General features: G+C 38.2%; 1 protein-coding gene across 1 annotated transcript; it reads right to left on the reverse strand.

The window, feature by feature from the left end:
- Positions 1-56,650: 56,650 nt before the first annotated feature.
- cdh7a (cadherin 7a) lies at positions 56,651-186,840 on the reverse strand. Its single transcript, XM_036556515.1, has 12 exons — positions 186,455-186,840; positions 171,999-172,457; positions 144,321-144,615; positions 136,654-136,773; positions 129,122-129,289; positions 126,391-126,578; positions 122,342-122,595; positions 117,800-117,936; positions 100,684-100,805; positions 84,897-85,014; positions 82,622-82,873; positions 56,651-58,533 (listed from the first exon to the last, which is right to left on the reverse strand). Exons 2-12 carry the CDS (start codon positions 172,236-172,238, stop codon positions 58,025-58,027), a joined length of 2,403 nt encoding a protein of 800 aa, XP_036412408.1. The 5' UTR covers positions 172,239-172,457; positions 186,455-186,840; the 3' UTR covers positions 56,651-58,024.
- Between the last annotated feature and the right edge of the window lie 101,518 nt (positions 186,841-288,358).

Below are 288,358 nucleotides of genomic sequence, written 5' to 3' on the forward strand. Positions count from 1 at the left end.
GCTTGTGGGGCAGTCCTGGTCAGCAGTGGTAAGTATGCACTAAGAGTGGTTCAAGGAAGGACAAATCACTAATTGGTGACAGGGTGTTGAGTGCCCAAGGCTTATCTATGCCCGAGGGCAACGAAGGCTATCCCATCTGGTCTGAGCTGGCAGAAGGGCTACTTTGAATGTTTAATGATGATTACAAGAGAAGTGTGTCATGATGCTAAGCGCATTGCACCCGGTTGTGTTTGGGGCTGCGCAGCTGCAGACCAGTCAGAGTGCCCAGGTTAGCCCCCACTCATCATACCCCACTCCCATTTGCTATTATTGCTAGGAATTCAATGGGTGCCTGTGGGATGACCACTATCACCCTCATCACCTGAGCCCTCTACTATAAATCACATCTGAAATCTGATCATCACAGTATCACAGCACTATCACCCCTTCCACTTTCAAGAATACTTCACTCATGAATGCTAACATTGCTAGTAATGAATGAAAGGCAGCAGAGACCTGTTATCATTATGCAAATGACACGCAGCTTTTAACATTTTTTTTTTTTTTGCACAGGGTGAATTGTCGGTTTAAAATGCATAACACGGGTCATGGTGGGTGAAATAAGTTGAGTGAATTCAACATGCAGTTAGGAAAAAGCTGGGAAAGTATGCTAATTTAGCATGTAATAATTACAAGATGAAATTCACACAGGACCTCCAAACCATAACATAGCAGTGGCTGCTTTATATAAATAAATATAGATTCTGCCAGAAGTGCCCTTAGGGTTCAGTTTGGCTTGGAAGTTGAGTTCTAAAAGTTGACAGGGCTGCTAATCAAAAGTATAGCCACGGCCACGGAAACAGCAGTGAACAGAACTGTAAACCCATGATGCTAGCCCAAGAGGAAGAAGAAAATAGAGTGAGGTAGCTCGAGAGCCCATCGTCCAGTCGGCTGCCTTTGTCTGCCCTGAAGTGATCCACTCCTACTGACTCAATACTAGTGATTTAGCACCTGACCTCAGGTCAACCGGTACAACAGCAGAACTCTAATTCTCTTGATGTTTCTTTACTGCCTACAGTCATGATGTAAAATCTTATAATTGATACATGAAGGGAATGAGAACAAGAAAACGGCGTTAGCTGCCGACTAAATTGACAAGCGGGCATAGGGGCCCAACAATGGAGCTAGTGGAGAACTTGCCCACATGCACTATTGCCCACTCACTTTTTATGCAAATGAAAAAAATGCCTTTCAGTGTAAAGAATGGTGTGAGCACAAGTTTAATAAAACTTGATAAAAACTCGATAAAAATGATATGTGTGTGTATATATATATATATAAACCCAAAAAACCTTGAGATCTCCAAAATAGCAACATTACAGGAGAAAGCAAGAACTTTCTTTTTATTTTATTACAAGTATTTTTGTGGTCCATTCACCATGAAATCTGCACACAATGTAAAGGGCAGCTGCTTTGCTCAAATGATGCAGAAAAAGTAAAAAAAATGGGTGTTCTTGCCGAGATAGACAGCGGTGAAACCCAGCTCAAATGGGGAGGTGGCAACCAGGCAAACAGTTACAACCATGAGCCATTATTTGCCAACCAACAATTTCAGTGTTTTGCTGTCAGCAGCAAAGTGAAGATAGATAGCTGTTGTCTGGTTTATGTTAATCTATCTAGGTATCATGATAGAAAAAAAAACAAAAAAAAAACAGCATAGACCAGCATAGCTGGTGAGCATATGTTGTGTTTTGGCCATGCTTTGGCCATGACCATGCTAGGTGACCAGCTAAACCAGCACCAGTCTAGCATGAGACCAACAAAAAATCAGCCTAAACCAGCTTAGACCAGCGTGGAATACATGCTATTGTAAGCTTTTTTTTCTGCAAGGTAGCTACCTAGTTAGATAAACATGCTAGATAGATGCAGTGAAGTTTTAGGTCATGTTAGCTGGCTATCTAGCATTAACTAATTTTTAATTTTAGTTTTTAATCTAGCATTAACAGGAAAATTTGGAAAATTCGAACAAGCTGACTTCAGCCTCGTAAAAATTTGAACTTTGAAAGACATTTTACAAGAAACTTTTCTACTTTTGGAAAAGTTTCCTGCCGGAGATGCGAGAAAAGCGGCTACAGCTGACCTAAAGCCTAAAGCAGAGCAAAGTAAGTCTGTATTTTTTTAATTTATATTAGATTTTTTAGCCTATTTTAGCACATTAGCACATACTGAGATATTTAAAGCCAATATGGTAAAACTGACAGAAAATATTGTGGCTGCCAAGGTGGTTTGATTTTTTTGAAAGTACAGTTTCGGTTGCTGACGCCTGGTCTAGCTCAACTTAGCACAGCAACACTTACTTAGGCTGTGTCTTGATTTGCTCACTACTTCTGTGTATAGTGAATCAGTACATAGTGAATATGGACACTGGCTAAGTCCCTGGCAAAGGCAGCATTGAGGCACTGTGCATGTTCATGTGCAACATGGAATTGAGAGATAGCACACAACAAAATCAACAATGACTGGACAGCTCACCTATTATGGCAGTCATATGTTCAATGCAATTATTTATTTATTATTTTAATGTAGCCTTTCTTTATTCAGTTAACACCACCAGTTTAATGCTAGTTTCTTCTAGCGCTGCTGTAAGGTGTTATGTTTTGTTAGCGCCAAGCTAACAGTGGTGCCAATAAGCATATAATGGCAGCTGTATTAAAAACACTGGTTTTTACACTGCACTGTGGGATTTTTCAGGGAACAGAAGTCCCAGTGTACAATGGGACACCCTAGAAAATAGCTAATACTCCAAGTGTTAACACAAACTCCACGGGACCTCAGAGCCCCTCCCACTTTCTTTACTTTCCAGCTTTAATCCATGCAAGAAGGTGATGGTTTGTGAAAGAAAAGAAATCTGTGGATAATTTCAGCCAATTTATTTGTAATTTTCATCATAATGTTGCTTTGCCTGTAAGCTCTAAGTCTAAAGCATAAGAATAGGATATTTTTATGGATAAAGGGCAACAAAGCAGACCACTTAATCAAACCAAATCAAATCCATTCACAGCTAAAGATGCAGTGTTTCATTTTTCATTATAACTCAGTAAAACTGTGTTGAGGTGTACAACGTTTAACATTGCAGTAAACAATACAGCAGATCCACACGAGCCTTGCAGAAACAGGCCATTACCTTCTGTAACCTTTTCAAAAGCCACGTGTAATAAGCAAATGCTAAACTGTATTAGAGCATCCACTTGCTTCACTGGGGACTAAATTTGGTGGCATTACATGGTCTGGCTGTGTGATGTGAAAGGGCACCCAATAAAAAGCATCAGGCATGCTAATGTGAACTCACAGCGCCATTTCAGACCAATTTAGCACAGAATTACTGCCGGCCTCATTGCACTTCAGAATGCCTTATGCCGTAAGTCAAGCATCTCACAAAGAACTTAAAGGAAGAAACAATCTTCCAATTTGGAATCACTCAGAGAAGTATCAGGTTCCTTTATAACTGACCTATATAATGTACTCTATGTTTCAGTTTCTTGGAATTGCTTTTGAAATTTCTCCAATTTTTCTTTTCCGATTCTTTTTGTCAAGTGAATTTTAGCAGAATTGGAACTTCTAATGATCTCGCCTCACACTTACGCATACAGTACAGTAGATTTCACAAAGGGAAGCGTGTGCTCGCAGAAGGCTGCGCCACTATTCAACCTTCCCCTGGGTTTGGCATGGCTTTTCGCGGGGCTTACCAGGCGCAAACAGAGGGACGTGCGGCCGATTATGTCGTTCTTAGAGTTTCATTACAATGCAAGATCGCTTTAGCACTCGGGGGGATTACGGTGGCCCCAGCCAAATGTGGCAGGCAGATAACAGTTTAATACACTGTTCCCCCTTTTTTCCCTGTTTGCCCTCCTCCTTATATCCCACCCCGGATTCACGAGCCCTGGAAATGTCAGAATCCGAAGCAGGGAGTATGGAGGGAGACAGGCGGGGAGGCTTGTTCTTGTGCATGGTGCGGCTTCAGCGGTGGAGATAAAGCACTTATTCTGTTTTCTGAAGCTGATAGGGGTATTCCCAGGCTAGCCAGACTCTCATCCCCACTAAATCTGCTGTTCTGCCTCAGTCTCAGTCTCAGCCGCGGCACAGCCAGTCTCTCCACACCAGCCTCAGGCTAGTTTCGCTCACAGATACACACACGCTAACGAGAGGTGTCACAGGAAGATATGCGTGTCAGCCACCAAGTACACGCCAAGGACGAGAACACAGACTCACCAAAATATGCCAGGCACTATTATTCCATCCAGCCAAATTGGTGGTGATAACTCGCTGGTGTAAATTAAAGCCTTGAGGGTGCTCATTGCTGCTGTTTTAGCACGGTTAATGGGTGTTGTTAAGCACGATGGTTTTTAAACTGGTAAGGAACTACAATGCAATCAGTGGTGAACTGTGACGATTACAGCTAGGCCCTCAGTTTGGGCCATGCATGTCAAAATGAGGAAAAACTCAGGTATTCAATAAACTGTTCGAGGTGCCGTATTCGAATGCTGAAATCACTACACTGTTTCATCACAGGAAGATGGAGAACATATTACAAACCCACAACTGATGCTTGAGTAGACATGCTACACATTTTGCCTTTGTGTGTTGAAGTTTTGAAGTGACTTTTGGTAAAGTTTTAAAGTTTGTTACTGAATGTGTCTAAAAAGATCCCTTTTTAGCATGAAGTTGATAAAAAAGTGCAACACTTTAAAAAAAAAAACTGTTCTATTAGGTAGCTGATGCTGTTATGTAACAACATAAGTTAACACTTAAGCATAAACGTTTAATCAGAAACACTTAAGCATAAACGTTTAATCAGAAACATTAATCAATGGTTAGCTAAGTAGCAGACAAGCTGCTATTAACTTTCCAGTTAGTAGCAAACAATGGCAACTAAATGTCCTGCTAGAAAAAATACATTTAGTGTTGTTCAGTTTTTTATTTACAAATTTGGAAAATAATATTTTGTCAAGGGTTTGAGGCAATTGGGAAAAATTACAGTATTTGTTCTCCATTTGAAAATTTTCCAAAAGTTTCTGAAAATTGTGGGAATTCTCAGAGAACAGAAGTTCAAGTGCACTAAAATGATCACCCTAAAAATGACTAATTCTCTCAGCAGTACCCCAAGTGTTAGCTTAACAGAAATTCTCCAGGACCTCAGAGAGCCTTCCTTCAGTTTTACTCCCCTATTTCCACCCATGCAGGAATATGATAGTTTGTAAAAAAAAAAAATTCTTTTGACTGTAAGCTGTAAGTCTAAAACATGGGAATAGGGTATTTCTGTGGGTAAAGGGCAACAAAACAGACCATTCAATCAAACCAAATCCAGCCATACTACATAACCATTTGAGGTGCCAGTATTAGAATCCTGAAATCACTACAGTGGTATTTTTTAAGTTTCATCACAAGTGGATGGAGAAAAAAACAAACTGACAAGTCAGAGAAACACCATTTTTATCTTTTAACATGACAGTTAAATGTAACAGTTTTGCTCATATTTGAGAGTATGTACTGAGACCTGAGAAGGCAAAGATAATGTAGCCTTTGAAAATGCACATCCCTAGTTAGCACTAACGTAACAAATATTAAACATATTAAAAGCTTGTAAAAATATCCAATATGTTTTATCTGCAGCTTGTAGCAGACAGTAAAAGATGTTCATTAAAATGAAGCAGATATTTCCTAAGACTACAAAACATTTAAATTAAACAAGCTTCATGCTTAACAACTGTCTTGTATTCAGATCAGATTTTACTTAAATAATAAAATGACAAATAACTATTAATAGTAGGTGTGAAAGATAAATTTTGCTTTTAATTTGAAATTGTAATTTTCAAATCACAAAAGCTTGAGCTTTTAGAGTAAGAGCCTATAGCGCATATTCTCCACAACATAGTCTTAATAAGATTTAAATCAAGAAATTTAACCCAATAACAAGAGCATTTAGATGAGTTTGATCAATTAAAAGCAACCAAATACCCATGACTACACAATCACATCTGGACAGTCTGGATTTGACGGTTTTTTAAACATATTGCAATTTTCAAATAAGGCCAAAAACTGAAAAATGCCAAATACATATACGTATATATGTTTATACGCACAAAAGAAAAATGTTCATACAGTAAAATGTCAAATATCGTGCTTTTGTACTGTTTTCCATGTAATAAAGGTCAAACAGAATTTACTAATCACTGCTTTCTTTTTCGGCATTTTAGGTACTGATCCAACCGTGAGTTTGAATGTATGATTATGTTGTGGGAAAGTGACAAAGATAACAGATTAAAAACATTTTGAAAAGCTGTGCATTCCCAATACTTTGGACCAGCGTCTTATATTGCATACTGTTCTCATTGACTTGTACACTACTTATACAGTCGGCACAGTACAGTCAAGACAGTACTGTAGAAAGTTCCCTGCAGTGTCTGTACTGGATATGGGAGCCTTGTCTGAAGCCTGGAAACTAAAGATTTCTCAGTCCCTTCATCCAGCAATTCTCTGGTCAGAAACGAGCCTCTTTGTAGATCTGAAAGAGCCAGCAACACACTCACTTCTAATTACAGGTGTCTCTGCATGGCCCTTTCACTGTGTATGGAAATAAGGAGCGAGTGAGCGGAAAGAGGAGCAGTCAAACAGACTGAGTCAGTCACTCAGCGCTTCTCCGAGAGCCCTCATCTGCCTTTCAAAAGGCCCTTTCAACCCGCCGCGCATGCTGTTCCGCCGTCATTGTTATTTTCCTTTCCCCCCCTGCAATTTCACGAAACACTTCTTGCTTACTAAATGGCGGGGCCCGCTAAGATAAAGCGGCTCGGAAACGCTGATGCTGTGAAAAATGGCTTGTTGTGCTGAGGTGAGGCGCTGGATGGAGAATTGAGAGAAGCTTTTTTTCTTTTTTTTCCTCTCTTCACAAATATCGCCGGACAGCGACGGGGGCCTTCTGTTAGCCCCTGGCGGCCTGGAGAGTTCCTTTTTGTTTCTGATGGATCGGCGCCTCTGAGCCGCGGGACGGCGCTTGCATTATTAATGGTGGAAAAACGCGTCAAATAATTGCAGTAATATGTCATATTAAGTGCTGCATGCACCCAAACACTGCTTTGCCCTTCGCCGTGTTTACGACAAGGCAGGAACTTCTCACCACAAAGTAGTCGGAGCGATATTAAAGTTTCAAATGGTTGGAATGGCGTTTTCGTTCTGCATGGGACGCCATCACAGAAGCCTTAATAAGCACCCATGGGTGTCCGTTTGATAGATTGAGAAGTGCACAGCTGGCGATGACAGATTTTCCCGCACGTATATGCAAAGAAAGTGGATAATTGTTTTAACAAGAAAGAAAAGACAACTGTCCAAATTGCTTTTGTTAAATGAGAACAGATTGAAAGGGGTCATGCCTATATGTACCAGCCCACTAAAACTGACAACTCAATCGTTTAGGCAACAAAGGCAACCAGGCTCTACTAGCATGATGGATTAAACCAGTGGTCTGCAAGCATTTGCACATCAGCCTGTGGAATCTGGTCAAAAATTAACCAATGAGCTTTTATTGACTAATACTTTTTTTTAAATGAACTCTATTAATATTGTAGCAACCCGTTCCTGGTTGGCACAGGCCTCTAGACACTCATGGCTATGCAGATGGCCATGTTAGGGGAATCATGGGTGATGCGCACCCTCTGGAAAAGGGTAAGTTGTGTTGTTGATGTTGTTGTTCATCAGTTAAATGTACACCGATCAGGCATAATATTATGATCACCTCCTCACCTCCTCCACACTCATTGTCCATTTTATCAGCTCCACTTACTATATAGGTGCACTTTGTAGTTCTACAGTTACAGACTGTAGTCCATCTGTTTCTCTGCATACTTTGTTAGCCTCCTTATACCCTGTTCTTCAGTGGTCAGGACCCCCATGGACCCTCAAAGAGCAGGTACTATTCGGGTGGTGGATCATTCTCAGCGCTGCAGTAACACTGATGTGGTGGTGGTGTGTTAGTGTGTGTTGTGCTGGTCTGAGTGGATCAGACACAGCAGTGCTGCTGGAGTTTAAACACCTCAGTGTCACTGCTGGACTGAGAATAGTCCATCAACCAAAAATATTCAGCCAACAGCGTCCTGTGGGCAGTGTTCTGTGACCACTGATGAAGGACTAGAGGATGACCAACACAAACTGTGTAGCAGCAGATGAGCTATCGTCTCTGACTTTACATCTACAAGGTGGACTGACAAGGTAGGAGTGTCTAACAGAGTGGACAGTGAGTGGACACAGTGTTTAAAAACTCTAGCAGCACTGCTGTGTCTGATCCACTCATACCAGCGCAACACACACTAACACATCACCACCACGTCAGTGTTACTGCAATGCTGGGAATGATCCACCACCCAAATAGTACCTGCTCTGTGAGGGTCCATGGGGGACCTGACCACTAGAGAACAGGGCAAAAGGGGGCTAAAAAAGTATGCAGAGAAACAGATGGACTACAGTCTGTAATTGTAGAACTACAAAGTGCCACTATATAGTAACTGGAGCTGATAAAATGGACAATAAGCATAGAAACAAGGAGATGGTCATAATGTTATGCCTCACCGGCATATGTGGTATGTATGTATTCTGTGGTCTATGTCAGTGGATTTGGTTTTCTGAATGTGGCTTGGTCTAGTGTATGGCTAGACCTCTGACCTCTCCCACTAGTTCTGTGCATTGCATGTCCATTTCTGTGTTTAATAAAGGGCATGTCTCATAGTGGAATCATGGCCTCCTCTGTGCCTTACTCGACATTATCAATACAGTATTAACTATTAACTCCATTAAGACACCTTGTTTGGATTCATGACATCATGGGCTCCAACAAGTACCAACTCAAAACCTGGCTGCATCAGCTAGGAAGCTTAAACTGGGCTGTGGTTTGACCTTCCAGCAGGACAATGATCCAAAGCAAACCTCAAATTCAACACAAAAATGATTCACTGACCAAAGAGTCATGGCCATCCCACTCCCCTGACCTAAATACTATGGAAGAGGAGAGTCTACAAGCCTGTACCTTGGAATCTGAAAGGGTCTGAAGAGGTTCTGACCTCAGATCTCTTGCCATTATAGGAGAAGACTCAGACCTGTAACGTCACTCATATAAAGGTTGGTTTATGTTTATCAAGGCTGCCAATATTTGTGGAGGGCACTGTATATTTGTACAGCTTATCTGAATGCTTTCCATCAATGGGCAGTCCTCATTTTTCTTTGGCTATGATAAAAATGCTGTTGACGTCACAGAAAATTTTTACTTTATCATCCAAATATCATTCAAAGAGTGTTCATGGGTGGAAAGCAGTATTAGTTTAGAACGCAGCTATTTTTTTCACATTGTCAGAGATTCTCTATGGTTTTATTTAAGCAATCTGCCATCCAGTTGAACAATAGGAGTGGGATGTGCACCTACACTGGGAATAAACTCTAACTAAAAAGGTTGAAAATGGAGCGTAATGAGTATAATGTTCTTTAATAACGATATGTACACATCAAGGTGATAAAAAACAAGGCAAAATCTTTTGACACCCAACATTCGTACCATCTATTCGAGTCTGCATAGAGCTTAGCTAATTAGGTCTAATTGGCCAACTTTGGCTTCCCAAAATGCAACCATGATTACAAACTTCTCAGCGCAATAGGTTCGTTAACCTCTTAATACGATGCCGATATATTTAAATGGGAATGTGAAACTGTGAAATAGCGAAAAAAGAGCTCTGATGGGAGAAAAAAATGACAGCTAAACCCTCTTGACCTTTCCCTCAGCCCATTAAAACGGACCGCCAGCACCTGCCTGGTAATTAATGTGCAAATGTGATCGTGACCACCACCACCCCTACACCCCCAGTTCCCGGCCACCTCCACCCCCCCACCTCTTCCCCATCCTCTGACTATGCCAACCCCCTCTTTTCCTTCCTCACTTTCTCTCAATTAGACTGCAGCCTTTAATGGAGATTCTCATTACTGAAAGCAAATTGGTTTTAAATTCCAAGTCCATCAAAGGCTAAGTAATCTCCAGTCTATGCAGGAATGCTAAGCCACCGCTGTGTCATCTTGAAACTTCTTTCGTCTTTGACAAAACAAGGATTTGTGTCCAGCGCGTCTTCACATGCGGCGTGCATGAAATATATCAAAGTGGTTTAGTAGCCCTATGTCTATGGAAATGAGGACATAGATGGAAAAGTGGAGACTTCAGAATACAAGATGTTTACAAACAGGGCATTTCTAACCTCCGAGGCCCTTTGATGCAAAATTGCAACCATTGTTTAAAACACTATTTATGCCTAGTTCTGATTAAATGTCTCCAACCCTTCATAGCACCTCGGATTATTGTGCATGGTGAAAAAGATGTTATAAAAACAAGTACTGTGCAAATGAGACCATGTTTATTTATTTGAATTCTTTTTTTAAGTGATAGATAAATAAGACAGATGTATATGTCGCTGTTGTCGGAAGAAAACCTTGTATCTCCATTTTTGACATTTTTCAGTTTTCATAATTTGAAAATGCCTGTTACCCTTTACACGGTTTGGGTTTTGGTTAAAAGTCTGGTTCCAATGATTTACATTAAAAGTAAAATAGTTGTCATTTTGGAGATATGAGGTTTTCTTCCAACACAGTGATATATATATATATATATATATATATATATATATATATATATATATATATATATATATATATATATATATATATAGTTTGTTCACTCTTTATTTCTACTTCTGTTATTTTCAGACTCACTTTTAGTTTTTCAAAGAAATCTGTTGGGATATTTCTCCATACCTCCAAAGTTCAGTCTTAGAATTTGGATTGCATTTGCATTTAGACAACATTTAGACTCATCAGTCCACAAAACCTTATTACACATCTCCATTTAAAGTGTTGTAATGCAAACTTTCTTCTATTCTACTGTTTCTTTTTCTCAGTCAGAGCTACACATCCTTTCAGACAGATAGCGCTGAGTCGTCTTCTCACAGTGGAAGGATGGACAGAAACACCTGTGGATGTTTTCAGATCTGAAGCAGCTTGATTTTTTCTCCTCTCTCTCAAAGATGAAAGCTTTAAGTGCTGTTTATCTGATGGGGGCGGTTTTGGTGTCTACCAGGTCATGTGTTGTTATCTGGAGTCCCATTCTGTGTTTTTTTAAATTGTTTTTTTTTTTTAAACTTCTATATAATCTTCTCAGAACTATATTTTCAATACTATTTATGGTTTCAGATATTGTATGACACACTGTTTTTTCTCCAGTTTTTTTCTCTAGTTTTCTTCTAGTTTTAGTTTTTTTCCGCTTATTTTCATCTGACTTTCCTCTTAGTGGATCATCTCATCAGTAATATCTCCTGAAAAATGAATAACTTGTACTTAATGGCTGTTTTGACTGGAAATTGAATAAACGATGGGTGGGTATTGATTTTGCAGAGATCTGTATGCATATTTATGTGTGATAGAATCAACACTGTTAAATAAAAATTAAACTCTGTTAATATTCTGGACCCAGGCTTGCAATGAAATTGCAAGGTTACATTAAATATATATTATGTTTTATTAAATAAGTGACAATAAGTTAACACATCCACTTCAGGGAACATGACATTTTCTGTGACTTTGAATACATTACTTTCTATTCATTTGTTGAGTTTAACAGATTGGAAACAAATAAAACATAAAATATAAAATGTCCCTGAACATTTGCAGAGGCCACTTGTGTATTATTTTTTCCAATATGTTAAATTCAGCAAATAAACACTAATTGTGCACTTAACTGTGCAGAAGTGTGTTCTCTGTAGAGGATGGGTGAACTTATTTTCTCTTAGAATATCAACAAAACATAGAATTTGACAAGGACAGCCCAAACTTTCATACAACTGTATATGATGTACTGGATATGACACACTTTTTGTGATGTAACAATTAGTCTTGTTGCTTATCAGGAGGTTGTATGATAAGTTTACCAATTTATGACATGCAGCAGCCATAGCTGAGCAACTTACAATGAACAACACATTTTTCTTGTATTGGACTTTCCCCTGAGGTCCATTTATAACATTTGTGTGCTTTTAATTACCAAAGTAGTAAGTAAAATTGATATGCCATGTTTTGTGTCCTGATAAAAGGGCTGAGAAGGCCACAGTGCATTGGCACATTTAATACATATTGCTACGTATTAAAGCTAAAGCTAAAGGCTTTCTATACCTCTCTTAAGACTGTGTGCCTGGGAATTTCTTTTGCTCTGGGATTTATTGTGCAAATGCCTTGTGGATGCATGTATGTTTGGTATAATGTAGTGAGTAACACCTCTGCCTTCTATGCTGTGGACTGGGGACTTCTAACCCTACCTTCGCCTACCTGTGTAAAATGATCAAAATGTAAGTCCCTCTGGATAAGAGTGTCTGCCAAATGCTGTAAATGGATGCAGATGGATTTTCTGGTTTTTGTTATTCCCAAGATGGAATTGTTAATTTGTATTCATAACTTACTTTTACAGGATGGTTTTTATTTCTGTACCTTTACAGCTTGTATACTTGTGTATAAATATATATATATATATATATATATATATATATATATATATATATATATATATATATATATATATAGATTGGCTGCCTTGTGTTTTGCCTTTTTCAAAATGCAGTCCAGATGGAAACACTCCTTATGACTTAGTAATGGAGTAATGGAGCAGTAATGGGCCAAGCTAGAAAGCTGTAGACTGAACCAATATTTGCCCTTGTTTTGTGACATCACAAAAACATTAAATTCAAAATGGGCTGTTTCTGCCACTTTGATTGAGTAGTTTCGGTTTTAATTTCCTTTTTTACATGTTCTAACCTCCTTTTATTCCTCAGATTTAAACAGAGTGTTTTTGTTACTGTGCTTTTAAGACTGAAATATGTAAATGATCTCTGTTCTGATTGGCTGCCTTGTGTCTCATTCAAAAAGCAGTCCAGACTGACACATTCCTTATAACTTCCATGTGAGTGGGTGGGGCTAATCTGTTTTAGAAACCCATTTGTTTTTTGTGATATTCCAAAAATATTGAATTCAAACAGGCAGCTAAGATGTTACATATGGACGGGAAAGTGAACAGTATGTTTTGAGACTATGACAACATTTACATACTACATCAACATCTTTTATCACCAAAAATGCTGAAAATAACTGTGATCATGGGCCCTTTAAAGGAATGATTCAACAAAAATAGCACATATTGAATGATTGCATATGTGGACCATGATCGCATATGTGGACCATGTTCTTATTTACATAATGACCCCATTAGCTTTCATTCATCAGCAGCTGTTTTATCGAAAAACATTCCTTTAATATTCGCTACTTGTAGGAGCAAAGAAGAAGGAGTGCCTACCCCCCGACCCCCAACACCCTGTTCCTTGCAGACAGCTCAGATGTTCTGGTGGGAGTGTGAGATGAAGGCATGGTGGTGGGAGGGGAGGCCGGAGATGGTTGAAAGGGATTTGGCAAGTGCCATTGTTCCAGCACAAGCCTGCAAACTCCACGGAGCAAACACCGCCCTCGAAAGATGTGGACGCTAATCCACTCCCAGCGAGGGTGAGAGAGCTTGCCAGCAAGCTGAGAGAGAGACAGAGAAAGAGAGAGAGAGAGAGAGGGGGAAAGAGCACTTTGAGGATACTTCCCTTGTCACTGCATTCACTGCAGTGTTTCCTTTGGCTTTGGACGACGAGCGTGAGCTTTTGGAGGGAAGGACGCTAGTTTCTGCTCTGAATCAGTCACAGTAAACCAAGCAGGACTTTTATTAGTGAGGGTTTCTCAATGGTATCAACTGTACAGAGATTGTTAGAAAAAAATGAATATTAAGTCAACTTATAAAGCCAATTCTTGGCTTGTGAGCTACTTCCACTTAAAACCCCTAAAACAACTCTTAAAACCAAGAGCATAAAGCAAATAAAAGCAAATAATCAAATGTGACCAATTGCCTCCCAACTGCAATTGCGCCCAAAATGTAGCTTGGCCAAGTTATGCTTCGATCCTGGAGTTTGCTTCTTTGTTTTTGAGCTTGAGCTACAAAGCTAATGTAACTAACAAGCAATGGGGGTTAATAATTAGCATTGTGCTATCTGCATGCCTAAATCATCACACACTTGCCTTCCACTGATTTTCCAAATTCCTGCATAATTCTATTGCTAAAATGTAAACATTCAGAGTGGTTTGAATTGAGATGGTTCAGTGCAGAGAAACCTACAGGCTTGTATTTCAGTGGTGGTGATAGGAACCAGGGGTCATGGCATCTACAACACAAATATAGCCATTTTATCTCTTATTCAAAACCACCAAATACATTTGAGGCAAAAGTCTCGTCTTAAAACTATCAGTAAACAATGTCTCAGGCTTCAGACTTTGTATTTGTAACAATTTCATGTAATAACTGTCTGTGAGGGAGCTTTTAAAAGCAATAAATGCTTCAGATGTCTGGTTCCTATCACCACCACTGTGAACAATTCAGTGGTCAGCAAGTTTCTCTAGATTGCACTTCACACCAAACCACTCTGAATGGCTATATTTGCATCTTAGTGATTTAATCATGTAGATATTTTTATTGGTGGAATTTCTCTTTAAGTAACCGCAAATACACTTTTACAATACTGTCCAAAAATCAGAGACCACTGGACTGGACTTTTTCACACCCCCAAAGTTCAGTCTTAGAAGTTGGTTTAGCATTTTCTCATTCTCATAATCCACGTATTCCCAAACTCTTAGTGATGTTGAGGTCTGGACTCTGGGGTGGTCAGTCCATCGTTCAGCTTCTTTGTTTGATGTGTCCGTCTCCTTTTCTCAGTGAGGTTCTTCTTGACAGTGACACATCCCTTCAGATCCATAGCGCTGAGTCGTCTTCTCACAGTGGAAGGATGGACAGAAACACCTGTGGATGTTTTCAGATCTGAAGCAGCTTGATTTTCTCCTCTCTCTCAAAGACGAAAGCTTTAAGTGCTGTTTATCTGATAGGGGCAGTTTTGGGGTCTACCAGGTCTTCCAGGTGGTTGTTAGGAGTCTCATTTTCTCTGTGTCTTTTAACTATTTTTTGAATTCTTATATCTAATCTCCTCTGAAACATCTGAAAATATATTAATTTGTGAATATATCAAATAAATGAATTGTGGCCTCTGCTTTGGCACGATCCTGTTTATGGTTTCTGACACTGTATGTCATACTGTTATCTATGAAAACCGATGAAAGTATGAACAAATTTCAGACTCTGATGACTGCTAATGATTTTTGCCATGTAACATGGCTACTTTTGTCCATTTCTATAGATAACATATGTCATACAGTGTCTGAGACCACATAGGCAAGTCGATTTGAGATTTCATAGCACAGTTTAAGGCAAGATCCAATCATTTGATATCAATACTAGCCTTTTCACTTTGAACTTCAAAACATTCCTTGTTTAATTCACTACATATAGATTAAGGGAGCCAACTGAATACCCCTCCCTCACCTCTCCCTTTCCAAGTGTGTAGTAGAACCTATGGTGGCAGTCAGGTGTGCATAAATGTAAAATTACAATCTTTGTTGCAATTAGATGTTTTTTAACATTGATACACAACATTGTCTTGCCAACTATGCCCATAGCCACATTCTAGCTAAAGCTATCAAACATTGTCTCCTGTCAACCATTGATTCTTCTTCTTTCTACATTTTCCAACTGGTGCTGTAGCACCACCAGATTTAAGATGCCGCTTCAACATAAAAACACAAGAGGTGCTCTCCAGAGCCAAGATTTGGTTTGTCCATTCTGGGCCACTGTAGAAACATGGTGGCACAATATGGCAACCTCTGTTGGAAGACAACCTGCTCCCTATGTAGATACTAAGGGCTTATTCAAAGCTAACAAAAACACAGTGATTTGTAGTTACAGGAAAGGCATAAAATATATGGGGTCCTGGGGGGGTACGCGACCCCTTAGTTAGCCTCTTGGGCCCCCTGAATGTCTTGAAATCAAAATTTTGATGGGTCTCTGAAGATAAACTTTTGACATTATGCTGTCTTTTAGGGAAAAATAGACACTCAAATACAAATTCAGGGAAAGGTCATTATTGAGCAGCTTCACCCACAGTTGGCAGATCTTACTGGAGATGCCCTGGTCTAACTCAGGGTAGCTCTGTAGCAAACTGGTTCACCCTTTTGGTCCTTCATAGCAACTTTAACTATGCCTGGCATACAATGTGACGCAGCATATATGTAAATCAGAAAACTTGCCCAGGTTCCCAAGAGACTGAAAAGAGTGAATCATTACTCATTTTTAAAGACAAAAGAGATGTATAAGATCTCAATTAATGTGTGGAAGTGCACATGACCAAACTAGAAAAGAGCATTTTCAAACAAAGAATAGTTAAACCAAACATTTTGTTGGATTAAAGCTTGTATCAGCACAGCTTTGGCTGGTGAGTTAGCAGCTAGCCAACTTTGGAGTAGCCAGCCAACATGGAACCCCACCAAACACCAAAGGGTACACTGCTTGCAGGTAATTATACACATGATTTTGTATACTATATTCCATTTCTGCTAACAGATCCCTCCTAAATCTCACACTCTTCACCTTTAAAGCATTTTGCCTGCAGGGATATACAAGCACTGCACAAGACCCAGTGTACAAAAAGCATCTCAGTGTTAAGAACATCTTAACTGGCAGGAAGATTCTTCAGTGTGATGCTCATTCTACCATTTAAAAAACATCTTTGTGCTAAGATGTTTTGGGGAATCCAGCCCAGATTAGCAGTATTTCTCAGACGATTTGCTTGAAAGTACTGAGTGTATTGGGTGCCATTGACTGACAGTTGGTTGAGTGCACTCTCGCTAAGCTTGCAAGCCTCGAGTTTGAGAAGTGAGCTTAGTGCTTTCTCTCCTTTTACACGCTTGAAGGGCCTGATGCATGAGAGGCTTGATAATTAGCTGATGAGTTGAACCAGGTGCAGGCAAAACATGAATCCGTGCAGTGCTGTGATGTTAGTGAACTGAACACTGACCTGTCCTGGTTGTAGTTTTTTCAAAACCACCTTTTTCTTGGTCACAATAAACCTCTTATGTCCTGGGTTTGAAACCAAGTGCGAGTCCAGTTACCTAATGGGTGGCACCGAGGGAGACATGAAAACTTTTTAAGGACATGAAGAAAAGCCATAGAGAGCAGCCAAAACTCAAAGGGAAAACTCTCTAAGAACATAATGAAAACCTCTGAGAGAAACCAACATTGAAAAGGAGAAGTTCTCTAAAAACATGAGAAAGGAACTGACACTCAAACAACTCTGTAGACAAAATTGTACCTAATTAAAACTATTTTTTTCATGTTTAGCACCACTTTACCATTGTCAGCATTACATATTAAAGCTCAGAAGATGGGTGTAGGTTCACTTCTGCTTTTGGATAGTAGAACCTTATTTGAGAAAAAGTTGGGACGCTGTGCAAAATGTAAATAAAAACAAAATGCAATGATGTGCAAACCATTTAAACCCTATATTTCATTGAAAATAGTACAAAGACAACATATCAAATGTTAAACTGAGAAATTACATTGGTTTTTGAAAAATATATGCACATTTTCAATTTGATTCCAACAACACATTCCAAAAAAGTTGGGATGGAGGCAACAAAAGGCTGGTAAAGTTATGTAATGCTAAAAAAAAACACCTGGTGGTTGATTGTCAACAGGTCAGTAACATAATTGGGTATAAAAGAGCATCTCAGAGAGGCTGAGTCTTTCAGAAGCAAAGATGAGGAGGGGTTCACCACTCTGTGAAAGACTGCACGAGCAAATGCAATAATTTTAATAATTAAAAGTCCAACCATTCAAGAACAATTCTCAACATAAAAGCAAAGAACTTTTGCTTTTCATCATCATAATAATACATAATAACATTAAAAGATTCAGAGAATCTGGTGAAATCTCTGTATGCAAGGGACAAGGCCAAAAACCAGTAATTGCTGGCTATGATCTTTGGGCCCTCAGGCGGCACTGCATTAAAAACAGACATGATTCTGTACAGGAAATCAATGCTTGAGCCCAGGAACACTTCTGAAAACAGTTCGACACTGCATCCTTAAATGCAAGTTAACTCTAAAACACAAAGAAGAAACCATATATAAACAGGATGCAGGAATACTGCCACCTTCTCATGGGCCGAGCTCATTTAAAAAAGTGAAGTGGAAAAATATCCTGTGGTCTGACAAATCAACATTTAAATTTTTTTTTGGAAATCATGGACGCTGTGTCCTTTGCACTAAAGACCACTTAGCTTGTTATCAGTCCACAGTTCAAAAGCCAGTATTCTGTATGATGGTGTAGGGGTGCATTAGTGCACATGGCATGGGTGAAGTGCACATCTGTGAAGGCACCATTCATGCTAAATGATATATACATGTTTTGGCAACATATGCTGCCATCCAGACAACGTCTTTTTCAGAGAAGGCTTTGATTATTTCAGCAAGACAATGTCAAACCACATTCTGCATGTATTAAAACAGGATGGCTCCATATTAAAAGAGTCTGGGCACTAAACTGGCCTGCCTGCAGTCCAGATCTGTCACCCACTGAAAACATTTGGCGCATTATGAAATAATAAATATGACAAAGGAGACCCTGAACTGTTGAGCAGCTGAAATCCTATATTAAGCAAGAACAGAAAAACATTTCACTGTCAAAACTACAGCAATTGGTCATCCTCACTTCCCAAACGCTTACAGAGTGTTGATGAAAGAAGAGGTGATGGAAACACAGTGGTAAACATGCCCCCATCCCAACTTTTTTGGAATGTGTTGTTGTCATCAAATTCAAAATGTGCATATATTTTTCAAAAAAAACAATACAATTTCCAAGTTTCAACATTTGATATGTTGTCTTTGTAGTATTTTCCTTTAAAATTATTGTTTATATGATTTGCATCATGATTTGCGTCCCAACTTGTTTGGAAACGGGGTTGTAAATAAAATGGCTACATTTGTTTTGTACACATTGCAGCCCATGTTTCCTATCATCACCACTGTAAAGACATCATAGTCTGTTGAAAAAACATGGAATTCCTCATTTAAATACACTGCTTACACAAAACAGAGCAATTATTTACACTGGCTACATTTACGTTTATGTTTTTTTTCCAATTTGATTGAATTCACTCTGATTATAGATTCAGACCGATTTGATATGAGTTTATACGCTCACTCTACTTAACAACCTGATGAAAATCTCAGTTTACACCCACACAACAACACACAACAAGTAACCAGAGTCTTTTAAAGATTGATGCATTAACCTTGTCTGATCTGCAGACCAGTTTCTGTCTCTCGTCTTTTTAAAAGTTATAAACTTCCATTATGATGCAAACGTGCATGCGCAGAACATACTTAATCTTTCTGATTGGGAATGTAATCAGATACAGGCATTTACATGACTATTATTCATCTATTTAATGAATTATTTGCATGATTACCCACTTTGTTTAATCAGATAGAAATTGTATTTGGAATGGCCTCAGTCAGAGTCCATTCTAGTCCAGAATCCAAGTCCATTCTAATTGGACGCATTCCATTCTGATTGAGCTACAAGTCGGATTATTAATGTATTATCTGCATGTAAACTTGTCTACTGTAGTGCAAAGTGGACAAAAAACAATATGCAGATCATTTCTTGGGCCAAAAAATGAGTGCATACTTAAATGTATCTTATTGTAATTGATTGAAACTGTATTATAACTATATTCCAAAATTGATGCTGTTGGATCAGCACCTTCAGACTGATGCATCATTGAATTTTTATACTTAAATCACACCTCTGGGGCCAGATTCTCACATCTACTTCTGACAGCTGTAGTAATGGACTTAGAACCCTTATAACCTACTGTACCTAGGATTACTCAGTGGCCAGCGACCTTCCCCAGGCCTCATTCTCAAAGACGAGTAGGACATCCTAAGGTAGTCATGGGTTAAACTTTAAAGGAATGGTGGTAATCAGCTGTTATCTACCAATGACAGCATCCAGTTAGGACTGAGGCTGGGAAGATACGGTGGTCCTAGTGGGTTATAATGGTCCTAAGCTTTGAGAATCCAGCCCACGGCTATTAGAGAACTCAATTAGCATGTTAACAAGTCTGTTGGACTGTCATTCTCCACTGTTTTTAGAACATAACAATAAGATCAGCACATTCAACTAACACTAGCATATTAAAGCCATGTACTAACAGAAAATTAAAACAAGACCAGTGCAGCCACCCTCCAAATTCACCCCCTGTGTTTGGAAAGTAATTGTCCAAATTTGTAAAGCATGGCATATGGCAGCCACTTAAAATCAGCCACACAAGGTCCTTTGAATGAGATTCGGAGGGGAAAGAACAGTGTAACACAGCCTATTCAAGCCCTCAAGTCTTCTTTTTGAGGAAGAACCGAGCGATATGTATAATTAATTAAATCATTTACATATCAAAACATTCATTTCTTCATGATAATAGAGGAAAACTTGAAGTGTGAAAGCACCTGGTAACACATAAAGGCTGGGTGGATTACACTTTTTGTGTGGACGGAGAAAGAAATGATAAAAAAAAAAAGATCAGCGCACACTTTCGCTTTATCAGATGAACCGGCTGTCTCCAATGGCCACATAATGAGTATCATTACTAAGGCAAAATGCCACATTCTATAGGAGCTAGCAGTAGACCGGTCACTTAGAAGAAGCCAAAGATAACAATGGGCCGGACACTGGGCACTAAGTCACTGTGGGAAATGCCCAAGTCCTGTCCTTTACCAAGCCTCAGAATAATTACTGCAGCTGAGTAGAAAAAAAAGGGGGTGGGGGGATAAGAAGGGAAATGGGGGATAAGAAGGAAAATGTCATTATTGCAAAAAAGCAAAAGGTCCATATGGCAGTTTTCCATAATTTGGTTATGTTAGGACTAACCTTGGCAGTAGTTAATTTTGCCTTTAGTTTCAACATAAGACAGATGTTCAATCTCTTGCACTGCCCTTTCTCAGTCAGTAGGCAGCCTAATATTATGCTAATGAACACCTGAAAAGCTGGTGTTGGTTAAGACATAATGACCACGCGCCACGGTGACTTTGGGAAATCCTGCACATCTTTCTCGATGGAAATTTTTCAGCAGTGCACTGCAATGGAGAACCACACTCATGACAAAACATTTTTGCCATTAAATTCAAAATGCTGATGACCAGAAATGTATACTACTGTGCAAAAGTTGAAGACCACCCTTTATTTTTTCAAATTTTGGTCAAAGCAGCGATCATGTACAAGATATTTAAGAAGAGCTTCGATATAATCCACATACAAGGGGCAAATCAAAGTAAAAGAAGTGGCAATTCCAAAACTGGAGCTCCACAAATTATTAAAAACTTTAATAAGACTTCTAACAACTGTGCAAGATCTGGTAGATCATCAAAACTGTCACCATCAGATAAAAATCCCCAGGTTCTCTGTCCGTCCATCGACTGTGAAAAGACAATTCAACACTTGTTAAGAAGCTGTTACTGAGAAGAACATTGGCAAATCAAACAATGAAGCTGGTGTTCTCAGAACAATGGACTGACCAGCCCAGTGTCCAGGCCTCAACATCACTGAATGTGTTTGGGATTATTTGGCTCACGAGAAGCAGAAAATGCAACTTCTAAGACTGAGCTTTGGAAAAATATCCCTGCAGATTTCATTGAAAAAGTGAAAGCAAGTCTAAATGTAAATGGTGGACATACTAAACATAAATGATATTTGTTTTTAGAGGCTGCTGCATTATTTTCTTTTAAATGTTTTGTTTTTTTTTACTGGTGCTGAATAATAAATGTTTACTCTGGAAATGTAGTACATCTCTAACTTGTGCTCAGTATTGTAGATGTCAAGACAATCACACTCATGTTGAAAATGTGTACTTAAATGGGAACTCTAACATTTTTTAAAAAAGATGTATACATAATTAAATGGTTAACATGTCAACAGAAACATTCATAGTGGTTTGGTGTGAAATGATCTGTTCTACAGAAACTTAGAGTCAGAATTCTTCACAGTGGTGGTGATGGGAACCAGACATCTGAGGAAATTAGTGCCTCTAAAAGCTCTCTGCCAAATGTTATTACATTAAATGCTTATGAATACACTATCTGATGTCTGAGTCATTGTTTTGCAGTAGTTTTTTTTGATAAAGTTTTGATTTAAAATGTGATGGAGGGATACATGAAGGGTGTTCTGTGGCAAAAATAGTCCTCAAAGAAAACATATTTTTCTGATTGGCCAATATTGTGCCATCAAAAATGTTACATAAAACTCAGAAGACACATGTAGGTTCACTGGTAGTTTTGGATAGTAAATAAAATGGCTATTTATGAATTGTAGACATCAGAACTCCTGGTTCCTATCACCAACACTGTGAGGAAATCTGAGTTGGTAAGCTTGTTGTTACTGTTAGTTATTACTACTGTAGTGCTAATTTATTACAGGTACAAATAGTAATAAATAAAAGTGCTTGAGTAAATTAGTTAATAATTCTCAAAAACTAGGTTCACCAAGTCTATTGGCTAGTTATGTGAACCCACTAGCTTAGCTTTAGCAATAGCTTACTTTAGCTAAATTAGCTCATACAGTAGACCAAGAAAAAACTTCATGTTTACTAAAAGGCTTTCCTGATGGTTGTTTTAAAGCAACAAAATAAAAAAAGTAAAATAACATATCAACATTGTAATAATAATAGACAATTTTCATTTAATAATTTGTTTATTAATTAGTTATTACATTGTAAAAGCCCATTCATTGTGCATTTTTTTTATTTATAATTAACACAAAAGTAGCTGTTTAGCTAAGATTAGCACTATGACTTAAGTGTACTTAAAAAAGTACTAAAGTACTGTGACAGATGTCATACTTTACTTCCCGCCTCTGATGAATTTGCCCATTATTTAATCATCACTTATCATCACTTAGCAGTAATTGATATGACTCCATATGCTTCTAAATTCTAATATCTCATAAATCCTAACTGATTTTTACAGCACATGAGGTGAGGTGTCCTAAATATGAATCAATGTGGGAATGACCCTAATTATAAAGAATTATTATTGATGACCTGTTCTTTGATGTGCAGGTAGAACCTCCTTTATACTTTTCTCAGAGTTTAAATGGTAAATTTCCACTGTGAGGTTCCTTATGCTCTCCATGCTTGTCAGTCTTGTTTGAGATTCTTGTGAGCATCTAGTAAATTTTGTATATTTTATTCTTTTGTTGCTGCTGTAACTCTACAAAAATGTATTTAAAGTGCTTTTAAACTACTTTTCACTTTTCTGGAATCTTTATTTTTTAGAAAGCAGCCACCAACCTTGGAGAATGAGGATAACACGTTTTCAACATTTCTTCAAGTTTCAGTATTAATAATTTCAGTATAAATAAATGCTTAATATGTAAATAAAGTGGTGTGTTTCGATGTGAAATGGTTCACTGTAGAGAAATGACCAACTAGATTTCATTACAGTGGTGGTGATATTAACCAGGGTTTACAGCATGTACAGCATGAACCATTTTAATTACTATTCAAAACCTGTGAACCTACATGTCTTCTGAGTTTACAATGTTAATAATGATGAAATAGTTGTGAATCTACAAATATAAGCTTTCTTTGCAGATTATTTTGACTTATGATGTCCTAAATGTGGTTCTCTACTATGAACTGATTTTAAAAATACTTTGTAGGCCAAACATTTCTTAAAACTACTGTAAATCAATGTTTAAGGCATCAGCCTTAAACATTGATTTACAATAGTTTTAAGAAATGCATTTGTAACCATTTAACGCAATTACTTTCTATTCTGCCTCTCGTCAGTGGAGCATTTCACATCAAACTACACTGAACGACTTTGTTTACATCATAATTGTACTTGTAAATTTTGGAAAATTGGTGGAGTTATCAATTAATAAATTATGTATTAAGAAATCATGTATCTGTCTATCTAACTGTTAGAAATAAAGGTTCTGAGCAGGTACATTTTTCATTCATCAAGGTACAAACAATGTAAATGTTCCCTCAAAGTTACAACAGTGGCTTTTAAGGTCCAATTGTGAACCTTAAATGTTTTTCCAGGTGAAAAGTACATTTTTGTACCTTTTCATAACCATTTTTTAAAATAAAACAATAAAATAAAATGTCTGGAGACGAGACAGGATGTGTGGAGTCAATACAACTTAGAAAATATAATTTCAATGGATTATAGTTCAGTTATGTTCCCTGATTAAAGGTACTGAGATGTACCCTTGAGGATCCCACCCCAGTGACAAGAGAGGTACTACCCCAGTGACAGTTTCATACCTTTATTTATGAGAGTCTCTATCTATCTATCTATCTATCTATCTATCTATCTATCTATCTATCTATAGTTCTATCTATCTATCATTCTACCTGTTTTTACAGGGCTCCTCATAAAGTGAGTGATTCCCTACACTCTCAAAAAAAGGTTTCCAGTGGTTCTTGGGGGGAGGGGGGGGTGTTAATTGGTGTAAAACCATCACATTATGTGGATACTCTTTAAACTGTAAAAATGGCACTTCATAGCCTCACATCTCATATACAAAAGTGGTTCTTTAACCCCTTAAATGGCCAGGGTCCACCAGCAGGCCCGAAGTTTTATTACACACTTCTATAACCTAAGAATAGCTCAACCAGTTTGCATTGAAGGTCCCTGTAGTTACTGAATCTAACAAGCTTGGGATTTTAAGGGGTTAAAGAACTTACTCTTAACCCTTATCTCGCTTTATTTTTCAGAAAGCAGCCACCAACCTGACGTTTCCCGTCATACAGTGTTATTTTCCTTACCAGACCTAATAGGTACTTGTGAATGGCTAGAATAAGCCATGTAGAGAGCAACTAAACTCACCTAATAAAAGCACAGGGATGCAGGAAGACTTAGGGACTGTTTAATTGCAACTGCTAAAACTAACTCACTAAAGATCAGAACTTTAGAATAATTAAAAAATACACTCTTAAAAAATGGTTCTTCAAGGGTTCTTTAGTAAAGACAATAGTTCTATATAGAACCATGAACACTCAAAGAACCATTTGCATGTTTGGAATGCTTAACTTGGTGATACGGTTCCTCAGATTGATGGAGAATGTGTTGTATATGGTTCAGTATAGTACCAAGAAGTGTTCTTCATCAGTTACAAGCATGACATCAAAACAATAGCAGAACCTTTTTTGCTGCTATTAAGATCCACTTTTAAAAGGTTCTGCATAGAACCATATACAATGCATTCTCCATCAGTTTGAAGAACGAATTCATCCTGGAAAGAACCATTCAGGCATGCAACTGCTTCTTTGAGTGTTCATGGGTAGATTTAGAACCATTGTCTTTACTAAAGAACCCTTAAAGAACCATCTTTTTTAAGAGTGTAGTAAATGTGTGCTTGTTTTACAGTGAAGTTTGTCTTTCATTCATGTTTTCAAAGCCCGCAGTAACTATGCACCGTCTAAATCAACGCTGCATTTCATTGAATTGAGTTAAATTGCTTCTCTCACCAAATGTTTGCCACTTTGAAGGTGTGTTGATCGACACAAACGGGTTGAAGTGCAAAGAGGGAAAATGTATGCAGAGCTGCTCTGAGCCCCAAAGCAGCCTTATAATGTTTTTTAAACAGGAAAAAAAAAAACAAGCTAACATTAGCAATATTGTTTTAATACCTTGTTTATTTAATAATAAACCATTATGTCTCTCACTTTGTGGGCATTCTACTGTTGAATTTCGGCACTGGACTATTATTTAATGTTTATTTGACTATTTATTGACTTATTTATATAACAATCTGATTGGTTGCCACTGAGCTGATTTGCATAATGTTAATTCAGATTGAAAGAGCAGAGTGAGCAGGGTGAGCTTCAGCGGTTTGATATGTTAGTTATATGTGTACACTGGAGCCAGTTAGGCCACTCAGGAGCTTCCTAATAGAACCTCGTTCCTGTCCATGAGCTCCAGTCTCACTTTTTGAGTCAAATCTTAAGACCATTTCTATTATTTCTGTAGTGCTGATAAAATCTTTGATTGGTCACTTTCGCCCTTGTATTGCGAGATAACCTTGACCCCCCCCCCAAACCTTAGCCATTAAACCATCCCTGTGCTCTTTTTTATCATTGCTCCTCTGGGACGATCCCGAGCCCCAGCCCTCCTCACCCCACTGGTCTGCTGTCTTAACCATCTCCAGTGGCATGGCCTGATTTCTGTCCTGCCTTTCTCCCAGCTCCTCCAGTCCGTAACAACTTCAGCAAAGTCAGCCCTCCATCTAGTTAAAATGGACAATCAAACCTTTCCTTCTAAAATTCGACCATTTTGGGTAATCAAAACTCCATAATATGTTCAGGAATATGTTTATGCTCTGCATTGTCACATTAATGCATGTTTCCTTTTATTCCTGCATGGAAGTACATGCATATTTTAACAACAGACATTAAATACAGGCAAAGCTTCCTCTGCTGAATGTTTGCAGACATGATCGTTAGGTCATTCTTTAAGCTGTTATATGCAATAGCTAATGTTCATGCCAAAATTACCAGCCTTTTCTTAATGATTTGAAAGTGTGTCTGCATTTACAGTTGTTTTAAGGAAGTACCAGAACAGACATACACTTCTGTTCATCCAAAGTTTTTCTGAAATGAATGGTATTTATAAGGAGTTTGTCCTCCTGTGCTGCAGTAACAGCCTCCACTCTTCTGGAAAGGCTTTACACTTGATGAAGGAACAACATTGCTGTGAAAGTTTGATTGCATTCAGCCATGAAAGCATTAGTAAGGTTAAGGTACTGATGTTGGATGATCAGTTCCGGATCACTCCAACACATGAAACACTCCAACATGGTACAGGATGGAGCTCCATCACTCCAGAGAATGCAGTTGCAATGCTCCATGGCCCTCACAGTGCTGGGGGACTTCATACCCCTTTAGCCAACATTTGGGCATGGAGACCTTAGGCTTATGTCCAGCTGCTCCAGAGGTTCCCTAATGAGAAGGGGTGCCTGGATACTTTTGGTCACACTGTGTATGTTGTCATACATTGTCATTGAAAAGGATATGTGACTTGTAACAACAGTGGAACCCTTTTTTTTACAGGTTTGCACTAGAACTTTTAGACTCTACAAAGAACGACATTTTCCTAATTTTGCTTAGTCCAAACAGATTTTTCCCTTATTATTTTTTTATAACATGTATCATAGCCATATTTCCATATGTTATTTCAGGTAGACTACTGCATGAAATTTATTTGGTATGCTTGAAGAAAGAATTAAAAAATGTTGCATTAAAATGTGAATTTAAATTAGACCAACACAACCTGCCTCAGTACTAGAAACACATAAAAAACCTCAAATATTTATATTTTGCAGCTGAAGAAAAATTTAGTTTAAAATGTTTAGTTTAGTTAAGTTAGTTTAGTAAGTAATTGCACATTAAAGATTAAATTAACAGACCACAGTCTGTTTCTAATTTCAATAAACATAATATTTTAGTTCAGATCTATTGCTTACTTTTTAAAGTTACTTTTTAAAGATGAAGTGACAAATGTAAGTGGCACAGCTGTCTAAGAATTCCCCCCCCAGCATCAGGAGATCATGAGTTTGAGCCTGTGATGCCTCAGCCATCCATAAGTGGCACTCTAAAAAGAGGTTTTATCCCAAAATGCATTGTAGCCTGCTTACAAGAATTTTCTCTTTTTCATGATATATTGTTGGGAGTTATCTCTGCACATACAACACATATCAACATGCTATCATGATTAATACTGCCTTTACCACTTAAATACCAATATGTTTTCCATTATACAACAGCTTTTCTTCTTTTTTAAAATCCTTCTATCAAAAATGGTTACAAATAGATGTACAGCATTTTCAACTCTTCAAACTCTTCAGCTGTAATTGAGTCAAATTGTGATGTGATTCACACCCTTGAAAATTGCTTGAAAATCTCCTTCCTAAAGCTTGAAAACAATCCATCAAAATGCGATGTCTTCCTAAAGTTGAATATTAGCATCAAGAACAGATTCTGATTAGCATCTGATGGCTTAAAGTGTTGAAAAGTCTCATCATGCTGCTTTCAGACAGCCTCTTTCAGCCATAATGGAATCTGAAACAGTGTTTTACGGCTAATTTTCAAGCACATCAGTCACCGAACATCAGCTAGCCCTCAGATCTACTCTTCATTAAGGCTGTGTCTCCAGTGTCTGCTTCTATTTTCTTCCCTCACCTTGAAGCTTTGACACCATCATGCCTGTCACCTCGGCTTCTCCATATGGTGCCATGCGGCTAAAAGGGACGGTGAGAGAAACATTCAGCTCTGGATTTAGAGACGGATGTGCAGGATTGTTCAGCTGTTAATACATTTATCACATAAAGTCTGTGATAATTGTCGGTTAGTCATGAGCCTTTTCAACAGTACTTCTGTATTTTTGCTGTGTACTGTTCACATAAAAAAAAAAAACACTCAATTATGGGAACAAATATGATTTCATAAAGTGTTTTGACTTTTTCCTGAGATTCAAACCATTTGAACATACTGTTAAGAAAAATAAATATTGAAACGCTTTTATTTTTGTTATTTAATATACATTCAGTGCACATATCCATGTCAGATTTACATGCAATGTCTTTTGATTTTGTACCAAAAAACAAGTATAAACAAAGATAGTTGAAAAAAAAACAATATTGAAATAGGAAAATAGTATTTACACACTGTTGCAAAGCCATTGTTGGAAAATAGAGATTTACAAGTAATTAGCTTTTTGTAGCATTGTGGTTCACTTTTGGCCCATTCCTCTTGACAAAACCATTTTCAATTCCCCAACTTCAAGAGGGTCCATCTGATGCACTCACAATTTCAAAACACTCTGTATGCATTTGAGAACTGAGAAGTACAACAACAACCGATTGTTTTAGTTTTGAAAGTAAAATATTTTTTTCCATTCTTGCTTAATAGAGGATTTCAGCTGCTCAGGGTCTCCTTTGTCAATTTTTTGTTTCACAAGGCACCAGATGTTTTCAGTGGGTGACATATCTGGACTGCAGGCAGGTCAGTTTAGCACCCAGCCTCTTTTAATATAGAGCAATGCTGTTGTAAGCATGCAGAATGTGGTTGGCATTGTCTTGCTGAAATAGAGCTCAAGCCCAAAGAAGGTGGCAGTGTTTCTGGATCTTGTTTAAATATGGTTTCCTCTTTGGAGGGTAGAGTTTTAACTTGCATTTGTGGATGCAGTGATTAACTGTATTCACAGATGATGGTTTTCAGAAGTGTCCTGGTGCCCATGCAGTGATTTCATTATTCTTGAATTATTGCACTTTTTGCTTTCTATATACAAACATTGCCTTTACCAAAAACCCAAGGAGTGTGTGGCTTTTAACTTTGAGTATTGTTTAATGATATTTCTTCATCTTCACCATGATTGCTACCTCATGTTTGAAATCATCCCAACAATTGGCACCATCTTATATAACGTTTTTTCAGTAGGTTTTTCTTACAAGTTTGTGTTATTTTTCCTTTTATTTGTGACACATAGTTCATCCCAATCTTTTGATTTGTGAGTGTATGAGTATATACACTGAATTATTTATATTGTATACTGTCTCTATTCACTGTACTATAAAGACTGTACTGATGCCTATTGATCAATAAATGGACGACTCAACTGCTTTTACATCCTTCAAAGGGAAGATCAGAAACCTGCAGCTGCATCCGCCTGTCAATCATCCAGCTACGGACTGCTGACATCTTTAATATATCTTATTTTCAGATTTTAGAGCAGCGTAATGCAAATACAATGATGTATAATTTACGTCCAGTATAAACAGCATCCAAGCTGTTCAGGTCAAAGAGTTTCCCTCTGCTCCCTCTCCACCATATATATATATATATATATATATGTAAACATGGAGTCAGTGTAAACACTATGGACTCCAGCTGTAAACAAATACTGTTTTCACGCATGCGCGACAGTCGTTCACAGTGCAAGCCAAACATATTTGTCGTCTTGAGGTCTCTTGATGCGCTCGCGGCTGGATATTGACAGCTCAATTTGATTGCGTTTGGGTTGGACTGTGCGCGATGACACACAGACTACTTTCTCTCTCTCTCTGTCCGCCTGACTCACTGATGACAAAGCACTTTCACATCGCATTTGTCTGGGGGAACTCACCCACCATAGCAATTAAAGAGGAATTCCACCAATAATTCAGTCTTTGAGATGTAAACAAAGTCATTCAGAGTGGTTTGATGAGAAATGGTTCACTTTACGGTGGCAGTGAAGGAAATCAGGGATCTATGACACAAATATAGCTATTTTATTTACTACCCAAGGTTGCAAATTTGTAACCATTTCATGTTATAACTTTCAAAGATGAAGCTTTAACTCTAGAGGCATTAAACTCTTCAGATGTCTGGTTCCCTTCACCCCCACTATGAACAATCCTGAATCGGTTTCTCTAAACGGTGCATTTCACATCAAGCCACCCTGAATGACGTTGTTCAGATCGTAATGATATAGTTATCCGCAAATTTTGGAGAATAAATTATGTAATGCAAGAGCATTGCAGTCAGTAGCATAACCGATGAGTCACTGATTTCATTTCAGTCTTCCTGACGAAATCAGAGCACACTAAATTAGACCCCCCCCTCTCACTCCCCCCCCCCGACACTTACCCTTCAACCCCCCTACCTAGACTGGCTATCAAAAGTTTGGGGACACAAAACTTCTTTAAAACGTATTTTACTGTACAAAGAACGAGAATATCGCTGCTGTCGGAAGAAAACCTCATATCTCCATTTTTGTAATTTTTCAGTTTTTGACAAAATTTGAAAATGCCTGTCATCCTTTACATTGTATGTAAATTTCTAGATGAATGGATCAAAAGAAATGGCCCAGACAGACTTGGAAAAAAGTCTGGTTCTATTGACCTACATTAAAAGTAAAGTAGGTTTTTTCCTTTTCCTCTAAAGTTACCATTTTGGAGATATGAGGTTTTCTTCCGACAACAGTGATATATTGTATGTATGTAGTATCTTTGTTGGTGACAGGCAAAATGAGAATTTAGAAACATTGTCTGACCGAGGGATTGAGGACAGTTCTCTTAGACTCTCATGGACCACAGATGGATATGGAGTGTCACCAGGGAACAATAGGACCAGCACCCCCTGGAGAAGCTGTTTTTAGTGGAAGAAACTGCCAATACATTTGACACAGTGTTTAATGTGTCTTTTTCTCTTTTCTCTAAAGGTAAAGAAAGTAATAGAGAAAAAAAAACCTTTTCACTTTTTCAATGCATGACGAAGGTCAAGGAGTAATACTCAAGCATGTCCTGTTAAGCTTCCAAGCTAGTCGAGCACAGTCTACTGCTGGGCTAATTTAGCATTGCTAAAATGGCAAAACTCATCAAAATGATATGACAGAGGACAAATTAAATTTTAAAAACCAAAACTGAATAGAAATGAAACCGTTTTTCTTTTCAGAAAAAAAAGAATTGAATGCACTCTTTAAGAAAGTCTTTTAGTCCATTCATCATGAAATTTACATACAATATAAAGGGTAACATGTATTTTCAAATTATGTCAAAAACTGAAAAATATCAAAAATGGAGATATGAGGTTTTCTTCCAACAAAAGCAATATATATATATATATATATATATATATATATATATATATATATATATATATATATATATATATATATATAAAAACTCAGAACATCAACAAAATATGCAATTTGATCAGGTTTTTTTTATTTTATTTTTATTTTAAACCTAATTCCTAATGTTATACAGCTTTCTTTGTCATATCAGAATAATTTTTTATGTGTTTTGTATTATTGAAAATAATGATGTGAACTATTGATCAGTTATTCAAAACTTCTAAACTGCGGTCTATGTTTAATTGATGCAACAAAGAAAACATACTGACTTGTATTAATAAAGAAAGGTATACGCAAACTTTTGAATGGGCAGTGTACCTGGCTGTTTGTCCCCCTGGGGCTGTATGATGACTCGGTCCACTGCAGACCCCTGGCCTGTCCATCCGAATTAGGGCAGGGTACCGGTGCACCTCATCTGCATACGAACTGGTCCCCAGCAGCGGAGCCCCCAACACTGCAGGGTGTGACTCATCCGCCAGCAGCGGGACGGGGTTCGGTAAACAAGACTGGCGCACGCTGATGCGACTAATGAGAGCTGATGTACTGTATGCTTCAGTAGCGGACTTGCTGTCCACGTGCAGCGGTGCTGAATAATGCGAGGCTTTGGAGGCAGAGGGAGCCTCACACGCAGGTGTGAAAAGTGTTAAAGCTGCACAAATGCTGTGGAAATACTTGTCAAATTCAGTCAAGAAACGCTATGTTAAAAAAAAAATGGTGCTAATATTAGATTAGCACTGTGGATTACAAAAAGATCTTGAACATGAGGTGGTTGTTCAAAAGTTTTAACATAATATTAAAGTGTTTAATTTTAATACCAAATAATTCATAGCCATATATTGAAATTCTAAAATCTACATTAGTGTTTTCTAATTCTGGTCTTGAAAACCTCCTAAAATTTAAAATTTTAATTGGTCCACATGATGCAAAGCCATATTTTGGTCCATATGCAGAAACCAAGCTTCCCACGTTGAATTCATTGCTTTTGTGATGTCACAAAACCTAATACATTTACATATATCAAACCATTCAGTCACCTTAGGCACTGACTGTTCATCTCGAAGTTATAAGGAGTGTTTCAACCTGAACTACTTGTTGAATGAGGCACAGTATAGGGTAGCCAATCAGAACAGAGATTATTTGCATATATCTCTTTCTTTCAGGCACAGTGACAAAATCAGTCTGTTGAATTCTAAGGGATACAGTGAGGTTAAAAAATGGGCATATAAAAAATAAATTCTGATTGTTTTTGGCACAGAAACTATGACACAAATGTCATAAGTGGACCTCAGGGTAAGAAATAAAATACAAATATATGGGAAAATGCTTTCTCTTCTCCCAGCATGCTTTACTCAACCATGAGCTGATAAAAAATTATATGTAAATGCAAGAAAACACATACAGACATGCTTTACCTTACAAATGAGTAATAAGTAGGTAATGACAGTGTAATATTATGTAATAACTTAGTACTTCTTCAGAAATTACATGCTAATTTTTCAGGTTTTGCTAAATAATAAGTCACTAAGTGTGAGGATCTTGTACCATACGTTAATGCTGTTTAATTATTTTTTTCTTTAAAGATGGAATAGGTTCATTTGTACAAGGACTATGCTATTGATTCCCTGCATGCATTTACTATGAAATAAGTTGTTTTTTTTAAGCATACCATTGTTCATGTCAAGTTTAATAAAATTCATAAAGGTAGCTAAATGTTTCTCATTACCATGTTCTTCACTTGACTAGTTACATGGCAATCTGACTAAACCTTATGATTTAGTAATAAAAACAGAATTTTGTTGTTTAATGTATCTAAAATATATCTAATAAGTACTGTGTCTAACTTATAGTGGAAGGCCCATTCAACCAAGAATTTACAATAACAGGCAGCACCAATATATTTGGAATTTTTTTGTATTGCATTGAATTATTAAATATACTTACATATTTTTATTATGTATTTAGAAATCTGTCTCGATCTTCACATAATGTGTGTTTGTGTGTGTGTGTGTGTGTGTGTGTGTGTATTTATATGTATACATTTCTAATCTCCATTTTTCAAGATTTTTTATTGTTTCACAAAACAGCAAACAACAAGGGGATGGGGAGCAACAGACAGCCAAAACAAAAACAAAGAGACATAAGAGACATACACAGCAAGAATGATCATAGGTACAACATCACAGACAACATTAAATAAGGAGGAAGTGTCTATACTCAATGCATACCTTGCAGTTTCAACAGCCATGGGCTTAGCATGGTTAAGTCGTGCAGCAGTAAATTCAAATTTTGCTATGTTAAGTAAATTAACAGCCCAGAATGATTCCAAGTGAAGTCCAGGTGTGATCCAGTTTTGTAGGATTGTCTTTTTAGCAGCAATAAATCCAGAAAGCAATAGTTTACTCTGTATAACCTTTAGCCCTATATTGGATTTGTCATTCAGGAGACACAAACATGGGTCATAATTATATTCAATTTCCAGTAAATCAGACAACACTGAATTTATATATTTCCAGAATTTTTCAACCAAGAGACATTCCCAAAACATATGCAAAAATGTACCGGGCAGTGTTAGCCTAATCTCCATTTTTGTAGCTTTTATATATTTGTAATGTAAATTGAAAAACTCTGCTTTATTTATTGGGAAAAACATTCATATATGTATATCTCACTGCTGTCCAAATAAAACCTCGTATCTCCTCGTTTGATATTTTTCAGTTTTTGGCATAATTTGAAAATGCCTGTTGTCCTTTATATTGCATGGTAATTTCATGATGAATGGACCAAAAGAAATGACCCAAAACAACTTTGAAAAAAGTCTGGCTCCACTGAATTACATTAAAAGTAGTTTTTTTCATTATCTTGTAAAGCCACAACCCTAGTACTTGTAGAAGCAAATTGGTAATAAACAGACAATAATGTGTTAATAATATTTTATAGTATACCAATACAAATAATAAAACATTTACTACCAATATGTTCAACTAATAACCCAATGTGCTACATATTGGAATCCACTATAAGTGCTACATATTGGAATCCACAATCCTAGTTATTGTAGTAGTAACAAACAGGTAATAACTTGATAGTAATGTGATAATACTACCCTACAAATGATAAAGCACTTGTTACCAATATGTAGAGCTTATAACCTAATATGTTACTGCAATCTGATGGTGAGTTTAAGTTGAAAAATGTTGAGACAATACTGTATAAACATTTAAAGCTTACTATTGCATGGTAATTTCACTGGAATTAAAAGACTGTATATTCGACATTAATGCATATCAACTTTGAATCTTGCAGTTAAATTATAGGACATAGCAAAAACTAATTTTTAGATGTGTCCAGGTATTCTTCAATAAAATAGCTCTACTGCTGTGGCAGACTGTCAATGAGCTCATTAATATTCATCCTGCCCATTATGCTCCCCACTGTGTGTTTTGAAGATCTGATTTTTAGGTGGTTCAACCTGATTCACGGTTGTATTTAGTGCACTAACCTTACTTTCTGCAGTGTCTGTCTCTATAGACACAAGTTCACAGGTAGACTCAATAATGTCTTTCAACACTGCAAATTCTTTGTATAAATGGTGACTAACACCCAGGAGGCTAAAAGCCCTTTGGCAAAAAAAACTCTAACAAGAGACAGTAATGGCAACAAGAGGCTTTATCAGGAGAGAGCATATGTGCTGCAGAGAGCTTTATTTATTGCTGATATATTGCAAAGTTTGTACTCTTCAGCACTAAAGTTCAGTGTCTTTAGACAGTGTAATGGATGGTATCTTGGCAGTTAATGAGGTGGGTTTGATTGTGATTGGTTACCACAGTATGGACATTTTGGACATGGCAGTCATCAAGGAACATCACCAGATGTTGTTTCAGAGACATCCTGTTCCATCCGGCCTGGAAAAATTCTTATGAAGGCATTGAATCTTGAAAGTCTACTGCTACTATTGTCTATTTTTCTTACATTCACTGTAATTGCTATTAGATCAGTAATTACATAGTAGTTACATAATTATTACCATCATGTTCTCCATCCACAGGTTCAAGCATGTACTTCTGATACTCCATTTGTTTAAATATCAAATAATGACAAAAATATGGTGAAACATAGAGAACAAATTAATAACTGAGAATTTTTTTTTTCAGAACCACATTTATATTTTGAATTTCATAATTAACTAAGGGTCTAATTAGGCTAATTGTCGCAGTATAGCAACAATATCCTGACAGAACAGAGATGCTTCCATTTAACCTGCACTAGTCTCGCATCTTACATCTGTGAAAACACATCCTGCACTATTATTACACACTCAGTCTATTTTATAACACCTAAAGCATATTTCAAATACTAATTTACTACAGTCATATGATCTTGATGCCCTGCAGCCCCTGTGCTGTACTAACAGTGTGTGGAGGCTACTCTTCTCTAATTTTTTCTCTGACATGAATTTCTGGATTCAACTAAATCAGATAGAATAGATTTACTTATGTATTTTTCATAATTTTTGTATGTATTATTTACTTATTAACATTTTCCATCCTTTTGTGTTCATTATAATTGCAACTTCTAATTGTGGCTCAGTAGACTGAATATGATTTTTTTTGAGGTCTGCTGGGCCTTATTTCTCATTTATCATTAAGGTCATCAGGAGCATCAGAACTCTTTAACCTTCTCAGGTTGACGATGTCATATGCAACATCAAAGGACAAAAATCCTGTGAATGCTGGTGTGGCGAAAAGTCAAGAACACAGCCTCTGCTAACAACAATAATAACTCCTTTCAACATGAAGAAACTAATAATCATAGACATTCAGCGTTGGATTTCTCATTATGTCATCATGCCTCCAAAAAGACAGTGCAGTTCAAGCCTGGATTACAAAGCTTCTAAAAGGGATACAGTCGCAATGGAGCCCTCATTGAAACAGCAAAATGCTAACCTTATGGGAAAATGAAAGTAATGACTGTAGCATGCAACATTCCCAAGATGCTTATGGACAACATGTTTTGATGTCGCATACATCATCATCAACCTAGGAGGGTTAAATGAAAGTGCCCAAAAAGGATTCTTGGGTTCTTTAAAGAATCATTTTCTTTTAAATGAGATGAGATGGTGAAACTGTTTAACCTCTAACATCTCAGGCTTATTATATATTAAGGCTTATGATTCAGTTACTACAGGGAACCCCCCACACATGATGTACAGATTCTATACCAAGCCCTAAAACCATATTTCCAAGCCAAGAACCACTGAGGAACCTTCATTTTTAGGACCGTAGGAATACTGAGTTAGGATTGAAAATGAGCTCTGCTGGAAGGCTGATCTCTAGAAACAAATCTCTGGGGAGCCCATGTTTCATACAACATCCATACCTGAAAAGCTGACCTCTCAATCCTCTAGAGTGAGAAACAAAGGATAAAACCTTAAAAGAACCCGTCTACCTGCTTTAGATCAGTTTGATGGGGGGAAGGAAGCAAAGTCAGTACTTTTGTTCTGGAGCCGGCCCAAGAGGATGAGCATTTTTGGGTTCAAGCTCTGTTGTTTTATGTCGGCGGACCTCTGCCTTTTAGCTACTGCTCACATCTTGCAAACACCTAAACGGCAGCAAGGGACACAATGCAGTTTATTACAAAATGGGTCCAGGCCTGGTGAGAGTTTTTACCAGAAGCCCAGAGCTGACCTAGCTGAAACCCTGAAGCCATGTGAGCAATTGTATTTATCGATTTGTTCCTCATCTTATGAGTCATCTCATCTCGCAGACAGACACACACTTGTACACACACTCGCTCGAAGACTTGGAAAGGAGCCTTTGAGCACCAGTGATTTTCATAGAGCAGGTAGAGAAGATTTACAGTACTGTGCAAAAGTCAGAGACCACCCTACAACTATTTTAATTCTAGTCCATATAGCTTTTGAGTACTAGTTATTTTTCCGTATCAGGAAAGCAAAGCAGGAAATATGTATTTGACAGAAAATTAGACGTTTACCTCAAAACTAAATGTATTTTTCAGCATTTGCTGCCTCTACCATTTGTTATAGCTTTGTGGCATGTGCCCGGTCCCCGAACACCGAGCAGTGACGAACAACGGGGGGATGCGCAAATCCCAACCACAGCCATGGGATGCAAGAGACGGTCGGAGGAGGACATCATCGCCCCCTCTCTCGTGGCTGACGTCCTCCTCCTGCCGTCACTCATGTCCCTCGGTGGTGGTCGGGATCTGCACACCATTCCCCACTCACTCGCGGCTCTCTCCCCGCCGACCTCACCGGGAACTCTCGCGGCTCTCGAGGCCGTCATCAGGGCCTGAGGAACGAGCGCATGCCACAAGCTTCTATTCTTTTCAGGAGTCTTGCTCAGTTTTTCAAAGGGATATTTTTCCACACTTGCAAAGTTTAGTCTTACAAATTGTCGCATTTTCTGCTTCTCACAATCCAATTCATCCCAAACTCATTCAATGATGTTGAGGTCTGGACTCTGGGGCGGTTAGTTCATTGTTCTGAGAACACCAGCAGCTTCTTTACTGATGTGTCTGTCTCCTTTTCTCAGTGAGGTTCTTCTTAACAGATACACATCTTTTCAGACACATAGCGCTGAGTCGTCTTCTCACAGTGGAAGGATGGACAGAAACACCTGTGGATGTTTTAGATCTGAAGCAAGAGTGGACCTTATCTGATGGGGACAGTTTTTGGTGGTCTACCAGGTCATAGATGGTTTTTAGGGCATTTAACACTTTCCCTGAGTCCTCACCCAGGACTGATTCTAGGCTTGTTTGGGGGAGGCGCTCATTATCTCTGGTTTGCTTTTACACAAAAGAATTCAACTCAAACTGTGAATCAATTGCATAATTCCATGTTATTTTCTGTATGAGATTTGTAAAATGTTCAACAATAGTTTCATCCATTTGCTGCTTTTTATTCTTTTCCTTGGATACAAACACTCAAGTGTGAAGAGCAGCACTTTTTGGATACTTGATGTTTCACCATGAAGAAGCATCTGTAAACAAGGAGCTGTTCTCAAACAGGAAAGTTTTTAGCCTTGGAGGCGATAAGTCAAAGCAGTAATGTTACAAAATGAATCAGTTATACAACCCAATTCAGTGTGAAAACACCCCTAGTCCCATTGTCTCTATATTCATTAATATATTTTGAACTCAAGTTTGGAAACTCCTTTGATTTTCTTCTTTCTCATGCATGTGGATTATCTTATGTCAAATCTTCATAGAAATATCTCTTGAAAAAAATGCAATAATGACTTGTACCTAATGGCTATTTGACTAGAGATTTAATAGATGAGTGGTGGTCTCTGATTTCTTCAAAGTACTGTACACTGAATCAATATTGTTTCTTTATATTGTTGATTATTTCCAGTGACAAAATTTCAGTCTGAAAGTTGGTGTTGCATTAAGGTGCTGGGGGGTTTCTTTTGAGCCATTTTTTGTTATTAAAGAAGTAAAGAAAGTCAGGTTTGTTCTATTCTATTCTATTCTATTCTATTCTATTCTATTCTATTCTACCTGCTGCTTTTATTTAGCCAAACTTTCACTTCTTATACCTCATGTAATTTATATTCTTGATGGCATTAATCAAACCTACCTTTTTGGAATCATCCAAAAAATAGAATTATAAATAGAAATATATTTATGAATTCTCTGACATTACTCACTTAACTTATGTAATCTTGGTGTTCTATCTTTCACTTATGATAATGGAGATTTTACCTCATGTAATCTGTGTTTATTGAACCCCAGAATTCTTTGATGTTTTAGTTTCTCTTAATTGCCTCTTATTTTTGTTATTTTTTCATCAGTTCTCTTCACAAAAAATAATGGTTTGCACTTGACATGTTTTGGTTTTGTTCACCATGAAGCTGTTCTGTGTTCACATTTTACTCTGTTGTCATATGTTTGAGTCCAGCCCAGAAAAGTCACTGATTATTGCTGCTGCTAAATATGTAGGTTGTCAATAATATTATCTTATTATTATGGCTAATATTATCAGCCAACTAATATATTATACAGAAACAGATGATTGTTCTCTTTTGAATTGAAGGAAACACATGATTTTTTATGAATAAAACTGTAAAATTACAGAATGTTCTCTATAGTAAATGAATAGTTCTATGAACATGTACTGCAATTTCAAAGAATTTTCCATTGACAGAGCAACAGAAACATCTGTTTATTTATGGAAAATGTACCAGTAGTTTTTTGCCAGTAGATTTTCTTTTTTTTTGTACGGATTGTTTTACAGTGACATTGTAGAATTACACCATGAATATGTTATAGATAAGTAGACTTATTAGATTTATGCCATGACATTTGTAATGTATTCCAAACTGATGTGAACCCATGACTGTTACAGGTAGTGTAAATGTCAAAATATAGTCAAAATACAAGAACAAAATACAAGAAAAAAAAACCTTAAAATCTTAACGCTAATTTCTGCTAATGTCCTGATGGGTCTTCTAATGGTATGTTGGTGTTAAGCTTATGCTGCTGCATATGAACATTTTGTGGCCACTCTATGTTAAACATGGGTATGTAAAGCTTGCAAAAGACATTCCATATGTTTAATTTAAAACTTTTAACAGGCATTATCACATTTTTTACCTTCTATGTTACCATCCAGGTTACCGTCACCAGTGGCACAGTTATGGCAAGGAGCCACCACTGCTTTCCATTTGTAACAACCGACTGAAACCCAGGTAGAATATGGTTCTAGTGGTTCTAGTGGTTATAGTGATCATTTGTTTTCACAAATTTGGTACCACTCATTGGAAATCAAGGTGCATTGACCAATGGGAGAGCATGCTTGGCTGGAAAAAAAGTCTGATTGGACAATTTTCCATTACAAGCTTTCAACTTTCTTGTTTCTAGTTATGAAATAAGAGTATAATGAAATTTAATTGAAAGTTGAAATAACAACAATGATGAATACATACATACATCATCTGAACTGCTTATCCTTCTGGGTCGCAGTGGGGTGCTGGAGCCTATCCCAGCTGTCATTGGGCGGAAGGCAGGATACACCCTGGACAGGTCGCCAGTCCATCACAGGGCAGAGAGACAGACATACACACACACACATTCACACCTAGGGGCAATTTAGCAAGTCCAATTAGCCTGACTGCATGTTTTTGGACTGTGGGAGGAAACCGGAGTACCCAGAGGAAACCCACGCAGACAACAGGCAAACTCCACACAGAAATGACCCTGGTCGCCCGGCCATCGAACCCAGGCCATTCTTGCTGTGAGGCGACAGCGCTACCCACTGCGCCACCGTGCCACACTGATGAATATATTAAATTAAAATTAAATTAAAAAGGCTGTTATTGAGGATCGGTCTGTCCTCCCCAGTATATGCATGAGATTTGGATGTGATTTGGTAACCATAGAAACCAAGGCTAAGCATTGAAACACCTTCTGTTTATTGCCGTATGCTGCATCTCTAACGGTCAATGTTGGCATTGCTTCAGAATCACAACTGCTCACAGTCTTGTGTGCCATTTTCCCCCTTCTTTTTATTGACTGTCATAGTGAGGGGGCACATACAGCCATGTGAGAAAGTTTAGAGACATGCCCCCCCCCCAACAAATTATGTCTACGGTGATGTCCAATACCAATGTTAGCTGTAGGGACAATTGCTTCATCTAATACGCCACTATGACTCAATGCGCCATATGGTGTGGAGGTAATGTTGCAGAACCTATGTGGCCTGTGTCAGGGTGTTTTAGCATGGCCGTATTTCACCCTGAACTGGCACCAGGCGCAGGGCAGAGTGGAAAAGAGAGAGAGTAAAAGCGAGAAGGACCACACTGCCAACACTAGTGCCCCCGTGCCCAGATTAAGCCGATTTATGGCTATTCCTTTGCAGTGATAATCCAGCACGGTGGCATTTGGAGGAGATTAGCAGTCGAGTGGACAAACACAGAAGCAGCAAGAGGCTCGCAGGCAGTTCTCAGACAGTCGACTGGTGTTGGGCTTGGTGCAGCGTGACAGGCAGCAGGAAGGGCAGAGAAAACCTGACGGCATATATTAAAGTCAATATTCATTCTCTCCGAGCTCTAATGAAATGGTAGCACAGCTCTGTCGATATGGGTGCAATCAAAGTGACTTTGCCTGAATCTGGATCTTAAAGGGCGGCGCTGAATAGAAGACACATGGTCTGAGACAAAGCAAGACTCAGATGCACAGCATTGCAGATTTAAGTACTATTCAGATGGGACTTCTTTTACTTATATTCCTAAAAATAAAGGTTCCTAAGCCATTAAAAGGTAGAGTCTTAACATTATATGGAAGTTTTTCAAATGCTAAAGCAATTCTTCACATTTGTACATATCACATACAAAAATGTGCATCCAATATTTTTCTTTTATTTTAATTTCAATTTTATTTGTTTCTAGGAGGCCTATTTATATTCAGTGTCCATTACAAGTTTAAGTGGTTTAAAGTTCCAAAAACAGCCATAATTAAAACAAATAGGTTTATTAATAAATTAAGTATTCATTATCTGTCAGTTGCATTACTTAAAATTGTGTTAAAATGATAACATACATTTAAAAGATATTTATTAATGAATTTGCAAGGCCAAAGCTAAAGCTGAACATACTCATACTTTATTATCTTTACCTTATTTTTAGTAGACGCTTATAAATGAGCATGTAAATAACTTCCAAAGAACTAAAGATCTTTATGATTATTCACAAGAACATAACTTCTTCATTCTTAATAACCACTTCCTCATCCATTTTCCCATATTATAAATGCTTAAGAAAGTACATTTGCTTCCAGACTTTACAGCAAAATACAATGAAATACTGTAATTTAAGAAAACACCGTTACTGTAAATCTACTGTAAAATTATAGTGTTCAGTTCCACAACTTATGAAATGTGATCATTAACTTAAATGTACTACTACTTTTGGTCTTTGGGAATTCAGGTAATTTTCTCCATTAACACAGTTTGCTTTCAATTGAAAGATTACAAGTAATTAACAATTAACTCATTAGTCAGCACATAGTGAGAGAAGACCTTATTAATGCATAATGTAAATACGTTTATACCACATTTCTAAGCTTGCTTACAAACCATATGTTTCTGTTTACCATAGCTTTTATAAACTACTTGCTAATAGATAATAAACTGTTAAAAAGAAGACCTTAAAATAAAGTGTTACCATCTCAACATACTGCATCAAATACCTTCTTTTTAAAAAAGTGAGAAAAGGTTTCCATGACATTGCTCTCTGAGGAACCATCTGGCATTCTTCCACTCCATCTTTCCAAACCCTTTTTGCTGTCATTTGCGATCAATGCCAGAAGGTCATGCTAATTTAAACACTTTTTGTGACCACAGCACCATAAGTTTTGAACAAGGAAAAAATGTCAGAACTTTCATTTTTGGCTGAACATTGAATTAAAGGGGTTGGAAGACACAAAGATCGAGACAAATCAAGATTGAGGTAAAGAGACGGCATTGCAGACGTGCCCTGTTGTGACCTTTTGCCAATAATCTTGAAGATCAAGAAAGGCCGGTGGGAGAGATTTTGGGAAATCATGGCATCTACATCGTTGTGTCCCGAGATCCTCCTTCAGTGTTCTTTGCCCGTTCACAAATATTGTCATGTTGGAGCGCAGAGGGTGATTGAACTGCAGGGATTTGTGAATTCCTGAAGGAGGCCTTCGTCAGGGTGACTAATCCATCACAGCAGCTGGGATGAGGCCGGCGGATCTGCGCCCTAATCAGAATGAATGATGATGCCGTGATCAAGGATGCAGGTCAATCTCTTTCCAAACTTCATTTGCATCAAGCGGCACAGCCCCCCAGCCAGGCGCGCATACACTTCTGCCTACCAGCCCAGGTTACCAAGTGTTCAATGCCCTTGAGACGGACAGAGGTGCAAAAGTCAGCAATGTGTTGTCTAGACAGCTAAAGTATTGCCACTTGACTGTAGGTCTTGAAGGCAACGTGATATTGAGTTTCTTGCAAGTAATTTAGACTCACCATGGCAAAGGTTCCTTTTTTTCCCCTCCTCTTTTAAGCAAAGCAGTGTCAACAAAACTTTTATATTTGCCTGGGAGAGAAGAAAAAGTGCTTCAGTTGGCTGATATGGCATGACATTTTTTAAAGGCTCGCTTTGAAAGCATATGGAGATGTTGCGTCTAATGACATCTTTCTGATGCGAGAAGGCAGCATTTGGCAGGGAGGCGAGCTGAGCGGAGTGGGTGAAGGATGACACAGTATCAAAGCCGAGAGAGCACTTAGGGCCTCGCGTTATGACTAAGGGCGCTCAGCATGCGCTCCGGATCACACCCAGGAACGCTTCCAATAAAGTTTGACTCATTCTTCTTTCTGGCTTTTGTCCTGAGACTGAGTATGTGAGGAGGGGACTTGATGAGCTTCTTTGTATATGGGCGCACAAGCACTGAAGTGCACAACAACAACCTGCTCAAGACTGCGTGTTTAGTAATAAATGCAAATAAAGTTTAGCTTCCCTGTGAAGAAAACACCTTTATGGTGTTTGACCTTCGACTAAAATAAGGTGCTGCTTGTAGAATTTGATGCTGATGTCGCAAGACATTTTCCTCATTTCGCAGTGATTTAGAGGATTTGGTCCTATTATATAGTGATGATAGTAATAACTGTGTAGCTACACATTACATCAACCGAACCGACAATGTAACTACTCACTTGTTACAGATGGACTATAGTAGTACAGCTTATGTAAATGTGTATCAACTTCAGTTTCTATCAATGCAATTACACATGTATCTATTGAGTTGGTGTCTCGTTGGTCCCACTTTATATTAGGTGTTTCTAATAACTGTGTAGTTACATGTGAACAACATATGCAACAACAATATAAGTACTAATGATTTAGTCACTGTTACAGATGAATTACAGAAGTACACCTTATGTAATTACACATTATTACCTTTCACACAAGGGTAATAACATAAATGTCATAACATTTGTAATCAGACTGGATCAGCAGTTTTTTTCCAGATTTTTTTTTCCACCAGTAAAATGAAGCATGTAAAACTTACCCTAAGACAATACTTACACTGTATCTGCCAGCTTTCCTAACATTTAGCTAGCATGTTGCTAGTGCTGTGACACTATAAACAGTTTTAGCTTTAAACCGTTCTGTAATGTGACAGTAGAGCTGATGTCCCCTTATCTTAAAATGTAACTTTTATAACATGAATTAAATGTGTTGTATTACCCACAAAGCAATGTCTATAATACCACTCCATTATTACACAGTACCTACATAACAATTACACAGGAACTGTCCACTTATTTTACAGTGTAAGAAGATAAATGTGTAGACGATACACTTGTGTAATTACATAGGGCAAAACTGAAGTTGATACACACATGTAATTACATAAGGTGAACTTCTGTAATCCATCTGTAACAGTGACTAAATCATCAGTAGTTACATTGTTGTTGCATATGTCATCCATGTGTAACTACACAGTTATTAGAAAGTGAGTATTAAAAAGTGGGTAATTACACATTAACAATATATGCAACAACAATATAACCACACCCACTGTTACAGATGGATTGTAGTGCAGCTTATATAAATACACATGTATTAACCTCACTTTTTACTCATACAATTAAATAAGTGTATCTTGAAAGTAGCAACAGTCTATTAATTACTGACGTAACTACAAATATGTAAAAGGTCAAACTGCTGTTTTTCCAATAATACATTTCTGAATGTGATGAGGGTGTAATTAGAATGACAGAATATGGACAGTAAAAATAACTTTTATGAACTTAATTTGAAATTTATATCTCCAAATAAAGGTCTGGTTTCCCAGTCTATAATTTCACTGTATCTAATACCAACCATACAGGAACTGTCCAGTTATGTTAAAGTGTTCAGTCACATCACAGATCAGCTGAAAGACATAACTTTAGTTATCACCTCACAACACTAGCCTACTATTACAGTTAGCTAAATATTAGGACAGTTGGCATTTACTGTGCAGATGTAGATTATGCTGTTTGGAAAATCATCAGTTCACCCTTGTATATGTATAATTTCACAAGAGAAGATATGATGTAACAACTATCAAGATACACTTAGTAATTACATAAGTTGACCTACTATAATCAATCTGTATTATTAAACACAATACAAGTAGTTACACTGTTGTTACATGTATTGTTAATGTGTAATGACACAGTTATTAGAGACACAACATAAAGTGAGACCAAATATTTTATCCAATGTAATTACACATTTGATGGGTGAGCTGCTGTTTTTCTGATGTAAGATTCTCAATGATGTAACTCAATGAGTGATTCAAGCAACAGCCAATGATAGATCTAACTTTGTTGAACACAAGCTTAAACAAGCCTTCAAAGGGTTTAGAACTAGCTTTGCCATGACAATGTAAAAGACTCTTTTACATACAGTTCACTAAGAGTCTCAGATCTGAAATTTTAGCATTCACTAGTAAACAGTTAGCTAAGTTAGCCTAGTTAGTTGCAGTAGCCAATGAGGAATCCTCAAGGCCTTCTAGGCCTTCAGAGAATAAAAGAATCATGCTTGTATTTGAAGTCTACTGTGTTGTTGTAATACTCCTAATTCATTTTTCATTAATTCAAGTTGTAGTTGACAAAAAAGAGTTAGAATCTCTTTAACTGGAAAATTGCCCAATCAAGATTTTTTTGTTTTTGTGATACAACCGCATTTCCAAAAATGTTGGGACATTGTGCAGAATGTAAATAAAAATAGAATGCAATGATTTCAAAGCATGTAAACCATATTTTAGGGGTAAATACTACAAAAACAATATATCAAATGATGAACTGAAAAGTTTTATTGTTGTTTTTTTTGAAAATATGTGCCCATTTTGAATTTGATGCCAACAACACATTCAAAAAAAAGTTGGGACGGGGGCATGTTTACCACTGTGTTACATCACCACCTTTTAACAACACTCTGTGAGCGTTTGGGAACTGAGGAGGACCAATTGCTGTAGTTTTAACAGTGAAATGTTTTCCTGTTCTTGTTTGATATAGAATTTCAGCTTCTCAACCTTTCTGGATCCCTTTTGTTGTATTTTTTTTTTTTCATTTCATAATGTGCCAAATGTTTTCAGTGGTGTCAGTTCTGGACTTCAGGTAGGTCAGTTTAGCACCCAGACTCTTTTAATATGGAGCAATTCTGTTGTAATACGTGCAGAATGTCATTTGGCATTGTCTTGCTGAAATAATCAAAGCCTTCTCTGAAACAGACATTGTCTGGATGGCAGAATATGTTGCCAAAACATGTATATATCATTTAGCATTAATGGTGCCTTCACAGATGTGCATGTCACCCATGCCATGTGCACTAAAACCCCCGATACCATCATGAAAACTGACTTGAACTGTGCACTGATAACAAGCTGAGTTGTCTTTGAAATATGATTCATTGACCCACAGGACACTTTTTCACTTTTCCTCAGTCTATTTTAAAAGGGCTCAGGCCCAGAGAAGGTAGGGTAGCAGCATTTCTGGATCCTGTTTATGTACAGACTTCTTTGCAATTTAGAGTTTTAATTAGCATTTGTGGATGCAGCGATGAACTGTTTTCATAGACAGTGGTTTTCAGAAGTGTTTCTAACCCCAAGCAGTGATTTCCACTACAGAATCATGTCTGTTTTTAATGCAATGCTGCCTGAGGGCCCAAATCATGGCCTGCAATTATGGGTTTTTGGCCTTGTCCCTTGCGTACAGAGATTTTATTCTTGTTATGCTTGAATTGTTGCACTATTTGATAGTGCAGTCTTTCACAGAGTGGTGAACTCCTCCTCATCTTTACTCCTGAAAGACTCAGCCTCTCTGAGATGCTCTTTTATACCCAATCATGTTACTGAGCTGTTGCCAATCAACCACCAGGTGATTTTTTAGCATTACACAACTTTACGAGCCTTTTGTTGCCCCCATCCCAACTTTTTTGGAACGTGTTGTTGACATCAAATTTAAAATGAGCATATATTTTTCAAAAAACAATAAAATTTAATAAAATTACAGTACAGATGCCCAGTACAGATTACTGAGTGGCCACCAAAACAGGACAAAGGACATTTGTGTCCATTAGAAAGAGTCCTCAAAGATTGATTTGTATAGTGAAGGTACACAGTTAGGATTATTTAAATGATGCTATTAAAAGATTTACAGCAGGGTTTTTCTTTTTTTCTTTTGGGCTCTGCTCTCTCTCTCTCTTTCTTGGCAAAAGTTTTTCACTCCCAACTTTTCGCAGCAGCACTTGATGTGCACGCTCTTGGGCTGAAATCTCAAGTTTAAGATAATTGAAAGAGTTTACTGGATTCGAAAAACCTGCTCTCACTCTCGGCCCCATTTCAGAGAACTCATTTTCTGAGTGGCAATTTACAGTTGATTTGTGGACACAATAAGCGCAGCATGGAGTGTCTCTCTCTCTCTCTTCCTCCAGTGGCCGAGCCTGGAGGCTGTCCGTCCTAATCTGCAGATTGAGACACTGATAAGTCTACGTGTGTGATTGCTCTCTCTCTCTGTCTCTCTCTCTCTCTGTCTCTCTCTTTCTTTCCCTGAGGGGGGTATCTCTCCGTCCCCCACACCCTGGATGCTTCTCTGGTTGATTGTCTAGAGAGCTCTTTTGTTCCTCTCCAGCACTTTATCTCAATCAAGACTTTCATGCCACAAATAAAGAAGTCTAAAAAAATAAGGAAAAAAGATGGACATAATAAATAAATAAATAAATAAATAAATAAATAAATAAATAAAATTATTTTTATTTTAATCATTTAGTATAATAATTCATTAGAAATACATTTCTAATTTCTAAATTTCTACAAATAAATGTAAGCTGGCCATTGGAAATAAATAAATAAAGAAAGCTAAATTAAAAAATGAATGAATGAATGAATAAATAAATAAATAAATAATAAATAAATAAATAAATAAATATATAATAAATAAATAAATAAATAAATAATGTTATTTATTACAATAATTTAATAATTAATAAATAAATTGTTTCTTTCTTTCTTTCTTTCATTTATTTTTTGCTTTTTTATAAGTAAGTAAGTAAAAAATATGTATTTTTTTGATTTAACAAAGTAAAACGGCACAAAAGAGGGAAAACTTGTAAGCTGCAAATTAGGAGTAAATAAATCAATAAATTAATACCTTAATAAATAATTTATTTGTTGAGAAGTCATTAACTTCATTCATGAACCTACTATCATTTGCTTTTGTTTATTAATTAAATAAGGTATTAATTTATAATGCAATGATTTTGGAAGCAAAAAAAAATAAAAATCTGCAAGCAGGACATTATAAATAAATAAATAAATAAATATATAAGCTTGTTTAATTAATTTGCTTGATTGAGTAAAAACATTGTACATCATTAAAATAAACATTTTTTTTCTTTACTTATTAAATAAGCATTTATTTGTAATAACATATTCTCTTCTGTTTCTGCTGTGAAACATTCTGCTATGTTTTTCTCCACTGATGTGTTTTCAGTGGCTACAGTCAGATTAGCATCCAGTGTGTGTGTGTGTGTGTGTGTGTGTGTGTGAGAGAGAGAGAGAGAGAGAGAGAGAGAGAGCGAGAGAGAGAGAGAATATGTGTATGTGTGTGTGTGTGACAGAGAGAGAGAGAGAGAGAATATGTGTGTGTGTGTGTGTGTGTGTGTGTGTGTGTGTGTGTGCGTGTGTGTGTGTGCATGTACCGGGCGGCTCCTTCACTTCAAAGGACACCGCAGTCGTTTAAGGTCAGTTCAAAGCCAATAAGAAGCAGACTCAGCACTATGAAGACCTGCTGCTGACATCCAGTGTTTACGTCATTAAACATACATAAGATGCAGCACGTTAGCCTAGCAGTGCTAAAGCTAGAGCTGCAGCCACAGCTCCCATTCGCTCAGTACACTTTACATTACTCTGGGTTATTTTACAAAGCAAGTAGCCAGATAACTGACCTGTCCATGCTCCACCCACGAGAGAGCTCTTTCAAAGCAACATCATCCAAAATCTCATTAAACCTAATTAGAAACTGTAGCAGCGGCTCATACCTACATTTAGAGAGCAGTATTATGTCCAAATACTTTATGTTATATGCAGGTGGTACGTCTGACTTTTGGGCCATATACAGTCATAGGTAAAAGTTTGGTCAAATGAGATATTTTGTTGATTTTTTAAGTGACAATATTTTAACCTAGAAAACATTTAAATTTGACATATTTCTGCTGATTTTAGTGCAGAACTTCTGTTTCATTGCTGAATTTAAAATCTTGGGCAAATGAAACATTTTTTTTTTCACAATATGTCAAATTTAACATTTTGTCACTTCTTATATCACCAAAAATGTAACTTTACAGGAGAAGGGAAAAAAAAATCTTTAAAAAATTCAATTTAAATTAAAAATTAAAATTATTTTATTCGAAGACATTTTTTCTTTTATTTATACATTTATTTATTTTGGAAAACACTAGTTTGCGAGAACATTTCATGATGGATTTCATGGGTGGACTTACAGTATTTATATATTATATATTATATATTAATTACATGCACATACATTAAAGTTAAGTTTCACGGTAGTTGCTGAAATATTCATTGCTTGTTAATAATATATTAAGATTAATAACTAAATTATAAGACATGCTATTTAAAGGGTTAAACTTGGACATTTGAAGCTTGTAAAACACATTCCATGTTGTATTTGACAATTATAACACACATTAACCTGGGTTTCACCTTGTATGTACCACATAGGTCCTCACTGATGAAATCCCTCCAGGCTGTGATACCTAATATTTACCTTAGTGTTCCCTCTAAGTGGTTCCTTCAGCCATAAATCTAATACTTGCAGAATTAAACACCTTTTCCGTCACTTTTCATTCCAATTTGTGTCAACTTCTCCAGCCTTACTTTTATATTTTCATTATCTCTAGAAAATGGTCCCACAACAACCTTCACTAGCTGCCATCACCGAACGCTTTTTGTTTTTTTTCTTTTTAGTGTCGTCAGGCTCATTCAGCAGCCTCTCATTTGCTTGAAAACAGGCGTCGCTGGGTGTAATTATCCCGGCCCATTTTAATGAGTTTTCTACTGCCTCTTGAAGCAGTAATTGGATTTTTCTTGAAGCAATCTTGTTAAACGCGTGAAATCGTATATTTAATTTCGAGAGGAAATCGATGGTGAACGCTGTCGCTCGTCCACTGTGTGTGTGTGCACATGCGACAGGCCGGCCAAGGCGGGGGAGGCCGTATATTAACACCCAGACCAACATCTCGTTAGCCTAATGAAACCTGTAAATCCAATTCAGAGGCTTTATAAGTATTTGGTAGGAACTATATAAGCGAGGCGGCTATAGTCTCTCAGGGACTTTAGCCATGCTGCTCATTTTCTAAATGGACCTCCATTTTTCATGGAATGCTTGGTAGTCATATTTTCTCATCAACCAAACGTGGACGATTAGGCACTTTAATCCATTTGCTTCATGTCTCGTTTTGACATTTGGACAAATACGTCAATGGAATTCGATTAAACCGTACAAACGTGGAGAGTTGTAAGGCTTGTAATGTTTAACAAAAGATGGCAAACATCTCCCGACTCATATAGCACAGGCTGGAGAGAGAGAGAGACAGAGTGAGAAAGAGAGAGATATTCCTGTAATAGAGGCGATTGCTGAGTGTTTTGGCCCACGTCCAGCTCAGCATGTACTTTTAGGCGCCACCACACTCAGCCTTGTTAAACCATCTTAATCAATTAAGAAACATGGAGGATCATCTTGGCTAAGCGATGTGTGTCCATTTCACACGTCTGACAGCATCTAATCCATGTCAAATGAAGTAAAATGTACATTATCACATTATTAATCTATTGACTAAGTTGGGGGGTTCAGCTCTAGTTCTGGAGCCCTTTAGTCCAGCCTTGACCTGGTGAGTTCCCTGCTTAAATACACCTGATTGACCTCAGCTCATACGTTGTTTAGTCAGTTAGGTGGAACTTTTTATAGTAGGTACTTTGGGATATTTGGATCTGAACTACACTACATGGACAAAAGTATTGGGACACCTACACATTACACCCAGAGGAGCTTTTATGGCATTCCATAAATCTATAGGCATTAATATGGAATTGGTCTACCTTTGCAGCTATAACAGATTCCATGCTTCTGGAAAGCTTTCTACAAGATTTTGGAGTGTGTCTGTGGGACTGTTTGCCCATTCATTCTCAAGAGCGTTTGTGAGGTCAGACACTGACGATGGACGAGAGGACCATCCCAAAAGTGTTCGATGGGGTTAAGGTCAGGGCTCTGTGAGGGCCAGTCAAGTTGTTCCACAACAAACTCACCCAGCCAGGCCTTTATGGACCTTGCTTTATGCACTGGGACTCAGCTCCACTTAGTATATAGGAGCACTTTGTAGTGCTACAGTTACAGACTGTAGTCCATCTGTTTCTCTGCATACTTTGTTAGCCCCCTTTTACCCTGTTCTTCAATGGTCAGGACCCCCACAGGACCACCACAGAGCAGGTATTATTTGGGTAGTGGATCATTCTCAGCACTGAAATCCACTTTTAATCCATGTTTTTTTATTAGTAATTTAGAAAATTTGGTCCCATTTTATATTGTGTCTCTAATAACTGTGTAGTTACACATGAATAACATATGCAACAACAATGTAACTACTGCTGATTTAGTCAGTGTTACAGATGGATTACAGAAGTACAGCCTAAGTAATTGTATCAACAAGTCTTGCCTTATGTAATTACACAAGTGTATCTTCTACACAGACACCTTCCTGTCATGTAGTGTGAAAGTTACACTTTAAAGTAAGTGGACAGTTCTTGTGTAGTTGTTATATAGGTACTGTGTAATAACAGAGTTATAATATAGACATTTCTTTAGGTTTAATGCAACACATTTAATTAATGTCATGAAAGTTACATTTTAAAAATAAGGTGAGATCTGCTGTTCTGTCACATTACAGAACGGTTTAAGGTTGAAACTGGTTACAGTGACACAGCACTAGCAACATAAATTCTAGCTAAATGTTAGGAAAGTTGGCAGATACAGTGTAAGTAATGTCTTAATGTACCTCCTTTTACTGTTGGAAATAAAAAATGAAAACAACTTCTGTTCCAGTCTAATTCATGTAATTACAAATGTAATTACATTTATGTTATTGCCCCTGTGTAAATACACGAGGCAAAACTGAAGATGATACACATGTGTAATTACATAAGCTGTACTTCTGTAATCCAGTGACTAAATCATTAGTAGTTACATGGTTGTTGCGTTTGTTGTTGACTACAAATGTAATTACACAGTTATTAGAGACATTTAATACAAAGTGGGACTATCAATTTTACCCAAACTAGTGCATTACTAGAGGTTTTAGGCAGGGAAATGACCAAATTGTGCCTTAGCCCCCCAGCATATCCAGAGCTATAGACCCCTGCACTAAATGAACAAACACATGCCGACTTTGGACTCACTGAAATAATACATGTTACTTTATTTCAAAATCATACATGATACTTGTAAGTTGAGAGCGCTACCGGAAAATTCCATTTACAAAACTGGAGCAGCTCCCATCTCCAAACAGTATGCACAAACTCAAAGAGACCAAGCATATGATTATTTTGGGGGTGCTGGTTGTCGGCTGGATGCAGATGGGAGTTTCTGGCCTCCGCTGATTTGGACAGTAAAGGCCACTTGAGATGCCATGCTGTACGCTACCAAAGCTAGTGATACGGCCACCTGGTACCTTTGTGAAAAGAAGTAATGAGGCATTTGTAAAATACATAGCAACACAAAATAAATAGCTGATAGAAAGCATTTCCAAAGTAAACAGAACCAATCAATTTTGGACCGCAGTAGCAAAAGTTAATGTGTTTTGAATTTGGACCTTTTGATTGCGCAGTTTGAAAGATAGCTTTAGACTGGGGGAAAAACAGCACCTTTGTGTAAATGTTCTTCTCAATTCTTCTTTGATTCGAGCCATTGAAATGTGAGCTAGGGCTAAAATTGAATAATGTGCCGCAGTCTAGGTTTCCTAGACATCTTTCTGTTCTTAAGTGACAACAATTTAAGACCCAGTATTTACCCTTTGTCATTTCTTTTGTCATTACTGAGTGGAGTACATTTATGAGGTCCGTCCACCAGTTAACAAATCCAATAGGCAGTGCAGTAAACAAAAAATATGATTATGCTCAAATGCAAAAATACTATTGATTTCCAGTCGTGGTGATTTATGGCTGTACTGCCTCATCTGAAGCACTGATGCGATGCTTTGCCCTCTCGCTCAGCACTATCTGCTTACTCCAGCTACTCCATGCTTATTCGCTTAATTAAAATGCTATTTATTATTACTTAGTGCTAAGTCAAACGAGATTTCTATTGCCCTTTTAGTTTTCATTTAGTGAGCCAGTTAACAAATAATTACATTTGCTTTCGAGATAACAGCCCCTCTCTAATGATCACAGTGTTCTCAATCTTCATTACCTTTGCTTCAGAGACCAAGCGACTAAATTACCGTTGGGGTCATACAGAAAACCCATTAGCAAAGAGGCTGTAATACTTTACTTAAAAACATAAGCAAGCGTCATAACAGGACAGAATTGCCTTCATAAATCATACAGCGCAAAAGTCCTTACATAATCATACCTCTAACCAGGAGTGCATACAAATATAATGTGAATTTTTCTGCAAATGACAACAATCATAGCTCTCACATGTTTCACATTTGAGAAACCTATTTGTAATGTGCAAAATTTTATGGCTGAAGATTGAAAGCTCCTAATTTAGCTGCATTATGTGGACAGAATTAAGTGCCAAACAGTTATCACCTTATAGGACATAGGATATAAGTTTGTATATTGATATAAAAATAAAATGTATGCACTTTGCTACGTAATCACTTCTATAACTATGTAATTACATAATAATCACATAGTAATTACATAGCAAACAGTATTGAAAAATGATGAAATAGTTTTAGACTTTAGAATAGTTTGACCAAAAGGCAAATTTATATAATTCTTCCCTTACCCCAAATGTGGTCAATCAACAAAGACATTTTTGGTCTGTGTTTATTCTTTCACACTTGCACTGGAGCTATGAGGCTAATGTAGCTAACAAGCTTATACCCTGCTGACTAGCACTGTGCAAATTGCATGAATAATTGCAAATATGCTTGCTTCTGTGATTTCTGACATTATGTGGAATGTCTATATTTATAAACTGGTGAAAAGATTGTTTCAAAATGCTTCTTGCTATAAACAGTAGTAGCAGCCTAAAATGTACAAAGTTCAGGCTTCAGGATGGTTGCTACACATGTTTTTAGCTACGCAGTGTAGTTTTTTACATTTTTATACACGACTTAGCAATGTTTTCCAGTTTTCTTGCTTGTGATTGGCACTATAAGATGTACTATTATTTATATCAATGATTTTACAAAGCTATAACCTGTAGTAGCTGTCTAAAATGAACAAAGCTTCAATGCTGATCAAGGTTTCAATGAAGAATTTTTTTCCATTTTAATATAAAACTTAGCAATGTTTCTCAGTCATTTTGCTTATTAGTGGCACTGTAAGTTGTATCGACAACAATGGGTTTCACATAGCTATAAACAGTAGCAGCAGCCAAAAATATACGAAACTAAGGCTTTGAGGTGGCTGCTACATGTGTTTTTAGCTATGCAGTCTGGTTTTGTACATTTTATACAACTTAGCAATGTTACTCAGTCTCTTGAGTGGCACTGTATGATGTACTGCTATCTATAAAAATGGAATTCACATATATAAAAAGTAGTAGCCTGAACATTAGTAGCAACCTAAAATGCACACAATTCAGGCTTTAGAATGTCCACTACCTGTGTTTTTAGCTATGCAGTTTACTTTTTTGTACATTTTTTATATACAATGTAGCAGGGTAGCCATCTTCTTGCATGTGAATGACACTCTATGACATACTGCTATCTATACGAATGGACTTCTATAGCTATAAACAGCAGCAGCCATCTACAAGACTGAATTTTGTCCATTTGGGCTAAGTTGAACAGTGTAAATATAATTTTTCCCCCTGTTGTCATTATTTCTTTGACTCACTCAGTGAACGGCTCTAACCTGGCCTGGCTTTAAGCAAGGCAGGCGTGAGGATTTATAGAGCGGGCTTTCCGTCGTGCCGGGGCATCGCCCATCCTGTCTGGCCGTATGCGGACGTGCGGTCGTATTTCTGGATGTATGTTTATTCTCTCTGAGACAACAGAGTCATCAGTCACTGCTCTCGGAGGCTAATTTAGCGGAGGCCTTTTAAACGCTCCGACGTGGCTCATGCCATTCATCAAAGCCGGGGCAGCGTTGGCTCTCCGACGCCAAAAGCCCTGATTACTGATCATCTGTCTGGCTGCGCCACACCTCAAACACAAAACACAACACTATTTATGAGATCAGCATTCAGCATAGATCAGAGATATGGCTATGGTCTGCTGACCAGAAGCAAGCAAAATAAACCTGCAGAGAAATTAGAAAGAAGCTGTGCACAAACTTTTTACTTTATGTCTGTACAAAAAAAAAGACTGCACCATGTTTCAATTATGGCATGTATGAAGCAGTTTCAGTTCATTTCATTTCATTCCCATAGTTAGTTAACCCTTAGAAGTCGCAGTAATCGCCAATGATAACAAAAGCATTTTTATATGAACTATTCCTCTCTTGTAGCTCATTGAAGCAGCAGAAAACAATCTAGAAGTGTATGTTCTAAACATTCAATCAGGACCATGTTCGTTGTTGCTAGAAGAAAAGATGTTTTATTATGAGTACAGTCTTTTTTTGTGGAAAGAGAAACCTTTTTTTTGGCATTTCTTGACATCAAAACAAAGAGAAAAATGTCAGAAGTGCAAACTTGTAACATATCAATACAAAATGTGACATAATCATATATAACCATGTAATTACTCATATATAATTATGTAATTACATAGTAATTACCTTATAACTGGAAAGAAAACACATTAATAGCTTCAGACTTCTAAGGGTTAATCAAATTTAAACATTTTGTAAGATACACCCTTCACTCTGCATATTGACAATAGACGTAATCTAGAACCAAGCCAATTGCCTTTTTTTTTTGTAGGAAACCTCTGAAAGAACAACTGAAAAAAGTACACTGCTTTCCATTCTGAGGCACCTCACATCAACAACAGCTTGGCTGTTCCTCATATAAAACCAACTCCCACTACTACAGTCAGCCGGCACGTACTTACAGTACACAGTACATGAGGCAGAACCTGACACTACAAACACATTTGTTTTTGGAGCTGTAAAGTGAAGGAGATAAATGGGTTTAAACCAACACGTCTTCCATTTATTCACTGCTTCTATGTTCTTGCTGTATAAAAAAGAAACCCCTTGAACAAGTTCTCCTTAGAGAATCCAGCCCAGAAGGCGATTTAAAGAAGCAATGTACATGTAAACCTATTCTCTAAACGACTGTGCGGGTTTCTATGTTCTGGACTTAAGGAGTGCTTTGATAAAGATGAAGCGATGGTGAACTCTTCATTTTGTACGAAACTAAAGCCGGCTGTCGGATGAGAGGCTATGCAGAAAAGATATTTTACACAGCAACAGTTGCAGTACCTCACAAGGCAATATGTCTGGCGAAACATTGGTTTTTTCCCCTTTTTTTCTCAGAGAAAAGGGTGGTTCAGTGTTCTCGGCTGCTCAATTCATATTGATTTTTTTCGTTACCCGAAGAAGCCATGAGTCATAGAAATATCTGACAAAACAGAAACATACAGATACCGATCAGAAAACACTGGTACAGGGCAACGGGGCTAGTCCGGTGTTTTGATTTATCACCAAGGAGACAGAATACCTCCCAATGTCTCTGCAAAAAAAAAAACAAACCAGAACCGTATTCCTGGACAGGAAAGCGGCCTGACACCCACTGCCCATTCTTCTCACTCGCCCGTGAGATCCTTTCTTTAGTCTTCCCAACCACATCCCAAGTCTTGGCTTGGCATTATGTTGTGGTCTTAAATTCGAAGTGCATTGAAGGACATAAGAATCCAAAGCTTGTCCTTAGAGAATCTTATCACACCGGGCCATGACAACACCTTAGCGCCTTGTTTTATTTTTACATTTTTTTGTTGGTTGATAATCTATGCCAGGATATCTTCTCCCACAGAACTGTTCCATATTTTGTCCTCCCACCCAACTCTTTCAAGTATCAGTGAGTCACTGGCACCCTCTCGACGATTGTTCTCTTCCATTATGTCCTTGATTGAGCGGACGTTATCGCTAACAACGAAACAAAAACCCGCGGCTAGGAGGAGAATATATTGCTGCTGTCGTTGTGGCCGTAGAGGTCGGCTAGCTTCTTGAACCGTGGCCCCCAGTCGCTCAGGTAGTCGTAACTCTGCTCCGAGTCCGTGCTGAGCGACTCCAGTGAGCTGAGCGATTCGGCCACTGAGCCGCTGCCCTCGAAGGCGTACGTCTGCAGGGAGTCGTAAGGCGGAGCCGAAGGGTCCACATCCGCATCCTTCAGCCGGTCCCATATAAAATCCCGGAAGATGCCATTGTCGGGCGTGATCTTGTACGGTGGTGGGCGTGAGCAGTAGAGTGTGGGCACCTCTGGTGTGACGTCCCTCCGGGCCTTGTTGTCTCTGGCCACGTTGAGGTTGCGCAGGGCAACCATGTCAAAAGCCTCGGTGTCCTCCTCCCCGCCACCCTCGTCATCGTAGCGGACGATGTTCTCCCGCACGTCACGATCTTCGTCCAAAATCAGAGGTTCCTTCTTTCGCCTCCGTACCGTCACGATCAACAGCACCAGCACTGCAGACAAACAATAAAGAAAAGTGGTTAGAATTCAGAACCATTTTATGGTTCATTGCTGTCATGATAAAACCGTGAAATGGTAGCTTTGTAGAAGAACCAAAAAATTTTCTTAGCTTTAAATAATGTAATGTAATAATAAGTAATTCTGCATAATTTCTATTGACCAATTCATAATAATATATTAATACAACATAATGGGGGGGCTAGTGTTTCCAAGTATTGTAATAAATAAATAAATGGACAAATAAAAATGAAAAACTGTTTTTTGGGTTATGAGATTTTGATATAAAAACAATTACTTTCTGGCCACTTTCATTCCACCCTCCTGAAAACGATGAGACTTTAGCTTGTCCTTATCCTCTAGTCCTTCATCGATGGTCAGTTTCTGACCACATAACCACTACTGGCTGGAAATGTTTGGTTGGTATCCCCTGATACACTCGTGCCAGCACCACATACACTACAGTGCCACTACCATGTAGGTGTCACTGCTGTGTTGAGAATGGTCACCACCCAATTTATATTTGGTCAGTGGTGGTCCTGGCCCTGGTGGTGAAATTGTTTTAGTGAAATCTGCTGTGCTAGCTGGGTCAGTAGAAAGGTAGAAAGCTCGGTCACTCCCTTTGCCATGCCCTTTTAGAAAGCGAACTACTAATCTGTCTAAGTGATACAATGATCTGCTACACCCATTTAAAAGTGATCTACTAATCTCTTTAATTGATCTACTAATGGTGGCCTTTAAGAATGTGATCTACTAATGTTGTGCCTTTTAGAAAGTGATCTACCAGCTGGTCACACTGTTTTAGAAAGTGATCTACCAATGTTGGGCCTTTTAGAAAATGATCTACTAATCTGTCACACTGTGCCAGAAAGTGATCTACTGATGTTAGCCTTTTTAAAAAGTGATCCATTTACCTGTCACACTGTTTTAAATGTGATCTACTAAAGTTGGCCCTTTTGAGAAGGTGAACTTGTAATGTTGAGCCTTTTAGTCAGTGATCTACTAACGCTTGCCCTTCTAGAACATGACCTCTGCCTAAGTGATCTACAAAACTGCTACATTCTTTTTGAGAGTGATCTACCAATCTGTGATCGTGAAAGTGATCAACTATTCTGCCACTCTGTTTTACAAAGTGATCATCTAATCTAAGTGATCTACTAATCTGCTACACCCTTTTAGAAAGTGATTACTAATTGGTCACACCATTTCAGAAAAATGATCATTTAATCTAAGAGATGTATTAATCTGTCATGCCCTTCTAGTGATCTAAATTGATCTACTCATCCACTAGCAAGTGTGTTGCTCTTATTAAAAACAAGCTAAAGTAATAAATCCTTTTTGTTTTATGTTGTGCTAATTTTGATTCGTGAAATCATGCGATTCAGACTGCAAGCGTCACTCCAGGCCAAACTTTCTGAGATGATACAAAAGCTATAAACATACTTAGAAGTGATCAACGCAATTAGAACATTCATTTTTTTCTCAAACAAATTATTCCCTTAGTAAGCCATGGGTGCACCGGCCTAAGGAAACATACATTAGTTTGCATTGAAGTCCCTGTTGTTAATAAATAATAAGGCCAAAGGCATTTACTGTATACAATAGAAGACAGATTGGGAGCCTTTTAACCTTTGAACCTTTTAAAAACAAATCTCACTTCAGAAATGGTGGCATATTTACAACTCTGAGATAAAAGCTAGCAGTAAGTACAGAATCAGCGAGCATGCAGGAGATGGTATCTCCGCCATATTTATGACACTGCACCAAAATACTATCCCATTGGGTAATGTACCGGAGAGCATTTCTATTATTTCCGAGCTAGAATGCCATGTAGCACCTATAAGATAACTGCTATTATCTCTGCAGTTCAATTAAGCCAGATCAGGTACATTAGCTTTATCAATATATTCATCAGATTGGCCTGTAGTGCCTTCAGCAGCATGGCTGACAGATTCAGAGTAAGAGGTGCTTTATCATGTGGGATGCAGGGACAGAGCCTGTTAAGGAGTTCATCTGATTTAATCTCCTTAATACATGCTTTAGCCAATTACCGTAGAGTACTGTGCACTCTCCCATACATACATACATACATAGATACACGAACAAGTGAGGAAAAACACCTGCAGGTTTGGATAGGATAAAACAGCTTTTTGTTAATCCTTTTTAATCCTCATATTTAGCTTCAACATTTAGCTTTATGTTTATTAAAGTCTCTTCCTCGGCACGAAGTGCAGTTTTAAGTAATGATTTGATGATATTCCCAAGGTAGGGCTGTATTTCGGCAATATGTTGTGATTAACTCTTGGTAATCTGTAAATCAACCATGGAGTCATGGCTGTATTGAGATTTATGCATCTACAGTACTGTGCAAAAGTCAGAGAACATCCTTCATTTATTTAATTTTCAGTGAAATGGCCATTAAATGTAGGTTACTCATGTTTCAATGTCAGGAAAACAGCAGACAACATATATTTAACAGAAAATATAATATCAAAAGCAGTTCTCAGTGTCCACTTTTGCCTTTACTACGGCTTTCATTCTTCCAACACTTCCAAAGTTCAGTCACAGAAGTTGGTTGCATTTCTGCTTCTCATGATCCCAAACACATTTAAAAATTAATTTAATGTTGACATCTGGACTCTTGGGTGGCCAATCCAATGTTCTGAGAATATCAGTGTCTTATTATTATATATTATAATATATATTAGGACATTTTAATAAGAAAATTATAAAGTTATCCAACTATATATTTTACACGTTTTAGAGACTTTTTAGACCTTTTAGAGACTGAATATTTTATCTGAATTCCTTTAGTAAGTTCTTTAAGGGGATGGCTAGATATAGAACCATGGCTTCTATATAGAACCTTTTCATGCCTAAATGTAAATTAAGGCATGAAAATGTGTTTGAAACTGGTTCTATAGAGCACCAAAGAAGGTTCTGCTATTGTTATGATGTCAAGCTTGTAGACGGTCCTATAGAACCATATACAACACATTCTCCATCAATCTGATGAACAATTTCACCATGCCAAAAACCATTTAAGCATGAAATGGGTCTATATAGAACCCATGGTTTCTAAAGAGAACCACTTCATTTACTAAAGAACCCTTGAAGAACACTGTTTTTAAGAGTGTAGCTTTGAACAAACAAAATGATCAGCCAATGTAAAAAAAGACAATTTCACTAGACAAAATTATTTAAAACTGATAAAACTGTTTTTTAAAACTACTACAATCTCAGAATAAGACATATTAGCTATACTTATCATATTTGAGATGATTCTACTTGTTATCATTATTTTCTATGATTCTAGATGGATGAATTTAAACAAGCTCATCTTTAGTGTTTCATTTTTAAAAAGTGTAACATTTTGCTACCTTTGACAGAAATATTGCAAAAAATAATATTCTGGCAAGTGAAAGTAATGTAGGCAATATATCTAAGATTTCTAATTATATGATTGTGATATGAATGCTTTAAAATTCAATTTAATTTCTGGACACATGATTTGAAATTATCAAGCGTTATTTCTTGAAATAATTACAATTCTCAGCCAGTGTCGCAAGATCATTTCACTTGATTTTTCACTTGGAAAATGTATCTAATAAGTAAAGACGTTTATAAATAGACTAAATGGTCTTATAATATTCATGTCACAAACTCACAATAAGAAGTCTATGACCTGTAATATATTTCATAATACGTTACATTTATTTAATAATATATTTAAAAATAATGTGACAATGCTCTAAATATATCTTTCACAGTCATTCAGATTACTTTCTAAAATGACCACTATAATATAACAGTTTTATAAGTAATGTTAATAATGGTAAAAGTATGGTAAATTTACTATTGGGGACTACTTTGTTTTGTACCTCTCCACCTTGAATGTATTAAAAAAATGTCTTTGGTCCAAAATTTCTAAAATGTAGCTCTTCAGGCATCAGACAGCACATTCATAACCATTTTTCATGTAATAACTTCCTCTAAGGGAGCGTTAAACTCAGACTTCTGATTCCTATCACCACCACTGTGAGCTTTTGTGACTTCTCTAGAACCATTTCACACCAAACCACTCTGAATGAGTTTGTTTACATGTTGACCATTTAACTTCATGTTGAAAAATGAGCGTAACTCACTGTTATAATGTGTTCACTTGCTAAGATTTCATTTTTTTCAGTGTGGTATATATGCACCTCTTGTCAAACACATTAATAAGTCCATTTTTCTGAATTATTATTGTACTTCTGGGGACCTTTATCACCATAAGCACACACAAACAAACACACTTAAACCCCTCCTGCTCAGTGTTAGTCCTGCAGAGATTTAAGTCCATGGAGGCCCTTGTGTATCTTTACTCTCTGTACTGTCATGCTAGCGAATAGTTAAACCAGCAGCGATAAACACACGCGCAGTAACGCTGAGATTTAGAGGCAGAAATGTGCTGTAAATATGAGGCTCCAGCGGTCACCCTGCCTTCCCCCGCTATCCCACAGACGGCTTAGTCTGCACCGGCCAGCACTAAATCCTTTTTTATGAGTCCGGCATATGCCTACTGTATCTGCGAAATAAGGCAGGATTATACATCAGTCAAAAAAACACCACCCTGCCCCGAAAGCATGGGTCATACGCATGATCCAAAAAGATAAACAGCAGCTCATGCTATAAAAGGGACCTTAGAGTACCTACATTATTACAGTGGAAGGCTATGGTGGCAAGAAAGAGGAAAAATATATGTTCACATGTTTTTGTTTTTCGAAGAGGTTGTATATATACAAGCAGGTGGTGGAATGTTACAAGGCACGGTTGGTTTTCATGCTTCTCCCTGCGTAAAACCTCAGGGCCAGAGCAAGACTTTTGCAGCAGGTTTCTACCACAAATAGGATGTATTCTGAAAAGAACAGCCAGCATGCTATATACGAAACAGGTGCACAAGCCAAAGCTTGCAAAACATGGAAGAGCGTAAAATGCATTTCACTCCCTGATACTTATGCATTTTAAGGAGGATTGGGCAGAAAATTGGTGGAGATTTTGGCAACATGGCTGATTACATATCAGTTTGGGCAACTAACAGATGTTGGTCTGGTATACTTCACCAGAAGGAAGTGTAACGCCTGAGTCTGATCTTATGTTTTGGTCAGGGGTTCTCATTTGTTTTTATTTTTTGTCCAAAAAAATGAAACAGAAAGACTACTCCAGCCATCTAAAGGCCATTACTCTCTGGACGATAAAGCACCAACAAACCCTGGACCTCATTCACCAACAGTTGTTAAGAAGAAATTTCTTTTTTCAGTTTTCACAAAGTTTCCGACATTCACCAGTGTTTCCTTATTTGGGATTTATTCTTAGTTAAAAACAGAATCTACACACACTCAAGTACACAAAGGTGACAACAATTCTGCGGTTAAGGAACGAATCTGATGTAGACTTTTTCTTAGGACCTTTCTGAAGAACAAATTTAAGAAAAAAAATATTGGTGAATGAGGCCCATTAAGCTGAAGCTCATTTTATGCTCTGCTTGTGTAGATTAAATGTAACAAAGCAACATCACTTAGTAAATTTATCTCATTCACTATTAGCTAACTAACTTTTCATCAACTCACTACTTTTGAGCTAAATGGTATAAGTTAAAAAAGTTATGATGTGGCTAGGCTAGTAATGTTAGCTGATCTAGTGTTAGCTTACAAAACTGAACCTCACTTATTTGCTGTGTAATATTATATAACAGTTAGGTCCAGCCACGCAAGCTGAGAAGCATTCTAACCGTGCTGTTATGGTGAAATAATTTTTTTCACAAACACTGTATCACTCCGATGAGACATTGTTGCTAAGCAATGACAGCTGTAGGAGACAAGCCATTTGAACGTTTTTACTTCTTACTTTGCGCACAAACAGAAAATGGACACTTTTCACATTTCAAGATCACATTTGACCGACAGCTGATTTGGTCAGACTCTGAAGATGAGACTACACTAAATTCCCAAACTGTCATCACCACTGAGCAGCTTTTCAGTTGGCAGCTGTGACAGAAGACCCAATACCATCCATCCATCCATCCATCCATCATCTAGACCGCTTATCCTTCTGGGTCACGGTGGGGTGCTGGAGCCTATCCCAGCTGTCACTGGGCGGAAGGCAGGATACACCCTGGACGGGTCAGACCCGATACCATTTGCCAAAAAAAATGGGCTGTAAGATGCTTTACAGACTGGCTGGAACAAAACAACATTAATATTGATCTGGCAAAAATTGACAAAACTGAGCTGAACTTGATATTGTGGCAGGTTTATGGCTCAGTTCATACTTCAAAAGGCGAGGCTTACAGCAGACTGTGCAGCGAGTGAGTGGAGTTCGTTACTGTGACGTAGCAAAAAGCTGCTTGTTAAGGAACTATAATTTGGCAGAAGGAACTGCGAACATTAAAACATATTAAATGCCACGTTCACAATCCAGTTTATTTATTTCTTCCTTTATTTATTTAACTGTTGTATAAAAGCAATAGAACACACGAGGTCATGTGTTAACGCGAATAACATCACGGCTGTGATGATCTACGGCCTGCCACCAAATCACAGCCATGATGTTATTTTGCGATAACACACTCCCTCTCGTGTTCTATTGCTTAAGTGTGTAGCTATCTGATCCTTAGGTCTTACAAACATAGCATATATCTCATGTAAGGTAGTTCGTGTCATTAGCTACAGTCTTACTGAACTGAACTTTGATTTCAGATGCATTGATTGCACATATTGCAGCTGCATCAAGGCATATTTTGTGCTGCCTTTGCCATGTACACCCAGCTCCGCTATTTCACTGTCCTTTTGCCATAAATGCAAAGAATATTGTTGCTGTCCAAAGAAAAACAAGTATCTCCCTAACAGTAGTTTTAAAGGAGAGGCCAAAAACACCCTTAACCCCTTAAAATCTCATTCTTATTACATACTGTGGCTTATTATTCAGTAACTACAGGAACTTTAATGCAAACGTTGTTGAGCTCTTTTTAGATTATAGAAAGGTGTAATAAAACTTTGAAGTATTTAAGCCATTTAAGTAGTTAACTTTTAAAGTTAATGTAAAGAGATTTTATTCTAATTGCTTTTGGGGCATTTCTATTGGTCCAATCATCATGAAATGTTCACACAACGTAAAGGAGAACTGCTGTGTTCAAATGACACCGAAAAATAAAAATCGACAAAACTACACGAGATACATGTTTTTCTTTGGATAGTGACGATACATTATAGTGTGCAATATTAGCTACAGCTTTACAAAACTGAACATTAATTTTAGATGCATTGCATGCAGACATTGTGACCACACGCATTTTGCACTGCTTTCGCCATAAACATCCAACTTCACTATGTTGCTGCTCTTTACGCCTTACAAGAAAGGGGTATTAAGACAGCAGTTTTATGCACCATAGTTTGTGTGATTGGCTACGTCTTTACTAAGTTGTACGATGATTTCAGATGTACTGCTTGCATGTATTGCCTCTGTGTCAAGGCATATTTTGTGCTGCCTTTGCCACGTACATCCGGCTGCACTATTTGATTGTTACATCTCACAAGCAGATCGCATTTAGTGGTGCTATGCACAGTCGTTTGAGTGATTAGCTTCAGCCTTACAAAACTGAAATTTCATTTTAGATGCTTTGCATGCAGAAGTTGCGACCGCAACGAGGCGCATTTCACACTGCGTTTTCTCACGCAGGTCCATCTGGCCCACAGTGTTGTTCATTTTCCTCATATGAGATATCGCAGTGCAGACACAACACTCGCCCCTCAGGACTAGCTCCATTTCTCTAGGGCTTTCTGTCCCAGGCCAACAGATAGCTTAGGAGTACATCTGCCTGGCTGCAGGATGTCCTAGCACAGGGGAAAAGAGAGAAGCTGATAAAGAGAGAGAGAGGGAGGGAGAGAGAGAGAGAGAGGGGAAGTCTGATGTGAAAGAGAGGTAAGGAGAGGGTGTGTATGTGTGTGTGCGTGTGTGGGAAAGGGAGTAAACATCTAATGATCCGTCCATCGGCCTGCCACAGAGAGTGTGAAATATGGCGCCACACACTCATACTTCATCCTTAGGCTCCGTGTAGCTTCCCAGGACCAGACAGGCTTAGAGAGCCAGAGACTGGCCTGAGGAAGCTGAACATACATGTGCATGCATACACCCAGCACCCACACTCAAGGGGGGAGGTGGTCCAGGGTTGAAACACTGACTACATGTTAAAAAGGCTTTTGAGGGCATTTGTAGAACTATTCAGTTAAATATCGGTGTTGTTGGAAGAAAACCTTGTATCTCCAAAATGGTAACTTTGCAGGAGAAGGAAAAAACATACTTTACTTTTAATGTAAGTCAGTGGAACCAGAGTTTTTTCCAAGTTATTTTGTGTTGTTTCTTTTAGTCCAATAATCATAAATTTTAAATACAATACAAAAAAAAAATAATAATAATAATACTACAAACCATATAGAAATGAAATAGAAATGAAACCATTTAACCAAAATAAATTAAAATAAAGTAAGAAAATAAAATTTAAGAAAGGATAAAAAATCTGAAAATACATAAAAATACAGATCTTTTATTAGTTTAAATGTTAACTAATTAACTAACTAACTCTCTCTCTCTCTCTCTCTCTCTCTCTCTATGTATATATATCATATATATTGTACATATATATCATATATATTGTTCTTCTGACAATATATCATTGTTGTCAGAAGAAAAGTCTCCACAATTCTTCTTTTAGTCCATTCATCATGAAATTTAAATACGATGTAAAGGGCAACAGGTACTTTCAAATTACTAAAATCTACTTTCAAAAACTACAAAAAAGGCAAAATGGAGGCACAAGGTTTTCTTCTGACAATGTAGCACAACCTAACACCTTTTAGTTTTTGCATATTTTCATTAATTAAATAAAGTATTTGAGCAAGAGTAATAAACTTTTCAATCAGCAATGTAGACATCTCCTCTAAAAAAATGAAGACCTAAACTTTCTACTGCCTACCGCTTCAGTCGGCCGAACATGGCAATAGTGCAAAAATTACAAATGAACTATAACAGACGGTCTGATGAGTTAAGTCAACTCAAATGACTTAAGGAAACTGGTTACCTCTAATGTTTTAAGCTCAATAACTCATTTACACTTAAGTAAATTGAGTAAATTGTACTAACGCCATTTGTTTTGTTGATATTATATGATGAGTATTTGGGACTTATGTTTAAGTTGTTGAATATAATTAAGTAATTGTAAAAGTCTATTATTTTGACAAATTGTTTTGTATTGCAGAGATATGATCATTGACATTTGTCTTGTCCACCTTAACCTCGCTAAAGACCACCTCGCCAATGCTGACAGTACAGTCCAGATGTAGTCACTGTAGCACTAAGCCTCAACACAAATTTTTGATCAGTACTGATGAGCATGAATCACAAAAGTTTATAAATCAAGTCGATACAAGGGAGGGTGGGCTGGGGAGAATGACAACACACAGATGGTGAAGAGACACGCCCAATATGTAAATATATTACTAAGAGCCAATAGGAATGATGTGAGTTTTACTCAAGAGGGTTGCATTGACCAAACATTGATCAAGTAAAGCTGAGAGTCTAAACTAAATTGAAATAAGTTTATTCAACTCATTTGATGGGGTCTTTGAGTCCGAAATCATCAAAATAAAATTATGCAAAAAGCACGAATCTCCAAATCATTTAAATGTAAACATTTATGCCGTCTATCAGATTAAGCCACACTACATTTTCAACCCTAACCCTAACAATGCATTATTGGCCTGTTTGTATTTGCATAAAAAGTAAAGTTAAATAAAAATAGTGAATATAATACATTTAAATAAAGTTACCTCAACTCAAAATAAGCTGAAAAAAAATCTGAAAATGACCGAGTTACCATCTCAACAACTCATTTTTGGGTTAATTTGATTTCTTCAGATTAAGTTACTCCAACTTTCTGTGATATTTAGGTTGTGTTAACGTAATTCTTTCACTAAGCCGTGCAGTGAGTTTTACAGTGTAGCACAGTTGTTTGTATGAGATGAGCCAACATGGATGCAGATGTACCACAAAGTAAAGTTGCAGAGAGGCTTTCTTTAACAATGTCAGCAGACACAGTGGCTAGACTGAGGCACAAGTCTCGTACACATGCTGAAAGATTGTTTACCATCAAATTAGCACTGTTTAAACTCTTGGGGATAGATAATATTATCACAGGATGTCTGAAATATTTATAATTTACTCACATCAAAAATGTGCTCGAGCAGAACACGTACCCAAACATTTAATTCAACAGTAATTTTGTTTTTCCTCATCGTCTAAATTGACACAGACGTTCTATCTAGCTGTCTTTAATTATTTAAAGTAGAGAGGGCAAAGTCTGTGATGGACTGGCGACCTGTCCAAGGTGTTTCCTGCCTTCCACTCCACAACTGCTGGGATAAGCTCTAGCACCCATGATGACCCAGAGGGATAAGCTAAACGGCACTTTTAATTTTTATGTTTTTCTCTTGATTTCATGCAGTGGACTACAGAAACCTATAAGCAAAATAAAGAGGTCATTGCTCAAAGTTTTTTCCTTAAACATAAAGAAAATGTACCGTTATTTTGACCCAAAACCCTTGATACGTACCAAACCATTTACCCTTTATACCATTGCATCCCTATAAGGAACCAAAAGTGGTTCTTTTATGGCATCACCTCAACCAAACCTTATTTTTCAGAGGGTAGTTGAATATCAAATAACAACAAGGTGAACATCTACAGAGCACCTGCAGTAGACGACAGTGCAGTAGAATACCGTTACTCCAAAAAAGTGTTTTTTTTTATTTATTTATTTTTTATTATGTAGTCTTCTGGGGACAAGAAAAAGCTTTTTGATATCACTCCCAGAAATTACTTTCTGCACACATGCTAACCTTTGAGTTCTTTAAAGCATTTAGAGCCTTACTGTAAAAGAATGATTTTAAGAAAAAAATACTTTTCCTCGAAACTTAATCCTGCCTCTTTCCGTAACTCGTTAAAGGAAATGCAAGCTTGCACCCCATCAATGTGCATTACTTCACTAAAACAGTCTGGGGAGAAAAAAAAACACTCCACTCTCACCATTTACCAAACGCCAAACGTCTCTCTGGGCGCAAGAGGCCAGCTTCGCCCTCCCCTCATCTCTGCCCAGCCCTCGCGCGATTACGGTGGGTGTTATATAGACTTTCTGCACAGACTGTACAGTTACTGACCGTTCCCACTTAAAGAAGTGATCCAGCTTTGCTGCGGCTATGACACAAGATGGATGTTCGGCGGGGAGCGGCGGATCAATTTAACATTATCCCCAATTTGCCGTAATTGGATTGAGAAAACAATCCATCATGCAGAATCAATTAAACAACAAGTGGGATATTTTTTGTGGAGGGCCTCGTCCTCATTGACCCTGTAAAAATGAGCCATCGCTGGCTAGATTATGCACTGCCACTCTCCTTCTGTCTATGCGAGGTTCAGCGCTAGCCGCGGTAACCCCAGGGCAGCAGCTGCTAATGGAGATGCAGTCGGAGATATGCTCTGTCTGCCTGTGGACATTTATACGACCACACTATAGCCAGCCGTGGTTTACAGCACCCGTCTGCCACCGGCTTTGCAGAGCTACTGCATTATCCGCTAAATAAATTGCCGTTTACAGCGAAGGAGGCAAGTGCATGCTAGATCTTCATAAGGACATTTACACTGTTAAGGAAGGACTGGGAGCAAAAATAGACCCTGGACTTCTGTCCAGACTGGCCCAACACAATTGGCTGGACACCAACCCTCCCTTTTCAGTCGCCTTCACTGTTCACTTTATTAGACTATAATGAATTTAGCAAACTTGTTAGCTTGTTAGCATTTTGCTTTATAGATAAGGTCTATAGATAGTTGTATACAAAATTTGGGCACCCCTGAAAAATGATTTGTTTTGAAATGAAATGTTTTGTTGATTTTTGAATTGAAAAGAAGCAAACACGAATTGTGCAGCAAATTATTTTAAAATACAATTTGTCTGCAAATATGCATGTACAGTTACATTTTATTTGCTTAACTTAAAAAAATAATCTGGCAATGTGCAAACATTTGGACACCCTTCAGTCCAAATGTGCCTTAATTGGCACATTTGGACCTGTTAGGCAGGTCAAGAATTGTCATTAAGAATTGTCAGCTGATTTCAGAGTGTAATAAGTTCTCTGACTCTTCAAATCTTGTCCTAACACTCAACAACTCTGGGCTTTTCTAAGCAGCTGGATGAAGACCTACAAGTAAATTTAATTGATGGGTAACAAGAGTGGGAAGGCTATAGAAAGATATCAAAAGATGTGCTTCCAGCTTGCAATTTCTACTGTCTGAGATGTAATTAAGAAATGAAAGTGAAGAGGAACAGTGGAAGTCAAAGTAAGATCTGGAAGACCAAGAAAACTCTCAGAAATGCTTGTATTCTGACCAGAAAGGTAAAGCAAAACCCCCATATGACAGCAAAGGAAAAGCAGAAAGGTTTAGCTGACAAAAAAGTGGTGGTTAACCTTTGTATAGTGCAGCTTTGCTAGCACTAACATGATCTGCATGATTTGGTTTCTACAGCAGGACAATGATCCAAAACATACCTCAAAATCCACCATTAACTAACTCAAGAAGTATAAGCTGAAGCTTTTGGCATTGCCCTAACAGTCCTCTGACTTGAACATCATTGAAAATCTGTGAGTAGAGAGTAGAAATGTTTTGGGGTCCCTAGAGCAAGAATAGAATGACTCCTAGCTGCTAGATTAAGATACCGTGGTGCCCATGGGTGTCTTAACAGTTTGCTGCAAAGGTTGTGTTTATAACTTTTCACTTTAAAAATAAACAATATATGCCAGCGGTGGCCAAAATCTTGCATAGAATTTGCCTAACTAGCTAGCATGCTAAGTATCCAAAAGAAGCCCCCAGCTATCCTGTTAGAGGGGGCACTTCTCTGCATCTCTTCACTCCGTAGGTTCAAGTTCATTTTGGCAGTGAGGAAGAGGGTCATCGTCAGTTTGTGTGATTGGATAGATTGGATTGGTGCATTATGATTTGTTGACATGTGCTGTGTGAGTGTCACTCATGCTCTTTGACCACAAGGCCAACAGATTCTCATTGTCCTTATGGCCAGTTCATCCCTGTATACTGCACATCAAAATTTTTGGAACAACTGATGTTCTTTTGAAGTCTCAATTTGAATTGCCGCAATGTAGAGCTACAGAGTTTTAATTGAACCTGAAATTTTGGTCAGAATTTCCTTTCTGGCCAGGACAAAGTTTGTATCTAAGCCCAATCTGAGCCTGACAAACTTTTATTCGAACGTGACCCGACCCCACCACATCATCAAGTTTTGAGGTCAAAACTGACCTGAGCCCCAAACCTATCTAATAATAGCACCACTAAGAAAAAAGTGTCTGCAAGCTGTGAAATCTGCACTACTAATTACTGACATAGTAGGGTGTACAAACATTTTCACAAGCCACAATTTTTATTTTATTTTTTTTATTTTTAAAGTTAATCAGACATAATGTAACTGTGCATTAAAATTTGCAGAAAAATGTAATGTTTTTAAGTGCTGCAAGAAAATATGTCATCTGGTCTACCAAACTTTTGCATACAACCATATAATATATTGCATATAGCGCATAAAAAATATTTTTGGCCAAAGAAATGAAATATAAATGTTCTTTATTTCTCCTGAATTGATTTTATGTCTTGCATTTCAATTTACTAATATGTGTCTTGTGGGTTTTGGTGCTGGAATTTGTCAACAACTTGTGTGGGTGATTCCAGCATGCCAGATTAGAAAGTGTTTTTAAAGTAATGAAAGTAGGGAGGAAGAATAAAGCATGTAGAAAAACTAAAAAAGGAAGAAATGCATGGTAAAAGTGGGATGGAGTCAAATTTGAACCCTACACAAGCCAATACATATTTAAGAAATGACACCCCAACCTGACCAAACCCAATGTGAGCAGTTCCACTGGGTTTGGACAAATATTGCAGGCTCTAATATGCTAATCTTTTAGGTATATTTAGCTTTAACTCTCAGCTTCATGTTCCTCAAAGTGTCTTCAAGGCTATGAAGAGCATTTTGGCCCAGTGGTGGTCTAAACACCTGTTTGAGTGCTGATGAGTGCTGCCATCATCATAAGGGGTGGACTTTGGCATCATTCCTGAGGTGGAGCTTTTATTAGTTGTTCCTGGCAAGATCTAACCAGCTTTCTATCCAATATGCTAAGCTCTTGCAAAAACGCCTTCTTATTAAACCTAATTTAAAAAGCTAGTAGGTGTCCGCAAACGTTTGATACTTTTTGTCTGTGTGACCCTATGTCCAGGAGTGTCCTGGAGCACCCTGGGCTCGCCTGACCTCTACGTTTGTCCACCTTAGGCTGTGGAGTAATGAGAGGAAGGAAGGCACCCTGAGACAAAGCCAAAAGTCATCCGAGCATGCCACAGTGGATGTCATTATGTGGAGATGCGGCTCGGAACATTTTTCAGATGGCCTAGTTTTAACACTGACTAAAAGTCATCTACAAAACAAAACAGATATGTTTAAACTATTGAACTCATACATTGTTTTATATCTAAGCTGAGATGTCATTATGACAAAACATTATCAGATAAATAGAAATCAAAAAACAATAGCTGAATGTGACTGAACTCATTACTGAACAGTATAACTGTATACTTTTTAAGATGCCACATGGAGAGATCTTTAAGTATTGCTACTGATTATGTTATTCACTATGCTAATAGAAGACAAACTGAACTGAAAGATCAAAACTCATCTGCAAAACTAAACGGCTGACTCTGTCACCTTTAAAGTATCGGACTCCATATTTTATGTGTTTAAGCCAGAGTGTCATATGGTGCAACTTGCCGTGACTCAAATCAAAGAGCTTATAATTATGTTATTAGTAATATAATTAGAAGTCAATGAGCTGAATTGATTGATCAAAACTCATCTGGAAAACAAAAAACAGCCAAGATTGACTCTTTAAAGCATTGATCTCCACAGTTTTTGCATCTGAGATACAGCATCACAGAGTGACTTGGTCTAAATTGAATTCAAATGCTTAGTTGTGTTATTAATTTTGTACTTGAATTGAAGGATCAAAACTCCTCTGCGAAACAGCCGAGACTGATTTCTTTAAAATATTGAATTCCATATTTTGTACATCCAAGCTGGAGCACCAGAAAGAGTGATTTGGTACAAGTCGAATTCTGCAGCTTAATAATGTTGTTAATTACAAAACTAAGAGACAAACTGAAATTGAAGGAAATTAAAAAAATTGATCTGCAAAATTCATCTGCAAAACAAAACAGCTGAGACCAATAACTTGGAAGTGTTGAACTCCATATTTTTCAGTTCATATATAATGTCATTTAGAGCATCTTGGCGTATAGAGCATTATACAGAGTGTCTTGGCATAACTCGAATCCTACAGCTTGATTATATCGTCAATTAAATTGAACTGGTAAAGCAAGTCTGAAAAACAAAGGAGACATGATTGATACCTTTAATATACTGAACTTAATAATGTTTGTGTCTATGCTCGAGTGTCATACAGAGCGACCTGGCGTGACTCAAATCCTACAGCTTATTTATGTTATTAGTAATATAATGAGGAGACAGTAAGCTGCAATGAAAGATCAAAACACACCTGGGAAACAAAACAGCTGATATTGACCCCATTAAAGTACTGATCTTCATAGTTTGTGTGCCTGAGCTACAGCGTCATATAGAGTGACTTGGTGTAACTTGAATCTTATTAATTATGTTAATAGAAAGCACATTGTATTGAAGGATTAAAAGTCATCCTTAAATCAAAACAGCTATGACATATATTTTTAATGTATTGAACTCCATGTTATTTGTTTCTAAGCTGGGGCGTCATACAGAGTGACTTGATATGACTCAAATCCTACAGCTTAAATATATTATTGATCATGTAATTAAAAGATGAATTGAAGAAGCAAATCTGTAAAACAAAACAGCTGTGACTGACACCTTTAATGTACTGCACTTAATATTTTCCGTGTCTATGCTGGCGCGTCATACGGAGCGACTTGGCATGACTCAAATACTTGAGCCTAATTATGTTATTAATGATGTAATTAGGAGCCAGTAAGCTAAATTGAAAGATCAAAACTCATCTGGTAAACAAAACGAACAGGATAGATACCTTTAAAGTACTGACCTCCATAGTTTTAGTGCTTGAGCTACAGCGTCATATAGAGCGACTTGGTGTAACTTGAATCTTAATACTTGTGTTATTAATTATGTAATTAAACTCATTCTTTAATCAAAACAGCTGCTACTTAGATCTTTAAAATATTGAACTCCATATTGTTTGTTTCTAAGCTGGAGTGTCATACAGAGTGACTTGATGTGGCTCAAATCCTACAGCTTAATTATGTTGTTTATTAAGTAACTAGGAGACAAATTAAATTGAAGGATCAAAATTCATCTGCAAAACAAAACAGCTGAGACCAATAACTTGGAATTATTGAACTCTTTTTTATGTCAAAATTGCGTCATATAGAGCGACTTGGTGTGACTCCAATCCTACAGCTTAATTATCTTATTAGTAACGTAATTAGGAACCAGTAAGCAGAATTGAAAGATCAAAACTCATTAGGAAAACGAAACAGCTGAGACAAAACATCTCAGAAGCACTGAACTCCTTTTGTTCTTCTGTCTAAGTTGCGTCATGTAGAGCAACTTGGTGTGACTTGAATCCAAGACAAACTAAACTGAAGGATCAAAACTCATCCTTAAAGCAAAACATCTGAGAACGATACCTTCAAAGTATTAAACTCCTAAGCTGGAGCGTCATATAGAGTGACTTGATGTGACTCGAATGCTACAGATTAATTGTTATTGATTATGTAATTAGAAGGCAATAAATTGAATCAAAAGGCTTAATTGTCAAATGTTGATGACAATGTTTGCTAATCCTCGTTTGCCTTATTGTCATTGTCATAAGTAGTCCTTGTATGTGTACAATGATAACTATATCAGAAGAAAAAACTTTTTAACTTCAATATAGGTCGATGAAAAAAAAATCTTTTAATCTTTGCTATTGGAAAATGTTACTATTGATGTTTTTAAATGGTTTAAAAGCACAAACAACAATCAACAAACAAAAAATGGAGCTAGAGAAGCATTACGAAAGGTTTGTGTGGTAGGTTTGCACTGGAAGCTTGTTGTTTGGATGAGTAACACCACTGACAGTGGGCACAATGCTTGTTGATTCATTACTCAGAAACAAAGAGAGGAAAAAAAGAATCAGTTCCTCATGCGTACCTCAGCTAACCCTCTCCACTGACACACACATACACACACGCATCGCGTCCTTTAACCATGAGTGAGCAGCCCCAGGCCGGGTTTTCTTCGCCTAAAATAACTACGCAGCTCAGCTGAGGCAAAGCAGTGGGCTAATCCTGCTGTTATGGGAGGGGAGGATTTCGTGCAGGGATGGAAGGGTACCGAGGGACCTTAATACCGAGCTGGACACCAAGTGAAATGAGAGTGAAGCAGCAGGATATAAGAGGAACACAGTGGTGTCCTGACCAAAAATGAAATGGGCCACATCTTGGAAAACATAATTAAGTTGGCTAGAAAAAGTTCCTATTACTGTTCTGTACTGTTTTTCTTCTTATTAATATTTTATGGTCAATAATTTGCAATGCTACTCCTACTGCTTTCGAGCTAGAACCACAAAACTTTGCAGGACTGTAGAGCCCATTTCCAGATAGGTTGCTTGTGCTTTTTTAAACTGATCCATCATATGATTTCCGTACGACAATTATGCAAAGATAGTACTCAGTACCCATAGAAAATGAATGGTGAACTGTTCAGAAATGACACGTCTAACTGTCAAGAATGATGTCATCAAGGACATCTCTCACACTGACACACATAGACAGATATAGATCACATACAAATTCACTTACTAGCACACATAAATACACACATATAACAGCACTGGCTATGGTTACCATAGAAGCGGCATAGCAACACCTTAGCAATCACCTGGAATAACTTAGCCAAAGCATAGCAACACCAAGCAAAGCCCTAACAACAAGATGGAATGCCATAGCAACTAGCTGGAATTACTATATGAACCAAAATATTAAAATTAATCAACAATTTTCTATAATGGCTTTCAGTTTTGAAATGTAACTTGCTGGTCATGTTCATGAAATTCCCCTTTCTAGTCATCCTTCAACATAAAAGAGCTTGATGCGCCTTGAATTATTCAAGCACCATTAAACATGTGGAAACTAAGTGGCAGGTTTACTAAAAGGAGCACTAATTAACAAAAATTCTACCCCCACCCTTTACTCTGGCAGTGGGGGGCCAGTTTAGCAGGTTAACTACTAAGAACCTCCATGAACACAGCCACAACGCAATATAACCAATAGTAATTTGGCGAATAGTAATGTTTTTTCTTTTGCCTGTAGAAAACATATTTTTTATATATTTTATTTTATATTTTTTCTTATTCTGGTTCAAATTGTGACTCATTTGCTTGAAATATGTATTTTCTTGAGACTGTGACTTTGTAGATAAAAAATTTGTTATTAATCAAGATTGTTTGTAATAATTTTGACATAAGTAATTTGTAGAAAAGTGCATTATTTTGACTGGTCAGAAATTCAACTTTGACTTTCTGTATCTAAACATGTTCGTTTTGGTGGGATGAGCTGTTCTTGAGTCCTGTGCCGAGTGCATTTGGAAATACTGTAAAATCCCTGTTTAATTTCACTGAGTGCATGCTGGGTGTTTGGGAGCTCTATGATTTTGTACTTTCTGAGGCAAGTGCAGCCTTTAAGCTTTGTGCTGTGCATCAAAGGCTGTGACATTTCTGCAAAAGAGACTTCAGCAAAGAAGAAATAACAAAATAACAAAGTAATGCATAGCTTTAGTTACACAGGGACTGCTCAGCCAAAGCAGTTCAATATGTGCTTTCAATAGCAGTTTGGAAAAGAAAACTGTTGAATCATTGTTCAGGCAAAACCTGCTCTTGTATTACATTTATGTATGTACATTTTCTTCCAAGAGGTCCACTTATAAAGTTTTTGTGGTTTTATGAACCAAAATAATCATGATTCATTTTATTTATACATTTCTACCCTCTTTTTTCTTTCAGAATCATCTTATCCCTTTGACGCATGTGCATCACACCTGTTCTAAATGGCTGCCTTGTACTTGGCCTCATTAGAATGCAGAGGTGAAACACTCCTTATTACTTCAACATGAATGGGCGGAGCTAACCTGCTGTAGGCCGAAAAGATGGATGTATGTGAATGTGACAGTTTTTCATGACATCACAAAAACAATGGATTCAAAATGGGCTGTTTTTGCAGCTTAGGTATCAAACACGGACCCCATAGACTTGTGAAAGCTAAATTTTAAAATTGTAACAGAGTTTACGTAAAACATCAAATTCTTTTATTAAAAAAAAAAGAGAGAGAAAAAATCAAGTTTTAGGTGTTTTAGATTCAAGTAACCCATCAGGAATGAAAAAAATATATGTGTTATTCAAAAATTCAGATATGGATAATATCTGAGCTAAAACAATGGCGGCCAACAGCGCACAGTCAGTATTTACTATCAGTCTTGGTAAGTTAGAATAGTTGGTTTACTTGAATAATCTCATCACAGCATTGTATTTTATGTGTATTTTAACAGGGAAACTCTTATAAATGCTCATGCAATCCAGAGTCCCAGAGCACAAAAGAACCCCTTCGGTCCTGTTATGGGCGCTTAAGCCCCGCTATGGCTATGTAGTAAATTATGACAGTCTAAAAAATGCCAAAAACGCTAGCCTGTTGTTCAGTTGTCATGCTAGTAAGATAACAATTTAACCATGAAGACATTTACATATGCCCACCCATTCTGCTTATAGCAGTTTAGCTCCATCCATTCATGCTGAAGTGATATGGAGTGTTGTCTCTGCAGTAGAGTTATTAGAGTGGAACATGTAGGGAAAACTGATTAAACATGGTGCTGTTTCTGGCTGTCAGGAAGCAAATCATCACTGTTGTGCAAAATCCTTGTACCTCCACTTTTGTATTTTTCTTTTTTTTTACTTTTTTACACAATTTGAAAACTTTAAGTTAGTCTTAGCATTGTGTTAACATTTCTTAATAAACAGACCAACAGAAATGGTCCAAAATTACTTAGAAATAAATCGTCATGAACTTAAAAGTAAAGATTTTTTTCTCCTTCTTTTGTAAAGTCAAAACATTTCAGAAATGCAAGCTTTTGTTCCGACAGTGACAAAATAGATTAGTGCAGCCAATATCCACATATAATAACAGCCCAGCTCTGAAAATATTTTTTATCCAACATCCCTGAGGATTTCTGCCCAAATTTGACAGTTTGTTCTGTATTCAAGCCCATGTTCCCACCAATGAGAAGAGAGCTTATTTACATATATCAGCCTTAAAGTCACAGCAACAAACATCCTGTTTAATTCTAAAGTATAAGTGAGGTTGGAAAATGGTTAAGCAAAAATAATTATGACTGGTTTTGGTATATGAAATGACATACAATTTCAGTGGTGTGCAAAAGTTTAAGCTCTTGACAATATTATTTTCAAATAGATTGTTCTTTAACTAAGTATATATTTTGTATACTAGTTATATAGTTTGTTTAGTTATTATTTGTCTATATAGATAACATTATACTTGTACTTTGGTCCTTTTCACACAATGCTACTATTTGCTCTTCTGGTAGATACAGTAACACTTTATTTGGATAGTTCACTTTAGATGCTTTGTAGATACTTAATATACTTTCAAGTTACATTCAACTAAATATCTACTAAATTGACCACAATTAAACCTAATCCTAACCCTAACCTAAACCCGACTCTCACCCTGGTCCTAGCCCTAACCCTGGTCCAACTCCTAACCCTAACCCCACCACTGTTTAGAATCAACAGATAGTTCGGTAACAATTTAAATATCTGTAGATAATCTATAGGAGACTATAGTGGAATATCCAAATAAAGTGAGATTGTAGTAGATACTAACTGCATTTTGTTGCCTTGTATTTGTACTAAGCAATGACAGTAAAGTCGAATCTTCATCTACATTTATGACTGTGAAAATTAAAAAAAATAAATAAATAAAATTAAGACAAAATGTGAAATAAAGGCTTTAAAGAAAATAATAAAAGGAGAAAGCGTGAGACAGAGGGAGACGGTTTTGGAAAGAAAAGGATGGTTCCTCTCGCCAGCTTCTGTCAGTCTTAATTAGGGAGCATGTTCTCTACGGGAGAAGCTGAGTGTGTGTGCTCAGACGACAGATCTTCGGTCTCTCTGTCTCTGTGTCCAACTGAACGCGAAAAAAAAAAAATCGCAATCACGCTGCAATCTGTTGACTGATAGCACCCCTCTGAGAGACTATTTAGGCTTGGAAACGATGAGACAGAATCACTGAGAGTGGGTGGGGGGTGGATTCGGGGGGGGTTTGGGTCCATCAGCGGAAATAAACCTGAAACAATGATGCTGCTGAACATCCTTCATCGCAAAACGTGCACGTTTTTTTTTTTTTTTACCATAATTGAAAAACTGCTCTTCACATTTGCTATTCCTGCCACACCTGAATATCAAACGTTCAATGGGGTCGCACTCAGCTGCAATCGGAGAATATAGTGCTTGGAAAAAATCACAGTGCCACTTCTACCATCTCATTACTCACAGGACACATCCTGTCTGTCCCAGTTATAAAAGAGCCACCGCCAGACGCGGGATACAAAGGTCAGGTAACATAGCTGTGGGCAGATCTTCGCACATCCAGTCTAAACTGGAGTGACGAGCTATCAATGGCATAATCACGAAATCAATCTGTCCATCAGCGCGATATTCACTCTCTCTCCGGAGTCCTCAGGCCAACCAACCAACACAAAGTCAACCAATCAGACCCCCTGAATTATTGGGAAAAAGGGACCCTCATCGCACAATCAGCTAATGAAGCCACAAATACGTTAATCAGGCATGTTAGCATGGACCCAGGAGCTGGAAAACAGGCCAATCTGGTCAATGCAGCACTATCCTTCACAGAACCATCTTGATTCTGGTTAAGCCGTGTGAGCACAACACTATGACAACCATTGCGGTATCAACATGGTGCGAAATCGTTCAAAAAGTAATGGATCTTATGCGCTTTCTGGAAATCAACTATGTAATTAACAAATGTTATTTGATTTTCAAGCTTAGCATTTCACCCAGAAGCCAATTTGGCTGTAATTAATTTTTTTTTACAGGCAAAACAACAAGTTCATTTTGAATTGGTTAGCTCTTAATGAAGAAAATGATCAGGGAAGAAACAAACAAACAAGCAAAGCAGCGAGTTGACGTCCTCATAGTGTTATTGACTTTCTATTTGTTACGCTCAATTAGCTGATATGAAGCTGAAACATACTGTGGCAGTTGTAAAAAGCATTTTGTGCGGCTGAAATTTACATCACCCAGCAGAATCCCATCCATGTCTGTAATATAATGTCAAAAAATGCAAAATTGACCATTCTTTGTGACGATAGTAGTGATAATGATGTTCATGGTATTAATTATGAGGATGGTTATGGTAGTGATGCTAGTGATGACAGTGTAATTGATGCCTGTAATGGTTATGACAAGTGTTGATGAAGCTGGTGGTAATGATGAAAATGATGATGACAATAATAATGTTACTGACATACTTGTTGGAAGTGGTGATGATGAGGTGATGCTAATGATTTTGATGTTGAGGGTGATGATGCTGATGAAAATCTATAAAAGATGATGATGGTGATATTGCCAGTGATGACGATGGTGAAGCTGATGATGATAATGGTGACACATTGGTGGTAATGATGTCACTGCTAATGATGTCAATGATATTGTTGGAAATAGTGACGATCCTGATGACACTAATGATGTTGAAGGTGACGGTGATGATGCTGGTAGTAATGTGGTCAATGTTTATTACTGTTGAGGGTGATGATGCTGGTGAAAATCTTAGGAAAATGGAGACGGTGATATTGTCAGTGATGATAATGATAATGGTGATACATTGGTGGTAATAATGTCACTGCTGATGATGTGAATGATACTGTTGGAAATGGTGATGATCATGATGACACTAATGATGTTGAACGTGATGATGCTGGTAATAGAGTTGTGAATGCTGATTGTGATGGTAATGGTAATGACATTTTTGTTGGTGATGCCACTGATGATGATGACGCTGATAATGATGATGATCTTGATGATGATGGTTACACCAGTGCTGGTGGTGGTGATGTCGCTGGTGATGATGTCAATGACAATAGTGACAGTAATGGTAATGACAATGTTGTAGGTGGTGGTGATGCTAGTGATGATGAGAATGATGATAATAGTAACGGTAATGATGTCTATTGGAAGTGATGATGCTGGTGATGGTGATATTGCCAGTGATTATGATGATAATAGTGATACATTGGTGGTAATAATGTCACTGCTGATGATATCAATGATATTGTTGGAAATGGTGATGATCATGATGACACTAATGATGTTGAAGGTGACAGTGATGATGCTGCTAATATTGTTGTGAATGCTGATTGTGATGGTAATGGTAATGACATTAGTGGTGGTGATGTCACTAATGATAATGACGCTAATAATGATGATGATCTTGAGGATGATGGTTACACCAATGATGTTGGTGGTGGTGATGCTGCTGGTGATGATGTCAAAGGGTGAGTGGAGATATAAATATGATTTTTTAAGAATGATGCTGATAATACTAACGATGTTGAGGTTGACGGTAATGATGCTGGTAATGCTGTGAATGTTGATTATGATGGTAACGGTAATGCCATTAGTAGTGGTGATGCCACCGATGATGAAGCTGACCAAGATGATCTTGATGAAATGGTTACACCAATGATGATGTTGGTGATAAGGTTGTGAATGACAATGATGGTAAGGACACACTAGTGATGATGAACATGTCGGTGATGATGCTAGTGATAATGATGACAACAACAGTGATGAACCAGGTTCTTACCCAGCAGCGTGAGGATGCAGGCCAGAATAGCCACGAGTGCTCCAGTACTGAGTCCGGCAGACAGGAGGAAGGCCTCGGTGCCGCAGGCTTGTGGAGTGCCGTCTGAGTCACAGTCACACACACGGATGGACAGAGTGTTTGTGCTGCTGAGAGCTGGACTCCCGCTGTCCACTATCAGCACAGGCAGACGATACATGGCCTGCTCACGCCGCTGAAAACCACCACGCTTAGTCAGGACAGATGCTGTGTTATCTGAAGAGAGGAGAAGAGATAAATTGATTATGAGAGGAAAGAAGATGTGAGCAGAAAGAAAAGGGTGAGTGGAGATATAAATATGATTTTTTAAGAATGATCAACTACAGACAGTATAATCTTAAAATACAGGACATATAATGTAAATGTAATCACTGACTACCTTATTAGAAGTTGTTATCCATCTATATTCATCTAGTATCCATCTAGTAATCAGTCTAGTAATCCATCTGTAACCCTGTGTTGATGCACAATTTGCGTTAGCCATCCTATAACCCTTCACAAGTGATAAGGTTCTGACCACAGAGCTGCTCTTAGTGAGATCATTTCTGGTCAAAAAGACTCGGTCAGAAACTTTCAAACAATGAATGGAGCAACTGACAAATTATGCACGGCAACAGAAGGGATACAGTTTGTAATTGTACACAAGATCATATCCAAAATTTAGGCACTACTGACCAAATTACATTTTGTATAGACTTGGGCCCAATCCCATTTCACCCCTTGCCCCTACCACTTAGCCCTTACAATAACCATTGTTTTATCTTAGTTTAATGTAGTTTCAATGTATTATGGTCATTTTTTTATAACAAGCATAAAAAATTGCTAATAGCATGCTAATGTCTAACTAGCTAACTTTTCCATTCCACCTTAAATAGTCCAGCAGTATTGACACCTGAAGCGCCAAAATGTAACTGCTGCACCATTTAAGGTGAAACAGGAAATTTCAAACAAGAAGCTGGTGAATAGCTGACTTCAGGTTCATATTACTAAATGAGGGGTGGGCGATAATAAACAATTGTCTTATCCCCCCTCTTTGAAAGCATATGATGTCCTAACTAAAGCCCAGCAGTGAGGTTGCTGAACTTTACCCTACAGAGCACCGCTAGTAGCCTGTTAATGAAGCAAGGTTTTTTTTTTTTTTTAATTTGAGTGTTGTCCCATTTCATAGGGCAAGATTTCAACCACTACCCCTTGTAACTCAGGGTTAAGAAGAGGGGTAGGGGTAAAAAGGGGTAGGGGTAAAAAGAAGATTGAGGGTTAGTAGGTTGTCTAAAACTTTTTTTTTTCCCAATGTTTGCAGTTAATCAGATATTAATTAACTCATCATTAACATTTGCAAAACTATCATTAATTAAAATAGTATATAACTAAACTAAACTAAATATGTCATTTGGACAGAGGTGCCCAAAACTTTGCATACAACTATATATAGTGGATTTGTAAGGTAGATGGAGCTTATGATGTGGCCAAAGAGGGCATGTACAAAGTAGAAGTTTCTGATTGGGTGAATGTTGCGTGTATAGACTTTTGAACAGCTCCTGAAGTTCTAGACCTCTGAAGTCATGCATCAATCTATAGTCAATGTAATGCCTATATTTTGAAATCTAGAATATTCCTCGATGGGAAAAAATGACTGGTGTTTTTTTGAAAATCTCCACTATGTTCCCATACATTTTTCCTCAGAATACCACTGGATCCTCTGCATTACTGAATGTGTGGAAATATGAATGTTGATACATGTAAGCAGCCACACCAAAATACACCAAAATACACTCCACGCAAACCACCAAGCACTGTCAAATGTTGTAATCAAGTTGCTATGGAAGTAGTAGGTTACAATGTGAGTGGCTGGTGTTGACATATAGTATTGATGTTTAGTAGTAGACCTTCACACATTGTCATTTCAATATGCACAGGTGTTAGCATGCTAGTATCATGGATGTAGCAATTTTCGTATTGTGACTCATTATAATTCAGAGAATCCAGTGACCTTTGTTCACCATAGGGTGCCATAGCAGCAATGTTCAACAACTGTATTTGTCTGAGAGACAAACTCCTTAAACCCAGAGTACTGCACAGTTTAGAGTTGTCCAGTGTAAAACTGAAGTAAACTTTGTCCACCACATGTGTCTTGGCAAACTGTCTACATTTGAGATAAGTAGATTTGCAAAAATGTCACTTTTGTCTCTGTCACAGCAGTAGTTCTGCAGGGCTTCATGTCCTCCCCAGCAGTAATTACCTTTGTTGTCCCTCAGGGTGAAGTTGTGGTTCCCTGCGGCCTCAGCGGTCAGAGAAAAGAAGAAACGGTGGCCGCTGGGGGGCTCGTCTTTATCCACCGCACTTATGGTCTCAATTACCTGCGGGAAAAAACGCAACTGTTAAACACCTCAAGCACCACAAACAAATCAGATAAACAAACAAAAACAAACCCCAGCTTTAAATTGCTTAGAGTGCGTCTGGGGTAGCGGTCGTCTTTGCCTTTCAATGAAAATGTCCAGGCAAAATGACTTTTTAACGTGTACATCTTGTAACGGAATACAAAACCAATTTCAGGCCGCCACTTGAAGCCGGAACGTTGGAGCGAAAGTCATATCAGGATGACGGTCCGGCTCTGCTTTGGCGGCAGGACAAATTTCAAATTAAGTTCGAAATCTAATCAAAACAATCGTCGAGCGGCTCGCATAGTCAATGCGCTATCTGTGATTGCCGATGCTTAGACGGTATCCCGGGGATTTCGCTGAAGCAGAAGGCCATCCTGGGCTAATGCAGTGCCCAATCCCCCGCAAAGCAGAGAAAAGTGCTATGTTTTAGAGATGATTATCAGGGCCTGCCCATCAGGTGGTGCACTAAGAAGATTCCCCTGACACTCTGTTGTGGCCTAATCTGCAGGCTTTGGCTGGGTTAAATACCGAGTGCCCAGCTCTACCCTTGTGTCAAGCTGCCGTCAGCACAAACTCAATCTGCCTGAAAATCTCCTAAACCCGATGGCCAGCGACGTCCAAAAGCAGCCACCACGAAACAGACTCATCCCCGATTATTCTTTATATGAACTTGTGATCATGGAGAAGTATTCACCGCATCATTCATCCGCACAGTGGCCCGGCTTCATCCCCTCTCGCACATTAACTGATTATTTGGCAGGAGCCACTGTGAAGGGTTTATCTCTTTAATCTGTAAATACTTTTGAACCATAAAAACCGTCACGTCCTCCGCTAAGTACCTCACGCTGTTCAGGATGTTCTTTTAACACTGAGCTTCACATCACACTACAAAATGACTGATCAACTGTGAATGTTAGGTTGTGCTAGTACAAATACACATTGCAGTAATGGACTGTTTGTTGGTAGATAAGGGCTATTTATGGATTTGCAGTGGAGACTTCATTTATAACAATGTAGAGCAGGACTACATTTAATGTTTGTCTGAAGAACATAAGTGACATTTTATGATAACTAATAAAAAGAAACTTAATCATAATCTAATAGATCAGCAGTGATTGCTAATAATAATAATATACTCTGTAATTACTGCAACTGAAAATATTTATAGTTCAGGCAGATTATACTGTTTCAAACACTTTATTGTATAACTGCTGTAATAGCAGTGTAATAACCTTGTAATAATACATATGTTATCAGCTTTACTGTATAACTAGACAGTAAACATACTTTTTTGAAGCAGCAAAAGGCCATAATATTGACTGCAATTAATTCTCTTTCTTTTTTGCATTATTTTTATGTTAATGACCTAGCTGAGCTGCATTGATATTTGTTAAACAGGTTAATGCAACAGATTTATATGTAAGTAGTGGCAAACTTACATTTTCCTTATATTCAGACTTGGATACAACCATGTGTCAGTCACAAATATCAGCCTTTTTCAGCTAATTTCTGTTAACACTGCTAGCGGTACACCTAAGCAATTCATAGCAGCTGTAGCTAAAAACACAGTCAGCCGATGACCGACTAGACATTACATGTAATCCTTTTAATAAAGGTTTAAACATAAAGTCTGTAGCTGAATATTTCTAAAGAGGCTTAGTCAGACTGTTAACCATGGCCTGTTAGCCTGTTAGCATGTAATTTTTAATTTAATGTCATGGACTGTTGATAAAAGGAATAAATTAAGTGCAGTAGCTGGGAAGTATAGCGTGTGATATTACTTTGTAGGTAGTATAGGTTAACATCACTAACATCAACATCAAAGCATTTAAGTTAAATCAGAAAACATTGCATCTGGTTAGCTAAATAGCTAACAGGATGCTATGAACATTTCAATTTGTAGAAAACTGATAATAAATGATAAACTGATAAAGGGTCCTGCTAGACCAAAACTCTTATTCTTGGTAGGCTTGTTTTTATTGTATTGTTGACGTGTGAAAAAGAAACATTTAGTTCTGTTTTTCCAGCTAAAGAGGCAAGTGAGGTAAACACAGCTTTCATCATCCATTTTTCATTTTACAGCTGGAGACATGATGCTATTTTGAGTCATGAAGTGTAACAAACAATGTACTGGAAGGATTCTGACAATGAGACACTCTAGAAAAGGGCTGATTCCCTGGGCAGCACCCTGACTACTGAACTAGAGACCTCTTTAAGACACAACCTTCGTTAATGTTAGCCTAATTAACTCAAATAAATTAGAGCATTCATTAGTTAATGAACTCATTTTTCTCAAATATTATATAGCTAGGTTTCACTCTTCATCGTTTTTCTTTCTGTGTTGATTAGCACTGCTACAGCAATGCTGATTTTAGCTGACTTCAGGATTCAGTTTTTATGGGATTTGCATTGCCATGTTAGTGCCAAGCTAATGGTGGTGTACATTATCTTCCCCTCTTTGAGTTTAATACTACACTGTTAGAAATAAAGGTTCTGTGCTAGTATATTTTTTTATTCATCAAGGTACAAACAATGTAAATGTTCTCTCAAAGGTATAACAGTGGTTTTAAGGTACAGTACACTTTGAAATAAGTTAAATAAGGTGAAAAGTTTGTATTCGTACCTTTTCATAACCGAATGTTTTAAAACAGAACAATAAAATAAAAAGCCTGGAGATGAGATGGGGTGTGTAGAGTCAGTACAGCTTAGAAAATATAATTTCAATGTATTACAGTACAATTATGTTCCCTGACTAAGGGTACTGAGATGTACCCTTGAGGATCCCACCCCAGTGACAAGAGGGGTCCTGCCTCAGTGACAGTTTCATAACTTTTTTTTTATGAAAGTATATAGAGCTCAAGCTTCAATTCTGACTTTTGGAGTTTGTAAGACATGCATTTCGCACATTTTACTTTGTATACTGGAGCTTGAACTGAATCCTTCTGTAAATATTCAGATTAGAGCCTAATTGTGAGTATTATTACAGAAGCCTGTTAGCTTATGTGTTTTGGAAAAACTCAAAACAATATTTGTTGGATTTTTTGACTCTTTAAATAGAATTTAAGATGCAATTTAACTCCAAATGTAAAACTTATTTTTTTTCCTCTTTAATATCCTAATACAGTCATGTGATGATGTAATGAAAAGTTCCGATTTTTTTCAGTGTATTTGGAGATGCAGATATTCGGTATTCACTTAAACAATGTTGATAGACAAAGGTGACATAATTTAACAAATGACACCTAAACATTTTTGTCATCCTTTACATAAGTGAAATGAACAGAAATGCAACTTCTATATGAGGAAAAAGTAAGTACACCCCGGCACATAACACTGCTTCAAATGTGTCATATTGAAACCAGGTGCTGATGTCTAGAGCATCATTAGGGACTTTCTTGGAGGAGCAAGAAAAGAAACCTAGTCTGTTTTGCTTTTGTTATTGGTGTTTGGGGTATGATCATACCTAGATCAAAGCAAGCCTTTCGGAAAGAAAAATTCTAATGCCCACAGTCTTGGACGTTTTTAGGAAAATATTAGACATAAATCCCCTCTATGAAAGATTATCTACAAGTAGACAAGATTCAAAACCCCAGTCAACATGTCCAGACCAGGTCACCCCAGCAAATTCCACCCAAGAGCAGGCCATAAGATCCTAAAAAGACTTTAAGAAGCCATACATTTTATCACAGGATCTACAAGTAACTCTTGCCATAGTGGATGTAAAAGCACATGCACAAATTTGACCTACATGGGAGGTACGCCAGGAGGAAGCCTCTGCTATCTAAAAAGAACATCAGAGCAAGAGCAAAGTTTGCTAATCAATATCTAGGCAAGAATCAGGACGTCTGGACCAATGTGCAGATGGACAGATGAGTCAGTTGTTTGGATACAGTATTAGAACCCATATTTGATGAAAACCAAAGACAGCATTTGATCAGAAGAACCTTGTGCCAACTGTATGTATGTAAGTAAGCGTGATGGTGGAGATGTTATGGTTTGAGGCTGTTTTGCTGCCTCAGGGCCTGGTTATCATGCTATCATAGAATTGACTATGAATTCTTTTTCTTTTTGAATGTCTAAAAGGATGAAATGGAGGGTTGAGGAAAGGCCTAGTCAAAGCCCAGATCTGAATCTCATTGAAGTACTGTGGGGGGGATTCAAAATGAGATATAGAAACAAGAAGCCCCTCAAACATTGCACAGTTGAAATAAATCTACATGAAAGAGAGGGCAAAAAATGATCCCAGTGGATGCCAGAAACTGGTAGACAGTTATAGGAAATGCCTACAGGAGGTTGTTTCCGTCAAAAGGGGTAATACCAGTTACTGAAGCCGGTGCTGAGGTTACTTTTTTACAGCAGAAAAAAAGGCATCGCAGTTAATCTATTTTTAAAATAAATGACTGCAAGGTCAAATTTTCTTTCTTAAATTACGGTTAAGCTGGTGATCAAAACACTGTCAATATATAGCTTTGCATTTATAAATACAGTACAGCATGTCATTACTGTAGACTAGTGCAAATGCTGTTAATATTAATCACAGTAACTACCTGCCAATTCTGCTGCCAGTAAGTTACAATCATTGTTATTGTAGTGTGAACTTTAAATTAAACAACTAGCAATGAATATAGACATTTCCAGTAGGTAACACTGGTACTATAACAGTTAAAAGCATTGCACTATATATATATATATATATATATATATACACACACATTCACATTTCAAATAACATTGAGCCTTATCTTTAGGTAATACACTATTTTGCTTTATTAAAAAAAGATCAATGTTATTTGAAATGTGAATTTTACTTAAATCAGTTAATTCTAAAAAAAAACATAGCATATAGGCTAAAATTAGCAAAGGCAGTTGCCAGTAAGCACAGCAGGGAGTGCATTAGCTTCTGAATCTCAGATGTAACTACGACAACTTTTTTTCAACTGGCCCAGTATCTTAAAGGTGCCATAGAATGTATTTGTTTGAGTATTTTAAATTGTTCTCTGATGTGTACATAGAAGGTATGTGACTTTGGTCGGGGTGAAAAATGCCCAGATGCAGTTTTAGATGCCCATTTCCAACCCCAGGTTCAGTCTGGTTCTAGACTGAAACAAGCTCTGCTCTAAATTGCTGGTTTACAGCAAGACACTGTATGTATGACTCAGAAGTAACATGTCAAAATAGACAAAGGCAGGGAAATAAAATGAACCTCTGTGTAAATAAGCTAAGTTGTCATACTATTTAGTAAGCTATGCTAGTTACTTGGAGCTTGCTAGTAGCTACTGTTACCTATACTAGCTGCTTGCTTTCAATTTTCAACAACATCACAAAGTAAATAAAAGTTTTTAGCTCAATAAGAAACTTTCAGTTTAAGGTAATCTGACTTCAACTGTCAAAAAGAGGATAAACTCACACAGTGTGGCTACTTACAGGTTGTGGTTGGTTTGGTGATGCTAATAAAGCTGGAACTGCCTCCCTCTGAGTGAAGCCTGCTCAATATTTTCCAAGGTCTGAGAAACTGTCCAGCATGCTAGCTAAGAATTTGAATTGAAGTTGCCTGGGATCCTGTTAAAGATTTAGGAGCTGAAGTTGGTTTCCTATTCACCAGCTTGTCTTGCAATTTTTCCATTCCACCTTAAATGGTGCCACAGTTACATTCCAAATTTGGCTTTTCTATGCACTATATTTAATGCTGTACATTTACATGGAATCTACTGTAAAATCTAGCAGAAAACATGTAACAGTAAAAGTGCTGTAAATTTACGGTCAAAGACAAATATTTAAGTTTTGCTTGCATTTCACATTTAAAACCCCTTATTGACAAAAAGTAAGTCCTTTTTTGCATCATGGTTTAGTGATGAAACCATTGTTGATTTGTTGATTTGACAACATGGCCATATCCAAAGAAATCAATCAATGGGATCAAATTCAACTTATCAATTTTACTTTTTTACTTCTTTTTACAGGTTGCCAAAGATTGACTATATGCTCAAAGAAATATCAAAGAATGTAAAAGACGGATTATAGTTAGCAGTCAGTAGTAGCCAAATATTAACTATAACTTTGAAATGTTTTCAGTTCAATTATTTTTAATGTAATTTGAATACTGCATTACAAAAATATGTTAAAATAAAATGCAGAGCATAAACCTCATGTTTAATATGACAAAAACAATACACTTGTATTATACATGTTATTTGAATATTCAGCTAACAGCTGTATTTTTACAAATTGCTCTAAACTTCTGTACAAATGCTTCTACATCACATTGAAATTCAAATAAAATATTTTGTCTTCTGCTTACAAAAACAAATTGGTATAGATTGACACTTTAGAATCTGCACTTTCAACAGAATTTCTTCACAGTTTTAATGAGCTTTGAAAGCTCTTTGCTTCATTATCATTTAAAGAAATTACACAAATATAAGAAGAGGCATGTACGCAATAAACTCTTAAAAAAATAAGATATAAAAAAACGTCTGACCACATTAATGCAGTACATCTGAAAAGCTGACCACATCAATGTAGTACAAAAAAGACCAGACTGGGCACTGAGACCCTTCAAGAGATGACATTACAAAACGGTCAAGCCTTTCATGATTGTTTCTTCTGCTAAATCACCCAGAACACAGATAATTCTCTACAAATCATTCAGAGATCATTGCCTACATTCACATGAAGCCATTGTTAGATGTTAAATGCTAAAAGTGATATTAAGAACAAAAGGGCAGTTGAAGGAGACTGGGCTGAGTGCTGTGAGCTGGAAATGGAAGGTGCAGACAAGCACCTGGTGTGACCCCATTAGAGGAACTTGTAGGGTAGGGTTTGGGGACTCTTTTTACAACTAGCCATCTGTTTTAGCATCCAGCGTCTAGGGGCTTCTCCATCTCAGCGATATCACTGCCATCCAGTGAAGAGGGAAAAAAAACCCTGTCTGGTTTGATAAGTGAGAGCAGGTTGTGGGTTGTGTTCGCTACAATATGCAACACTTCTTGCTGCAGACAATTTGATGGAGTTCATTCAAATTCAAGAGCTTTGCACAAGCTCTTTCAAAGTGGCGGGCTTCGCGATGTGGCAGGTGTGCGTGGCTCGAAATATATAAATGCGCAGCTGACATGTTTCACAACAATGATGGGGAAAATGTACCCAAGGGCTGCCTGAGATAGAAAAAGTCATTTACATTCTGAAAGTGAAATATGACAATACAAGTGAATATGATCTTCGCTATTTGGATATCATATGTCTTCCTCTCTGAGGCATAGCAATGCAAAGGCATTACATCAAAATAGCATGAGGTTCAGTTTACAAATAACCTGAGTAGCTTACACAGTTGTGTCCTTCTGCTGAGACTGCTGGCCAGCCATCTATTCATACAAACAAACATTAATACATCCATCCAACTATCCATCCATCCATCCAGCCATCCAGACAACTATCCATTTATCTGACAAAACATCTATTCATCCATCCATGCTTGTAGACATCTATCCATCCATAAATCCAAAAAATCCATCCATCCATCTGTTGATTCAACCAACCATCCAAACTATACACCCATACATTTAAACATACATTAATCCATCCATCACCCATCCATGCAAACATACATCTTCTAAACCGCTTATCCTTCTGGGTCACGGTGGGGTGCTGGAGCCTATCCCAGCTGTCATTGGGCGGAAGGCAGGATACACCCTGGACAGGTTGCCAGTCCATCACAGGGCAGACAGACAGACATACACAGTCACACACTCACTCACACCTAGGGGCAATTCAGCATGTCCAATCAGCCTGACTGCATGTTTTTGGACTGTGGGAGGAAACCCACGCAGACACGGGGAGAACATGCAAACTCCTCACAGAAATGACCCTGGTCACCCGGCCGGGAATCAAACCCAGGCCATTTTTGCTGTGAGGCGACAGCGCTACCCACTGCGCCACCGTGCCGCCCTCCATGCAAACATATATTAATCTATTCATCATCCATCCATCCATCCATCCATCCATCCATCCATCATCCATCCATCCATCCATCCCAAGATCTATTCATTCATCCATTGATTCATCCATACATCCATGCAAATATCTATTTACTCGTCAATCCATCCATCCATCCATGCAGACAACTATCCATTTATCCATCAAAACATCTATTCATCCACCCATGCTTGTAGACATCTATCCATCCATACATCCAAAAAATCCATACATCCATCTATTGATCCAACCAACCATCCAAACCATACACCCATATATTTTAACATACATTAATCCATTCATCACCCATCCACCTATCCATCCAAACATCTATTCATTCATCTGTTGATGCACTGATCCATCCATCCATCCATCCATCCATTCATCCATCCATCTATTCCTCAGTCATCAATCCATCCTTCCTTCCATCCATCCATACATACATACATCCAAAGATCTATTCATTCATCCATTGATTTATCCATCCATCCATGGAAACATCTATTTACCCATCCAGCCATCCATTCATCCAAAGATCTATTCATTAATTCATTAATTTATCCATCTTTCCATGCAAACATCTATTTACTCGTCCATCCATCCATCCATCCATCCATCCATCCATCCAAGACTCTACAACAGCGCAACATGCTCTCTCCTGCTATCTGCATGATTTGATTCAAAATTACTCTTTTCAAGCGATCTATTCATGTTTCATCCATATGTGCCTTTCATTTGCTCTGAACCTGGTTGAATGGACAAATTTTTGACAAAATTCTCTAAGTTCTTTAAAGTCAGCAGCTATGAAAAAATGCAATTGTGCAGCAAAGATGGGTTAGATGTGGGCATCTGTTAGGTCACGTATTCAGAATTGGGCAGCCAATTCTTTCTTTCAACTGTGTTCAACTGAATTGATGTGGTGATTTGTTGCATCTGGTGGACAGCGAGCAATAGCCCTGACCCCCCTTGATTGGTCGCTATTGTGTGAAAGGGAATGCTTTTGGTGGGTGTTGCAAAGACTTACATTAGGGAGATAATTAGGTAAAAATAAAAAAAATCCAATTAATGGGGTCCCACACAAGAAAGGCCATTTGAGTGACTGAGCATTAATGAAGGCCCAAATGTCATGGAACACTGGCTCATGGTCATACAAAAACATTAAGAAGAAATCCTCTAAAAGCTTTCACTATGTTGGGGCCACAACACAAATATGATGATTCACACAATATTACTTAATGGGCATCACTTCAACTTTGTCGTTCTCTGCTGGGCAAAGGACTTTTTATCATTAGTGAATATTGTCTTTAATAGTCTATATTCTATTAGTTTTGTGTAGAGGTCTACATTGAGTATTTGCAGGTGTTTTTATGAGCTTGTAAATTGCAATTACATTTTGTTAATGTATAATTTTCATTGTAAATGCATATCGCTGCTGTAACAAAGCCTCGTATCACCATTTTAGTCGTTTTTCATATTTTGACAAGTTTGAAAATGCCTGTTGCACTGACTTACATTAAAAACAAAGTATGTTTTTTCCTTCTCCTGTAAAGTTACCATTTTGGAGAAGGCAGAGATGTAAGGCGACATTGTTAATGTTTTAATCTGATACTGAGCAAAAGTAAAATGACTCATTGAGTAAAATGACTCTCCTTCATTGCAGCTAACATCTTGTACTCGGCACTTTCAGCTATCATTTCAGGCTACTATAACTAAGATAACCTAGCAACTGTTTTCTGAAGTAAATAGTGTAAGGGAATGTGTTACCTTGTCATGGTGAGTCTGATTAAGCTTTGTGTTTCTATTTAAAAGATTTAATTAAAATAATATATATTTTGACCAGATTCCACAAGCTTGACAAGAATGTGCCATGAACACCAAAACAACCACAAGCATGTACAGTATTTCGCTGTTGTCAAAAAGCTTATATCTCCAAAATGATAAGTTTACAGGAAAAGGAGAAAACCTACTTTTCTTTTAATGTAAGTCAATGGAACCAGACTTTTTTCCAAGTCATTTTGGGCTCTTTCTTTAAGTCTATTCTTCATGAAATTTACGTACAATGTAAAGGGTAACCAGCACTTTCAAATGATGTCAAAAACTGAAAAATGTCAAAAACGGAGATATGAGGTTTTCTTCTGACAGCAGTGATTTGCACATTTATCAAGACTGCTGCTGCCTAGCAGTAGTGGGGACATGGTCAAAGATACATGAGCCCACAAAGGAAGCAAAGCAGTTATGAAAACATGCTGCAACTTTTAGCTTCACTCTGAGAGGAATTTCACAGACAAACAGAAAAGTCATCCGTCTATTAATACAAGAGCAATCTGGAGAAGTTAAAAGAGATGGGGGCCTGGGAGGACCAAAAAAGCACAAGTGAGGGTCCAAGGGGACTTCAGTAATGCTTGCCTCCATCAGAGAGAGCGTTTTGCGAGATGAGCACCATCAGCACTAGCGCCAAACTTAGGAAAAACAAACATGATTCCCTGTGACATTGGTAGTCAGGTGGATGGGGGCCTAATTGCTGGGCCGCAAACAATGATCTTCCTACAGGGAATTGCCCAGACTCATCTCCTTGTAGCAGCAATTTAAAAGCTCTAATGGGAAGGGTGAGTATTTTAAACTGTCTATGTTACCATTTCACCTCTCTCCAAATCACTGCCGTTCAATCACATCCTCTTCTGACGGACGCCTTCCACATCTCTCCCGGGTGAAGATGCTGTTCTTCACCACTAATAGCCATGCTAGAGACGTAGGTTGTAGGTCATTTTTTCAGATTCAAAACGAGTTGGATTCTGAAGCCTCGAGTCAACTTTTGCTCAGTTCCTATGTGGTGAGAGTTAGGTTAGAGCAAAAATCTGGGGGTCCCTGAGAGCCATTGCTGTAGGGAGCCAGAAGTGTTTCTTCTATAGAAATAGTCAAAGTACTCTTTGTTGTAGTACCAAAGATAAAAAAACAGCTTTACAATTACAAAAATTACAATTACAAATTACAAAAAAACACAGTTAATCACATTCATCCAAAGTTATGACTTTTTTGATATGTCTTGCACCAATGAGGGAGGAATTTATCTTTTCTTTTCAGAATCTTCAGAGGCCAAGACCACCTCTGATGAGTCCAAGACAATGACTGGTGGATATCAAGTCAGGACAAAATGTGTCCAAAAGACAGCAATACTGAGTACAAGTCTGAGAATGAGTACAGATAAACTCAGCCTTACAAAATAGCCCAGTAAAAAAGGTCAGTATACAGCATATACACCGATCAGGCATAACATTAAGACCACCTCCTTGTTTCTATGCTCATTGTCCATTTTATCAGCTCCACTGCACTTTGTAGTTCTACAGTTACAGACTGTAGTCCATCTGTTTCTCTGCATCTTTTGTTAGCCCGCTTTTACCCTGTTCTTCAGTGGTCAGGACCCCCATGGACCCTCACAGAGCAGGTACTATTTGGGTGGTGGATCATTCTCAGCACTGCAGTAACACTGACATGGTGGTGGTGTGTTAGTGTGTGTTGCGCAGGTCTAAGTGTTACTGCTGGACTGAGAGTAGTCCACCAACCAAAAATATCCAGCCAACAGTGTCCTGTGGGCAGTGTCCTGTGACCACTGATGAAGGACTAGAGGATGACCAACACAAACTGTGCAGCAGCAGATGAGCTATCGTCTCTGACTTTACATCTACAAGGTGGACTGACAAGGTAGGAGTGTCTAATAGAGTGGACAGTGAGTGGACACAGTGTTTACAAACTCCAGCAGCACCGCTGTGTCTGATCCACTCAGACCAGCACAACACACACTAACACACCACCACCACGTCAGTGTTACTGTAGTGCTGAGAATGATTCACCACCCAAATAGTACCTGCTCTGTGAGGGTCCATGGGGGTCCTGACCATTGAAGAACAGGGTAAAAGGGGGCTAACAAAGTACACAGAGAAACAGATGGACTACAGTCTGTAATTGTAGAACTACAAAGTGCACCTATATAGTAAGTGGAGCTGATAAAATGGACAATGAGCATAGAAACAAGGAGGTGGTCATAATGTTATGCCCAGCAACCAATTTTATTCATGCGGTGATATAAACTTTTGACCATAGAGCCCACAGGTAGAGGCCTAAATAAGAATAGTTCACTGGATTCACATACAGTGGACACTTCTGCTGACTCAAAATGGGCGATATGAGGGACAATAGAAGCAGTATGTCTGTTCTTCAGTGTGGCCACCACAGCAAGGCCTCTTCCTGGCCACTTGACACAGCGCCACACTCGGTCCACAAACCAATTTCATGCCACAGTTACCTCCGGCCACATTTGCATAGCTGTAAAGCTTTTTCCCTGCCAGCACCCCGTGCTTTGATCCTCTGATTAGAGCGACCTGCCACAGAAATCCCCATGGAGTCTTTATTTCCCATGATTTTGCCCGACATTATGTTCTCTAGCCTCAGATGCTTGCTGCTTCAGAGCTTGATGTGCACTCCTAAACACAAAGGTTCCTAAATGATCCTTGGCTTGCAAACAGGGCCCCCCTTTCTGCTTTCCTCTATTATCCTGCATTTGTTGCAGTAAATGCTTTTGGATCTTTTTAACACAATGTAATATTAGGCAAAGAAAACCTTTTCAAACAAAGTGCATTTTACAAAGTATTATTTCATGTATTTAAAGTTGTCCAACATGCAGATTGCCTGTGCAAAAAAGTAATGGTCCCCTCAGTTTCTCAAGCAACAAATTAACCAAACTAAGTCAGGGACATCATTGAACAACAGTGAAAGGTCAATGTGTATCTTAAAGTATGGCTTCCACAATAAGAACATCATACCAATGTTTAAACATGGTGGTGGTAGCATTAAGGTATGGCGATGTTTTGCTGCCTCTGGAGCTGGACAACGTCCTATTCTTGAAAGAACCATGAATTCTGCTCTGTATCAGATCATTCTTAAGGAGAGCTGTGGTTGAAACACAATCGAGTTATATGGCAAGACAAAGATCCAAAACCGAAAAGCAAATCCTCAAGACTGATGTTTCAGAGTGGCCTTGTCAAAGTTCCAGTGGCGACGCTGTCACACGGTCTCAAACGAGCAGTTCACTGTGTGGTTCTTTAATAAAAAGAATTCTGGTGTAGAAGCTTTACATTATGTGGAGGGTCGTTGAAAAGGTTTCTCACATGTTATTTTTAAGAGTGTAGCTAAGGCAAGCCCGATGGGTGAAAGCTGTATGACACCCGTCTGGTGAACAGAAATCCTCTACTTACATTCTTCTCAGCAGTTTTTCTTGAGTACAGAAATAAAGCCAGTCTGACCAGCATGTTTACTGGACTGAAAGAAAAAAACAACACTACTCTTTTTTATTCTTCACACAAACTTCTTTATCTTCTTGCAAACTTCCTGAGGCCTCAAACTGCCAATCAAAGAAAAGCTAAGTCCTTATTGAGCAAGTTCTAGGCATGAGCTCAATTCACAGTGCATTGGGTTACAAACCTTAGCAAACTAATTTGTTTTATTTGTCAGCTGTGGACTTTAAGAACCATTAGACTCTGCAAAGAGGCATTTCTTTTCTTTTTAAGATTAGCATTTGTGTGGGCAGGAAAAAGTCCAAAATGAAAAAAAGTCTCCATATTGGCAGCAATTTCATAATGTGATACATATCACAATGCACTGTAAAAAATATTTGTGTTAGAAAACTGTTTGCCTTGAAATGAATTTAATAAACTAATAACCAGTTAAAGAAATACTCTGGACAGAGTAAGAAAACTACTTTCTCACACTGTAGCTGGGAGCAACTATAACTTAAATAAATAAATAAATAAAAAGATATTTTAAACAGAACAAATCCAAAAGTCCACCCCGAGCGGTTGTGCCTCAAGGGTTCCTCCCTTCACGTAATCCCATCACAGCAGCTTTTGTTTACAGTTTATTTTTACTGTTTTCTTACCTATTTTGGAAGATGGGAGAGTACGTGGAGGACTTCAACGAGGCCTGTTTCCAAAATGTTGTAGATCCATATCAATTTGAACCAGAAAACACAAAGCGGTTGCAGCGGTTTAAAAAACAGAGCGAAAAGGAAGAGATAGAAAAAGACTGAACCTGCTGGCGCTGACACAGAGCAACCCAGGGCGAATGGAAATAGCTGGTCTCAACAACAAACTACTTGCTACTCCGCTCACCAGTTTATGGGGTAGGATAGCGAGGTAGATAGTTTATGGGTTTTTTTTTGCATGGCCCACGTTAGACAGTCTGTTCTAAGCTAACGGCTAACAGTGATATATGCACGGTGGCTAATGACGACTAATTTATTTTACTCACAAATGTTTCTTTACCTAGCTAGATTCCAGTTTCTGCTGTAGTGAAACTGTCGGTGCGTAAATTTGCATCTCTGCAGTCAGACCGTCCCCCAAAAGGCGTGCAGGGCGGAGAGGCCCATGCAGGGCGTTGTAAGGAAAAAATAGTACCCAAAGAAAACATATTTTTTCAATTTCACTATATTTTACCATTACCAATATGACATACAGTTCACTGGTCATTTTGGATAACAGATAAAATGGTGGCATTTGTAGTGTAGACATCTGGACGTCTGGTTCCTAGTACTATAATGGTGAACAATTTTGACTCTGTAAATTACTCTAGAAATTTCACACCAAACTACTCTGAATGATTTTGTTTACAACTAAACCATTAAATGATTAATTAATTTAGCAAAATCGATGGAGTTTTCTTTAACAAAGGACAAAGCTCTACACCTTAGCAACCACCTGGGATACCATCCCAGCAGTCTTGCAACATCTCAGAAACTTCCAGGGGATTTAATAGCAACAGTCTAGCTACACCTTAGCGACCACTTTAGCAATTCCCCTTCTAAAACTAGAATCCATACTCAAATCTTAATGTAGAAATGGCTTAACAACATCTCCGCAACCACATAGTACAACACAGCAATACCAGGGACACCACACTAACTTAAAGATTGCTTTTAAAAGTAAAAGTTTTGCCCAATTTTTCAATCCAATCTAGTTGTTTTCAGTTTCACCCACTAGCTAAGTCTCCCAATCACATAATGCTACCAAGCTGGGAGGGTGAAGACTAGCACAAGGTTCCTCAGAGACACACGAAGCACCTCTGCATCTTTTTGAACTGCCGCTAATGCAACATTATTGGATACCTCAGCTGCTAATTTTGTTACATTCGCTGGCATTATGCAAATGATGGGCAGGGAGGGAGGACCATCCTAACCATCCAGAGAGAACGAGAACAATTACGTTCTTTTGGACTCACGGTTAATTCTGCAAAAGTTTGGGCGCCCTGCTCAATTGAGATGTTTCGTTGGTTCTCTGAGTGAAAAGAATACAGAGAACACACTTTTGCACATTTTACTGTTTATTGCCTGCCATCATGATCTGTTCATGTGAATATGTGAAGAGCTCAGTGTATTGAGAGGCAGGAGAAGTTCAGAAAATAAGCTGAAATTGTGCATTAAAATATGCAGAAGTGTGTTCTCTATAGGGGACGTGTTGACTGTATTGAGTTGTGTACTGGCAAGAGTTTATTTGTGAATTACTGCTGTAATCGCATTCAACACAGCCCTTTCACACCAATGTCCAGGCCTGAAAGGACTGACCACTGATATAGTTTCTTAGCACTGGTCAGCTCAAGAAGATGTTAAGGCTGTAGAGGTCAGCGCAGTACCTGGCCTGGTTGAGCGGTCTCACACACAAACGTCTCGTATTCTATAGCGAAGACAGGAGCGTTGTCATTGACGTCCATCACTGTAATGAGAGCGATTCCTTTCCCCACCTGCGCCGGGTCCACTGCAACACAGAGACAAAACATCGAAGCTCTGGTAAAAATAGTGATCTCAGGAGTGTTTATAGGAGAAGGAAACATGTTCTTAAATGTATGTATGTTAATGTAATGAGATTTTATTCCAAGTAATTTTGGGCAGTTTCTATTGGTCTACTGGTCATGAAATGTTCACACAATGTAATGGGCAGGATAGCATAAAAAATAAAACCTATGGGAAAAAAATGACACAAAAGTTATACATTTTTCACATGATTGAGATCATATGGCCATTTTTTTTTCATAAAAGGTGCTAATTTCCAACATTTTACAGACATCTTGTGCTGATGGGAGTGGCCAATTTAGTGTGCTATATACTAGGAACTTAGCAAGTATAATTAGCATATGACCAGTGCATATACTTCGACTGTTTAAGTCAAATGTTTTGCTCCCATAGTTTTTGTACAGAAGCATCAAACAAACAACAAAAAAACAACAAGAAATATAACAAAATATATAACAAAAAAAAAGGAATGTTAGTTCGCAATTGTTTGCTTCCCTCTCTGTTTTTGGTCAATTGTCTTTTTATGTTCAAATAAGGTGTTATTACTCTGAAACATAAATATTTGGAGATAATGTCAATATTTTGAGAAAATAAGTAATTATTTCATAAGTAATTATTTACATTGCCTTGATTTGACAGCAAATGCTAGAAATAAGGTAAAAAAAAGTAAACTGGGCTTCCATTTTATTGGACAAGCAACTGTGAGCAAGAACAGCAGCCACGCTAGCAGCAAAAATAAAAAATAACTTTTTTCAAGGTGTCAACATGCATAATCAAGTCAGTATTTACTATCAGGCTTGGTTAATTGAAATAAGTGCTTCATTATAAAAATCAGCAACATTTTACAGTAACTACATGGGCATGAAGTATTCATGGTTTATTCAGCAACAATAGCACTTTATTACAATTACATTATCATTTTGAAACATTCTTCAAACATATTTAGTAATGAGCGTATGATGTGACAGACTGTAAAGACACTCAGACAGTGATTGTTATCATAATTCAATCATGAAATATTACTGAATATTAGTGAACTTTTTGAACACATCCATGAAGGCATATGCAAAGAGGTAGAAGTGCAAAAAAGCAGCAACCACCCCTTATTATGGGTGCAAAAGGGCTGCAGTGCCTTTATAGTAAATTGCAATAGTCACTTTATACTGGTAACATTAATTAGACCAGAAACTCATTTTTATGTTTGGAAATAGCCCAAGAATTTTATTTCAGCTGAAAAAAAAGAGTGCACTCTTGATTGAATATTAATGAAAATACAGGGTCATTCAAAAAGATTAATCCGATTTCAAAGCGCCATATTTTTACAATTGTGAGGCGCCTAGGAACCAATCACATACCAACGTAAAAGTTTCTCACTGTCACCAGAAGATGGCTCCCTTCAGTCTGCGAGGAGATGTGACCCCTGAGCAGAAAGCGTTCTGCGTTCTCCACTTCAATAAGAGTGAATCCCTCATAACTGTGCATCGTAATTTTCGTCTGCAGTGAACCTCCAACAGCTCAGAGTGTTCGTTGGTCCCACAACACTGGATGATCTCCGAAATCACACTGAAAGAGCCGTGAGTACAGTGACACCCAACATGCTCAATCGAGTATGGGATGAGTTTGACTATGGCGTTGATGTTGTCCGTACAGATGAAGGAGGTTCATATTGAGCACTTGTAAAATCACATAATAAACTTTATGCTAAACTTAAACCATTTACAATTTACTGCATTGCTCTGTAATGATTTACAAGTGAAATAAATCATGAAATCAGATGAATCTTTTCTGAATCCCTGTGTATTATAATAAGCATTATAAGTAGGCCTTTTAAATATTATTGATATCAATCACAATTAGTTCTAACATGCTTAGCTTCAATGTTTGAAAACTGTATCTTAGGGAGACCAGAGGCCCTCTTTTCAGCATCAAAACTCATTTTTCAGTTGAGGTTTAAACATCCAGAGCGTTAGTGTGAGCAATGCAAATCCTGCATTATTTATGGGCTAAGAATTAGCCATGCTTTTTTGACCTTGCGCTCAGTGATTGTAGGCCAATAGAACTGCACTCGCCTTTGCAAACAAACAGCGGGAGAATTTTATGTGATTCTGAAAAGCGTTTAAACTGCTCACATAAAGGCAACAATACAAACATTGTCATATTTTGCATAGAACAAATTCCAAAACCTTGAGCACAAATGAAATAAGAGAAAAATAAACAGCACATTGAGATTATTTCGGTTTCCTGACATCCATTGAGCATAAGACCCATTCATTCAGCATATCAAGGTCATCTTTGGTGCGCTGGCAACATTTACAAAAAAGTTGTTGGATATCATTATTTATGCAGCACTTGGCAAACAGCAAATTAATAGACCATATGGGGGGTTCACAACATAGTTGTTTTGTAAGCATATAGTACAGCTGAGAATTTGGTGCGCTCCATAGCGTGAGCCAACTCCAAACACCTGTGGAGGGCAAACAGCACCCAGTCAACCAGAAGAGACACAGCTGGTGGAAATCGCTGAGTGTGTTGCGCAGCTTCCGAGCCACTGCAAACACAGACATCAACATTAATAAGGGCTGTTTTTTGGCACCAACTTGCATTACTTAAGAAAGTTCTTGTCATACTGTACATACACTTAGCTTCACAGCTTTTTATTAGCTCAGGATACATGGGGATGGCTTTCCTCAAAGAATTAGCATAAGCAAAGCACTGTACAAGTTAATCTGTCAGTAAATGGGAAAAATGCAAGTACTGCTCATAAGGAATGAAGAACCATCTAGTGAGTGCTATCAACATCTTGCTAACTGGTCACCATTAGGTTGCAACAGAGCTACACTCTTATGCAAGGGGGGGCAATCTTTAGTGGGCCCGACCAGGGTGAGGAGGATGAGATATAAACTGAATCAGACAGGAATGCCATTATGATACCTAAATAGCAGCTGATAATAACATAACAAGTGTGTTTTTGGGTCCATATTTTGACTGTATTACAAATGCAGGCAATAAGCTATTTTGACAATATGTGGAGGATCACTTTGCATTTTTCTGGAGGCTAAAAAAAGCAAGGTACTCTACTCTTAATCTTATTTTGGGTAAAGGGTTGTGGTATAATGTCTGCCTGTATAATTGCAACAGTCACTTTATACCGGTAACATTATATAGACCAATAACTAATTTTTACATTTGAAAATAGGCCAAATGAGTGCATATTTTATTGAATATCATTGTAATCCTTACTAAAATATATGTATAATAATAATCATGCTTCATTTAATATAATTGTAATCAATTGCAATCGACTGTAACATACTTGATGTCAATGACTGTCTTTACACGCACTTGTGTAATCAGATAATGGGAAAACTCCAGGTTTACAAGAGTCAGACAACAGCTGGATTTCTGCTTTGCAACAAGCCAATAAATTCACAGAAGATAACATGATGTAAATGTGAAATGTAAAAGGTAAAACTCAAACTTCATGCTGCATTTTTTTAAAACATCGCACCACTTTACCTGCAAATATGAATGTATATCACCTTGAATATGAAAAAAATTTAAATCCTTCATTTCATCAAGCAGTTAGTCAAGCATTTAGTAGTTAATTTCAGCATCACTCCAAAAGTGTTTTGCTACATCTTACAGCAACGCTGCTTGCTTATTTCTGGTACCGCCGTCTGTTTTCGCACATGCTCAGACTGAGAAATCCGAAAGAAATCTGAGTAAGAGTTTACATGCACTGAGAAATCTGATTACTGAGCTAAAATCCAGCTCTCTTTATCAGATTTCTCTGATCTAAGAAATCGAAATATGCTGTTTACATGACCATTTGAGTAATCGGATAACTGCAGAAATTTGATTATGACCAAATTATCAAGGGCATGTGAATACATTCAGGATTCCCTCTTTCCTCATGGCTGTCCTCATCCTCGCTCTCACATATTTCACTTATTCGTGGTCATTTTCTTGTCTGAAGAACTCTCTCTCCCTCATGTCTTTCCTTTCGGTCACTGGAGTCCAGAGCTGAAATTATTTGTTGACTCAAAGAAAAAAAAAGAATTAAAGAGAGCTCTTTCTTTCTTTCTTTCTTCCTCTCATCAGCACTGCAGATTTGTGTTAAATCAGTTCTTTCCAGTTCGCTGGAGTGTTACGTCATGACATCCCAGTTTTCTTGTTACATACTCACGTGTTCTGTACTGGACATGAATCTGCTCTGAAAAGACTGCTGTGTACACCTCAGTGTTCATATTAACACCAGCCAAAGAAAATATCATATTCTCTATTTTTATTTACTTTTGGTCACATCTGTGGGCATTGCTTAAGGATGGGACCTGGACCAACCGTGCTCTCTCTGCCCTGCTGGCTTTGCCTCTAGATTGCGTGTAATGTTAGCTACCTTAGCCACATTGGATGAACTGTTTACTCTGTTGAGAATGGTCCACCACCCAAATAATATCTGGTATGTGATGGTCCTATGGTGGTCTCTTTCAACTAGGGAGTTGAGTTGATCCCAAAGTGTGTTTCTTCTCCATTTCCAGGCTTTTAAGAATCGAGTCGACTCCGAAGCTTTGGACTGTGACAGTGGCAAGGAGAAATTCTCTAAGAGCAAGAGGAAGAAACCTTGACAGGAAGTAAGACTCAAAAGGGGAACCCATCCTCCTCTGGTCAACACCGGCGAGCAAAACGTCAATACAGTAAGAGCAATATGAGCTAGAAAAGCACATTTCCTGAAGAAAATGCAGAGTGCTTAAGCATGTTAAAACTAGCTAAGATGTTGCCATGTGGTTGTTATCCCAAGTGGTTGCTAGAGTATTGCTATGTGGTTACAATGATATCCCAGGAGGTTGCTAAGTTGTTGCTAGGTGATTGCTATGGTATCCCAGGCTGTTGCTAGGGGGGGGTAGGTGGTTGCTGGTGGTTGCTATGGTATCAGTGTCAATATCTATACACACAGTGTCAATAGTTAGCGGACAAAAATTCAGCAGAAAAATAAGAAAGGAGAAGATTAAGTGACCCTTATTAGCCCCACTACAGGGACATTTCACTGCCGCAATCTAACCCATCCGTACAGTGAAACACCACATACACACTAGGGGGCAGTGAGCACACTTGCCCAGAGCAGTGGGCAGCCCTATCCACAGCACCCAGGGAGCAGTTGGGGGGTTAGGTGCCTTGCTCAGGGGCCCCTCAGTCACGTACTGTCGGCTCAAGGCCGGTCGCAAGGCCGGCTCCCTAACCTCCAGCCCACGACTGCCCCCTATGTAAACGATAGTGTTGCGCATTGCAAAAAAAAGAAGAATTGACAATGAATATAAAATAGTAAGTACTGAATAAAGAAAAGAAAAAATTCTTGTCACTTGACAGAAGTATTTATAGTCATATCCATAAACATTTGGATATCAACAAAGTTATTGTTATTTTAGCTGCCCACCACGGCATATTAGAGTTTAAAATAAATAATTAAAATGAGATCAAATGCAGATTTAATTTAAGGAGATTTACGTCCGAGTTAGTTGAATGGTGTAGGAATTACTCGCATTTTCATACACAGCCCCTCATTTTAAGAGGCACAAAAGTAACTGGACATTCAGCTGCTCAGCCCATCAGACATATAACAAAAACATAAGCTGTGGTCAAATTAACTATTTGTTACATTTGTAAAAAAAAAGAAAGAACCTACTGGTAAGTTAAGAAATGCCAGAAGGCCCTTAGCTCAAAGTCACTTAGAGCTCATATTTATTATTTCATTTCAGCTCCAATATGCTATTGAAGATAAAAGAAATATCCACTTTAGCGAGATCTAAATATTTTATGGACCCATCTGTAGATTAAAATCACAGGCTTATGGCATAATGAGGCTTATTATTCAGTAACTACATGGACTACAATGCAAACTAGCTAAGTCATTGTTACGTTATAGAAGTATGTAGCAAGTAGTGTTTGGGCCCTCCAGTGGGCGCTGGCCTTTTAATGGGTTAACCAATTAAACTGTTAACTACTGTTAGAAGTGAGAATCAGGATTAAGTCCATGAATACCAGTCATTACTGTTAGAAGCCTATAACAGTGTGAATGAGAATGAGAAACGCGACAGTTTGCCAGAAAAAATGGATCCTTCCACAACACGTACATCACTAGATTGGCTGTAAAATGTATCAAATGTAGAATTTGTAACAATAGTGTGGTTTACAATCAACTTCACCAGTCCTTAAATCCAGAGTTGGTATGTTTAGCCCAGTTTAGCTAGTTAACACTCACCTAAGTTCATTTGGAAGGTGTTAGCTCTCAAGATGACATCTTGTGTCCCAACTTAGTCGGTGCCACAGGACATGAAGTTGTACCAAGATCGCCTTTGTGTTTTGTTTTTGGAATCAAGAATCTAAAAATGAATGAACAGTGAAAGCTAACAAAATGGCTACCACCAGGCTGCATTTGTTGTTAGCTGCACGTGCCACAGTGCAGGAATTGTTCACTTGACTAAGTCAATGCGTTTGGTTATTGGTAATGATCTACAATCAGAAGTCTGCCCGGAGTCACGTCATTCTAACTGCGTCATCACTAGATTGCATTCATGGTTTGTAATTACGGTGTGACTAACATAGCAAGTAATTGCTCACTTCAACAAATCTCCACTTTGGTTATTATCAGGCCATCATCTACGACCCGAGCGATGGTTCTCAGCCAAATGAGTCCATGGAGGTGTTAAATGAATGTGTTGTGTAGGTGTGCTTCTTGCCACATAGAGGTGGCGGACTGAAAAAACGCTGACTCACTCTGGCTGGAGTTTCACTGAAACTGGTGTGATTTATTGTACGTACCTCGCTAGCTTGCTAACAGTTTGCGTGCCTGGCAGAACCCGAGCCAAGCTGCTTTCCAAAAACACACTGTTCAACACAAGTCAGACTTCACGAAAACGCAGATCTGGAGAAAACAGCGCTAACAGCATCCTCTGTCTGAGATATATTAACAACATCTGCTTCTGAGCCCTCCACACCTGCAGGAAGGTGAAAAAAAAAGACTAGTGCCCAGTTGCAGCTCATTTATCTACTCATTTGACCCTACAAAGGATCGTTTCATCTACAGTAAACAGAGTCCGGTCAGCTTCCCACGCCTTGCTCTGTTTCATGGCTATATTAAAACAACATTGTAGTTTTACACTGAAGCTATAAGGCTAATGTAAGTAACATAGGCTAATATATGAGCTAATATAAGCTAATAAGTAATGAAGGCTTACATCCTGAAACTTAGCATCATGCCAACTGTAGGCTTTAATTGTCAAATGAACAAAATTATGGACAGATTTGAGGCTTCAGTGTGGCTGCTACCAATATTTTAGGTATGTGAGGTACAGTTAAATGCAAAAGTTCATCCATCCATCCTTCTTCTAAGCCGCTTATCCTTCTAGGTCGCAGGGGGGTGCTGGAGCCTATCCCAGCGTTCATCGGCGGGCAGAAGGCAGGAAACACCCTGGACAGGTCACCAATGTGTATTAACTCTCTCTGTCTCTCTCTCTCTCTCTCTCTCTCTCTCTCTCTCTCTCTCACTATATATATATATATATATGGCTCCAGTTACTATATAGGTGCACTTTGTAGTTCTACAGTTACAGACTGTAGTCCATCTGTTTCTCTGCATACTTTGTTAGCCCCCGTTTACCCTGTTCTTTAGTGGTCAGGACCTCCATGGACCCTCACAGAGCAGGTACTATTAGGGTGGTGGGTCATTCTCAGCACTGCAGTAACACTGATGTGGTGGTGGTGTGTTAGTGTGTGTTGCGCTGGTCTGAGTGGATCAGACACAGCAGTGCTGCTGGAGTTTTAAACACTGTGTCCATTCACTGTCCACTCTATTAGACACTCCTACCTTGTTGGTCCACCTTGTAGATGTAAAGTCAGAGATGATAGCTCATCTGCTGCTGCACATTTTGTGTTGGTCATCCTCTAGTCTTTCATCAGTGGTCACAGGACGCTGCCCACAGGACGCTGTTGGCTGGATATTTTTGGTTGGTGGACTATTCTCAGTCCAGTAGTGACACTGAGGTGTTTAAAAACTCCATAATAAAATGGACATGAGCATAGAAACAAGGATTGGTCAGTCATAATGTTATGCCTGATCGGTGTATATATATATATATTCACACACACACACATTCAAAGTTTGCACAATGCTAACTGCTGAGGTCTAATCTTCCATAACTTGTTAGCTGCATTAGCCTCATAGCTCCAGTGCAAAACTAAAAGAAGCAAACTTCAGACACCAAGTGTCTTGGCCAGCTACATCTGAGGTAAGAGAAAAATCTGACTTTTTGCCAAACTATTGCTTTAACAATGTTGTCAGTTGTGACGGGTGAAAAAGTAGACATTTTTCTGGTACACTCGGTTGTCATATTTTTATTCATGCATTGCATTGGAAACTGGACATGGACTTTCAGAGCTGGTAGCAGGCGGCCCTGGAGTCCACAGGAGTTCAGTGTCTTGCTCAAGGGCACAAAAATGGTACAAGTTGAATGATTCACACACAATGCTGGGTGCTTGTCTGGATCTCTGGGTGCTTTCCTGCCATCATGGCAGAACCTCTGGGTGTTTGCCTGGAGCACTGGGCTCTAACTGTGCTTTTGCTGCTCTCTGATCCGTGTCCCTGAGGTCTGTCAGTTACATTAGCATTGGCTGTTGAGCCCTAAACTCATCGTCCCACATTTTACACAGTTTCTAACTTTCACAACTACTTTGTAACTTTGAAAGAATGTTTCACCATAATATCAGATTTCAGCTGAGACATGTTTGGTGTTTGAAGTTTGCTGCTCAAGTTTTGAACTGGAGCTTTAAGGCAAATGTTGCTAAAACACGAGTAAAGTTTCATGTTATCCCAGCACCTCCTTTAGTTCAACTTTAATCCAGTATGAATCTGCAGTGTGTGTAGTTTTACAGTCTGACAGTAATAATTGTGGAGTGATTTTAATCCAGTATGAATCTGCAGTGTGTAGTATTTACCATCTGACAGTAATAATTGTGGAGCGATTTTAATCCAGTATGAATCTACAGTGTGTGTAGTTTTACAGTCTGACAGTAATAATTGTGGAGTGATTTTAATCCAGTATGAATCTGCAGTGTGTAGTATTTACCATCTGACAGTAATAACTGTGGAGCGATTTTAATCCAGTGTGAATCTACAGTGTGTAGTTTTACAGTCTGACAGTAATAATTGTGGAGTGATTTTAATCCAGTATGAATCTGCAGTGTGTGTAGTTTTACAGTCTGACAGTAATAATTGTGGAGCGATTTTAATCCAGTATGAATCTACATTGTGTTTAGTTTTTACAGTCTGACAGTAATAATTGTGGAGCGATTTTAATCCAGTATGAATCTGCAGTGTGTGTAGTTTTACAGTCTGACAGTAATAGTTGTGGAGTGATTTTAATCCTGTATGATCCAATACGAGTTCAAGCGGTCAATGACCAGTAATGTCCAGGAGTCTACCAATTGTCGTCAACATTTTGCGCTCTAGCAAATACAACAAGCTGAAAGGATACAAAGGTTAGGTTGTCACACACTGTAATGTTTTAACATTTTAGGCCTCAGAATGTAAAAATCCAATATCAGCCATGCTTTTTTAATCCCTCTGGCTTTTCAGTGCCATTAACACTGGAGCCAAAGCAGCCTGAAGACAAATGGATCCAAACCTAACTTTTGGGTTTTCGTGAGACTTTCTCTCTCACTCTCACAGACAGATAAAAGAGGACATTTCAATCTTCCGTGCCAGGACCCATTTCAGGGACCTTGGCTGTATTTGACAGAGATCGATAGACCACAAGGGAGAGCTTGCAAACTTCAATTCCTGCACATCCACATTCATGGGTGCTGGTGAAAATGTGACTATTGAAGGCCGGAATGTCTCTGCACCATTGATGTCAGCACTGGTACTGCCTGTCAAAAGTTTTTAATACAATACAATACCATTTTTTTAATGATTTGCAATTCATGCAATTCTTTAGGAAATTTAAAGAGATTAAGTGCATCACGAAATTTCAAATTGCAATTTGACTCTTTTGGTGATAAACCCAGAATTATTTTGATTCTGAATACACAAACATGACTGGAGGAACTATTCACACTGTTGTTCAATACAGATACGTATGTATTCAACTAAGCCTGGGTGATATGGTAATGCAATCTGTTACCAAACAAAGAACTGGAAAGAACTGCTAAATAATATTAAATAATATGTAATATGTGATATTTTTTGTCTCTTTTACTGTTACAATAATACAATAGAGTGTTACAGTGTATTAATTAGTTAGGCTATTGTAGAGCAAATTCCCCATTGTCTCTGCTGCAGGTTTCACCTGAGAGCAACATTCACCACCAATTCTAAACATTTTTGTACAGCTTTAAGCATCTCATTTGTTTGGATGAGTTGTAAAAATCTTAAAGTGATACTTCATGGTTTCCCAGAGATATATGTAGCTGTCTTCCAGAACGCCTCCACTATAACACCAAAAATATTTGTAATCTAAAGTATCTAAAGTATGTGGACATGACTTTGGAACTCACTCATGTACTCGTGGCAGTCTGAAGTGTCTCCACAAGGGGGAGCTGTTAGCACACAAGTCATTTTTGTATGCATTATTCAAAGAGAGGAAACAACTATGAACCCACACCAGCAGGAGCCCCCGAATGCATGTGTCTGCAGTAACAACTTTCAGAACGAGATGGGAAGTAAATTTCATTACATTGTTTAATGTTAAAAAGTATATAAGCTGAAGAAAGAGTAGGAAGACTGAATGTGTACTGCCTACGTATGGATTATATGATTAATAATTAAGAATTACACTGCAAAAAGTGGCATCTTGTCAAGTGAAATGGTCTTAAATCTACTCAATATGTCTAATATTTCAGATTTTGAGATGGTTGTGGACTTATAATAAGATTATTTATCTTGTTTATAGACAATAACTTATTTAGGAAATTTTATTAAGTAAAATTATCTCACTGTACCGGCAGATAATTTTGCTGGTTTCAAGCACATTTCTTGATGCAAGCAAAATGATCTGACAATATAGTGAAATACAACAAATAACAAAATTACTTACAACAAGTAAAACATGTCTAGAAAAATAAGGAGAACAATCTTAAACGAAGCTTACAGCAATCTCAACAGAAGTATTAGATTTATTGACTATATTTAAGATAATTATACTTGACAAGATACCATTTTTTTTGCAGTGTAGGTAAATATCATGCAAGTTATTTTTCAATATCACCTAAGCCTAAATTCAATAATTCCATAACTACCATGAAAGAAATATATAAGTCATGTAGTTATGAGAGTAAGAAATTAAAGTGTGGAGTCACATATACTTCCCAAGCATCCCTCATGAATTTACATGTTTGATTAACATATCCTCTACAGGGAACTTAAATAATGCACTTTTTCTGCTAATTTTACTGCACAATTTCTATGTATTTGCTTTGTTTATCATGTTGGGAAAAATGAAATATAAAAATAGAAAATGTGTCATGATTTTTGCACAGGCAACATTTTTTTTTAATTTCCCTCATACATTAAATCAATCAAAACAGTAATTGTGCATTAAAATGTGTTGAGATGTGTTCTCTACAGAGGATATGTTAACCGATTTTTACTTAGAATTTCAACAAAATGTAATTTGACCAGGTTGCCTAAATATTTTGCATAAGACTATACACAATACTTTTTAAATCCCAAGTTAGAACTAAGGGTTGAAGGCAGGGATGTCCAATGTATTCCACACAGGGCTGGTGTGGGTGCAGGTTTTCATTCCAGGCAAGAAGAGCACACCTGATTTCACTCGTTTAATCAGTCAGTTTCAGTCTTTAAACAACTCATCAGGTGATCTCCTGCTTTGTTGCAATGAAAATCTGCAGCCACACTCGCCCTTTGTGGACAAGATTGGACACCCCTGGTTTAAGGGGTTAAAGGGCTCCTTATCTGCTGTTTCTGTAATGTAAATTTATAATTTTGTATACAGAAAAGCTACTGAACCAAAACACAATTATAGCAGAAGTCAATGGGCAGGCATTTCAGTGTGTTTGAGTTTAAGGGATTAAATAGTTTTCAACCATAATTATACAGTTGATTACAACAGCCAATAGTTTTAAGTGCATTTTGTGTCAAAAAAAGAAGCCGGTGACCCAAAACAAACTCATAACAGAAACCAGTGGGCAGTTGCTTTGCACGTGTTTTGCACGTCAACAAGTTTTCTGTTCTTTTACTAATTACAGGCAAAGCAGTAATTATCTATGGTAATCAGCTCTATGCTATGTGGCCTAAAGAGGGTGAGTTGAGATATGCTGGACCACCCAGTGAGAAAATTCAACTTGTAAAAGAAAGCGAACATTTTGACGTGCAGTAGGACCGCGGGGGGATGCTGGAGAACAGGTGCACTGGAGTGAAGGTCATAGAGTGAAGCAGCACTGGTGAGGCAATGTAGGAGTTAGCGGAGAGCAACGCAGAAGCTAAGAACATCAGCTAGAATCAGGCTGAGACTCCATCAAACACCATGAGTTCAGGAGGAGCCAGAGGACAGCGGTCACCTTTAGCGCGGAACATCTGTTTCGAGGGCCGAACTCAAGGCCTTACGCAGCCTGCCCAGAGCCAAAAAACACACATCACACATCATAGCATTTGATTTTCAGAGTAGAGGGATGGTGAGGTGTACGTGCTCGTAGCCTACGCTTTGAAATATTGATTACTGTCAGCTCGGAGCCAGCTGTTAGGTCAGTCAAAGCCCGTTAGCCTCAGGATAATGATATTCATTGGGAAATTGCTTGAGAGGCTTAAATTTTTATCTCTTATTACAGTATGCAGGATTTCATTCTAATAGAATTTGGGATTGCGGAAAGCGAAACCCAGCTGCCTCAAAGCTCCATGCTGCGATAGGAAACGGCAAAAATGTATTCATCTGTCGGGAAAATGAAATATCTCTTCACTATTTGAAGGTCTCAATTATGAAGGACATAAAAAAGCAAAAAAAAACGAAAGAAAGCAATGCAGCGATTTAAGAAAGAGATCTTGTTGAAGAAGAAAAGACTGGGGAAGCATATTTGCATTGATTGTGCTCAGAAACATCTTATTGCTGGTGCTGTTTAAGGAACAGAAAGATAACCTTGCAGCTCAGTGAAAACACTCTGAATTCAGGAGCTGCACAGTACGGCTTCACTATATCTTCAAGCTTGACTCATGTATGGGTTGGACTGATAATCCTGCTGATTAATCACCAACACTTAGTGGCTTGTTTTTATGTTGTAAAGAATAGATTCCTCTGATGTCATGCTACTCACATTACACTATTGATACCACCTATTCCACTCAACAATAGCAGTACATGGTAACTGGTAAATTAAAAACAACCACTATCGTAGCAAACCTTGCTTTTGTCTGGCACAGGATACCCAAAATAAATGGAGCACTCTTCTCATATTTTGGCCTACAGTCATGGTCTTGGTCTCAGTTGAAAGGTAATACTCCTTTCTGTTAATGTAATTGTAGTGATTTGTGACACAGAGTAACAGAGGCTAGAATGGTATTAATTCCACCTGACTGATAGATCTCTAAACTGACCTTTTGCTGTCTTATCAAGGCCACATATATGATATCTCTGTGCGCATGTTGCAAATGAGATAATAACGGGTACTGTTATAAATAAAGGTACTGTGCGAGTATATTTTTCATTCATCAAGGTACAAACAATGTAAATGTTCCCTCAAAGGTACAACAGTCGTTAAAAAGTTTTTCCCAGTGGAAAATTATTTTTAATTATTTTTATCTTTTCATAAGCGAACGTTTTAAAACAGAGCAATGAAATTAAAGGCCTGGAGACGAGACGGGGTGTGTGGAGTGGATACAATTTAGAAAATATAATTTCAGTGGATTATGGTACAATTATGTTCCCTGACTAAAGGTACTGAGATGCTTGAGGGTACCACTCCTTTGACAACAGGCATACCACCCCGGTGAAAATGTCATGCTTTTTTCTGAAAGTGTAAGGTATGCTAGAAAAGCTTAAAATAACAAATACATATTCAAAGCTTCTGACCTTAACATCAGAATATTACAAGAAAAAAAGCCAACAAAACTGCTGGAAAATAGTCAAAATAAAAGCTAATTAACAGAAAGTAACAAAACTATTAACAATTTTGGGAAGCTCCGCCCCCCTCTGCACTACATTATATCATATAAAGTTTCTGCTGTTATAAGCTGTATTACAAATGTCCCTAAAAGCTACTTTCTCCAACAAGCGAAGGTAAAACTGGCAAACTCCTCAGAGTAAACCCACAGTAAGAACAGCAGTGGCAGTAATATGATCAAAATCTTTAGACCAAGAAAAGTGAAAAGGTGTTTCTGGGCAATATATATTCTAACCACATGCTATTCTGATGATCTGAAGGGTGAAGCTGTTTTTATTTCATTTCTGAAGCTTAGAAAGTTTTGGGTATATATACAGTATTTAGCCAAAAGTATGTGGACATCTGATCATCACATCTGTATGAGCTTGTTGGACATCCTATTCCAAAACTATGGGTATTAATGTGGACTTCCTCTAGCAGGACTTTCTACAAGATTTTGGAGTGTACCTGTGGGAATTTGTGCCTTTGTGTTAGTGAGGTCAGGCACTGATGTTGAACGGAAAGGCCCGGTTCATAATCAACATCCCAGTTCATCCCAAAAGTGTTCAACGGGGTTAAGGTTAGGGCTCTGTGCAGCACACTGGAGTTCCTCCACACAAAACTCGTCACACTGTGTCTTTATGGAACTCATTTTGTGCACAGGGGCACAGTTGTGGAACAGGAAAGGGCCTTCCCAAAACTTTTGCTACAAAGCTGGAAGCAAATAATTGTCCAAAATGACTTTGTATGCTGTAGCATTAACCTCATCCTTCACTGGAACTAAGAGGCCCAAACCCTGAAACACAGCCCCAGCCTATTATCCCTCCTCCACCAAACTTTACTGTTGGCACTAAGCATTCCAGTAGGTGGTGTTCTCCTGATATCCACCAAACTCAGGTTCATTCATCAGAGTGCCAGATAGTGAAGCATGATTCATCACTCCAGAGAACACCTTTACACTTCTGCCGAGGCTAGTGGTGGCGTGCTCCACACCACTCCAGCTGATATCTAGCATTGCCCACAGTGACCTTGGGCTTGTGTGCACATGCCTGTGGCAACAGAGGGTATTTTTATATGCTGCTCTGCAGCCTTGATCAAAAAATAGCAGTTGACCATGGCACGTCTAGCAGGGAGGAAAGACAAAGGTGGCATCCTGACGTTAAAAGTCAGTAAACTCTTCAGTATGATTGTGGCTGAAACACCAGAACTCAGTGATTAGGAGGGTTGTCCGCATACTTTTGGCCATATAGTGTAGGTGGAAGACCACATTCATGGATCAGTGACAAAACTATATAAATTACATCAGACAATATTATCAGTTGGAATGTTTTAGAGCCTGAAAATTGGTGTTTTGTTAGTCACTAACTGCTATCACAATATTGCCTTGCAAGTGAACATCTAACCAATCTAACCAATTTACTGAGTACAGGGTCTGGCTGAAGACATGCACTCTCAGCCTGACATGCACCGCCAGCCCGTTGATGATGTCAGTCAGTGTTTTTGTCAGTTTTATGAGGAAAGATAGTGAACCATGTACGGCTGGGCAATAAGAGTTACAGTGAATGTATATTAACGTTGCCATGCTGAAAATAAGGTGATTAAATATGGAAACTTTCAAAATAAAACATACCATGACGATAAGACATAAATGTCGGGTTCATTTGCAGAAAAAACAGCTAAAACTCATGAAAGCCACAATAAAGACGATTAGAACCAGTTATCAAAAACTATAATATTGATTAAAATAGAACTTATTAATGATTTCTAGAAAGTTGTCAGACAACGTTGTCACAACTTTCTGAGGAATTACACTTCAATGTTGTGACAATGTAGAGAGCATCAAGCAGACAGCATTGTGGGCACCAGTGTAACTGTGTTTGCAGGGCCATTAGGAATAAAACCTGATGGTTTGCTTCCTAACAGGAATTGGCTTGATGGTTGCTGTTAGAGGCCATTAGGAGATGATCAAATGTGTGTAGAATCAGTCCCAAAACATCTGATTAAACGATCAGAATCCTTTACACTGTGATATCAACCCAGCAGGAAAACAGAGAATACCATTAGCGACTACTGAAAACCACCAGGAACCAACTGACACTTTTAATGGGTTCTATGATTTTTCTTCAACATGGAGGTACATTAAATGTAACTCTCTCACCGTGTTATGGATGTAAAATGGATTAAGTGATGTCGCTAAGCAGCAGCAGCCAAAAGTTACTGTGCCATTGGGCTGCTTCTACCATTGTGGCAGAGAGTGCATGTGCATGTGACGTCACTGGGGCTGAGAGTGCATCTGGCTGAGAGTGCATGTCTGCAGTCAGACTCTATTGGAGTGCAGACCAATCACAGATGCGTCTGTGGTTGTTTGGATGAACTAAGGCATTTAATTAATCCAACAAATGTGAATAACTTTGGTCAAATTGGGCACATCACATCAAGAGGCATCATTGTGTTTTTAGTATATCACACAGGCATATCACAACTGGTAATATAAAGCAATAGAATTGCCATATCACTGCTGTTGGAAGAAAACCTCATATCTCCATTTTTGCCATTTTTCAGTTTTTGACATAATTTAGAAATGCGTGTTGCCCCTTACATTGTGTGTAAATTTCATGATGAATGGACCAAAAGAAACGGCCCAAAATGACTTGGAAAAAAGTCTGGTTCCATTGACTTACATTAAAAGTAAAGCAGGTTTTTTCCTTCTCCTGTAAAGTTACCATTTTGGAGATATAAGGTCTTGTTCCAACAACAGTGATATGCTATTTCTATCTAAATCACTTGATCCTACTACACAATGAGAAGGTCACTTACGGCTCTCTATGCCGAGGATGGTGATGTTGTGCACCGCGTTGACCTCGCGGTCTAAAGGCTTGGCTGTGCTGATGACCCCCGTCGCCGCCTCAATGTTGAAGAAACGCTCCAGATCAGTGTTACGGTCTATTGAGTATCTGTGGACAGGCAGTCACATACACAACATCAGCCTGCAGTGACCCTTGAGCTGTACAGAACAGTTCATTCATCTGCAATGAATGATACGCTACGCTGCTTTTTTTGCCAAAGCTGTACCAAAATTGTTCCCACTTTGTTACTATTTGTTGAATATTTTATTTAGGAGGCAGAATGCACAGAGCAGAAGTTGGCATACATAAAAGTGATAGAGATAAGAGAAGCATGAATGTACCAGTTTTATCTTTTTTTCGATGTTTTCTGAAATTGTTCCCAGTTGGTTGCTGTTTGCTTTTTTTACTGTTGTATATTTTATTGAGGAGTTAGAGCGTACAGAACAGAGTTACACATGAATACTCCAGTTTTCTCTATTCTCAAAAGAGGGAATATAACAGAATATTCTAAGACCCAACTTACTACCGCCTGAACCGTTTAGATCCCTGAGGTCAAGTATTTGAGAAGACATTGCCAGATTCTACCAATCTACCATATTTTTCAGCCATTTTAACACATCCAACTGAAAAAGTTTTGTAAATGTGCTGGTCTGTGAGGTATTTACCAAAAAAGCGATTGGCTATTTCAATTAAAGGGCAGGACTTCACGCGAAACAGCTGTCATGTTGAGTATTACAAGCTGCCTCACTTATCTTTCAACTAGCAAACTGTCTCCTTTTTAAAAGGGCATAGAGTTGAAAGTGTTAATCATTGTGTTTTGCAATGTATCACCTAATCGTTGACAGAATTCACAAATTTGTATTATTTTCATGTTTTCATCCAACATTCACTATAATTGCCAACATACTTTATGGTAACAAATCTGGCCACTGCTCTGTGGATTAATAAACAACAAAACTAACATTAGTTTACCTCAAAATTGTTCATGCCAGAGAAAAGTTTCTTATCCTTTCATTTCTGTTATTTAAATAATCAATTTTCTCTATTCTAATAGTGATGATTTGACATTCTAAAACAGGAACATTTAAGATAAGATAATCCTTTATTAGTCCCACAATGGGGAAATTCACAGTGCTATTTTTTTTTTAATTTGAGATTTGTAACTTTGGAATGTGTACTTTGAAAGCCTAAAAAAAATGTAAATGTTACTCAAGTTACAGATCTTCCAAAAAAATAATTACAAAGAAAAGTTGGGGCAGTAGGAGAAATGCAGGAAAACAGGTATTTCTTTGAATACAGTGCAAATAACAGATATTGAATATTTTAATTTTTATTTTTTCTTTAACTTAATTTTCATTTTGTAAATATTTGTTAATTCCAAAATTGATGCCTGCAATGCACTCCAAAAAATTGGGACGGGGCAACTGAGAAGTGCAAAATCAACTCCACAGCTGAACAGGTGGAACTAACAAGTGATGCTATCATAATTAAGTACAGAAGAGGCATTCACAAAAGTCTCACTTTTGAAAAACTGTGTCATTTAATAGTCCATTAGTTTAGGAGCAAAGTCTCTTAACAGTTGATCGCAAGGAATTTAAGAATTTCACCATCTATACTTCACAACATTTTTGGAAGATTCTGAGAATCTGGAGAAATCTCTGTGCATAAAAGGCAAGGCCGAAAACCAATACTAAATGCCCATGGCTTCTGATACTTCAGACAGCAATGCATTAAAAACCAACTTGCTTCTGTAATGAATATCACCACATGGGCTCAGGAATCCTGTGGAAAACTCTTGTCAATAAACACAATTTGTCACTGCATCAACAAATGCAAGTTAAGACGCTCCTATGGAAAATATCAATTACACCAAGAAACGCCGCCGACTTCTCTGGGTTAAAACTAATCGAAGATTAACTGATGTAAAGTGGAAACGTGTGCCGTGGTCCTTTCAAATTGTTTTTGGAAATGATGGACATTCGTTCGACATGTGTTCTTCGAGCCAAAGAAGAAAAAGACCATCCCGACAGTTATCCAATGCAAACTTCAAATGCCAGCTCCCTGTGAAATGTGTGGTGCATTATGAACCACAATTTTTGACAACAAAGAAACTGGACTGTTGAGCAGCTGAAATGTTATTTCAAACAAAAATGGGAAGAAATTCCACTTTCACAACTACAACATTTGGTGACCTCAGTTTCCAAATGATTACTTAACACTGTTCAAAGAAAAGGTGATGTGATACAGTGGTAAACCTGCCCCTGTCCCAACATTTTTGGATGTCATGTTGCAGGCATCAAATTCAGAATATGTGTGCATATATATAACAACAAAGAAGTTAATTAGTCAAAACATTAAATATCTTGTCTTTGTACTGCTGAATCTTATCTTTTGTCTCAACTTTTTTGCAATTCATTTTTCATTTTTACCCCTGATAATGTCGCTGGTATTTGCTAATTTGCAAATTAGTCGTGGGAACCTCTTTTGTCTCTTAAGCAGAGAGCACTAGAGCAACTCCTGATCAGGAAGAGTTCATGTTCTAAAGACCTTTATCCGGACGTCCTGCAGCTTAGGATAAAGAGATGCTTCCGTTCCATCATGTCTCCATTGTATTTTGCATAAGGGTGAAACATTTTCAGGGAGAAAAAAAAAATGTCCAACAAACAACAGCATCCAATCAGAGTCATTTCTCAGTAAGCCATGTGACCAAAACACAGTTAGTTGCGTAGCTGCGAACATTAATCTTGCAGCACAAACGTCAAGTGCGGAGCTCATTTAGGAAGACTGATATCTACAATTAACACGCTGATACACTTCTGTATTAGCTCAACATGACAGAAATAATAAGCCCTGCAATCAATCCTCTTTGTACTCTCTCAATGTGTAATATCAAAGCTAATCAATGATAATTCAAAAAGCGGTGAGAGTAATAGGCGAGAGAAAAATGGCAATTGTTTATGCTGCAATTAGGCTGGCAAGGTAGGCATGAATAATAACAGTGCAATGCGGCACACTGTGACAAAATGTCCCTGATGATGAATTGTGCCCCCTCCAATCAACCCCTCCATGCTCCACCCACAAATATGCTCTTACATAGCTAGTTTGAATAAGCTTGATAGAACCTCCGTTAACATATCGCTAAACTGTAGCATGAAATACTTACATTCAGAGTGTGCTATTAGCTGCAAATAAAAGAGATGACCCTTCATTTATTTAATTTCCAGAACAGCCATCAAGTACTTTATTGATTTTCCAGCATTAATAAAGTAGTAGAAAAAAGAAGAAAACATGTATTTTGTGAAAATTACACAGAAGCTCTGGTAACTAAAAAATTATGACGATTATCAGGATTTAATTTGTTGCATTTATTATATTATTCTAGTCAGGAGACTTGCTTACAGTTTTTCAAGGAAAATCTGCAGGGATACTTTTCCACACCTCCAAAATTCAGTCTTAAATGTTGCTTCTCACAATCCATGTAATCAATTTTAAAGTACTCATTTAATTTAGTAATTTAATTTAGCATTTCAGTTTCAGTGTAGGAATCCTTCCAGTGCAGGAATCCTTTTCACTTATTTTCCTTTGACTTTCATTTTCCTTATGTATGTGGATTATCTTATGGCTATTTTTTTCAGAAATGAAATTAACTTGTACTCAATGGCCCTTTTAACTGGAAATGAACCTCATCTAGATTACTGTATCAGTGCCAACACACTTCCGTGGAAGCCTTCAGATCCATTTTCTATGCAATATTTTTTTTTTATACATCATCATTCTGCCAATACAGTGATGCAATACACCTTTAGAAACCTCAAAATCTCAAGCTTCCATTTCTATAAACCACTTTATGAACCATTATTCACAGCAGTAATGATCGTGTGATTTGCAGCACCAAATGTGCAAAAGTTAGCAAATCTATGGGTCCTTCAAAGCCTTGCTACTCTCCACAGAGACTCATAATCCAAAACATGTGGTCTTGATAACACAACAAGAGTCTGAAATCAGTTAGAGATCTATGAGTCAAGTGGAAATAAACTCCTTCATTCTAGTTAATCTATGTCAGTAATTCATACAGTTATTCTAAGAATTGGGGAAAAAATGGGAGTGTTACCTTTGAAATGAGACCAAGATCATGACTCTAGCCCAAAGAATGTGGGAACATTGCTTCTTTTACTTGGGTATGCTATTTTAGGCAAAAAGTAGGCAGCAGTTAACAGGTTAAATAACAGAAGGGTAGTCTCTGACTTTTACCCAGTACTGTAGGTTGCTTTAGTGTTAACTGTACTGACTTTAGCTGGGTGGAAAACCTGTCACTGTTGTTTCCAGCCTGCCAAGTTTCGATTAACTGCAACAGTCTGGCTTTTCAAACTGCAGACTCAACGTGATGTAACGACTCTGAACTCCAGCCTAAATTCATTAGGTATAATGTGTCCTGCCTCGCAATTGTTGCTACAAATGAATGCATTTGTGAGTGGAGCATGGATAGTTGTCTGGAATTCTTACCAAACCCTACCTGATTGGACTGTTGGTGGAGTCGGGATCCAGAGCAGAGACGGTCCCAATGATGGTGCCCACTTTAGCCGCTTCTGAGACGGTCATCCTGCTGATAGGTGAGGAGAAAACAGGGGGCTCGTCCACATTCTCCACCACCAGCTTGACCATCGCCGTGTCACTGAAAGGACCCTGGGCCCGGAAGCGCGGGTCAATGTTCTTGTTGGACGCTTCGATTTTTAAAGTGTAGCTGGACTTTGTTTCAAAGTCAAGATTCTGAGGAGAAATAGACAAAACAGAGAGATGGTAGTCAATAAGCTAATTCATTCATTTGGTGTTGAAGTTCCAGTGCTTCTTTAGTTTTGCACTGGAGCTATCTGAACACCCTAAAGGGGCCAGAGGAAGGGCATTGTTGGCAGGGGGTTGCAGCATATCCTTGTAGCACAAAAAAGCTAAGGCCAATTCAGAGTGATACATTTATGGTAGGTCTATGCGAAGGAGGGAATCAACCGGAGAGACACTTTTACAGGACGTCACCAAAAGTCTATTCATATAGACGCTTGCATTTTTTCTTCACATGTGTTGCATATCAATAAATGTACCTTATACAGGGAGATTCACTCAAAAGAGGCCCAAAATATTCTGTAATAACTCTTGCTAGGACGAAGCAATCTGAACGAAACCTGCTCCTCAGTATATGGAGTTTACCCCCGTACCCCTTCATTTGTCTGCCAGAAAATGGAGATCACTTCCAGCATCACATGCAAGGCAATCTTTTACACATATGTTAAGGTATGTAGTATATTTTTTTGGTTCTGATTGCTTCATCCTGACGGGAGTTACAACAGAATATTCAGGGCCTCTTTCGGGTGAATCTCCCTGTACAATGTGATCCATGCATACCCTTCTATGTTAATTGAAATGGCTTTTACACCAGGTGCACACACCCGCAAGTACTGCAGCTTTTATTCATTTGTATAGATACCAATATATCATGTAGTGGCTACATCAGCCTCTTAGCTTCACCACAAATCTAATGAAGAAAACTTCAGACAATAATCTAAATGTACGGACTGCATTTAGGGTAAGAACTATGGGTTTAATAAAGGAGAAGAAAGTAGAGCAAGGATTCATATTCACATCCAACCCCTCCCCCCCACCCCCCCTCAAAAAAAAACAAAAAAAAACATCAAAATCTCACTTTGAAAACTGACCCAACCAATGAAAGTATGAGCAGAATGACGTCCTGAGCTGCTCCTTCTTTTGATGCTGGTTGACAGATCTGTGCAGTACAGTCAAAGCTGAATATTGATTTTAAGACAGAGATACATGATGCCAACAATGTCTTTTGGAATAGTTTCTCAAATGGTCATTCATCACACCTGTCCACTGTAATATGCAGCAAAATGAAAAACGGTCACCAGCACCAACTTTCAACACAAAACTTTACAAGACTGGGACAGCTGTACATGTTTTGAAGAGGAATGCCACCAATTTATTTACAAAAAGTTCTGCACAATTTGCTTGGATTACATTAAGATTCAGAGTGGTTTAAATTGGTCAGCACAAGATAGTGATAGGAACCAAACACCTGAAGTGTTCAATGCCCCTAAACACTACATCACAGAGGTAGCTAGAGGACTTATTTTTGGCCTAAATCATATCATCTTATTATTAAAATCCATCCATTTCCTGGCTGAGAGGTACATGTAGACTGTTCTAAGGCAAAATTGTACCCAAAGAAAACATATTTTTCCAGACTTACCATCATTTTACCAGCAACATTACGTATAAAGCCCACACATAGAATCACTGGTGGTTTTTAAATAAAAATGGCCATTTTTGTGCCATAGAAACCATGATGCCTGGTTCCTATCAACACCACTGTAAAGAAATAAGAGTCAGTAAGTTTCTCTACAGTGAACCATTTCACATTAAATTGGTCTGAATCAAGTGTTTACATTTCAGTGATTGAATGATACAGAAATATAAAAATACAGCTGAGTTTCCATTTATCTGTACTTTTAGTATTTTTTGAGAAATGTATCAGCATGGAGTTGATGACTTTTCCACCAGCTCAAAGGCACATTTGGGAGCTGATCCTGGGGAATTTTCAGCAGCAGCTGCATTCATAGCCACGGATTAACCTTCAGACATTATCTGCAGATGTGATCCCACACCCAGCTCTAATTCTGCCATTAGTTTACCCATCATTCTGCTCCCGCAGCTACAACACATCAGCAGCAGGAGTCATTCAGGTCAGAGAGTTTAGTGTGCAAAAGAAAAAACAGTCAAAAGTGTGAACATACCTAATCACAGAAGAGCTTTTTTTATCTTTACTACTTTCTGCATTTTACAATATAGGTTAACAATAATAAAAGTGATGCAGTAATTTTAAATGTTGGTCTTCTACCAATTAGAGCTACCACAAAACACACCAGATTGAAAAACACTTTGACAAGGACAAACATTCCACTAATCCACTTATAACATGCCATGTGTAGTAATTACAATAATTGTACAGATGATGCAATCAAACGATAATGATTGTGGTTAAAAGTTTGGTCCCACTTTATATTAAGCGTCTCTAATAACTGTGTAGTTACACATGAATAACATATGCATCAACAGTGTAACTCCTGATAATTTAGCCAGTGTTACAGATGTACAACCAGATGTGCAATTATACATGGGTGTCAACTTAACTTTTGCCTTATGTAATTACACAAGTATATATTTTCGATACACTACAGATCAGAAGTCTTTTCCAGCAGTTAAAGTATATTTTACATAACATTACATTCATGTTTAACATAATTACTATGGAATAACCGTGTTGTAACAAGGTAACCTAATCATATTGATTAATACCATTTCTGTAATTACACTGTACCTATAAAGCAATTACACAGGAACTTTTCTGCAGTGTAGTGTCTCTACTAATTGCATAATCTGATTCAACTCCACTATCTGTATGAACTGTAAAATCTGTACCAACTGTACAATCTAAACCAACTACATAATCTGTAACAACTGTAAAGTGTGAAGCAATTGCATAATCTGTACCAACTGTACAATCTGAACCCACTGCGTAATCTGTACCAAGTGCACAATCTGAACCATCTCTAATCTGTACCAACTGCATAATCTGTACCAACTGTACAATCTGAATCATCTCCATAATCTGTACCAACTATATAATCTGTACCAACTGTACAATCTGAACCAACTACAAAATCTGTACAAACTGTACAATCTGAACCGATTGCATAATCTGTACCAACTGCACAATCAGAACCAACTGCATAATATGTACCAACTGCATGATCTGAACCAACTGCATAATCTATACTAACTGCATAATCTGTACCAACTGTACATTCTGTACCAACTGCACAATCTAAACCAAATGCATAAACTGTACAAACTCCACAATCTGAACCAATTGCATAATCTGAACCAACTGTACAATCTGTACCAACTGTACAATCTGTACAAACCCTTCAATCTGTTCCACCTGAATATTCTGTACCACCTGGACAATCTGAACTGATTGCATAATCTGTACCAACTGCATAATCTGTAGGTACTACACAATCTATACCGACTGCATAATCTGTACCACCTGTACAATCTGAACCAACTGCATAATCTGTACCAACTGCTCAACCTAAACCAAATGCACAATCTGTACAAACTGCACAATCTGAACCCACTGCATCATCTGTACCAACTGTACAATCTGAGTGAAACAGAACACTCGTGCAGGAACTAGTAGTGGGCAGGACATGATTTTAATCTTTAGGAATTAATTGGACTGTGAAAAGTGGGCATTCCATATGACTCTGACAGTCAGCAGCACTTGCCTGTTTTGCAGAAAATCCAAAGATAAAAAAAAAAGGTCAAAAATGAAATACTGCAACATTCTGATGTGTATTTTCTGCAGTCTCTATTATTATTATGACTGTTTTTGGTACATAAACTATATAACCATTGCGAGTGGTCCAAAGTGGGGAAAATGAAATACATAAAGACTGGAAAAGCCCCTCCACCAGACATTCTGTGGCCCACCTTCTGCAGAGTTATGACTCCTTCCTGTGTATCTGCGTCTGGCTCGACCCTGAACACCCCGAGGCCGTCTCCTTCTATAATTCTGTACTCCATCTCTGCATTGGCTCCCACATCCGAGTCCAGGGCCTTTATCTTGGCAACCACCGACGCCACGGGCAGCGACTCCGGCACCGCAAACTGATAGGATTCTACACGCACACACAAACACACACATACAGAAATTATTGATGATGCTATTTCTCTTTTTCTCTTATCACCTGGCCACTGTGGCCAGGCCATGCTGGCCATATGCCCCCAACTCTGTGCTACATTAGCCTCTCCGCTGATAGAGCTAACTGTGTGGGCAGACCTGGATTCGCTCTACAGGTAGCTAAATTCTGATAGCAGTGTTGATATGAAATGTGCCATGAGGGAAAAGAACTATAATGAGTTATATATAGGTACAATCTCTTCCACACGTTAAAGACGCTATAAAAGAAAAACATCGGGGATTGAGTTCAGAAGGTGATCTTCCAGATAATTACACAGCTGCAGTCGCCAGCGTCATAGCCGTAGCAAATATTATGGTCATAGAAATACATAGATCTTCAGATAAAATGAAACATAATAACTTGTGTTGCTGTTCGAATCAATTAGATTCAATTCTTATAATATTCTGCACACTTTTTGGCCAAAATAAAGTTCTTGGCCTATTTTCATATGTAAAGAGGGAAGGAGATGTATGAACTGATTACAACCACTAATATTCCATAAATAAATAAATACAGATAAAATAAATTTACAACCTATTGTCCAATGTATTCATTGTATTTCAAATGGTTCACTGTAGAGGAACTTACAGACTCAGATTTCTTTACAGTGGTGATGATAGGAACCAGGCGTCACCATGTCTACAACACAAATATAGTCATTTTATTTACCACCAGGAAACCTACATGTGTCTTCTGAGTTTTTATATGTAATATTGATGATAAAATGGTGGTAAAACTGAAAAAGTATGTTAACTTTGGGGACTATTTTGCCCTGTATGTATATAATTTTCAACAATAAGTTTTAGGCCAAATTGTTTTCTTAGAACTATTGTAAAACAGTATTTTCAGACAGTATATTTATGACTTTCATGTTACAGCTTTCTGAGAGTTAGCTTTAAGTACAATCCAAAACACTTTGGACATCTGGTTCCTATCACTATCACTTTAACCAGTCCTGACTTACTAAATGTCTCTAAAACAGAGCATTTCACTTCAAAATACACTGAATGACCTTATTTTCTGACCACCTCATTAGAAGTTTTGACAAGTCATTGGAATTCACCTTAAAGTTAAAATGTTCACTGAAGATTACAGAAAAACTGAAATTTTACTTGTTAAGGTTTAAATGTCAGTGTGTAGGCTAAACCAGCAGTGCAATGCTAAACCATTAGCTTGATGCTAATTTAACATGTAAAAGCTATTACAGTGCTAGCAGAAATTAGCATCATATTAAGTGAGTGGCTGACGTGCATTTATGATAATATGATTTTAAAATGTAAGGGTTTAATAAACATCTTTCATCATAGGTTTCACAAGGTTCTCAGAAAGGTTTGGAGTGCTTGGTTCTCAGCTCCAGTCCAGACTGCAAATAGGCCTATATGATAGTTATACACCATGAGAATCAATATGTAGAGGTTTGGTTTAGTTATTCTTCTAATGATTGTTTTACTGCACATGTTGCACTTTTTTTCCTGAACCATGATAAAAGATTAGGTACATTAATAGAAAGAGTAATAAGCTCATACAAAATCTTAATTTATAGGCGCTTTCTATTGGGAGGTGTTTGTCCCAAACCTCTAAACTTCAACTTGTGAAAATTATACTTACAACAATACTCACATACTTTTTTTTGTTTGTTTGTTTCCTTTGTCTTTTTTAAGAACTTTTTAATTTCTTTCAAAGTGAAGTTGAAAGATGTATGTTTCATTATGAGCTTAATGTTTAAATAAAAAACTTTATTTAAAGAAATGCTGCCCCATGTTTTCATGTCACTAGTGAAACACAGAATTTTAGTCCATAGGCGGAGCCTTGTTCTAGCCACGCCCTTTCAGAGCCTTTTTAGAGCAGGAATTGAGACTGCATCTTTGTCCCTCATGGCCACATGATGAGCAGTTAGATCCCATTGTTTTGAAGTAAATGTGTCTGAAAATCAGTGTGAAATATTAAATTTAATATAAAAATCACAAATTTTCTACAATTAAGTAAACGTTTTTGTGTGTTAATAAAAGTAAAATGATTTTATGTTTGTGTCCCTGTTCAAAGCTGTTTGCTATTCTGCTATTGTTTTTGACTTATGCTCAAAATTAGCTAAAATTGTCACTACCAAAACAGTCACTGCTGAAACATTTGTTAAAGTTTTTTTGTTAGCGACAAAACGAAATATTTAATTTTTGGTTTTAATTTGACTTAGGGTCACTCAAAAGTCTGTCTAAAGTAAATCCATAAAAATGGATTTTGAACTATAAATTTGAACCAATGCTGTAGAAAGATTCTTATACAATGTTTATATGGGCACATGGCTAAAAACAAATTAATCCAATTCAATCAAATTATAGTAAAATGTGTAAATTTATTATGTGCTAAATCATCTCCTAAATAATCCTAACTCAGCTCAAATGGTGTTTGGGATTATTTGCATGTATATGAACTGAAACAGCTCTGATGTACTGGATGTACGTCTCGGAGTGTGACAGTCATACTTCTGGAGAAGCGTGGGGGGTTGTCGTTGACATCGGTCAGTGTGACAGTCACTGTTGTGGTTCCCGAGAGGCCGCCCATCTGGCCACCCATGTCCTTGGCCTGGATGACCAGCAGGTATTGGTCCCTTGCCTCTCGGTCCATGTTGGGCAGCGCCGTCCTCACGATACCTGCAACATCATATTTCTGTAATCAGTCTATACCCATTTCTCACTTCTCAGTATGTTCCAGGCTAATTAGGTAAGCCTAATTATGACAGGGTAAATATACAACTCCATATGAAATTTACGTTATGCAGCCAAAGGTTTGTGGACATCCCTCCTAATTATTACGTTTAGGTGTTTCAGCCACACCCATGGCTTGGGTGAATAAAACAGGTGTATGAAATCAAACACAAAACCGTGTAATCTCTGTCGACAAACACTGGCAGTAGAATAGGTCATACTGAGGAGTAGTTCAGTGACTTTAAACATGGCGCTATCAAAGGATGCCACCTTTGCCACAAGACAGTTCTTGAAATTTCTGCTAGATCTGCGTCTGCGGCAGCATGAGTGCTACAGCTCGAGCGCGCTGGCCTTTAATACATACATCGTTTGTGCTGTGAAGTGGAGCAGTGAAAAAGTTACACAGACATTCCTTTTTCCAGATGGATAGATGGTCCCATCAGTCACTCTGCTCAATAAAAACATCATTTACAAAAGTACACGGTACATTTGTTTATCCTCAACACCATTCTGACTTGTGATTAGGCAAAAGTGTCAAGCCTGATAGACTGACCAGGAAATCTGTTTGCAGCACCGAATGTTTGTTAAGTATTTTGTCAAGAACTAAATTAAATTAAAATAAATTCAAAAATATTTTTTACATTTTTATACAGTCTTCTGTTTAATTTTCATTGAAAAAATCAGTGTCAGGTCTATTTTCTAAATACTGCTTCAGTGCAGTGCCTGGGATGCTCTGCCACTTCGCATGCACAGCCTTTGTGAAAGCACTGACCAGTGAAAAACTTTCCGCATCGCTCGTGCCACGCAGACACAGTATGCGTGAATCGGGCCTAAGTGCTATTAATGTGAAATGGAAGCATCTAGGAGCAACAACAGCTCAGCTAGAAGTGCTGGACAAACTCACAGAGCAGTGTCGCCAAGTTCTGAAGCATGAACTGCATCAAATTACCTGTTCTCTATTGTATCACTCACCACAGAGTTCCAATTGTCTAATTGCACATTTCCAAACTGTATCTCGGGATCTTCACGAAATTACTTTCCATGGCCAAGCAGGTGTTCACAAGCATAAGATCACTATGCACAATGCCAAGCGTCGGCTGGAATGGTGTAAATTACACCATTATTGGACTCTGGAGTGGTGGAAACATTCTCTAGTGTGATGATTCACGCTTCTTTATCTGGCAGTCTGATGAATTCTGAGTTTGTTGATGTCAGGAGAACATTACCTACAGGAATGCATAGTGTCAGTGGTAAAGTTTGGTGGTGGAGGGATAATAGTCTGGGGCTGTTTTCCAAGGTTTGGGCCCCTTGGTTCCAGCAAAGAGTGATGTTAAAGTCACAGCATACAAAGACATTTTACAAAATTATACGCTTCCAATTTTGAGGCAACAGTTTGGGGAATACCCTTTCCAGTTCCCTGATTGGGCCTCTATGCCCAAAGCAACGTCCAAAGACATGTGCAGTAGCCTGCACAGAGCCCTGACCACAACCCTACTGAATACCTCTGGGATGAATTGGAACACTGACTGCATGCCAGGCTTTCTTGTCCAACATCAGTGCCTGACCTCACAAGTGTTCATTTGTTTTGACTGAATAGGCATATATTCCCATAAATACACTCTGAAATCTAGCGGAAAGCCTTCCCAGAAAAATGTTGGCGGTTATTAATGTTAATGGTTTTGAAATAGGATGTATAACTAGCTCATATGAGTGTTGTGGTCAGATGTCAGATGCATGCTTTTGGCTATATGGTGTGTATGGACCAGTTCATACACAGCATACATTAAAAATACACTGTAAAATGCTGTGTATTCATCATAGTTGTGCTGTCATAAGCATACACACATGCACACATGCTTTCTACGCTCATGGTCCATTTTATCAGCTCCACTTACTATATAGGTGCACTTTGTAGTTCTACAAAGCAACAGTGCTGTGTCTGATCCACTCAGACCAGCGCAACACACACTGACACACCACCACCATGTCAGTGTTACTGCAGTGCTGAGAATGATCCACCACCCAAATAGTACCTGCTCTGTGAGGGTCCATGGGGGTCCTGACCACTGAAGAACAGGGTAAAAAGGGGGCTAACAAAGTATGCAGAGAAACAGATGGACTACAGTCTGTAACTGTAGAACTACAAAGTGTTCCTATATAGTAAGTGGAGCTGGTAAAATGGACCATGAGCGTAGAAACAAGGAGGTGGTCAGAATGTTATGCCTGATCGGTGTATAAGAAATCAGCCCCTGGATTCTGACTCAATGTATAAAACTCCATCATGAAAAGTACTGAGGGCCGCTAGCTGGACTGCTAAATGGATCAGTCGTGAGAGCTCTTTCAAGACTACGGCTATGTCATAATTAAAGCAGGATTATCTTGTTTTAGAGTCACGCTATAGCATAGACCTTCTCCAGGCTGCGCTTGCAGTCTTTTACAAAAGCATACCATAATAATGCCTCTTCATGATAGGTCATCTTTACCCACGTCTGCGCCGGACTTGGAATTAATTTCCTCTCCGGATCCTTGTTAGTTTTGGCATTATCGGCAGTTGACTCATTCCCGTGAGATTAAACGGCCCCTCTTTTCTCCGTCCTGTGCCTAGACTGTTTGAGATAAACCCTAATCAATACAAGCTGCTATTTGCAGTGTCTGGCACTTGCTGTGTCCACATGCTGGGGGGGGGGGTTGGCAAAAATTCTAAAATTAGCCCGTATACTTAAAAAGAAGTTTAATCAGGGCGCTGCAATTTAGCCATGATGACAGACCTCATGTGGAAGGAGAAATGACCTCGGTTTACTGCTAGTGTGCTGATTGCATTAAAGATTTATTTTCATGTAATCAGGTTGTAATGCGCAGCGCTAACTCCATCCAAAACTTCATCAACTTGTTCCGCAACTTCCGCGAGGAAATTGGAGCAGAGGCCTCGCAATGATTCCGTTACATGTACCTAATGTGCATGTGCCATGTAGCGATTGCAATTCTCTATCAGACATACTTTCTGCTCAATCAATCAGTGCTTGCACCCCACATTCATAGTGGTGTCGCAGTTTCGGGCGCTTCGATTACCTCCTACAATAAACCCCTTCTCGAAATCTCTGTGTATCTCTGCATGTATGAATTACACATATAAACTTTGTAAGTGTAAATCACGTAAAAAACAAACGTTGCACATATATATGAAGTATAAACCGCAGCTATATACATCATAAGTATAAATTCTACATAAGTTGCACAAATAATGATGGTTAAATCACATATAAATCATACAAATAGACATTGCAAGTATGTCGCCCTTGTCCGAACTTTACAGGAGAAGGAAAAAACCTACTTCACTTTTAATGTAAGTCAATGGAACCAGACTTTTTTCCAAGTCATTTTGGGTCATTAATTTTAGTCCATTCATCACCAAATTCACATACAAAGTAAAGGGTAACAGATACTTTTAAATTATGTCAAAAACTGAAATATGTAAAAAAATGGAGATATGAGGTTTTCTTCCGACAACAGCGATATATATTTTGTATTAATCTAACTTCTCAAGTATAAATCACATATAAATTGCATGTATAAACCTTGTAAGTATGAATCATGTATAAATCACATGGATATACTTTGCCAGTATAAATCATGAACAGATCACAATTATGAACTTTGTGAATATGGATTTTGCGTAATTCAATCTTCACATATAAATAACCCATTTAAACTTTGTAAGTATTGTTCATGTACAAATTAGACTTCATAAGTCTTAATCACAATCAGTATAAATTATACGCAAGTATAATTCACATATAATTCATGCATGAATAGCTTGTATAAACTCTGTAAGTATAAATCATGACTAAAAAACACAAACTTTGTATGTTGCATGTTTCAATCACGTATAAATCAAACTTGATTATATGAATAACATATAAACTTTTCATGCATAAATTACATATAAATGACACATAAACTGTATGAGTACAAATCACTTGAGAAAGGGAGGCATAACCTTTGCAAGTACAGGTCATGATTAAACCACACATGCATATAAATTTCGCAAATATAATCACATTTGAATTTACAAACTTTGCAAGCATTAATCACACATATATATACTCGTATACACGTATACTTTGCAGGTACAATATAAAGCACTTACAAATCACTTACATTGATTTTGCAAGCACAAATCATGTAAAAATCACATGAATAAACGTAACAAGTATAAATTATATATGAATTTGACTTATAAACAAATATTTTGAACTTTACAAGTTTGACTCACGCACATCAACTTCATAAGTATAAATCAAATATAAACTTGTCTAATGTCTAATTTTTGCAAATGGGTCAATCTACAGAAACGTCCACTTTTCTATCTCTCCATAGGAGTCACTGGTGTTACCAATCTTCATTGCTGTTACACATAAGAAAAGTAACACCAGAGACATTTTTAATGAAAAATGCATTTTACAAAATGGCTGATACAGAGCATCAAACCACATGTTGTCAATCATGGAGTATCCACTAAAATATGTAATTTAATCCATTTGTATTCTATTTTTTCTAAAGTCGGTCACACCAGTGACTTCAGCTAAAAGCTTCATATGAAATCATGAGCTGAATGAGAAAATCTCTGATAACTGAAAGACACAGTGGACTCACCGTGTGCTTTTCTTCATAGATCTTCAGAAAATATGTAAAAGGAAGTCAAGTGATGTCATCAGTGTGATTTTTATTTCAAAATAAGAGATTTTTTGTTACACAGTAACAACACTGACACGACTCCTGGGGACAACATTATTATCATTATATATTATGTATCTTTTATGTTATTTAGTTCATATATTACATAGTTATGTGTAGGTCATTGCAGTTAAAATTGCAGAAAAACATGTTTTTTACTTCAAAATATGGAACTTGCCCATTGCACATGACTGCGGGGATGAGCACTTCTGTGGTGCTTGGAATTCTAGATAATTGAATTAAAAACCAATCTTGCTAAATTGATGACTCAAGAAGGTTTAATTGTTAAAATAACATTTTTTTAAATATAAAATATAAATAAATTGCAACCCTAACATGTTTTTCAAGTGAAATATATCTGTAAACGCTAGGGACACAAAAATGAACGTTTCTGTAGAATGACCCAAATATAAATCGCATTGTTTTTTTTTGTACTAAGTATAAATCACGTATAAATTGCATGTATAAATTCTGCAAGCAAAAATCTGCCTCAAATCTGAATGCTAAGTGAAGACTTGATGTGAAAGCTCAGAGTGGAGAGATTTTGTTCTGGAGTGTCTGAGCTGTCATGGCTGCTCAAGCTGCATTATTTAATCTCAGGATTGTACTCCTGTGTGACAGGCCGAGATCTATCACGAGACCCTACCACAGCCTTATGAGATACAGCTTTTCGTGCCACAGTCCTGGTCACATTTGAGGAATCTAGACAATAAATCCTCTAAAAATATTCCACAGCATAATCAGCACATCTCTGGAATGTCAGGAGGTCGAGTAACTTGCTCGCACTCCAAGGCTATGTATGCTGGTGGAGACGTCTTGGAGTGCAGGGATGGAGCAAACATCATACAGTGGATGCCCTCCCTTGACAAGCATCAGCATTTTGAGTTGAGTCACAGTCACATGATTTCGCCTTGAGTGAGGTTCAAAAGGGTGAGCTGACACATTGTGACCGGTTGCCCTATCAGTTGACCTAAAAATAAGCCTTACTGTATGGAGGATAGAGCAGAATCTTATTTTCCAGCCCCTGCTAACCTATATGCCAGCGTCACTCCATTAGACAAATACTCACATTTGACGTAACCTCTAAAAATGCTACATAGTTTGGAAACTACATTTTCCTAAACTTTATGTAGATGAACAGCAAACATAAGACTACACTCTGAAAACTAAAGTTGCACAAATGGTTCTTAGAAGAACCACTTTTGGTTCCCTAAAGAAAGGACTGTTCTTCCAATGGAAGAACTGTTTTGAAAATGAGATATGCAAGTTAACCTTTTTAAAAGAGAAGCCTCTTTCTACAGGCCCCCTCGTGGCCATCCCACCAGCAGAATGTAAATCGACACAGCTATTTTTAAAAACAATCAAATAGAAAGTGTATGAAAACTGTAATGCTGAAATGCGGTGACTATGTGGGTTATTCTCCATTTGGATTTTTAAAAAATGTATTTCTTTCATCCCAAAACTAATAATCTGTATATGCCCATTGACATCTCCTATTATCGTATATGCAAAAAGGAGAGCTTAATTCCAACATATTTTATAGTCACTAGTGTTATATGAATATGGTGTAACACCAATGACTGTGACACCATTGACTTTCTAGTGAAAACTGAGGATTTTGTAAGTTGGCGACTCATTGGAGGTCAGGCGACCTTGCGCAACTGTTTAAAAGCAGTAATAAAAAATTACATATGGCATTATTTTGACATTTTTTTAATTATCCAGCCATTAAAGCACATAACACCAGCAACAGATTGACGTTATGTGCTGCCTGATAAACAAAATTATGAATAAATTAATGAAATATAGTAAGCAAGTGGACTCGCCTTCTAATGCCTTGAGACACTTCCTCTCTAATGAGCCTCGACCCAAAGAAGCAGTTTAATAGAGCTGAAAATACTGTGTTAAAATGTAACATATGAGTTCTGAAACCACCAAGAATCAGTTTTATACAGATTAGAAGTTAAACCTCTTAAAAACATTGTTTTATATTAAAAATGTTTTCTGAAATGTTTAAAATTGATTGTGTGATGAGTTGTTTTACAGATGCAGAGCAACGATGACACAGGATTAAAAAAAGAAATATCTGAGAAATCATAAGGGAAAAGTATTATTTAATCTTAGGCCAACTGTGTAAATATACATACTGACTTTTAGAGCTGGTAAGCATCTTTTTAAGCCCTCCAACCTTGTTTTCCCACTCCAAATGAAGAATGACCTGTGTATTGAGCTGCTAGAGAGCAATGAGGGGTGAATAGAGAGGGGTGAGAACCCCCTTCTGTGAAAACAAGTCACACCTCCACATAAGGAAAGCCATGCTGAGATAAAATGAAACAGCACCACTGCAGTTTCCTTGATATCAGAACATTATATGAACTGCAACAATAAAAAATAGTGTTTAAACACAAAAGACTCACATTCATAAATGTTAAGGGATGAGAACATTCAAAATATCCAAGCCAAGAACCATTATTCTTAAGACCGTATGCTGCAATGAGAATTGCTATGGATCATTTCCAGCACATTAGCATGCCCAAACAGAGAGGACTGTTTATTTGTTTACTTGTTTGTTGTACCTGTCTTAGGCTCCACTGAGAAATAGGGCTGTCCTTCTAGAATGCTGTAGACGACTCTGGCACTGTTACCATATGTGGGGTCATCTGCGTCTGTTGCTTTAACCTCCACCACAGACGTACCTGAAAAACAATAGTAAGGCCATTATTACTTAAATGACACACACTATGTCCAAAAGTACTTTTTAAGTGGTGAACTCTACTTTAAGGTCTACTAACTGCTTAGAATCAGCTTCATAATCTCCATTGAAAAGCACTGCTAATGGAAAAAGCTGCTTTTGAGCGGCCGCAGATGAGCCGAAGGTCACCAAGCCCAATGCCAAGTGTCTGCTAGAGTGGAATAAAGCCCTCCAGCATTGGGCTGTGGAGCAGTGGAACTATGTCCTCTAGAGTGCAGATGAGTTGGAGTATCTTCCATTCACTGGCCACTTTATGAGCTCCACCCACCTTATAGACATCCCCTGCCACACTCATCATTGGTCAGTTTCTGAGTACAGAACTGTTGACCGGATATTATTTGGGTGGTGGACCATTTTCAGAAGGGCTATATAATCATTTTAGGGGGCCTGATTACATGTTGCAGGGAAGGGGAGCAGTATAGTGAGGATGCTGACCACCAGCCAACCAACTTCATTGTAGCTAAAAACATTTTTGAATATTAAACACAACACATGCTTGTTTACCATAGAGGCTACAGGCTAATTATTCACCTTTTACATCACTCAGTGTAGATGTTGATGAACGGTCAATGATCGATTGCAATATTCTTGCTTTTCAGTACTGACCTTTAACTGACAATCAACTACTGTTAATTGCTAACTAGGTAAGTATTGCAGCTACGGAACATAGTGCACCTCAGAGGGTAGTACAAACTGTCCAGTCCATCACTGCAGCTGTCCTCTCACCCATATAGGACCTTTACAATAACAGATATGAAGGAAGCCAGCAGTATCACCTCAGACCTTACACACCCCAGCCACTTCCTGTTCCACCCACTGCCATCTGGGAAGAGATATCAGAACATTCGAGCCAGAACCATGAGGTTCAACAACAGATTCCTCGAGCTGTTAAACCCTTCAAATCCTGGGCTTATTGCATACTAAGGCTTATTATTCAGTAATTACAAGGACTTTCATGCAAACTGGTTGACCTGTTCTTAGGTTAGAGAAGTGTGTAATAAAATTTTGGGTCCTGGCCATGTAAGGGGTTAAACTGGTCACACCCACAGCACCCACCAGATCATGAATGCAAACACTATTTGAACTATGTGCAAAATGCACTTAAATGTTATTCCTTGTTATGGCCTTGGACTGAACACTTGAACTAAAATTCATACCATTATTTACTAAACGCTACCTCTAAAAATTCCTGCACATACTTTTCATATTTTAAGTTAACTACCTCTGAAAATTCCCACACATATCTTGCAAGATGCCTTTGCTCATGTTGACCTTACGTTTTGTATTATTTTCATTAGCATTGTTTATTTTATTGGCACTCCAGGTCCACCTGTAGCTACACCCATGGTGCGTGTGGTGTGGGTACGAATGTATCAGGCACAGCATCACATATCAGCATCACTGCTAGGTTGAGAGTGGACTACCACCCAAAAATGCTCAGCCAAGAGCAGCTCGGTGGTCAGAAACTGACCGCTGATGAAGAGCTAGACGAACACAAAATTGCAGAGGTCAACTGGAGTCATATGACTTGGACTTGAGAAAATTGAGTAAGACTTGGGACTCGACTTTGACTTCAACACCAGTGACTCGGACTGCGACTTGGACTTGAACGTCACGACTCAGAAAGAGTGGAAAAAGCGTGGAGCATCTGACTGCAGACGGGACTCTACACAGCCGCTTACTTTTCATGTGATTGGATTAGTTTCCTGCCATATAAACAGCACATGTCGTCAGATGTCCGTCACTGTGCTTGTGCTCAGTTTATTTTATTTTGGAAGACGAGTGAATTGTTAGAGTTCAAGTTCGCCTCTATAAGCTGGAAACAAGCGAAGCATCAACATTGTCAATGCACCCACACTCAGCACTTAAACTCTTACTGAAGAAACTTAGCAGACAAACTGACCATTTTCCTCATGGTAGCAAAACAAAAGAAACACGGCTTTCTCTGTTCGAACAGCTTCTGTAGGTAAAGCAAGCGTAACGTTCACCACGAGGCTGAAGTTGACTTTTTATTCGCCAGCTTCATATTGGAATTTGGCGTTCCACTTTAAATGGTGCAGCCGTTTGTGCTGGAACTTAACTGCTGTACCATTAGAGGTGAAACAAAAAATTCTAATAAGAAGCTGGCGAAAGGAAGCTAACTTAAGCATTCATTTATACATTCACCATCATTTTGCTGTCTTTTCTGTAAACTTTGTTGAGCTCTGTCATTTTGGTTTCTGTTGGATAAATTCAGTTCAAACTAGTGGATGTTTTTAGTTTGCTGAACTAGTTTTAGTGCTAAACTAGTTTTTAATTTTAATCCTGTGTGCCCAATTCTCCCAAAAATCATTAAAATTCATTCACAACCATACACTGCTAACATGCTGTCATTAAAGACTATAGTATTGTTACCATTGTTCAGTGTTATGTCCTTAAATTAGCTGAAGAATGCATACTGACTTGTTTAGGACTATTGATTTGGGACTTGACTGACTAGTTACTTGCAACTAAGTGACTTGTTTCCACCTCTGCAAAGTTGTGCATCAACAGAAAAAGACGCAGTCTCTAACTCTGTGCCATCAAGGTAGGGGTTTCCAATAAAGTGGCCAATGATTGTGTATTAACTGTAAGAACAAAAGGTAAGCAAACAACAATACATACTACACACACACAAAAAAAAAGCTAATTTCCTCTGTTGGCTCAAAGTAGGCGGAAATTTCAAGGCTAGAAAAATCGGAGCTGTGGGCAGTTTCCTGTGCTTTATTTTTCATTCTTATGCTGATTGTTTCCACATGCTTTGCAGCAATGCAGCCATGCGAAAGTCACAAACCACACAAGGACACGGCAGCTATTCCAAAAGTAGACAATACCTCACACCACAATGCGTCCGACTGTGGACCTCCTCTAGGTTCTTTTGAATCGACTGCCTTTCAGTCCCGCTGTTGTTGTGTACTTTCACCGCTGTCATGGCTCCATGTGCTCATCATTCTATTCACAGCACTGAATGCTTAGATAGCTTTGTTTGTCAGACAACAGTTTCAGTTGCTTTATGTTTCTTTTTTTCCGCAACATATTCCTTTCTTTGCCAATCAAAATTCCTCTCCTGCTAGCATCCAATCTGTATGTGAGAGCTTGTCCTTTAGAATGGTTCCATGCTCTGCTACGACACCGCAAAGGGCCTTTAATATTGCCAGTCTGGTTGGCTGATATTTCCCAGAGAGATTTTATTTAAACTGTAAAACGGCTAATGGAAAGTGCCAAGTCTTCATTTAAGTGCCATTTGCGGGCTGCGGCGCTCCTCGGAAAAGCACAGATTATCCTTAAACACATTTGCTCATAAAAGGACTAAATAAGATGTTTGGGGACGGGCCCAGTTTGTGTCAAATGTGAAACCCAAACATTTGGAGGACGCCACTGGGAACGCACCCGCGGATGAAAAATGGGACGCCGCTGAAACACAGTATAACAGTGGACCTCAGCCCACTCGCTATCAGACAATGGGATGTGATTTTATTTCGCTTATGTACGATGTTCAGCTTTAGACTTGAACTTATAGACTGAGGGACAATGGAAAGACAACATTAGGCTGCATCTACAGTCTTTCGTAGAGAACCTGTGAAAAGTTTGGACACACTTATTCCTAGTTTTCTACACTTTGGACTTATAGTAAGTACACAAAACTAACAATAACACACACACACACACACACACAAACACACAAATATATATATATATATATATATATATATATATATATATATGTGTGTGTGTGTGTGTGTGTATACAAATATAAACAGCATAAACATTATGTGGTAACATTTTTATTTAGAAAATCAACAAAACATGTAATTTGATCAATGAGATGATTAAGTCATGGCCACAACTTAATATGTGCAGGAATGAGATAGTAACGCATGGAAATAAGATAATGTAGTTGTGGCCTTGACTTAGTAAGAAACTTATCTTGTTCCTATGAATTACTAAATTGTGGCAATGACTTAATTATTTCTTTCCCTTATTAAATTATACGCTGTAATCCCACATTTTGTTTTAGCTCAAATAAATTAAGTCAGTTGTACCTAAAACTCAGTATATCCCACACATTGCTCAACAATTTTAAGTTAAGGGAACGTTTTTGATGATTTTGTACACCCAAATGACATTTTTGAGTTGAATTAACTTATTGCTATTTAGTTTAGTCTGTTGCTATGGCAACTTTGAAATCCCACATTAAAAAAATTATGACATTTCTGTTGGTTTTAATTGTTTCTTTCTCATTAAAGTTGCCGAACAAATGTGTGAAACTGAGTGAAGCTAAGTGAGCTGTAAAATACAGTTACATGTTTGTTTTGTTAAGACAATTTTATTAGATTAAACATATATTTCTTTCTCATTGGCTCCTGGCTCCATCTATTTGCATACTGAGTGTTTCTTTCCCTTTGTTTTACTCACCGTCAGTGTGCTTTCATTCCACCCAGGCTGCCTTTCCTCAGCCGAATGTTTTTTACATATGCTTTAATCAGCTGCCTGACACTGTGTTGTTGACTAAGAGTGAAGGTTATCGTTCTCTTTGCTGATGAGTGGGCATTTGTTTTGGTCAGTGACCATGTTCACAGTAAAGGTTATCCCTTCAGTGTTTAGCAAAGTGGTTAATATCACTTAAATAGAAAAAATTCTCAATTGCCTAATGAAACGTATAGTTAAATTGCAATTTCAAGACATTAAATTAAAATAATTAGAATTTTACAAGTTCCGCAAAATACCTCAGTCCAACACCTTTTATGAATCATGGCCACACATTATGATACAGTGTCTATCCCTTTGTGGCCACATATTATTATCATTAAGAATAGATGCAAGCAGCAGTTCTCTGTATATATAAGTGTCAACTTACCTTCAAATTTCAAGCTTTTAAGCGTAAGACTTTGGTCCCAAATGTCTTTCGGATTATGAAAAACTACGATAAACTTGTTTAGATCTGTATTGTATCCTTATAAAACCCTTATACAAATCAAAGTCAGGGAAAGGCATTAGCATTACATACAGAATAGATAACGAGGGAGGTTAAAGAGTAAAGAGTAAAGCTTAGATTTCTCTCTTGCAAAAACCTTCCTGACAACTTTAAAGAGTGTCTTTGCTTTTTAAGTCTTTTTATGCTTCTTTTATATGTTCCCCAACATCAACTCAGCTCTCTTCCCTCATTTGCTGATGTGCAGTGCAGTAAAAAGACATGAAATTAGTCCCAGAAAATTGCCAATGCCTTAGATATGTCTTTAAAGCAGTAGAGCTATTAGCAAAAATATTTCACCGAGCAAGGCGACGTTGGCTATTTTCTGGCAAAATGGACACTGATGAGTCGTTTGAATTTGAAAGTGACTCATTTATGATATGTCCTGAAAGCTGAGACTGGAGGTGCAATAAAGTCAATGGTTTTATCAGACTCATCATTGCTCAGAGTGTCGTGCTACTACTCTCTGTGGTTGGCTAAAGTTGCGCTTCTTTCTTTGGATAATCCTACACTATAAAAACTATAAAAATTACTTTTTAAGATTTATTCCTAAATAAATAATTTGAATGAACGATTCTTTCAGTCAATGTAGTTTTTAAGTTGAATAAAACTAGTTCAATTGCTTTTTACCACATGAAGTAATTTTTTAAGTAGATCTGACGAGCCACTTTTTACAGTGTAGGACTTGGTAGAGGTTAGTTGGTTATTTTTTTCTTTCATTGGCTAATCTGATGCGTCGTTCTAATTCTCTGGCTAATTCTCTTTTTACTTGGGTAATGCCATAGTAGATATGAACTAATGCCATGTCACCTGCTAGGGGTTAATTCTGTCTTTTGTATAGCTGCTAGTTGGCTACTTCCTTTTATAGCTGGCTTATAAACTGTTAGATGCTATTTCAATAATTCTATGACATCGTAGACATTAGTTGGACATAGTTGGACATTAGTAGTTTTTTTTTTTTTTCTTTCATTGGCAGTTCTGTTTTTTGTATAGCTGCTAGTTGGCTACTTCCTTTGACAGCTGGCTAACAAACTGCTAGATGCTATTTGGATAACTCTCTCTTAGAATGCTATACACAATATGGCCAAAAGTATGTGGATGCCTATCCTAATCATTGAGTTCAGGTGTTTCAGCCACACCCATTGCTAAAAGGTGTACAAAATCAAGCACGTAGCATTGCAATCAATGACTTTAAACATGGCACTGTCATAGGATGCCATACATGGTTTGACAAGTTTGCTGTGGAGGAGTCTGCACAGTGTCCTGACCTCAATCCCACTCAACAACTTTGGGATAAAATTGAAACTAGCACAGTCCAAAATTGTGTGGAGAGCCTTTCCAGAAGAATGGAAGCTATTACAGCCACAGTGAGGGGGTCAACTCCACATTTATGTCCATTATTTTGTAATGGGATGTCCAATAAGCTCTTAGAGGTGTGATGACCAGGTGTCCACAAACTTTAGACAATATAATGTATATGTCTTTCTGAGCAGATAAAGTCGAGAAATTAAAATGTAAGAGCTGCTAATATACAAGCCACTTACTGCTCCCTTTCAGCTGCTAATAGAATCCAATTAGCGGGAGAATAAAAACGTAGATTGTACACCTTCATGTCACGCGGTCCGGCTGGCTGACCTGGCAATAACGTTTTAATGCAGTCATACTCACGTCTTAATAATGTCATAATGTGTGAAAAATGAGCAGGCGAGGACGTTATCGTAAGCATCTGTGGTGAATTTGCACTCCCTGAAGTCAAAAGTGAGAGAGAGAAATGTGTCTAGGTGCCACAAAGGTCTGCAGTCGCAAACAATCTCCTGCTTCTTAATTACCAAATTAAATTAATCATTTTCTCATTAATCAAGTCCATTCATCACCACTCGGCCGCTAATGATTTTAAATTGATCTGTAACGCACTCAATGAGAAACGGGGTCGCATGCATTCGCAGGGGCTAATGGCTTTGCTCCCAGGTTCTGGACAGACACTGGCGTCCAGCATGTTAATTGCTCTTATAAAACAGCGTGTCAACTCTTTCCCCCTGATTGTCAGCCATTATATGCACCACATGGTCAAACAGCGGCAAACAAAATATTCAGCAGCCTTTTCAGCAGCCTGAAAGTGTAAATATTGTCTTTCCTGTGATTGATTTGCTTGGGGTTATATCACTAAGTGAGGTTCATCAATGTGTGGAGTAACCTGAAGGTGTTTTCTTTAAATAAATATGTGTTTTTTTGCGGTAATTGCAAGTTGTCAATTAACCCAGACATTTACTTCAATGTCAAATGCGCATATAATTATTTTGTGAAAAGGACAACACTGTCCAGTTGGAGAAAAGGCTTCTGCAATAAAAACAAATTCTACAGTTGTCTCCTACATTAACGCTTAAAAGAGTTTGCAAAGAAAGTCAATAGCAAGGTCAAGATCATTACTAATATTTAGAAGAGAAGCATAAAGTGTTCAGCAGTGATGAGTCACTGGCCTCATTGCAATTGCGCTCACTTACCCACTGGAGACATTTCGGGCACATGGGCCTGGTAGGGGCCGTCAGGGAACTTGGGCTCGTTGTCATTAATGTCCTGCACCTTGATGACGAACTCAGACTCGGGCTCCACAGGCAGGTTGGTGGCGCGGTCGCGGGCCTGAGCGCGCAGGGTGTAGTAGGCCTGCTCCTCGCGGTCCAGCCGCTTGGTGGCATGGATATCGCCCGTGTTTTCATCAATGGTGAAAATGGTGGTGGCCCCTTCGCCCGTGAGAACGTACTTGATTCTGCCTTCACCTTTGTCTACGTCGGAGTGCAACTATAGAGAGAAAAAGAGGAAGTGACCTTTTTTCGGTCCATTTTGTACAGTGACCTTCTCATTGACCTTTAGAATAAAGTCACAGTCATCAGTAATGGATCACAAAAGCATGTACGTAGCAAGTTTCTAAACATTTTTAATAATCAACATCACATTTGTGTTTGTAAAAGAGGATATATTTTAAAATCCTTTATATTTTTACCATGTTTTTGACATTATTTGACATTAATACAAATAGAAAAAGTTAAAGGTCAAATGTAATTAACTATATATAACCATATAATTAACTATGCCATTACTTGTAAACAGTCATGCAAATTGAATGTATAGCATAATAACAATAACACCAGACTTCTACGGGCTAAAGTCTGTTTCTGTTATTGCAAAATCGCCTCTAAATACATCAATTTACATCTGAATACATTCATTTTTTCCAAACTATCTGTTGTAAACATTACGCAAAATGTACTTTTTAACAGCGCTGCTTATTTGTGGTGGAGAACCACAAAGGCCCACTTAAAAAAAACTATTTTTCCTTATTCTCAGGGGCGTCTTTATAGTCCTTTCTTTATTTATTTGCATTTAAAAGCTGGTAGGAAGTCCCATATGATTTCTGCTGAATTCCACAGAAATACCCATAATGGCCACTTTTACTCCCTTCTCTTTCTAAAATGCAGCAACAGTTTTATCGACTTCTTTACTCATTTTGAGCTGAAAAGCTTTATTTATGAGCGCTCTGATGGAGAACACAATCCACAGATACCAAGCTATGGATAATTGCCAGATTTGGTCTTTTTCAAGAGACGAACTGTTCTGTGTCCAGTTACATTAGGCACGTTGGAGACTGCTTTGGCCTTTGGCCACTAAATTAGCCAAAAATCCCAGATGCTCGATTAACTTTACAGTATACTATTTTGCAGTGGTGTCTGAAAACATAGTAGTGTATATCCAGCTCACCCCAACAATCCCACAATGCACTGCAGTAAGTGCTGTACAAATTATGCACCTCAGTCAGCACAGAAATACAATGTAATATGCAATGGAATGTGAATATTGTTCTAGAGTGATGAGAGTTAGTGTACAACAGTGTTTACTAGATTTACATATATGTTAGGGTTAGCATTAGGATTAGGGTTAGGTTGTGTATAATTCAAAATCAATTTCTGATGTAGGGAGCATAGATTTGAGGCCCATTTCTGTCCCTTACTATAATATCATATACTGTAGTGTTTTCCTGTAGGGAATAATGATTAGGGGACCATTTCTCTAATAGCATAGAGAGAGCATCCTATGTATTTCTTTAACATAACTTATGGTGATTGACAGACTATTTCTGTTTCCTAAAACAGTATTCTGTATAGTACCCTTGATTTTTCAGTGTAGGGAACAATGATTTAGGAAATCATTTCTGTTCTCTACTGTAGTGATCTATAAAGCCCTTGATTTTCCATTGTAGGGAATAGTGATTAAGGAACCACATATGTTCCCTAGAAGAGTTTTCTAGATTAGGGCTGTAACAAAAAAAAACTTGTAACTAGTTGGTCCATTATGACTTTGATTAATTGATTAGTTATGAACAGAAACCTGCAGATGCTAGTCTGCCAATTTTGTGAGTAGGGCCAATTTCTATTCACTTTAATAATGTGATTAGGGCTAATCTAGGGCATCTCATTTATCAACAACAGACTCACCAATTGCATATATGGAAAAGTGTACAACTGTACATATCATAGCTTTTATTCCATATCTTATTTTACTGATACATAAACTGTATATTGAATTGATGCAATACTGGTGTATATTAACATGTATGTTTTGTACTTGTGTGTATATTTAGAGTCTATATATTATATATGTTTGTATTAAGGGGGCTATGCACCTATGATTTTCACTCACTTTCACATATGTGGAAATGTGATTTGATTTCTATTCACTATAACAGTGGTTTATATAGAGCTTTAGTGTCAGAAATAGTGATTAGGGGACCATTCTATTCCCTACAATAGTGTTCTATATAGTGCCCCAACATAGGGAATAGGGCTCATCTCTTTTCACTTTAACAGTGTTCGACATAGAGCTCCAATGTAGGGAATAGTGATTTCTGCTCCCTATAATAATGTTCTAAATAATGCCCTTCATTTCTATAGGTAATAGTGCTTAAGGGGACCATTTATGTTCTTTATAAAAGTTATCTTTATTGTAGGTAAAAGTAATTAGGGCACTTTGTCTTCCTTACAATAGTTTAATGCCCTTGATTTTCCAATACAGAATATAGTGATTAGGGCACCATTTCTAACATAGCGACAGTATGTTACTATAAGGCACTTCAGCCCCCAAGCAGTATCTCTTATCAATCAAGCCAGAGCCTTAATTGCATATGCTTTAGATTGTTTTAGATGCTTTCTACTGTACTATATAAACTAACATGCATAAATAAACATAAAGTACTGCTCAGATATATTTAATTTCTAGTCAAAATGGACATTGAGTTCCAGACATTTTCCAGAAGACATATTTAACAGAAAATTACACAGATGCCCCAGAAACTAAGTATAATTTCAAAATTTATCAGTATTTTGCCTTCAGATTCAGAGAAATTTGCACACCTCCAAAATTCAGTCTAAGAGGTTCCATTTTACCCTTCTCATTATCCAAATAATCCCACATACATTCAGTGATGTTGAAGTCTGAGACTTTCACAGCACTATATTTTATACATCTGCTTATTGATATGCATATTTGACACTCAGTCAAACCAACTTAACCCACTTAAACCATCTCCTACTATGTATTCATCAACAAACTATACAGTCATCCACATTTTGAACATTTATTTGGCTTTTATTTCATCAGTGTGTCTGCTGAAACCAACTTAAACCATGTCCTACTATCTATTCAACCCAGATTTTTAACACTTATTTGTCTTTAATTCCAATTTTTTTACGTTTTCTGCTTTTGTGTTAGAGCTACCCAGAACAAATTCCCCACATATGTAAACACGCTTGGTTAATAAATGATTCTGATTCTCCAAAATTCAGTCTAAGAGGTTCCATTTTACCCTTCTCATTATCCAAATAATCCCAAATACATTCAGTGATGTTGAAATCTGAGATCTCAGATGTCAAACTTTAGTGCTTTAGTGCAAATTTTCTTCTTTATTTTTTTGCTTTCTTTTCTCAATGATAGCTTCTGGACAGCTTTTACGCCTTTGTCACAATGAAAGGATGGTCAATTTATTGGAAATTAAATAAATAAAGCAAGGTCTCGAACTTTCACAGCACTAAATTTCATATATCTGTTTATTGATATGCATATTTACACTTAGTATGTCTGCTGAAACCAACTTAAACTATCTATCTCACCTCAAACTATACAGTCGTCCACATTTTTAACATTTGTTTGTCTTTTATCCATCATTATGTTTATTCAAACCAATGTAAGTAAATGAAGGATGGTCTTTGACTTTCACAGCACTATATTTTATACATCTGCTTATTGATATGCATATTTGACACTCAGTCAAACCAACTTAACCAACTTAAACCATCTCCTACTATGTATTCATCAACAAACTATACAGTCATCCACACTTTGAACATTTATTTGGCTTTTATTTCATCAGTGTGTCTGCTGAAACCAACTTAAACCATCTCCTACTATCTATTCAACCCAGATTTTTAACACTTATTTGTCTTTAATTCCAATTTTTTTTACGTTTTCTGCTTTTGTGTTAGAGCTACCCAGAACAAATTCCCCACATGCGTAAACATGCTTGGTTAATAAACGATTCTGATTCTGCAAACAGTTTGCATTGCTTCAGCTCAGGGTTACAGTGTCCTCTGCATCAGAAATTCTTTTAATACAAATCTTCCTCACAGTTTAACAATGAAGCACACTTTAGCACCAACATAAAACTCAGTCAGAATAAGTCAGCTGGGTAGAAATTCCATTTGCAGTAATTGAGCTTCTTTATGACAGCTCAGTCTAATTAGGCAGAAGCGAATGTCTGTTGGTCGTCGGCTTCGGTGATACTCCAGGGTCTAATATCAGTGTGAAAATGTGTTGTTTGGTTGAAGACAGCGCTGCGTTTCATGCGCCATACAATTTTTACTGTATGCATAATTTTGTGGATGATTATGCGGGTCATTATGGTGTGTGTGTTGCTTTATTACTCAAACTCATTTGGATGTCAGCTAAGGCAATACATGTTATCAGATTTATAACCTGTGTGTGTGTGTGTGTGTGTGTGTGTGTACAGTACTGTACAGAAATCAGAGACCACCCTTCATGTATTTCACTACCAGTCAAAACAACCATTAAGTGGACGTTATTCATTTTTCAGGGGATATTTCTGAGGAGATTAGCAATAAGAAGCGCATTTGATTATAAAGGGAAAAGTCAAAGGAAAAAAGTGAAAAAAACAAGAGTTTCTAAAACTGGAGTTCAAAAACTGCTTTGAAGATACTGAGAAAATGACTCCTAATAACTGTGCAAGACCTGAAAGACCACCAAAACTGTCCCCATCAGATAAGCAGCACTTAAAGCTTTCATCTTTGAGAGAAAATCAAGTTCCACTCTTGCTTCAGATCCGAAAAATCCAGAGGTGTCATTGACTGATATGTTGCATCCCTCAAGTGATCAATGTCCTCTGATTTAGCGTAAACTTAGCTTTTCAATTATGCCAGTTATTTAGCACAAAAGGATTTGTTTAATATTTTATTCACATATTTTATTAAAAAATGACCATGGACGATCAGTTTGTAGGATGGGTTTTGGGGGAAGGATCCATTTGTAAATGATTGCCATGGATGAGATGCATTATGAATGAGAGGAAGATAGATGAGGATGATGAAAGTACAGTACTGTGCAACAGTCAAGACCACCCTTCATTTCTTCAATTTGAAGCAGGAGTTCAAAGAATAAGACTCCTAACAACAAGACCTGGTAGACCACCAAAACTGTCCCCATCAGATAAACAGCACTTAAAGCTTTCATCTTTGAGAGAGAGGAGAGAATCAAGCTGCTTCAGATCTGAAAACATCCACAAGTGTTTCTGTCCATCCTTCCACTGTGACTATGGGTCTGAAAGGATGTGTAGCTGTCAAGAAGCCCTCACTGAGAAAAGGACATAGACAGGAAACGAGACCATTTACAATCAAACAAAGAAGCTGCTGGTGTTTTAACAATGAACTGACCACCCCAGAGTCCAGACCTCAACATGTGGATCATGAAAAGTAGAAAATGCAACCAGCTTCTCAGACTAAACTTTTGAGGTGTGGAAAAATATCCCTGCAGATTTCTTTGAAAAACTGAAAGTGAGACTTCTGAAAAGAATAGAAGCCATAATAAGGTAAATATATTTAGTTGTTGAAGCATCTGTGTCATTTTCAGTGTTCTTTTTTTTTCCTGACACTGAAAAAATGAATAAATTGTACTTAATAGCTGCTTTGACTGGAAAATTAAATAAAAGAAGGGTCTCTGACTTTTGTACAGTGCTGTATATGTATATGTTGTGTGTTGGGTAGATTAGCAAAAGCATAAGAATATATAAAAGACAATCTTACACAAACCATCTTTATCGCTGTTGTCGGAAAAAAAAACATGTATCCCCGAAATGGTAACTTTACAGGAGAAGGAAAAAACCCACTTCACTTGTAATGTAAGTCAATGGAACCAGAGTTTTTAGCAGGTCATTTTGTGCCATTTCTTTTGATCCATTCATCATGAAATTTACACACCGTGTAAAGAGCAACAGGCATTTTCAAATTATGTCAAAACCTTAAAAACTTTTTTTTCTTCCTGCTGCAGTGATATATCTGTTTTAAATGTGATCATAAAGAATCTTCTGATTCAGTACGCTTAAGCTAATTCTGTATGTTCAAATTCTACTTCTTCCTTCCAGAATTTCTGCATAGTTCAACCATATAAGAGATGTAAACAAAGCATTACCAAGCATTACCACTATTTTCCATTAACAATGTTACATATAAAAAGTGTAGAAATTTTGAATATCTGTGGAATTTTGCTTTAGAGCGACCCTGTGTGTGTGTGTGTGTGTGTGTGTGTGTGTGTGTGTTTGTTTTTACATAATTTTCACTTTTGACCACCTCAGCTCTAAGCTGTCCTTTGCTCCTAATCCATTCAAGGACCCCCCTCCCCGCCGAAACACAGACAGACAAAGCACAACTTAATGGACTGCAGACGGCCTGAACAGGAGAATAAAGAAATGAAAGAGCAAGTGAGGACAAGAGGATGTAAGGTCAGCAGCATGAAAGAAAAGATAGATAGAGTGAAAGAGGCTCTATCTCATAGGACTCTCTCTCTCTCTCTCTCTCTCTCTCTCTCTCGCTCTCTCTCTCTCTCTCTCTCTCTCTCTCTCTCTGGTAAGCTTTTTTGGAATGACTGTAAATTTGCTTCATTCAACTAAAGCCCGGCGGAAATTTGGAATTTTCGATCTTCCGACTGGGAAACAACAAAGAAAACATCCTCTCAACTGGGAATTCCCACACACATGGAGGTCGGAATAGCAAGATTTTGAACTTCAACTTCCCACTTCTGAGCAGCATTAATGTATTTTTTAACATGCGTGTGTTTTAACATGCCCACGTCAACATGGCCTCATCATTTACTTTCAGGGGGTATCCCCGATGCCATCTTAAGGGCCGTTGCCTTATTTTATAAAGCTTTTATCAAAAAATCATTACTTTACACTGCTAGCTTACTACTTAGCTAAGCACCACATGGCTAAAAGCAAAAAGAAACACAATGTACCACAGTTTTAAACCAAAGTCAGATGAAGGAACTGTTCACAGAATCTATGTACGTAATGGTTTAACTCAAGAAAACATTTTGCATTGCAGAGTTTGCATGGCTAGCTGATTAGCACACTGTGGAAAACCTAGCCGAGGGCAAGTATGTTTCAATCGGTTTCAATGGTTTTCTCCAGTGGCTACCTGGGTAATGTAGGTCAGATATGACGCACATTGGGTGGTGAGTCAAAGTGGGCGACAATATTGAAATGGGGCTTAAGTTTCGAATGGAAAAGATACCTTTTAAAATATCAAAGAACAAGCTAGAACATAACCATTTAGAGTGCAGATGGGATGACAAACAGGGCAATACATTTCCTGTAGGTCTCTTTCTCTCTCTCTCTCTCTCTCTCTCCCTCTCTCTCTCTCTCTCTCTTTCTGTTGAAGTCATGACTAAGCTTCTCTGTCCATCACTCGTACTCCTGCTAAATCATGTGGTGTGAAAATCTGCCTCACTCTTAATCTCTACTGTGTTCGCTTACAAGATGCAGAGACATAGACAACAAGAACTGCGGTGAGATGAGCATGTTACTGTGATTTAAATGGGCTTGTTACTTGTTACGTTTGTCTTGCATGGAAATATTAATGAACAACTGAAGCCTATAGCACACAAATGCGGCCTATTCCCTCGATTTCCTGTTTATGGTCTAACACGAGGCGCAGCGCAGCTCCAATCCTGGAGGGCCAGTGTCCACTACAGTTTGATAATTTACCTGCTCAAACACACCTGATTCAACCGCCCTGTTAATTGCCAGGTTTGGTGGGTGTGTTTGAGTAGGGCAACTACCAAACCGTGCTGGACACCAGCCCTTCAGGACCAGTGTTGTGCAACCCGATCTAATGTCACCCTGCCTCACGGTCATCCTACGAATGAATGAGTCAGCATTAGCCCACACAACTGCCAACGGTTTGGGCAAAATGAGCTTCCTGTTCTGGAAATATAAGCAATATTTGTCCCTCCTTGAGTTCCAAGACAAAAATATACCAGTGAATTATAGTCTATGTGGAGGTGTTAGAACTTCATTCACAACAAAGAACAGTTACTCTAATCCTCTGAAGCACCTCGTATAGCAATAAGCTAATCATGAAAGACCCCAGTGCTTACACTGCTGACCAAGGAGCCACTGCACCCCAACAGCCAAGGCTTGATTTTACCCAACAATTCATCTGCACAGTCGATAAGCCAGGCAGAACTAAACAGACAGATATGCTAGGTATGTTGTTGTAGACACGCGAACAATGTCAACAGTTAGTATGTTAATATTTAGAAGTAACACTAAAGTTATGTACCCTAATAACTAGTTAGCTTTGTATGCAGTAATTGGTAAAGTAATTCAATTACTTTTGATAAAAGGAAGCAGTAACTAGTGCTGGACCCAGATATTTGACAATTCAGATATTTGTTCATTGAGTACATATTTGGTTTTTAAATTTAGGGATTCTGATATATTTTTCTTTCTTCTTTTTCTGGTTAAATACAGTCAATCAATAAAGGTGAGCTGCAAAATATTGTAGCGTTTGTGGTTCTCAGGACAAACTTAGACGACTTAAGATGACTTAAGGTTATGGACCATAATGGTCCTAAAATTACTGTCAAACATGGTAAGAATAATCACAGCCTCTCCAACACAGCCTCTCTAATGGCGAAAACATTTTGCATTACAGAGTTTGCATGGCTAGCTGGTTAGCACACCAAGGAAAACCTAGCTGAGGGCAAGTACGTTTCAATCAGAAAATCCATTTACGATATTTTCTGTATTTTCAGTGGTAACAGCTAAAAACACAGCCCTCGGCTCTTCTCTGGAACACCCAACGCTTCCAACACACTCAATACCCAGTGTTGGGTACTCTGGAATACCCAGCACTTCCAACACACCCAATGCCCAATACCCAACACTTCTCCCGGATTCAAGCTCCTCATCATAAAAGTCCTTCCACAAATAAACCTAAAACAGCCCAGTATAAACATCTGCTCTCTTTAAAAAATAACTACTTACAACATGAAGTGCAATACCAGCTTTGTACTGCTGGTGAACCCATGCAAGCAGTGTACTATTAGCCACTAGCCCTCCAATAAGAGAGGCTAGCGGGCCTAGCAGACAGAGCGAAGCCACTCTGTGAACACAACAGCACGCTATGAAGAAAGCAGCCAGCCTAGAGATTTGGATTTTATATATATATATATATATATATATATATATATATATATATATACATATAAACCTTCAGAGACCATTTAATTTATTATTTTCTTGGATTCCAGTCAAAATGGCCATTAAATTTAAGGTATTCATTTGTACGGGATATTTCTGGGGAGATTAGACTCACGATACAGATTCAATTTATATTGCATTACTTAATTCTGTTTCATTAGCTACATTTTCTTTAATTCATTTAGAAAGCGTCTCGTAAAATCTTGAATCTGCAATGACCTGATGGGCAGACAATTCAAATGACTGGATTATGTGCCCACTAGATGTACTGCAAACTGGACCTGGACAAGACTTCTTTAGTTTTGTACCAGAGATATAAGAATAGCATTGCTACCACTTATTTGGAAGAACAGACAGCATTCAGGCTGTCTTCTAATTGTTGCACATGATGCTTTATGGTGGAGTATAATCTTCCAGTACGGTTGGCTACATCTAGCCTTGTAGCTCCAGAGACACCAAACATATTTTAGCAACTTCATTTGAGGTAAAGGTGAAAACTGTGCAAACTAGATTTTGTTGCCAAACTGTTATTTTAAATGAGACTCATTGACCCTGACCCTCGTCAATCGTGAAGTATCCTCCGGTGAAAAAAAGTGCCGGAAGAGATGGCAGGAGCCAGCAGCCGCCGTTTCCGCCCCATAAAAGCCTGTTGTCCAGGAGCGTGGCCAGGTCCGTGCTGCCAGCGCATTACGCCGCAATAAAGCAAGACAAATGAAGACAGCCATTACAACCCTGTCATCTGTCGTGGGCGAAAAAGCGGCGAGGCCAATTATGCTGTGAGATTACGGACGCTGCCTGTTTTACACACAGCTAATTTACCGTTCATCTGTCTCCTTTCCTGCATCCTGCAGGAGCATCCCTCCATCCTCCTCCTCTCCCTCCAGCCCAGTCCGAATGGCTGCTGATTAGAAACGTGGTGCCTCCCTGCCTGCCAGCACATATCAATTACTTTCCTCACAGTTGCATTTAATGAGCGCATTTCGAGCTAAAACAAACTTTAGCGGCAAACCGCACGACTGAGGCGCGTATTAGGCCGTATATCTCTTGAGCGATCGGCTCATTGCAATATTGCCGAAGCGTTTCCCTCTGATTCGCCGTAATTCGTTCATTGAGATTCAGAAAGTGTGACTGAAATCCGCATAGCACGACTACATTACAGATGGTGGCGCCTCTCTTAATTAGCTACATCTACTCAATCAAGCCATTGAACATGCTTCTTTTTAAAGAACCGAGTGCTTCAGAAATGAATGACACGACTGAGCCATATGATGAGAATCTGATGCTAAAGCAGCTTCCCTGAATATCGTAGACACTTTGAGGAAAATGTTCAAAATATAGCTTGCTGTGTCCTCCAGTGTTGGCACATACGAGCTACAGCTGTTAGCTATAATGAAGTACATTCGCTTCCTACATATCAACCAAAATATCCATATGTTAGCCTTTAAAGTTACTGTAAAACTGAAAAAATCTCACAATAAAGCTTCAGTAAACACGCGATTTGTGTCAAATCTCTTCCTTCCACCTTCCTGAGTGACTATACTGTATGCAGCCTATTGAGAAGCGATCTAGACACAATCCAGACACAAAGAAATGGGTTCATTGTAACACTTCTGACACAGCATTAGCCTAAACACAGTAATAGAGTGAATTAAATGACACTGTAAGATTGAATCAAAAGCAGCGGGAATGCTGTGAGTTTCCCCGGCTTTAATTGAGTGTCTGGAAAACAATGTACAGTTCAGATAATCTTGCGAAACTGGTTGCAGTTTATCATCCTGTGGAAGAAGCAGCTAAGCTGTTTTGAGATGTTTGCTGTATTAGCATTATTAGCACTGGGCCAGAACACAGTCATGCATTCTCTTCGAGACGGCCACCCGAGGTCATCTGTGAGCCGTGGAGCAAAAAATACGTCTCGTCACATTGTATAGTTCAACCGAGCGCTCTCGAGCATCTACAAATTTACTTTTAATGCATTTTCCAATTACCATTAGCCTACAGCGGAGTATTTGGCTCATCTTTTAGCTAAAGCTGAAATTCACATAATGCATCCCAATCCTTTGTGAAAACAACAATACAGATGAGAATAAAGTGCTTGAAAGAGCTTATTCTGCAAAAAGCTTCTGTTTAATACTTCATCGTATGTGCGAGCGTCCCAGCCACAGCATGGCCAACGCAAATATAAAGCATTTTTTTAGGCCTACACTAAGAACAGTCTGAAATGGGCTGGCAGCAGAGACTTCCCAATGATAGTTTAATTGTGTTCTTTTGAAGCAAATTTTGCAAGGTTGGACAGACTTTATAGAATAATGGCAAAAACACCATTTAATGTAATGAATACATGTTCGAAGGTTTGATTTACAAGGTTGGAAATGACAACAACAAATCTTCCACTGTCCAAACATCAGCTTATTAAATTTTATAGATATGTAACCTATTGCATACGCTAATACACTCTTTGTTCATTTCATCAGCTCCACTCACCATATATGTGCGCTTTGTAATTCTACAGTTACAGACTGTAGTCCATCAGTTTCTCTGCAGCCCCCTTAACCCTGTTCTTCAATGGTCAGGACCCTCATAGGACCACCACATACCAGATGTTATTTGGGTGGTGGATCATTCTCAGCACTGCAGTAACACTGATGTTGTGGTGGTGTGTTAGTGTGTGCTGCGCTGGTCTGAGTGGATCAGACACAGCAGTGCTGCTGGACACTGTGTCCACTCACTGTCCACCCTATTAGATACTCCTACCTTGTCAGTCCACCTTGTAGGTGTAAAGTCAGAGACGATAGCTTATCTGCTCCTGCACAGTTTGTGTTGGTCATCCTCTAGGCCTTCATCAGTGGTCACAGGACGCTGCCCACAGGACGCTGTTGGCTGGAAATTTTTGGTTGTTGGACTATTCTCAGTCCAAAAGTGACACTGAGTGTCTGATCCACCACCATGTCAGTGTTACTGTAGTGCTGAGAATGATCCACCACCCAAATAATACCTGCTCTGTGGTGGTCCTGTGGGGGTCTTGATCGTTGAAGAACAGGGTTAAAGGGGGCTAAGAAAGTATGCAGAGAAACAGATGGACTACAGTCTGTAATAGTAGAACTATAAAGTGCACTTATATGGTCAGTAGAGCTGATAAAATGGACAATGAGTGTATAAACAAGGATGTGTACTTAATAAAGTGGCCACTTATATGGTCAGTAGAGCTGATAAAATGGACAATGAGTGTATAAACAAGGATGTGTACTTAATAAAGTGGCCGACTGGTCATATATATATATATATATATACTAATATTATAAAATATATTTTACAGAATACTGATAACTTGTTTAAAAATGTTGATTTATAACCTAATGTATTTGATTACTATATTAAAGTAATATAGTCTGATTACTTTTCATTACTTCCGTTTCCAGACATATAATTCAATAAAGACAATTTCAACTTCGACTTTTTCAGTAGGAACTTAACAAAAGGCAGTCAGGAGAACTGCAGTGTTTTCTGAAACAAAATGCTAAATTATGAGTGGCAGTTATCTGTGCTTTATGAATGATATATAAACATCCATTCAATGCCTTTGGGGTATCCAAATAAGAAACAAGCAGCTGATATTGTGCCTCACACAAATAATTATTTCATGTTTAGCAGAATGGGCAAATCTAAGACGAGCAATATATGGAAATATTTCAAACATAAAATTGTCAAAGCTGTACTGCTTAAATTGAATTGAATAGAATGACCTCTGAGACTGAAATTCAGGAAAACAAGCAATCACTCATTCAGTTCACTGAGTTCAACAACTATTCAAATGCAAGTCGTGTTAAAAACTATACTGCGTGGGACTCTTGGGATTTTGCCTTACTTGTTAAAAATCTGTTGCTTACAATACCAAAGTCATAAGATCAATCTGGTTGGAATGTTTTGAGAAGCCTCATTTAGAGTAATAAAAAATAGAGGCCATTCTAAAACTCTCAGGCTCATGTTCTTGCTGCTAAAAGGCCTGTACTGCCCACTCAAAGAACTTCCAACTCTGATTATTGTAGGAATTATGGAAATTCTTTACAGTGTAGATCAAATTAGCTCACAGCCTGTGTCCTCAAAGTTTTTGATCGACTGAGACCAGTAACCTTGAAATTGAAAGTTTCTGATAAAAAAGTTGTCAGACATAACAGAGTGCTCACCTATCATTAGTTGTTAGAAGCCTGCTGACACACATACACTCTCATCACTCCTGCAGCTCCTTGTAAACTATTCTTGGGTCACTGTAGCGAGGTGATAAAAATCTAGCTTGGCATTCTGGTAGCCGCATTCGTGTCGCTGTCTTTTGTTTGTGACATTTAACGGCAAGCGACAGATCCGGGACGAGGCGAGGACAGGCCGTTTTTTTTCTTCTTCTAAGGTGAGCTTGGCACTTTACAATATCATTTTCAGTCGCTTTCGAAAATCATCTTACCCAATCAAGCGCAGGCCTCAGATCCGCCATATATAACAATGCAAATGCCTGAATATTGGAGATAAGTCAATCATTTGCAGCTGCTAGCTTTTTACATATGGGATTGATTTGCCTGTGCCTTTTGAATGTGGTCTCAAGGTGATAGATCCGCTCCCCATTGTGATATTTCACCTGAATCAACACCTTAAGAGCGCTATATAAATGCAAATGGTATTGTATTGTATTGTGGCGCGGGCCCCGGGCTGGGGCACCGTGAGGCTCATTCCATCTGCATTGTGGAGGAATCCTTTTCTTATTGGCTGTCATTAGATTCGGAGGTGTCATCTCATATCCTCCTGCAGAAGAGTCTGCCAGCCTCCGTCAAAAAGAGCAGCTCAGCTTGTGCATGCCAGCCCGGCTTCAATTATTTCTACAGAGCTACGTGTTCAGGTATAGCAGTGTGTGAACAGTGGTCTCCAGCTCTGGTCCTGGAGAGCTAGCTTCCTGCAGAGTTTAGTTCCAGCCTGTATCCAATAATCTGCCCCACCCTTCACTTAACTCTAATGCATCTGATCCGGCCAATCAGGGACTTGGGAAGAGGTTGTCTAGCTGAAGCAGGTGTGGGAAATTGTGGGTGGTCCTAGGTTCTGCAGGAAGTTGACTCTCCATTACCAGGGCTTAAGACCACTGGTGTACAGAATGCATACATGACTGTATAGAGTACCATGCAAAAGTCAGAGACCACCCTTCATTTATTTAATTTCCTGTCAAAATGGTCATTAACTATACTTTATTCATTTGGTAAGACCTCCCTTTTGAAAAAATACATAGAAACCATTAAGTGTTTCTGTTGGTTCCTGACAATTTTGTAATGTGTTTTGGCTTTTTTAATGGGTTGATATCACAGTGTAAAGGATCCGAATGGTTCAACAGCTGACTAATGGCTAATTGCAAATGTATTTGATGGTTTCCTAATGGGATCTAAAGGTGGTCTACAGGAAACTAGCAGTCTTTATCGGAAACCATATGAAAACATGAAAACAAAGGTTTTAATTCTAATAGTTTCTTATGGTCCTTTTTCAGCAGGGATATTTAAGAGGAGTTTAGATTGGAAGATATTTCCAAAGAGAAGATATTCCACTAGCATAAGCAAAGGGAAAGTCAAATGAAAATAAGTAAAAAAAACAAACAAACTCAAAACTGAATAATATATTGCCCTGCAATGGACTGGCGACCTGCCCAGGGTGTATCCTGCCTTATGCCCAATGACCGCTGGGATAGGCTCCAGCACCCCTTTGTGACTCAGAAGGATAAGTGGTTTAGAAAATATGTGTGTGTGTGTGGATAATATATTAATGTTTTGAATTGTACCAGAATATCTCCATTAGTCCAAAACTGAATTTCATGATCTGTAGCTGGATAAACAAAGAGGTTTGTGGAGATTTTAGTTGGCTTAGAATAAACTATAAAAATAGCCAAGATGAGAAGAATTTAAATTCCATACAGCTGTATAAAGATATGCAGGCATGTTGTTTAGATTCATATTCACAGTGTGCTGCAATATGAGTAAAAGAATGGCTGCCTGAGCGATGCTACACTGCAGCTATAAGGCTTCCTTGGCCAGGTGCTTGAGAAACTCTACACTGCAGCTACAAGCCTTCCTGAGCCAGCTACGTTAGTTATTCTGCACTGTAGCTATGAGGCCTTCAGGACTTGGCACTTGAGCAACTCTACACTGCAACTATAAAGACTTCCTGAGCCAGTTGCCTCAGTGATTCTACATCGCATCTTTGAGGCTTCTCAGGACAACTGCTTGAGGGACTGTACACAGCAACTAAGAGTCTTCTTGGTCCAGCCACTTGAGCGATGCTACACCACACCTGGGATGACACTCTGAGAGACACCACACCAGCTAGGAAGGTTCGTGAGCTATGAAAATTTTGATACATTTACATTCGTGACAGATTCAGCTAAAGGACATGAGATGAGGCAAGGTTGTGCATGTGGACACAGCATGCATGTGTCGTGTGTGAGTGGACAGTAAATTTGTGTGTCAATTCTGTATCAGTAGCTATGCTTCCATTGTCTTTGTGCACAATTTGCAAGTGATAATATAATATCTGTGTGTGAGTCATTTTTGTAGTTTTTGTACTTTTTTGCTGATCAGCAACATATTTCCATTAAGCTGACTTTTAGTGATAAAAATGTGTTATGTAATGATGTCATTCCCTGCAAAAAATCATAAGTTTTGGGTCGTCAAAAAAAAAAAAAAAGCTGTTTTTGACCTCTTTCGTGTTTCCATTTCCATAGCCTGCATAAGAAAACTTTGTATTTATGAGTTTGGCAGATGTTCTTATTCAGAGTTATTAAAGTGGCAGATGAATGGACTGTTAGGCGTCTTGCCCAGGGACTCTTATGGATATAGTGTGGTGTGCTTACCCAGGCGGAATATTAACTCCCAGCCTTTCACATTCAGTGATGTTAATATACTTTACCATGCTCTTTCTAAAACATTACAACATTTTTTTTGTGAAACAATCATCTGAATAGAGATGTAGCTTGTGTGCATTTATGCATTTGTGTGTGTGTGTTTGGTCAGTGTGTGTGCGATGAACAGTATGAATGTGAATGTGTGGCCAGCATGCTGTATGTGTGCGCCACTGGCACAAGATCGCAGGTTACGACTGCCAACCTGATGACTTTCATTCGCAGTGATGACAAATCGCCTTGGTAGGGATCCGCACGAGCCAGGAAGCAGATGAAAAGGCTCCTTCTGCATTGCACTTAATTACCAAACACATGTTCAAAATCACTGCAAAGAGGATTTGGGGAGTGGGGTAGTGGGGTGGAGGGGTGGCTTGTTGAACCACAACATGAAAAGGCCTCTTTCTCTCCCTATTTCATTCTGGTTTGAATCAGCTGGGGTGGAACTCTGATGTGGTGCAAGGGGAACAGAGAGCATGTGTTTAATCTGCTCAGTCTGGCCCTTCCAGTGGCCAGAGGTGGAAAAAAAACGTTAGATCTGGCAACCTCAGCACGGGGTTAGGCTGCCACTAGCTGGCCTGCTTCTCATTAAACCCCTGTTTAGGAGGTGAGGTGCAAGTTGTTTTTGGCAGCTTGGAAAAAAAAGATGCAAATGGACTGCAGCAGCGGCAGCAGCAGAGGGGGCTTGGGAGCCCCCCCTCGCATAGAGTTACTGCACACACTCCACCATCAAAGGATCCCTTCCAATTAAAGCAGGAGCGCTCTGCACGCCTGGGCTGAATGCAAGCGGACACTCAACAGTCAGCTCCAGGATTCTGCCTGACAGGCCCAGTCCATCACCCGCAGCGAGCGGGCAAAGGAAAGAAACGGCGTAATGGTTCCCAGCCCACAGTCCTGAGGGAGCTCCACATTGCACACTGTTTTCCATGGTTTTCACACACCTGCTTCCACCAATTGACTAATTATCAACCCCTTAATGAGTTGAATGAGGTGTGCTAGAGCGGCAAAACACTAATCTGTGCATTTGTGGTGTGCCCCAGGGGCCACCACTGGGGAGCATTGAGATTCTAATAAGAAGCAGCATTTAAATTTTTTCCTGCTTGTTTGAAATAAAGAGTAAGATCTACTCTTTCAAAATGTACTATTCACTTCACTGAGCTCATATAAGCTGCACAACACCCTATTTTCAAATGACCATTGTTGTGATGACACAAACATGAACAGATTTCTGTATGATGCCCATTCAGCCTACAGCAAATGCACAGCCATTCGAAATCTCCATCTGAACTCTCCATCTGTAGCCTTTAAGACTGATATATGTAAATGATTTTGGTTCTGATTGGCCGTCTGTATTGTTCCTTGTTTGAAAACAGTCAAGACTGAAAAAGTGGAAAAAAAAAAAGTAAAAACGTTATGGCAATAAGTTAATTTTTTCAGACAGAGTTCACATTGGAATATTTGGTTCAGTACTTTTCTTCCCAGCTTACTTTTTTTTAATTGGGGCGCTACACAACAGCCAATCAGAACACATGGCTTTTACCTATATCGTTTGTAAAGGCACACTAACAAAACAGCCTCTTTAATTCTACTGGATAAAGAGAGGCTGGAACGATCATGAATAACCACACATATGCTAGGAGTGGAAAAATGTGGAAAATGGGTCCTTCAAAGCAAAACTGTCAATCAACATAATTCAATGTGATGAGCACTATTAATAAAAGCGGACTCTTGCTCAGGCCCATTCCGACACGATTGAGTCTGGAAGTACGATAATGAATGTGTACTTTCAGCAGAGACACGGGGGTCATCACTAATAATTGTTGATATTACTGAACCCACCCTAGAGACAAGAGCATGTATTATTCATGGTGCCCTCCGCGACATCCCTTCATTTGAAGGTTTTCGTTCGAGCTGGACCAATCGTATCAATATTCATCAGCCCACGTAGGGTCATAGGCAATAATTCCAGTTACTGGTGTTACAATATCAAGACGACAAAAGAATATTCATTAAAAACGCTCTGGTATAATTACATGGATGATAATATTGGTTGGGTTCGTTCTGCATGACCAGCCCTGGCACAAACCACTGGAGGCTCTTTAAAAATCAGCACTCGAGAATCTATTTGCTTAATTATTGCATTTATTTATTTTTTCTGTTTGTTTGGTTTGGTTTCTCTCTATACTCTCTATTTCAGACATGAGACTTAGGAGTCAGGTGAGTTTGGGTACTACAGAGGCATATTAAAGAACTGAACTATGCTCAGAGGCCAGAATTGGTGTGGTTTGGTGTAGCATAGCAGCATTTAGCTAATGATTATTTCTATAATCAGCTAATGGCTATTCTTTATTTTTTATTCTTTCCTCTCACTCTGCAAAGTTGTGGTGACCATAGTGGTCCACCTTGGCCAGGCTGGTCCGCTGGACCTCCTGGATATGGTTATATTGGCTAATAGTCCCCTACCAAAGATGCATATTGACTGACTTATGACTCGACTTTAGGCTTAAGACTCATGAACTTCAGCCTGAAACTTAGAAAAACAAAAAAGCAAAGCATAAACTTTAGGACCACCAATCGCAATGTGGTAAAAGAACAAAATATTTTGGTTCCAGCCTTAAATTTGAGAATTTGCTGCCAGTTTTGCCAGAGTAATGCAGTTACAGTTAGACCACTGAAGTGGTCTCATCATTCTGTAGCCGTCATGCATATAATAGGTACTGCGGGTCTAAGCTGGATTTTTATACAGCACAAATGAATGAGATTTCCAAAAAATACAGCTATTGTGCCCAATGGTACACAGTAGTTCAACAAAATGCCGTGTGTTCTCTTTAGAGAACAAGTTAACTTATTTTGACCTAGAAAATTTATAGAACATGAAATTTGACCTGGGTGTTCAAGCTCCTGTGTCTGACCGTGTGGAAAAGAACTTTTAGGGTTTCTAATTGGTTGCCCTACACTGTTCCAGACTAAAATGCAATAGAAAAAACTCTTAGGTTTTACTGTCCTGACATGTTTGAAGAATTTAAATCTAAACTTACCAATTGGTTCAGAACATTCCAGCCCAGCTTGCTTTTTGAATGGGAAACTACATGACAGCCAATTAGAACACAGGCTAATATCTTTTTAACATGAAAATGAAAGAAATGAAGATACACAGAAAGACATTACTGCTATAGAAGGATTCCCTTCATTGATTTCAACAACAATGCCAATACAAATCATGTCAAAAACTGCACTGCTTTCCAAGTATCATGACTTGGACCCCTGTAATTGCCACTTCTGTAGCAATATAACTTATAGATGGTCATTTAGCTTTCAGCAGACAGTCCAAAAAATCAATGTGTGCAAGTGGTAGGTGACTGTCTTGTTTACAAACAACAATAGTGTACACATATTAACACTTCTTTCACTGCCATTTGAAAGCTACTAAAAAAAAGAAATGATATATGTGAAAATGAAACCAACTTCATGGCTCTCAAAACTTTTTCATGTGTCACAACTACTGTTTATGTATATAAATGACCATGATCTGCTGTTGGGGAAGATGATTCTTCTTCAGAATTCTCCTTGTTGACAACAGTGATTGAAATCAAAAACTCTTCCGCAGTCCAAACAGCCAAGTTAGACTTTCAGTAGAGCCAGTGCCCTCCCAGCCCCATCCTTGGTCCATGGCCAAATCAGAATCCAGAATCGTCCGTAAAAATTCATGATTGGTGCATCTCTAATTATAATTCAGCACCTTTCCTAAGTACACAATGTGACACTCTGCTTTTTTTCTCCCTCAAACTCTTGCGATCAGTGAAAAACTATTCCAAACAACAGTCCCAGTGCTGAGTGATATGATGCGCTGCCAGGGAGATGAAATGTGACAAAATGCTTCTAATGGTTCCGCCTGTCCCCTCCGGGAGCATCAAAGTTGTCATTCAATCAAAACAGAAGCGCATTGATTTGAATTCTCCGCGCCACGTCCCTTCTGAAGCCTCGTTTGCACTCAAGCTCCTGCTTCTGCCTGCGCCTCCTCCATAAACATCACAGCAACTGTAACAGATGCTAGCAGACAGAAGTGACGTTCAAGCCAGCTAGCTGTTTCCTCTCCTACTAGGGCTGCACAGTACATTGTTTGCTAATAATTATCGCAACACTGACCTCTATATACTATATACCTTTATAATATTCAACATTCAGATCACATAATCAGATAACCATGGAGAAGGAAATTACATCAAAAAAGGTCCCACATGAAGTGTCTCTAATAACTGTGTAGTTACATGTTAACAATACATGCAGCAACAATGTAACTACTTGTAACTATTAGTGATGCATTTACTGTTACACATGAATTGCAGTAGAACAGCTTATGTAAGCATACATACATTATATGGACAAAAGTATTGGGACACCTCTCCTAATTATTGAGTTCAGGTGTTTCAGCCACACCCTTTGCTAAGAGGTGGATCAAATTAAGCACATAGCCTTGCAGTCTCAATAGACAAATGGTGGCAGTAGAATGGGTCATACTGATGAGCTCAGTGACTTTAAACAGGACTCTGGAGCAGTGGAAACGTATTCTGTGGAGTGATGAATCACTCTTCACTATCTGGCAGTCTGATGTCTGAGTCTGGGTTTGGCGAATGCCAGGAGAACGTTACCTGCCTGACTGCATTGTGCCAACTGTAAAGTTTGGTGGAGGAGGGATAATGCTATGGGGTTGTTTTCAGGGGTTGGTCTAGACCCCTTAGTTCCAGTGAAGGGAAATCGTAATGCAAACCAAGACATTTTGGATAACTGTGTGCTTCCAACTTTGTGGGAACAGTTTGGGTAAGGCCCATTTCTTACAAATGATTTCTTAGGCCCTCCTTTAAAATGAGATGTCATAAAAGCTCCTCTAGGTGTAATGTGTAGGTGTCCCAACACCTTTGTCCATACAATGTATGTATCAAATTTAGTTTTTACTGATTATTCAAACGTTCATTAATAGATGTAATAGCATACATCCTCTTATGTAATTGCACATATGTACAAAAAAAGTGAACAGCTGTTTTTCCAAGAAGACTTTTCTGATTGCAGTAGAAAGTAATACGTGTAATTATCTATATAATGAGAGTACTTGCACTGTGACTCCACAAGAAACGGTAACTTTCCTAAAGCTAGCCAGTAAAATTCACTGTACCTCTATCATACATGGCAAACTGCTCACTTATTTTGAAGTCTTTTTAGAGTTACTATGGAATATTTGTGATAACCTGATCAATCACATGGATTAATATTAATTTCATAGTACTTGTGAAACAAATTTTTTAAACAAACATAAAAAAATGGATGTTTGCTATGAAGGTGTAAATGCAGTCACAATAAAGGATGGTTTTAAAGTCACAACTTTGGTTTGGTCACAACACAAGCTGTGCTGGGTGCTAGCCAAATGTTTGGAAAATTGGAATTTATTTGCAGATGCAATAAAAATACTGATAATGTAGTCAAATACACACTTAATGTTACAATCGGAAAATCAACAATTCATATAAATGTGGTTACGCCCACTCTATTAGACATGTACACACAGAAGAGAAAATATGCTGTTACAACTACCATATGTAATTACACAAGCTGCACCACTGTAATCCATCTATAACAGTGAATCACCAGTAGTTACATTGTTGTTGCATGATTATTAATGTGTAACTACACATTTCTGAGAGTTGTAAATTTATGTTTGTGCTGCACTAGGCATGGGAAGTGAATTCCTGCATATTGGATTATATGGTTATGTTCAAACTGGGCATGTTTCAGTTTTTCCGGTGGGTGGGCTTGGAAAACTTGGAAAATAAGATGGTCATCTGACATGAGGTTCATTCATATTGTCAGAAATTTTGAATTTTATCCAAGGAATTATCACAGTAAGTTCAAGTTCCATTATGACTCTTTTATGGGGGTTGTCTTGCTCTTATTGGGGTCCAGAACCCTCCCAACCCCCTCTGCTTTTGCGAACAGGGAGAATGATATTATTGGAAGGATTGAGCTGATTTGATTTAATATTAAAATTAGCTAGTTAGCTAGTATGACATATTTTAATATCTTACAAGCTTTTCCTCCACTGTAAAAGTGCATGAAATAACGATATATGTAAACAATATAGATATATGTCTACAGACTAAATGGTGCCTGCTGAAGCATTCAGAAGAACCAGAGACCAGGGACACTGTCCCAAAGGTTAGTTGGTCAGAAGCTCAGGAATCAAAGTTGCTTCCAAAACTACCAGGTGAAAAAAAAAAAAATCTTGAAGTCATGTTTATGTGCAACTCTTAGGTCAGAAACTCATATTTAACAATAATTCTGATCTCACATAAAGGCAACACACCTACATCAAACAATCCTCACTAATCACCATACATTTTATGCTTTTTAACAGTGTTGACTGAATTAACAGTGATGGAGGATGAGGAGGATGTATGTCTGATCACTCTATAATAAAGCTGTCCATAAGGAGCCCTTCATGCCTGGCAGTAATATATTAAGCTCATATAAAGTTTCCTGCTGAATGATCTCCATATTTCATGCTGGCTTGTTCTATAATTAAACAGGGCCAGGGACAGGAAGTGAACCCCAGCCTTTTCTACCAGCCCGGTCGTGCAGGCCAGAGTTTTTGAGATCTTCTGGAGCAGAGAGGAAGAACACATGAAAGAGAGACATGAAAGAAACTCAGAAAAGGCTAAAGCAGAGCGATGACCAATGTCCAGAATACATTCACATAGTTAAACTAGCAGAGGAGAGAGAGAGAGAGAGAGAGAGAGAGAGAGAGAGAGAGAGAGAGAGAGGAAAGATTGTGTGTAAGGGAAAGAGATAGAGAGTGAGAGAAGGAGTGAGACAGAAAGAGTAAATTAGAGAGAGTTTGTATGTGAGAGGGAGAGAGAGATAGAAACAGAGATAGACAGAAAGCGAGAGAGAAGAGAATGAGTGAGTGACAGAGAGAGAGAGAAAGAGAGAAAGATTGTGTGTAAAAAAGAGAGAGCGAGGAGTGAGAGAGAGTGAGCGAGAGTTTGTATGTATGTGAGAGAGAGAGAGACAGTGAGAGAGACAGTGAGAGAGAGAAGAGAGTGACTGACAGAGAGAGAGTGAGAGGGTGAGAGAGCAAGAATGAGACAGAGAGAGAGAGACTATGTGAGAGAGAAAGAAAGAAAGATTGTGTGTAAGAAAGAGAGAGAGAGAGAAAGGAGTGAGAGGGAGAGAGTAATCTAGAGAGAGTTTGTACGGAGAGAAAGAGAGAGAGAATGCGCGAGAAAGAGAGAAAGTTTGTGCGTAAGAAAGAGAGAGAGAGAGGAACGAGAGAGAAAGAGTTATCTAGAGAGAGTTTATACGGAGAGAGAGAGAGAAAGAATGTGTCAGAAAGAGAGAACGATTGTGTGTTAAAGATAGAGAGAGAGTGAGAGAGAGTTTGTATGCATGAGACTGAGAGAGAGGGAGAGAGAGACAGAAAGAGAGCGAGAGAGAGTAAGATGGGGGAGAGAAAGAGAGGGAGGGAGAGTGAAAGTGATAGAGTATGTGAGAGAGAGTAAGAGTGAGAGATAGAGATAGGGTGAGTGAGATAGAAGGTGAGTGAGATAGAAAGAGAGAGAGAGAGAGAGAGAGAAAACAAAGAGTGAATGCAAGAGTGAGAAAGAGAGAAAGAAATATTTCATTTGACCTGGGGTGCTCAAACTTTTGCACACGACTCTGCTGATTATCATTCAGCACTGAGTCACATTCGTGTTCAGTCACTTCTGTTTTGCCTGGATCTTTCCATTTAGGGAGCTGGAGATGTGCCAGGGCCTAATAAAGCTCAGCCGGCTGTCTGAAACACACTGCGTGCTGCTAAAGAGTGTGTGCGGACGTGTGTGTGTGTGTGTTGGGAGATGTGCATAGAGACACACAGCCCAGTGTTTTATGACAGGTGGCTGCCTGAAGCGTTTAGCCGATCCTGAGAGGTCTGTGTGTTTGAATTCAACACTAATACGACAACTGTAGCCCAGAATACATAAAACAGCATGAGCCCCAAATCCACACCCAACATAGTACAAATAAAGGACAATATTCTCCAATTTCATGGGCAGCCAGGACTACTCCTAACTCTCAGCGTGCTACTAATCCTTACATCGGCATTAATCTGGGAGCAGGGCTGTGAAATCTGCACGCTATCAAAGAGCCGCGATCAAACAATGCATCAGATATTCATTAAACAGACATGTTCATCCGCACATCCGGCCATTAGCAAGGAGCCAGCGACCGTCAACGAGACGCACTTAAAAGCCAAAGCAAGGCTTTGATGGGAATATGCACGTCAACTTACATTTCGCCCAGCTCCGCTATCAAATAGAAAGCTGCGAAAAGCAAATATTAGAAGAGGCTTTAGCAATAGCAGGAGAATAGTAATGCGCGGTATTACTAATTCAGATCACAAATGGAACAAATGTGGCGAGAGCAGCGAGACGGAGGGCGAGGGGAACTTCCACTGTTCTTTACAGCGGAGCTGAGCAGGAGCTCCAAGCAGGACGCTCATTACCCGCCGCCCATAACGCATATTTAACACCTGCGGCTGGAGGAATTATCAAGAATTCATATTGGCTTTCGTTAAGGTGGGCCATCTAATGAGGAGTCAGGAGTTTTAGCAATAAAACTAATGCACAAAACTTTCAGAGCATAAAATTGGCTTTGAATTTCAACCTTTTCATGCTCACTTTCTAAAATGAGCGTTCTCACCTTGACGTGACTGACATCATCCCTTTCTCACCTTTACTCCTTTGCTAGTTGAGTCTAATAAGTGGTGTTGGGTGGTCAGGTGCAGATGGCGGGACTACAGTCAAGCTCCAGAGAACTAGTGAACAGCAATAGTGGCTTCTAGGCACTCAGGACTCTACAAACAAACATGTCAGCTTTGCTAACGGGCAACTCCTGTCAACTCTTGGACATGTCCTGACCCCAGAGTGCAGATCTGGGAGACACCTTCCCCACAGATGTAGCAAATGTGTCGAAATAACAAAAAGAAAAGCCAGACTTGGTTTCAAAGATGTTGCATTGGTGTCAGAAGTTGTTCACACAAACAACTGAACGCTAAGTCACCAATTATACTATTCATCATGCATAGCCAGAAACCTGTCACATTTTTTTCTATCAAATTGAAATACCCTTACCCTGTTTTAATGTTGCCTCTACATCATCAACAGACCAGTGCAATGTAGCAGAACCATGGACATTGGTATAACATAACTATGGAAATGAGTGGTGAATCAAAACTGAGGATATGTGAACCTCTAATGGTTAAATGCTTTTTAATCTTTGGATCCACATCCCAATCCTGCCCATCAACACAAAGCACACCTATAGAACTGATGTTGACCAGCAGTGTTCATCTAGAATTTGCCAGCATTACCAATAATTTTCATGGCTGCACTTTCAAGTGAAGAGGAAGGCTGTTTATTAACTGCATTGCCTTTGTAATTTAAATACAGAAGACAAAGGTATGATAAAACTACAGAAAAATGACAAAAAGTGGTGAAATATTTAGCACCCAAGTGGTTCAACACCATAAGTGTTGGCCCTATCTTTAGAGTCATCAGGAGGTTGCAAGTTCAATCCCTGCTGATGCTATAGCCCTCCATGGCCAAGACAGCCTCACTCTATCTGGATGGGTAGGTACATAAGCACAGGCATCTGTTAGCTAATCTAACAGAACTGGTGGTTAGTATTCTCTTCCAAGGGTGTTCAGCTGTCCAATGATGTCGCATTAGCAACAGTTTCAAAAGAGGTGGTGGCTTCACACGACTCAGAGGAAGCTTGTGCTGCCTGTTACCCTCTAAGCACTGGTTTTAGCATTTGATTGGAATTGGATTTGGCCAAATTGGGAAGAACTTTGGAAAAATTACAAAAATTTGTTTTATGTAATTTTTGGTTTTCACTTTCAATTTTTGGCCCAGTGTTTACTTCACTTCACTTTTGATTTCAGCCAAGAATTTTTAATTCATTGCATCACCTTCGTGGGTGATTTCATTTTACAATGGTATGAAAGGTTGGACGTTTCAATAAAAGTCAGTTCAAATGCACATTTAACTGACAAAAATTTGCAACAAATATCTTAAAGGTCTAATCAAAAATGTTATTTCAAGTATTCAATTTCAAAAATGCTCGAGTGAAGTACACATTTTCCAGAATAGTTCAGAAACTTGTTGTTTTACATTCTTGGACAGTCTACTTTAGATGGACAATCAACCCACAGTATAATTTTATTCCTCACAGCTAGAAAGCCAGGCAGACCTACCCTAATTGGCCATTTCTCCCCAACCTTAAGCCAAATAAAGTAAGTGAGAAATAATGGATTTCCTCACTGAATGAACCTATTCTTAGACATACACCTGAGCTGAGAGACGTCTTTTTATCCACTGGGTGTAAGTGCAGCAAGCTTTCACCAATAATGAAACAGGTGAAAAATGTGTTAGACGTGATAAAAAGAACTTCCAGCTTTGAAGGTTCAACAGGAGTTTGCATTGCAAGTCCTGGTTGTTTTTTTTTGCCAGGAGTTACCTGCAGTTTGAATGCTTGACTGTATGTGATATCTGGTGACTTGGTTACGAATGAAGTAACGCTTTAGAATAACTTTGTTTAACCCATTAAATGGCCAGGACCCACCAGCGGGCCTAAAGTTTCATCACACACTTCTATAAATTAAGAATAACTCGATCAGTTTGCAGTGAAGTCCCTATGGTTATTAAAAATAAGCCTTAGTATGTAATAAGACTGAGATTATAAGTGGTTAACAAACCATTAGTATGATATTAAAAGTTGTAAACAAATCATTACATCGAATTACTGAGATGTATAACATTTTAATAGTGACATAAGATGTATATTTTGCCTAGTGTGTATTTATGATAATACAATATATTACAACTAAGCAATTAGATAAGTCATGTGTGAAGTTATAACCTCTGTTAATAGATCTGTGTACAATATCTATGCTTTAGTTACAGACCTTATTGCAGTAGCTAAAGTTGAAACTGTTCATAATTAGGCCATGTTCCCTGCTGATTTTTGGAGTTTATTACATTCTCAAAAACTTTGTTTGCGACTGGGAAATCAGGGCTAAAATTGCTCAGGGTATCACAACTGGGAGAAAGAGGTGTAGACACACTGCCGAATGAGTGCAGAAACCACATCACGTCGTTCTTTCATGACAGGCACTTTTCGCACACAATAATTTATGTGAAAATAGTGTGATTTGCACTGTTAGATCAACAAGTCATTAGATTCAGATTTAGATCCCAGCAATTCTTGGATTTTAAATTAACATAAAACGTGTTGTATATGATTTCCCCCTTTATTTCAGCTACTGTAAAAAAGTCTATAACTAAACTTCACAGGTGAGTTATCTAATTACTTAGCCATCAGATATTTCACATGCAGAAGGTTTCCATTCCTTACCTTGCCAACATAGAGCGGGTCATCTCCTGTGTACTCCTCCAGAACAAAGAACTGGTTCCACACCCAGTTCCTCTTGTGCCTAAGAGGGACGGCTCCCGCCTCGGCACTGGCGGGTCTGCTAGATGCTGGATGCAGCTGGACTGAGTTCAGGGTCATCCCCCAGCAGCAAGACTCCCATTGAACCAGCATCAGCAGGATGACTATGCTTAGTCCACCCCAAACACTACAGCTCCTGCTCATGGTGCAGGTGGTAGTAGGACAACGCGAATGGAGGGAACGATAGTCCAGGACACTAGAGATCCAAAGCGCAGGGAGGTACTGGGCAAAAAAGGGTGTTCAGCACTTTGAAAAGCCTGAGATGGTGCCGTTGAGGCACCAGGCAGCCAGAGTGGCAGTGATTGATGAGGCGGACCACAGCTTGAGCGGACGGAGATCACGGCTGAATCAGGAACGCCAATCCTGATAGACAAAGAGAGATAGAGAGAGGGAACAAAAGAGAGAGAGAGATTGGAGAGTGTCAGTACATGCAAGGCTCACTTTGCCACCGCATGATATTACGCGCTCTTGGACAAGGTTAAGAATGGATTCCTTCATGTTCGTCTGATTCTTTCAACTGTTTTCTCCCTGACGCCGATGCTAGCGCCGCTACGCAATTGACCCCGAGATTAAGTGGTATCTTTTGATATTTCAAAGCGAGGCGTCAAGAGTGCTGCGGGTGAGCAAACAGACCCACACTTCTCTCCTCCAGACGGCTAGTTGACAGCACTACCGAAAGTGGAGCACATTCGTCTTAAGGGCAGAGAGCAAGAGAAGAAGGAGAGAGAAGGGAAAGTGAGCTCTCGAGGGAGGAGAGGGAGAGAGGGAAGACAGAATACGCGTTATATGGGGGGGGGGGCAATAGAGCAAAAGAAAGAGAGAAAGAGAGATCAATTGCTGAGAGCATTAAAACAAATGTATGCCACTCCAAGTCCCCATAGAGAAGGCAGGAGCTGAATGAAAATACCTAATAGTGCAATAAAAATACAGCCTGTCTTTGCATTCTTCAGCTTGAGAACCTCATCCTTCCTTGCTGATTGGGAGTACTGCATCCTTGCTAGACGTTCACCATGGCCCACTTCCCACCTTGATGTGAGCGGCCGTAATGGAGAAACGACAGAACAAGGCAGCTTTGACTTGGAACACGCCGTGGCGCCCCATTAGCAATGCAAAACTACAGTTCAAAAGGATGTAACATCGGTTGAAGTGACAAAATTCCAGTCACACAGCTCCTCCTAAGCAGTCCTGGGGGTTCTCAGAGCCAGCGAACCTTATACATGTTTCAAACTGCCTTTTTAAAATCAAACGTTAACATTCCGGGAGGAAAGAAAAGTTCAAACGGAATTTAGGCAGATCCCGCAGATGTTCTCTGGAGGAATCCGTCCTCGCGGTAGTTCAAACACGGCAGCTGAAGGCCTTCTGGCCCAACACTTCATTCTGAAGTTGTTCTGGGCGGAAATTCATCGTTATCTGCAGAAAAAAAATGGACTTGACCCTTGCAGATGCTGAACTGGCTACAACAATCCTAATTGAATTGGAGCTTGAACACTGAGGTACTTCATCTACACAAACCCATCCATCAATCGGGGACTCCTGTACTCATCAGATAATAACTAGCAGCCACTACACCAAAGATTTTTTCGATCAATATCTTCTGCCAAGCATGTGTTCAATTCAATGGTGACAGTTAGCAGTATTAGCATTAATATACAGTACATGTAATGAATAATGCAGTTGGATCTCAGAAAGACTGTGGGCCACAACATAAATCAGCCCTCATTATAAATCAGTCATTCCATGCCAGCTCGCCCAGGCCCTGCCCGGTCATTTCATTGATTTCCAAGAAAATCAGTTTAATTCATACAAAATTTCAAAGTTATGCTTTTTTAAATAAATTGCCTTATTAGTGTCTAAATTGCATCTTAAATATTGATCTGCATACAGAGTGATTGAACCGAGCTGAAAAATTGAAATATTGAAAAAATGCAGTACTAAGAATAATACAGAGTGATTCAAAAAGATTCATCTGATTTCAAAGCGCCATATTTTTAAAACCGTGAGGCACCTAGGAACCAATCACTACAAATACTAATTGAAAAAGGGGATCATAGAGTTTCTGACAGTCACTGGAAGATCCCTTCAGTCTGCCAGGAGATGGAGACCCCTGAGCAGAAAGCATTTTGCGTTCTCCACTTCAATAAGAGTGAATCCCTCATAACTGTGCAACATGATTTTTGTCGGCAGTGAACCTCCAACAGCTCAGACCGTTCGTCGTTGGTTCCACAACACTGGATGGTCTCCGAAATCGCACTGAAAGAGCCGTGAGTGCAGCGACACCCGACATGCTCAATCCAGTATGGGATGAATTTGACTGTGGCGTTGATGTTGTCCGTACAGCTGGAGGAGGTTCATATTGAGCATTTTATGCTCACTTAAATCATTTACAATTTACTGCAGTGTTCTGTACTGATTTACAAGGGAAATAAATCATTTTGAAATCAGATGAATCTTTTTGAATCACTCCGTATTTTACTAGATTTGTTCAAACAAATGACTTCAACAGGTTCATTTATTGGTGGAAGTACTTTAAGGTCAGTAATGGAATGATTTAGTTTTTTTTTGTTTTTTTATTTATTTATTTATTATTATTATCATTTATTTATTTATTTTTTTGCAAAAGTAAGGTTTCATATAGTATTCCTACTTTTATAGTAAATTATTATTTTCTGAATCCAATATATGAGGCTACACTATGGCATACCACCTGAAAATGTATTTTGTAGGTTTTTTTTTTTTTGGCTCTATATTTTATTTTTAAAAATCAAACTTTTTTTACAACTTTTTCCTCATTGAGGGCAGGTATGTCTGATGAACATATAAAGAAAGAAGTGATTTGATGTTGTCATGGTTTAATAATTTTTCCAGAATAAGATATTTGACTGAGATGCACAATGTAAATGAACGCTTACTGTTCAAGTTCTGTATGATTTTTTAAAATATGGAATTCTATGATGTGACTGGACAAGGCTTGGTGTGGAATGACTAAAATGTCTTTTCAGTGGTTTTAAAATCACAAAGCTTGACATTTCAGCTTGCTATTCAGTGCCATCTCTGAACATTTTTGGTACCCTGTGTGATATCCTCACCCACCCCAAAGATATTAAAAAGTAAAAAGTAATTAACTAAATATAATATCAACACTTATAGTATTCAATTGTGTCCTCTTGTTATCTTTATTGCAGCTTCCATTCTTTTTGGGACTTGCTTTCAGTTTTGCTGTGATATTTTTCCACACCTTCAACATTCGGTCTTAGAAACCGGTTGCATTTTCTCACCACCAAAGTAATCCCAAACACATTTAGTGATATTGAGGTCTGGCTCTGGGATGGCCAGTCCATTGTGCTTCTTTTTTAGCCATGTCCTTTCCTCAAGTAAGGGCTTTTTGACAGCTACACATCCTTTCAGACATCCTTTCATAGTGCTGAGTTGTCTTCTCACAGTGGAAGGATGGACAGAAACACCTGTGGATTTTTTTCAGATCTGAGGCAAGTGGAGCTATATTTTCTCCTCTTTCTCAAAGATGTAGTCTACCAGGTCTTGCAAGGTCATTAGAAGTCCAATCCTTCTCTATATTTTTCTCTACATCCCTTTTAAAATGTTTTTAGCTCCAATTTTGGATATTTTTTTTTTCTCTTGCTTTCCTTTGACACTCTCCTTCCTCATACAAGTGGACCTTCACAGAAACATCTCTTCTGTCTTTTGGACGTTTATTAGAATGTTTACTTTTTTATGTTGTCATAAAGGCAAACAAATATAGCAGCTGGTGAGACACATACTCACTCCCTCCAAAACCAAATGAAGCAAATGATGTTCCAATATATTGAACATTGGAATTCGGCGTATGAAATTTTGCAAGATTTTGAAAAGTCAGTTCCACTTTAAAATAAGACTAACCTTATAAAGGATTCATGAATGGTTAAAGATAATTTTTTAATGGTTATTTATTAAGTATTAAACACCTTTAAAGCATTAAGAAGCATTTACAACACGTAACTAAAAAGGGCAACACTGACCTGCTGTTTGCCAAATAGTGAACCCATATTCATTCATATTGTTAAAGCTCAGATTTTGATGTTTACTGATCTTACTTTGTCTTCATCAGTCAGCATTAAAACTATACTGTTGTTTATGACCTAAAAAACCTTGAACAAACTAATTTAAACCATTAACCCTTAACCCATTAACCCATTAAGTCTTATTTTAATTGGCATTCAGATTCAAACAAAAACTAAACATTAATTCTGTCTATGATATGGGCTGTAGTAAAATGAAAGTAATATGTGTAATATTACATTTATATCTATGTAATGTGTAATATAGCTTATTTAATGTTTTCAGACTTTTTTTATCAGTGACCTTGATTGTTTAAACCATTTGTTCATTTTTGGTATATTATTTTAAATCAGTGTATGTGCTTTGTGTTTTAGTTGCTCTTAGTTTAATATGATACAACAAATATTATTAAATATAATATAAAAATTAATGAACATTTTAGATGTCCAGCTTGTTCCACAAGTTCATAAACTTTTCATGCAACTGAACATACAGTGAACACAAGTAAATTTTAGTGCTTGCTTTGTGTCTTGTTATGTTGATGATGTTCATTTTTCAAAAACTCTCACATGTAATGGGCCTAATTCCAAATGTCCAGTACACTGGACACTGGACATTATATGTTTCCAAGTAAACAAAAATAATAATTCACATATTATGTTATTTAACATGCAGCCAAGAACATGTTTCATAGCAAAATATTGCTTCTAAAGTGTTCAGTTTTGTTACTGATGCCCAACTAATCCTCTAGTAAGTCAGCTAATCCTTATCCAGCCATCCCCAAACCAACTCCCAGAAGTGACCACTGGTAACCACATGCCTTTATTACCAGAATGAGATGCATAAGGTGCTGGAATGGAGTGGAAATGTGATCTAGATTGGGGCTCATTCTGAACAAAAGGCTGGCGAGACTCAGATTTAAGATGCAAAAATCAGAAAGAGCTGATAAGGAGCTGATCTAAAGGGGAGAAGCAGAGTAGCAAAGCAACAAATGCATCCTTCAGGGACTCTCTCTCCCTCTCCCTCTCTCTTTCTTGGTCTCCTTCTCTCTCCCTCTCACACACTCCCTCACATCCCTCCCGTCCAGATTGTGAACACTGTAGCAGAGTAATTCACAAAGTATCCTTCAGGGACTCCCCAGCTCCCAGCCTCTCTCTCTCTCTCTCTCTCTTTCTATGTCTCTCTCTCTCTCTCTCAGACTGCGAACACTAGCCATGCTGGAAAGGAACAGACTGTCTCGAGCCTTCGCCTTCCAGAGACCCAGAGTGCCAGGTGCCTCTGAGGGGAAATGTCTCATCTAAAGCCTCTAATCTCCATCAGAAGCCTCCCTTTACTCGGGAATTACAAGCGCTTAGCTCACTGATTAGATCGCTACACGTTTCGCTAGGTAAATTCAAGAAAACGCTGAGAAAACAGCAGAAGCTTATATGAGCACAGGAGTCTTGCCAAAGTAATGCTCTCTCTCTCTCTGCCCTCCCTCTCTCTGCCCTCCCTCTCTCTCCATTGTCTCAATTATCTCTGAGCCACAGAACCTTAATTCAAGTGACTCCTGGGCCATCAGAGAACAAAGTGCACCCCGCACTAAGCTTTTTGGGCCAGTTTCAGGCGCAAACTGGACATCCATGTTATATGCAAAATGATCCCAAACGCACAGTTTAAGGTCTCCTTTTAAGGGAGGAGATGTTGGACGTTTGGATGTATGTTACTTTGGACAATCTTGTAAATTTACACATATTCAATTCAATTCAATTCAAGATGAAATCAAACAGCACTTTTTACAACAGTTACAGAGCAGCTTTGATCCAGGTCCAAGCCTCAAGTGAGCAAGCCAATGAGAAGTAACTCTATACTGTAAAAAGTGTTTCATCAGTTGTATCAATGTAAAAAAATCACATAATATTGTAACATGATCTAGTTTTTTTTCAACCGAAAGAAATACTTTGAAAGAACGAGTCTTTAAATCAAAGTAATTTCTATTGAATTTTATTGAGTAAAATTAGTTCAACTGCTTGTTACCACATGAAGTATTTTTTTTTTAGGTTGAACTGATGAAACACACAACTTTTTACAGTGCATGAAAACCAGTCACTGTTACTAACTGTGTTACTGTTACACTGTTACTATCACTGATTCATGTTAGAGGCATATCAGAGTAAGAAATAAGAAGTAGATCTATGAAAACCAGTCACTGGTACTGACTAGTAACAGTGTTACAGTGTTACTGTTACAGCCACTGACTACTGTGATAGACCTATTTGAGTAAGAAATAAGATGTTACTGACTAGTAACAGTGTTACAGTGTCACTATTACAGTCACTGACTACTGTGATAGGACTATCTTAGTAAGAAACAAGATGTAGATCTATGAAAACCAGTCACTGGTACTGACTAGAAACAGTGTTACACTGTTACTGTTATTGACTGCTATTAGAGGCCTATTAGAGTAAGAAGCAAGAAATAGATGAAAACCAGAGACCCGAGGCCTTATTACAAACAAGTATCATCAGTGGAATTATTGCACTGAACAGTATTGTCATGATTATTTCATTTGCAGTTCAAACAGCCATCAAGTAAAAGTTATTCATTTTTCAGGCGATATTTCTGAGGTGGTTAGTTATAAGATACCCCACTGAGGGAAAGGAAAAAAATCTAATGAAAATAAGCAATAAAAGAAAAAAGCAGGAGTTACTAGAAGTGGAGATAAAAAAATATTGAAAAGAGACAGAGAAAAAGGGATACAACTGTTCAAGACATTGTAGACCACCAAACCTGTCACCATCAAAGAGACAGAAAGAAAATCAAGCTGCACTTTTGCTTGTGATCTTAAAAAAATATCCACAGGTGATTCTTTCCATCTTTCCACTACTGTGACAAGATAACTCAATGCTATAAGTCAGAAAGGATGTGTGGCTGTCAAGGCGACCTTACTGAGAAAAGGAAACAGATTAAAAAATTGCACTAGAACAGCAAAACTGGACATGTGAGATGTGGAGTGGGGTTTTATGGACTGACAGGTCTAAATTTGTAATTAGGATTACTTGGATAGTGGGGAGCTGAAAATGCAACCAACTTCTAAGATTGAACTTTGGAGGTGTGGAAAAATATCGCTGCAGGTTTGGAAGACTGAAAGCAAGACTTCAGAAAAGAAAGAAAGCAGCAATAAATGCAAAAGAAATATGTTTTCTGAACCTCACTTGTCCTTAATGGCCATTCTGACTTGAAATACAGCCAGTATATTAGGAGCCTGGTCACTTCCTATTTCCCTCGTTATATCAAAAACATGACTGCAAAACACCAGAGGGAGCCCACAAGCAAGTCCTTAATAAATGGGAGTAAATGGAGCTAAACGGCTAAAAACTAAAAGTTAAAATAGTTTCTAATCACTCGCCCAGAACTTTCCTTTAATTTCAGAAAGCAGGAGGATGTATTTAACTAAAAAAGCAAAGAAAACTGACCTGTATGTTTCCAGCAAACAGGTTTTGGGCAGCAGGATGCTAACATTACTGCTACTAAGTGCAGATTGGTTGGTGAGCGGAGCATTTTATTGGCTGTTCGCACTCACAGATGTCATGAACGTACATGAGGTGCCATTTTAAACTTCTATAACTCGAGTTTAAACGCATTTCAGTGTTTAGGAAATGATTGTATTCTTTTAAGTTAAAGATATTTAAGCATTCATAAACAATGATTTTGCTCAAATGTTCCATCTTCACCCATTTATTTTGGACTCACTCAGGAGTACCTCTTTGAGAAACCCAGAAGACATTACAGAGTGGGGATTCTTCTGGCTACAAGTTCTCTGCTTGAAATTAAACCCATGAATGGGTAGTCTGACTTTTGCATAGAACTTTAAGAAGTACCACATGTGAGCAATATTGAGCCTGCAATGTAACACAATGCAAATGTACCCTAAAAGGTACAACAGTGGTTTTAAGGTCCAATTGTGTACCTTAAAGTTTTTAAAGTTTTTAAGTTTTTTTTCCCAGTAGAAAAGTACATATTTGTACCTTTTCATAACCTAATGTTTTAAAACAAAGCAATAGAATAAATAGCCTGGAGACGAGACGGGGTGTGTGGAGTCAAACCAACTTAGAAAATATCATTTCAATGGATTATGCTACAATTATGTTCCCCGACTAAAGGTACAGAGATGTACCCTTGGGGGTACCACCCCAGTGACAAGAGGTGTACCACCCCAGTGATAGTTTTGTACCTTTTTTTTCTGAGAGTGTAATGCATACATTTTCTCTGACGGTTATGAAATTACCATATAATTAGCAAATAGGCAAGTATATTACTTAATAATTTATGATGATGACTATATTCTGCACCAATGGACTGTAACAAAGAGACTAACGCCTCTGTGGAATGTTCTTGGGAAAGAAATGCATGTATAAACACTGCTGTCTCTTCACTACTGAGCTTTTATTTTCTTTTTGTCTTGAGCTTGTTCCACTGTTACATTGCACCTTTTAGACCTTGTGCAGAATTAGTGGGTAGGGCTACGCACAGCCGAGCGCTAATTTCAGGTACGTTCTGACTGCGATCACATCAAGGAACATTTTGTGCTGTGCCTGCACTCGTACGCATTTCTGTCTTTGGGTATTGAGATGCAAATGGTGTGATAAACCGCAGCAGTGAGGTACGTGTGGAAGAATACTACAAACAGAAAGTCTGTATTTTTACATAACTAACAATCTGCTGTGTCTATGTAGACTCTTGCTGCCTGGTGAGATGTAGGACCATCCGTCTGGACCTGATTGACCTCTTTAGAGCTGTTTGCATGTGCATTGCACCCACCTGCTGTGATGAAAAGCCTCACCTCAATGATCCCTAGATTTTAATGAATAGTCGACCACCACACAGAAACTAAACTTGTAATGAAATTCAGAACTGCCAACCTTGCGTGAACTCCTAACTTGTTTCTCGCTCTTCTAAACCTGCCAATCCTAATCTTTCACATTTTCAAACATAACATGCTCTATATGCCTGACACAATCAGTACATTCTCAGAACTTTTTGATCTCAGTGCTTCTGTTTAATCTTTCCTACTAAAACTTGTTCTACTTGCTTTCTAACTTCTCTATCCTATGTGGCCCAGAGGAGGATGATGTTTGAGTGTTTGGTCCCACTCAACATTTCTTCCTAGTGCTCTTAGGGAGTTTTTCCTTTTGAGCGTTGGTTCCTCTTAGCATTCCTTCCTAAAGGCTATTTGGGAGTTTTTCCTTTTGAGAGTTCCTTCTTTATGCTTTTTGAGAGTTTTCCCTTTTGAGTATTGGTTCCTCTCAGCATTCCTTCCTTATGCTTTTTAAGAGTTCTTCCTTTTGAGTATTGGTTCCTCTCAGCATTCCTTCCTTATGCTTTTTAAGAGTTCTTCCTTTTGAGTATTGGTTCCTCTCAGCATTCCTTCCTTATGCTTTTTAAGAGTTCTTCCTTTTGAGTATTGGTTCCTCTCAGCGTTCCTTCCTTATGCTATTTGGGAGTTTTTCCTTTTGAGTATTCGTTCCTCTAAGCATTCCTTCCTTATGCTTTTTTGAGTATTCATTCCTCTAAGCATTCCTTCCTTATGCTTTTTGAGAGTTTTTCCTTTTCAGTGTTGGTTCCTTTGAGTGTTCCTTCTATATGCTCTTTGAGAGTTGTCCCTTTTGAGGATTGGTTCATTTCAGCATTCCTTCCTCATGCTATTTGGGAGTTTTTCCTTTTGAGTATTGGTTCCTCTCTTTGGTTCTTTCTTGTGTTCTTAAAGTGTTTGTCCATTCGAGTCTTTTTATCTCTCAGTGTTCCTTCTTCATGTTCTCTGGGAGGTTTTTCTTTTGAGTTTTGGTTCCTCTCAGTGTTCCTTCCTCGTATTCTTTGGGAGTTTATCCTTATGAAACGCCACCTGCTGTTTGGGAGTTTTTCCCTTTTGAGTCTTGGTTCCTTCTTCATGTTTTTTGGGAGTTTCTCCTGTTGAGTCTTGGTTCCTCTCAGTGTTCCTCTTCCCTTTAGTGGGATTTTCTGTGGCACTTGGCTTGCTCATTTAAGAGGCTGGACCCACATTTCTGGAAAATTTGGAGTCAAAATCTTGCAGTTAATACTATTACACTGAAAGTAACATGTAATGAACCCGAGGAATAAAATAATGTCACCTTAATGTGTTTCAAATAACGGCACGTGGCAACTACAACTAAAGTTGTAGCATAAGTCAGCTGCATAGGCGCACCTACTGCAAGAGCTTGAGCTTAAAGTTGCCAATTAAACCTCACTCCCAAAGCAAAACGCCATACACTGTTGCCTCTGTGGATCATCCGTCCCTTGGGATGAAGGAAAACTTCTCTTTTGAACTTCTTCCTGATCTGGAGATCTAATGAACCCACCTGTCCCTAAAGGGGACAAAACTACGGTAGGAGCAGCTTCTAATCCCTCATTGCCTTTTGTTATGCTATATTTATCCCCTTCTCTTCCTTTCTTTCTCTCTCCCACTTCCTCATCCTCCCCTCATGGAGTGTTGGCGGCCTGGACCGGCTCGCTGTCGGGTTTGGCCGAGGCCCCAGACTCCATGTTCCGTGCAGATCGCCCCAAATGGTCTGGGACAGGATGATGGAGTCTCATTAGCCTCCCGCGCCATCTGACGAGAGGAGTCTGGGCTTCTATGATGATGACCCCCCTCCGCCAGAGAGAGCGCCCAAAGCTCCTGCTGGGCAGGCAGCACTCTCACTGATCCTAACGCAAGGCGCCAGTCGTAAACACTCGCCTCCCGGACCCCCCCTGCTGAGGAGGAGCTTGGAGGCGTCCGCCAGGGACAGCACTCGCTCAAATGTGGATCGTGCATAGCTCCTGGCATCTGGACTTCAAACACAGCATGACGAGGACTGGTAACATATGGCCTTGTTATTATGGTTGCCTTGTGGTTTCGCTTGCTGGAGGAAGGCGGCGGACGCTGAAGGAGTTGGCCTGGCTTATAGACAGTTTATAGGCTGGCTTGTGAGCATTCAGTTGCTGGAGTGCTATACTGCTCTACTGGAGCTAGAAAGGGAACATTCATCATTGAAAGTGTTCAATTTTAAAGGTCTTGTGTTGTGGACTTTTTTCAGTTGAAAGTCTTGTGTTAGCCAAATATTCCTCATATTTCTGGAATAAAACAGTTTTCATTACTATGTGAACATTATTAAAGCTTTCTTTAACAGTCCCTTACATTCTGGGTATTAAGCAGGTAAGTGTATTTAATGTATGTTTGTACTTACCACCTTATTACTCCAAATATTTTTGAGATATTTTATCGTGTCCTATATTAGCTTAATAGAACATTTAAGTCATTTAAGTTATTTTGACACCATCATTTTACCACAGCACTTTCAAGTTTTTACTCCACATTTACACAGGTAATATCTACAACCTGTCAGACATTTGACTGTACTTTAGTTACACTGTTGATAAGTTGAACTGTCTAAGAACTTACTATCACATTACTGATAGTTATCTGATTTAGTATTGCTAGTACTTTACACTTAATATCTAGAACCTATTTGTCATTTCAGTGTAATTCACTTAAACTTTCTTGGAACATACAATCATGATGCCCAAATTAATGATCTGGTATTTTCAGGCTCACATTTAAACTCAGTTGATATCAAGAACGTATTCATCATTTAAGTCCAAATTAGTTAAACTGTCTCAGAACTTACCATCATGTTACCCAAAATAATTATTTAGTACTTGGGAGTTTGTAACCCACCATTACTCAAGTGATATCTAGAACATACTTGCCATTATTTGCCAAATTACCATCATATTACCCAAAATAATTATCTAGTACTTTGGACTTTGTACCCCACAGTTACTCAGTGAATATCTGGAACTTGTTTGAAATTTCATAAGTTAAACTGTGTTGTTCCCTAAAATAATTAGCTGGTCTTTTAGAGACTGTACCTCACATTTAACCCATTGATACCTAGAACTTATTTGTCCTTTAGGTGTAATTTAGTTAAACTGTCTCAGAACTTACCATCATGTTCCCCAAAATAATTATCTAGTACTTCAGAGTTTGTACATCACATTTACCAGGTAAATACCTAGAACTTATTGGACTGTAAAAGAAAATCAAAAGGTACCGTTCAAATTCCTGTCCACCCAAGCCATGTACGTAAAATAAGCAGCAAAAGTGACTCATTTTGATTCAACATCTCAACCACAAACTCATTTACATATGACGAACTACTCAGCCTATAGCTCTTTATTCACATACATGCTGAAGCGATAATAAGTGTTGTTACTGAAGATGGTCTGTTTATTGTAGAGTTATTGGAGCAAAAGATTTGGGGAAATCAAGTAAACATTGTGCTGTTACTAGGTGAATCATGTGAGTCATTGCAGAATTCCACATATCTGAAAGACTGAACTTCTGACTTCCCTGAAAATTTCAATTCAAACTGCTTTTTGATTGGTGCACCATACAGAGCAGCTTCTCATTTACATGTCGCTGCTGTTGGAAATCTCTGAGAAAATTCAAACATGCCTGTTGTCTTTTATATTGTGTGTAAATTTCAGGAAGAATGGACCAAGAGAAATGGCTCAAAATGACTTGGAAAAAAGTCTGGTTCCATTGACTTACATTAAAAGTAAAGTAGTTTTTTTCCTTCTATTGTAAAAATTCCATTTTGGAGATACGAGGTTTTCTTCCAACAACAGTGATATATAAGCCTTAAAGGCACATTAACATAAACAACCTGTTCATTCTAATGAGGGGTGAAAGGAATAGGTTTGAAGAGGTTTGAAAATGGTGCTGTAAAAATGAATTACCATCTTATGCAAATGTATTGGCACCCCAGTCAAATGACATGTTCATTTTACAAATTGAAAAGTAAGTTAACACATCCTCAACAGAGAAAAAATTGGTATATTTCTGTGAATTTTAGTGGACAAATTCTGCCGTATTTCTGTAATATGTTGGAAAATGTCATTGACAATGGGTGCATAGTTTTTGGTACATCACATAACTAAATTGAAAGAAAGAAATAAGAAGAGCATAACAAACATTTCCTATCATTGAAATGATTTTATCATGGTGTTGGACCAATTACAAGAAACAAACATCACAGATTTACAGCTCTTTTCATTTTTCAGATACATCTGTAGTCAAATGTGTCAAAATCCTCATGTCCTGGGGACATTTGGTCCCCACAAAGACATATATCTCACAACAGAAATGTACAGAGTTCATGTGATTTTACTCTTTTTAAAGGTTAATATTTTAAAGCCAAAGCCTTAAAAACACTATGCTAAAGGTCTCCAAGCCACAAACACTTTATCCACCTTTCTACTGAGCACCCAGTGGACTCAACTCACTGCTGTCAGTTGCCAACAACTTTCATCCTAAACGCCACCTGGTGGCTCAACGTGGAGCTGCAGACTTAGACTGACTCCACTGCCATTGCAGTGGCTGACAAAGAGGTCGATTTCAAGGTAAAATAAAAGCAGCAGACCTTTAAAATGTTTTTCTGGCTATTTTTGAAAATGAAATGCACAAATAAGCCGTTTTGACAACAAAGACAACATTAGAAAATCTCTGAACGTTAAACACAGAAGTGCTAAAGCTTCAGTCCAGAGCAAAGCGCGGCCATAAGTTTTCCTGTCAGTGTGTATAACAGATATCAAATATCTGAGCGAGCAGAGTAACTTTAAAATCTGCCCTTCACAGTGTCTTCAGCCACTTTGGCTTAAATTAAAGCGGTCCTCTAAAGGCTGTGGGGTCATTAGTTCCTCGCGCTGGGCTCATATTGAGATGTGTGATGAGAATGAGGTGCTGCAGAGTGAAACTGATCTGCTGAATGCTGATGAAGGGAAGGCACCATGTGAGTGAAATTTCTGCAACAGTTTTCTACGCACGAGATTCGGAAGAACGGGCAGGCACACGCGCTCACGCGCACAGCCAGGGCTCAGCAGCACTTTGTTTGTTTATTGTCACTGGAAGAATTATTGGCGCTGCTAGGCGTCTTTATAAATCCTGACCGGCGCACATTCGTCACTCTTAAGGTAAATAAATAAATAAATAAATAAATAAATAAATAAATAAAAGTCCTCAAAAAACTCAAAAATCCTGAAAAAAGCCAATTAAAACCACAACTCTAAACAAAAACTATAATAAAAAATAAACAAACACAAAAAAAATCTATCTCAACAAAAATATATACAAATATATTTTTCAAAAAAAAGTATGCGCAAAAGGCAACCGACAAAGAGCAAAAATTCCCAAACTGCACGTGCAGTCAAAATCAGCCAAGAAATCCCCATAAAATCCATAAAATCCATAAACACAGAGCGCACTTTACCTTTCGCCTTCAGGATCCTTTGCGCAGTCATACAGCAAACCGGACCGAGCGAAGCAGAGAGCGCACGAGACGGGCGAGTCCAGCGCGGCGCGAGACCATCACTCACTCCGCTGAGAAAGTGCAGAGAGACCGCGAGACCGAGACACGGAGAGAGCAAGAGAGAGAGAGAGAGAGAGAAAGAGAGAGAGAGAGAGACTTACAGAGAGAGCGCGAGGCTCACGGCGCCGCGTGCACGAGACACTCCGCTACAATGATAACCATTGAGAAAGCACAGCTGCAGAGACAGAGAGGTGGAGGGATGGGCGCACGCGCGGCGAGAGTCCATGCAGCCTCACTGCTTCTGTAAACTCGACGTAACCCTAGCGCAGAAGTGTTAGCACCCGCTCTGCTCCTCTCCTCTGCGCGCGCGTTTGTAAAACTTCCTTCGCGTGCGCGCGAGGAGCGGAGAGCTGTGTGTGAAGAGAGAGAAAGTGCGCGCGCGTACGTACGTGCGTGCGTGTGTGTGTGTGTGTTTGTGTGTGTGAGCTGCATGCGCGTGTGCGCGCGCAGTCGAAATGATGTCTCCTTCCCTCGTGCGCACACACACTAGTATACGCACATAAACCCTCTTGTCTTGGTGCGATTGTATGAGTACAGTACTGGGCAAAAGTCCGAGACCAGCCTGCGTTTATTATATTTACACACAAAACAGGCATTAAGTACAAGTTATTCATATTTCAGTGACGGGAAAAACAGCAGAAAACTGCACTGAAGCCTCAACAACTTTATGTAATATTTAACATACATTTAATATCGCAACCTTTATTGCAGCTTCTATCTTTTTCCAAAGAAATCTGCAGGGATATTTTTAACAACTCCAAAGTTCAGTCTTAGAAGTTGGTCACATTTTCTGCTTCTCACAATCCAAGTGAACACATTCAGTGATGTTGAGGTCTGGACTCTGGGGTGGTGATGTTGAGGTCTGGACTCTGGGGTGGTGATGTTGAGGTCTGGACTCTGGGGTGGTCAGTCCATTGTTCGGCTTCTTTGTTTGATGTGTCCGTCTCCTTTTCTCAGTGAGGTTCTTCTTCACAGCTACACATCCTTTCAGATCCATAGTGCTGAGTCGTCTTCATACAATGGAAAGATGAACAGAAACACCAGTGGATGTTTTCAGATCTGAAGCAGCTTGATTTTCTCCTCTCTCTCAGAGATGAAAACTTTAAGTGCTGTTTATCTGATGGGGGCAGTTTTGGTGTCCACTCTTCCAGGTGGTTGTTAGGAGTCTCGTTTTCTCTATAACTTTTTAATTATTAGTCTGAACTCAAATTTTGGAAACTCCAAAGTTTTCAGCTACTTTCAGTGATAAAGCGGATTGTCACTCTTAAAAGATGGTTCTACAAGGCTTCCTTAGTACAGACAATGGCTCTGTGTAGAACTATGAAGACTTAAAGAACAATTTGCATGCTTAAATGGTTCTTTGCATGGTATATGGTTCTACACTGAACCTTTTGGAAAATGGTCTTATGTAAGCTAGCTCTGAAAATGGTTCTCCTATTGTTACAAGCTTGACATTGTAGAAACAGCAGAACCCTTTACAATAATAAATGAACATGAAATCAATCAACATGAAAAATCAATATGTATAAAATCAATATGAAGAATGATTTCACCATGCAAAGACCCATTTAAGCATGCAAATGAATCTTTGAGTGTTCGTGGTTCTATATAGACCCTTTTCTGTACTAAAGAACCCTTAAAGAGACCATCCTTTTTAAGAGTGTATATAATCTTCTCAGGAACATCTTCTGCCCTTTTTTTTACTGGAATTCGAATAAATGAAAGGTGCTCTCTGACTTTTGGGCGATGTAAGTGTGTGTGTTTGTGTAAGAGGTCTTTAGTGGTGTAATTTTCCTTATTCTCACGCTGCGCTCTCTCGTATGTTCATGCGAGTGTCCTTGTCTTTAGACTGTGACAGGGGGGAAAATAGAGTGTGCTTTTAATTCATCTGTCACTTAGCTTATGCTCTATTGTTGCCTGTGAGTGAATGACTCAGTAGTGGGGAATTATGATGTGCATGGCAACCCCCACCCCCCCGTTCTGATGAGCGGAAAGCAGAGCTTGTGCCTGTCATCCACTTCACTGTGATTCAACTCAAACAGCTCCAGTGCTCTCGGGGGAAGCGGGGCCTCAATCCCTCCGTGGCTTTAAGACAAATAAGCGAAAGTTCTTATTGAAGCGCTCTCCCTAATCCAGTCCTAGACGTCTAAATGACTTTACGGAAAAAGAAGTTAATTAAGTGTTCCTGGCTGCCGCGGCAAGGTAAATAGACCCGCTCGCTCTTGGCGGCGGACTAGCTTAGAACAGCTCCTTATACGTGGAGAAACATTGTAGGCATCACGGCGTTGCCGTTATATCAAATGAAACCTTGTAACTCCTAAATGGTAAATTTAGAGGAGAATGAAACGTTTATCAGCTTTAAATGTGTGTTGGTGTAACAAGAACGTTGATGAAGCGTTCACACAATGTGAAGAAAAGCTGGTGGTTTCAAATTATGTTAAAAACTTATAAAAGACAAAAATGGAGAAACAAAATTTTGCTTTAACATTAACAGTAAGATGCCATCAAATGCTTATCGAATGGACCCATTCATAATTGTGAAGTCTTTGCGTTCAAGTGTTTTGTAGATGGAAATAGATAGTTAGCTAGCAGACAGCAAACTGAACATCAAGTTAGTAAGTAATCATAACAGCTAGTTAGCTAGTTATCAAAATAAATACCACTAATCAGAGGTTAGCTAGTAATCAGAACAGGTAGTAAGCTAATACTACTGAGGTAGAAATCACAAGTTACTTAGCTAGTAATCAGAACAGTTAGCTGGTAATCAGAACCACTGCTTAGCTAGTGATTGGAACAGCTACGTAGCTATTTAATGAAACAGTTACTTAGCTAGTTATAATAACAGCTACTCAGCTAGTTATCAGAACAACTACTCAGCTATTAATTGGAACAGTTACTTAACTAATTACTCAAACAGCTACTTAGTAATTTTAGTAATTGGAAAAGCTGGTTAGCTTAAAATAAAAAAAAAGCTTAAAATAAAAAAAAAACAAGTTGGCTAGTAGTTGGAACAGCAACATAGCTAGTAATGGGAACAGCTAGCTAGTAATGGGAACAGCCACTTAGCTAATAATCAGAAAGGTTACATACATAGTAATCTGAATGACAAGTTAGCTAGTAACCAAAACAGCTACTTAGGTAATAATCAGAACATCTAGATAGCCAGTAATCAGAATAGTTAGCTAGTAATAGAAACTGCTGATTGGCGAGTAATGAGAACAGCTAATTATCTAGTTAATAAAGCAGTTACTTAGCTAGCTATCACAACAGCTACTCAGCTCACAATAGTTACTTAGCTAGCTACCAGAACAACTACTCACAACTAGTAATCATAACAGCTGCTAAGCTAGTAATCAAAACACCTACTTAGCTAGCTAAAGGAACCATTGCTTAGCTAGTCATTGGAACAGTTACTTGGATATTTTATGGAACAGTTACTTAGCTAGTTATAAGAACAACTACTCAGCTAGTATTTGGAACAGTTACTTAGCTAGTTACTTAAACAGCTACTCAGCTAGTATTTGGAGCAGTTACTTAGCTAGTTACTTAAACAGCTACTCAGCTAGTAATCAGCTAGCAATTGGAAAGCTGATTAGGTTGAAATCAGAAAAAAACATGTTGGCTAGTAGTTGGAACAGCTAGCTAGTAATGGGAACAGCAACTTAGCTAATAATCAGAAAAGTTACATACATAGTAATCTGAATGACAAGTTAGCTAGTAATCAGAACAGCTACAGAGCTAGTAATCACAAGCTAATTACATAGTGATGAGAACAGCTAAATAGCTAGTAATGTGAATAGTTAGCTAGTAATGGTAACTGCTAATTGGCTAGTAATCAGAACTGTTACTTATCTAGTTCATAAAGCAGTTACTTAGCTAGCTATCAGAACAACTTCTTACAACTAGTAATTGTAACAGCTGCTAAGCCAGTAATTGAAACACCTACTTAGCTAGTTAGTGATCAGAACAGTGAGCTGGTGATCAGAATCACTGCTTAGCTAGTCACTGGAAGAGCTACTTAGCTATTTTATGGAACAGTTACTTAGCTAGTTATACGAATAGCTACTCAGTTAGTATTTGGAATAGTTACTTAGCTAGTTATCAGAACAGCTAATTAGCTAATTATTTTAACAGCTACTCAGCTAGTAATCAGAGTAGTTACTTAGCTAGTAATTGGAAGAGCTGGATATCTGAAAATCAGAAAAAAAACAAGTTAGCTAGTAATTGGAACAGCTAGTTAGCTTGTAATCAGAAGAGTTCCATAGCCAGTAATTGGAGCAGCCAGTTTGCTAGAAATGGGAACAGCTAGCTAGTAATGGGAACAGCTAGCTGGTAATGGGAACAGCCACTTAGTTATTAATCAGAAAAGTTACATACATAGTAATCTGAATGACAAGTTAGCTAGTAATCAGAACAGCTACTTGGCTAGTAATCGGGATAGTTACTCAGCTAATATTTGGAACAGCTAGTGAGTTGGTAATATATCCTGCGGTAAAAATGCATGATATGTGTACAATACAACCAACAGCTACAGATACAAGCACATGTCTACGGCCGTCATGATGACAACAACTAGAAACACTGTCTTTTCCTCTGGTCTGATGAAGGAGTAAAGTTCAGTAACGAGCCAGAAACTCTGGTATCTATATTGTTTTAAAGGTGTCCACATCTAATTATGGCTTGAAGAGACATTCACATGCATGTGGAAGTTGTATGATTATTCTGCACATGAATTTTAAACATCTGAATGGGTCTGATTTGAGAAAGCAGTGATTCGTATTCAATCAAAATTGCTCTGTAGTGCTGTTTCTGGTTCAGTTTTGGCTTATGGCTGGAAAAATCTTCCAGATGCCTGATTTTTAACATGTTGTATGAAGAAATTAAAGCGATCTCTAACATGTAATGAAAGCGAAGAGCCTACAAAGGTATGTTGCATAGCTAAACATAATAGTGGCAACCAACTTTTTGTCTGTTGTCCATTTTTATAGATAACAGTATGTCATACAGAGTCTGAAACCACATTTCACTGTTGTTGGAAGGAAACCCTGTATCTCCATTTTTGTCTTTTATTTTGAAATTGCCTGTTGCCCTTTACATTGTGTGTAAATTTCATGAAGCATGGACCAAAAGAAACAGCTCAAAATGACTTGGAAAAATGTCTGGTTCCATTGACTTACATTAAAAGTAAGGTAAGTTTTTTCCTTCTCCTGTAAAGTTACCATTTTGAAGATACAAGGTTTTTGTCCGACTCAAGGTAGTTTGATGCAAACATGCAATGATTTAGACATGCAGATTGCACAGTGCTAACCAGCTACTTATATGCTTCTGTTACTTGTTAGCTGCATTAGATACCACACAAGCCTAGGCTGACAGACATTTGAGGTGAGGTGAAAATCGTGTGAGCTTGATTTTCTCTCAAACTGCCACTTTAAATCTTTTTTCTAACAACTTATTTTCTGACAGTTTTAAACATCAGTCACTGGCTCGTATCACAGATCTTTCCTCTGTGTGATCTGAGTGTGTCTGTTTAATCTTCCCTGTAAACTCGTCCTACTTACGTCCTAACTGCACTATCCGATACGGCCCAGTGGTTCCTCTCAGCATTTCTTCCTCAAGCGGTTAGAGAGATTTTCTTTTGAGTCTTGTTTCCTCTCAGTGTTCCTTCCTTATGTTTTTAGAGGATTTGTGTTTTTTTTATTCTTGGTTCCTCTTAATGGTTCTTCCTCATGCTTCTAGGGGATTTGTCTTTAGGTCTTTGGTTCCTCTCAGCGGTTCTTTCTCATCCTCTTAAGAAGTTTTTTCTTTGATTTTTGGCTCCTCTTAGTCCTTCTTTATGTTCTTAGGGATTTTTTTCCTGATGAGTCTTGGTTCTTCTCAGAGATTTTTCCTCACGCTCTTAACAAGTTTTTCCTTTTGTTCCTCTTAGTATGTCTTCCTCATGCTTATATAGTTTTTTTTTTCTTTTGAGTTTTGGTTTCTAAGTGTTTCTTTCTCGTGTTCTTAGGGAGTTTTCCTTCTGAGTTTTTGTTCCTCTAAGTGTTCTTACTCGTGCTTTTAGGGATCCTTTGAGCCTTGGTTCCTCTCAGTGTTCCTTCCTTATGTTTTTAGAGAGGTTGCCTTTTTTATTCTGGGTTCCTTTTAGTGGTTCTTCCTCATGCTGTTAGGGAGTTTTTTCCTTTTGAGTTTTTGTTCTTCTAAGTGATTCTTACTCATGCTTTTAGAGAGTTTGTCTTTGTTAGACTTGGTTCCTCTCAGTGGTTCTTTCTCATGCTCCTAAGAAGTTTTCCCTTTGAGTTTTGGCTCCTCTTAGTCCTTTTCTAATATTCTTAGGGATTTTTTCCTTTTGAGTTTTGGTTCCTAAGTGTTTCTTTCTCGTGTTCTTAGGGAGTTTTCCTTCTGAGGTTTTGTTCCTCTAAGTGTTTCTTTCTCATGCTTTTAGGAACCCTTTGGAGATTTGGTTCTCTTCAGTTCTTTTTCCTTGAGCTCTTGGGGAGTTTTACCTTCTAAGTCTTGGCTCCTGTCAGTTCTTGTCCCCCATACTCTGGGAGTAAATTCATTTGAGTCTTTGTTCCTCTCAGTGGTTCTTTCCTCATGTTTTAGGAAGTTTTTCCTTTTGAGTTTTGGTTCCTCTTATTGGTTCTTTTTCATGCTTTTAAGAAGTTTTTCCTTCGATTCTTGGCTCCTCTTTCTCATGTTCTTAGGGACCTTTTTCCTGAACACTCTTGGTTGCTCTCAGAAGTTCTTCCTTATGCTCTCAAAGAGTTTCTCCTTTTGAGTCTTGGTTCCTTTCAGCATATCTTAGTGAGATTTTCTTTTTGAGTCTTATTTCCTTTCAGTGTTCCTTCCTTATGTTTTTAGAGAGTTTGTCTTGTTTTTCTTTGATCCTTGGTTCCTCTCAGTGGTTCTTTCTCATGCTCTTAGGAATTTTTTCCTTTGGTTTTTGGGTAGTCCTAGTCCTTCTTTACGCTGTTAAGGATTTTTCCTGATGAGTCTTGGTTCTTCTCAGAGATTTTTTCTCATGCTCTTAATAAGTTTCTCATTTCGAGTTTTTATTCCTCTACATGTTTCATACTCATGCTTTTAGGGATCCCTTTGAGCCTTGGTTCTCTTCAGTGCTTCTTTCTCAAGCTCTTTGGGAGTTTTACCTCGGTCGGTTCTTGTTCCTCATACTCTGAGAGTAAATTCGTTTGAGTCTTTGAAGTTTTTCTTAGATGTTCTTTTTCATGCTCTTACTGATTTTTTTTTCCTGGAAAGTCTTGGTTCATCTCAGAAGTTCTTCCTCATGCTCTTAAAGAGTTTCTTCTATTGAGTCTTAGTTACTCTGAGCATGTCTTCCTCATGCTCTTATGGAGTTTTTTCTTTTAAGTTTTGGTTTCTAAGTGTTTTTCTCACGCTTTTAGTGAGTTTTCCTTCTGAGTTTTTGTCACTCTCAGTGTTTCTTATTCATGCTTTTAGGAAGGTTGATCTTGTGAGTCTTGGTTCTTTTCACTACGTCTTCCTCAAGCTCTTCAGGAGTTTTTTCCTTCTGAGTCTTGGCTCCTGTCAGTTCTTATTCCTCATACTCTTTGTGAGTTAAGTCATTTGAGTTCTGGTTCCTCTTAGTGTTCCTCTCTTAGGGAGTTTTCCCTCCTTAAGTGTTGGTTCATCTCGTGCTCTTAGGGAGTTTCTCCTTTTGAGTCTTAGTGGTTGTTCCTCATGCCTTCAAATGTTTTTTTATTAACACTATTTCTCCAGGTGATGCTCATTAGGCGGGGCTGTACCTGCATTTCTGGACAAAGTGCTTTGGGACCATAACAAATATTCAACTAAATTGAACTACCAGTGTCTCTGCATTGTCTTATGGAGCAGCACATAGGTTTGAACCCATACATCCTCTAGCCGGGTGGTATATGAACAGGATTTACCTAAGAACCTAGAGACCAGGCTGTGACAGGCTGACATTTTTGGCAGCATGGTTGTCATGGTTTCTGGCTTTTGAGAAGAGACTTCACCTCTTGTTGGCCTGAGTCACCCTGAATCTAAAGTCATGCTGTATAGGTCTATGCTATGTGGGATGCAGTTATAAGAGTTGCGCTCATATCATGGAAGAACAATGGAAAAACAAACTTTCCTCACCTTTTTGAAATAAGAGTTTGCTGTAGTATGTAAACATCAACATTTGGACAAAAAATGGACATTAATTGTTTTTGTGATGTCCATTTATATGTCTATTTCTGGTACACTGCCATAGCCCCATTCTTGTTGATGTGATAAGGAATGTTTCACTTGGGATTGCTCTGTAAATGAGGCACAATACAGAGCAGCCTATCAGAATAGAGCTCATTTACATATATTAGTCTTACAGGCACAAAACAACCTAATTCTAAGGCTTAAAGTAAGGCTGGAAAGTAGTCATTTAGAAGTGAACTATGACTGTTTTGGGTACATAAACCCACAAAAAAGAAATAAAGATAGAGAATAAATCATTGTAAGATTGTAAGATGTAAGATACAAGTTCAGGTTGCACTGTAACAAATGCTTTTAAAGCACACTCCCCTGGTCTGCACATGCTGACTGCAGTAAGCGTATATTATCTATACATCTAGGAGGGACACAGCAAAATGTGAAGTTGGCCTTGGGGTGAGTGCTGCCACTGGGGACCCATAATTCATAGGCCAAGCACATGTGCATGCCCACGTTAAAGGACAGCTAGCCAAAAATGCTAATGTGGCAAAAAGCAAAGGAAAATTAATGAGGACTAGTTAGCAGGACGTCATCCACATATTGCTAACCGGCCCTTGCTACCTTTTATTCACTATTAGCAATGTTAGCATCTTTCAATGTGAAAATGCAGCGAAATGTAATGTGTTTTGGTGCTGTTGAAATAATGATTATCCTACAGGGTGGGAAAAGATGGCACGACTGGACATTCATATTTTGTTATGTTGTCCCTGAGTTGAAGATTTCTGGACTAAAACCTGCTTCCTGATGACAGGCGATGACGCAACGAGAAGCAATCTGATTAGGAGAAATGGATACAGCGGGTGAAGTCACTGATGAGATTAGCGACAGACATTTCACCTGTGGGCTCTGACAGCTAGCCAGTGGCACGAGGTGGCATGTTAACATGGAAATTTGTAGGTAAGCATATTTGCTTTTCTTCACTTTTATTTTGCATTTTTTTTCCACATTGACCCAGAAGTATCAGTACTGCACCTCTACACATTCCCAAAGCAGAAGAAAAGGCATGTAAAATGGTAAAAAGCATTGCTGTCGCCTTTAGAGTTAGTGCTGATTGGATTAATACTTGCTTTGTACTCTTTAAATCTATGTACTTGAACTATGCTACATAATATTTACATACATGGCAAATATGATATACTGTCATTTGATGTCATGAAAGATTTTTGTTCAGTAACATAACAGTTGCATGTTACCATATCTGGTAAATTGTCATAACAGATGCCACAATGTTGGATGTCATGGCAGCTTATATCACATGCATTATGACATAGACATAAATGACCTAAAACATTCCACTGTTATTTGAGTGAACAGAATCTGTCATGTCAACTCATAACAGCATATGACCACATGAAGCATTTCTGCCATGACATGTTTATGGCATGGTTTTGTCAATGTTATCAAGCAGAGTTCAAGTAAAGTGTAATCCTATGCATGACCACCAGAACCCTGGGGCGAGCAGGCATTAGACCCACCACTTTTCAAAGTATTGGGGCAATGCCCCACCATTTTTAAGCACTGATTAATAGGCACAACCATTAAACTCAGTGGCAGAACCAATCAAAATTTCCGCCAGGGAGTCATGAAACACAATACACAAACAAATGCACTTGTTACTGCTACATGAAATTTACTAAATGTCAATTTCAAACACTAAACTAAGACTTGATGCTCTTCAGAGATGCTAGCTAGCAAAGTTTGCTATCTGAGCTGACCCCAGTGAAGCCCTTTTCACACCTAAAACCTTGGATGTTACCAATGTACTTTTACCAGTAATGTCCCGGGCTATGCAGCATTCACACATGCAGACCCATTAATGGTATTTTACCCGGATGCACACATTCATGCATGCAACTAAGTTCTGGCAAACAGCATGAATGCCCAACCGGCTTTGGAGGCGTGGCGCCACCCTTGATCATATGTAGTATGAAATAAGTGTATGTATGTATTGACATCACAGACCTTATAAAGAAAAAGGACTGGAGAGGTCCAGTCACCGCCTCCATCAGCTCCTGATTGCTCAGAAGCTCTCCATGATTGGACCAAGAGCTGTTCATGATCCAAAATCCTGAAGTTAACCTGCCCTGGAACAGGTTTGGCTTGCAGCATAAGTTGCCCACTAAAAAGTGACAGAAGTAACAGAAAATCCCAGATTAGATCAAACTTAGTTTATATTTAGCTGGCTAGGAAAGAAATCCTGCTTCGTCAGACAGACTCCAGGGGTTGCAATGGCTAAAACATAAACACATCTATTTTATTAACTATCCAGAATGACCCGTGAGCCTACACACATCTTGTGAGTTTTTATATTTTGATAATGCTATTTTTTTTCCTTATAACTCCCTGCATTTATTCTTTCTGCCTTGAATGTATTTAATATGTATATTTTAGGGCAAGAATTTCCTGTAAAAACTTGCTGTGAAGTAACTTTTGGAGTCACAAGGAACAAGTGGCTATCTACTTAGCTTTATGAAACAACCAGTATGGCAATGTTCTCAGAACTTATACACCTACTAGTTTGGGAGATGCAGTGACCATGAGAAGTGGGAGTCAGAGCTAGTTTGCTGGTAACTATAAGAAATGCTTGTTTTTTGGTTTAGGGTAGTTAATAAGTGACACGGCTGGTCCTAATCAGTTTAGACAGTAATGGTTATCTGTCCAAGTCACACACGACAGTTACCAAACACATAGAGCAGCGTTGCACAATGTTTGTTTGAGCTCAAGCTATTTCTGACTTGTAATCATTCCAAAACTTTGCTACCATTTGCAGTTGAAGCTGATGTTCCTGAAAGGGTCAGACTGAGAGCAACACAGCTTAGCCAACCATTTACTCTTCCTCTTCCTCTTAACACTATTACACCAATACTACATCCTACAGAATGGAGACTAGAACCGTATGGATGACCTCTATCTTTAGATTGATCAAAATGTTCAATCCAAATGTAGCAGGAATGCTATTAGCATGTAACTCATCTAAAAAAATAAATAAAAGGGTAACTGCTGGACCATGTCGACAACATGCCTGACAACAAAAAAAAGTATTTGATTCTACTTTTCCAGAAGAAAATAACCAGCTTTAACATCACTGAAGTCCTCAGTTCTTCATGAGGACGTTCAACTGGACAGGACGATGCTGATGTTTACCTGCTTTTTTGCAGAGGCTGGTCTCTTTTTGCATGTCTGAAAGTTTCTTGCTTCCAATGTGTGAAATACCCCCTGGTATGTGGGGGGTCTCCTGTTGGCTGGCTACTTCAGCACTGGCTGGCTGCTAACTCACTCGCCATATCGGTGCTGATGCTTCAACACAATGTTTACTTTAACAGTTCTTTTCTGGTTTGGTAATGTGCTCTTCCGTATGTTAACTTGAGGTCTTACACATCTTCTGTCTTGAGTTTGAGAAATGAGTAACGATTCACTCTTTCTACCAATCTCTTGGGAAATTGGGCAAATTTTAAGATTCACAAATATGGCAGAGCATACTGTAAGGCTTTTCAGAGGTATAACGGGCATAGTTACAGTTTCTAGGCTATGAAGGACCAAGACGGTAACCAGTCTGCTGCAGCTCTAGTTAGTTAACAACAAAGACAGAAGCTCACTCGTTGTAGATGAAGCAGCTAAACAATGAGCTTTCCCTGAATATCTGTTTTTTTGCACTAATGGACAGCATAACATCTTAATTTTCAGGAGCCCCCCAGAATTTTGATTTCGAGACATTCAGGGGGTCCAAGAGGTTAATTTTGCACCTTGCTTGCTGCCAAATCCCTGCCATTTCAGCTTGTAAAGAGTATTGATGATCCTCCATGTTCATTTTTTTCCATTCGGTATTCAGCAACACGTAGCTCACCTTGCAGGAACTGCATTAAATACCCTGTGGGAAAGTGACTAGCAGAGCATTAACAGCTTTAAATAATGATCTTGCAAATCTTTTTCTTTTACGATGAGCTAGCTCCCCTGCTGTCATCTGATTTAAACATGGCATTGCCCATGTGTGGACCCACAGCCTATTATGATAAAATGGTTCAAACATGCCTACAAAGTAATTGGAGTCTTCATCTCAGGTGAGCCTATATTGAGAAAGAAACCTAAAAACAATGACAAATCATTATATGTTGCTTTTTTGTTATAAATATTGCTTATTGCTTCTTCAAATGCTTTGGATGTCTGGTTCCTATCACCACCACTGTGAATAATTCTGACTGTAGGTTTCTCTAAAACATTCTGAGTAACTTTGTTTCTATCTTAACTCTTTAACCCCTTAAAATCTCAGGCTTATTACATATTGAAGCGTATTATTCAGTATCTACAGGGACTATATTCTTTTATAGAAGTATGTAATAAAACTCTGGGCCTGCTGGTGGGCCCTGGCCATTTAAGGATTAGTTAAGTTTTTCAAAATGGGAAAATTCCACTAAAATCATTTTCATTAACTGTTTCACAACATCCAGTGTGTGTGAATACTGAGGTGTCTAATCAGGAGAGCCCTCATTTGAGTACTCCTCAGGGTCTCATGAGCAAAAGGGCAAGGTTTGGGGGTGAAGCTAGAGGGGAGCTCAGTTCAGGGACGGTCCAGTTAATTTAATTATTTGGTACTGTGTGGATTGTTGACTGGGGCGCTGTTCTGCTGGCACTAAATGATTGCTCCCTATTAGGCTATAAATTATAGCATGAGTAATTGCTGGGGCAATTTCAGCCCGTCCATTCAGACGGCTCTTGTTCATTGCATTTTCCACAAGCGCAACACCAATTCTGAGGTAATTTTAAATGCTTATTTTTAACGAGGGTTAACCCATTAATGTCCAAATCTAATTTTTTTTTTTTTCTAACCATACCTGATCACACATCTGAAGAAACCACTTATCACATTAAATTCAGTCTTTTGGTCAAGTGGAAGAACTGGATGAAGAAAATAATTTAAAAATCTGTATTTTTATAATTAAAACTGTAAAAATTACAAGCAGGTACCATTAAGTGTTCATCCAGGTATAGCTACACAAAATGTTGTCACTTTAAAATAGGTGTGCTCAAATGTTTTATCTTGGGGGTCCAACAGGCAATGCTTGTGGTGGATTGAGGGCTAAAAAGACAAAACAGTGTCTGAGACCACCTTTCATTCATGTAATTTCCCATCAAAAGTTCCTCATTAAGGACATATTTCTGAGGAGATTAGACATGAAATAATTCACTTGCATAAGGAAAGTCAAAAGTTTCCAAAAAACTGTTAAAAAGTACAGAGAAAATGGTCAAGATAATCCACTTGCACAAGGAAGTAAAGTAGCTGAAAACTTTGGAGTTTCGAAAACTTGAGTTCAGACTAATAATTAAAAGCTATAGCGAAAATAAGACTCCTTACAGCCACCTGTGAGACCAGGTAGACCATCAAAACTGTCTCCAACAGATAAACAGCACTTAAAGCTTTCATCTTTGAGAAAGAGGAGAAAATCAAGCTGCTTCAGATCTGAAAACATCCACAGGTGTTTCTGTCCATCCTTCCACTGTGAGAAGACAACTCAGCACTGTGGATGTGAAAGGATGTGCAGCTGTTAAGAAGCCTCACTGAGAAAAGGAGACGGACACATCAAACAAAGAAGCTGCTGGTGTTCTCAGAACAATGGACTGATCACCCCAGAGTCCAATGGAGGCTGTAGTAAAGATAAAGAGTGGACCCACTACATACTGAGACTCGTACATGACTTGTATTTGACTGGAGATTAAATATATGAAGGGCAGTCTCTGACTTTTGCATTGCAAAGTATAGAATATGTTTGTTCTCTCATTGGATGGGCAGGTGGGGTTAGAGTAACCTGCCAGGTCAAATCAAACCTCACAGGCCAGCATTGACCAAAGGCCATTCTTTGAGCAGCCCATGCTGTAAACCAGTTTAGAAGTTCTGTGACATTTTTCTTTATCATACTAAATTCAGTTACAGGATATTATTGGGTTAACAAGTGAGATAACTAATGATTTTTATATTAATGGATGGGTGGATGGATGGATGAAAGGATGGATGGATAGATGGATGGATAGATGCATGGATGCATGGCTGAATGGTTGCTTGGATGGATGGATGGATGGATGGATGGGTGGATGTAAGGATGGATGCATGGAGGTATGCATGGATGCATGGATGGATGGATGGATGAACAGATGAATGGAAGGATGATCAGATGGATGGATGGATGGATGGATGGATAGATGCATGGGTGAATGGATGGATAGATGCATGGGTGCAAGGATGGATGATAGATGGATGGATGGATGAACAGATGCATGGATGCATGGATGGATGCAGGGATGCATACATGGCTGATTGGTTGGATGGATGGTGGATGCATGGATGGTGGATGCAAGAACGGATGGATGGAGATATGCATGGGTGGACGCATGGATGGTGGATGCAAGGATGGATGCATGGATGGATAGATGGATGGATGGATGAACAGATGAACGGATGGATGATCAGATGGATGGATGGATGGATGGATAGATGCATGGATGCATGGGTGGATGGATGGATAGATGCATGGATGCATGGATGGATGGACGGATGGATGGATATATTTATGAATGGATGGGTGGATGCATGGATGGTGGATGCAAGGATGGATGCATGGAGGTACCCATGGATGGATGGATGGATGGATGGATGGATGGATGAACAGATGCATGGCTGAATGGTTGGTTGGATGGATGGATGGATGGATGGATGGATGGATATATGTATGAATGTATGAATGGATGGGTGGATGCATGGGTGGTGGATGAAAGGATGGATGCAAGGAGGTATGCATGGGTGGATGGATGGATGGATGGATGAACAGATGAATGGATGGATGGATGGATGGATGGATGGATGAACAGATGAATGGATGGATGGATGATCGGATGGATGGATGGATATAAGTATGTATGTATGAATGGATGGGTGGATGCATGGATGGTGGATGCAAGAACGGATGGATGGAGATATGCATGGGTGGATGGATGGATGGATCAACAGATGAATGGATGGATGAATGGATGAACAGATGGATGGAAGGATGGATGGATAGATGCATAGATGCATGGATGCATGGGTGGATCGAAGGATGGATGAATGGATGGATGGATGGATGGATGGATGGATGGATATATTTATGAATGGATGGGTGGACGCATGGATGGAGGATGCAAGGATGGATGGATGGATGAATAGATGCATGGATGCATGGATGGATGGGTGGATGGATGCAGGGATACAGACATGGCTGAATGGTTGGTTGGATGGATGGATGCATGGATGGTGGATGTAAGAACAAATGGATGGAGATATGCATGGATGGATAGATGGATGGGTGGATGCATAGATGGATGGATGGATGCAGGGATGCATACATGGCTGAATGGTTGGTTGGATGGATGGATGGATGGTGGATGCATGGATGGTGGATCTGATCTTGTTTCCATTCTATGATTATATCAATAGCTTCCCAGATAAAGATTCTGACAGATTTGCATCCACAGCAGTTCTGTCAGATCTGTCACCTTGGCCCTTTTGGCGTCTACCTGAAAGAAAGAATCAATCCATCTCCTCCTGATTTAAATCCCACACTAATATTATGCAGCTTTTCTGCTCCTGTATTTGGCAGAGTTTGTCAAGATCACGGAACAAAGTTTGTGCCTGAAATTATCAGCTGAAAACATTGATTGAACCGTTAACACTGGGTGCGCTGTTTTCAGTCCCGAGAGCAAATAGTAACACTTTGCAATAATCTTTATTATATACGGCTGCAGTATAAATGAACAGTTTTTATCCCAGACTTTTTTAATTGCGAGGAATTTATTAATCACAGTAAGGGTTAAAGATTGTTCAAAAAGTTTTAAGGCTTACAAAAAGCTTACTTTTTAAAACTACAGTGGGAGATTAATGTAATTGTTTCTAATTAAATTATACACCAATGCAAAGCACAAATGGATTTTCTTTCTTTGGTTTTACTTTTTTTGTGGATTTACATGCCTCATTTGTCAAATCTAGCAGTTCTGCCCCACTGTGAGCCACGGTGGTGCAGGTTTAGTATCTGCTGCTCATGAGCAATGCAGACATAGACAAACTAATTAGAGCTGGCACATGTGGATTTTTATATCAGTGACTTTTAGATGTTATATTCTGATTTGTATGTATTTGACAGAAACCAAAAACCCCCAACTGCTTCCACTCACTGTTTTATGAAATCCAGCAGTGACCCAGCAATGTTGTTGATTTTGAATGGAATTCTAATGGAGTTTTAACCCTTAAATGTAGACACAAAAGGAGTCATTTCTGCCTTTTCATCTATTATTTCTCAATGCATTCACAAAAACCTTGATCTAATAAGGCCAAAAAAAATGTATATTTTAATTTTTTTTTTTTTTGTGCTACAAACTACAATTTTGATTAAGCAAATGCATGAACACAAATATATTCCACATTTCAGTTGCCTTTTACTATTGTGGAACAAAACAATAATAAGAATGTGTAAATTCTGTATGTATGTTAATGCTTGCTTCAGCCACAATAAATGCAGCATGGAGCTTCTTCTGTACAGTGATCAGAAATAAATAGGTGTGATAGACAGCACACCAAAGGTTCCAATTCCACATGCTGATTCATTTTACTATGACCAATGTAGAAAGGTATGTGAATCATCTACTCTGGGAGCTAAAGATAATTCAAAATCAAAGACTCTGAATGAACCATTGATTAAAGGAGGGTTACGACACTTAGAATTCGCATTTATCACTGGAGATAAAAAATGAATCGTGTAATTTCATATTTCTCACTCGTAGCACGAGTAGGAAATACTGTGGTTATAACTTTAATTTGATACCACATTTGTGCTTGTCAGTAGAAGATTTCATTAAAGTCCCAGGGAACACAGGGTAAAATAAATAGAAATGTTAGTATGATACTAAACTTGAGTGTTATATTAAACATCCAACAAAGCTTGAATAAAAAATATAGATATAAATATGATTAAACATGGCTTAACTCCTTAAAATCCCAGGCTTATTGCATACTAGGGTTTATTGTTTAGTCGTTACAGGGACTTCAATGCAAACTGGTTGAACTATTCTTTGGTTGTAGAAGTTTATAATAAAACTTTGGGCCCACCAGAGAGACCTGGCCATTTAGGGGGTTAAAGGATTGCAAACCCAAATTCAGCAATGTATTTAGCAGTCTTTTTACTAGTGAATTAGTGGTATCTAGGTTAGTCAGTTTTTAAGCATCGTCATTGGGTTACTTATCAATCAGTGAAGGTATCCAATGACATTGCCCTATTGCCAAGGCCTACACAGAACTAATATGTTTTTAGCTAGACCTCCAGTTCCACTAGAAATAATGATTCATAACAGTATTATATCTGGAACGAATGTCTGTGTTAGAGGTTGCACAAATTCAGGTTTTTTTTAAGTCAACAGTTATGTGATGAAAGTCAAGTTGTCAATTAATCATGGATGATGTCATGAATAAAACCACAGGATCTGACTTTAAAAATTCCACAGATCAGTAGAACGTGACATGCCCTTTCCAATGAGCCCTGGGCCGCATTGCAAGCCTTAGGGAACCAGAAATATGGACCACAGAATTTTGCTAATTTGTATCCAACACCTTAGGTGGCCTTGCCAAGATGTTGGCCCATGGCGAAGGTCTGGAGAGTCAGAGAAATTTAGTAACTTGATGAAAATAAGATCTAAATAATAATAGTATCTAAAACTTTACAAGATTATATGGAGTTATGCCCCTCGCCAATGACACATGGCGTTTTATTGTCGTCTTGGGGAAACTGGAGATAATGACGTTCAATATCCGATCTTTGAAACACTGTGGATCAGCAGAGAAATGATAGAAAGAGGCTGAACTCCACAGGTCAGCAGAGGATGATGTGTCCTTTTCAAGAAGCCCCTGGTTCCATTGTTCCTCACCTTGAAATCACCAGGCTCATCACCTGTGGTCTTCTCTGAGGAGTCCATGTTGTTAGTGTCATAATCACTCAATCAGCGACTAGTCAGTGTTAAGCTTAAAGTGTCATCGCTGAGCAGTAAAGTCGAGTAGTCAACTAGTCTGTGCAGCCCCTACTGTGTGGCTAATGAGCAACTTGATTGACAGCTCTCTCTCCAACACTCCTAGCCTGCTCTACCACTCATACAGAACTAAAATCACTATCCAGCTTTTAAGTGACTAGTCAAAAATAGCTTTTGGTTATGCTGGGTAATCTTTAGCTCACTATGTTCCTCTGACTCTGAAACTGTTTTGTGTGGATGGGTAAAGAGACATCAGCCTTGTGATGGGTAAAGGGAATGCTTACAGAAGTTCCACCCAAGATTAAGACAATCTAGTTTACATTGAGTGGAGAGAAACATGGTGAAATATTTTGACCACTTATTGGTCATTGGTTGTTATTCAAAGGGTATATCTAGAACATGTTCAGTGTTTACCTGCAAGAACAGGATTAACCTAATTAGAAAGTAAACACCGATTTAGGTTTCCTGGGCTGCTAAGCCCTTAAATGGCCAGGGCCCATCAGGGCACCCAAAGTTTTATCACACATTTTTACAACCCTGTTTCCAAAAAAAGTTGGGATGTGGTGCAAAATGTAAAAACGGAATGGGCAAACTATTTAAATCCTATACTAAATTGAAATTAATACAAAGACAACATATCGTATGTTGAAACTAAGAACTTTTATTGTTTTTTGAAAAACATTTGCCTATTTTGAATTTGATGCCAGCAACATATTGAAAAAAAGTTGGAACAGGTTTACCACATGTTTTCCACTGTGTTGCATCACCTCTTATTTTAAACAACATTCTGTAAGCATTTGGAAAGTGAGAAGACCAACTGCTGTAGTTTTGAAAGTGAAAAGTCTTACCATTCTTGCTTGATGTGGGATTTCAGCTGCTCCTTTATTGTATTTTTCATTTCAGAATGTGGCAAATGCTTTGTTGATAGGTCTTGACAGCAGGCAGGCCAGTTTAGCACCTGCACTCTTTTACTGCAGAGCCATGTAATACATGCAGAATGTGGTTCAGTACTGTCATGCAAAATTAAGAAAGGCCTGCTCTGCAAAAGATGTTGTCTGGATGGCTGCATATGTTACTCCAAAACCTGCATATATCATTCAGCACTAATGGTGCCTTCACAGATGTCATTCATGCTATGTGCACTAATGCACCCCTATACCATCATGGAACTAGCACTGAACTGAACTGTGTAGTCATAACAAGATGTCCTTCTCTTCTTTAGCCTGGGGGGATGTGGCGTCCCTGATTTCCAAAAAAATCTAATTCTGATTTTTTGGACCCTGAGGACACTTTTCCACTTCAGTCCATCTTAAATGAGTCCAAGCCCAGAGAAGGCAGCAGCGTTTCTGCATCTTGTTTGTATATGTTTTTTTCTTTGCATGGCAGAGTTTGAACTTGATGAACTGTTTTCACAGACAGTGGTTTTCAGAAGTGTTTCTGAGCCCATGCAGTGATTTCCACTACAGCCTACTTTTCAGCCTTGTCCCTTCCATACTTTTGTCTGGATTTCTCTGGATTCTCTGAATCTCTTAATGATATTATGTACCATACATGATGAAAATCCCCAAGAGATATGTTATTCTTGAATTGTTGCACTATTTACCTATGCAGTCTTTGACAGAGTGGTGAACCCCTCCCTATCTTTAATTCTAAAAGACTCAGCCTCTCTGGGATGCTCTTTTTATAGCCAGTCATATAACTGACCTGTTGCCAGTTAACCTAATTAGTTGGGAAATGTTTCACCAGGTGTTTTTTATTAGGATTACACAACTTTATTGTTGCCCCCATCCCAACTTTTTTAAAACATATTGCTGGCTTCAAATTGAAAAAGTAAAAAAAAAAATACAATTTCTCAGTTTAAACATTTGATGTGTTGTCTTTGTACTGATTTTGTTATTTTCAATTAAATGTAGGGTTAAATGAATTGCACATTATTACATTCTATTTCAATTTATATTTTTCTCGGCATGCTAACTTTGTTGAAAATAGAGTTGTATTTCCTGGGTAAAGCTCCTTTAGTTTGCATTGAAGTCCCTGTAGTTACTGAATAATAAGCCTTAGCATGTAATAATCCTGGGATTTTAACCCTCTACTGCACAGTGTTGCCCTCAGGCAACGGAAAGTTTTCTTAAGCCCAATGTGCAGTACATGTTTCTTTAAATAATTGCAACCAATCAGAATGGTCAACAAAGTACGAAAGAGCAGTCCAAAAAGGTGTGGGAGTTACTATCAAGCATCATTTGAAGGTGGGACTTCCTTTTCTGACGCACGGTCACAGGAGCACATGGTGTGAGAAGAAGGTAAGATTATTTGATTTAGTAATCTAATTTGAAATAAAATGAAACTGTAAATAAAAATATGTGTACGTGCATAAAGGTGTAGAGAAGCCTTTTGTCAGGTTATATGAAGTTTTTTTTTTACTTTGCAAGTACAGAAATTCAGTTTTCCTTTTTGTTGCCTCAGGGCAACGTTGTGCGATAAGGGGCGTTTATCAGGGATGTCTTTGCTGACAGTGTGTTTGGATGTTATCATATATTATCATATATTTGTACACAATATAAGCACTAAATATATTTATATTTATTTTTTTATTTAGTTTTACATTTTTTAACACATTTTGACAGAAAAATGGATACAAGTTTGTTCTATGGAAGAAAAGAGCAGGATTGGCATGTTAGGCAAATCCCATCTGACAGTGAGGACAGTGAGATAGACAGCAATGACAGTCAGGAGGAGTGGAATGGAGAAAAAGGTTTGACCAGAAGTGAAAAATAGGGGTTTAATTTCATACAGCATACAAAATAGGAATCAGATATCAAGCTATAGTTATCCATGCTTTGTTTTTGATGGAAACTTTTTATGCCTTTTAATAGACACTCAAGATACCAGTGATGATGAAGATGAAGACAAAGATGAAGATGACAATCTGTCTGAAGATGACAGTAGTTCTTCCCAGACCCCTCGATGGAAAACTTGTCACACCACTGCCTCTCCAGTACACCCTGACTGGTTACACATTCCTCCATCAGCCAGTGAAATTCTGACTCCGTACCAATACTTCAAAAATCTTCTCTCTGATGACCTCTTTGAGTAACCTGTACAGCATCCAGTGCAATCCTGCCAAGCCACTTAAACTTACTGTTCAAAAACTTGAAAAGTTCTTTGTCATTGTGCTCCACATGTCGTTATTTGGTCTTCCAGCCACCCGCATGTGTTGGAGCCACAGTAGCCGCATTCCACATGTTGCTGATGTGATGCTCTTGCACGGTGGGAGGCCATCAAAAAATTTCTCCATTTCAGCGACAACAGTTGTCAGCCCACGAGAGATAAGGCTGACTACGATGAGCTATACAAGATTCGGCCTCTCTTAAATCACATTCTCACCAAGCTGAAAAAATTCATATGCGTGAAACATTGAATATAGATGAAAAAATAGTGCCATTTAAAGGCAAGAGCAGAATCAAGCAGTATCTACCCAGTAAGCCAAGAAAATGGGGTTACGAAAAACTGGTCCTTGCTGGATCAGATGGCGTTCCACACAATTTTGAAGTTTATAATGGGAAGGCTGTACATCCAACTGAGCTTCCAGATGTAGGGGCAAGTGGGAATGTAGTACTGCGCCTGGCAGAACCAATACCAAAAAATTAGAATTTCAAGCTGTTCTTTGACAACTGGTTTAGCTTAGTCCCAAAAAATAAAAAACTATTTTTATCAATAAAATGTCTCAAAATGAACCAAGAAATGACGTGGAATCATTTTTATCAAGTATCATCAAAATGTGTGCAGTAGAGGGTTGGGAAACGTTCCACCAGGTGTTTTTTATTAGGATTACACAACTTTATCAGTCTTTTGTTGCCCCCATCCCAACTTTTAAAACATATTGCTGGCTTCAAATTCAAAAAGTGAAAAAAAATAATACAATTTCTCAGTTTAAACATTTGATGTGTTGTCTTTGTACTAATTTTGTTATTTTCAATTAAATGTAGGGTTAAATGAATTGCACATTATTACATTCTACTTTAATTTGCTAACTTATGCTGACTTAAATATATATATATATATATATGAGCAAGACCATGTTGTTTGTTATGAGACTTTCCCTGACTGTGATTTTTTTCTAATGACTGCGTCACTGATTTCAAGACCTTCTCCTGACTGATATTCGTCCCACTCACTGTGTTGTTTGTTCCATAACCTTTCCCTGACTGTGATTGGCCCAAATCACTGCTTCTGAGACCTCCTCTTGAGTACGATTGGATCGAATCACTGCATTGTTTGTTCTGAGACCTCCCCCTGAATATAATTTGTCCACATGGTGTCACAAAGTTACCTGCACCACTGGACTGCACCCCTAGCAGTGCTGAGACCTGAGCTCTTTTCAAATATACTTACAACAGTGTGTTCGGCAGTAGTCTACTGTTGTTTAGCCCTTTTGTCATTTGAGGTATACTGCCGGCTTAAGGGTTAATTCAGACTTCACCCACATATGTGTCTTCTCACCACCCCCCTTCAACCATCAAGCTGAAGCCATGGAAACCCCAAGTCCCCGAGAGTACCAACACGGCCAATATAATACTCCTTTTGTAGCAGTGTGATTTCCACAGTGGCCATGCTGAGATGCTCTCTTCCTGGTGTGAGCTACATATTAGTCTTGGAGGGAGGCAGTAGGACAATGGTGCTTTGTGCCTCCCTTGACGACTGTCCTAAATCTCTAGGCAGGTAATGGGTGGGAGATTTCTGCGGGATGAGTCAGGTGCCTGTTTACCTATAAACTCAAATAGTATATCTTATGTTATTTGATAGCATCGTCTGGTTTGTGTAGCATGATGCTAATTCTACCCTATTGTCACAGTTTTAGCCCTATCCTCCCGAATGTTTTGTCATTTATAGGAATTGGAACTTTCTGTGAGCTACCGTGTTTCCTATCACTGTATAAAAGAAGCTCCATGCTGCCTTTGTAGTTGGATGTGCTCTGCTAGTTTCTAAATAAGTGTGTGAGCAGAGAAATCATAGAAAGGCTTTTTAATTGATTTGTTTGATTAACAAAAGGTAAATTGCTGAAGTAAATTCCTGTTTATGTGTTTGCTCAATCAGATTGGTAGAATCAAACACAAACAAAATATAAATCTACAAATTTCAGCTCGTATTTTATGACAACAGTACTAAAACGTCAGGTTATTAATGAAGACTTGCAGATTAAAAAGCAGAAATAGCTCAAGCCTGTCTTAATGTGTTCCAGTGATTATGTGAAACTTGTATAAAACTAAATTTCACTTATCTTGCACAATGTAAAACAGCTTGTATCTCATTTGAAACTACTAAATGTAATAGTTGCAATGAAAGAGCCAATCAGAATCCTGATAACTTACCACGTGATCATGTCAAATGAAGTCTTCTGGTTGATTTCAGTTGATATTTCACAGACAAGGAAATAAAGCAGAGAATGCTTTTCTGAAATACTGCTGCTTTTTTGCTGGTAACCAGTTAGCTTAACTAGCCAGTTAGCTAGCCAGATAATGTTAACATGACAGCTGTTTGAACAACGGCCTCTAGCAGTGTTTGTCCTGCTTTGTTAGCCTGCTGTTATCTACTTACAGTTGCATGCAAAAGTTTGGGCACCCCTAGTTAAATAATATTTAGTTAATTTCTAAATAAACGCAGGAGAAAAAAGTTTTAAAAATGTCTTCTACAGATAACACAGTTCTGCAAATTTTAAATTTGCTAAATTTTAAATTTGAAAAAATAAAACATAAAATGTTGCCTGTGCAAAAGTAATGTATATTTAATACTTTGTTTTTTAATACTTTTGTTTTGTTTATTTTTTTTTTTATTTGGTAAACAGCAGTTTAGTGAATAAATAGTAATTTTGCACTGCAACTAGCAGACAAATGCTTATAGATAAGTTTATAGTTAAATAGTTAAGTTAAATAGTTAAGTTAAATAATAAACTTTTTTTTTTTTCATTTGACTGAGAACGTTCAAACTTTTGCATATTATAGTAGCTAAGTTACTAATTGTCTCCTCCTTTAACATAAAAGTGATGCAAAAGAAGCCTCAACAACTTGTCGCATGTGATTTTATACAGTCAGAAAGTAAAAAAAATATATAGATACTCTTGTTGATGGATTCATTGAGAATTTTGCATGAAACTTTATTTTTGCTTCATGTTAGATTCACAGAAATTAAGCTTCACACTGGCACCTTCAACTAGATGTGTGAAATGTTCACAGAGTTATTTTACCTGTTCTGTCTGTCAGAGCATTGTCTCTAGTCTCTGTATTTCCAGTTTGGAGTTTTTTGTCAAAATGCATTATAATTTTGAAAAAAATATTCATCCTGTATGCATGTGAGGGGTCACATTTTTAACATCAGTTTTAGTCATGTCATTGAGCTAACATTAGCATTTCCAACCTCTCTAGTTTGGTTACAACAACATAGTCCAGCTCAGTAGTGTGTCATCGAAAACTTAACATTTTAGTGACTAAACACAGAAAGCTACAATTTAACGTTAGAATGATTAGGCTTTTTAAAGCTCGTCCAATCTTAGCAACAGTAGCTACGAAAGAACACTTTTTGGGGGCATAGATAGGTCAGTTAGATAATGTCTTTATGGACTTCACTAACAATAATAATGAGCAAGTTTTAAGTTCCCAGGGCAGTTTAAAGAAGAAATTTTCAAACTTTCTGCATAATTCCACGGTTGCTATGTAAACAAAGACATTCAGAGTGTTTTAATATGAAATGGTTCATTGTAGAGACATTTACCAACTCTGATTTCTTTACAGTGGGGATAGGAACCAGGCATCACAATATTCGAAACACAAATATAATCATTTTATTTGTTATCCAAAATAAACAGTGAACCTTGAAGACATTGATGATGGTAAAATAGTAATAAATTAGAAAAATATTTTTTCTTTCGGTGCTATTTTGCCTCACAGTACCTTGTATATACATGTGTCTTCAACGTGAATGTACTTAAATAACATGTTTTGAGGCCAAAATCTCCAAACTATCATGAAACAATGTTTCAGACATCAGGTTGAAAGTTCATAGCAATTTCATATCGTAACTTTCTGTGTGCGCTTTTAGAGCCATTAAACATTTCAGACATCTTATTCCTATTTTGTCAGGACATTACCCAAACTTTACCAGATGTTCAGTAGTGTCAATATTAACTGATTTTGAGTGTAACTTAAAAATGCTAGCCAGTACATGACTAGCAAACACAGCTTCGAATGGACCTACATATATGCAATCATGTTTTTTATTCATTAAAACACAAAAATATTACTTATTTTTGCAGAAAATATATGTTTCGGTAGTGACAGTTGTCAATGTTACACACTGATTTTCAGACTTTGGGACACACTGACTTCAAAACAATGGGATGTAATTGCTCACCATGTGGCCATGAGGGACAGGGATGCAGTCTCACTTCCTGGTCTGAAATGTAGGTGCGTGGCTGACATAAGGCTCCACCTATGGACTAAAAAACATTGTGTTTCAGTGATGACATTAGAACATAGGACAACATTTGTTGAATAAGTTTTACGTGAAAATGAAATTCATGACAAATTTTCAACTTCCCTTTTAAAACAAATGTAAAAAAAAAAAAAGCAGATTGTCAAAAGTGGAAATGTAGCAGTTGGGTTTTGAGACATCCACCTCCTGATAGAAAGCACCACATAAATTATGTTTTTGAATATTTTTGCTCATTACTTTCTCTATTGGATACCTTTGGTTTAAATAGATGAGAACATAATAATGTTAAAAGTCTAAGGTATGAATACATGATTGTTTTTAAATACTTTTTTTATGTGAGACCAAAGTTTAACTAATTCAGTGGAATGATATATACATGGTACGTTGCTACATCACCATATAGTGGGAAATATCAATTTACATGCAACAACAACCAACACCAAGTTCTTTTTCTCCATAAGAAAACTGAAAATCTCTATTGTGCTAATTGTTTCCCTAGAACTACCTTCAACATCCCCCAAACTGCGTTACATCTGTTCTTTCTATTTTTCAAGCCTGGCTGTTACATTCGTTAGAAACACTGCTGCAGCCTTACTGTACAAATATAAGCTCCTCATGTAAATATGTTCCTGAGACAGAGACCCAAAATAGCTTTTTTTTTCCCCTATCATTATGCTACAGTAGCAGCAAACACCTAAGGTGACACAAAGTAATAAGTGTGAAGATATTTAAAAGATGTGTTTATTTGTGCCGCTGTGGCTGTCAAGCAGAACGAGGATGTGCCCAAAGGACATGGGGAGAAAAGCAGTCCCCCTCCGACCGACTTTATTAAACTTTCGTAATTAGATGAAGATTTGTTCCTCCTGTGTTTCCTCCGGCTGCGGGCGGCTAGAGGGGAGGGGAGGAACTCGCGCTTCTCTTGTCAGCTTCAGAGTGACAGACACAACACAATACGGGCCCGGCTCTCCGAAGCCTGGAAATTGCATCAAATTCTTCCCAGGCTTCAGAAAGTGATGGAACAAAAAAAGAAACGCCACTGCTTTTGGTTTATTTGGTGGCTTTTTTCACATCTCTTTCGGAAGCCCTCTCTCTTTTCTCAAGATGGACTTATGTCTTCAATCAATCAGGCTGGCGGTGAAGGGGAGCAGATGTCAGCGACACTGGAGGCTCCAAGCCTCCCAGCCCTGCAGAACCCCTCACAGTAACACACATACATATACTTGTTTTTGTCCAATGTGAGGACATGGGGTACATATACATACATATATATATATATGGTGTTCTCTGAACAACGGATCGTCCACCCCAGAGTCCAGACCTCAACATTATTGAATGTACTTGGGATTACTTGAATCCACTTGAATCAAACCGCAATCAACTTCTAAGACTGAACTTTGGAGGTGTGGAAAAATATGCCTGCAGATTTCTATGAAAAACTGAAAGCAAGCCTCCCAGAAAGAATGGCAGCTATAATAAAGTCATTAGACAAATATTTTGTGTTTGAGGCTGCTGTGCAACGACGTAAGGTTTATTTTCTGAGCCTGACCTTAAATGTAACTCTCAGCCTAAATACATAAAAAATGTTAAAAAAAAAAAGAGGCCTTCACAAAGTGAGGCAAAGTCAGGACCATTTTGTTGGTCTTGACACTGTAGGCCTTTCACTTACTTTCTCACACAGTCAGGACATTTTTGTCCAGAAAGTAGACAAAAACAAACACACACACACACACACACACACACACACACACACACACACACACACACACACACATTCTCTAGTCTATTGATCAGGATACACACACAGAGGGGAAGAGGGTGGATTTTTCAAGATGGGGGCTTTTGTCTGTCTGCTGTTTGGTCTGCTGCAGGGGTCCATGTGTGCGTACATGTATGTGTATTCAGCTCTTCATGGGGACCGAATGTCCCCAGAATGACAAAACATGTTATAATTCTAGGGAAATTTGGCAGCTCTGCCTGAAGAAAAGTGCTTTACTATCAAATTTCATCTCTTATTAGAAAAAATTAAAAAAGGCCAAAGCTGATATTTCGGTTATTGATTTATAGAGGACCCCACAAAGACAGGAATACACATTGTAGTGTGTGTGCACATGCTTCAGTGACCACACTGAAAGCCAGGAGGCCCTGTCCTGCTCTTATTCACACAGTTGGGCCTGTCATCATGCTTGCTCGGATACGAACAAATCCTCTTCTCCAACCACTGCCTGCCATCGTTTCCAACCCAGCCCACCCCCCTCCTACCCCCCCGTCCTCCTCTTTTCTCTCAAACAGATGCGCCATGGCCACCAGCGAGGGGTGAGAACATTTTTAGCTCCTGTTTCAAAGGGGATCGGGCCTTTTCAAGCAGCCCTAACACGCACTCGGGGTCAGCGCAACAAAGCGCCGTGGGATTAGATTCGATACAGCCAATATGGAGACACGGGGTTGGGAAGGCTAAGGCTGTCAGAGTTACAATAGCACGGCCATCCCTAAACGACTGGATTGAGCTGCGGTGTTGGAAAAGACAGAGATTTACTCTGATACACCTAATTAGAGCATGGAAATCCTCTTTGAGCAGGAGCAAGTGGACGGAAGGCCAGCATGAAAAGGAACAAGGGTGGATTAGTGTAAGGCCAAACAAACATAGCTCATGTATGAGAAGTCTTCACAAAAGCCTGAGGTTATTTAAGGATCCCACCCAAAGTAGTTAGGCTAAAGCTAAAGCTAAAAATTGAAATCACACAAAAATTTTTATATACCTCAAATATAGTCAGTCAACCAAATCTCCTTTGGCTTCATCTTTAATTTTCCACTGGCTACAAGGCGAACGCAGCTAACAAGTATTTTCCAATGAAAACTATCACTTTTAAATAGCATTGTGTATGTCTAAATCATACAGAGTTGCTTCAAATTGGTTTATTAAGTAATCTTAAGCAGACACTCTTATGTAGTTTCTGACACAATGTTATCTATAGTACTGTGCAATCAGAGGCCACCCTTTATGTATTTAATTTGACAGTCATGGTCACAGTTCATTTTTCAGAAGACGTTTTTGAGAAGATTAGATGTAAGATAATCCACTTGCATATGGAATGAGAAAGTCAGAGGAAGATATGTGACAAAAAATTGGAGTTCAAAAATGATTAAAGATGCAAAGAAAATCAAACTCTAAACATGCACCTGTAAGACCGAGTACACCACCAAACCTATCCTGATTAGATAAACAGCACTTAAAGCTCACTGAGAAAAGGAAATCGACAAAAAAGAAGAAAAAAAGAAGCTGCTGGTGTAATCAGAACAATGGACTGACCACCCCAGAGTCCAGAGCTCAACATCATTGAGCATGTTTGGGATTGCTTGGATTGTAAGAGGCAGAAAATGCAGCCAATTTTTAAGATTGAACTTTGGAGGTGTGGAAAAATATCCCTGCAGAACTTTTTGAATAACTGAAGGTGAATCTGCAACAGTTTGAAGCTGTAATAAAGATAAAGAGTAGAAAAATCTGATATTATGTTTAGTCATTATACTGAGTTGCTGAGGCTGTTTTGACCAAACGACGGGTGGTGTGGTTGTGCAGTGGGTAGCGTTGTGGCCTCGTGGCAAGAAGGGCCCGGGTCCAATTCCCTAGCGGGTTAACCGTTCTGTGCTGTGTGGATTTTGCATGTTCTCCATGTGTCTTGCAGTCAGCCTAATTGGAGACACTAAATTGCTCCTAGTTGTAAGTGCATGAATGTGTCTGTCCTGTGATGGACTGGTGATTTTTCCAGGGTGTTTCCTGCCTTCCTCCCCAATGATTTTTGGGATAAGCCCCAGTGACCCAGGAGGATAAGTGGCTTTGAAGATGAATAAATAGAATCAACTTGAAGCCTGAATTTTGTTTAAACTTATGTCCATTTTATAAGTAATAGTACATTAATAGTACACACGGGTCTTGAAACCACATACGTAAGTCTAGGATGTCTGCACAATGCTAGTTGGAATGGTATAAGCTCAAATTGCTTTCTAGCTACATAAGCCTTGTAGCTCCACTGCAAAATAAAAGAAGCCAACTTTCAACTCCAAACTTATTTAGCTGATCGTGTACATTTGAGCTAAGGTGAAAACTGTGAAAATCCATCTGAACCATTGCTTTAACATTACTTACCCCACACGTAAGCCTTGTAACATGGCTTTGAACACCTTGTAAGTCACTTCAGGGTCTCTCACACTTCTGGAGGAGAGTATGCTTATTCACGGCTGTCGATATCATGTACAACACGCGCTGCTCTGCTGCTCTGACACACTGGCAAAATCCTATCCTCCAACGAAGTAAGAGAGAGAACGCATGCTAAAAATCCTTCCAGATGTCATCGTGGCTCAGCGCGAGCCTGGGGGTGCGGGTTAGCGTGGCAGCTGGCCTATCTCAGGTGCAGCACACTTCAAGCGTGTGACTGAAACATCAGTAATGAATTGTACATGAGGCCTAGGAGAACGATTCCTTCAACGGTAAAGAGGATTTTTCACCCTTGGCCACACATGGAGGGGGGTGATGTGAAAAACAGCAGAGGGTCAGGATTCCTGGATGCTCCTGCTTTTTTCATGAGGAGATTGACATACAGTAGAAGAAATATAGTAATGTCTATGTGCATTTAGATTTTTATGGGGACCAAAAGTACCTACAATGGTGGAAAATTTGACAAAATGAGACATTTGGGACGAACACGAGGATATTTGTATTAGAAAAAGTATGAAGCAAAAGATTAGTTCTTGAGGTTAAGGTTGAGAGTAGCGTTAAGCACAGTCACACAGAAATATACAGAAAAAAAATGTAACAGTGGTGAACGATGACTACAGCTAAGTGTTTAGTTTGAGCCATAGATGTCAAAAACTGGTCATAAACACTGGAAAACAAGGCCACTATGGTAAGGCTAATTACTGCTTGCACCCTTATGGGATTCTAGTAATATGTGAGCACTAAGGTAACAGCATTTCACATTTTGTCCTAGATTAAAAATGGACATTTAAAGCTTATAAAAGACATTCCATGTTTTCATTCATACTTGTAACATTCACAATAACATATACTTTACCTTGTAGCAGTTTTACAGTGACTTCTTCAGTAACGAGTCCTTAAATGAAGCGGCTATCACTGGTTTCCTTTGCCAACAACTGAAACCTGGTTAGACTACAGCTTGTATCTAGTCAATGATATATCTAGAACATCCAGAAGGTCTAGAGTAACCTTTTTTCTGACAGCACTGAACACAATCATTATGAAACATGTGATTGGTTGATTCCACTTACAGTTTTAGATGATGTTGGTAGTTATTCTAAAGTGTAAGGCCTTCAATTCAGCTCCTGAAGTCCTAACCAGTAGGAGAGCTCACTTGGACGTATCTACCTAGATACCATGTAAAAAAAAGGTCCTGACTGGATAATGAGTGTTTCAAAGAATGTAACTCTTTTGTTTCCAACATGTAAAAGTATTACTACAATACTAGTACTGCTACTATAATGCAATAATACAGAGTTTAAATCAAATTAGTATAATGATTCTATGAAATAAAAACTAACATTACAGGCATTTTAAAGAAATCATCAATCCTGATTGAATAAACAAACATAGAAGGCACTGATGGTTCCCACACAATTATTTTTGTATTGTTTTCAAATTTGATTTGCCCACCAGCAAATGAATGGAGCAATAGAAATGGTTGAAAATTACAAAAAAATAATTACAGCTACACTATGCATGTTTCGGGGATTTGGTGACCTCTCTGGTGGAAATGTGTAATGCACCCAACATATGGAAGAATATCTTATAATGCGGGTTGCACTTCGGACTCGCAAACTCGTTGAAGGAGTATTCCCAAAATACTTAGTCAGAACTTGATCAAGGTCGTGTCATCTAAGGATGAGAGTATATTATCTACTTCCGTCTTCATATCTCCATGAGTATAAAGTTGATTTTTGAATTTGAGACCTAAAGGGCAAGCCAGGCCTTCTTTTTGTTGTGGTGGTATGTTAGTGTGTGTTGTGCTGGTACAAGTGGATCAGACACAGCAGTGCACCTGCTGGAGTTTTTAAACACAGTGTCCACTCACTGTCCGCTCTATTAGACACTTCTACCTTGTCAGTCCACCTTGTAGATGTAAACTCTGAGACAATAGCTCATCTGTTGCTGCACAGTTTGTGTTGGTCATCCTCTAGTCCTTCATCAGTGGTCACGGGACGCTGCCCACAGGACGCTGGTGGGTGAATATTTTTGGTTGGTGGACTATTCTCAATGACACTGAGGTGCTCAAAAACTCCAGCAGCACTGCTGTGTCTGATCCACTCAGACCAGCGCAACACACACTAACACACCACCACCACCACCACCATGTCAGTGTTACTGCAGTGCTGAGAATGATCCACCACCCAAATAGTACCTGCTCTGTGAGGGTCCATGGGGGTCCTGACCACTGAAGAACAGGGTAAAAGGGGGCTAACAAAGTGTGCAGAGAAACAGATGGACTACAGTCTGTAACTGTAGAACTACAAAGTGCACCTATATAGTAAGTGGAGCTGATAAAATGGACAATGAGCATAGAAACAAGGAAGTGGTCATAATGTTATGTCTGAACAGTGTAGAGATCTATAAATGTACCATTTCTGAGGCACAAAAGTTTTGCTATAACAAAGTTATACTAACCGAATATCAATGGTTGCTTTAAACAGACAGCAGCAGGGAACACAGCAGGGCCATATTGCTAAGCAGGTGTTTACATAAGCCTTATTACTGCATCTTTATGCTATATGAAATATGAAACATTTGTGAGATTTTTTTTTTCTGTAATGCTACAATTATTCATGGGTTTGACTGAAATCCACCGTGTAGCCATAATGGTAAGATTTCACATTGCTATGATAGTTAGTGGGCACAGGTATACCTCAGAATAACATTCAGGGCTTGTTGGCACACTTCCTTTTCCTAGGAGCCAGCGCTCCTTTGGGAACGGCCCCAGCTCCATCACTTTATTTGAGCTCATCATTACATATCCAATTTCTTTTAGGCAGATGACTTTATTGGTGTTGACATTTATTAGATCGGAAATCGTGCTTGCCGCTGCCACGAGCCACGTGGTGGAACAGTGTGTGAGCTGGTGACAGAAGGATGATTGTGGAAGTTGCAGTCATTAAGAACGAAGCCTTCGGGGTGGCCCTCCGGAGCTTTTCACTGGCGAGGCGTCGGACGGCCATGCGTTTCGTGACGAGTATGTTTAATACAGTTGTAGTACTCGGGGAAATGGTTTTTGACAACAGCTCGGCTCAGCAGTCCCAGGATATACTGTAGGAGAACACAGGCCTCATTTAAGCTGACACACCGCCTGGTCTAAAAAAAAAAATGTATAAACGCTAACAGTACAATGAACGCCAAAAGCAAGGGACCTCCAAGTGCTGTGAAAGTAAAATTCAGACTTGGTTCAAATCCTAACTATGAAGCGTTTATGGAAATGGATGCGTTCGTATCAACAAAGCAGGAGGCTAAATGATTTGAAAGGTAAAACCGCCCTATTTGCAAATCTTTACTACATGACAGGATGGAAAATACTTACGTAGTCGTACCTGATTGCGATATTTAAAAGGAAACTGATTTTTCTCAACTTTCTGCATGATTTGATCATTAAGACTTGAACAAAGTCAAAGTGGTTTGATGTGAAATGCAGTCAGAACTGTTCAGAGCTGTCGTGATAGGAACCAGACTGTAGCTCTTAACGCCTCATAGAAAATTATATAAGATGGTTATGAACATGATGCTCAATGCCTGAGACACTGTTTTATAATGATATTATGATATGACCTAAAACATATATATTAATATATGTATATAAAATGTGTATATGAGCCTAAAATGTACAACAGTGATCCAAAACATTATGACGAGCTAACAGCTCGGACCCCCTGCTGGCAGAAGATTCTTTTGTTGAACTTTTTGTTCCAGCACATCCCACAAATGCTCGATCGGATGGAGATCTGGGGGATTTGGATGTCAAGGCAACACCTTGAGCTCATGATCATGTTCCCTGAACCTTTCCGGAACAATATGTGTGGTGTGGCAGGGGGCATTATCTTGCTGAAAGAGGCCACAGCCATCAGGGAATATTGTTGTTGATGACTGCAGTCCCCAGGTAAACAGTGCACACATACCGGGCCATCCACACGATGTAAAATAGAACAACACTTATCGGACCAGGCAACTTTCTTCTATTGCCTGAAGGTCCAGTTACAGTGGTCGCATGCCCATTGTACTCCAGGAACAGGGGTTTGCATGGGCAATCTGACCTGTCTGTGGCTACACAGTCCCATACACAGCAGGTGTGTTGTGACATATTCTTCCCATGTCCATCATTAAAAAACAGTCAAAAACCAGCGCTGTTTTTGAACAGAACTCGATAAATCCGTGCAGCCAATTAGTGCATAGTATTCAGGTCACATGACGCAACACTACCATTGACTGTTTTAAGCAGAACTTCCAATGACTTCCTTCAAAAAACTACATTTAAATTAAAAAAATATCTTATAAAGTTAAATTTTTTACCAGAATTTTGTTGAGTTACTTTTATTTATTCAAACAATTCACAATACCTGCAGTTGGATTGATATTACCCAGAATGCAGAGTAAAAAAAACATGATTTATGAAAATTCATTAAAATGGAGATATCTGTTTTTGCAATATCACCCATGTGAAAAATTAATTGCCCCCAAAGACTAATAACTTGTTTTGGCAGTAACAACTGCAATCAAACGTTTGTGTTAACTTGCGATGAGTCTTTTAAATTGCTATGGAGGAATTATGGCCCTCTTATCTTTGCAGAATTCTTTTAATTCAGCCCCAGTGGAAGGTTTATGAGCATGAACTGCCCGTTTAAGTTCCTGCCACAGTGTCTCCAAGGATTTGAGTCAGGACTTTGACTCAGCCTCTCCGAAACCTTAATCTTGTTTCTTTTAAGCCATTCAGATGTGGACTTGCTTGTGTGCTTGGGTCCTTGATCTACTGCATAACCCTACTGCACTTGAACGAACTTACCGGTGGACCCTAGACCATCACACTACCACCACCATGTTTCACTATTGATATGATGTTCTTAGGGTGGAATTCAGTGTTTATTCAGTGTTTACACAAGATGTGACAAAACCCATGTGTTCCAAAAAAATTCACTTTTGACTCACAGAATATTATCCTAAAAGTCTTGGGGGTCATCTAGATTTTTTTTTTTTGGCAAATGTGAGACGAGCCTTTGTGTTCTTTTTGATCACCAATGGTTTGCAATTCTTCCATGGACGCCATTTTTTGCCCAGTGTCATTCTTATTGTAGAATCGTGTTTATCGACCTTATCTGAGGCAAGTGGGACCCGCAGCTCTTTAGATGTTCGTCTGGGTTCTTTTGTGACCTCCTGGATGAGTCGTTGATGCACTCGTGCTGAAGTTTTTGTAGTCCGGCCACCCCTGGGAAGGTTCACTGTGGTTCCAGCTTTTCTCAATTCATGAATAATGGCTCTCACTATGGTTTGATGGAATCCTAGACCCTTAGCAATGGCTTTGTAACCCTTTCCTGACTGGCAGATTTCAATGACTGCATCATGTGCTGATTGTTTGAGACCTTCTAGGCTGTCTCACATTGCCAGGTTCTATTTAAGTGATGTTTAGATTCAACAGGTTTGGCAGTATTCATGCCAGTATTCATGTGTGGCAGTGAAAATGAACCCAAAAGTCAATTGAATTTGGTTAACTTGTTGATTTAGTATCAAGGGCAATGTTTTTCACACAGGGCCAGGCTGAACCCAGCATGTTTCCTCATTTAAAATCAGCCTTTTGTGTTTTTGTCTGAGTTATCATTGTCTAATATTAAAAACAATGTGAAGATCTGAAATATTTAAGTGTGAAAAATATGCATAAATAGAAGAAACTTTTTCACAGCACTGTATATCACTTAGATACAAAGGGCATAAAACAGATACAGGTACAAATCCTGGTGTTGCATTACCTAATGTACCTATTTGTGCATTCTGAATCATGATCATTTTGCAGCAGTATTTTTGAGGTTTCAGGCCCAATATTTAGCAGTGACCTGTTTGCAATGGCAAGCTTTTTCACATGGAGGATGAGAGATTTTCCAATTTTATATGAAGACTGTTTAGCCTGGCCTTAATCACAAAACAAAGAAACACTACCATCTTTTCTGCTTCACTTCTCCCACTGCTGAAAAAAGAGGAGTCTGAGGGGCTGAAACAAGGTGCATCTGTCAAAAGCAGCTGATACACGCAAAAACAGCCCCAAACAGTTTCCCTCATCAGCCAGCAGCTGGGGCGCCTCAGCCGCGTTCGCTTTCCCCTGCTGTGAAGATTTTTGCCCCCACATAATTCAATTATTTCTCATTCAATCACGCTCCATTAGATCACGATCACTCCCGGCTTGCCTCGTTACCGCGGGAAACGGCTTCACAAGGATTCGGTGGTGACAGGCTGAAGATTCGCTCAAGAATCACTGCCTGTGCGTTTGGATACGTTTCATTATGAGACACGGCACATCGTAATGCAGAGAGATCCACCACTGCAGGCTGAGCTGACTGATAGAGGTCGTTCTGAGCTCAGTAAGGGCATCGATGACAAGCTGTCTAATAGCATGAGCTGGATGGTACTTTGCACACAGAGTAAATATACGTTACAGAATATGGGCTGCACTTTTATTCATTTTTACTAGTCAATAAATTATTCAAAAAGGCAATCAACTTGTCGACTAGTTGTTATTTGCCATAGGTAAATGGGCACTGTGACCAAAATAAAAAATGTAATGACTACATCCATTGTGAACATGGTTGCTTTCCTTCTACAGTGGCGCAGTAGTTTCTAGCTTGTGTTTTTCCAGTTTGAAGACCAAGAAAACCACAATCTGATGATATATCTTGAAGGTGGGAGGACCTTCTGAAAAGCTACAGGCCTGGCAGCAGAAAGGAGCAGGAGCAAAATTTCATGTCTGTATTTATTAGCCTTGAATAAATGGGTCATTCTACAGAAACGTCCACTTTTCTTTCTGTCCATAGGTTTCACTGGTGTTACCAATCCTCATTGGTGTTACACATAAGAAAGGTAAGACCTTAGACAGTAACATCGGTGACATTTTTAATAAAAAATGCATTTACAAAATGGCTGCTACAGACACTCAAACCACATGTTGTCAATCATGGAATATCCACTAAAATGTAATTTTGTCTATTTGCATTATTTTTTCACAACTACCTAAGAATAAAGTCGGTCACACCAGTGACTTCAGCTAAAATCTTCATATGAAATCATGAGCTAAATGAGAAAATCTCTGGTAACTGAAAGACACAGTGGACTCACCGTGTGTTTTTTTAATAGATCCTCAGAAAATAGGTAAGAGAAAGTCAGGTGACTTTTATTTCAAAATAAGAGATTTTTTGTTATGTGGTAACACCAGTGACACGACTCCTGGGGACAACAACTTTCATTATATAGTTTATAATATGTATTTGGCATTTGTTTCCTTTATATCATTTAAATCATAGATTTCATAATCACTATAGATTATTGTAGTTAAAATTGCAGAAAAGCATGTTTTTTACCTCAAAATATGGCCTCACCCTTTACACATGGCTGTGGGGACAAGCACTTCTGTGGTGCCTGGAATTCTAGATAATTGATTTAAAAACCAATATTGCTAATGTGATGACCCAAGAAGCTGTAATTGTTAAAAGAACTTACTGTTTTATTTTAAAATATAAATAAATTGTAACCCTAACAAGTTTTTTAAGTCTAATATATCTGTAACCGCTATGGACACAAAAATGATCGTTTCTGTAGAATGACCCAAATGCACCTGTGGAGTTCCTTATTGCCATGATTAGGATTCCCAATGGTTGCTTGACATATTTCCAAAATACATTTTTCTCATTTACTCATATTAGAACATTCCACAAACCAAACAAAAGTCACTGCTCACCATGGTTTAAGTCTTGGAAGTGATGCATAAAATTGTGCCGTCAATTAAGTCCACAGTTTGGAAGAAATTCTCCTTACGTAAACAAAAACAAGCCAAGTGAGAACAAGTTTGCCAGGTAAAGCACCGGAATCAAATTAGCACCTGCAAAGTATTTATAATAGTTGTGAATATACACTGAATGTTTAACACTCTGTGTGCTCATTTAACATTGACAATTGACTGTCTGGCATGGTGCAGTTATTAAACTTAAGGTTAACCAAACAAACCAAAATCTATTACCATGTATACATACTAGTGCACAGGTGATACATTATTTGGCTTATAATATTGGCCAATATTGAGGTTCCTCTTGCCAATAAAGCACCAATTTTAGTGTCTGGTTTTAAATTGAAATGGACACCTATGTGTGAGGAAAACCTCTTTACATAGACTACTAAGCTGCCATTCACCATCTGCCCACTGGTCTTACTATGATTATGACTGAAATGGTAAATCTGAATGCAAAACCTACATTTACGGAAAGTGTAAAATGCATCCTTAAAAATTACCTAAAAAAGTGGAACAATGACCTTCCAGGTCAAGGGCTAGGACTTTCACCCAGGGGTGAGTGTCTGGGTGTTTATTCTGCATTACTGGGAAGGCCACTCTCCCAAGCTGGACAGTAAATAGATAGGACCCTGTCTGGTGGCAGATAGGCTGTCAGATGTGGTCTATTGGGTGCACTCCAAAACCCAGTACCACATGGTGTTGCATCAGGACCAACTGTCCCTGCATTTGAAGGACTGGGAGGGGCACCCTAGTCTTTGGGGCTCTCCAGAATGATGCCCCCATGACCCAAAAAATGCTCCCCAGCTACACACAGAACAACTCCAGGCTTCCTGACATTGTCAGAATCAGAATCTCCCCAATGGTGTCTGGTGACGCTAGAGGACCAAAACACCCTAACAGCCTCAGCAAAGAGCCCACAGGCTGAGCCTGCGAAGATGCCGGATACCTCCTCAGGCTGGAGGCCCTTGAAAAAGGGGCAACGTCCAAGACATTTCAAAGACTTTGACTGGTCGGGACTGGCAAGCAGCAGGGTCGCTGCTCTTGACCATGGAGGAGGGCCATGTGGCATCAGAGCATGCTTTGGCTCCTATGACGCTTTGCTTATACTTAGCTAGGTTGCATTTAGTTCTTAAAACAAGAAGTAAAAGTTTTTCAGTGCATTTTCAAGCATCTATGTTAATGATAGAGGTGAGAAAAGTTAACACATCCTGTTCAAACAAACGTGTTCTCTGTGGAGGACGTGTGAACTTATCTTCATCTTGAAAATCAACTAATTATTACAAAGATTATACAAAGATTTTTGAAAATACAAAGATTGGGCACCCCTTACTTAATGTGTTTACACAGTGGGCTACTACATGCTGAAGTATGCACAGGCATGGCCGATTCCTCTGTCAAGAACTGAGGAAAGCATAGAAGTATTTGTGAGAGAGCAGCAAGGTGGTAGGGCTGGAAACTCAGTGTGACTATGAAGATAGCATGGATACTGGAGTTAGAGGAATACACAGCTAGCATGGCAAAAAAACATTTCAAAGTTTATAAATAACAAAACATGGTACGTAACTGTGAGCATGGGAAAAATCCAGCTTCCTCAAAGAACTTTTTCATGCTGCTTTTTTAAAAGCAGGGCCTCTCCTCCCATGCCAGGGAGTGTGTTGAATGTGTGTTGATTGGTTATCAAAATGGTAGATGTTGTCTAACGATGATTGAAACATTGACCAAAATATGAAAGAGAGATCAAGACAGGTGTGGAGACAGACAGACATAGAGAGGGGGGGGGGCAACACAGAGAAAGAGAGAATCTACTAACTACATATGCCTTCACTTTCATATGTAACGTAAAAACAGTATGAATAACAGTAATAAATAGTAATACATAGTCAAAAGCCTTTTCATGCAGGCCTCCCCTGCTGGATTTTTAAAAATATGGTTTGGATCAAAATCTTAACTCAGAACTATCTGTGTCTCAGGCAGCAGACAACATAGTTGTAATTGGATGTCTGGTTCCTATCACCAACAATCTCAACAATTCTGACTCACTAGAATGGAGCATTTCAAACTCTGAATGACTTTGTTTGCATCTAATTGACTGAATTAAGCAGAAATGTTGAAAAATATGTGGAATTACATTGTACGTCAGTAATGTGATAACAAGAATTTGAACTATGATGCAATACACAACTTTTTTTTACAGGGAAAGGTAACACACATACTGCATGGCCTGAACACTGCACGGCAATCAGTAAAGCACTGTAAAAGTGAATCTATTGGAGGGTTGATGTTTTGTTTTCCACTATATCGTAATGAGTATCAGTTATGACCATATATATATATATATATATATATATATATATATATATATATATATATATATATGTGGTCAAATATTTTTTCTTATACTTTTTCTACATTTGCACCTGATGAAACCATGGCATGAGAAGAACATTCCAAAATGGAAGGCCAGATTCAGCGCAACTGCTGAGATTCAACTCAACAATCAAAGCCATTTGTTCTCAGCCAGTCAGAATTGACCATTTTTGTTGGTATTGCTAAATCAGGTGCCTGATAAAAAAGGTACAGTAATTGCATCCCTGACCTCATTTTGATGGATAGCGAGTTGGGAATGAAATAGCCATAATTGCCTCATCCCTTATAATCCCCGTGTTGAGTTTTAATCCCCTCGTTTTTCCAGACACAATAACAATTATCATCGAGGAATAGATAATTAGAGTCAGCCTTCAGAGCAAAACACACAAAAAAAAAAAGTGAACAGCTCCACAGATATTTCACTCGGCGAGCAGTGTTTTTACTGCCAGCATACGCTGCTATTCATTAGGGCTTTCGGAGACGGATCTCCAGCCTATCTTTTGAAAAGCCAATATTAGATTTGAGACCGCCAACAAAGGCAGCCTGAGCGGTGGGAGCTTAAAGGTTGTGCGCAGGTGCGATTTGACAGAAAAGCGACCGAAAAAACAATCTCAGGGCTTTAACAAAAGGCCTGCGTAAATGACAAATCAACAAATGTTCAACGTTTGAAGTATGCAGAGGAAGCCGCGAGTGTCTTAGTCTGCTTTGTGGATCTTGTCTGCGCAGCATGATTAAGAGCAGTGAAGACTCCGATGTCAGAGTTATTTCTGACAAGCCTCAGCTAAAAAGAAAATGCGTTCCCCAATGAGGGAAAATGCCAATAAGAGTATTAGCTTATATAAGAGACGATATTGCTGCTGCTGCAAGCAAGCCTCCAGCTTTGGTCCAGCCGTTTAGATACTAATTAATGAGCTAAATTTCCCACCCACCAGCGATGCTGCCAATGTGCTGTTTCTCCTGCTCTCAATGCCTTTTGACTCCTCTTTCCCGGAGAATCTGCCAATTAAATAGGTAGCTGTCTGGCTTTAACGTTAGCAGGCCCAAGGCCCTGGTATTCAACAGGGGCTGTGGTGTCTTCAGGTTTTGCTTCTAACACACCCCCCATGGTTTCACTAATGAGCCATCCATCTAAAATAAGGAAAGCTAATTAGTGATATCAGGTGCTGAGGCGTGTGGTTGGATCAACTATTGGTAGACAATGCCATCCATGGTGAATACAGTTCAACTGACCTTTAAAATAACCTCCTTGCATACGACCACATAGGCTACCAAATGAACTGGCAAGCAGCAGAGAGTCATTATGGATGAAATACATGTAAAATGTCATTAGCAGTACAGAACGTTAGCACTGGCCATTTGTAGCGTGCAAAAGTCAGAATCCACTCGGTTTATTTAATTGCTGTCAAAATGGCCATTAATTCATTTTTCAGTAGTCAGAAGTCCCAACAACTGAATATATCATATTTTTCAGTATTTAGTGTCCACTAATTGTCTTTACTACAGCTTCCATTCTTTTCTGAAGACTTGCAGAATTGCAAGTTTTGTTTTTCAAAGAACCTGCAGGAATATTTTTCCACACCTCCAAAGTTCAGTCCTAGATGTTGTTGGTCTGGACTGTGAGATGGCCAGTCCATTCCTGTTCTTTGATTTGTAAATGTTCTTCTTTTTGTCTGTTTACTTCCCTAACAGCTTCTTGACAGACCCATAGCGCTGAGTCGTCTTCTCACAGTGGAAGGATGGACAGAAACACCGGATGATTTTATCAGATCTGAAGATTTTTCCTGTCTCTCAAAGCTGAAAGCTACAGTTTATCTGTAGATGGTCTTCAATGTCTTGCATACATGTTAGGAGAGTAGTCCACTACTCACAAATCCCCAGCCAAGAGTGCCTCTGTGGTCAGACCTCTCATGAAGGGTTAGAGGATAATACAAGATATGGGCTATAGTCTCTAAATGTACAGGAGTTTCTAATATAGAAGCCAGTGAATGTAGTTCTCCCACACTAATACCTGCCACAACACCCTTACTATACTTCTTTCACCAGAATTAAGTATTCTTTAAGAAAGCTTTATCTACAAGAACAAAAGTTACAGTTTATTAAACAGTATAATATATTCTCCATATTGATGACTGAGATTTAAATTAGGCTATAGTTCCTATCCTCTGAGGCATTGTGCAGGTATTCAAGTATTGAGTGTGCTGCTTGAATTAATGAGTAGCTATGAGAAAGAAGAATACATTAGAATGAAATTTTGTTTTTGGGCCATAGATGCCCTGGTAGTGTAATTATTTTGTATTAGTGATCTTAGAGGGTAAAAAAAAGGCAAACCTTTGACAGCCAAAGCCAGTATTTAGAACTTCTGCTTTTGCACCATTTCACTAAGATTTGTTTTACAATTGTCTGATCTATGCTGGACTCCGTATAAAGGTGGATTTCAGAAAGCAGCCTTTCTGAGTTAGCTTGACAAGCCAAAAGTCAAGATTGACATATCAACTAGCACTTTATGTAGGTCACCGAGATGCGAATTAGTCACCTTGTCTAACCCTTTCCTGCAGGCCAAGTACTGGCAAAGGCACTTGTGTTTACAACTGATAAAAAATTTTAATGTACATATTCACATTCTATAATAGCACATACCTGCAAAATATGAACTTTCTGGGTGGCACTACATTATACTTTCTAAACACATCTGCTAATCCAGCGATTCCTCTGAAATCAAGAGCATTTATAAGGAGTTTGTCTCCGTTTGCTGCAGTAACAGCATCTACTTTTCAGAAAAAAAAAAACACCAGATGTTGGAACATTGCTGTGAGGATTTGACTGCATCGAGCCATAGGAGCATTAGTGAGGTCAGGTACGGATGTTGGATGATCAGTTGTGTATGACTCCCAACTCATCCCAAAGGTATTGGATTGAGCTCCATCACTCCAGAGAACACAGCTCAACTGCTCCACTGCCCAATGCTGGGGGGCTTTATACCCATGTGGCTAACACTTGGCTTTGGGCCTGGTGTTTCTAGGCTCATGTGAGGCTGCTCCAGAACATGCCACTCTATAGACAATGCTTTTATGTTTAGATTAAACAAGTTGTGTGTGCAACTGAACAACCGTGTCAGCAAAGGGTGCAAATTGAGGCGCACAGTTGGACCTTAAAACCTTGTTCAGGGTGTATCCTGCCTTCCACCCAATGATCACTGGGATAGGCTTTCGCAAACCCCTTTGACCCAGAAGGATAAGCAGCTTAGAAAATGTGCATGTGTATTTTAAAACATTCGGTTATGAAAAGGTGCACATGAACGTTTCACTTGGAAAAACTTATTTAAGGTACACAACTGGACCTTAAAACCACTGTTGTACCTGTGAGGGTACATTTACATTTGATGAGCGAAACAATGTACCTGCAAAGTACCTTCTTCCTGACAATGTATACATACACAGCCCAGCAAGCTCTCCCACTGGTTAAATCTTCAGGAGCTGGATGGAAGGCCATACTTGTTATATCAACTACCACCATAATTAGGAAGTGACAGTGATTTGGTGAGAAGTATATCGATCTAGGCCCTCTGGGGTTTATAGATCACTAACTGCAAATATGAGCAGTACTCTAAGCAGATTTTAGTAAACCGCTCTATGTCAGGGCTCTTTAATGAAAAGGTCGTTTTAAAACTGCAACATGCAAGGTAAAATGAGTGTTAATGTCTTAAATAAGCTTCAAATAAAACATGAACTTGGCCAAAATGGCCAAAACATGTTCATGTGCTTAAGCATTACCAAACTGATTCTAGTTGACACAAGTATTTTTGTAGAGGTGGGTTTGCTTGTGATTTTACCTTTAAGTTTGAACATTTATAGTAGTAATAATTTACTTGGATACAAGTGAAAGTAGTAATAAAAGAAATTACTTAAGGAAGAGTACATTTAGAGTAAAGAGTTTATTAGAAAACTACTTGAGTAATCTAGTTTAAAAAATATTTCTGAGATGTCTACATCATAGGTGCATCACTGGAAATAATCTGTACAAACAAAACTGAAGCAAAATATGACACAACATGAAACATGAACATGAAATGAGTGCTGAGACTGATTACAGTGTCTGGAACTGTGTAAGGAAGAAGGTTTGCATTGAACTACATGCATTTAATGGATATAGTTTTTCTGAGGCTTCCTAGTTGATCTGTTTCCAACAAAATGGTGTAAAATCTAATAGAGGCTGTACAGAGTTTGTTACTTTTAAATTAAGCTTAGTTTAAGGTTTTGTTGTGGGGAGCTGGCCTTTATAACAACCACAGATTACTTGAGTGAGAGCCAAAATAATAGGAAGATACCTCAATTGATAACATAACTTTAGTGACCATCCTACTGCCCATTAGCATCCTGAATGTGAGCTCACCTTCGCTTAAAGGTGTTAACGTCTACAGATAGCAAATATTATATTCATAGCCTTCAAACTGTATAAATTAACTGATACTTATATGGTATAATACAACTTTGTATAGTCTATCATTAACCTTCTATTGCACGGTGTTGCCATATGGCAACAATTACTTTATCTCAATTTTACTAAAAAGCAGTAATATAAAATCTGTGTTTTCCTCTTTTAATTGTGGAAAAAAGGATCTTTTACTTTGAAAAGACAAATACTCCATGACGTCGCATGATCAGGAATTTTTATGATGATGATGATGTTACCATACATTCCGAATACTAATTTAGATTTTATGGCGATATGGTATGATTGTGCATTTATGAAATTCAAAATACACCATTTAATTTTTAGAAATAAATATATATATATATTTAATATTTCCATTATTTAAGCAATTTTAAATAACAAAAACGCATTAAAACATTTTGATCATGTTTAAGTAATAATTAATGCAATAGAGAGTTTAAATCATTAGAAACAGCACCCTTTTATTCAGTTTTGATTTTCTTTACTGATTTAAAAAACATACATTTCTAATTGTGTAAGAAGTAATTATGGAGAAAAGCAATGATTACAGTAGAAAAAACATGAAATGCTGCACACATGATGTTACTTTTCCACAGTGACATGCATGTGCCAAAATGAAAAACAAACCCTCTGTTACATTGTTTTCACATCACTTGACTTCTTTACTAAAAAAATATTTAAACTATTTTAAAAAGACTGAATTAATGTAATAATTTAATACAATCTGCCTTGAATTGTAATAAAGAGACAACTATATTGCTTTCCACTGTGCAGTACTTAAAAGAATCAAATCAATGTAATGGATCTTTGACATGTCTTCTGCATGTTGCTGCTGAAAGGCAGACCCACATGTGCTTTGCCTTTCACTGTTTTGGTTGCAATTAAATGAGACAAATACCTTTGAAGAGCAAAAAAGAGGTCAAGCAGTGTGTAGTGTAGTGGAGGTTTTGCTTTTCATTTTGGCACATATTCCGCATATCGCTTTGGAAAGGTAAGGGCATGTGTGCATTGCATTTCACCGTTTTCACTGTTATGACTGCATTTCAATGAGGCAAATCTGTTTAAAGTACGGGTCGGTGCATTTTGGTTTTAAAATGCAAATCTTCGTGCATTGGCACTTATATCACTAGAGAAATGAATGTGTGCATTACATTTCACATTTAACCACTGTAATGACTGCTTTTCAGTTGGGCACAAATTCCACTCAGTAGTAATTAATATGATTTCCAGAGGAAATCACAATAAAAAACTCTTGGCCAGCACTGCAGGGCAATCACTTCTCGGGGACAAGTGCCCCAAGTTCTCATCAGGGGCTGTGTTCTGGCTACCATGGCTCCTCCTGCATGTGTGGGAACTCCTCAGAGTGCACAGCTGGGGGTGACAGCAGCAACAACAGCACTCCACCTGGCTGCCATCCACTTTCTTCGCTGTCCACCTCACCACTGACGCTGGCATGATTGCCGCTTATGCATGTTGGGGACCCACCACTCCTGCTGGTAGATGACTTGAACTGGACAATGAGCTTTACCTTGCTCACTGTTTGCCTTGAAGCCTTGAAGCTCTGAAGCATTGTTCTACTCCAGAACGCTGGGGAGGGGGTTTATCCCACTTCTGACACCACTGTGGCATTAGCACAAAGTAAGACATGGAGAGGCCTAGATTCTGCAGCTAGAAGTGCTCTTTTATTGAATCTTCAGCAGAAAGACACAACTCTGCTTCATAGTAGACACTCAACCCAGCTGCCTAAGCCCGCTGTCCAACCCAGGTAACACGTACACATGACTGAATTAAAAAAACAATAACATAAACAACAAAAGTAAGTCTCTTTTCCAAAGGGTGCATGCCTCCCATGAGCCTCTATGATGGCCCGAGTACTTTAGCAAGAAGTAACTCAAGTGAATGTACTATGATTTAACTCTACTCCAAAAAGCACCATTACAAGGAAAAATGTTCTCAAGTACAGTTATAAGAGTGATAATTTGTTACTCACCTCTGCAAATTAAGCCGTATATTTGAAAGGGAAATAATACGGTTGGTAAACTGTTGTCAGTTACAGCATAATTGGAGACCACTACAATGTTGTAATGCATGTTGCAGTGTAATTGGAGACAACAGTGTGTCTAAGTCTAAGGCATCTATAAAACGACACAATAATCATGGATCACTGATCATTAGCTTTTACAAGCGTCCTTGGTTTATACATCTAAAACTTTTCAATGAGCTCAACGAAGTTGTGTAAGTAATTTAGAAGCTTTTTCAGCATATAAACTTCTCAATACGATGATAAACTGAGCTGGATTAGTGTCTCAGCCCTCCCCATCCTCTGGCACTGTGTTCCAGCTTCTTTATTCTAACATTACATTGCCAATTTCCCATAGTGCACAAGAAGGTTTCACCTTGACACGAGCCAGAATGACACCAACCGGCAGCCTTTAAACATTAAGGTTCAGCATCGTTAAACCGGAGGCCCTTGCCTCATATCTCACAACCTGGACACAATCTCATCTCTTTTTCCTCGATGCATGCAATTTACTGCCATTTACAGGTTCAAATAAAACCACCACTAGCAGCTACAAACAATCTTTCGCGGGATTTCACGCAAAGTTTAATCCACATATTATGTCTCGGGGTGCCGCTAGCTTGTTTTCATCCTCCAAATGGGGCTCAAAGTTCAAAGGGTTGATGGCAAACCATCAGTCTTTGGGACCACCCTTTGTAACAAGCCACTCCATGAGAGTCTAGTATTGATATCCAGGGAGTAGAAAGAGCAATCGTAGCGAGGCACCATCATGCAAATTGAATTCAGTGGCGGAGGTGGATGAGGTGGGATGTGGGCGGGTGGGTGGCTGCAAGGCAAATAAAACACACTTTAATGAGGTCTTTTACAGTGACCCAGCAATTCAAAAAGAGGCTGGAGTTACTGCCCATCAACCTCTGGGGCAAAGGGAGGGCTATTTCACCTGGCCGTCCGACTCAGTGGACCTCTGACACCAGCTAGACTTTATCATCTATATCCTCCCTTCACATTCCCACCCTCTAGCCCATCTGACTCCGCTCCTGACAGCTGATATGTTAGAATTCTCTGACCTCTACCTGGTGTCTTTACCTGTCTTGTAGCTTTACAGTTTTGGCAGTTAAATGTCCAGCATTCTTCAACCTAATCTTGTCTGTATTGTACTATCAACAGATTGTCCCTGTTCTTAACCTCTTAACTCCAAACTCACGTATTGTAGCAGCCAATGGGCAGTTACTGAATTCCACCAATAAACATTTATTGAAACTGATTTTTGTAAAACACTTTTATGAATATGTAAAAGGTTTTGTTGTAAATTAAGCTGTAAAATTGAGGAATATAGAGAGATGTGTTCAGATTTCCAGCAGGGGGAATCTAGGGTAATTCTAAGGCCCAATCCCATTTCACCCCTTGCCCCTACCACTTAGCCCTAAGCCCTCTGTTTTGCACGTTCACGTCTATGTTTACGGCATCCCAATTCTTGTTGAGATAGAGGGGTAGGGTGAAGTGTTAGGGCTACATGGCCCTCCAAACAGAGGTTTTTCAGAGGCTCACTCCAAACAGAGTGTTATGAGAAAAAAAGAAAAACCAGCAAGACGGCTGCACGAGCGACCAAAGATACTTACAAATGTGAGAATTTTCTCCTTTAAGAAATTACGATAACCACTGTATTATCTTAGTATAATGTTGTTTCAATGTATTATGGTCATTTTCTTCATAACAAGCACAGACAATTGCTAATAGCATGCTAATGTCTCAGTAGCTAGCTAGCTAACTTTCCCGTTCCAAATTACAGAGTCCAGCAGTATTGACGCCTGAAGCGCCAGAATGTAACTGCTGCACCATTTAAGGTGGAATGGAAAAATTTGAACAAGAAGTTGGGGAATAGCTGACTTCAGCTTCATATCACCAAAGAATTAGCGGTGGGCGATAATAAATAATTGTCTCATAACCCCTCTTTGAAAGCATATGATGTCCTAAATGTAACTACAGTCCAGCAGTGAGGTTGCTGAACTTTTCCCTTCTCTGCTATCACTGAAGACGGGCCTGGTCACCTACAGAGCAGCACTAGTAGCCTGTTAATAAGGCAATGTTTTAATTTGAGGGTTGTCCCATTTCGTAGGGCAAAATTTCAACTACTAACCCTTGTAAATCAGTTCCAAGGGGTTAGGGTGACACTCAAAAACAAGGGGTAGAGGTAAAAAGAAGAAATGGGATTGGGCCTGAGTCTGTCCAAAAACAATACTATAAATTTAGACCAGCCCAACAGACATGGTCAATGGATAAACAAAAAGTCAGTAACCAGAAATCCACAACAAGACAAAAGGGTAAGGCAAAAATCAAGGTCAAGACAGAAAAACAGGTCATACAAGGGAGTCGACAAAAAGGCAAGGAGAGACCGCTCAGTATATTCATAATGAGACGATACTTCACAATAAATTATACTAAAGCCCCGGCTTAAATACTAAAATAACACAAGCATGAAATGAGGAACAGGTGTGTGTGATCAGTAGTCTGGTGAAGCTGAGCGCTGATAGGTTGGTCTGATGGTGCCCTGAGTCACATGAGACAGCGAGGGGTTCTGTGAGTTGTAGTCGGCAGGGGTGGCAGAGGCGGCTGTAGTTCCAGCCGTGCCAAAGGGAGATGTGACAATATCAGTGACAGCTCCCTTACTTATAAACTTTTTTGAATACTTTGGCCTTGTTTTGAAGCCACAGTCAGTCATTTACAAAATAGGCAAAAGCCTACTTAGCCACTGAAATGCTGCTAATTTCACAGAGCTAACATTAGTGAACCTTACTGAAGGTAAGTTTGATCCTGTTACTTGTATGCTGGACTAGCATGTCACACTTATAATTAACATTCAGTCAACATTAATAGGAGTTTTCAATCACAATGTGTCTATTTTGACTTTATTTTGACCTCATATTGGCATGTCTTTGATTGACTGCAAGAGACTTGAACGTAGTGGTACCCATAAAAATCGGATGAGAATGATCCTGTTAAAATTGCTTATAAATCATAGAACTGACCAATCACATTGCGCTCTGTGGAACTCACATGTGACGTTTTTCTCCTCCCTGACTTGTGAGGTTTGATATATGGTCTTGGAGTAAAAAATATGAGTGGGAACTTACAAATTATAGATCTTCAGATGTCAGTACGTGGAAACAGTTTATGGTGCATATACGCAACCACACCACTGCTCCATTTATAGGATTTCCAGTAAAAAGAAAAAAAAGTTCATTAAATTATGCACTTTTCAGGAGATATTTCTGAGGAGATTAGATATATGATAGTATACCACTTATAAATTAAAGGAGAAAGTCAAATGAAAATAAGTGAAAAAACAGGAGTTTCAAAACTGGAATAAAAAAATCGTACTTTAATAGTTCTATAGGCCTTTTTGAGAGAGAGGAGAAAAACAAGCTTCAGGTCTGAAAAAATCCACAGCTGTTTCTGTCCACACTTTCACTGTTAGAAGATCGCTCAGCTCTATAGGTCTGAAAGGATGTGTAGCTGTCAAGAAGGCTGACTGAGAAAAGGAGACAGACACATCAAACAAAGAAGCTGTGAGCGTTCTCAGAACAACGGACTGACCACCCCAGAGTCCAGACCTCAACAATCCTCAATGTGTTTGGGATTACTTGGATTGTGAGAAGCAGAAAATGCTAAACCAACTTCTAAGACTGAACTTTGGAGGTGTGGAAAAATATCCCTGCAAATTTTTTGGAAAACCTAAAAGCAAGTGTACTGAACACAGTTTCCAATCCTATCACCGACATCGATTAAGAGCAACAGTGCCTGCATGGTCCATCCAATGAGTGTAAATATCATATCTTTCATATCGTCGCTGTCCAAAGACAAACAAGTATCTTCAAAATGATAACTTTACAGGAGAGGGCAAAATGTTATTTATTTTCAATGTAAGTTCATGGAAAGAGATTGCATTCGAAGCAATTTTGGAGCATTTCTATTGGTCCAATCACCACCAATTTTCACACAGTGTAAAGAATGATTGCTGAGCTCAAATTATCAAAAAAATAAAAAAAAACTTATTTTTTGGATAGTGATAATATTTGAAGTTGGTAGTTCAGCTGGTTACAATGAAGGCTCTCGAAGGGAACTGGAGGGTTCCAGTTTGCTGTTGCTGTTGTTAGTTTGCTGCTTGTTGATTTATCTATCTTTAGTCTACTGAATGGGCTGAAGGTGTCGCTTTAAAAGTAGTAGAAAAGTTGTATTTCTCAGTGTGAGACGGACTGAAAGAATGTCAAAGTGAAGCTGTTTTTGAAAAGTTTTATCCAACTTTATAAAATTAGTGCAATACAGTAAAACACAATTCCAGTTACCTTTGTTTATCTTGATTTCTGGTATCCACTGTGGTGGAACCTCCGCTCACACCAGTACAAAGATTGTAAATTATCCGTCAGTGTTTACTAATGGAATTCAGCAACTGCCCAATGACTTCTGTTAAAAGCATGTTTCAAGTCGACGTGTTTTATGTTTTCAATGCGAAGAGAAGCAGGTTGCAATGACTGTCCTTGGTAATTGACTGTATGCAGCAAATAGGGAATGTTACTTCTTTAATACAGAACAACAAACTAAACTAGTGCCCATCTGTGTAGTATTACATTAGTCAAAGCGGAGGAATGAATCAGTCACGTAGGACATTCAATGAAGACTTGATTACATGCTTACTGCAAGACTAATGGTTAATCTCAGAGAGAAAGGATAATAAAATGTGATCCTGCAGTGCTTTGTGTGTTAAGGGGAGTAATAGTAAAGTGGAACTATGTGCGGCTGTCTCGTAAGAGTGATGTTTAATGTGCGGGCTGAAATGATTTGGAGATAGCGCGGAGAGCTCAAGGACGCATAAAACAATACCCCAGCCGTCAGTCCCCCTCGCACAAGGTCATAAAAGTTCATAAAAGCCATGCTGCTTTTGACATCAGAGCTCCGCTTGAAATATCACGACTCTAGCCTCAATGGAAGTCTTTATTAAATCGCATTAGGTCCCCATAGTCGCAGACAGGTCACAGCACTTCTGTACTTAAATGACAGCCTCGCCGTTTCGATTTCCCCCATCTAATTTAAAACCAAATCTGCGAACTCCGAGAATGCAAATCACTCGCTGGAAGACACTGATGTAAAGGACTTTACTAGAGCTCAGGAAGTGTCACTGACACGTCCCATAAGACAGACTGTTTACTTTTTAATTGACAGAAGATTGGGTCTAATGTCAAAGATTTCATGCTGATGATCAAGCAGATCATATATATTATCTAGTATAACACGTTATGTTGACTCTAAAATCCTGATTGGCTGGGCCACATGTGAAGCTGCTGTACAATACTCGATATGTACACACATCCATTTCTAGTGAAAATCCAGAGGCCACCCTTTGTGTATTTATTTTCTTTAAAATGATCAAAAACTACTTTATTTTTTTCATTTTTCAATATGAAAAAGTGGAAAACATGTATTTAACAGAAATGTACACAGAAGCCTCAACAGATGTAGTTATGTTACATATTATACTGAAGTTTGGGGGGAGAACATGCCTGAAACCCCTTCTTTTTTCCAGTCTACGCCCTATAAATTCACATCCTCCCCCTATGTTTTTGTGATGAAGAGTTCGCAATCCCCGCTGCCACCCCATCTCCTCCCTGTTCCTCAGTCCTATATCAGTCCTACTACAGCTATGAGGAGGGGGTCTGGCCTTCTAGCTAAAGGCAGAAGCTGCTCAGAACTCCAGTTTTCCCCTCTCTTTAACTGTGCCTTCCCTCAAACTACCACCATTTTCAAGGCATGGCCTGAACTCACAAACTAGATATAATATATATATATATATATATATATATATAAACTAGATATTATATATATATATATATATATATATATATATATATTAGTATTTAGGGTGTTCACACTATGTTTCTACACCTCCAAAGTTCAGTCCTAGAAGTTTCATTTTCTGTTTCTCAGAAAAGTAATCCCAATTCAGTAGTGTTGAGGTCTGGGCTCTGGGGAGGCCAGTCCATTTTTCTGGTGTTCACCTGCAGCTTCTTTGGTTGATTTGCAGAATTTCTTCTTTTCTACTTAATTCCTTTACTGATAGCTTCTTGGCAGCTACACACTCTGACCCATCCAGATTCTTACCACTGAGTTGTCTAAACAGCAGAATGGAAAGAAACACCTGTGGATTTTTTTCAGATCTGAAGCAAGAGTGGAGCTTGATTCTTTGCTTTCTCTGCCTGATCTATGATGGAAACTTTACTGTTTATCTGATTTTTGCTGCAAGGTCCTGCATGGTTGTTAGGACAGTGGGCCCCACCCAAGAATATCCAACAAAAAGTAGCTTCTCAATCTCAAACACATTTAATAGTGTTGAGGTCTGGGCTCTGGCGTGGCCAGTCCATTTTTCTGGTGTTTACCAGCAGCTTCTCTGGTTGATTTGCAAAACCTGGCAGTTACACACCCTGACCCTATCCATACTGATCCATACCACTGAGCTCCTGTTTATCTATATTTCTGGAGGACTACAAGGTCTTGTTAGGACAGTGGACCCCACACAAAAAAAAATCCAACAAAAAGTGACTTCTCTGCTTCACACAATCTAATCTCAAACACTTAAATGATGTCAAAGTCTGGGCTCTGACATGGCCAGTCCATTGTTCTAAGGACACCAGCTTCACATCTTGACAGACACAATTTCTTTCAGATCCACAGCATTTTCTCACAGTCTTCTTACAGTTAGATGGATTTTTTTTTTAAAATCTGAAGCAAACGTGGAGCTTGATTCTCCCTTAAAAGCAAAAGCTTTAAGTACTGGCTTTAAATAAATATGTATCCATATTTCCTCATATCCAAAATATGTGGGTTAAACATGCTACAAATGGTAAAAGTTTGGTTAACAGCTTTTCTTATAACATTCACACTCATTGGGCTTCATTTACCAATCTTCCTACCGTTTTTTCTGAAATTATTTCTTGAGAAAAGTCCTAAGAAAAAAGTTTATGTCAGATTCATGACATGTTCTTAAACCCTAGAACTGTTCACACTTTTGTGCTCTTGAGTGTGTGTAGATTCTGTTCTTACCTAAAAACAAATCTCAAATAAGAAAACACTGGTGAATATCAGAATCTTCATGAAAGCTGCATAAGTGGGTTTTAAGAAGAAATTTCTTCTTAAAAACAGTTGATGAATTCTGTCTGGTCCAGATCAACAGTATTAAACTATCCTGATTGCATGTTGGCTTATTTAGCTATGAAATGCTACATTTCGAAGTGATCACATACATTGGACTCATTACTTCGCCTGCAAATTCCACATACATTGTTCTCTACAGTTTACCCACAAGCACTAACATATTAATTACTGTGCCTTCATCTTGCTACAGCTGCTGATCACATGGGAAATGAACTTCAATCCACTTTGCCAACGCTTCAGGATCCACAGTTGTAAAAGAAGCAGCCTGAACTTGGCCATTTTCCTCCACAGCTCAGTTCAGTAAGCAGGACTGCAGCTCACACTGTAAGTGGCATGTTTAAGGAAGCATTTAAAGACTCCTCCGCACCCCAACCACCCGCTGGGCCACACGTTCCACCCCCATGCTGGGAAGTGCTCCCTCTCAGCTGTGGCCTTTCCTTCCAATTGCCTCAGGAAATGTCTAGGCACATGTAAAGGTCATTGATATCGTGTTTAATAAGAGGCATGCATCAGCACTGCTCACAGCATCTGCAGGTGTTGCCAAAGTGCTCACTTTTCTTACTGTATGTCACGACGGGGGTCTTCGGGGACTGGAAGGCTGTCACAACTGTATTAAATCGTTTAAACCAGAAATGTAATCATATTGAAATTGGTGCAATATTGATATGAATTTGCAGCTTCAGGATCGTTTATTCTTGCCTATTGTTGCAAAATTGTACAACTTTTTTTTTACATGATTTTAGAATGTTTTTTATATTGTGTGAACATTTCATGATGAACAGACCAATAGAAATGGTCCAAAATTGAAAGGAAAAAAGTCGTTAATTGTTAAATTTAAGCTTCTTCCTTTTCCAACAGCTATGATATGAAATTATATGCTTTAAAACATTATCCATATCAGGAAAAAAAAAACATTAAATATAAAGTGTGCCAAAACTGTTTCACAGACCACATTTCGGTTTATTTTTTCTGCAGGATTAAATTAAGCAAATAAACGTAAAATTGTGAGGAATTGCAAAAATTTGAAGAAATATTTTTTTAGCACATTTTTCTTTAAGTCTAGGCTAAAAACCTACTTATTTAGTCGAGCTTTTGGTAATAAGTTTTTCCTGTTATTTAAAAGGTGCAGATCTGGGAGTTCATGGACATAAACTGGGAGTGTTGGTGCTCTCGTCCCGCTGTTCTCATGCGCTCACTCAAGTTTGCTGATGGTGGAGGGGCACTGCGTCTCAGGAAGCCCTGGTACCTTTTGTCTCTCCCTTTAGTTAGGCTGTAATAGCTCAACCTGCTGGAGTCTCTGATGCTCTCTGTTAACACTGTGTACTGTTAATTAGTCTCTCTTAACAGAACTAAGTGCCTATGTGTTTCTATATTGAGCTGAACAACTGCCCATCCTGTGCGGTCTGATGCTGCCCACTGCTCGCCAGCCTTCTGGACCACTTTGACCACCATGGAACTTCTACTGTACAACACTGTGCAAACCCACCTGCATGAACTGACCCTCCTGATGATGCTGCTGCATTTTTAATCATAGCCATTGCTTCTCCTGCTTTTCCCTTTTCCGTATCTTATACTGATGGTCAACCCTCATTCTCTGCTGTTATTGTTTGCTATCCAGTGTTGACCAGCAGAGGATGGGTCTCCGTTTTAAATCTTGGTCCCTCTCAAGGTTTCTTCCTCTTGCTTTTAGGGAGATTTTCCTTGACACAGTTGCCATTGGAGACGCTCATTGGATGTCCGGACTTGTATTTTTCTGTAAAGCTGCTTTGTGACAATGCCTGTTGTAAAAAAACACTATATAAATAAACTTGACTTGACTTAAAGACGTATAATTTGATGAGCGGAGCCCAAACCTTTGCATGCAACTTTATCTCACTTTGTCTTCTATATCAGTCAGTATTACACATGTCAGTTGGGTCAGATAGGTCACAGTTGAACTCTAATATATAGATGTGTTTGTTTTATACTGGAGGAGTTTATTAATCAGTAACTTAATTAATAAACTAATTTTAAACGGTTCATCAAATTTTTACAAGGGTACTCTTACTCTTGTAAAAGTGATGCAGTGCTGTATGTATAATGCAAATACATCATACAATCATAGGGAATCCCTGTGGTGCCAACCAATTCTGTATTCAAGCCTAGTTAATGATCTAAGGGCTGACAAATGCAATTAGCATTATACCACCATGATCGTCAAACAAAATAGACACCAGAGACAAGATTTTAATCTCTCAGCCAGAGAACAGAAGCCAAACTGAGGTAAGTTATCTTCATAGCCAGATGGCTACCTTGCTAACTTTAGCTTTTAGCTTGTTAATATTCTCTCCATTGCAATGATGATCTGAAGACAGTTAGCAAAGTTATAAGGCTACAATAAAATAGCAGTAATAATAGCTATCTGGCTTTTGCATTTACCAGCTGATGGAGGAAAAAAGCAAGTTTGCCAACAAAAATGAACTTCAAAGCAGCTGGGGCTTTGTCAACAGTTCCAAGAACTGCTTCAAGAAACATCATCAAAAGGGGTTTTTCTAGTTTTGAAATCATGATATCTCACACTAGAGGCTACTGCGGCACCAAATCAGAAGTAATCTCTAGTGTGAGATATCATAATTTCAAAACTAACAAAGGTTAAGATTTTTATTTTGGCCAATGTCTCTTTAACCTTTTCAACTCTTTGAGACCACCGGTGGTTCCAAAACGCACTTTGTCATATTCTTCATAACTTTCATATTTCATATGCTACATTTAAAAGGTGGGTGTTATATGACAGCTGTCTTCTTTCCAGTCAAATAGATGGGTAATGTCATTTTAAACCCTTTTAATAAAAGAAGCTGAACTCACAATTTTTTTATCTACTGAAAGTCGACCCATTTTTCCACAAATCTGGGCTATAAACTATAAACAGATGGCGTCTCTTCAGTGATATACTCTGTACAAATTATTTTTAGATTTTTGGCTTTCAGCAGTAAATTGTAATCATATAGCAATATGTGTGATCATAAAACACATGTTCTGTTAATTTGAGGGAAGCTTTTAAAATAAATAAATAAAACAAAAATTTACATTCATTTCATGCAGTTACTAAATAATTTGCCTTACGATTAGGTCATGTAAATTCAGATGGAAAAACCAAAATATACCCTGTTCAATAAGAGGTTAAAACATTGTCCATCCTTGTCCCTTTCAAATTCTGTGGTGTCCATTGTGGTGTCCATTGTCCATCCTTATGTGTAAGAAATTCTGTTATAAACATTGTCCATCCTTGTCCATATCAAAGGACGAGGGTCCATCTGTTTCTTACACAAAAATGACCATTTATAGATCATGTCTCAAAGGGATTGTGCAAGGAAGCCAAAGTAACATGGCATGAAGCTTTAGCATTATTTTCATTCCTGTTTGCAGCACAGTGGACGCCTTGAATGATTCAAAATGTGTGGCCGAGAAGAAAAGGGGGACAGCACAGCGGCGCTCTGACCAAAGCCAATTCCCCGCGGAGGCTCGGTCAGTCTGATGGGAACACCTCCCTCCATTTTTAGAGCCGCTGGACATCAGACGCCTCATTGTGGGGATGTCACTTAGACAGAGTCTCCGGGGAGGTGGAGTTGGAGAGGATAATCAGAGACGGCGGCACAGAAACACTCGCTGCCTTTGTGTTCCAGCCCTGCCTGCAGCCACCTCCTCGCCGGCCGCCCGCTCTGATTCACCGCTAAAAGCGATCGATCAATCACTGCTGAGCAGAAAGTGTCAATCAAGCAGCTGCGCGGGCTGAGGAGGACGGCTTTGCACCTCGACCAGTCTGGACAGATTGGACACTGATGAGTTGGAGCACTTCATCACCTGAGAGAGAGAGAGAGAGAGAGAGAGAGAGAGAGAGAGAGAGAGGAAGAGAGAGAGAGGCCTGAACTTACAGACATACCACCAATTTTGTTTAGGTCTAATTTCCCATGAGAAACAGATATTCAAAATATATATTATATATTTATATTACTTGTTAAGTTCTATGTTTTCTATGGTAAATTCTGTTATTTTTTTCTGTAAATAAACAGCACAATGTTTCAGAATGTTGAAAAATTGACAACGAAGTTAAGACAATTAAATGAAGGACACGTATTAAAAATTAGTCATATCCTTCCATTGAAATTAATATAAACATTCAAAAGTTCTACATTTCACTCAACTTGTTATGCTGATAATATTATTTGTAGTGAAAACATTGTATTAAATCACAACCCCATTTCCAAAAAAGTTGGGAGGCTGTGTAGAATGTAAATAAAAACAGGATGCCATGATATGCAAATCATGTAAACAATAATTTTAAAGGAAAATACTACAAAGACAAAATATCAAATGTTGAAACTTGAAAAATATGTGCGCATTTTGAATTTGATGCCAACAACACGTTCCTAAAAAAGTTGGGACAGGGGCATGTTTGCCACTGTGTTTCATCAATTCTTCTTTTAACAACACTCTGTAAGCGATTGGGAACTGAGGAGACCGACTGCTGTAGTTTTAAAAGTGAAATGTTTTCCCGTTCTTGTTTGATATAGGATTTCAGGTGCACAAAACTTCGGGGTCCATGATATCCAAAAAGAATTTCAAATGTCGATTCGTCGAACCACACGACACTTTTCCACCTCACCTCAGTCCGTTTTAAATGAGCTCAGGCCCAGAGAAGGTGGCGGTGTTTCTGGATCCTGTTTTTATATGGTTTCTTCTTTGCATTTTAGAGTTTTAACTTGCATTTGTGGATGCAAAGATGCACTGTTTTCAAAGACAGTGCTTTTCAGAAGTGTTCCTGAGCCCATGTAATGATTTCCACTACAGAATCATGTCTGTTTTTAATGCAGTGTCGCCTGAGGGCCCAAAGATCATGGCAAGCAAATACTGTTTTTCAGACTTGTCTTCTGCATACAGAGATTTCTCCAGATTCTCAGACATTTTAATGTTATTAAGTACCGTAGATGATGAAAAGCAAAACTTCTTTGTTATTTTACACTGAGAAATGTTATTTTTGAATTGTTGCACTATTTCCTCGCACAGTCTTTCACAGAGTGGTGAACCCCTCCACATCTTTACTTCTGAAAGACTCCGCCTCTCTGAGATGCTCTTTATACCCAATCATGTTTCTGACCTGTAGTCAATCAACCACCAGGTGTTTTTTTGTAGCATTACATAACTTTACCAGCCTTTTGTTGCCCCGTCCCAACTCTTTTGGAATGTATTGTTGGCATCAAATTCAAAATGGGAAAATATTTTTCAAAAAATAATAAAATTTCTTGGTTTAAACATTTGATATGTTGTCTTTGTACTATTTTCAATGAAACATGAGGTTTAAATGACTAGCACATAATTGCATTTTGTTTTTATTTACATTTTGCACAGCATCCCAACTACTTTGGAAATGAAGTTGTAGAAAAAATATGCAAATTAGAAACATTTGTGTTCCCAGTGGTCTCTGACCTTTGTGGCTGTCAAAGGTAATGTATTAAAATGATAAAACATTAATACAGCTTCTTTTTTAACACTGTAATGCATTTTCCTAGTGTAGTAGTGTAGGCTGATCCGTGCTGTTTTTGCTATAATAAAATCTGCGACTGTAGCCCTCTCAATCAAAAAAAGCTTTTAAAGCGATACCTTCAGCATCTTCAGCAGACTAAGCTGGACGGTGCTTGCGGGAGACCTGCAGACCAGACAAATCAACAAGCAGCAAACTAACAAAAGCAACAGTAAAGTGGAAAACTCCAGTTCTCCTTCAAAGCCTTCCCTGTGACAAATGGTGATTAACTGTGTTACTCATTTTTTAGCATCTGGGAAATACAGAGAAGTCGCAACAACCACACATTGCTTTTAGTATTTTCTGAGCTTCCACCCATTGGGGAAAGAAATCTGCAACAATATTTTTCCACACCTCCAAAATGAAAGTTGGTTGCGTTTTCTGCTTCTCATAGTCCAGTCCAAACACATTCAGTGATGTTGAGGTCTGAACTCTGGGGTGGTCAGTCCATTGTTCTGAGAACACCAGCAGCTTCTTTTTTTGATGTGTCTGTCTTGTTTTCTAAGAGAGGCTTCTTGACAGCTACACATCCTTTCAGACCCCATAGCGCTGAGTCGTCTTCTCACAGTGGAAGGATGGACAGAAACACCTGTGGATGTTTGCAGATCTGAAGCGGCTTGATTTTCTCCTCTCTTCAAGGATAAAGCTGTAAGTGAACTTTATCTGATAAGGACAGTTATTGTGGTCTACCAGGTGTTTCATGTGGTTGTTAGAAGTGTTATTTTCACTGTATCTTTTAATCATTTTTTAAACTCCATCATTGGAAACTTTCTTTTTTACTATCACATTTCTTTCTCTGGTAAATTATCTTATATCTAATTTCGACAAAAAAACATCTCCTGAAAAACAAATAACTTATACTTAATGGCCATTTTGACTGGAGATATAATAAAGAAAGGGTAGTCTTGACATTTGCACAGTATAGATAGATAGATAGATAGATAGATAGAGATTGTGATTGTGTCCCATCTTTACTACACCGTTACCTACTTTCTCTCTTTATTTGCAAGCCACTACCAAGGAGAGAATATATTGCTTGACCCAGACTGCTCTCCAAGAAACTGTTCATGGAGAAAATCTTTACTGATGGTTATATTTGTGCCAGTGTCCTGTTTTCCCCACCTCGCTTTTTCTCTTTTTCCTTTTTTCTCTCAGGGACTGTGATCAAGTTCACCTTCCCAACAAAATTTTAATATCGTCCAAAAGTGCACACAGTTGCTTGCAGTGCTGGTTTTTGTATTATTTATCGGAGCTTGCGTATTGAGAAGCTGCAATTCAACTGGAGCAGAATCGTTGGCGCGCTCGAGCCACGCCAGACCCGAGCCTGCTAATCCTCCAGAGCAGTAAATCATTTTAATTTCTTAATTCTTCCTACCCCCGCTCCTGACTGGCTCTCCAGGGAGATGAGAATCAGCCCTGGAGCGCAGTCTTTTGGGGGTGTGGAGGGGGGGAAGGGTCCCAGCGGAGCCGGTTATAATGCGTACCAGGATTGCACGAGGAACATGACATATGTAACAAATTAAGTCTCCATACACACTGCCCCGCTGAGCGGAATACCAATGAGCTCCACAGGGCCTCGCGCTGGACCGGCCCACTCCGGCTCAGCACCAACCTTAAGTGGATTAATTGATGGTTCGCAGGAAGGCTAATAATCAACACCAACAGGACTGTGAAGGGACTCACCAGTCTAATGTTAAAGGAAATAAATAAACAAAATGATGGGACTCAACTCAGCGAAAATTCAGCAGGACGGTCTTAATAATCACTCTTTCCATTTATGTAGCACTTTTCTTCAAGTCAAGGTCATTTTTCATTTGCAATTAGGGGAAAAAGCAAGAAAGAGAGAAGGTGAAATATTTGAGAAAAATGTAAATTTTAAGATGAGTTTTAAAAGGGGAAGGGGAAGAAAAAGGCATGGAGATAGTAAGGGATGGTATTCCAAATTCTGCAGCATTTAAAAAATGAAGGTACCAGAAAGGTTTCTTTGGAGCGATGCCATAGAATAACCACTTCGAAGTTCCCTAAACAGCCTTTCAGTGATTGGTCCTTTAAATCAGTGGTTCCCAACCCTAAACCTGGAGGACCCCCAGGCCTGCACACTTTTGTGTTGTCCTACCAAAACACACCCACTTCAACTGAGGAATGGCTTGTTAATTAGTGGATTAGTTGGATTAGGTATGTTGGGAGCAGGTGCGAATATTAAAACGTGAAAGCAGAGGGTCATCCAGGACCACTGCTTCAAATAGTTTATTTTGTAATTCCGTTTCTATTTGGCAAATCCCACAAAACAGTCACCAGTATTCACTGGGAACATTGTAAACATTTAGAAAAGGAATGAGCAAACCATACTGTCCAATCTGGGAACTACAGTCCTATGAAGCCACTGAAGGAATATGTGGTGTATTTATTTATTTATTTATTTATTTATTTTTTAGCAAAAATACGATGAGCATCTGATACTATTTGGTGAGCACCAGATACTATGTAGTAAGCACCCTGAACCATCAGGTGAACACCCGATATTATGTGGTAAGCACCTGATACTATCCAGTGAGCACGAGATAGTATCAGGTGAGCACCAAATATTATGTGGCAAGCACCCAATAATATCAAGTGAGCACCAGATGCTATGTGGCAAGCACCCAATACTATCAGCTGAGCACCAGACTCTATGTGGCAAGCATCCAATACTGTCAGGTGGCCACCAGTTACTATATGGTGAGCAACTAAAACTATCAAGTGAGCACCAGATACTAAGTGCTGACTACCTGATACTATTAGCTGAGCACCAGAGACTATGTGAACACCTGATACTGTCAGGTGAGTTCCAGATACTATGTGGTAAGCACCAGATACTATCAGCTGAGCACCAGATACCATGTGGTGAGCACCCGATACTCTCAGGTGAGCACCAGATACTATGTGGTGAGCTACCAGTGCTATCAAGTGAGCTCCACGTACTATGTGGTGAGTACCATACACTATCAGATGAACATCCAGACACAAATGTGTTATTATTTATTTATTTATTTATTTATTTATTTATTTATTGATAGTATCTGGTCCTCACCTAAAAGTATCTGGTAGTCACTGGATTTTTACTCAAGGCATTGCACCTCATCACAGGTCAGCGGTTCATAACAGTCCTGCACAACAGTCTGAGAAAATGTTTCCAGTAGTGAGTGTAGAAGCTTAACCTCTTGAATGGCCAGGGCCAACATCTTATTACACATTTGTGACTGACCAGTCAGGACAAAGAATATTGAAGCCATTCAAAGCCAACATAGACTAACATGAGATAAATACCAGCAAAACGACACTTACTCAAAACTACAATGCAAACATGATCAATAGCTATCTGGCTTACAACTCCAGCTTAGCTAACATTACAAGGCTGAAATTGGCCTCCTATTCTCCATTGAAAAGCCACACCGTTGTCCACTCTGCTTTGATCTTTTGCCTTATCCACCACTTTTTGGTGGACACCTTTTCCACTTCTGTCTTTCTTTTTCTTTCTTTCTTTCTTTCTTTCTTTCTTTCTTTCTTTCTTTCTTTCTTTCTTCCTTTCTTTCTTCTTTCTCTCAACTGATAAATGAAGACAGCTGAATGACAGACTGAATGAAATGATTGGACAGAGTTCTTACAGTCCTGTGGACTCCACAGATGATGTTTATTTTTTTTTTCTTTTTATCATCAGAGCATTTAATTTATGGATTGCTATAAGGATGAAAATATTATTTCAAAAAAATATAACAGAATGAACCAACTACTCAACCTTTAAGGCAAATTTAAAAGATTTGTGGTGGATTGTAAGTACAATATATGTTATGTAAGTACAAAACATCTTAAGTGTGCGATCCAAACAAGGTGTTACCCATATTTCTATAAATAAGTATGTATGACATTCAAACAAATGATCAGTGAAGTATAATTTGACCAATGAGTTTTCACTTCAGGTGAAATAAAAACAGTTCTTGCTAGTGGACTCAGCCTTTTAAATCCAGTCTTATCATAAGAACAAGGACTGACATTCACCTTTCCTAATATATGTGTTTTTTATGATCACAGCATATCATGCTATAAATTTTTCCCAGGATGTTATATTTTATTACCTGATGGTTAATTCATGGGACATACCTCGCTGCTTGTACTTATATTTGATGCGAATTTCACAAATGGATTCGTTCTGTAATGGACAAACATAATCAGGCAGGAAATCTTTAGGCTCTAATCTGGGGTCTGGATTGCTAGCATCACATCCTCGTTCAGTATAATTCTTCTCTTCTCAAGCTGCGGCTCTCGATAAGAAAATAATCAAAACAGAAAACCTGCGCCTTTGATTACAGAGTGTCAACTGCTGAAATATAAATATGTCAGCTTTATGAAGACGTACTGATGCTGTAACAAAGCTCTATTCATAATGCTTATTTGCTCTGCGAATTTTGACAAGCACTACAATAGACGACTGCGGTGCAAAGAGATGTGTCGTTGGGTTGGAGGCTTCTGAAGCTCATCCATCTCATTTTCGAGACACAAAAGGAGTGGGTGGCTCAGCGTATGTAGTCGTGTTGTGTTTAAAAAACGTTAGATTTGCTGTCGTAGTAATTTGCTTTCAAGGTGAAATTGGCCTTATTGTAAGTAGTCTTTTAGAGGTTACATCCTGCTGGATCGTAGGCTTTATATACAGCCCACACCATATTGGTCTGTTATTGCAAGCATGTGGTTTGTTTGACTATCATTTGGTCCACACGACTTTCCTGGGTAATGGTACCAGTGTATATATGGAGCAATAAAGCAGCTGGAAGTTTATGCCGCCATGCTGAAAATGCTTCCGGCTCCTGGGCTACTCTGTTGCACAAATCTGGTGTTTCTGGGAGCAACAGCTCTTCACAGTTTTACTGCTTTCCAGCACACCTGAGCCACCTCATTGGGGGTTTGATAATTAGCCGGAGTTAAGGAACACATGGGTCTATCAAACCAGCGTGGTCCATTTAATGCAGCAGTGCCTGGAGTTATTGGTTACAAAAGCTTTCGATGTTCTTGACCACTGGAGACATTTGCATGTGCCTGTCACCTTCCTCACCTGGATGCTCCTGAAATTTTAACGTATTGTCCACTTGGCTTCGTGACTACCTACCTTGCAGGAATTCCTAACTTGTTCTTTGATATTCCAAATTTGCCTTAAACTCATACCAAACTTCTTAGCTACCGTCTTGAATGTCCAGATCTTTACAGACTTTACCACATCACTGGTTTGTCTCCTGGATCGTTACTCTGGATAATATCAGTGCCTGCAGCCTTTTTCCTTTTGAGGCTTGGTAACTCTCAGTGTGTCTTTATCATGCTCTTAAGACGTTTTTCCCTTTGAGTCTTAGTTTCTCTCAGTTCCTTCCTCATATTCATAGTAAGTTTGTCCTTTTGAGTATTTATTCTTCCCAGGTTTTCCTCATGCTCCTAAAGATTTTTTTTTGAGTTGCTGCCTCTCAGTGTTTCTTTCTGATGCTCTTTAAGGAGTTTTTCCTTTTGAATCTTGATTCCTCTCATTTCCTTTCTCATATGTTTTATCATAATTTTGATATTTTTTATTTTCACCTTTTCTCTTTCTCTAACTGCCTGCATCAGTCTACTGCTGCTGCCACAACACCCTAAGCAGGAGTCCAGTACAACACTGAAAAGATTTAGTTTGATCATCCCTCACAAGAGCTCAGTAATATTCAGATGGATAACTGATTATCACTTTGATTTATCAGTCTACTCAGGCTTTAGCAGAGCTCAGTAACACTGAGATTAAACACTGATCACATTGATTTATCAGTCTACTCAGGCTTTAGCAGAGCTCAGTAACACTGAGATTAATAACTGATTATCACATTGATTTATCAGTCTACTCAGGCTTTAGCAGAGCTCAGTAACACTGATTAATAACTGATCATCACATTGATTTATCAGTCTACTCAGGCTTTAGCAGAGCTCAGTAACACTGAGATTAATAACTGATCACATTGGTTTATCAGTCCACTCAGGCTTTAGCAGAGCTCAGTAACACTGAGATTAATAACTGATCATCACATTGATTTATCAGTCTACTCAGGATTTAGCAGAACTGAATAACACAATGAGATTAATAATTGATCATCATATTTTATTAGTTTATTAGTTTACTTAGGCTTCAGGTGCTTGCTATACACCATGCTCTGATTTTAAAGTATTTAAATAATAAAAATTTATGGTATTTCTTTTGAAGATTGTATATTTTTTATTTAGAGGGTACATATTATAAATGTATTCTCCTAAAAGTGTACAAAGTAACTGTTTTCTGAATACTGCATTTACAGAATGTATCTTGGGCTACATAAGACACTTAATTTCTTTATTCTGAATATGTATTTCGAATACTTGTATTTCCATTACATCACAACTCTGTTCTTTCCTCACACTCTTAGGAAGTTTGTCCTTAGGAAGGTATGTTCCTGTCAGTTCCTTCCTCATATCTAAAGGAGTTTCTCCTTTTGTGTCTTGGTTCCTGTCAGTGGTTCTACCTCATGCTCTAAGGGATACTTTCCCTTTGAGCCATGGTTCCTCTCAGTTGTTCTCATTCTTTTATGAATTTCTCCTGCCACGTCTTCCTTGGCAACGCTTATGAGGGGCTGGACCTGCATACTAATTTGAAATGTCTGTTATGAAAAGTCCAATACAAATAAAACTGACTCTGAGTAAGACTAAAACTGAGTAAGACTAAAACTGAGTAAGACTACTTTGGCTCCATTCTTTGTTGAGTAGATAGCATTATTGACGCTGACTGGTAGATGCTGCAACTCTTAAATGTATTAGGCCTCTAATGATTATGTTTTACACATTCTAGTGTCCAGTTCAGTCATTTCTAGGTGGGAAAGTTTATATTTAAATGTGTGTGTATGTAAATGTACAATGTCCTATCTTTTTTTAAATGTTCTATTACAATGTTGTATTACAATGTTCTATTACAATGTTGTAATTAGGTCATAACCATGTCATAAAGACTTATACAAGGCATCACTAAAGCTATAGACGTCATATAAACTCAAAACCATGAATCTGAGGTCCATACCAGACAGAAGAATACATTTTATGCAAAAATGAAGTAAAACAGCTACCTCCTCATCTCATTAACTCGAGTCCAATTAAGTTCACTCATTATGAACATCATTGCACCTCTTCTGCTCGCAGAGATGCTAAGATGAAAACAACAGGCTAAAATGCTAATAAGGCTAATTAGCTTTTAATGAGCAGAGGTTGCAGCACCGAGTATGAGTGAAGAGAAAGAGAAAGAGAGGAAGAGGCTCACACTCTTGTCTCACCAACAAAGAGAAAGTGTGCAAAGAGTGGAGCTGACATCTCACCATCACACCAGGCCAAACCTCACCCCAGCCCCATACCCGGAAGGGATCTAATTAAGAGCCGTACCCCAGGGGACACACAGGGTGATGGAATAGGGTGGAAAAGCACACAGCTTCAGACAGCGCAGCGCTTTCTCAGCAAGAAGTTCCTCTGCTATTCAAAAACACATCTAGAATTCACTTTACTTCGCTCAATGGAGGAAACGAATACATTTGTTCTGATATATCATAATCTTCATCTCATTTTCACAGTCAAAGTGCTATAAATTATAGCTAAACTAATCTGCTTCCTTTGTTACAGAAAACCACTGGTGTGATCACAGAAATGAACTGCGCATCCTGTAAAAAGTTGTTTTCAGCTAATTAACAGCAATTTCATTTCACGTCTGGAAAATTCATAATTGTGAAGCTTACATATAAAAGTGATGAATCTAAGCTGTGTATACATTGTTTTTTCTTCAGCCTTTAGGGATTTTCACATAGTTCACATCATTCTTTTTAAATAGACCAAGCTCACTTCTGAACATGAAAGCCAACCTTCAAATAACCTTCGTGCTCATGTTCACAATGTGAGAAAATTTTAAAGAGGATTCTGTTCTCTTCTTGGTCCTTTTTAGCACTGACAAGATCTCAGACCTCCTCAAGTTTATGAGAACCCACCTGGATAACCATGAATTATGGACAACTTTGTTCAAGTTCATCATTAGTCTGATAATGAGAAATGTGACATTTTGGGCTAAATGTTGGTGGGATCATAGATTAGGATAACAACAAACTGTGTATGGAATTTCTAGACTAAAACCCATGTCTAATGAAGGCGGAGTTCAAAGCAAGCAGAGTTAACATATGGACAAACATCTTTACTTATTAACGTCACATTCACAGGCTCAATATTTACTCGATATTTAGGTCTCAAATGCAAAATCAACATTACACTGATGAAGATATGTTTGCAATAGTAAATGGTTCACTACATCCATCCTACGTCAAGTTGTCTTTGAATTCCCTCAATGGGCTTGGAATCATCGAATTCATCCTGTTTGGGAAGAGATCTGAAGCGCAATGGATGTTACAAAAAGTTCTTACACATTTCTACCAAAGATATTACTAAATCCCCAAATTATAATACTATAACATCATTACAGGAAAAAGTAACTCAGGCTCAGCGGTTTGAGACCACTTGAAATCTGAAAAGATGAAAGTTTGAAAGTATAAATAGGAATTTTAAAATGGTAAATTAATGTGCTTAAAAGAACAGACAGCTATGAGTTTTAACTGAAGGTGCATTTATGAATTTGAACTGTTATTCAGCATTTTTCTCCAAGCAAGTTTGCCTCCAGACCTTCAACCATTTGTTTAAGGGAATGTCAAGTTGAATCAGCTTTAATTGTTTCATACTTTAGTCAGTTTATTCAGACTTTTTCACAAAACAGCTCTACACAAAGTTGGGCCCTGACCTTGGGTCACCTCATTTATAAATTATATTAACCATATTCACACCAATTTTGCTTCCCATAAAAAAACACATTTTGTCATGTAGTCGAGTGAATTTGATATTTGCTCCTATTTTTGGAGAAAGACACTCACAGGGCCCACCAGGGCCTCAAGGAGACTTCAGTGACCCTGTGAGGACTCGGACCGCGCGGCCACTCAATGCAAGATAATTATGGATCTATGAAGCAATGGGAAATAAATTAGCGGCGCTGGTGAACGCGGAATGCATCAATCACGCTCGCGGAGGCCCTCCCACAGGTTTACGGCTGTTGATTTTTCTCTCCCCTTGTCCCCCTAGCTTGGAAGGGGGAGGGGCAGGGACGTCGATTTGGAGTCGATTTCCCCACAGCAAGGGTGCAGGACACAGCGGGTGGCTCGAAAAATCCTGAATTGTAGCTCGCCTCGGACAAGGACACCCACAGAAGATTCTGCTCATCTCTGAGTGTCAGCATTAAGCAGAGAATCAATTACAGTGCAGCCAGCTCCCATGTCCCCTGGGACACCTGCACCAGGACGTACTTAAACAGAGTTTACCTGAGTGCACTAGGAATGCAGAATCAAACAGAGGCCTCAAAGAGCACACTGTTATCATTCTACACTTTATTATCCCACCACAAATAACCTGTCTATTCCCCACCCATAAGTGCAGTCTTTCTTAACTACTTGCTTTCTGAGGTTGAACAAGCTTAACAGAATTTACCGAAAAATTTCATGTAACCTAATGAGAAACTGTAGCGTACAACTTAGTTGGCAAAATACAGACAGCAACATGGCGCATTAAGTGTTATTCATCTTGATCTGTTTTAATACACAATTGGAGGTCTAGTATTTGAAAATGACCAATAATTGCATTGTTAGTTCCAATAATGCAACAAACACTTTGTTAAGACCTTGTCAAGCAAATTATTGAGTTAATCACAGAAATTCATATTGATTAAATTAGAAATTCAACAATATTACTAAATTCAACTTTATTACTAAATTGCAAATTATTTAACTTGAAGTAATCATCTAATTTCATATCATATTAGTATGTTCCTGCACTCTCAGAAACAATAGTATGACTTTGTCACTGGTGCAGTACCCCTCTTGTCACTGGGGTGGTTCCCTCAAGGGTACATTTTAGTACCTTTAGTAAGGGAACATAACTGTACCATAATCCATTGAAATTATGTTTTCTAAGTTGTACTGACTCCACACACCCCGTCTCGTCTCCAGGCTTTTATTTTATTGTTCTGTTTTAAAACATTCGGTTATGTAAAGGTACAGATAAGTACTTTTCACCAGGAAAAACCTATTTAAGGTTCACAACTGGACTTTTTAACCACTGTTGTACCTTTGAGGGAATATTTCCAGTTTGTACCTTGATGAATGGAAAATATACCTACACAGTACCTTTATTTCTAACAGTGTGTAGGTTCTAGATAGTGATAAGTTACACCTGGCATTTATTGCTTTAGAGCTAATAAAAGTTTAATAAATCAGTAAAACTTCAAGATGTTTTCTAAGTTGTGAAGTATAATCCTAAAAAGATGGTGCTATTAGAGTTCTTTACATATCTTTATTTATATAGCACCAAAAAGAATTTGACATTGTAACAATAACAATGCAAAACTCTTTTTGATGCTATATAGAACCATTTTCAAAAAGGTTCTACAGTCATATAAAAGCATGAAATGTATCCCTGTAGAATTCATATTTCTAAATGGAACTATGGCTTTTACTAAAGGACCTTAACTATGCATTACTTCTTATTCATTATGAACTTTATTAGTACATAACTAGAAGTCTATTATGTGAAAATCACTAATAATTGTTATATCAGTTGAGGTAATACACAAACATGCTTTGTTAAGACATTGTTATGCAAATTATTGAGTTTATCACAAAAAAATTAAATTAGAAATTAGAAATTCAATATTATTACCTAATTCATAATCAATACAATTGCTAAAGGTTCAAGAAAGCATTAGATGACTGTTTTGAATAGGCTAACAAGTGTATATACAATACATTAATGACACTAATACTGTATTTTACGCTCTAACAACTAATGATGCAATATGATTATATTATATTATATTATATTATATTACATTATATTATATTATTATAACAGACCTCTTATTAACTTTGAATTTGCAAGTGTCTAATTTGGGCTTTACTGAATAATAAAATAAGACCCTAAAACATGTGTTCCTTAAAATAGTCAAAACTAATTAGAGGCTAAAAAGCACCAAAGAAGTTTTCAGTAAATCAATTGCATCCCATATTTTAAAATAAAATATACATACAAGCTGGGAATTTACAAGTTAGTTTCAACACACCTTAACAACCAAATGCAAATCCATTACACTCTTGTATAGAAGTGTTTACATTTTTTCTTTTACCATCTAAATATCATAAATAGATACTGAATTTGTGATGCTAATGGACCTTTTTAGCACTCTTTACCCTCTTCTTAGTGATGACTAAAACTCTTTTTTAGAACATGGTATTAGTGACTGATTAAACCACATGAAACTCCTAAAGTTATGTGACGCCACCATCTATACTCTAATAAGATGTCCTTTCAGGTGATAACTTAATTTGCATATTAACAGGCCTTTATAGAGTGCTGTACATTATTACAACTAATAATGCAATTGTTAATGATATTCACATAACAGACCTCCAGTAAAGCTTAATACATAGTGAGTAAGCCATTAAGAATTGACCAATTTTGGCTTTTTTGAACAAAGAATTAGACCTTACTAAATCCCTAATATGTGCTCCCTAAAATACACTGTTAACACACTTACATTCACAATGCATTATTAATTTCACATAAGACAACAACAACCAAATATTTTCATTTTCAAATCTATATTTGATATTCAAATATTCTATGAGAATTAGAAAAGGTCAAAAGCTTAGCAACAGTTGCTATGAAAGAACACATTTGTGGGCAGAGCATGGACAGGTCAATTAGACTTCTATTAGAACTGATGTGAAGCAGTTTTGTATGAAAATGAGAATCTTTAAAATCTTTAAAAAGTAATTAAGTATTTAATTGCTGCCACATTAAAACCTTACTGGTGCTATTTCAAAAGGGCAGCTGCCCTTTACATTGTGTGAACATTTCATGATGAATGGACAAATAGAAATGGTCCATAATTACTTGGAAGGAAAAATCATTATATTAACACACATCATAAGGACACTCCGCCTTAAGTGAAACACGTAACCATCACTACATCTGTCCAGAGCTGTTATTGACTCCACAGCAGATTTGTAGGTAAAAATAAAATAATCCTCCTTTGCAGTAAAATAAAGCTCTGCTGATCGTTCAACACAGATTTAACAATAAATGGTCTTAAACACTGGATTTAATGTAGCTCATAACTGCTTTTTCACCCTTTAACAATGAAGATTGGTCCACAGACTCCTGGTCACCATAGCAACATAGACAACAATCTTGCCTAGCTAGTAGCCAACAAAAAGACAAAGAGAAATATTTAAGATGAACATCAGTGATTTGGAGACTAATCGACTTATTTGCATTTATAAGCACTCAGCTGGTTTCCTGATACGTTTAATCTGCAACGAGAAACATCAAACACTAAAAAGTCGCGAAACTCAAGTCAGTTTCTCATTCGCCAGCTTTTGTTCAAATTTTCCCATTCCACTTTAAATGGTGCAAAAGTAACGTTTGGGTACCTCAGGCACCATTTAAGGTGGAACGAGAAAATTCGAACAAGAAGCTGGCGAATGGGAAGCGACTTCAGCTTCATAAAAAATCAAATGCTGAGACGTTTTACAAGAAACGATTTACTTTTGAGGAAAAGTTTCCTGCCAGAGATGCGAGAAAAGCTGCTATAGCTGAGCTAAAGCTTGAAGCAGAGCAAAGTAAGTCTGTGTTTTTGTTTATATCATATTTTTTAACCTTTACTAGGACATTAGCACATACTGAGACAGCCAAAATTTTAAAATGGACACAAAATGTTGTGGCTCCCAAGGTGGTGTTATATTTATTGAAAGGACAAAACGGCTCTTCTTAACATTTCGGTTGCTGACCCCTGCTCTAGAGTAAAATGTTCCCATTTAAAGACCAGAACACCACCTTCTGATAACATATCTTAAAGGTGGTGGGAACATTTGAAGTATTGTTAGCTTGTAGTTATTAGCCTGTAGTTTGGTAGCTAAGGCAGCAGGCAGGATCGGTTGGCACCACAGGGATTCCCAAAGGTCGTATGATGTATTTGTGTAATGCTTGTTGGCTGTTTGATTAGAGAACACTGATGAATGATAACATGGAAATATCCAAAAGTATAATGTAAGAAATGACACTAAACATCTAGTTTTAGGCTAAAATGCTTTTGGCTTCTCCTTTAAAGTTTCAAAGATATGAGATTTGGTTGCAACAGACACCATGTGGTTAATCAACTTGTAATCAAAGCAAATTGCCTTTTTAATTTGAGATCACGCTGAACACTCAGACAACATTATTGCCATATCTCACAAAACACTGGCTACAGCAACACCTTTGGATGAATGTTTTTTATTCTGTTTTTTGTCTAGATGAGAAATAAGCAGAAGCCTCTTCAGATGTTCATGCATAACAGACATTTGAGTCAGAGTCAACAGCAGATTGTCAATGTGTTTGCTTTCCCTTCTTATTTTGTCTGATGCTCGGAGTAATTTTCCCCCGTGGCTAACCACAGTCGGCCCGAGCCGCATGGCAAAGGACTCATTCATTTTAATATCTAGCAGCCTCGAACGCAGCCTGAACTGTCAGAGCCTTACTGACACAGGTATTTCTGCTGTGAGTGGGATTCAAACGCTTGAGTAATAAAATCCATATTTATGCGGAATTGTCTTATTGTGTCTGTGCCCAGAAACAGCATGTAATGAGGAAGCATTTCAACACTGACCGGCATGCCAGGTGTCGTGTGCCTGCACACTCACCCCCTGGTATTTCTGAGCAGTGAAAACAACTCAGACGCTGTGTGCTCAACGATCATCTAAAATTTCGCTGCTGTGATTGTTCCTGCTGTGTTATAGAAGCTATACATGCACTGCGGTTTGCACATAAAAAGCACAGTGGTGCATTTGATGCGGTGCATGAGGTCATGCATGCATATCCTGCAGACACGGCCTTATGATGAGATAAATGAAACACTTCCTTGTGGAGCTTTTTCAAGGGTGTGATTTACAGCAGAAACGCAGGCAGTAAAGGGGCAGAAACACAGGCAGAAAAGGGGATTCTTGCACACAGGTTGCCAGAGCTTGACCTGAAGATGATAGATGTTTCATATCTCAAATTAAGTGATGTGTGTGAAAGAGGTTATCAAACATGGAAAGAAATGTTCACTAGTGGTTCACTATAACATAGTTCTTTGTTACATTTATTTTTTAGGTACCATAGCAGTAACAGGTGATAGTATAATGGCATCAAAATGCTTTATAAAGCAGCAATAGGTAATTACTATTTTATTATGCAGTAACTACAGTGAATTATGCATGTTCCAGAGTACTTTAATTTGTGTTTATTATACATCATAATCATGTGCACATAATTAACTATTGTTGTATAGCACTGTAATACCATCATTAGGTTCTTATTAAGCCTCTTCAAGCTGATGGTTGGTAATAAAGTGTTCATTACTCATTTATTACATAATAACTACATTAAACTAAGCATTTCTGGATATTTGATTGGTGTTAATTATACATCATAATTGTCTACTCACCATTTATCACTACAGTATAGTATAACACTATTATGCACTCATAATATCTTTATGAATCATAAATGAAGTTCCTTCTTAATTACACAGTAACTACACTAAATTAATCAGTCCAGAGTACTTTTATTTGTGTTTATTATACATCATAGTCTTCTACACAACATTTACCACTTCAGTATAGCAAGACATAACACACTCATAATACTCTTATTAATCCTTAGTAAGCCAGCAGTTGGTAAATAACTGCTTGTTACTACTTTGTTACATAGTAATAACACTAAATTAATCCATCCCAGAGTACTTTTATTTGTGTTTATTATATATTTTAATCTTCTTCACATTTACCACTTCACTATAGCAGGACATTATAATGCCCTTATAATGCTCTTATTAAGCCTTTTCAAGCCAGCAGTTAGAAAAGACCTGCTCATAACTACTTTATTACACACTAACTACACTAAATTAAGCTGTCCCAGAGTATGTTTATTTCTGTTTATTTTACAGCATAATCTTCTACATACCATTTACCACATCAGTATAGCAGGACATTATAATGCCCTTGTAATGCCCTTATTAAGCCTTATTAAGCTAGCAGTTGGTAAATAACTGCTTATTACTACTTTATTACACAGCAGCTAGAGTAAACTAAGCATTTTTAGAGCGCTTTTATTATTTGTGTATTATACATAATAATCTTGTGCACAACAACTTACTACCTCAGTAGAGGGAGATTAACTGTAAAGCATAATAGTGGAAATGTTATGGTTTGGGCTGCTTTGCTGTCTCAGGGACTGGACTTGCAATCATAGAATTGACTCTGATTCCTCTTTAAAATCAGACAGTTATTGAGGAGAATGTGAGGCCATCTGTCAAAATGTTGAAGCTTAAAAAGTGAACCTTTCAACCGGACAATGATCCCAAACATACAAGTAAATCCTCCAAGGAATAGTTCAAAAGGAAGAAATAGATGGTGTGAAATGGCCTCATTAAAGCCCACATCTGAATCCCAGATTGAACTTCAAATCTAAAAAGGGCTGAACACGCAAGAAATCCCTCAAACATCGAACAGCTGAAATAATTATGCATGAAAGAGGAACGCATGAAAGAGGAATGCATGAAGGAAACGGCTATATTAGGTTGTTGCTGATAGAGGGCGTATTACTAGTTCCTGAAGCCAGGGGTGTACTTACTTTTTCAAACAGACAAAAAAGACATCTCAGTTATTTATTTTCTGTTAATCACTGCAAAGACAAGTTTCCATTGTTTTTTTGTTCTATTAGATAACATTTATCTATACATACTATTTAAGTGAAGATCAAATACTGATATGTCAAAAACATGTTTGTTGTCATGTGAACAGTCTTGCATTGTGGAAAGAACAGACTTTGTCATTGGTTAAGAGGAAAAAGCCTAAAGTGCCAGATGCCAGATGCCATAAATATAAACACAATGCAAACTTTGTTTACAGCATCTATTATTTATGATCAGTTCAACTGACAGCGGTACAAATGCAAGTGTTACAACTTTAGAAAGTTGTGTTTTACAGAGAGATGCTTGTAGCTATTTAAAATACTGACCTTGTACAATTAGAGCACACCCCATTCTCTAACTCACTTAATGTAACCCAACCAACTCCACGTTTTCTAATCCATTCCCCAAATCAGCTCCATAACTCAATAAGAACAAGCAGCAAGGTCCGCCAAAATCCAGCCATCTGGTGGTTAATGAATAAAAATACAGCAATATGCAGCAACATACGTTTCTGTGGCCAGACTGAGGCACAGTCACCTTCAAAGCCACATGCAGAAAGTCATACTTTTAATACTTTCAGACCAAATTATTTCTATGCTGAGTAAAATCCTGACACTGCACTGCTAACACTGGCCCTTGAAAAAGAAAGAGTTCGCTTACACTCAGCTGATGGGCAAAATCACTTATTTTGCTGAAGCAGGTGTAAAATATGAATTTTAGTTTAGCAAAATGATTTTCAACATGATTACAGATGAACATGTGTCCACTGCAACTGTGCTCTGAAGCAAATGAGTTCTCAAAGATGCAGAATGCTAAAAGGTGCTTAGTTATTGTATGGGGGGAATTGAAGGTCAGAGTGCAGCACAGTTTGGTGTTTTCCCTACTCAAACACTCCAACTATACAACTGCTGATTAAACTTTACAATTAGAGTTATTGTAGATTTTATTAAGTAGTTTATAATGAAAATAATGAAAATGGATTATAAACTACTTAATAACATGGTTAGGCAATCACAGACAGCTCAGTTTTAGATTTAGATTTTATTAGCCCCATAAATGGCCAGGGCCCACCAGCAGACCCAAACCTTTATTACACACTTGTATAACCTAAGAATAATTCAGCCAGTTTGCACTGAAGTCCTCATAATTACAGAATAATAAGCCTTAGTATGTAATAAGCCTGTGATTATAATAGGTTAAGTAGTTCATTAAGGTCTTTATTAATGTGATTCAAACTGAGACAGTAATTATGCACTAATGAACAATTTATTGGAGTCTATAATAATGTCAAATACAATCAACACAAATAAAGTTAACGCTTAGCAATTGATTAAAAATAAACTAAAAACTGAAATATTTGATTAATACAGTCAGATGGTTTGTGTGATTCAGTTGTCTAAACTGTTCCTGGTCCATATGTTCAGGTGTTTCCCCATTCCAACTAATCAAGAACCAGTTTCCCAAAAGATCATCTTAGCTGGTAGAGAGAGATTAGAGTGTAATATTCAATCTACCATTTAAAAGTTCACTATATGCTAAGATAAGCTAAGGCTTCTTGGAAAAGGCTGATATCTGTGGACAGGCTTCATGTTAGCACATTTTTTTTAAACTTCAAATGTATTAGTGTCACTATATATATATATATATATATATATATATATATATATATATATATATATATATATATCTCAGCATCTCAGCATGTTGGATGATGTCCTACATTTTATACTACATTTACTGCCTTATATAGATAAGATTGTTCCAGAAAAATGGCTGCTTAACTGCACTGGTTGAACCTGCATGGAGCCATACATGGTAAAAAAAACACAAAAATTCATGTCTCATTTCTTGCATATCAGGTAAAATGAGCTTTATAAATGACTTCAGGTGAAGTGGCTTCAGTAAAAAAAGGCTTCAGGCTACGTGAGCGGGACATGTGCAATTCTGTTCTTTATCACTAGATTGATTATAAATGACATTATACTACAACTACAACATTTATTAAACCGTGTTGTTCTTTTATTTCACAAAAATTAAGGTTCAGCTCCCATGCTGTCACTGTGTGTTCACCTTCATCCCCCTCAGTGTTAATAATCATCTCAAAATGAGCAGACAAGTATATATATATTACTATTTTTATGGTTATTGCTGTTATCGCTGTTGTTGTTGTTGTTGTTGTTTTTGTTGTTGTTGTTGGGCATGTAAAATAACTTTTGTGGAAAAGTAAACTAAATGAGTAAAAATGACCCCTGAAGTCCAGGCCAAACTATCCATTTACCATAGTTATTTTCTACATGGTTTTCTGAATAAGGAATGTGTTACAAACACAGACCTACCTGGCAATTAACTGATGAGTTGAATTAGGTGTGTTGGGGCAGGTAAATCAACAAATTGGCCAGGAATCTATTTCTCCACCCCTGCCCTGAAGTATTTAAATTGTTTTTGATGGTCATGATAAATTTGTGGATGGCGTGAATCTTGGATTTCATTTTCTCAATAATGATATATGAGCACCTTAGACTGCAGCAGAATTCTAGAACACTCCTGTGAATTGCTTACATTTTTCTGAGTTAGAGGCTTATTGATCACTGTTATAAACCAAACATTTTACCACAAAATCAGGTAAAGGTGATAGTTATAGGAACTGAGATGAGTCGTACATTTTTTATATGAAAACAAAGGCAAAAAGAAATCAATGCAAAGTTCAGGACTGAAGGGGAAATGAGCACTGATACTGTAATAGGCATAGAGAATAATACTGAAAATATTGTAATATTAAAACTCGGTAACACTTTACATCAACTTAATTGGGAATTATATGTTAATATGCAATTAAATATGCATTATATAAATATCAATTAACTGTTCATTAAGCATTAGTTAATGATTTTGTACGTACTTAGCAATTAGTCATTGAGTAAACTTTAAATGTTAACTGAAAGTTAAGCTTGTTATTAGTTCATGGCTTAATTACTCATTATTTATGCACTGCTGATCAATGAACTATATGAAATAACATGAGAATTAACTAGTACTTATGAGTTAGTTATTAATTATGTGTTTATCAATCTACTGATTTATCCTTACGTTTCCTCCACTGTGCAGTCTTGTGTGGAACTCACTGCTTGAGCTCCACTGCAGTCTTTCCTTCACCTCCACACTAATTACTTCTGACATGATAGTAGTTAACCATTAATTACTCTTTTAAGTGTCTCTCCATGTAAAGTGACCTTCATTGCTAATATACTGAATGTACCATGTATTCATGATTAAAAGCAGCCTGTACACACTTCACTGTGAATAAGGGCAGGAAATTAAGTGGACATACAGGTTAGGCCTAAAACATTGGCTGCTTCCTAAGGAACCTGTCATTGGATGAGATGTGCAAGTATCAAGGACGTGTTTTGCTTGTTTGTTTTGTTTGGTCAGTTTATTGTGTAGCATCATTTAGAATAAACATTAATTGATGATGTATGTATATTTTCCACTTTACCTTATGGGCACTAAAACAAGTAGAAGAAAACTTAAGTAACTAGCCAGGTCTTAATCATGAGCTTGTAGCATCATTCATAGTCATAATTTTACTCAAAAGACACAAATCAGTAATTAATAACAATAAATGAGTATATTAATTAACAGATAGTTAATGGGATGGACACATAAGTACTTGTTAGTCCTAATGTTACTTCTCTATATGATTAATCACACTTAGCAGGTCATTAACAGTGAAACAACAGGAGGTAGTACACAGTTATAAGTAATAACTAAGTTACTAACTATTAATAATAATTAAGAAATTTTGTCACTGTCATGACAAAACCTTATATCTCCAAAATGGTCACTATATTGAAAAAAAAAACATTAATGTTTGACCGTCCATCACAGAATCTTCAAATAATGTAAAGGGCAGCTGGCATTTTCAAACAGCATATGAAAGAATGAAAATAGTTACAAGGCTTTAATATAACAGTGGCAACTTTCATTGATTCCCCCATTTCTCAAGTTTTTCCCTTTTTAGCAAATTAAGCCTGTACTATATATGCTTGTGGGAACTATTCACCTTGCATAGCACTCATTTCCTTTAATTCAGTTTTACGAAGAAAAATAGGATGATCCCGCTCACAAACAACGCTCTGAGTCTGGCCTATGGGGAGTAATCCTCTCGGACAGATCATCACTTTTTCTGCTTGCGGCCTGGTTGCCAAGTTAGGCATCTGTAAGCAATAAAGCTGGGCCGATGAACATTAAATTAGAAATTATGGAGTGGAGGAACAATGACATTTTGTTTTAAATTTAGCTGCCTTTGAATGCAACTGTTGAAAGCAATATGGAGCTAATGAGATAGATTCACATTAACAGTTGCATCAGTGTGAGCTCAGACGGTTACATTTTTGAAAAGGCTTGCTGGAGGCATTGCTGCTTACAGTAGAGCAGCAGTAGTCTGCATTATAATCAAGGCAAAGCCATAAGTGGGAGAGAGCTGGGCACAATCTAACACAGGGCGTAATGTAGACTGGTATTTTAATGTAGTTAAACATGTTCATGTAGAATGTGTTTTTGGTCATTTTCTCATATTCTCTTAGCTGGATATGTCATTTTACCATTGGGGGGACAATAAACAGAAAGAATTCTCAAGAGTAACTCCTGAAGGGGACACCAAAGGGGGCTTGAGGCATAGATATAAATAAAGAGACGCTGTTTTGTCTGTTGTTCTCTATCTGAGGTGATACGTCTGTGCATCTGCCATGTTCGAGCGATCAAGATCCACTTGTAAATATATATATACACATATGTGTACTGAGATATGATGATTAAATTGGCCGCAACTTCCTTCTTATCCGACTGATTTTCACCAAATTTGTTTTGTCCTAACCTTTAGACACAGGTTGCACAGATGTGATCATGCTGGTTAGCTGTCTGGAGCTTTGTGGACAGTGGTGGTTCACTGTCCACAATCACACATCAGCCAGTCCTTTAATATGTGAATCACTTCTAATTTTTCATGCACATAGAAATGCAGTAAAACCCCCAAAACACAGTAAGAAAGTACGTGAGAATTCTATACACATTAAGGAATGCTGTACCTCGGCCTACTCAGCATTAACAATCATACATACATACATACATCATCTAAACCACTGATCCTTCTGGGTTGCGGTGGGGTGCTGGAGCCTATCCCAGCTGTCATTGGGCGGAAGGCAGGATACACCCCAGACAGGTCGCCAGTCCATCGCAGGGGCATTAACAATCAGTGTAAACAAATAAATATAACTACTTCACATCAAGTTAAGACCTCTGTATAGGTTAGTGAAAGGAATACACTTAATGTAAAGCCAGAGGAAGAACAATCATACCAACGAGTTCTCTGTGTTTCACTAAACACATATATGTCTACACATAAACATCACACAAACATAAGCATCAATCAGTGCATTCTCTCCATTATATACATACATAATTCTATCCCACTTTCTGAGTGCACTCTTCTTAAAATAGTATAACTTTGGAGAGTACTTTTGTTGAACAGCCCCTCCGTAGTGGAACGCAATGCAGTCGGCCAGCAATGCTAATTGCCCCAAAATGGTGGTCCTCTTAATCTGACTGGATCAACCCAATGCAACACCAACGTATGTACATCTATGGTTCAGGGATGGTAGGCATTAGACTGAACTACTGTGAAGCACTGGGGAGCAGGGAATCTTTTGAAACTTAAAAATGAATTGATTTGCTTCAATAATTAGCAAAAGTTCTTTCAGTGCATATTAATATAATATTTAAAATGATGTAATTGTGTTTACAATGATATGATTTACAATGATAGTTGTGATACAATGAGATTGAGGATGACAACTATCTTTTCTGTCATCACCCTTTTGGTGCCTGTAATACAGCCCTGATTTAAAGCACATCAATAACTAGTCAGGCTAAAGTACAGCCTCCACATGACGGGGTTAGTTTTAACACGGTATTAAAACTAAGACACCCAAAGTAAAAAATGAAAAAAGGAGGTCTCCCCCTTTATAAATTCTTCAAAAATGTACTACAGATGTTGTTTAAATAAAATATGTTTTAACTTAGCCTTCAGTCAGACATTATAGATTTTTCAGGAGCTATTTTTTTAGGAGATTGCATAAAACAAGTGGAACAATGGGACTCCTGACAAGACCTGGTAAACCACCAAAACTTTCCCCATCAAATAAAGAGTACTTGAAGCTTTTGCTTTTGAGAGAAAATCGAAGAAGGAGAAAATCAAGCTCCACTCCTGGAAAAATTCAGCGCAGAACTCCACATCATTGAATATGTTTGGGATTATTTGAATTGTGAGGAGCAGAAAATACAACCAACTTCTAACACTGAATTTTGGAGGTGTGGAAATATTTTTATCCCTGCAGATTTCTTGGAAAAACTGAAAGAAAGTCTTTTGAAAAGAATGAACACTGTAATACATGTAAAAAGTGGACACATTAAATATTGAAAAATGATATATATTATTTGTTGAAGTTTGCATGTAATTTTCTGTTAGAAATATGTGTTCTTTTCCCCATTTTACTGACCAACAATGAATTATTTGATGGATGTTTTGACTACAAATTAAATAAATAATGGTGATCTCATACAGTGCTGTACATATCTACATTTTATTGTGATATTTGCTGTTCTACTTTGTGGTGAAAAACACATTTGGTGGTGACTGACAGCCTCTTTTCACTAATCATATTTATTTTTATTTATTTTATTTTTTTTATTTTTATTTTTTATATTTGTTTGTTGGATCATTTGTCTGGTTCAAATAACATAGCACTGCTTTGACTTAATCACATTTGTATGATTTTATCAGACTTTTCTAGGCAATACTACAACCAGATATCAGTCTGATATAGTCTGATAACCCTGCCTATGGTGTAAGGTAAGACATTTGCATTAAGCTGAAACTGTAAATCCTGGCAATATGCATTTTCATACCAGAGATGTGTATGCTTATTGATCTTGCTCATTATTTTATTAATTACTGAGCATAAACTATGAACTCATCCTGTCTCTTTTGCCAAATAATAAATAAAAAAGATTTAAGCATTCAATAACTACCTTTCCTTCAATTTTGAATCAATTTTAGATGTTTTTTATACTTTCTGAGCAGAATTTTAAAGGGTGCATTCATATTTTAAGATGTAAGTCAATTGAATGACTTCAAAGTTTCCTTTTTCTGTGACTTCATTTATGCAATGTATTATATTAACGTTGCAGGGAGCTTTTGATCAATCCAAATGTCAAAATGATAGGTTCAATAATGCAGGCTTTCCTGCATGTTAAATTAATCTATTGTGTTCATCAGCAAGGTTTGAATGAAGGCGGAATTCAAAAAGCGTTTGGCCGAATATACAGTAATGGCTGTCTATGAGTCAAGGCTGCTAAAGAAGGTGCTTTGTGCCTCATGATCTTTTTTTATATGACAATACACCAAACATCATTTTGTGTGGCTTCTGCAAAAGCGAATAAAAACGTATTCGAGTCCTCTTCATTACTTTCGGCTTATCAATGCATCATTAAAATTCCTGCATGCGATTTATCCACACCACTTACATATGTGTATCTAACACCTTTATCAAAACAGGTTCCTTTGAAGATCAGTCAACAAAGCAACATTATCAAGCCTGGCTTCTTCAAGGAACTGAAGGAGGATATGAAGGCGTTAAATATTAATGGATGCAATAAAACCCTTGGCTTACCTCGCAGCATTTGGAAAAGCTGATTAAACCTATCAAGAATTCTTGTAAAGTCAACCAGTGGAGAGTTATTGGATGTTTCCCTGTCAGGATAGAAGGTTAAAGGGATATTGTTCCAGAATCCGATTATATGTTTTTTGTTTTCTTGTTTTTTTCGAACGGCACCAGCTGTATTTTATATGGCTTGATCTTTATTTATGGTTCAGAACTATTCAGAACTATTTTTACTATTCCTACAGATCATTCTTACAAATAGTTCTGAAACTTTTTTTTTAGTGATAACATAAAAAGTCTGAATGCTGGCCCTCCATGGTCAGTTGTCCAAGACAGCATCATTGGACTGCTTTTGACTAGGTGGGTTGGGGGGTCAAGATGGCATTAAGATTGTAAGATACAAGATTGTATAGGGTCAGTCGTAGCTTTCTTTACAAAGATATCACACAATGATTGTACAAACTCATTGTATGATTTTTTTTTTATTGCTCATGTTCATAAACCTTTTGAAATTTTTGAAAACTATAAAAAATTGTGCATGGTGTAAAATCATTGACTAATTACATCTCACTCAGCTCATGGAAACAAGTGGAGAACATCTGTTGAAAGAAGGGATTCTAAATTTTTAATCCATTCACATTTGCGTTAGTAAGTAGAAGATAAGATTTTTTACTCTGATATGAATTTGATAAAAAGGTCTTGTTTTTTGCACAGTATTGATTTGCAGAAAGAAAAAAGATCCTTTACATTTTAGCCATGTTTTTAGCATTTGTTGACACCACACATGAAAATACATGGAGTAAAGAACCGCAGACTCAAACCTGATGATAAAGATTGTAATTTGAATGTAAGTATAACATTTTACGTAACTATGTAATTAACATTTGAATACTTCAGCAGCAGTAAGACTCACCCTCTACAGGTTAAAACTCCTTTTTTATTCAGACATTTTGTACATAACACTCTTTTCTTTTCCACCTTGCTCTCCAAGCCGAGCTGAAGGCTGTTCACGTAGGTGTGTGTCAATCAATACCCTGTATACTAATCTTAAACCTCAGGCACAAATTACAAACCATGTCTCCAAAACAATGCACTGGATTGCCATCATTGCAAAAAAAAACAAATTACTTGTGTCTGCACTTAATATTGGCTTATAACAGTCAGTGGTAAGCAAAAAAGATTTGTTTACCGGACAAATTACAAAGAAATAGAAAGATAGATTGAAGAGTAATTGCCCTCTAAGTTAAATTATTTCCACTTTTTCCACTATCAGATAAAGACAAGAAACTACATATTTCAAATGTATATAAAATAGACAATACAGAAACCCCTTATTGTGATAAATAATACACAGTCAACTTTGTCAGAGACAGTTGTCACCAACACAGTCTTCACCAACATACAGTCAACACCAATTTAGTCTTCACCAATGGAGTGATTGCCAACACACAGTTATTACCAATACACAATCATCACCAATGTAATCACCAATGCACAGTCATCACTACACACAGTCATTACCAACACACATTCATCACCAAGGTACAGCCATTCCCCATGCAGTCATTATCAATGCAGTTATCACCAACATACAGTTATCATCAAGGCACAGTCATTACCAACACAGTCATCGCGAACACAGCCATCAGCAGCAGTCATCCGCAATGCGCATTCATCACCAATACACAGCCATTACCAATACAGTCATCACTAACAGTCATCATTAATACACAGTCATCAATGTATAATAATCACTAACACATAGTTATCACCACCGCAGTCATTACCAACACACACAGTCAGAACTAACACAGTTATCACCAAAACACAGTCATTACAATCACACTCACTTCCAGTCACCACCACACAATCATCAAGACACAGTCATAACTAACATAGTCAGCATCAATGCACACGGTCATCACCACCGCAGTCATTACCAACGCACACAGTCATAACTAACACAGTCATCATCAACACACACAGTTATAACTAACACAGTCATCATCAATGCACACAGTCATCACCATCGCAGTCATAACCAACACATACAGTCATAACTAACAGTCATCGTCAGTGCACACAGTCATCACTACCACACAATCATCACCAACACACAGTCATAACTAACAGTCATCATCAGTGCACACAGTCATCACCACCACACCATCATCACCAACACACAGTCATAACTGACACATTCATCATCAACACACACAGTCATCGCTAACAAAGTCATCAGTGCACACAGTTATCACCACCACAGTCATTACCAACACATACAGTCATAACTAACACAGTTATCACCAACACACACAGTCATCACTAACACAGGCATCATCAATGGACAAAGTCATCATCAATGCACACAGTCATCACCAACACCCAGTCATCACCAACATACTCATACCAGTGCAGAGTCCTCACAAACAAACACAGCCCTCTTCAACTCACAGTCATACTAACAGTGATCACCAACACACAATCATCACCTGAAACATTTTTTCCCTTTTGTTTTTGGTTTGTTTTTTCACCAATTGGTTATTTGCTTGTTTGTTTTGTACCATTTAAAAATGGTAGCTGCCCTTTACATTGTGTAGACATCCCATGATGAATGAACCAATAGAAAATATTGAAAATTACTCTGAAAAAAATCTTTATAACAAAGTTTACATTTAGAGATACAAAGTTTTTTTCAGGTTAGGGACAGTTTTAGAAGACTTTGCTCTACTGAATATCTTTGTTAAGGCTGAATAACTGTGAATGCCATCTTTGGCAGTGAGAACGGAATCTCTGCAGGGAGCAGGACAGTTACTACAATAGCAACTGCATTCTTGGAAGTTAACTTGGGGGCCCCTATTCAGTGACAGATCATTCATGCTCATTGAATGTAGGGTTCCTGGAGGCCTCTAAAGGGTGTGACTTTAAAATGCCAACTGCAGAGTTCACTAGACAGAAACAAGGAGAAACAGAAAGATCAGAATGTACAGCAGCTTGATTTACAAACTAACTATGTAGGGGTCAGGAAATGTCCAGGTGTCAGATGTTAACTGTACTGATGATCTGATGATGTACTGAGCTTTTTTTAAAAAATAATTTATTGCAATAATAATAACATCTTCACACACAAAATCTCTTCTGAAAAAAGGTATATGATTAAAATGACCATTTTCCATATGAATAAAAAATATTACCTCCACAAAGTTATTGCCAAAAGTCAACTGAAAGACAATATTGTGTGGGTGTAATTTATTTTATTCATATAAAAATTACATCCACCTTTGAAAGAATAAATTCTGTGCGCCATTCTTTTTTTCAGTACACTAAAACTTTCTAATTCAATCAAGCATCCACTATGGAAATGACCTTCCACTACATACTGTTCATCCAAAATAATCAGCATTCTGTATTGGTCTGGCCAGGGAAAATGAAAAGCTCCAAACACCAGAGGCAATATTAGGTGAAAATCTGTGACAAAGCATAACTATTGGAGCTGGGCTTTCAGCTCTGTCATAAATTTTAAAACTCACCTTTATGATTATGCTAATTTCTTCTAGTATGGCAATGTTACAACTAAGCTAAGGCCATTCTCCATTGAACAAGGACATTTGAAGCTTTGAAAAGACATACAATGTGTTTCATTTGAAGCTTAAAACAGACATTTACATATATTTTACCTTGTATTTTTACCGTTCATCAGTTGAATTGTGACTTTTTCATTAAAGAGCCCTAAAAAGGGGCTGCAGCTGTTGTTTTTCATTTCTGAAAAATTACTGAAAGTAAATTCAGTAATTTCTGAAAGAGCGATGTTATTTTTTCACAAAACTTGTTCTACCTGTTGGAAATCAAAACTGGTGAATTCCACTGTCACATCTTAATCATGTTGTTAATTAATCAAACATGCAAAGCGTTCAGTCCAGTTCCTGAAGGCCTACCGAATGGGAGGACTCACTTGTCTGTATTCATCTAGATGGTACTGTCTGTGAATAGAGTTCATTTTAGGCCTCAAAACTCTTTAAAACTTTTTTACTTTGATGGTTTTGAACAAAGTATTAATCAAAAAAGTCAACCCCTTACAACCCCTAGGCTTATTCCAACTAAGTCTTGTTTTTCAGTAACTACAGGGACTTCAGAAAGAACTGGCTGAGCTATTCTTAGGTAAGTATGCAATAAAACACTGGGCCTGCTGGTGGGCTCTGACCATTTAAGGGGTTAACCTTTAGAAAATGTTATTTTCCCACCACAAGCTGTCAAATCAGATACTATAGGAGCTGTTTTTTTTTTTAAATGTACAGCACTTTCTGCAAGCCTTTTATCAAGTTTTAGAGAGATCTATAAATGCCATTTGAAAACCTGTGGCAACTGAATTTATTATTTGTACTGGCATACGTACATATTTTTGAAATAGTTTTATAACTTTGATTTGCTTTCTTTTGTTTTATATATGTATGTATAATATATATATAATAATATAATATATATATGGATAACGGTTGAAGGAAAAAGGGATGAACACAGAGATCATTTCCCTTATTAAGCTGATATGAACCTTCCTATTATTTTGCATATTAAACTGACCGATTTCAAAGTGAAAAAATACAGAAAAAAGATTTTTGACATTTTGTGGAGAATGAAAACTTCTGTTGGGCTTAATTAGTGCAATGAACATGTAAATGGAAAAAGACCAATTTAACATGTTTGTAACTCCACCTTTACATTACACAAATAATTCCTATATAGTTGTAAGTCTTACCAACTTTTTGTATCGGTACTCTCTCGTAGGTTGAGCAGATAAATGACAGATATCCCAAGAGGCCCTGGAACGCATCCTTGATCAGGCTAGTAAAGGAGAGGAGGAAGTGTCTGAAAATGAAGACAATCTGGAGATCAATTCTGATCATGATGATAAATCGACAGATGATGAGGGTTTTGTCCCACAGCCATCAACTCCAAGACAGACATTCATGTAAAGAAATTGCATCAAAACCTGCTTCAGGTCAATTTGACATATAAAGTATACAACATGGAGCAGAAATGAAAGTCGTTAACATGTTATCAACACTACTTATAATGCATTATATTAACAATTCATAATGTATAATAAACATGGCTATAAAGTATAATCCAGAGTAATTCATTTTTATAAATGTTTATAATCATCTTTATAATGCTGTATTAAGGCATTGTAACATGTTATAAATGTGTTTATAGATGCTTACAAACGTGACATTCATAGAAAGTGTTACCCAAAATATTATTGTTTTTTTGAAAAATATTTGCCCATTTTGAATTTGATGCCAAAAACACATTCCAAAAAAGTTGGGATGGGGCAACAATGCTAAATAAAACATCTGGTGGTTAAATGGCAACAAGTCAGTAATGTGACTGAGTACAAAACAACATCTCAGAGAGGCTGAGTCTTTCAAAAGTTAAGATGGGGAAGGATTCACCACTCTGTGAAAGACTGCACAGGCAAATAGTGCAGCAATTCAAGAATAACATTTCTTAATGTAAAATAGCAAAGAACTTGAGGATTTCATCATCTATGGTACGTAATAGCATTAAAAGAAATCTCTGTACGCAAGGGACAAGGCCGAAAACCAGTATTTGCTGGCAATGATTTTTGGGTTCTCAGGTGGCACTGCAATAAAAACAGACATGATTCTGTAGTGGAAATCACTGCATGGGCTCAGAAACACTTCTGAAAACCACTGTCTGTGAAAACAGTTCATCACTGCTACCACATATGCAAGTTAAAACTCTAAAATGCAAAGAAGAAACCATATATAAACAGAATCAAGAATCACTGATTAGTGATTAGCATTAAAAAGTTTTTGGAACATAAATTGAACTCTAACTATGGAAAGTGCAAAACACCAGAGTGAAAAAAACCAACTCTCATTGGGCAATTTTCCATTGGCTGATCAAGATTTTAACACTTTTGTTTCCAAAACTCACCAAAGAAATAAGAGTATAACTTCAATACAGTTCACAGGAATCATCAGGCATTCTCCGAAGGCTTGAAGGCTCCTCACTGGAGAAAATAATAAAAAAATGACAACAAATTCAGATGCTTAAAACAAATTTTCCTCAGCATGGCAGAAACACTCATAAGCCTAAATGGCCAACAAGTCTACAGCAAGTGTCCATCGAATCCCCAGTGAAAATGACTTAAGCTGAAATTAAGCTGATCTGAGCCACGGCAGAAATACTGTGATCTCAAAACAGCAATTAGCCCATAAGAGGGTTACTGTACATTATCCTGAAAGCTTTTTACAGCGCTGGAAGGAAACTGCTTGTGAAATATGTTTGTAGGCCAAAAATATAAATAGTCAAGAGAAGGAAAAAAAGGCACTTACGAAAGATCTTCTATCGCTATAAATAGATTAAGCATCCAAGTCCCATTCGCAAGTAATGGGCTCAAATCAGCGGAGTTCACTATGATACGCATTTATTTTTTCAACTCCAAACACTGATAAGGGAATAAAAATGGGATCTTTGATTTTTTTTTTGTTATTTGCATTGTTTTCAAAGCCTTAAAGAGGAGGGAACAAAAAGTTTGGTGTGAACTTTAGAGATACATTTAGAGCATCATTAGTATTCATCTTGCGATGGAACGGCTCCCTCAGGTGTGTTGTGGAGATGAATAATGAGCATCAAGATAAATAAAATTCACCAGAGTCTCGTGCTATTATTACACACTAAAGGTAAGCAAACAAACCTCTCCAAAGTGAGGACAATGACTGCTGGAGGATGGCTGCGGCGGTCTCCTCTCTGACGATCCCCCTTTAGATTTCAGAGCCGTTCCATATCATACATTAGCTGCATTAAAGGGGCTTCGTCTTCATCCCACGTGGAGACTTGAAGAACACGACTTGAGGTAAGAATCTATTTTCCTTCTGAACCCCATCCGCCTTGTGTGTTATTCTCAGATGATTCCCCATGATGTGTCCTGCAAGGAGGCTTTGAAAGAAAGATTGAACACTTTCGTTGGATTTCCCACAAGAATATGTCGTCATGAAAGAGCAAGCTGTGAACACGAGTCCCCCTTGGCCCACTTCAGTTAGACACAAAGCCTCCATTTGGCTGCAGAATACAATGCAAAGCCAGCTGATATTACAAGGACAGTGTGATTTGAGCTTTGCTGGTTGATGTTTCAGCCCAGGTATCTATCATTGTTCTTCTAAAGCAGAGTTTGTTCAAATATTTTGTCCTGGGGACCCAAGTGTAATGTTTGTAGTGGGCCTGGGAGCCAACAAGACAAAATAGTCAGCAAAACTTGCTGTCTTTGGCTGTATCTGGAGGAACTGAATTCGCTAAGTAAATAAATAGTTTATTTTTATAATAAGACACAATACAAAAGTCAATGACAATTATGTTCATCAAATTTAAGATTTTTTTATTGTTATTTTATAATATTGCACTACAGTAAGGTGCAAAATTAAGAAGCCACTCTTCATTTGATTCATTTCCAGTTAAGTCAGGTACCAGGTATGTAAGCAAGAAACATATTTATCAGTAAATTAGACAGAAGACTAAATTACAATTAAAAATTATTTCTTTCAGTGTTTACTGTGTCCACACGTCATGATTGTTCCAGCTTCCATTTTTTTCTGAAGGCATGCTTTCAGTTGTTTAAAGAAATCTGCCAGAATCTTCATATTTTTCAAACCTCTAAAGTTCAGTCTTATAATTGTCTGCATTTTCTGTATATTATGAATGAAGTAATCATAAACACAATCAAAGAGGTTTGTTTTTAAGTAAAATATGCGTATTTTTTAATCATTTTTTTTGTTTTTTACTTAAAGTTAAATGTACTTAAACAACAAGAGTTACACGGTTAGAAACAAAAATATTCTGCAGGTATATTTTTTTTGTTCATCAAGATACAAACAATGTAAATGTACTCTCAAAGGTACAACGGTGGTTTTAAGGCCCAATTGTGAACCTTTCTCTTAGGTGAAAAGTACGTATTTATACCTTTTCATAACCGAATGTTTTAAAAGAGAACAATAAAATAAAAGCCTGGAGACGGGACGGGGTGTGTGGAGTCACTACAGCTTAGAAAATATGATTTCAGTGGATTATGGAACAATTATGGTCCTTGACTAAAGGTACTGAAATGTAACCTTGAGGGTACCACCCCAGTGACAAGAGGGGCACTGCCCCAGTGATAGTTTTGTACCTTTTTTTTGAAAGTGTGTACTGCTCATTAAAGCTTTAGAGACACCTGCACTCCTAAGGTGCCAAAAAAGTGCTCTTTGGAATAATAACATAGAAGAACCACTTTTGGTTACATAAAAAACCTTCTAACCTCTAAGCTTAAAGGACTAACCATTTAGGAATTTTAAAGTGGTTCTTTCATGGCATTGCTCCGAACAATATCTTTCAGCACCTTAATTTTCCTGAGCATAGTTTTCAAAATATTTTCAATAATCAATGAGGATGCTTTCTTTCTGATTTGCAATAACTTCATCAGCTCATTTATACTCAAAGCTGCATATTTTGCTATTTTTTTTTATTGTTACAGAACTACTGTGAAATCTACCAACATTATTCAATAAACCTTAATTTTTAAGTCTTAGAAAAGGTTGTCGAACAATTGTATGTGTATGTAATATCAAACACACACACACACACACACACATAATCTAAACCGCTTATCCTTCTGGGTCGCGGGGGGAGATGGAGCCTATCCCAGCTGTCAATGGGCGGAAGGCAGGAAACACCCTAGACAGGTCTAATATCGAACAAATTATTCGAAAAAAATCAGGTTTGCATTCTGACCATAGCACTCAGACAGCAATGGTTTGTGTTGTCAATTATCTTGATGCACAAACCCTTCCATTTTGGTTTTATTTGAATCTTAGTGCAGATTTGATATTCTTCATCTCAAGACTCTGATCTTGTATTCTAGGTAGGCCTCTCAGGCACAGTTGTAGAATGGTTCAAATCATGTTCAATGCATAGACAATTCCTGGTTTTAAATCATTCGTAAAAAATGTTACATTTCTTGTGGAGTGCCACAGGGCTCAGATTTAGGGCCTTTGTTTTTCTCTTTGTACATGTTCCCTTTAGGTGATGTCATTAGGAAACATAGTGTCAGTTTTCATAGCTACGTTGATGACACACAGTTATTCATTTCCATTCCTTCTGATGATCAGGACTGTGTAGACAGGCTTACCAGCTGTGTGTCAGATGTTTGTCAGTGGATGCCACTACATGCTCTGCAACTAAACCACAAAAAAACTGAAATACTGATCTTTGGTAGTAAAACTCAAAGAAAACTGCTTTATGAGAAACTTGGTTCTTTAGCTTCATATACCAAAGCTAAAGTAGGAAATCTGGGTGTGATCTTAGACTCTGAGCTCTGTTTTATCCTGCATGTAAACACAATCATTAAAGTAGCTTTTTATCATTTGAGAAATATCACTAAAGTTTGGCCTTTTCCATCAGAGAAACTTGTTCATGTGTTTGTTGCAGCAGAGTTGATTACTGTAATGGTCTTGTTACTGGGCTTCTTATGAAAACAGTCCATTCTCTACAAATCATACAAAATGCAGCAGCAGGGATCCTAACAAAAACAACACACAGAGCTTATATCACTCCCATTTTGTAAGAACTGCACTGGCCACCTGTATCTTTTAGAACATATTTTAGCTCTAAATGACCTTAAAGGTCCGCTTTCATCACAGAATGTCTGTCTGTTTATGTTCCAGAGTGTGATTTTATATCTGCAGACACTGACCTTCTGCAAACACCTTCTGTAAAATACAGAAATGTGGTTAGACTCTTTCAGTTATTATGCTTCTAAATGGCAGAACTCAATTCAGCTTTTATTAGACAGTCAAGCTCAGTGCTCACTTTTACAAAAATGTGTCTCTGTAGCTTAACATTTAATAAAACTTCTATGTCTCTTTAGTGTTTAACTTTTTAATTTGATCTGTGCCATTGCCTTAGTTTCTTCTCTATGCTTTTTCACCTATCTATAAAGCACGTTGAGTTGCCATCAATACGAAAAGTGCTCTATAAATTAATATATAAATAATTTTTAATTACAATTTTTAGTGTGTGCTTTTGAAAATAGATTGGAAAGGTATTGAAACATACTTATACCCCAAGTATTAAGAAAAGGCTTTTTCATGCTAAAAGTTAAAATCTGCAAGTGCTTTAGTGTGATGAGGCAAATGCGTTGCCCATCAACACAGACTGTGAGACTGTGTATGTGTGTGTGTAATACTTACCTGTATACCTATCTGTAATATCTACCTGTTGTCTGCTCCCTAGCAGAGTCAGCAAAAGATAGGCAGAGCAAACTGAGCTCACTCATGAGTGTGCTGGAGGGCCCATGGCTAGCTCATAGCAGGGTTGATGTCTTCAACCTAGGTCCTAGAAAAGAAGGTGAGACAGGTCAACAAATGTGCACAATGTATTGAAAACACTTCTACCGGTAACATAATGTACTAAGGCCTTATGATATTGATTGTATTGGATCATAGTTGTATTTACCCTTGTTTTAACCCACTCTTAGAAGATAGCAACACCCCTGTGGAGTGGAATGGGTTGGCTCAGGTGATACAGGGGCAGGGCTAATCCTATAAGAAGTATGGAAGAGGTTTAGTAGAAAAAGGCTAGCTCGATAGTACTTACCTGAGAGGCAGCTGAGGGAGATGTGAGTAGAGCCAGGCAGAAGTGTGGTTCCATGGCCTGGCAGCCTAGAACTAATATACTTACCTGTGGTGCAATTGAGTCAGGTTAATATTTTAACTACCGTTTGTTTTCGTTTGCACAGTTTTTATTTTGTATGTTTTCCATGTCTGTAAATAAATCACTCACTGTTTGAACAGAACCACTCAGAGTCATCATATCTTCCACCTGCAACTTCATCCCTCACACCATTCAGTCACAATCTACCCGGTGACTTTGTGTCTCCTCAGGGGGTTCGGTGAAGAATCGTCACATGTAGTAATACTCTTATTTCATTCAAGTAGGGTTGGCAACAAAAGGATCAAGATCTTAAACCGTCTAATGAAAAACTGTCCAACCAGGGTTGTTTTTTCTCCATGGTATCTAGGTAGATATTGCCAAGTAAGCTGTCCCTTTTGTTAAGCATTCATGAGGTGGATAGAAGGCCTTACACATTTAATAAACTATCAAATATAATAAAGAACAGAGAGTGGAATCAACCAATCATGTTTTAATTTCACTGGTGGGACCAGTTTTATAAGCAAATAATGCCACTCTATTCCTTATGGAAGTCGTAGATGCATCACTGACTAAATGCAAGCTGTAGTCAAAGCAGGTTTCAGTCAATTGTTAGAAAAAAAAAAATAACAGCAGACAGTCTAAGAGCTCTAAAGGGGTCTTTACTGAAAAAGTCATGGTAAAATTGAACATGCAAGGTAAAATATATCTTCCTTGGTTGGCTAGCTGGCTTAGCTAGTTACTGTTTTTACCATGCAATTTGGACCTTAGCTAGCCTAACTTAGCATAGTTATTTTGCAGTTGTTTGGACAGTGTCTTTTCACAGCTAAGATTAGGCACACAAAATAGATGTTAATGTCTTTTGCAAGCCGCAATTGTCCCTGTTTAACCTAGATTTGCCATTTGCACTAATGTTAGCTGAGCACTGAGTGCAAACATACTATTAGAAATCCCGTAAGAGTGCAAGTAGACATCATAGAGGCTGTTTTTTTTCTTGCTTTATTTTTTGATTTATGCCCTGAGCTGATAGCCTAGCTCTAATCAGGCTCACCACTTAACTAAAAGTTAACCATGAAAATCAAACTTTATTCAGAAAAGGCTGCAAGGTGTTTCCAAAACATCAGGTCACCATTAGTGCTGAAGTGGTCTCAGTGGGGTATCTATAACAAGAATGTCCAGGGCTATTCATAACAAACAATATGCAGCTCTACAAAACTCAATACATCCTGAAACTACAGCCTTGAAAGACCTCGCTGAAGTTTTCCTGATATTTTCACTCAGTGAACACTGCGGTCATTCAAAGAGCGTACACAGTGACGTAGACGACAAAGCAGGGAGATGAGGTCTTGGTCCTTTTATGTAGGCCAACCACTTTTTTCCCCTCTCACGTCTTTGTCAGAGAGACGTGCCGCGCTTTGAGAAAGGCATGATGGATGATAGATAACGTGAGTGAAAGTGGTCTGCAGGTGTGAGTGCAGCTTCCCAGCGGTGGAGGACTCCCAGGCTGCATACGAAACACTGCACCATGCTTGATCAACCAGATGAAACAGAATCACCCTACAAGGAGTGCTGAGACAACAGCTGCGGAGTTCCTCTCCTCCAGCCACTAGGGCTCCTTCCATGCCTCAACAAAGATCATCTAACCAATGAACCAAGGGGACTTCTACAGTTTAGTTGAATGCTGTATTCATTGCTTATCCTATACAAGATATGCTTACCAGCCACTTTATTAGAAACCCCTAGCTTGTTCCCCCACCTTACAAACTGTAGCCTATCTGTTTGTGTTAGTCGTTTTCTATCCCTTCATCATTGGTCAGTTTCTGACCACAGAGCTGCTCTTGGCTAGATATATAAGGGCAGTGACACCACTTTGCCTTGTACCTGCACCACATTTCCATACCACCACAATACACTAAGAAAGGTCCACTACTTAAGTAATAAACAGGTGTTGGTGGTCAGAATGTGACCAATGATGAATGAGGTAGAGTTGAGGTTTGGTGGCTGACAAATTGTGTATGGCTATAGATGGGCAGTTAAAGTTAAATTACAGAATTAAATTACAACTAAATTACAGAAAAATGTAACAAAGGCATGTTCTGGGTCTTTATTATGTATTCTTATAAGTGAAAAGCAGTGAGGTCAGAATAAGCTAGGGAGGTGGTGGCTTTGAATCACTATCAGAATTTCTTTTGGGCTAGAAAAGTAGAAAAGCTACAGGCACAAAGTAAAATATTCTAGCAGCATTAACTCCAATAAGTAGAACGATTAGTCATTTAAACTGTAAAAAAGTACAGATAATTCTTTTTTTTTTCGAATAATTTTGATTCCCCTAAAAGCGGCACTATTAGCGCTAGCAGCATACTTGCACATCACTGAGAGAGAGGAAACCCACACCAGTAGGAGCTCATGAAGGTGCATCTGTTTGGAGTCACAGGCAAGGCAGTAGGCAGAGTAATTAATTTTAATTTTAATATTGTTGCACTGCACAGCCCTAGTAAGATAACATTAGCAAACATGCTAATACTAGTAAGATGCTAGTTTTGTTCTTCTAGCAGCTCACTTCGCTAGCTCCTCTTTCTAACATTTCTTTGGTATCTTTTTAGTGCTATCCTAGCTAATACTATAGTTGTTGGGACAGCATCTTTCCATGGTTGGTTAGCTAGCTTAGCTAGTTTTTGTTTCTACTCTGCAATTGGTAGCTTAGCTAGTGGTAGTGCTTCTCATCGTTCGGACAGTGCCTTTTCATGGTCAACCCCTATGATTATGTCATGACCGCTAATGACCTTAAACACATAACCCTGAAGGAGAAATGAAGAATAACAACTGGTTGTTAGCATCAGGCTGAAATAATAATTATTCTTGTCTATATTCAACTCTATTTACGTATCGTTTTTGTGACAGCACTAGTAAATTTTCTGACCATCCTCAAAGATTCTAACTGAAGTGTTGCTCTAAAGTTTGCGTCTGCAGCTGGACTGAATTAATTCGGCTTGCTGAGAGTGCTATGAAATCTAAGAGTTCTCTCTGGGACTCTGTGGGATGTATCAGTGCTGTTCCAGCCCGCTCACTCTTTTCTATCAAACCCTCGGTGTTCCTGCCGCGAGAAGATACACACCAAATGTCAGACGCTCTCTCAGCACTCTGCGGAGGCCGGACACCGAGAGATCGGGTCAGCGGACGTCGGGAAGCCCCTACTGGGACCAGGATGCTTCTCCACCCTACTGACCGTGCTCCATTAACTTAGACATCGCCCTCCAGCCGGGGGGATGGATTCTGCTCTACCATGTGTGAAAAAAACCCATCCGCACACATCATCTTCTGCTACTTTCTCAGCCGTCTTCTTTTAATGAAGCAAGTTGTCCTGATCTGGGAAAAATCTGGAAAAAGTTCAGAACTAGACATCACACCCTGCTGTTATTAGAGTCATTTTACTGATACTCTATCTGAACTATGGCCTAAAAGCCTGACAATTGACCGTGCTCTAGTGGGCAGTACATACTATATATAATGCTGAAATGAGTCTGAAACTGCACATCAAAGAAACCATTACACTAAAATTAGGGATGTTAAATTTAGCAGAAATGGAGTAGTTTCTGCAGCACTGTGCAAGTCATAGACCACCTTTTCATTGATTTAACCTTTTCACTTCATAGTCCATTCTTGACGTATAAAACATTTCCGTTTTTTATACTTTATCAAATCGTCCAGCAATACGGTGATGCAATATACTGTTAGAAGGCTTGAAATCTCAGGATTCAGTTCCTGTGAACTATTTTAAGATTCATTTTTCACAGCAGTAAAGATCGATTTGCAACATGAGCAATGAATGAGCAAACGTTAGGAAATCTGTGGGTCTTTACCTTCAAAGCCCTGCTGCTTTCCATAGAGACATCATAATGCATAACATGCGGTCTTGATAACACAGCAAGAGTCAGAGATCAGTTTAGAAACTCTTCCATTCTAGCCTCTGTTACTCTGTGTAAGTAGTTCATACAATTATTCTGACTTGACAATTCTAAGCTTCTGGGACAAGGGGGATGCTGGAGCCTATCCCAGCGGTCATTGGGCGGAAGGATGGAAACACCCTGGACAGCTCGCCAGACATATACATTCACACCTAAGGGCAATTTGGGCCCTGGTCACCCTGCCGGGGAATCAAACCCAGGCCCTTCTTGCAGTGAGGTGACAGTGCCACTGTGCTGCTCCAATTCTTTTAAATTAGCCTAAGATCATGACTGTAGCCAAAAGTACAGGCAAACAGCTCTCCTTTTACTTTGGAGATAGACCAAGTCCTCAAATTATTGTAGCACTATAGTAGTAGTTTACAGAAAGAAATTTGGTTAGGGTACCACGGTGGTCTCCAGCCCTGGTCCTGGGAAGCTACCTTCCTGCAGAACCTAGTTCAAATCACAATTTTCCACACCCGCTCCAGCTACTCAACCTCTTCCCAAGTCTCTTATTGGCTGGACAAGATATGTTGCAGTTAAGTAAGGGGTCGGGGCAGATTACTGGATACAGGTTGCAACTAAACTCTGCAGGAAGGTAGGTCTCTGGGACCAGAGACCTCTGGGTTGCCCAGTCACAACACAAGCATACTGCTACAGCTAGCTAAATGTTAAGAAAGTTAGCCTTTCTTGTGCAGATGCAGTGTAAATACTGTCATGATGTAGGTAATTACACACCACCTGTTACAATCAGAAAGGTCTTGTTGGAAGATAGCAGTTAATTCTATTATAAATGAGTAATTACATTACAAATAATACATATCGAATACACTTGAAGAATTGCATAAATCAATTGTAAACAGATAAACAGATTTTCATAGACTGTCTTACTGTAATCACCTGTAACAGGTAACATTACCAGTAATTACATTATCAGAAAATGTATTGTTAACGTGTAATTACACAGTTATTAGAGACAAATTAGAGTGGGACCCAAATATTTCATCTTCTTACAAGCACATGTCATCCACTTGAAATTACAATGTTCTATCTGACAGTTTTGTCAAAATTGAGTTATTCACATATTCTTATCCTGTGACAACTTTTTTTGTTATTTGCATTTTTGGATTCTTTGTCTAGAAAACAAGAAGTTTCTATTTCCAAATTCATACTCTAACTTAGTTCTTTGAGGTTCTATTTACAAGCCAATCAGCACTTTGCATAGACAGAAGAGGGCCAATCAGGTTCTGCTTCTGTATCATGTCACCGCACTGCTCAGTGACTGTGGGAAAAGTTTATAAAAAATTATGAAATACAAAAACATGTTGTGGAAACTCTGGCTTCCTTCAGTTCTTTAAAAAGTCTTATTGTCTTATCATGTATGTTAAGTTAAATGTTAAATGTTAATGTATCTTAATTACAATGTAAACATTAAAGCCATTCATTTGTCCATCTTTTCTTTTTTTCCCAAAATAAGACATTTTGGCTCATTAAAGTCACATTTCTGATACAAAACAAAACCTCATACTGCCTTTAGACTGACCAGCTACACCTACTTTCTGGGACAGTTTATTACAGTAGCTGGTTAACTCTAACCTAAAGGATACTTAAACTAATGGCTCCCACCTAAAATTGACCTCTGCACTGGACGTATTTAGCACTGAACTGTGTACTTAATCTGCAATGCTTTTTTGAATAAGAAAAAAATGATTAGTCCTAAAACAAGAAAGAAAAGGCCTAAAAATAAATTAATAATAAAAATAAAGGCCTAAAAAATGTCATAGAATGACACAAATTTTACTTTCTGATCATGTAGACACTCTTTTACAACACTTTGTTTATGTTTTAAAACAAACTACAAGTACAAACTGTTTGTGTTCCTTGAAAATCATTACTTCTTTTCATGTTTTACCACATAGAACCTTATAAATCCAAGCAGAAAGTGAGTTCTCAGGATTAGGAGGTTCTATCTGTATTTTGCATGTTCAAAAAAACTAATTTACAAATCTGATAGGATTTTGATATTGTAGATGTAGAATAAATTTAGGGTGTCTGACATTGTCATGTATAAAAGTGAGGTGTTCCACACATCAGTTTTGCTATTTAGAATACAAAATCTTTAAAGCTCAATGTCTCAAAACTGCCCAGAACACAGACAGAACCTTATAATTCCAAGGGGACGATGTGGTATTGACTGAAAGTTCATGAGGGAGAAGTAATTTATGTCAAACTACACACATGCTTTAGTTATCATTAGTGATAACACCTACTTGTAAGAGTTAAAGCTGCTCAATGACCTCTGTGATGCAGCTGATATGGGAAACTCTTGGGAAACTGGTTTGAATGGTTGGAAGAGAGCAGTTCAACACTGCATTACGGAGAGATGCAAATCAGTATAGCAAACGCGTGGGTTGCCATACTACACTCATGCAGCATCCTCCGTTTGTTACTGCAATCTCCTCCATCCACACACAGCCTAATCATTTTCTTTCAGAGACACCCGGCTTTAAATTATCGACCTTTGCATCAGTGATAAATTATGAGATACGGCTGTTCCTGGCTTCCTGCCCAACTTAGCTGCCCCAGAATTGGCTAGTGGCTTATTTTCTGCTCCTCTCTCCTGCTCTGCGTGGTTGTGTTGCTACAGCAGGAGGAAGTTATTTACAGCTTGTTTCAGGCTCAATTGCCTGGGCGACTTATTTGTTCACCGTTGATATGTATTTGCCCTAAGTCTATCTGACATTTCTGACTGCTGTAAGACCCCAGAGCACTCCAAATATCACTTTTTAATCATGTGTGCAATTTTCCTAACACCTAATGAGCAAAGCATACTTAATTGAAATGAGAGTTTTGTAAGAATGGGGGAAAAAAACAGTAAATAAGAAAAGTTAATCTAAAAATGTTGAATACGTTTTTACCATTACAAATCTCGAGCTATTATTGTCATTTTGAAACACTATTTGAATGAAATAAAGGGCTCCTAAAAATCTTAAAAAGTGTATCAAGATTAATTTAATTGTTTTGCGTAGCCGATCACAATTAATCCCTTGTACATGAACAGTTAGGCCTCAGCGTGTTGGATTAAAGAGTGTAACTATGAAAATAGGTTAGCAGTGTCAGACAAAATAGTGACAGTTAAACATTTTTCATGTTACTATGTTATCAAATCCCTATTGACGCATTATCAATGTATTATTAAGGCATTATTGATGTGTTAACGTTGATATAACTAGTAATAACACAATTAAGTGTCCAAATATAGTTGTCATGTAAGCATTATATTTGCAATCAGTTTACAGTTCAAGTCTGCAGTGCTGTTCCCTTTTGTTCTAATATTACAAAAATAGGGAGAGATTACTCAATTGTCAATAACAAATAGTGATAGATAAACTTTTAATTTAACTTTTACTTTGACCTAATCATCAAGCATGCTGTATCTAAACTCTGCAAGTAATATAGTAATATGCTTATTCCATTGTTTTGGTTTAGGTTGGAAAGAAAAGCATTGAAATCTTGAAACACCCAAAAGGAAACTGTCCAATCAGATTTTTTTCCTCTCTGGTATGTAGGCAGAAACAGCCGAGTGAGCTTTCCTATTGGTTAGGCCTTCAGGAGCTAAATAGAAGGACGTATTAAATTAAATAATTAATTAAATGGTTATGAACTGACAGTGGAATCAACCAATCATGTTTTGAATGAGTGGGGCCAATGTCCTGAGAAAAAAGTACCTGTAGGCCAGTAGTCTTCAGCTTGTGTGCCATGGCTGTGCAGTGGGCCCAGTGATACTGCTAGGGGTCGGTTGACAGTCAGGTTTTTGAATCCAAAAAGTTTGGCAAAATTGAAAGACATTTGAACAATCATAATTAATTCATTCCTTAATATGGCAAATCAATAAATGTGTTTACATGCACTCAATAATCCAATCGTAATTGGATTTTTGTTGTTATCTGATTATTCAAATGGTCATGTAAAGAGCACAGTCTGATTTCTTAGATCGGAGTAAGGTCTAGAAATCTGATTAAGAAACCAATGAAGAGGCTGGATTTTAGCTCAGTAATCAGATTTCTCAGTGCATGTAAACTCTTACTCTGATTTCTTTCGGATTTCTCAGTCTGCACATCTGCGAAAACAGATGGTGGTACTGGAAATAAGCAAGCAGCGTTGCTGTGAGACGCAGCAAAACACTTTTGGAGTGATGCTGAAACCAGCTACATG

This window comes from Colossoma macropomum, unplaced genomic scaffold (assembly GCF_904425465.1).
Source record: "Colossoma macropomum unplaced genomic scaffold, Colossoma_macropomum, whole genome shotgun sequence".
Lineage (NCBI taxonomy): Eukaryota > Metazoa > Chordata > Actinopteri > Characiformes > Serrasalmidae > Colossoma > Colossoma macropomum.

Bases quoted from the DNA above. Each gene is read 5' to 3' on its own strand.
- cdh7a (XM_036556515.1), bottom strand. From the start codon at position 172,238: ATGAGCAGGAGCTGTAGTGTTTGGGGTGGACTAAGCATAGTCATCCTG. The intron at 85,015-100,683 runs GTACTGCGCTGA...TTTTTCCCGCAG, and splicing joins AGACCGCTCAACCAGGCCAG to GTAATTGAGACCATAAGTGC. The intron at 58,534-82,621 runs GTAAGAACCTGG...GTTTGTCTGCAG, and splicing joins CTGCATCCTCACGCTGCTGG to TGCTGGTGCTGTTGATCGTG.